The sequence below is a fragment of the Cynocephalus volans genome, chromosome 4, assembly GCF_027409185.1.
Source record: "Cynocephalus volans isolate mCynVol1 chromosome 4, mCynVol1.pri, whole genome shotgun sequence".
NCBI classification, from domain to species: Eukaryota; Metazoa; Chordata; class Mammalia; order Dermoptera; family Cynocephalidae; genus Cynocephalus; species Cynocephalus volans.
In genome coordinates, this window is record NC_084463.1 from 113,417,838 (window position 1) to 113,706,195 (window position 288,358).

Consider the following 288,358-nt stretch of genomic DNA (forward strand, 5'->3'; position numbering starts at 1 on the left):
CTCAAATGCATATAAATTTTCTGCATCTTTAAAATAATATTTATGGCAGAGAGAGAAGCAGCAGGAAGAGAAAACATCAAAACCTTGCACGACAAAGTATGTAAGTTTTATTTCCTGTTTATATCAAATGATGCTTTGAAACCCAGTACGGTAATGATATAGGGTAGGAAAGCTGTGGGCCCAGTGTCATAAGACTGTACCCTACAGAGGGCCCTGAGGCTTAAAAATTCCAAGAATGTTCTTTTTGAAACTGTTTGTAATAAAGAAAAATTACAAACAATATGAATGTTTTCAACCAGAGGGTTTTGCATATGGTGTATGATTCTTCCATACAATGGAACATACTACAGCTATCAGACATCATATAGAAAGAGACTTAACAGCATGAGAGAATGTTCACCAGAGATTAATTTTTAAAAAGCAGGATGCCAAACAAAATTTCGGTGTTATAAAAATTAGGTCAAAATATAATATAATTCCCAAAAAAACCTCAATAAAGAAAATACATCGATATTTTAACTGGGGTTATATCTGCTTAATAGAATTACAGATTATTTTTATTTTGTTCATGCTTGTGTTTTCCAAATTTTTTATCACAGCTGTGTATTAGTTTTGTAATCTGAAAAAAAAAAAAAAAAAAAACAACCAGTGAATGTTCTTGCTTTGTTTTTTAATTGCAAAGAGAAAGAAGAGATTAGAGTAGCAATTATTCTTACAATGTACACATATCTCTGTGCAAGATGGGAGTTTTCCTTAGATAGTTTTTGAATCAGTAGCTTTTACATGAGTGAAGTAAAGGACCCAGAGTTCACTGCAGAGGATCTGAACAGGCTTTGTTGTTTGGGATAGCACTTGGGGATTACTGACTTTTATTTTTAAAACACCAAAAAGAAAGAAAGGGCAGGTGAAGGAAGACAAGTTTACAAGGAGTAATTCTTCTTACAAGGAGTAATTCTTCTATAAATGACAGATTTAAATAATGCCCTGAGAAGCATCACTTACATCTCACCACCCCAACTGCTGACTTTTAACTGGAATGTGTACGGTACATTCTTAAAAGACAGCGTGGTGTGGGGCCTGTATGCTGGTTGTCTATTCTGTTTATATGAAGTGTGTGTGTGTGTGTGTGTGTGTGTGTGTGTGTGTGTGAGAAATCCATCTTTATTTTTATGGTCTCTGGATTTTGTGTTATTCTTAGAAGGGCCTTTCAAGTTTATAAAATTTTACTCATATTTTCTTCTAGTGTTTTTATAGGTTTTATTCTTTATACTTAAATCTTAAATTTCTGTAGGTTGTATTTTGATATAAGAATAGTGTAAAGGGCAAGTTTTATGTGTTCCCATATCACTAGCTAGTTGTTTCAGTCATATTTGTTGAAAAATCTATCTTTCTTAATAATTTAAAATTCCCTTCACTTCATACTCAATTTTTATATACTTTCGGTCTATGTCCTTTCATTTGTCTATTGGTCTGTTCCTATGCCAATACAAGACTGCTTTACTAATTACAGTTTTATAGTATGCTTTGATAGTGTGTCAGGTGAAATTCCCTCAATTCATCCCCTCTTTTCCTTTTCAAAAGCATATTGTAACTTTTTTTTTTTTTGTAGTTAATACATTTCTTAAATGGCTCAACTTAACACTTCATTTTGCTATATTAAATAGGCTGAATTTTTACTTTCTTTTATATTCTCCAGAAAGTAAATTTTAGTGGCTGCTCATTATACCAAAGCAGGGCAAAAACTGTGCCCAGTTTTTCAAAACAGTCTCTATCTGTTCTCCCAGGCTTCTGTTGAGAAGTGATGTGGCCACTGGTCCTTTGGCTCCCTCTAGCCAAATGGAAAAGCCCCTTTCACATCTGAGCACCAAGATCTCTGGAATCTTGGCCATGTCTGCAGGCAAGATCTGGTCTAAAGCCTAATTACACGGTCTAGGACACATTCCAAATGAGGTATTACTGCTCTCCCATTCTGCCGCTATGGCCATCCCATTCAAAAAAGAGCCAGGGAAGGTCTTTTAAAAAGCAGCTGAAAGAGCTATAAACGCTAATTAACCCACTAATGCCTGATTTTTTAAAAATTCCCATTTTTGTATGCCCAGATGTCAACCTTGGTGAAAAAAACCAAACCATTAATACACATACACACGTAAGCCACTTTCAACTAGGTCAGCTGCTAAGAGATAGCTATGATTCTTTTTCTTATTTCCCCTTGAGTAACAAATGTCTTCCAAACGCGATCTCTCCTCTCTGGCACTATACTATCCTCGCTCATTCTGCCTGTGATTTCCCCAGTCTCATAGGGCAGATATTCTGGCTCCAGAAGTGGTTTCAGTGAAACAGCTAAAACAGCTTTTTCCCAGTCAGATCTCTTTGTTGCTCTAACCAAAACCCTTTTCTCAAGTGTGCGTTTCCCTCATCTTGCTTTAAACCCATCTGTGGAGACTTTCTTCAGGAGCTTTCCAAACCTGGCCTTTCACTCTCTTGCTTCTCCTTCTTTTGCTTGTGTTACTGTGGATTTTCTCCTGTTCTGATTCTTCTTTTGCTTCAATTGGCATCTTGAGAGAGCCTTGCTCAGCCCACGCTCCCCACTTGGAGAATTACCTGACTAAGCCTCTCCTGTTATCTTTCTCACTCCGTGGTCAAGGACATTCAATAAGGACCATGTACAATGGCGTGGAGGGTGTTGAGCTACAGAGAAAGAGAGTCACAAAGCAGGTAGGAAGAGAGAAGCTGAGTCCAGAGGCCACATGACCCCAGAGAGAGGAGGAGATAGGATCTGCCTTCATGCCCAATGGCACCTCAGTTTCAGACCTTCTTGAGGACGTGCTGTGCTTTTTACTGTAATGTTCCATGAGATACTGTCTCCTCCCAATAAATTTTCCCCTTTTGGCTTAAATTGGTTGAAGAGGCTCCTGTTTCTTGCATACCCTAAGTGTGAAATGGCACCCTACCCCTAAGGCATAGTCCTGGGTATTCTCCTTTTCTCTCTATATAACCCTAATCAACTGGAGATTTTATGTTTTAATCATACTTACCACCTTCTTAATCTATATCTTTAAATTATCAAGTTTCTTTGTATTGCCAAAGGAATTGTAATAAAGCCAATTTAGCAAAATAGTTAAGAGTGTGAACTCTGTGGTCAGGCTGCCTAAGTAGCCTGGGATCTCAGGACATCTCCGTGCATCAGTTTCCTTGTCTGTAAAATGGGAATACTAGAAACACCTACTTTGTGGTGTGTGTGTGTGTGTTGCAGGGAGAGGGGGTAGTTTGTAAGAATTGAATGAAGTAATGCAGATAAAGGTCTTAGAACAGTGCTTGACACATTGTAAAACTGCAGTAAATGTTGTTGTTATTATTATAGTTGTTGGTATTTGTCGTAACACATTCCTACTTGGTTTTCTACAAAATCTTTAACATGTCCATCTCAGGACTTCCCAACTTCCATCTAAAGAGAGCACGACTGCCTAACTTCCTGCCTGTCTTTGGCTTCTCCATTCAATCCAACAGACCTAAAATTTGGCACAGTCCAAATTTGACTTGGGCTTCTTTGACTTCAGAACCAGTGCCTATTCCATGAGACCAGCTGTTCCCAAAGTCAACTGCATCTCAGATCTCAGATATTGAATAAGAATCTTTCAGGCTGGGACTCAAAATTCTATGTTTTTAAAAACTCCCCCAGGTAATTCTAATGGACCTGGCCATTGGATCAGAGTTTGGGGAATTACTGCAGGTTATACTACTTTATCCTCAGTAACTTCATCTGTAAAATGGGAGGAATAAATTTTTATTTCAAAGAATTGTTAACAGTGATACCTAATATGTATTGAACGTTTACTGTATGGCAGGCACTGTGCAAAAGGTTTTCCATCTATTATCTCATTTAACTCTCATGACAACCATGTGAAGTAGCTAATAGATTATCCCCATTTTCCAGATGAGGAAACAGGTACAAAGAGGTTAAGCAATCTGATAAAAAAATCATCCAGCTAGCAAGTGTGGAGCGTAAGCATATCAACTGCTGGGGTTAGTGTTAGGATTATAGTAAATAATGTATTTAAAGCATCTGGTACACTGTAGGTGCTCAGTAAATGTTCCCTTTTCCCTTCTTTTGTTTGCATGATTCTATTCATGCCCAGTGAGTTTTAGATTGAGGACAATACTTTGACCTTAGCAGTGCCCAGAAAATCGAAAATTCAGAATTCTGGAAGGTAGAAAATAAAGGGGAAGGAAGGTGCCAGGGGAAGATGGAGGTGCTTGAGATCTCCAATGAGAAACATGAAGGAAAGTACAATTACAGTCAGAAAAATGGACACAAGTGAGGAGAGACAGTTACTTGGGCCACTGAGAGTAGGAAAAAGCAAGATGATAACCATTAAAAGAGGAAAACGAAGGTATGAAAGTAGAAGCACGTCATCTCAGAGGAGCAGAGTCCTAAAAGACACCTATTCCAGACCATCTCCTACCACTTGGTCATCTGACTCTTGCTTAGACACTTTCTGTGACAAGAAACTCAACTTATCAAGGCAGAGGAGGCTCAATTGTTAGAAAATTCTTCATATTGATTCATTCTAAAGCTTCCATCCAAGAGTCCCCCTTCTACCCCTTAAGGCCCAGAAGAATAAGTCTAATTTATCTTCTATTTGACAGCTCTCCACCTACATGAAGACAGTTACCTTGTACCCCCTGAGGCTAAACCTTCTGCTTCCTTTAATCTTTCTTCATACGACATAGTTTTTAGCTTCTCCTTGTACATGTAGATAATTTCCCTTTACCAAGTCTTAATTGCAGACAGTATTTCATATGGGTACTGACCAGCACTGGGCAGCGACACCCATCTTGCTTTACATATCAGACTTCAGTGATGCTGCTTAAGACAACATTCATTTATTTTGGCAGCCACAATTCACTGTGGATTCAAATTGAGTTGTCACCTAAGACTCTTTATCTTGCTCTTACATGCATCTGCTAAGACAGATCTGCCCTCAGCTTGCCTTTGAGAAGTTGGTTTCCCAGGGTGGGACCCCACATTTATCCTTGTTAGAGTCAGCTCATTACTCCAATATGGATTTGACTTATGGAATGGTGTCTCTTCCCCTCCTGGCTTTGTGTCATCTGGAAACGTGATGCAAGTCTTCTGGGTTATCACTCAGCACACTGATAAAAGTCCTGAACTCTAGGCCTACAAGAGAACCTTCTATTATCCTGCTGGTAACTGGTGTGGTATGGAGGATGTGAAATTTTTTTAAAAAATGTAGTTTAAATCATGGCTCTGCCACTTACTGTGTGTGACGTTGGGTTAGCTAGTTAAACTCTGAGTTTCAGTTTCCTCATCTGTAAAATGGGGTCATAACAGCTTCCTCACAGGGTGGTTGTGAGGATTAAGGGAGAAAATGCAGGGAAAGCACTTACCATAGTGCCTGGCACATAGTACACACATCCTGAATGTAGATTCTCTCCACCCTTCTTTTGCGTCAGTGTAGACTGATTAATCAGCTTCTTTAGGTTATGGTTAATTAACCAGTTTTTAGTCTAATTAATTATACTAGCACCCAGCCCATATTTCTTCATCTTGTCCATGATACCTTGTCAAGTACTTCGCTAGTGGTCTCATGAAATGGGGCAGAGACAAAATGCACAGCAGTAAGATTCCATCTGCATGTAAATTTAGGAAAAATAGTAAGCTGTCAATGAAGCTGCTGACCTTGAAACCAGCATTCAGTCCACAAGCACTTGCTGGGCAAGCACCCTGTGCCTGGCAATGAGCTGGGGATGGGCAATGGTTTTACAATGATTAAAACGCAGTGTCTGTGTTCAAGGAACTTAAAAGGCTACAATTCTAGAATCACAGGGGCTAGTCTGGGTCACAGAATTAGGTCAAGTGATTTAATTCCATTTGTTCATGTGTCCAGCCAACAAACGTTCATGGAGCACTCGCAAAGTGCCGGCCCCGCCCCTACCCCTCCGCTCCACCCCTTTATGTGCGAAAGGGGAGCGGGACATGGATAACAAAATAGAAGACGCTGTCCTTGTGTTCAGGGAGTTTAACATTTAGAAGGATTAGGAGTTCTTTGTGCTAAAGGTTCCACGTTAAGTGCTTGAGATGCAAAAATAAGACAGATTCTCTGTCCTCTCAGCACCCAAGTTGCGTGTTACTATGGAATCTTCATTTTCTGTCATTATTTGTTTCTTTCTGTCTCGCTCCCCAGGTTGCTTTTTGCAGTAGAGATCGTGGCCACTTGGATGGTGTCTGCCACACATTAGGCGGTCAAAACCTGGCTATTGGAAGGAAATGCCATGGAACCGCTCTGCGCTTAAGTTTTCTCTTTGGAGAATGACAGCGCCAGTGGGACGCTTGGAGGTCAAGTTCAAGACGAGCGAAGAGAACGGGAGAACACTCCCAGTCCTCGGAGTGGAAAAGCCCGGAAATACTAAGTACTCGTTCTCTCGTTTGGATTTTGCAAAACAGGGGCGGTAGGAAGGGTCTGGCACCCTGTGTTCCCCAGATTGGTTTCCTAGATGGAGTTGGAGGGAGAGGAGTGAAGAAATGCTGCTTTTAGCCAGGCTACCCAGAGTGATGAAGGGGAAGGAGGCTGGGTGACGGCGAGGAGCCAGCCGCCAACCGGGGCCCTGGAGAAGAGGGACGGCCCGGACGACTGCGAGGAGCGCGGCGACTGCACCCGCAGCGGCCACGGCGAGCGGGAGACCTGCGAGGAGAGGAGAGGGCCGGGGCGAGGAACTCCAGGGAGAACGCGCGGATTGGTGTTCTCCTCGGGGCGTGCGCTCTTGTGCGCCAAATGATTGGTGGCGGGAAAGTAGCAGGTAAACCGGCCCCCGCCGCCTCGCCATTGGTCAGCGACCTCTCCAGCTGACACACAACTGGCCAGCGGGCCTCCGAGCCGTGCGCGGATTGGCCGGCGGCGGCGGCCGAGACCGGCTGTCTTCGGGCGCTCGGATTGGCTGGCGGGAAGAGGCAGGTATCCGGGCTCCGCGGCTCCTCCATTGGTGGGCGGGGAAGGGGGGTTGGGCACAGCGATTGGTGGGCGGGGGGCCGGGCCTGGGCCGGCGGGGAGCGGATTGGTCGGAAAGTAGGTTAGTGGTGCGACATTTAGGGAAGGCAGAAAGTAGGTCAGGGACGGAGGTGCCTGTTTACCCGCGCCGGACTCACCGCCGCCGCCGCCGCGGGATCCGAGTGCGGGCGCGGGCGCGGGCGCTCCCGGCAAGCGACGGTGAGTGTCGGGCCGGTGGCGGCCAGCGGCGCGGCCCCGGGCTCCCCGTCGGGGGCCGTTAACACCTTGGCAGTAGGGGCGACCCCGCCGCTGCCCCGGGCGCAGCCCGGCCGCGGGGGAACCCTGCCCGACGTGCCCGCTGCCGGCCTTAAAGGGCCCGTGCCCGCTCCCCGCCCCCACCCGGGCCGCGGGGAGGCTGCGCCCCTTAAAGGCGCCGCGCCCGTCCGCCCCCATCATCCTCGCGGGGGCTGGCGCTGCGGACGAGGGCGGGCGGAGGTGCTGCTGGCGCCCTTAAAGGGACCGGGAAAGTGTACGCGGGAGTACCCACCTCCCCTCCGCAGGCATCGCTACCTGTCGGGGGGAGGGGGCAGCCAGCTGCCTCTTAAAGGGACAGCTCTGCCCTTAGGGAGCAGTGATCGGGCTGAGGGCGAGTCCTAGGATGTACCCTCGGGAGCCTCAGGGACACCCGGGGACCATCTGTGGCGGCTGTCCTCCCAGGGCGCTGGGCGAACGATGCCGCGTCTGCCCTTCCTCCCATCTCCTCCACTTCCCTTTCGGGAGCCCGCGAGGCTGCATGGGGGCGGGGAGGGCGTCACCGTCGGGCTTGGGGAGTACGAACCCGTCCGCCCCTTCGGTCCTGTCCTTGGGGCTGGCGCTGCACCCGGAATCTCCGGCCCGGCATGGGGCCGACCCCAGCCTGCGATCTGTCGTCGGGCCTGAGCCGTACGAGTCCTGGGGTAGCCCCGAGGGGATCCTCCGAGGGTCTGCAAGCAGGTGTCCGACGGCGTGGGGAGGTCGCCCGGCGCCCAGGTGCGGGTCCTGGAGCCTCGGAGCCCCGCGGAGGGCGCAGCGAGGCCGGCTCAAGCTCCGAGTTTGACAGATGTCAGCAAAGAACCAGGTTCCCGCTCGCGATTGTCGGGCGTTGACAGCTCAGAGAGCTCGCGTTTGCTCGCAGGAAGAGGTGGAAGGTAGAATGAGCGCCGACCTTGGCGGGGCGCGAGGCAGCCACCCCGAGGGGTCGCGACAGCCGGCTGTGGGGCGCGCCGGTGCGACGGCGGGCGCAGGGCGGACAGGGGCGCTGCACTGGACGTTGGCGTCTGTCGCCAAGTTTGTGCTGGCCGGTGGGGGACCGGGTTGACACTCTTCAACCCACACTTCATATCCCCTTTCCCCTCCGCCTCGGCCCCTTCCCGGTCACCTAGCATTGTTTTGGCGCTTTGGGTTTCTTCTCCCTGCCTGTATCGCTATTCCTCAGCAAGGAATTATTAGCCAAGTTTTCTCACCCAGCTTGCAGAAATTAGAGTCGGTATTTATGAAGAAACATTTCTTGACAGTACCCGTATTTCCAGGATCTTCGTTTTAAAATAATCCTTAAAAGCTGCCCATTAGATGCGTCTCATTTCCCACAACGCTTGTTTGTCGTTTGTCCTTGTGACATCTGCTGCTGTTTCCCTCTTTAGTCTATTTTTATATGACAACTATTATTTTAATTCTTCTGGTCCCATTGATATTAGGATCTGTCAGTTGGGGTTGGTGGAGTTTTTAATTAATGTACCCGTTGAATCATGAGCTTAAAATAATCACTGCTGCTCCTGAGCAGTTTTGAATAATGTCTTCCCTCCCTGCTTGCAAGACTTAAGAGAAAAAAAAAATCACTGCTGCTACATTTGATTTCCATATCAATGAAATTCCAAATATTTTTTAAAACTACAAAATTTACTTTAAGTCCGTGCTTGATACTGAGTTCACTTTACTGATAAGTTAAATATGTTCAACGTATTTAAGAAGGCTTGGAAATTTCCTGGACAGGATTCAAAATTGTCTGTATTGTAAAGCTGGATCTGTAGAGGCATTTTGGTTTTGATGTAGCCAGTGAATGATAATAATAAGTTAAAACTTTAGTTAAATTTGTACCTATTCCAACCCTTGAAGTTTTAAAAGGGGGAGAAAGGAGCAGGTCTGGTAGAAGAGCACTCGTTTGGCAGTTAGGAGAGGGACGTCCTGGTTCTAGCCCAGGCTTGGGCTTTCACAGCTGTGCCACTTAGGGCAAGTTGCTGAACCTTTCTGTTTGCCTGACAGTTGAACTAGGTAGTCTCAAAAGTTCCTTCTGCTCTAAAGTTCTATGTAAGTCTCTAAATATTTAATGCATTTGAATTCAGGTCGGTATTTACCTCCTGGAATCTCCAGAACATCTGAGCTGAAGCCCTACATACATGGGAAAGTTAAGCAGATCAACAGATGGTGTTTTAAATGATCCATTTCAAATGATTTATAAAATGATGCCTACTTAATGAATTTGTCTGCTATTTGCAGAAGAGGTTTGCATGCCACAGGGCAGGAAAAGGAAGTGGCCATGTTTTCAGATTTATCCCTTCACACCAACAATCTCTATGGAATTTATATACTAAAAGATGGATAAGCACTGTAGGAAGCCTTGGCTACGTTGACAAAACTGCATGAGAATACGTAAAAACTAAATACTTAGTATCGCTCTTTGGTATAAAGGTTTCCTCGCATGTACAAATTTTCTTTTATTTGTGATTCTATCATCAACTCTCACTGTGGTAGGAGAAAGTCAGTACTAAAGAAACATTTCTGCCCCTTACAGTGTACAATTACAGGCATTCATTTTAGTTAGCACCTGCTAACTAAAGTAGGCACTTGAAGGAAAGTAAAAATCCTTTTTATACCTTGAGGTTTACTTAGGAGCTCAGAGACACAGACATGTCGTCCTTCTCCACAGTCCATTCTCTCCTCGTTGTCACTTTATCACAAGATTTACACTTACCCAAATACCAATCTTGTCTTTTCTCCTCCTACTCACGAAACGACACCTGCTCTGACTTAAGCTCCTTCAGCATCCCTTCTTTCCTGCTCGATTTATCCTCTTTCCTAATTGTCTCCTCCTCTCCTCCCAGTTCAGAGAAAACAAGTAAATCTCTCTTTTATTCCCTGTTCTTGGGCCCTCACTATGGGCAAGAGCCTGGGCTCTGGTGGCAGAAGGACCTGGGATTTGGGTTTGGGCTGTGTGGCTTTGGACAAGTGCTTGACTCTCCTGACCTCAGGCTCCTCCTCTGTGATGTAACGACAGTGCCTGCCTCGTGAAGTCCTTGTGAGGATTAAGGAAGATGATGTGTGTAAAGTGCCTGGAACACCAGAAGCCTTTCTTCAGTGCCAGCTGCCACTCCCTCCAACCTCTGCCAGGGTCATGTCACCAGAATATCCTTTGTGCTATATGTCCTCAGCCCACCCACCAACCTCAGAAAAACCTTTGTCTTGATTTGGGGGAGGAAGGACGGAAGAGGAAGAAACAGCCCTGTTGTGAGCCTGCTGTGTGCTGGGCAGTTTACATCTGTCTACACTTGGTACCCCTGAGTCTCTGTTTTTCTTTCCCAGCCTTCCTGCCAGCCTCTCCCAAAGCTATGAGCATTCACTTTCTCCGCTCTCTTCCCCTGCCCCATCCTGCCCTCTGGCTTCTCTCCCTACCACTCTTCTTCATATTTCTTCTCAAAGTTTTCTCCAAAAACTTTGTCTTGAATTCGCGTGCCCTGGTCTTAGTCCTAAATGGCTGTTCTTGGCCCGTTTGCAGCTTTACCTCACCTGTCTTGTCCCCCTTCTTGAAATCCCCTCCTCCCTCAGCATTTGGGTCATGCTGCACTCTTTGTTCTCTTCCTGCACCCACTGAAGGTAGCTGTCTGACCTAGCCTCCACTCTTCACAATATCCCTCTTGGCCATGGGTCCCATCTCTAGTCCTGACCTCTCCTACTTTAGCCTCTCCTACTTTAGCTGCTCGCAGGTCCATTGTAGACATTAATGTCAGCCTGTAGCTAGCATTTGTGGTCTTAGAGTGACAGATTTGCACACTGCTTACAAGCACTATCCAACTGAATCCTCATGACACCTTGGAGGCTATATCCCTTCATCCCCCCACCTGTCCCAAGAGGCAGTTTGGTTGGGTTGTTCAGAGCACAGGCTCTGGAGGCAGGCTTCACATCCTAAACTGTTCCTCACTTTATGACTTGTGGTCAAGCTGCTTTTGCTCTTTATGCCTTGTTGTACTCATCTGTAAAACTGCAATCACAGTAGTCCCTACCTCAAAGAGTTGTGGTGTGGATTAACTGAGTTAAAATGTTGAGAAAATGTGTCAGGCTGTTCATGGCACATAGAAAACACTCAATGAATGTTGGCTGTCAGTGTTGCTGCCCCTTGTTGCCTTGCCCAGGCTCCTTGGCCTGGTGTGTAGGTTCTCCATATCCAGCCCACCTGTCTGCCAGACCTTGCTGTGTGCCTGGGACTGCCCAGTCAAGCTGAAGGGCTGTCCACTCCCTGGACCAGCCCTGTCCCAGCCTCCCCACCCTCCTCCCCCTCCCGTCCCCTCCCTCCCCCTCCCCCATCTATCGATTTTTACACATCCAAGTCCTCCTCTGCTTTTAAGATCCAGCTTGGGTGCTTGATCCTTCAAGAACTATTTCATCATTTTGTTTTACTTTCTCCCTACAACTGGCAGCGGTGTTTCCCAGCCTTAGATCTAGCTCTAATTCTCTTAGGTTCTGCTGCATTCTAGGTTGTATTAGGCTGTCTCTGAGAATATCTCACTTGCTCACTCAGGCTGAGGGCTTTGGGAGGAGTTCATTTTGTTTTTCCGAAAATGACAGGCACAGGGAGCCTTCAAGACATGCTGCCCAATGCACATCCCAGTTAAAGAGCTTGAGGAGGAGGAGGAGATGGGATAGGATGGGCACCCAGAGACTGAGCAGGTGGAGGGAAGAGGGATGCACACTGTAGGGAGGTGGGGGCGTGAGAAGAGGGATGCACCAGGGGCATGAGTGGATGTGGCCATGAGTAATTAGGTCTGCATGGAAGGAGGGTTTGTGTTGGGGACTTTACTTCTGGGGGAGATAACATTGGATAAGCTTTAGTCATCTTTGCTTCAGGGGAACGTTGAGTGCTGGCATATAATGGAAAATGATTTTTACTTTAGAACATGCTGTCCTTTAGAGTCGTATAAACTCATGTTTATCCAGCCTGATTGAAGAAGGGGATGGATGGTCCGCCTAATTTAATATTCTGGTTAGTACTCTACCCACTGGGTTTTGTACATATACCGAGTAAAACATTTACATGTGTTTATTCCTTCAACTACTGTTTGAAATGCATGACCTGGGCAAATTAGTTCACTTCTTTGAGTCTGATTTACCTCATCTGCAAAATAGGAATAGTAACAATTATGATAATAGCAGCTAACATTTATCGAATACTTTCCAAGTGCCAGCAAATATGTTAGTCACCTTATGCTTATTAACTTTTTTAAGTCCTCATAATAACTCTATGAAGTAGGTGCTATTATTGTCCTTAGTTTACAAATGAGGTGGTTTTGTAAACCATACCAGGTTACTCAGCTGGTGTGGGGTGGAGTGGGACTGTGCCTGGTGGACTCCAGAGTCTGCTCTGTAACCACTGCAGTAGATGCCTCTTGGGATCCTGTATGTCCTGTATGTGTTAGATCCTATAGGTCCTGTGCCCAGCTCTATGCCACGAGCCTAGTAGGTCCATAGTGATTGGGAACCAGTCCTATTGTTGACAAACGTGGTGTGCGCCTCCTTTATAGCACGGCTGAAGCACTCTGCAGTGAGACATTATCCTAGTAGCATCAGCAAGGGCTTGTGAGCATTCTTCCCCCAGCCTGTTGTGCATGTCTGCCTCTCTTGCTTCCGCCTGCCTTCCTGTGGCATTGCTCTGACACGGGCCCCGCGTGGCTCACCCAGCTCTTCTCCAGGCAGCTCCTTGTGTGAGATGAACCTCCGAACATACCTCACTACCCACTGCTCCCCATCGGAGCCATTTGCAGAGCTCCTTGCTGGGGAGACCTTTTCAGAAGTCTCTCACCTTCATCCTCTTCTCCCCAATTCCTTATCCTAACGAACGATATCCACAGCCTTGGTGTATCCGCAGCCTCAGTGTGTGTGTGTGTGTATATATATATATATATATATATTTTTTTTAATGTCAGTTGTTCCTTGAATACATTTAGATAGTAAGGGAAACATTGTTTTATGTCAAGAACCTGTTACATAAAAATGTGTTATGTAATGTTCAAATATATACTGCACAGTGAAATTAGATACCATTTTTTTCCCCACAAAGACTAAAAAGATAATAAACACAGGCTATGTGGAATATAATTAATGTCACATTTGGGAGGCACAGAAGGACGTGCCCTGCCCTCAGAGCTATTGGCTTGAACTCTGCTCTCCTCCTCGAGTGCTCCACGAGTGCTCCACGAGTGCTCCACGAGCAGGATGTATGGAAAGTTGACCTGAATCTGCCATGGAATGCTCCTGTGAAATGATCTAGAAATTGTCTTTTTGGGGAGGAAAATGCCTTGACATCTTGCTCACTTCTCTCTCCCATGTCTAAGCAGATGCAAGAAGCTCTTTTTGCCCCTCATACTTAGACCACCAAGGTCATCTTCTGATGCGTTATCTGCTCTGCTCTCTACTGTCAATTCTTTCCACACAATGTGGCCAGCTTTGCCTTCTAGGAACAGCCCTGTTGTCAGTGGCATGTGGTTGACACCCCTGTGGTGAGTGTTCCAGGCTCTCCAGAGTCTGCCTTGCTCCCCTTTGCCAGCCCTGCTCCCCTCCCCTCCCCCCCAGTCTCCATTCCCAGACCCAGCCCCTTGCTGAGGTTTAGTCTGCTCCCCTCTCTCCTACCCTCCCTAGGCCACCCCGTGTCATACTCTCTCCTGGTGGAGGTCTCTGCTCAGGTTTTTCCCTTGACCTGAAAGGGCTGTCTTCCTTGCCTCTGCTGCCTTGATTCTCAGATCTTTGTGAAGCCTCCCCCAATGACATTTGCCACCTTTACCCACTTGCTCACTTTCTCTTTCACTTTTTTTTTTTTTTTTTTTTTGCGCCTGGCCTGTACAGAATGCAAATCCTTTCTTTTACTTTTGATTTCCAGCCATTCATTCAGAAGCAATGATATTTCATAATTAGAAAATTACCATATCATACTTAATCAGAATGTCCAATTCTCTCATTTTTTGTTTCATGATGAATTATCTTGTCCTCACTTTCCACTCTCTAATGCTACTCATTTATTCATTCAGTAAAATTTATTGCATGCCCACCATGAGGATACAGTGTGAGGAAAACAGAGATCCATTAGGAGGAAATAGATAAACAAACATGTTAATTCCTGGTAGTGACAGGAAAGAAATCACATAAAGTAAAGCAATAGTGATGATGAGTGGTGCTTTAGCTGAGTCATCAGGGGAGACCTCTCAGGAGGTAACATTTGGGCTCAGATTCAGGAAGATCTGGGGGAAAGTATCCCAGCAAGAGGGAGCAGCAAGTGCAAAGGCCCTGAGGTTGGAAATAGCTTGATGATTTTAAGGAAAGTAAAGGGCCGTGTAACTGGATTATGAGTTCTTCATGCACAGATGTTTTCTCCTTTTTTTATCCTCCCCATAACCCTTAGAAAAGCCCTGTAAATACTTGCATACAGAATTAGAGCATTTGCTCTTGGTTATGTATTGTATAAATAGCAGTTTACTATGCCCTGCTCAGAAAGCTTTCAATGAAACATTGTGTTGCATATAAACAAATTAAGGGTTTGAAAAGTTTTTGCATAAATGCATTCCTAGCGTGTGTCACCAACTATTACTGTTTTGATTATGTTTAGTGCAGAGCTTTAGACCTTAGAATTCTGTTTTACATATACAGCCATCTTAAAAACAGGTTTTGTTCCGAAAGTTTATTTGTAAGGCAGTTAATGGAAATTTGGGATAAATTTTTCTATAGGGGGAAAAAAAAAAAAGAAGAGCTAAATAGTGGTTTAGTTCCCAGGTGAGCCCACAAAAGCCATTTAATGATGACTGTAGCTGAAACCATACTGTTTAGTGCTGAAGCATTAAGAGCATTTATTAAGCTATCTGCTGCTAGAAGTATATAGAATTATAGGTCATTTACTGTTAACATTAATGGGACCCATTGACCTTAGTCACTTCTACTATTTTTCCAGTCCGTCAAAAAGTTTTATAAAAAGAATTTTTACCTTTGTGCCTTAAGATTTGGTTTCATGTGTTATAAATGAGGCAGTAGTGCAGAGAGTTGGGAAAACCCTGGACTGGGAGCTGGGAGAGGCCTGGGCTCTGGTTTTGGCCCAGCCACTCACCTGCTGAGTAACTTTGAGTAAGAAGCCTTTATTGTATTTTGATTTCTCAGGTCCTTCTTGGCTATAAAATACTATGTTTTCTCACCATAACAGAAAAACATACATATATTTCATTGTTCAAACCTGCCCTCAAATGGCTACCTCCAATTTCTTCTTGAAGAAGTATATGGCACGCAAATAATGATGAACTCAAGAAGTTCCCAAGTACGTGCTCAACAGTTATGCTTTCAGAATTAACCTTGATTTTGATCTGCTGTCTTTCTTGATGAGCTGAAAGAAATTTTGTCCTAGAACTTTTGGTCTAGATAAGAGTCCTGTGTTCTTGGCCAACTTATCTCCCTTATAATTATGTAAATCATTTTTGCTTGTTAACTCTTAAAGATGAAAATGGTGACTACGGTTTTTTTGCTTATGAAATATACGTATAAGTGCCCTCAGGGAATGGAATGAGTTTGCAGGAGAGAGCAGAGCTGAAAGAGTGTGGATCAAAAACAACTTTAAATGTTAAACGCAAAGCTATTTTCAGTATCCTGCTGGAAGAAAAAAATTTTTTTTTCAAGGTTTTAGACGATAGAGAAGACATTTCTGCTCCAAAGAAGAAAGGAGTCTAAGGTTTTGTGGTGATGAAAACTACCTGATCCTTTAACCAACTACCTCCCCTCCTTTCCCACCTCTGAGTGTTGTTTTGACATTATGAACCACATTTGCCATTTGAGAGATTTGATATTTAAATGATGCTAATGGCAGAGCTCAACTGTCAGCGTTTAGATGACTTGGGTGCAGTGCGCTGTGCCGTGAACTGCCCCGGTGGGTTCTAGAGGGAGGCATCCCTCCCTGGCAGTGACAGAGCACTTTTAGCACTGCTGCTGTTCAGTCAGTTGTGAACGGTATGTTCCATTTTTTTTTTTTCTTCTTACTTGAAGCCAAAGCAAGGAGTTGGTGCAAGAAGTTGCTGCTTTGTGGACTTCACTTTGGAGCTAGGGGGTGGCATTTTATCTAGCCTTCCTCCTTAGATGCTGGAATATGAGCAGGAATGTTGTCTACTTTGTTCTCTAATGTATCCCCAGCAATTAAGACAGTGTCTGTACAGAATAGTCACTCAATAAATACTTGTTTATTCATTCAGTGAATAAATTCAGCTTTGAGAAAACCTCAAGTTTCTTTCACTCTCTAACAGTATAGGCTTATGAGCTTGGTCTTGCAATGTACTTTGGAGTTAAGGTTACCATTTCCTTTTGACATCTGTGTTTTTCTTATTCTTCAGATTGGCCAGATATCAGTATCTTTTACTAATGAGGAGGAATTAACTGGCCATGGTTGTTCCTGCCTTGCTGGTGTTCATCTTTATGTTATCTTTAATTGGCTTCAAAGTACAGCAAATCAATAGCTGAGCTACATAAACTAAAAGGAAGCTTATTGCGTATTTGTTTGGACATAATACTATACATTTATCTGTTCAGTTAATGAATATCTGAGGGGCAGTATGCCAGGCACCATGCTAGACCAAGAGGAAGAGCTGAAATTGTTGTTGTGAGTAAGGAGCCTGCAGTTTCATCTACTCGTAGAAGACAATCCAAGGCCACATTTAATGCCAGTGAAGTGGTCTAGACTATAAGTGGTACAGGAATTCAGAGACTAGAGAAATCTTTGTGAGTGTCATAGAAGGGAGAAATGGTAAAGTCTAACCTAGACCTTTCAGGATGGGTAGGATTTATATTCACAGACAGGGGTAGGACAGGTACTTCTAGGGGGTGGCTGGGTGGGAACATAGCACAGTTAAAAGCATAGAGGTAGGAATGACCATTTTGCATTCAGGGACGCGGACTTGTCTGGAATGGAATGTTCTCAAATAATGGTGGGAATTTAAGTTTAGAAGGTCATTTAAGGCCCAAACCTGAAGCTGTTTTAGAGATCGAATAACCTGCCTCAGGTCACCTATCTAGTAAGTGGTAGATCCAGGCTTAAAAACACGGGCATGGAGGCTCTTGACTACTGAACTCTGCTATCTCCCAGCAGCCTCCAGATGCAGGATTTGGGCTTGATTGGGGGTGTTAGAGTCATGAGCCAGAAGTGGGCAGGGCTCTATTTAGCCCACTCCTTCATTTTCTAGATGAGGAAACTCAGCAAGGTTAGTGGCAAGTCAAAGATTAACTAGTGAGGTAGAGACTGGCAGGCAGTAGAGAACCACTGGAGTTATTTTATGATGGTTATTATTATTATTTTAGAGACATGAAATAATTCTCCCTAATGCATTGATCCAGTGTTAATGTTCTAGCTGGATTGAAGCAAAGAGGGACTAAATGCAGCAGAGACCTGATAGGAGGCCACTAGATGAATCCAGGCCCAGGAGGAGAGAAAGCCAGAACTGGCAATTAATTGTCAGTTATGTTAATCATCATGGCTGTTATCAATCACCCTTTAGACTTCTGGAGTGTGGTGAACATCTGCCTGTGTGAGTGGCTTTTAAGTGTGTGAATCTGCAGTGTACTATGACCGAGATACCTTAGTTAATGAATTCTTCAGAAGCAAAGTACCACTATGAAAGTCTGATGTATGAAAACAAATACATTTTCCAGAAAGACCACCAGATTAGAAGTCAGATAACCTGCATTCTAGGATGCTTCTGCTACTTAGACCATATAGCTTAAGCCAAATCACTGAATGTCTCAAACTGAGCCTGATTCCTTATCTGTGGAACAGGTATAACAATTCTTTTACAGTCTCTTACCGTGTGGGTCTGATACTTGAGTGAGAAAGAATAAGGGTTTTGGAGCTGCAAAGTTGCTCCCTGGCTGCAGGTAGAAGCTGTGCAGTTTTAATAGTGAAGGTGTACTAGTCTTTACAGGGATAGGCGGGGAAGGCCAAAAGGAAGTTCCCCTACCTCCAGGGCATTTTTAGGGATGTGGCGCTGTCCACCAGATGAGTGCTGATGAGCACCACTTTGCTGGGTAGGGCCATGGTTTAAAGATGGTTATGCATTTCACCTCCAGAGACGGGGAGCTGCAAGCCTGGGCATGGATAGAAACATTCGGCACAGACATCCATGTAAATCTGTTCTTCTCTGTGGATACCTCTCAGGATAGTGATGGACAGCTGTGAACCAGAAAAACAAGTGTCAGAATCTAGCCAGCTGGCCAGTCGAACATTCTTGGATGCTTCCCTTATCCTGGGGCATTAGGCAGAATTCCAGAAGAATCTTGATTAGCCTGGGGTATTAATGGGTGAGCCAGCATGCTGTCCAGGTAATACCTGGTTACAAAACCTGTAGCAAAGCTTGACTGGAGCTCTGCCAAATTTTAACTTTTTGTCAGCATTGCATGTATATTTATCATCATCATCATCATCATTATTATTGATAGTGGTGCCTGACCTTTGACTGTTTACCATATGCCAAGAACTGTGTGAGTGCTTACCTGCCTTTTCCCATTTACTCTTCACAGTATCTCTATGAGGTGGGTGGTCCCACTTTCTAGTGAGGGAGACTGAGACTCAGAGGTGCCTCACATGATGCACTCTGAGTGTAAAAGCTGAGATCCAAACCCAAGACAATCTCACTCCAGAGGCTACACTCTTAACTGCTTCCTTCTTCCTCCCTTTTTCTGGCACCCCAAAACGCTTCCTGTTTCTGGTTTTAGGTTTCTGACAGCACAGTGGTCTTTGGAGCACATTTTTAGTTGATAGACGTGTTTCCACATGGTGACCTCAGCTCACTGCAGCTCTCTTTTCTTCACAGCCCATGACTGACTTCGTGCCGGCTACTCTGTAGCTGATGAGCAAATGGATGCCAGTGATGAATGCAGCAGAAAGACTAACTCTTGCCAGCTGGTGCATGTGGGGGAATTTTAAAGACAGCCAAAGAGATTGCTCTAGGTCAGTTTTTCAGGGAGTTGCTTGGTAGCTTGTAGTCTGCCCAAAGTTTTCATGATGATGCTTGTCAAAATCTCCCCACAAAAGCTTTTCCAAATACCATGATCCTGATAACAATACCATTTAACATTCCTATGCTATTTACAAGGTAGTTTTTATGTACAATGTCTTGTTTAGTCTGGACCACAACCCTATGAGACATGTGTTATGAAATCTCCTTTTGTGGACTGGGAAATAGCCTAGAGATTTTAAGCCACTGTCCAGGGTTCTACAGCTGGTCAGAGGCAGATCCAAGACTTAAATATTACTTTTATGACTTTGACTTCCACTCTCTACTCAACTTTCCTCTCTGCTTACTCTATTGAAGATGTTATTAAATGTTCTGATTTACTGTATTTAGAAGTCAGGAGGAATTATTAAATTAACTACTTTATGCTATACACTGTCACTGAATCAGAGTAAATAAAAGATCACATGATTGGTTGCTGTGTTGAGTTTAATTGATTTACATGTACCTTGTATGGTACAGAATACACAGGTATCTTTTGTGGTATATTATTGGACCACCAGCCCTTCTAGCTTTAAAAGCCCCAAGGCTTTAATAGATAATAAAACATGAAGTTTATATAATTTCGTTAAAAAGTTGACCATTGAGTTCTTGGTCAGGAACACAAGCTCCTATTATAACACTGTTTCCATGGAGACATTAGCTTTGGCTTACACCATTTCAGCTTTAGGTGCCTTTTCTAGGAATGGAGTAAACTGCTGAGAGAGAGAGAACTGTTCATGGTTGTCACTTAGAGCTCTCTCCCTACTGTTTCTGTAGGAAGCTGATTTGCTTTTCTGGGTCCTCTTAGTTTTTCCTGTGACCTGAACATAAATCATCTTTGAGATCCTGGTGACTTCATTTTTTAAGTTTTCCATGAAATAAAACTGAATGGAACACTTTCTTACATAGTTTTGAATATCCCCTTTAAGTTTTTTAGTTGATGGCAAGGGACTTTGCTAGAAGAATGTAGAACTGCTCATTTAAGCTTCTTGTATTAGATGGGGTACAGAACAAGTTCCTCTATTAAAGAAATCTGGAGACACCAAGGCTGAAATCAGGCAGAAGCTGGTTTCTCTCTCATGTACCAGTCCAGAGTAGATAGAGGTCCAGGCGTGGTATCTTCAACATGTATCTTCCACTTGGTGGTGGCAGGTAAAAAACTTCAGTTTACCATCTCCCAGGAGGAAGTATCACAGGGGCACACATCCAGTCATTTTAAGGGGAAGATCTGGAAGCGGCATAATCTTTTTACCAGTGGCCACAACTAAGTTCTTTGGCAATCTGTAGCTGCAAAGGAGGCTGGGGAGCATCTTTAGTTGGGAGGCCATGAATCCAGGAAAATCTCTGTTTAAAGATGGAGAAGAGAATGAACATTGGGAGAAGCTAGCAGTTTGCTACATGGTGGTGGAATGGGATGGAGTAAGTAGAGTTTGAAGCTGGTGCTAGTGGAGCTGGGAAGATGCCTGAGCCTAGGGTCAGAATCCAGAGGTCAGGGCAACTCACTGCTCAGAAGCTAAGCAGCCCGGTGTGCACTCAGGTTGTTAGTAAGAGGAAATTCACCAGTGTGAGTGGTACATTAGAAAGAGCACTGGACGAGGAGTTAGAAGACCTAGGTCTGAGTCCAGCCCTGTTACTTCACAACCTCGGGCAAAGTACTACAATGAATGTTTGCTTTATTGTCTAGAAAATGGGAATAATAGTGATGGCCTTTCCTGTCTCCCAGGCTTAGTGTGAGGCTAATGGGTAGGGAGGCACTCTGCAAACTGCAGCTCCATGGAAATGGATACAGTGTCCATCTGTATTGTCACCTTTGTATTCCTAGCACCCAGCCCAGTGCCTGGCATGGATGTATTTATTGAATGAAGTGTGAAATACTGCAAGAGGTGGAAAAAAATGCATTGTACTAAGGAAATCTTGATTTTGGACTGTCTTCTCTACCAGGCAGAAAGGATCTGTTCTCTGCTGACTGAAGCCTTGGACATGCATGTCAAACCAGGTACCCAGAGAGGACATGGACAGACCTCAGAGCATCTCCTGCCTGGGGGCACATGACACACACAACATCCTTAGCAAGGCCATTTTCTTAGTCCTCTGAGTACATAACAGAATACAACAAAACTGAGGATACAGTCCGTGAATGTGAACAAATCATCTGTAAATGATTTGTTCCACCTGCAGAGGGGAAGATGAAACCTTCCTAAGGCCACCAAAACTTGATTTCTTGCTTCAAAATAGTACGATGAAGTTACAAAATTTGCTGTTAATTTGAAAAAAATGTGTGGCTTGTTAAAAACAATACATACGTACTGACAGTGTGATATAGATAGGAGGATACAAAAATGAGCTTCATGCTTCTAACTCATGGGCCATTTCTATCCTAACAGTAGTGATTTTTTTTTTCTTTTGGTGGAGAAATGGGGACACAGTGGAGTAATCAGTTTTGTTGTGTGTTTTTTTTAACTTCATGAAGGGTTCCTATTACTCATTCTGTTATTTAATTTGATTATTCACAAAAGGTGAACTTCTTTCTTGGGACTCTATGAAGTATTTTGAGATAGGCTTTACTAGAAAAAAGCAGGATTTGAAATTATATTCACAGTGTGCTCTCAACTCTTTTAAACTCTCATGCACAGAAGGAGGGAAATACACCAAAATATTAACAGTGGTTCTCACCTCATGAAATTAGAGGTGATTTTTATTTTCATCTCCTTCTCTGTGGTTTCCTATTTTTCAACAATGAGTATGTATTACTTTTCTAATCATAAAAAGCCAGTTAGAAATTAGTCCCATAAATTAATACTCTCAAGCCAAATCAACAATTTTTATTTTTGGTAACCTGGTCTGAGCTATAAACTCTCATGTCATCTTAGAATTATCCAGATTTTTTCTGACAAGGCATTAAGGAACTTGTTATAGGATGCTTTCCTTCTGGAAATCATCTACAAAGCTAAGGGCTTGTAGTGTGTTAGGAGAGATGTCCTGAGTAACTCTCCTCCTGGAATTTGACCTGCATTTACTACAGTTACTTAAGGAAATGAATTTTGCAGGCTCCATATTCACTGTATGTCTGTTTGTTCCTTTATCCTGTACTCATATGTAGCTCGGGTGCCCTTGCCTCTGTTACCCTGAGGATTGGGTGACCCAGTCCTTGATTCTCCCCGGCCCCTTCCATTTCTAGTGTTCTCTGTTCACATTCGTGACTTTGAGGATTTGGCCATAGCTCCTTCCCACCCACATTGTTATAGAACAAAGAGAGTGCATTGCTGTCCTTTTCCCTGTGTAGCTAGCCCTTCTTTGTCATTGCTTAGCTGAGCAGTGCTCCTGGGACAGGGTGAAGAGGAGGTGTTGAGACTGAAGGGAAGGGGTGGGCACTGAGCTGGCTGCAGACCCACAGGGAAGACTCTGGGCCCCCACCTGGCAGGGCAGGCTCTGGTGTGGCTCTCGAAGATGACAGTTTGGTGTTTGAAGCCACGTGTTCAGCTGTTGGGATCCTGCCGTGTGGCAGCCACTGTTCTAGATGCTGGCTGGGGGTACAATGATGAGCAAGGCATGGTGGCCTTGGCTGTCATGGACCTTTCATTCTAGTAGGAGAGAGAGGCAGTTCACAGGGAAACCAAAGAAGAAGACAATTGCAGGTTGTGATAACGGCCCCAGAGGAAGTTGCAAGTACCCATTTGTAGTGGAGTGGGAGGGCCAGGGTAGGGCTGGGAACCCAGGTCTCTGATACCAGGGCCTGGCTTCTTCTGTGTCCCCCAGGCATTCTGGTGGAGAGGGCTGAACTACTTCTCCCATTCAATCAGCCTGGGTCGGCTGGGCCTTCAAGGGGAAAGCGAAAGCTGAGGACATGAGCTGGGGTGGGCTGTCTTGCACACTCCAGTTGCCCACCTTTGGACTGCCCCAGGGGAATAGCCATCTTTTCTGATGAGTGATGAGCCAATTTGCACATAGGAGTTTAGATTTGTGCATGCTGTGGCTTTGTCTGAGGATGAGATTGTATTTTCTGTTGTATTATTTTCAACTTTTAATGAGGCCCAGCATCTCAGTGTCACTCCAGCTAGGATATTGGGCTAGTACCTGCAGGAAACTGTTTTTAATTAGCTTCTCCTTGCCTCTCTCACCCAGCCACTCCCAGTCCCTTTCCTGGGGGCTCAGAGTCTGGCCTTTGCATGGATTGAGAATATTTTGCCTTGCTGTTGCCCTTTTTGAAAATCTCCATCACCAACACTCACAGGGCCTTTCTGCATCACTGCCTGTGTGGCTTTGGACTACCTCGAAAAGCTTGGTGTCAGGTAGATGTGATTTCCCTGAGCAATCCTGTTGAGTCTTCTGTACTTCCCCATGAGATCTGTAGGCTTGGCCATTTGTCCTGCTCTGTGTCCCCTCTTTCTAGAAGCCCTCAGGACCCTTAACTCCATGGAGACCCAGCACCCTTCCTCCTGCAAACATCAGTGATGGTGCTTTTTAAACTCTTTTCCTCCCACTTCCTTGTCAAGGAACAAAGCCCTTGAAGCTGTCTCATGCAGTATGGAAAAGTCTCAAGTTATCTGCCTCCTTAAGGGTCTGGGGAATCACTTGGCTTTCAGAGCTTCCCTTTGTCCTCTCCCACCCACGGACTGTGACTTTTAACCAGAAGATAAGTCATTCACACAGTGATTGTTTAGTACTCTTACCAGGGCCCACTAGGAAGATTCTTTGTTACTAAATTCAGTTTTCTTGGGAGGAGGGAGCGTGTTAATATTCTCACTCCTTTGCTTGTTGTTACCTTCCTTTGAGAATGTTATCTACATATATTTCCCCTAACCTATAACCAAGGGCTTTGAAATGAGCATGGCCCTCAGAGGGCCTGAATTTAAACTCTAGGGGTGGTAGTAGTCCTTTGGGAAATGTATACTTTTTGTTCCAAATATTCACTGGCTCAAATTTGTAGAGTTTTGTTTCTGTCTTAGTTTCATAGTTTTCCCGTTTCCAAGATAACTTTAGCGGTTATTGTATTCAGTGTGCAGAGAAGAATATGGTCACTGGATCTGCCCCTTAGATTCACACTGAGACTCGGTGAGGAGGCCTTTCATTTCCTGCCTTGTGCTGTGGCTCTGTCAGCCTTCAGCAGCTCTTACAGCACCCTCTGCACTGTGAGCATGTCGTCAGGGGCTCTCGGCCTCAGGGTGTCAAGGCTCCCATTTGGAGTGTGTCTGTTAGCTTGTTACAGACTTGAAAGCCGGTCATATCTGCAGACCTCCTTTTACTTGGCCACAATACAGCGAAGTATGTCCAGTTTGCCCTGGAGTAAGCAATTTTATTTTTTTTAAAGTTTAATCCACAGTGGCCCCATAGTTCGTTTGGCTCCTCCCTCTGCTTGTGCATTTTGACTGGTTAACATGGTGGCCTGGCCTTGGTCTGACTGAGCCACACCTGGCTGGCAGGCCCCTGCCCCTCGGCATGGAGTCACCTCCTCGTGCTAAGGAGGAAAGGATGAAGCAGTACCTGCCCCTGTTTTGGATGAGGCTGAGGGATGAGGGAGTCATCCGTTCACTCATCATCAGCTGAGGATCTGCTGTGGACCTGGCATGAGGGCAAGCCACTGGAGTGTTGAGAGCATGAAAATAATTCTGATTTATGTTTTTTAAGGGTTCTTCTGGCTGCCTGTGCATTGAAGGGGGAAGGACAAGCTTGGTGCAGGAAGATGGGTTAGAAGGCATTTGTTCTGGTCCAGGGAAAAGGCCGGCTTGGTTGCTACTGGTGAGTGTTGGTGTGAGAGTGGGCAGGGCACTGAGGGGACTTCAACAGCTGCCCTTGCCATTTGTCCCCAGGCCGTAGCCTCCCTGAACCATGAACTCACCCTTCCCCTATTGTGCCAGGCCCTGCCAAGCTCCTGCTCTGTGGCTGATGCTGTTCATTCTACCTGGAATGCTCTCTTCCCCCAGCTTCTCAATCCTGGCAACTCTGCCACTGTCTAGTCAAGTGACCTTGGGCATGTTACCAGCTGTCTGTTGAGCCTCAATGAAAGAATGGTCATTGAACCTACCTCATGGGACTTTGAAGATAATATGATAGATATATAGTTGAGCGTGATCATTGCAGTTGTCTCCAAAGCAGTCTCCTGCTTCCAACCTTGTCCTGCTTCTGTGTACTCTCCTCACAGTGATCCTGTGATGAGGGGGTCAGATCAAGTCAAGCCTCTGCTCAGAAACCTCTCGGCAGTAGATTCCTTCTCACTCAGAGGAAAAACTAAATCTTAGCATGGCTTGTAAAGCTTCCAGTTACTTATCTGACCTCATCTCCCACCCCAGGGCTACTGTGCATGGTTGATCAGGCTGGGTTCTGTGCAGCTCATTGTGGTGCTTGTGAGTGATTCTCTCCTGACTTATGCAGTGCACAACTTGTGCGTCTGCACATGCTGGTCTTGCCTGCCCCTCGCTCACTCCTTTCCAGCTGCACCAGAATTCTTGCTGTGGTTCAAACCTGCCAGATATGCTTCCTGTTCTAGCTCTTCCCATTGGCTGCCCTCTGCCTGGAACATTCTTCCTCCAGATGTCTCTATGGCTTATTCACTTACCTTCTTCATGTCTTTTCTCAAATGGCACCCTATTTAAAATTGTGCCACCTAGTCAGATACTCACTTTGTCCCTTTTCTGCTTTATTTACCCTCTTATCACTTATCACCATATAACATATTATACATTTTACTCATTTACTTGGTTTATTGTCTGTCTTTTCTCAGTAGAACATTAGTTCTATGAGGGTGGGCACTAGTGTTTCTTTTGTTCACGGCTTACAGTAGTGCTTACAGCAGTGCCTGGCAGTAGGGGCTCAGTAATGAGTGAGTGAATGAGTTTGTATTAATGCAGGTGGAGTGTTGGGTACAGTGCTTGGCACACAGTAAGCACCCAATAAAAGTTGGCTGCCATTATTTTTATTGTTGTTGTTATTTATCCTTCAGGGACCAGATCAAATGTGACTTTTCTGATCCCTTCCCCAACCCCTTCTCAGGCTGAGTTAAATCCCCACCACCTCTGCTCTTTTTGCCTCTTATCTGTGTGCCTTCTCTCTCTGCTTGGCATTTGTCATGCTGCATTAGAAGGACTTATCTTACACTGAAATCCTGTGAAGCAGACTGGCCTGTTCAGATTTGTGTCTTAAGTGCCCTGTACCCACCAGCTGGCACATAGTAGGAGCTTAGGAAGTGCTTGACTGCTGGCCGCTGTGGCAGGTGAAAAGAGCTTCCTGATTCATCAGGATCCTTACCAGGGGTCCTGACTCCAGCATCACCACCTAATGTTTGTACCTTCCTCCCAAGGAGTGTCAAGGGAGAGTTTGACAACCACTTAATTTGGTCTTTTTAGAGCAAATTTTGGGGACAGGAGTCCCCTGGATGACAGCATCTGGGTCACCTGATTGTTCCACATTTAAGAGTCTGGCCCTTTGGTTACTCAGGCTCTGAGGGTTTGGGTCATTCAGGGGAGACATGGGTCATTCATGTGAGGAAGACCAATGTGTTTGGAGGGGCCGGGGAGAAAAGGCTTGAGGTGCTCCTGTTAAGGGATTTGGGGGGGGAGGTGGAGAAGAGCATGGCTTCTCGGGGTGGCATAAGTAAATAAGGGACAGGAGAGCAGCCCCCTGCTCAATCTTGGGGGGCAGTGAGTGCCTTGGGAGACATGGTTAGGTAGGAGGTTTGGGCCATGTGAGGGAGCACCTTAAATGCCAGGGCAATGACTTTGGCCTCTTGCATTTGGCAGGAGGGGTCCACATTGGGGATTTTGATGGCTGGGGGTAGGAATCAAAGGGGACAGCGGATGTCCAGAGGTGCTCTGGAGTCATTTTCTTTTCCAGAAGTGGAGTTGTCTTGTGAGACCTGCATGTAGCATGCAGGGGCCATGCTTTCGGAGACCAGAATTGGCACCCTCAGGGCAACAGAGTTTCATCTGAACCAACAAAGTTCAGGGACCGAGGAGTTAGAGTCCTTGGCTAAGATGCTCAGTGTCTTGGGGTCACTTTCTTTATCTGTGAAATTAGCAGCGAGCAAGGTAAATCCCTCTTGCCTTGGGTCAGGATTAGCCTCAGAGACTTGGGAAGGGCTGAGCCTTCTGGCCACTCTGTGGAGAGGACAAGGCTTGCTATTGAGCATCTGAGGGACTTGAAAGTTATTCACTCGTCCGAGGATTGATTCTTTATGCAAACCTTGGGAGGGTCCTCTTCTCATTCCCCTTGTCTGCTTTGGGATGGAATTCCTGAAATGATCTTGGTTCTGTGGACCCTTCCCATCTCTCATTCTATGCTCCTAAGCAGGGCCCCTGCTCTGTGCCCAAGGCTCTCATTGAGTATGGCTACCACCATGCTCTCTGGCCCTGTTCACTGAGATTTCTTCATAGCTTTCCCTTAACTCTCCTTGCATCTGATCTCAAACCCTGGGCCTAACCTGCCCCAGCTGGGGCAGCCAGGATGGCATGAACACGTGTATCCCTACAGTTGCCATCTTCTTTACTCCTAACATTATATCGTCAGCCTTTTTTCATGTGGGCCCTAGCTTTTTCCATGCTCATTTAAGATGGCTGCATAATATTCTCTCAAGGGAATGTCTTCAATAAGCATGAGCTTGTTACAGAGCATTTAGATTGCTTCTAATTTTTGCTCTTTCAGCTAATGCTACATTAAGCCATCTTTGTGTATTACAGAATCATTTCATTAAGTTGGCATTTATCTAGCTAATGGCAATGGCCCAAGATTTGATAGAGAATCAGAATTTATTTTTTCAAGAAGAGTGTCATGAGGATATATTAAAAATTTATTCAAATGCTAGGAACCACCTCTGTTGTGTTTTTCATGAATGAAGAAGCAAGGTAACAGTCATGTGAAATTAGATTTAAGTGAAAGGCTGCATATATTCAAGTAATTCATGACTTGTTTGTTCCTAAGTGTGGGTGAGCCAAGAAATCCTCTTAAGGAACAATCTACCTGTGCAAATTGTTGAATTCTGTATCCCTACATCCAGTGCTTTGATTAAAACAATAACAAAATAAAATACACAGTGATCCCTTCTGAAGGATGTTTTTAGAAATGTCCTAAAACAAGGAAAAGTAAATAGGATTTCTGAAAATAAGCATGCCTTCTTAAGTGTGAGTGAGCCTGTTGGAAAGCGCTGTTAACAGTGGAAGGAGGTTGCAAACTTGTTGAAAGGATTTGGCTTTTGGTTGGCCATTAGGAAATGACAGAACAAAACTGACAAACAAACATCATTGACTTGGTCCCCAGTACTGTTTTGAGCCCAGGATCACTGTGTTGTCTTTGGGGTGACAGAGAAGGCTTCTTCTGACCTGTCGATTTGTGGTGTTCTTATTGTTTAAGTCTGTGGTTGTTTATTATATAGACCTGGGCTCTAGGCTTTGCAATTTAGTTTAATCTGGCAAATGTTTACTGAGTCTTTACACTGTATTAGGTTTCAGGGAATAAAAATTTGGGGAGAAAGAACCCAATGCACCCCTGTTTCTGAGGAGCTCATGACCTGGGAGTGGGAAGGATGAAACAAGTTTAAAACCAATGATTGTTCAAGGGAGATTAGGAAGAGAGAGGGCCTGGGAAAAGTCAGCTGCACCCTATTAGAGAAGGGAGAAATTCCATCTCTCTGCAGGGAAGGGGCAGGGAAAGAGATAGGGGAATAAAGACTGGTTTTATGGAGGTGTTTGCTTTTGTTAATACCTTGAAGGAAAGACTGAAACAGAGGCTGAACATTTCCAGCAAAGGTAAAAGGTCTGAGTAGAGGAGATGGAGGAGATGGAGGAGGAAGGACATGGGGCTATGTTTGGCCAAAGCAATGGGTGCATGTAGTAATGGTCATAGCCAATATGTTATGGGGTGGATCAGGTACCAGGTGTGGTTCTGAGAGTTTTGTAGGTATTAACTCACTCACTCCACACAGTGGCCCAAATGAGCTACTGTCATTATCTCCATTTTACAGATGAGGAAGGGATCACTGTCCAAGATCATACTGCTGTAGGGCCTAGTTCATCTGGCTCCAAAATCTGTGCTTCTAACCATGGAGCTGTGCTGACTTTCATGTAGGGGAAGGACAGGCACTAGAACCAGGAAGGAGCATCAATGTTTGGGGGTACAGAAGGGAAGAGGGTCCAGAGATGGAGATGAGAAGGATTGGAGAGGGGAGCATGGGGGAGTTTGGCAAAGCCATGAGGGGCCACAGGAATAGAGTTTCAAGGAGGGCTTATCAGCAAGGCCCAGGGCTGCAAAGAGTTCCAGGAGGGGAGACCCGAGGGTAGGTCTAGGCCAAGGAGAAGGCTGAGAGAGCCTCTGAGAGGGGCAACAGGGGGACAAACACAAGAAGCCACTGCCTGCGCCTCTCCTGACTGCGTGCTGCTGTCTGCTCTGGCAGGAGCACGGTCGTTGCCCGTCATTGTCCGTGTCCTCTTAATCTGTAGAAAGAGGCAAGCATGACAGAGGGGGCAGGTGAGAGCAGGCACTGCTAATTTGGCAGACCCGGTGGCTTTTCCACAGCAGGCTTTTGAAAGCTGTTTGCTGTGCTGAGGCAGAAGTGTGCCTCTCCCTATCTGAATACTGTGGTAATCGCTCTTTTTCCTAGAAAATTGGGCCCATGTGGGCTCTGTGTGTGGTTTATTTGAATTCCGTTTTTATAGCCTTATTACCTTGTCCTCATGATACAAGAGCCTCTCTCTTTCCCAAGCTTTGCTGTGAAAATTGTTTCTTAAAAGGCACCAAGTTGTCTCATCGTTCGGGAGGTGCTCGCTCCACAGCAGCACTTTTCTGCAGACTCGGCACACACTTTTCATCGCCTCTGCCACCACTTGTCATGTTTGTCTGATCACTGGCAATTTACCGAGCTGCTTTAGGCAGCTCTCGAGTCCCACTACCTAGGTGTTTGCCATGATTTCTTCCGGAGTAGTCTGTGCATGTAAATATCCATTCAGCTCTCTCCTCCCTGAAATGTCTACCAATGACTGTGAGGGCCTGGAACCCAGTCTTGTCCTCTGGCTTTGAGTTGGTAACAGTAAAAATTGGTATTTATGGAGCCTGAGCTGTTACCGGGCAATGTGCCAAGGGATTTTATGTTCATGATCTTAAATATTCCCAATCTTTATGAAGTAGGCACTATTATTTTCCCCATTTTACAGATTAAAAAAGTGACTTTTAAAGGGGTAGAGTAACTCGCCCCAGGTCACGCAGCTAATAAATGGCAGAGCTGGACCTCAACCAGTCTTTCTGACCTTGGAGCCCGTGTTCTCCATTCATCTGTTCATTCATTCATTCATTCGTTCATTCATTCATTCATTCATTATTCATTCAACAACAAATGATTGTCTACAACTTGCTGGGAGCTGTTCTTGACCTAGGGTATACAGCAAAGGGGAATTAAAGGCAAAAATTCCTGCCTTCAGCTTACATTCTAATTTGGGGAGAGAAAAATAGTAATAAATGAAATATACATTATGCTCTGTGGTAATGAGGACTGTGGAGAAAAATAAAGCAAGGAAGCCAGCTAAGAAGTATTGGGAGGATTTTAAATAGAGTGGTCAAAGAAGGCTTCATTGAGAAAGAGCCCAGATTGTTAGGTTAAATAACAACCCCCCAAATTTCAGAGTATCAACACAATAAAACTTTATTTCTAGTACAAAAAAATTCCAGTGTGGCTGCCCAGGTTAGCAGGCATCCTTCCTTGTGATCACTGAGGGATCCAGACTCCTTCTGTCCTGTGTCTCTGCCCTCTTCAAGGCCCTCAGATTCCTTTCCAGTCAGCTGGAGCATGAAGAAAGAGGGGGGGATCAGTCTGGAGGAAGCATACATCCCCCCAACATTGGTCAGAACTCAGTCACACGTTTACTCCTAACTTCAGGGGGTGGGGTGGGGAAGTGAAGTCTAGCCATGTCCATGTGCCCACAAGGAAAAGGACATGGGTTCTTATGAACTCATAGCATAATGTGTGCCACAGTGAGTGAGGTGAAGTGAGCTGTGTGTTTAGCTGGGGGAAGAGCATTGTACGCAAAGAGAACAGCAAGGCAGAGGCTGTCAGTGTGGCTGGAGTGAACTGAGGAGGGGAGGAGAGGTGGAGGTGAGTGCAGAGACGTAATGGAGGCCAGGCCATTGGGTCATTGTCAGGGCGTGGTTGCATTGTGAATGACAGTGAGTTTGGGGAGGAATGACAGGATCTTAGTTATGTCTTGAAAGGATCACTGTGGCTGCTGTATTGAGAATGGACGGAGGCAGCAGGGAGGACTTGGGGAGAGAGTGGGTGTCTGCTGTCATTTTCTGAGTGAGAGGTGAGGGGGATAGTCCCAAGCAGTGATGGTAGAGGGGTAAAAAGCAGTCAGATTTGAGATCTGTTCTGAAGGTGGAACAGCAGGTTTTGCTGTGGGATTGGTAGTGGGGTGTGAGAGAAAGAGAGGAGTCAGCATTATAGTGGGGCTGGCTGGTTAGCTCAGCTGGCTAGAGTGCAGCCTTGTAACACCAAGCCCCTAAGTTTGGATCACCATACCGGTCAACTGCCCCCCCCGCAAAAAGAGATTATTTTTGAGGCTTTGGCTTTTACCTAATGAATAGGTCTCACTTCCTAGAGGTAAGAAGAGGGGACATTTTTTGGAAAAGATATCTGAACGTCCTCTGGGGCCTGACCTATCCCCATAGGCTCTTCTACTCCGCAGTACTTTCTTGGGCACAGATAGGCAATTCTCACTTGTAACTAAGCTTTCAGACATAAGGAAGGCATGCACAACTCCTCCTAGCACTAGCATGGATGAGACAACACTGGCAATGGTTTCACATCATCATCTGGGGTCTTTGGGACAAACTTTGTGTCCCCCTTGGGGTGATATGGGAGGGACCCAGTGTACCCCTCTGGGTGGCTGAGACATGCCCAAAGGGGTAACTTCCAATCCCTGCTGTCTGCAGCCACTGGCAAGGCCCTGCTATAGTGTGACACCATAAGCATGTTGGGGAGTGGGAGCAGAAAGCACTTTTCTGGTGCTTCCTGACACTCATGACCTGCCAAGGCAAAAACTTGAGATGGGACTTTTTAATAAACCATGATCTCACTTGGAGCATCAAAAGGAAGAAAGTCCATCTCAAACAGGATAGGGCATGGGCTGTGGTAAAAAATATTGCATGCCTACTAGGTGCTGGGCAGTGGCTAGGTATTTTGATTTCATTGGAAAGCAAAACAAATACGCTGTCTCTGCCCTCCTGGCAAAGATGGACCCATGTGGCTATACCACAGAACGATTAATTGGGAGAAATTGTAGTTATGCCTATTTTCTTTTCTTTTCTTTTTCTTTCTTTTTTTTTTTTTTTTTAACTATTGTGAATGGTATTACATTTTTAATTTTGGTGTCTACATGTTCATTGATAGTATCTAGAAATACAATTGATTTTTGTATTTTTATCTTGTATCCTGCATGTTTGTTAAACTCACTAAGACTTTTTTTGTTTCTTCCTCAGGATTTTCTACTTAGACAATCATATCGTCTGCATATAGGGCTTTTTTTTTTTTTTATTTCTTCCTTTCCAATCTGTACGTTTTTTATTTCCTTTTGTTGCCTCGCTGTGCTGCCTAGGACTTCCAGTGCTATGCTGAGCGGGAGCAGTGAGAGTGGACAGCATCACTTTGCTCCTAATCTTGGGAGAAGCATTCAGTCTTTCATCATTAAGTATAATGTCAGTTGTAGGTTTGTTGAGATGCCACTTGCACTTTGCTGGTATGAGTGTGGGTGGAACCATGGGTTTTTTTGTGGTATTTGGCTGAAATAGAATGGTTTTTATCTGCAAGTTTTCTGTCTTGGTTGGGGAATTTTCCGTTTATGCCTATTGGCATTTCTGGGTTGCTGGTTTCTTCAGTTCCAAGCCTGGGACACATAAGGCAAAAAGAAAATGCAGGAGGCTCACCACTGTGTCGTTCCTTGGGTCCTGAGGTCCCTAACTGGTCTGCTTTCTTTAATCTACTTTTCAGAGTCTTCTCATGTTTGTTTTGCATTTACTGTCCAGGGATTAGTTGTACTTAGCAGGTGGAATAGAAAAAAGTACATCTACTACACCTTCCTGGAGGTGGAAGTGGCTGAGAGAAATTAGAGCATATAGGTTGGGGCCAGTTTGTGAAGGGCCTTAGGTACCAGGGGTGTAATTCTGTAGGTGGTAGGAGGCTTTCGGAGGCTCAACTGTGACAGCAGCATGGGGGACTGGCTGTGGGTATCCAGGTAGGAGATGATGGGGTCCTGGGCTGTGGCAGTAGACCTGGGGCAGAAAGAAGGAAGAGGAAAGTCCACCTTGGCAACGAGGAAGTGCACAGAGACTAGGCTGAGTCTGTGATTTCTAGCTTGGGATTAGGAAGGCAGATGGAGGAGTCTAGGTGCAACAGAGGGGTATATTCTAGGCATTTTGGAACACATCTGGAAGACTGGACTCAAGTGCTTCCCTTCAGGGAAGGCTGCACAGAGGAAGACTGGCTGCTGTGTAACAGTCCAGGGAGTATGCATTGGGAGCAGAGGGACGATGTGGGGAAAGGCACAGATACAGGAAACAATGTAATGGTCCTGTTGGGACTCCAGCTAGCTGAGGCATAAGTTACTGGTTCCATAACTGGGAAGGATGCTGGAGGAGTTCACTGAAGGAAGAGTTCCGGAATGGGAGCTGATACTGCCAGTGGTCTGTCAGGTGTTTGCCTTCTGTTCTTTGTGTTTTGGTATCAGTCTTCCCTTTGGCAGACAGGCTGCCCTCCCCATGGGGACACAGCTGTGACAGCCTCAGTTTACGGTCGCAGTGAAGGGGGAGCTCCTTTCTCTGTATCTATATATAAGTTCTAGAGAAAGGCTCTGATCAGCCTGGCTTGGGTGATGTGCACATCCTTTGGCCTGGTCACTGCTACCAGGGCTGCACTGTGCACCCAACCCTGTTGGGGGCAAGCAGAGTCTTTTTAAGAAAAAGGCAGAAAAAATGCATCTGGGGAAAGTAAGAAAGACTGTTTGGTGGGGCTTACTGTAATAGACTTTGAGGAATTTATGGTATGGTAGTGCAGGAAGTCTTTGTACAGTTTTAAGCAGGGGACTTGATCAAAATCGGGTTTTATTAAAATCATTCCAGACTCTGTATGGGGTTGTGGCTGGATATAAGTGACTAGAGGTGATGAGACTGGTTAGGAGGCTGCTGCTTGCAGCTCCAGGGAGGGTTGATGAGACCTGAGCTAATCAAGGTCCTGAGTTATTTGATCTGTACTTCACCTCCAGCCACAGCATCGGTGAAGTGGAGGGATAACCTAGAGACAAGTAGGGAACAAGACTTTGTGACCAGCTGGAGGCAGGGAGAAGAAGGGCTTATGGAGAATCCCCCATTACCATGAAAGGGGCAAATAACTGTTCTCTGGAAGGCTAGCCTTATCTTTGCAAGCTAGTTATTAAGTGGCAGCAGACTCAACATACCCTACTGCTTCTTGAGAAATGTCTCTTGTTGGCTTCTTGTGGTACCCTAGCTAGAGAAGGAAGCTGATTGACTGCGTTTCCCTTTCTGTAAAAAGTTCCTTTTTTTGAGGATACAGGTAATAGGAAACACAGTCAGGACTGCCAGTGGAGAAACAGATGGGTGAGAGGACACTGATCTGGAGGCCCTCCTTCCCCGCCAGCCTGCCCCATAGCCTGCAGCTCTATTTAGAAACATTCATCCCTTTGGCATCATCCTTGCTGGGAAGTCTTTTAAGGGATTTAAGCAAAAAAATGACATGATCTAATTCATGTTGTAACAGATTTCCTCCTCTACTGAGAATAGACTATGGGTGGAGGTAGGAGAGACACCAAGAGTAGAAACGGGGAAGCAGGGACTCCAATTAGGAGGCTGTTGCAACAATCTAGGATGGTAATGGCGGAGGTGGTGAGAAATGGTCATATTCTGAATGTATTTTGAAAATAAAAACCAGTTTTGATGAGGATTGGATACAGAGTCAGAGAGAAAGAGCAGAGATGAAAATGACTCCAAGTCTTTTGTCCTGGGCAGCTGGAAGAACGTGGTCTTAAATAGAGGTGGGTAAGACTCTAGGAGCAACAGGTCTGGGGGGAAGGCCAGGGTCTGTTTTGGACATGTTAAGGACTGATACACCCAACATGTCTTACACAGAGCTCCCGTCTACTTGACTTCTTTCCTGACAGAAGCAGTTGGATTTACTAGTCTGGAGTTCAGAGAAGAGGTTCAGGATTGGATAGAAATCTGTGCCTCACCAGTGTAGAGGTCTTATTTGAGTCCATGAGACTAGGTGAGATCACTTAGGAAATGACAAAGAAGAGATGAGAATAAGGACTGAGCCCCAGGGCACTCTGACATAAGAGGCAGGAAGATAAGGAAGAATAAGTAAAGAGAGCAGCCAGTGAGGTGGGTGGAAAACGAGGGAGAGAGCGCTATTCTGGAAGCCCTATGAAGAGAGTAGTCAAGCTTGATGCAATGATTAGCTAGTGTCAAAAGCTGTAAGATGAGTTCGAAGACTTGACCAATGGACTTAGCAACATGAAGGATAAGCCAAAGGCATGCTTTTGGGCCTAAATTTAACCTTGCAAATAAGCTGTAGTTCCTGCAGCTTATAACTATGTATAAAAGGATCAGTTAAGATGGACTGAAATAAATCTGAGAAAGATGTGAAAATAGTACCATGGGGCCCAGAAGAGGGAGATAGTACTTCTGGCTTTTGTGGGGAGGATTGAGTCAGATTTATTTGTGTCTTCATTCATTCATTCATTCATTCCACAAAAATTTACTGGGTGCTAGAAGCTAAAGGGAAGGGGAAGGGGGAGTTATTGCTTAAAGGGTACAGAGATTCAGTTTTGCAGGTAAAAATAATTCTAGAGATTGATGGTGGTGACAGTTGCACTACAGTGTAAATATATTTAATACCACTGAACTGTACACTTAAAAATGGTTAAGAGTGTCAATTTTGTTATATATATTTTAGCACAATTAAAAAAAGAAAAGTAAAATACTTTGGGGGGCTCCATCATGAACTTGGTTGGGGAATATGATGTTTAAAATGGACAGTATTTTAACAGATGGAGATATGTAGAGAAAAACAGAGGAAGATGTCCAGCTGAGAGGGGAGTGTGTGTTTGGGAACTGGCTATCAGTCCTGTCTGTATGCGTGTAGGCTACACTGGGGGAAACTATACAAGCCAAGGCTGTAGAGTCAAGCCGGGCCAGTTGTTGCAGGCCTGGCATGCTGGCTGTGGAGTTGGGCTTGCCTTCATACATTCTGGGAGCCTCTGAAGGTTTCTGCCCAGGGGAATGTCATTCCAATGGGTGTGCATTTAGATTAATCTTGTTAATCCTTCCTGTTAAACCATTGTCTGTTATAACCAATGGGATCGAGGTGTGCATTTCTATGGTGAAAATTGTGGCCTAGCAGGATTTTAGAAACCCAGGCATGTGTTAATGAATTGAATAGGTTGTTTTTCCATCCATTTTACAAATATTTACTGAGGGCCATCTAAATGCCAGTAGTGTTCTAGGCAGTGGGGGAAAGGGATGGGGTGAATTTAGGGGGTTTCTTCTCTTGAAAAGCCTATTGTCTTGAGACCCCATTCATAAACAAGAAATTATGCCACGGTGTGCCATGTGTTATCATAAACAAGTCACCAGTGTTCCATGGGAGCAGAGAGAAGGAGGTACCTGGACTGCTTGGAACACTAGGGAGGCTCCAGGGAAAGACTATCCAATGGTTTTTAAGAGTAAGCAGGGATTTTCTAGGCAAAGAAGCAGAGATGGGCATCCCAGGAGGATGGTAAATCAAAACTTATTGGGTGTTATGAATTTAAAGATGATGTATAAATATTCTCTTTTAAAGCTAAACTCTTATTTCCTTGGCTTTTAGGTGGTGCTGCCTAGAGTACATGCTTTTGGATCCAAGCTTAACTTTTCAAATGTGGAATCCTAGGCCTTTGTTGGTAAGTTTGATACCTTCTGACCAAATTTTGCTATCGAGGATTCGTGTTTGGAATGACGGGCAAGGCCTGTATCAGTGACTGGTGCTCTGTACAGGTTACCACACCTGGACCCTTGAGAAGCCTATAGTATGGACTGAAAAGATACACAGGAGAAGTGAAACCTCACTGTAGGTTTCTATGGAGATGCAGAGAGGAAGGCTGGAGCAAGAAAATCCAGGGGTGCAGGGGATGGGTATGGCGGGCCTCGTGAAGAGGTGCAGCCTTGGCCGTGTTTTGAAGGAAAAAGTAGATTGGGAAAAGTTCAGGGAACAGTGAAATAAGATTTTCAAGGTTCGAGAACATGGATGTAAGGTGTAAAGAAAGGGGGCAACAGACCCACAGGAGCATAAGCCCCCTCCAAGGGAGTTATGAGCAAGAACTTTGGCAGGATCTGCTGGTGTCTGATTATTCTAGCCCAGGGTCAGCAAACTTCTGTAAAGGACCAGATACTAAATAGTTTTGGCTTCATAAGCCATGTGGTGGCTGTCACAGCTGCTCAACTCTGCTGTGGTAGCGTGAGAGCGGCCATAGATAACATGTAAATGATTGGGTATGGCTGTGTCCCACTAAACCTTTATTTACAGAAACAGGTGGTAGGCTGCATTTGGCCTGTGGGCTATGGATTGACAACTCCTTTTCTAGACCCCTAGTGCCTGACTGAGGCACTTAGACTTTATCCTGAAGGCAGTGGGAAGCCATTGAACTTATTTTGGGCAAAGATGTGAGATGACAGAAGTGATGTTTACATTTTCAGAACACTCATCAATGGCTAGACAAGAGGCTTAGCAGGCAGCGGCAGCAGCAATCAATGCATGGGTCATGTGGCTAATAGTGGTTAAAATGGAAGTAGAGGACCGATAGAAGAGATATGCAAATAGAGAACCAATAGGATTTTCAGTCTTCTTAGGCTTCAAAGACAGGAGTCAAAGAAGATGAAAGTTTGAACTTGGTGGTTCACAACAGTACCACTGACAGAAATATGGATAGGGGGTGTAGAAAGGGGTAAAGTTGATGCATCTGTTTTAGTTACGTTGAATTCGAGGTGACAGTGGTTCGTCCACAGGAAATGTCTAGTAGATAATGGGAAATTCAGGGCTAAGCCTGGACTGAGAAGGTTAAGTCTGGAGATGTAAAATGGAAGACATAGGATTAAATAAGTTTTCCTTATTAATATGAGTAGAGGGCTGAGCCTTGGGGAATGTGCATGACTTTTGGATGAGAGGAAGAAGGTGGAAGAGACCCAGAGGCCATGGAGGAGAGAGTCCCAGGAGAGAGAAGAGGGCGGAGCAGCAGAGACCAGGTAGAAGGGACCTGAAGGAAGGCTGCTGAATTTGTGACAAGGTCTTTACAGATGGCAATGTCTTTGAGGAGTGCAACGTCACAAGAGCGGAAAAGGGGAGGAAGCCAGGTTGCATGGGGTTAGACATACATGAGGGGTAGAGCATCAAGATGTTACTAAAATAAACCACTCAGAGTTTGGGTAGTAAAAGAAGGAAAACACGTAAGATTTAGTTATTTGCATGTCAGAATAACCTTTTCTTTAGCTTTGAGGCAGGCAAAGCATGCTGTGACCAGTTCTCATTTTCTTCTTTGGAGCCAAAGTGTGTTTGGGAGTTTGTGTGTACGCTGGGCTTGTGATTGTGTTCTTATGCTCCCTGTGAGGTGCGGTATTCATAACTGCTGCAACTTGCGCCATGGAATTCAGCCCATGTTTGGACTCTTGCCATAAGACAAGATGTGATATGTTAGGGAAATAGTTGCATTTGTATACATTGGAGGAGAAAATGGAGTGGACCAAAAATTGAAATAAAACCTCTTACTGCAGAGCCCACACATTTGGGGAATTTGAGACAATTCCTCATGTCATTCAACTATATATCAATTTGTGCTCTGGGTGTTTCAAGTGTACATCCTTCAGTTTGAATTCTAAATAGTTTTTGACTTGGTTTGTGTGAATATAGCAGTTACAGATCTATTAATAAAAGCAGCAGGTGTAACTGGTTTAGAGCCATCACTTACTGAACACTCATTATGTTCCCAGTACAGAGCTGAGTACTCTGTATGTGTCATTTCATTTTTGTCTTTGCAGCCATTTATGACCAGGGAATTAGAGGTTGAGTAACCTGCCCAAGGTTACTCACCTAAGTCTAGAATTTTTCCTTTCTACTGATGTAGGAGAACTAGAAATAGACTGAGAACTTCAAGTTAAATATTCAGAGCCTATAGTGGTGTTTCTGCTTTAGGAGCATATTAGGGTGGAAGAAATGCAGGAGGTCTGGAAGAGACAAAGAGGAAATCTCAAACGTTTACTTTGTTTCCCTAGGTAAAATTTTCCTAGTTGGAGAAGACTACAGCTTTGGGCTTGGAAAGGAAGTAATCACTAGAAGGCATGAGCGTCAGATTCCAATTCTAGCTCTATGGCAATTGTAATTTTTGTTTAAATACTTGGCATTTTTCACTGCTCACCTCCAACTTTGGGTTCAAAAGGCAGTCTATCTTGTCTTGATTATCACTGTACCCCCAGCATCTAGCACAGAATGGGACATGTAGCATGTTCTGTGCTCACTAATTATTTGTTTCTTCTGATGAACAAGATGACTTGGGACAAGGTACTTAACCTGTGTGCCAGTCACCACGGTTACAGAGGTGACACAGGGCAAGGTCTCTGTCATGAGGCAGACATTCTAGATATATGAGATGTGTAGTGGACGTCAGGCATGGTCATGCTCTGAAGTAGAAGAAAGTGAGATTGGGGTGGAGAAGGGTAAGGCTGATAGATTAACTAGGATGGTCAGGAAAGGCCTCTGCAGGAAATGAAGTGAGACGTGAGCCTGTTGGGGGAAATCCATAATAAAGTTCTTTGAGGTGAGTCCAGGTTTGTCAGCTGAGCTATCAACACTCGTTTTAGTTCCTTTGCTTAGCTGCCATTGCCGGCACCCAGCTGACTGCCCCTCCAGCGAGGGCTCCCTCTTCAGGCCGTCCTGAGCCTTCCCTTCCTGGGATGGTGCTCACACGCCCGGCCTGGCCTGCAGTCTCCTGGTTCTCTTCCTATCTCTCAGAATCTGGCCTCTGCCACAGCCTGCCTTTCTTTGTCCTTAGCTTCGGGTTTGGCTTGGTCCCTTTTGCGTCATTCCTAGTATTCTCCCTGGGTGAGCTCATCCATGGCTCACCTCTCCCCTGGAGACACCCATGTCTCTGCACCCAGCAGGCACCTCCTCCCAGCCCACACTCCCAGCCGTCTGCCCTGAGGCTGCTCGCTCCCCGTGCTGCTTGCCTTGGCCTATGCCCCCTCAGTTGTCTCTACTTTAGGAGTCATCCTGGGCCTGTCCTTTCCTTCAGCTGTCATACTCCATTGGTTACCACATCCCGAAGAGCCTGTCTTCCAGTCTGTCAATTCAGTCCTTTCTTCTCTCGCTCCACTTCTCATTTGGATTTTCTTTTTACAGTAGCCTCTTTTGTTTTTTTTTTGGTGTGTGTGTGTGTGTGTGTACAGTAGCCTCTTAATTGGCCGTCCTGTGTCCATCTTTTTCCTCCCTCATTCCACCCCCCACACTCCTGTCAACGTGATGTTTCTAACTCTTACATCTGATTGGGACTTCTGCTGATTAAAGCTCTTGAAGAGCTCCCCACTGCTTACGGAGTAAAAGCTAAGCCCTTCCAGAGAGCCTACAGGCTTCTCATAATCTGGCCTTTGGCCACCTTCTTTATTTCTCCATTTTCCTGACCCACATTTCTAACCTCATCACAGCCATCAACAACTATCAACTCTTGGTGCCCACGGCCAGTGCTGGACCCTCTCCTGGGATTGGAAATCTAGGTAACTCAGCTCCAGTTTCCCCTTGCTCTTCTGGACACCTTCCTTCCTTACCCCGCACCCCTCCATAACCTGGAGGTGACCTTCCTCCTGGCTTCCAGAACACCCTGCATGTCTCTCTCATGCAAAGCACTTATCAGGGTAACTGTTGATTTATTTATCTGTTACGCTCAGTAAACTGAGCTCCTTAAGGGTGGAGACCACATACACACATACACACACACACACACACATATGTACACACACAATCTCTTTGTTCCTGGTGCCAGCACGGTGCACCTGGCTCAGGAAGTGTTTGTTGAAACAGTGGGGATAGCAAAGTCTGTTTGTGCAGCCAAACAACAGATTTATAACATGATCAAATGGACTTGAAATTGGAGGTTCATTGGCTGTTGAGTTTGGTGGGGCCACCCCTCTCCTCAGCTCTGAGTGCAGGACAGAGTGTGCTGGGCTTGGGTCTGTGCCTGCTTGCTGTTTCTCCCAGCCTACTGAGACCTCAGGAATGTCACTTCACTGCACTCTTTGCCCCTGACTTTTAATTTTTTTTTTTTTTTTTAGCTCCTGTTGATGGAATAATAATAGCAATTCAAAACAAAAAATAATCCATCAAGGAATTCCCAGAATGAGGTCCACCCAGCTTGGTCCTGGAAGAATCCCAGATTTCCTAAATTAGCCAAAATATTCTCACCAACCACTATCTAACAGCCTTTTCCCTCATAGTTCAGCTGAGAATGCTTTTCTGGCTGGAGGGTAAGATACCTAGTGGTCCTTGGTGGAGGTTCCCAAGGGCATCGTTAGCTTCATTTGGAAGCTTGTCAAGTCCTCAGTGAATGCTGACGAGTGACACGAATGGGAAGAGGCCCTGGCTGCGTGGATCCTGTGGCCAGTGTCTTCATGCCCTGTGGGAGCTAGCACAGTGCACCTGGTTTACAGCAAATACATTCTCTGTTCTCATTTGGGGCCTTCAGCTTGATGCTTGTTGTGTCATCTTCACTTCCTAGTTCTGCTGCAGAACTGAGAAGTTGTGCCAAGAATGAAGCTTTTATGTGGGGGCTACCAGTAATCTGGGAGGGCTGCCCAGAAAAGAGCCGTTCTCAGCACAGATGCGTCCTGCTGGGCAGCTCCTGTTGGCCCCTGGATGGCAGGAATACCTGGGACTCTAGGTAGGGGTTCAACTTGGAGTTGACAGAGAACCTGCCGGACTGGCTACTCATGCACAGCTTCATCACAGGGGTCTGGGCTGTGGACACAGAAGAGCTACTCTAGGCCCCCACCTTTTGGAGCCTCCTGGCTATGTGCATGGGGTTTAACCCTCATCCTCACCTCCCTGTTTTCACATCAGAGCCAGCTGTGCCTTGGCCAGCTGCCAGCCCCTTCACCCCTTTCTCTACCTTGCAATACGCTTGTTGTGCTTCTGTGAAGAAAGGGACCCCTTTTGCCTCCCAGGACAGAATCAGCTGCCCTTCCTCTGGTCCCCGGGATCTGCACACACTCTGAGGATGACAGACCACAGCGGGTCATAATGATCTGTGTGCCTGCTGTCCTCGTCCTTCTGGAGCCCGTCTGGACCAGCCCTGGCCTGTGGTCTCTGTGGCAGGGCAGTACTTTGCACAGTCAGAGCTCAGGGCCCTATAGGAGGGGCAAGGGAGAACCAGAAGGAATTCCCTTAAGAGCAGCTGCTCCATCATGTAGTGTGTGTGTGTGTGTGCACTCATGTGTGTGCACACCCATGTCTGTGTGTGTGTGTGTTTTTCTCTCATGGTGTATTTACTTGCATAATTTATCCCCCTGCTGTCTCTACCTCTCTCAGGTTCTACTGTGGGGCTTTGAATAATAGATATATCATAGCTCTTAGCTAAATAAATATCTCCTCCTCTCCCAATCTGAAGGCACCTCTCCTTCCCCTGTCCTCCACTTTGGTACCTCAGTGACCACTTCACAGGTTCATCGTGACCACTAGGACCCTCTTCTCAGACCTCATTCAAATGTCAGTGATGTGGAACCCTGTCTAGACTCCAGCCAGCTGGGCAGGGGCTGGGCAGCAGGGGCCCACTCCCAGGGCACCTCCCAGGCCTCCAAGGCCCTCTAAGGCCATGCTGGCTGAGTTCCAAGTGACTCACACTGTTTTTGAGTGGGAAAAATAAAAATTTAAAAATGCCTTCTGACCAAGTGGGGAAAGTGGACGTGGAGGGAGGAGAAGGGGAATGTTAGCCACGCCTTAGATACATTTGCCAGCAGCAAATGGAGATGGGCTTACAGCATAGATGGTCTCCCAGATGCCTCCTTGAAAGGGCGCAGTGGGTACTCTGGCCTCCCGCTCTGGGGCAGACCTGTGCTGGAATGTCAGCTTTATGTCTGTCTGGCGGTGTGACTTGAACCAACCACCCAAGCTCTCCAAGTCTCTGCTTCCTCACCCATAAAATGTGATGGTGATAATAGGAATAACCTTTATTAGGTTCTTATGAGGGTGAAATGAGAACATGCTTAGCACTGTGCCTGGCATGTAGAAAACATTGAATCTCTATTACCTGCTATCATTATTGTTGTTTTTAAGAGTTATTGTTAATAATTTTAAGAAGACTTTGGACAAGATATAAAGTCTAAAATGCACAGTTAAAGGCTGTGATGAGTAAGTGAGATGTTGTACAAGATAAGTACTTTGTGAATTGCAAATTATGTGCAGACATTATTATTAGCACAAATATATCTTTCATTGTTTGGCTTTGGGAAAAAATGACAGCACAATTTTATGATGTTGAGTCTAAGTTCTTTGTTGTTTTTGTTTTTTGTTGGAGGAAGGCTTGTCAGGCCTTTATTGGACTCTCGCCCACTGGCTATGTGACCCACATTGGCAATCCTGGGTGCCAGATGCCTGGACAGTCCCTGTCATAGAGGAGCATTTCAGTGGTCACTGCTATTATTTTAAAATTTTATGATAAACATATAATACATAGTAGTAAGTTCTTTTAGGTTCATTGACAGTAAAGCATGGGTAATGCTCTGAGTTATTCTACTCTGGACATGAGAAATTCTCAAACTTTTCTGCCCAGTATAGCTAAATAGATACAAATAATTTCTTCAGGATTTGATATAGACACCGTCTTTACAAGTATGTTAGAAATATTTTCTTAATAGCAACTGCTTTACTCTCTTGTTTTTTATCTCTTTTCCATACTATTTTCCTGCCTCCCTGCATCTTTCTGAAAATAAAATTTCACAAAATTAGCCATTATAAAATGTAGATGAGTGAGAGCTCAACCATGGGATAAAAAATAAAATAAAAAAATATACTTTCAGGCAGAGGTTGAAAACACTCTACTCATTGGCTGCATCTGGCCCGCAGATGTATTTTATTCAGTGTTCACAATGTTTTAAAACATTTTAATTAGTGGTGAACATTTAAAAACTGGTAGATCTTGTGTCAAAATCCAGATTTCCAGATCCTCATGAACAATGGAAGGTCTGGCAGCACTGGGCCCATCTACCTCTTGGCAAGGAGCTGGTTTCTCTGGTCTGCCCCTACCCTGCCCAAATTCTTTACACCTTTCCCTGGCCTGCTCAGCCCCTGTAGGTAAATGAGTTTGTAGTCCCTATTAAACATAACTAACATATACTAAGGGGCATTAATTTAGAATTATCTTCATTAGCAAGTTTGACCCTTGTAGGTAGGAAGGTTATTTCACTTGCCAAGTTGTCATTCTTATGATAACTCAACTGGCTTATGATTTTAGGCAATTTTAGATTTAGTAGGGTTAACTTCTGTACTCCCTGTGGGATTTCCTCATTAAAAATGTTTGAAAGTCTTCAGCAAGGCTTATAAGTCAACATAAAATGTTGGATAATTCAGGATATGTTTTGATAGTCATTGTTTAAGGGAGGTTGCAAACAAGTAAACTGCTTTAATCCGATCATTTATGATGTTATAAATTTGAAAAATTAAAGGCACTCAGTCCTTTTTAGTAGCTCTCTCATTAAAATGGTGGTAATTTGGCAGAATCTTTATTGAAATAGGCGAAAGGTTTGAGACTCCACTTGAGTGCTTGGTGACCGTTCCCTTCTGCAGTCTCTCCTTAGATGAGCCCATGCCCTTTCCAACCGGTGTGCGTGCCCAGCACTGCCAGCCACACGTGGAGGGTGGAGAGGAGGTTCAGCTTTCAATGGTGGTCACTTTCGGGGACTCCTTGCATACACTAAAGTTAAAAAAAAAAAATTATTATTCTATGAGCTTTTAAAAACCATTTTTCATTTGTCATCATGAAAGTAGTATACTCCTGTAACAAATTCAGACAACACTGAAGTGCATTAACCTAGCAGGAAGGCCTTCTGTGACTCACACCCCCACTCCCAACCACTCCTCAAAAGTAACTGCTTTTGAGAGTTTGTTGGGTGTACTCCCGGACTTTTTAATTTGCTTTTGTTTCCCTGACCCTTACCTTTTGCCCTCAACTCCAACATACGTTTTTATTTTTGTTTTATAAAAATGGAATCTCTGCATGCACACTGTTCTGCAACTTTAACAGCTAACTATCAGTTAGTATGGTTATCTTTCCAAGTCAGTACGTATAGATAAATGTACCTTATTATTTTCCATAGTTGCACACCATTTTATGGAGGTATTTTAAGTTTATTTAATCATTTCTATATTGGTAGATGCTTAGATTATTTCTGATCTTTTGTCATTGTGGCTATTGCTGCTGTGGAAATTTTTGTCCACACCTGTGAGCTTGTGTGTGAGATTTTCTACCATACGGATACCTAAGGTGGAACTTGTGGCTTAAATGGTTTCCTGTTTAAAATCTGGGTGAATATTGCCAAATTACCCTCCCCAAAGCCTGTACCAATTCATGCTCTTCCCAGGGACATCCTGTTATGGCTCCAATAATCTAGTTTTTGCTTCAACATATATACAAAAAGTAAATTATAAAAGTTCACAAATATGCCATCAAAATGACGTTTGCCTTAGAAAAGCATTCAAAATACTTAAGTCTGTAGATTTAATTAAATGATTATCATGTCAATTTTGGTGATGGTTATCATCCTGCAAGGTGACAAAAATGTTGCCTGAATAGTGTAAGCAATTATTAAGTAGTTATCTAAGGATGTCAGCTGTGCCGGGTAGCCTTTGGAAGAATCATAGCCAAATCATGGCTGCGTTTTCCACAGCTACATCAGGGCTGGCTTGCCTTTCCCACCGAGGACAGAGCTGTCAGCACTGAGGCTGGGTCAGCATTTGAAGGGGCTGGGCCAGGGAGTGCTAGGCCTTAGGCCCCAGAGATTGGGAAGGGAGAGATGCAGGCAACCACTGTGCAGCTGAGACAAAGTTTTTGCCTTCTGCACACCATGGAAGTTTCCATTACTGAGTTGGGGGTGGCGAAAGGAAAGGGAAGTGACATTCCAAGACTTCCTCTGGTCCCTTTTGTTCACATCTTTTTCCTAGGAGTGCTGACATTTAGGTTCATGGTCTCGATTGTTTCCTTAGCATTTGGGAGGGATCTGCAAACTCCTGACCAGGTGCCCTAACTGATCACACGTGGTCGAGACCTCCCGGTCCAGGTTAAATCTCCTTTTCCTTAGAAAGAGCAGGTGGGGGAGATGGTCAGCTTACCACCTGCTACTGCATGTCAAAGTTTGAATTCCATCTTCTCCAGAGGCCTCCTCTGCGGCTGTCTGAGTTGGTGTCTGGCTTTGCTAACGATTTACCCTTTATTGGTCGCAGTTCCTTGGCATTAACCTCGTTTATGAGGCTGCAGTAGATTTGATGTCCAGACCATTTATCCTTCCAGGATGCCCTCAGCTTCATTAGATCCATGCTGGGCAGTCTGGTGTAGTGGAAAGAGGGATTTGGCGTGAGATAGACCTGAGTTCAAATCTTGGTCTCATCACTTTTTACTAGCCATGTGACCCTTTGGCTGATGACCTTGCCTCTCTGAGCCTCAGTGTTCCTTTCTGCAAAATAGGGATGGCCATTCTCTCACAGGGACATTTTGAGGAATACTTGAATTACTGTTTGAAAGGTGCCCCTCAGGTGTTTAGCATAGAATAGACTCTCTATAAATGTGAGTCCTCTCTCATCCTCCTGCTGTAGAGAGAATGTTCTCCTCTGGGGATGCTTGTAGCAGCTGGCTGGGGTTCCTGGGGCAAGAGGAAGGCTATCACATGAGCCCAGAGATGAATCATATACAGTGTGTATTCTCAGGAGCTCACTATTTGGTAGGGGAGCTTACCAAACAGAGACAATGTAATGTGTGCAATAATAGCAATTGATTAACAGAGGAAAGATTAATTAACCCTTCAGGTGGGGTGGGGGCAGAAAAGGTCCTCAAGCAAGTGAGATACTGAAGGTTGAGCAGGAGTTTGACAGAGATGGTAAGGCCATAAATAGTTAATAGACAGCTCTATCCATTAGAGATAAAGTTACATTGTTTTCTATGTACACATATTAACTTCTTTGAATATATCAGTTTATTTACCCCGACAATAAATTGATGCATCAAATTCAGTTCCTCTCTTTCCCATTTCCTTTTACTCTGCCTATCCCTTCCTCCATCCTCCCTTAAAATATTCAGCCACTAAAAATTTCTTAAAGAATTTTTTTTTTTTTTTGCTTTAGTAAGTCCTCAGAGGATTCTATTTCACTCTACTGAGATTTTACAAGAGCTTTGGTGTAGCTATTTTCTTTTTCCATTTCTTTTTCTGCAGTATGCATAAGTTCTTTCGCTTGCTCAGCAATGAACAAACTGCTAACCATTTGATGTTTACTGTGTGACTGCTGTATACCAGGCCCATGCGCCGTCCCAGTTAGTCCTCAGAACATCAGAACAGCTTTGTGAAGTGGGCTGTTCATTCTTTTTTATGGAAGAGGAAACTGAGTCTTCGAGAGGTTAACATATTGAATATTACACAAACAGCAGTGGGCGGGGAGCCAGTTTTCAGCCCCGGGGTTCTTTTCTCTGTCCTTTGCTGCCTTGCTCAGGGTCCTGCACACAGTTGGTGGGGAGCAAATGTTTGTCTGAACACATGAGATCCACCACAGTCAGTGTGATCTGTGCTGCTGGTTTTATATTGCACTCAGTGCAGTGAGGGCCGCTCAGTTATCTTCCTACATATTAATGGAGCCCCAGAGTCACGCAGCAGTGATAATTGACGAAAAACACAATTTCCCTTTCCTCTCACTTTTATTTCTATGGTACTTGTAAGACTGTTACAGTTTTATTTTTTGCTTTGTCTTTGCCTGTTAAGGAATATGTGGGAGGGTGCAGACCCAGTGCTCCAGGAGCAGGGCCTGGGAGTTGGAAACGTTCTGGCTTCAGTTCTGCCAGTAATTCTTCTGTAATTACAGGTAAATGATATCCCCTCTTCAGAACTACATTTCTTTGGGGCACTCTGAAGCTCGGATGGTCCCAGGATCCTGCCTGCTGTATGAACCTGTATCCTAGAGGGAGGCTCTGGAATGTGCTGGAAGGAACACAAGCACTGGTGTCAGGAGGACCCGAGTATGAACTCTGGCCCCTGTACTTCCCAGCTCTGTGACCGTGGGCAATCACCTGCCCTCTCTGATACTCACTGTCCTCCTGTGAAGGAGGGCTCATAGGACCTGTTCCCTAGGATCACTCTCAGGATTTCTTGGGAAGGAAAGTCAGCTTCCTTCCCTCTGTCCCCAATTCCTGGGTGCATTGGTTTTGGACTCACTGGGAAACCCAAAACACCTGCATCAGGTGCAGCGTTCATTACACTCACAACACCCTGAGATACTCAGCATTTCTTGAAGCTCTTTGTTGTTGTTAAGAAACTCCTCAAGGGAAGATACCATCCTACCCCACTGAGCTTTATTAGTGCTTCAGTGACAGAGCCTCTTTTCACCTTTTTTTTTCCTTGCAGACAGCAGCTGCAGGGTGAGTCAGTTTGCGTGTATGTAATTTCTTTTGCGCCTCTTTGCAGGGAAAAGAGCTCCATTCATTTAGCAAATGTTCGCCATGCCCAGGCCTCCCGTTTGGTGACAGGGATACAGAGAGGAACAGACTCATGGTCACTGCCCTCGAGGGGTTCACAGGGAGGAGAGGTGTAAATAAATAAGGTGACACCTGGGTTTGTGCCATCATCAAGGTACAGGGGCTGTGGAGAAGAGAGGACAGCAGTGGCTTTCTCTTGGGGAGTCAGGAAGGGTCTCATAGAGAAGAGGTGACTTTTGAGCAAGTCTTAAAAGATGAGTAGGAGTTTGTCAGCTGTAGAAGTCCAGGGAGGGCGTCCCAAAAAGAAGGAGCCCCACGGCAGAGGCCAGAGCCCTGGTAGGTGACACATTGGGTGTGTATCTGGAGCTGGGGCCAAGAGGTGGAGGACCTGAGTTCTACGTCTTGGTAGTCATGCATACACTGACTACCCCAAAATCTTCATTAGCAGCCCACACCTTTCTCCCGAATCCCCAACTCACATGCCACTGCCCACTCAACAGCTGTGCTTTGAAGTGTAATGGGCATCCCAGGCCCAACATGACTAAACAAGTTTCTCTCTCTCTCTCTCTTTTTTTTTTTTTGGTGGCTGGTGGGTGTGGGGATCTGAACCCTTGATTTTGGTGTTATTGGCATCATGCTATAACCGAGTGGGCTAACTGTCCAGCCCCTGAAATTTGTTTGTTTGTTTATTTATTTATTTGGCGGCTGGCCAGTATGGGGATCTGAACCATTGACCTTTGTGTTTATAAAGCTGCACTCTACCAAAATTTATACTAGATTTAAAAACTTTTTTTGGTGGCTAGCTGGTACAGGTATCCAAACCCTTGACCTTGGTGTTATCAGCACCCACGCTCCCAAATGAGCTAATCGGCCAGCCCATTAAACAAGTCTTGATTTATTTTTAAAAAGAAACAAACAAAATTAAAAACAACTTTGCTTCTTCCCAGTCTTCCCCATTTGTGGCCTCATCCCCATTTACCTGGTTACCCAGGCCCAAAATGTAGGCACCGTCCTTGATTTCGCTCTTTCCCTCATTCCTCACAGCAGCTGTTTGCAAGTCTTGACAGCTCTTTCTTCAAAGTGTGCCTGAAAGCCACCACTCCTCTCTGCCCTCGTCTAAACCTCCCATCTCTCAACAGGCCTCCCTTCTTCCACTCTGACCTTGCTGCTACCAGCTTTCCACATAGGCAGGCAAAGCGACCTTTCAAAAAGTAAAGTTCATGTCACTTCCCTGCTCAAAATTCTCCAATGGCTTTCTGGCATCCTTGGAATAGAATCTAAACTTCTTGCCATGCCTGCCAGCGCCTCCCTGCTTCTCTGATCTCATGTTTTGGCACTCTCTGCTTTGCTTCCTCCATTTCAGCCACTGTGTCTTTCTTGCTGTTCCTCTTTCTTGCATCAGGCCCTTTGCACTTGCTGTCCTGAGCCTGGATTGCTCTTCTCCCACATCTTCTTCTGGCTGACCTTCACTTCATTCTGGTCTCTGTTCAGGTGTTCTCTCTCATCTGTCTAAAAAAAAGCACTGTTCTGTCCCCACCATCCTGCAATCACTCTGTCCTTTTACCTTGCTTTGTTTTTCTTCATTAACACTCATCATTGCTTAACTTTAGATTATATATATATTTTTTTGTTTTCTTATTTACTCTTTGTCTTGCCTCACCAGAATGTAGATCTATGAGGAGGGGCCTTGTCTGTCACATTTTTGACTCCAGGGCCTAAAACAGAGCCTAGCACACAGTAGGTGATCAAGAAACAGTAGGTGGGTGAATGAATGAATGAATGAGTTAATGCATGCCTGCATGCAAGCTAAGACTTTGGAGTTTATTCCACAGGCAGTGCAAATCTAGTAGACATCTTTCAGGAGGTGAGTGACGTGGTCAGCACTTTTATTTTAGAAAGCCAGCTGGTGGCAGTGTGGGGGCTGGACTGTAGGAGGGAGGCAGCAGAACTACTTTAGAGGCTGTTAAAATGGTCCAGGAAATTGACGCTGAGCCAGTGCTAGAGCTGTGGGGATGGAGAAGAGGGGACAGATGACAGGACCTGAAGACCTTTGAATATCATTGATTTTCATTGGGATGACATGGTATACTGATTCCTTTATAAGAAAAGCAGGAGGGGACGAGTTGATCTGGGGAGAGGGCGGTAACACCCCATAATGATTTTCTCACCGAGAAAACACACGCCCTGGGATGCATATTCTCTGCAGGGATGTTTGCTCTCTGAGGAGTGGCTCTGCTGCTTGACAGCCTCCCCCGTGCAGTCTTTCAATAGGGTACAGTCAAGATGGTGGCATCAGTGAGCAGATGGGTCCATTGATCTTTACACACTACAAGCCATACCAAGTCATTGTTCTTTCTTGCAATGGGTGCATTTCTCTACAGTTGACTCCAGAGCAGACTTGCTCCTACAAATTCTTTTTTTTTTTTTAGAGTGCCTAGACTCTGTCCAGGTTTCCGGTGGGGGTTTACTGATAACTGGTGTTTCAGCATCTCCCTCACTACAAACAGGTACAGGAGGCCTTTCCCCTCCCTGGGGTTTCAGGGAGTTAGACACATAATGGGCACACATTCCTGGACCAGGCATAGATGTGCTGTCTGGTACTGCCTTTTGAAAACTTTCTTTTTGTACTTGAATTATTTCTTCTTCCAAAAGTTTGACCCTCTCCAAGTTTTGATGAAAAGCCTTTTATCTCTGAGTAAACACATTATTACCCATCTTGCTGAAGTGTCCCTCTGTGTCCGTAACTGAGAACACATCATTACCAGTCTTTTAAGCCTCAGTCCAGAGTCCCTGTCCTGCTTGTTGAGGCCTGTGAAGTGAAACGTGTACCCTCTGTGTAGCTCTAAGCTCACCTCCCACCTCTCCTCTCTCTTCCAAAGGTCCAGAATTGTAAGAATCTACAGTAGAGAGCTTCCTGGGTGCCGGGCACTGTGTTAAGCACTTCTCATGCATCCTGTCTAATCATTACCACCCTGTGGGGGTAAGGATTGTTATCCTTTTTTACAGATGAGGAAGCTGGGGCTTGAAATGCAGTGGAGCTCAGTAGTTAAGAGTGTGGACTTAGAGCCAAACAGACTCAGGATTGAATCCCAACTAGCTGTGGACCTTGGACATGCTACTTAATCTCTTTAACCTTTTTTTTCCCAGATCTAGAATATCAAGATAATATAGAGGGTTCCTAGAGTTGCTGTAAAAATTAAATAACATGTCATTTCTTCAGTACATAAGTACTTGCTTACTATGTGCTAGACATTGTGCTGTTAGTAAACAGTACTCATTGTAGATACTGTTGTCATCATCGTCACCACAAGGCCACAGCTGGCATGTAGGTGGATCCCTGCCCAGCTCCAAAACTTGTGTGCTTGTGTTCTCTCTTTGTCTCATACCCTTGCTTCCAAGTTCATCTCACCTAAGACTTTCTGGTTCCTAACTTTGCTCTCCTGGTCTTTTCTGATTGTGCCATTTGTCACTATCTGGGCAGTGGGCTCAAGGTAAGGCTCAGCAATTTCTCTGTCCCTTTTAGCCAACGACCTCTTCTCAGTCATTGACTGAGCAGTCCTCAGTGACTGGATTGTTTGGGCAAGAGGTCAGACAATTTTTCCTGATCCTCAACATCACCTTATTTACTGTGAAAGTTCTTTCCATGTAGTTGTTTGAGTCAGCAGGAATGTATAAATCAAACAGGCGTGGCAGCAGAATGGATTGGTGGGTATTCCTAGTATTTTGGGGTCATAGATCACTTTGTAAATCTGGTAAAATTTATAGACTCTCTCTCCAAAAAAATGCACATGACAGATAACTGATAAGCCTAACATTTTTCATGAGACATTTTCCCCGAAGCCCATGCAGGGATCCCAGTTAAAAACTTCTGATCTGGAATGTTAGGTTATGTGCTTTTTTGTCATTCTCCTGCTTCTCATCCATAATCATGGCAGGTTTAATGTTTTTGCAGGATGTCTGTATTTGATTGTTAAGCATTCTGGTAATATTTGGAAATACATGTTTCATTGATACTATTTGCTGTTTGCATTTATTTCCCATATTTGAGGAATGTATTCACACAGTACAACTGGCCTGGCCATTTTGATGAGATGCACCTGCTGATTTGCACATAAATTCTAGACACAGCCTGCATCTAGCAGACAGACTAGAGAGATTTGTTGATCCAAAACATCAGAACAATAGGAATTTTATTGCAACATATACATGATAAAGGCAGATAAACTTAGCTTCGTCAGAATTTAATGTTTTCAATTCAGGTATATATAAATCTCTACTTTTCAATTTAAAATTTTTTGAAATTTCAACCTGAAAAAGTATGCTTTTCTTTCTTTCGTTTTCTGTTCCTTCCAGTGTTCAAGGTGTGGGTTTGAGAGAGGCAATTCCAAGCACCTTAATTTCCCAACCTCAAGCAAGGTTCCTCTCCTTGAACTTTTCCAGGGAACCATGGAATAAGCCTGCTGTTTCTCACAGCAACCTGAATAGTGAAATGTTATTGCTGATGGCTGCTCCCCTCCCTGCCTGGCTTTTGAGGCCCCTCAGAAAGACAGGAACAGACCTCTATGAAGAAGGCCCCAGAATCCTGACTGCTGCTCTGGCTGCAGTGTCACTGCCCTCTGAAGATCGAAATGGGACTTGGACTTTGGGTTCAGGAACTGAATCCATCATCTGTTAGATCATTTGATATATAGCATTTGATGAGTAGTTTTTCCTCCAAATTTTTTCTTCTTTGTTTTTGCTGAATCACCAAAACAATAGATGCTCATTACAAAGCTAGGATTAGGATTCTCATGCCTGGCTTCAAATTCCAGTTCCCTCACTTATTAGATATGAAGCCCTAGGCAAAACGTGCCTCTGAGCCTTGATCTTCTCATTGTGCAAGAGATCTAATAGTTTTGCCTCATAACGTTGCTGTGAGGATTGAGGGAGATTGGTACATAGAACCTGTTCCAGAGGTCTGGCGTGTATTCATTTCTCCTGTGATTGTTTACTGAGCATCTTCTAGGAGCCAGTCAGTGTTCTAGTAGCTCTAGAAAGAGTCAAGAACAAGACAGAGAGGGTCTCTGCTCTCCTGATGCTCACATTCCAATCAGAAGAGACACAAATACACAGATCATTTCAGTAATTAAGAAATTGGAACCTGAGGGTAGCATGAAAGTCATAGGAAGGGCCACTTTAGATTGGGCGGCCAGGAGAGACCCCTCTAAGTAGAAGTCTCAATGCTTTATGATCTCCAGGTCCCAAGTTTTCCAGGACTCCTTCTTTAAAAATTCTACACCTCTAAGTATATGAGGGTACTTCTAAAAGGTCATGGAAAAATAGAATTAAAAGATAATATGAATCTTTCCATGAACTTTTTGAAGTACCCTTGTATAGGTCCCAATTTTTTGAGTTTGGAAAATCTGACCACATAGTACCTTTCAGCTCTCTTTTGGGTGGTACTTGTTCACTAATGGGCTCCCCACCAGACTTTAAGCCCCTGGGCCTGCAACCTTGTCACAGGCCTTTTGAAGGCCTTGAAGGCAAGTGTGGAGGACTCACCCAGTTGAGCCCACACTGAATGAAGAGCCTTGCACTAGGAGGGAGGGCTATGAGTTTCCAACCAAAGTCCATTTTGCTTCAATGCTACTTTGAGCATTTCGGTTTCTAAGGAGCTGGAAGTAATTTCTCTGTCAGTGAGAGTGGGCATGCTGCAGTCTTCTGACTCTGTGTGTGCATTTGTTAAGGGCTTGTTGAGGCCACCCAGAAGCCGGGTGGCCCGGCCAGTCCCAGCCCATGCACTGACATTTGAACTGCAGAGCAGTAAGCCCACCATCCCATGCCAACCACATGGCCCCTCTTGGGGTAGGGCACGGATTTTTAAATGACCATTTCAGCTGCTGCACTGGGCAGCGGTAACCCCAACTGAAGGGCAGGCTAGGTCTGACTCACCTGTCATATCAACAGTTGACCTACTTTTGTTTGACCTTGATTTGCTCGGCACAATTAAAGATGCTGTTGTGAATGCACTTCTACTACCTGATTTAAGTTCAACATGTGACAGCCAGGATCTGAAACACACACATGACCCAGGCAGATGGACAGATGGGCGGGTGGTTAGCTTTTCACTTACCTCTGAATTGTAATTCTATCACAAGGAAAAGGCTTAATTTCAAGAACACGGAGCAATTATTTGAGACTAGATACGATGCCAAAGCAGCAGGCCTTGATTCCTTGCTATAGGGCAGCTTAATCAGGAAATGGCCTAGATGGCCGCCTTTCAAGTAGGTCCTTGCAGTAGCTTGGCAACAGGCACAGGGTCATAATTGGAAGAATTTGGCTCTGAGTGTCTGTGGGTGTTTACAGAGCACTATAGGGCAGGGCTTCTCTTATTTATGGAATATTTTGAGCAACAAGCAGCAGAAGGCTGAAAAGCCACTAAATCTTGATTTATTTTTAACAAATTCCATTTTTCCCCTCATCCCAGAAGGAGAACTGAGTTATTAAAAAACAGTAAAAAAATACATCATTGCAGAGCATGCCATATCTAATTATGGGGTTGCCAGCACTGGCCTGCAGCCACATTTTAAGGGCTTTGTAAATCAACCACCCATTCAATCTGTGAACTTATATGACTCCTATTCTTCATTTAGATGTAGAGCAAAATTATTGGCAAGTGAACGCTGATCAGAAAAAGTTTTTCCCTGTCTAAATTAGGAGATAGAGTATAAATATAGAATAGTGTACTTATGTTCTCAAAGGGAGATAAAATATTCTTCATTGTCCATTATACTTAGCTGCACAAACATACATCCCATAGCACTAAATATCCACTTTAGGGTTTTCACTCATTGCAGTGGCAGATCTGTGCCTCTCAAAGGAGCAGTACTGCGATATCTCTCTGAGCCCAACTCTGAGTGATTATTACGCACATAGTCACGAAAAGACATGGAACCAGCACTTTTTTGCCTGCATTCTCACAGTGTGTTAGAACTGGATGAGACTTCAGAGACACTAGTTCAACTGTATCTTGTTATAGGTGGGGAAGCTGAGGCACAGAGAGGGGAGTGACTTGCTCAGGGTCCCATAGCAAGTCATGGCAGAGGTGGGCAGGGGCAGTGGTCTCTGTGCCTTTCCCCAACAGTGCCCAGTTGTGCTAAGTTTGGGAGCTGGTGTATTAAAGAGATCTGATTTCTACCCTTCAAGGGTTCACAGTCTCAGAAGACACCGACACCAAAACAGTTGAATAATCACAATATGCATAAGTAGACCAAGCTATATGGGTACAACAAACAGATTAGTTGAGTGGTGGAGATAGTGAGAGTAGAAAATTTTGGAATCTGTGTATTTGGATACCAAAGCAAAGGTGAAATCAGTTGCTCTCTGACCCACGTGGGAGAGGCTTTATAGATGCTGTAAAGTTTTCTAATGGAGAAAGGTGCACATTTGCCAAGTGTTGCGGGGAGCGAGAGTATGGTGTAACGTGGGTGGTGGGTGGCAGTGAAGATAAATGTTGCAATTTTGGAGGAGCCCCGGGAATGGATCGTTGAGGAGATTTCATAGGAATACCAAAGGGAGTGAAGGACTGGGGCACAGCTGGAGGACAGGTGATCCCGATTTCCATGGAATGCTCTGCCTCTCCTGGGAAAGCATGCGGGTGGCATAAGCACTGAATACCCAACCGTCTGACCTTGCCCCTGGTAGAAGAATGACTGATCATGGCGGTATTTTATCTGACCCTCCGAATCTTTCTTTGCACAGAATTCTGGCAATCAATATCAATGGACTAGAGCTGCCATGTGCAGTAGAACCTGTATCTCTTTCTCGTCCTGGGCTACATGCTGGGTACAGGGTCTGGGTCAGAATGGGCTCCGGGTGTTAGTTCTCTATCTGAGGCTGGGAGGGGCAGGGAGGTCTAGGGAAGCCTTTACTAGGGAGCATGGACTATGAAAGCACCTCGGGACATTATCTCTTGGCAACATTGGAGGCTAGTGGTTTTAGAGGATGTGAGTAGGCAGGAGGGGGTGTCTGGGCCTAAACTAAGGTTGTAGCAGTCAGCATGGGCAGGAATAAGTGGGACAGGAATGGTTATGGGGGAGGAAGCAGCAGTGGGATTTGGGTACAGACAGACAACCAACCAGAGAGTAAAGGACAGTGACATGCTGGGACAGGAACTGCCTGCTCAGAGGAGGTTGGAGGGAGGGGAGGGAGAAATCAGGCTGTAGGCAGATGCAGCAGCTTGGATCTGAAGCTGGAGCCTCTGCATTGTTGAGTACATTCTCTCAAGAAGAGATCGTCTGTCTTCCTGCCCAGTAAGTTCCTAGCCAGCCTGGATAGTGGTTCTTAAACATGTTGCCAGGCGTTGCCAGATGGCAAACAATTAAATGAGTACACAGAATGTTGCCAAGGTCACCTCCATACTTTTTTTTTTCCCTTAATGTTTTGATACCTACAGCCACTTAGGTGAAAGTCCTGAAGATTGTGTCTGTTAAGACTGGTCCAAAGTCCGTCCTCCTTCCTTTAGGCTGATCAGCCACACTCTGGCTATGAGCTCTTATTTGCTCGTTATCAAAGTGATAAAATGGTCCAGTGGGAAGGGGCATCTGGGGTCACTTCCTCTGGCCCTCATCCAGTGCAGGAAAATCCCATCTGCATGGTTCATGACAGGCAGTCTTCTAGCCCCACCAGGGCACCTGTGCACCAGGCATCCTGCTCCCCCTTATGGACATCTCCGGCTCTTAGAAAACCCCTCCTTAGGCTGACCTCAAATCTGCTCCTTGGCAGTGTTTCATCATTGACCTAGTTTTGCCCCTTGTAGCAACACAGAACAGGGGTCTGTCTATAGGCAGGGCACGATCCCACTTTAGTGCTCACAGGCCCCTGTCCTCTTTCCTTCTGCACCTCCTTTCCCTCACTCCCCAGGGTTTCTGTTCTCCAGTGCCTTTATCCACCCTTCATTAGCATGGCAGTCAGCATTAATATGGAAAACAGGCAACAACATTGATGGAGCGACTGCTCTCCAAGAGCCAGGCACTGTTCTACGTTTCTTACAGGAATTGTCTGATTTACTACTCACAGCCACCCAGGAGGTGGGTACTGTCATGATCCTCATTTTACCAGTGAGGAAACTAAGGAATGGGGGTCCAATGCTGTCCAGAGCCACACAAGTGAGCAGCAGAGGGGAGATTTGGGCCCAGGCAGTGTGACTCCAGAGCCCATGCTCTTAGTGCTCATGCTATATAATATCTCAACCTTTTCTGCACAGTGCTGGAAATAAGCCCTGGTGCACTAGATTTGGGCTGGCCCAACTTATTTTGCAAGAAGTCATTTGACAGGAGCCTGAGTTGAACCATTTTCTGTGAAATCTCTTCAGAGTTTGTTTTGACAAAACACTGCAGGGCAGAGGCCTCTGCACCATCACCAGCAAATGGGCTCATCCTGGCTCATGCCCCACAGGCTTCATGAAGTGGTGTGTTTAGATCAAGGTGACACATATGGGCTATGTTTTATTTTCCTGAACATGATGTCTGATGCAGTAGGTGGTTGTTTAAAGTGCTTAGTAATGGTTCTATGGCTAGAAAGCAGAGGGAGAGAGGTGCCTGAGAACTGTAAAACCGGGTCACCTCTTCAAGTGCCCAATCCAGTATTCAGTCTCACAGAACAACCACAGCAGTTATGGGGTGGAAGATGTGATGACCACCTACTCTCCAAAGCTGGGATATAGGTGCCAAACACACATTCTTCTGAAACGACCCTTGCTGGCTCCAGCCAGGCTCCTCCAGATGTGTGGGGAAAGATGACCCCTGACTTCATGCAAAATCTTTTCTTCCTGTGCTCAGTGATATCTGGGCTTTTCTGGCCACAGCCTCAGGCTGACTAGGCCAAGAAGTTGGGATTGAAGCATCTTTCTCTTTCAAGTTGCTTTTTGATAGCATGCATCCTGGTCACTATTTTCTAGAGACCTGAGCAGCAAAGTGAGATGGTTCCTGAGGTGTGGGCCCAGAGACCTGGAGGGGAAACAGCTCGAAGTAATAGAAGAAGCACTGGATAAAATCCGGTTCTATCATTGCCAAAAATGGGGCCATAAGCAGTGACCTCCCTGAAATGTAGTTTCTTTATCTGAAAAGTGGGGATGATGATAGTACCAACCTGTAAGGTTGATAGGAGGATCAGATGAGATCCAGCACAGGCATAATGGAAAGCACCTGGCACAGTGTCTAGCAAAGAATAAATGTAAACATTAGAATAATAATTTCTTCTTCCTTCCTAATTCTGCCTGCCATTGATTTTCTGTATGGCTTTGGGTAAACATCTTAACCTCTCTGCCTTTTTTTCTGTAGAAAAGAGAGGGTTGAATCATGCTACTGGTTCTGAGTGGGTACATACCCCTATAGGATGTCCTGGGAATGCACATGGGTGATTTGGCTTTCACAGCAGCCCAGACAGGGCTTTTGTGGGGGCGAGGGGGAAGGCAGGGATGCTAGATGGAATGCTTGGGGGACAAAGGATTGTCCAACACCTGCACATGTTCAGTGCATTCATGTTCAGTTCAGAGCCTCATATTCAGTAGGCATTCATGTAGGCAAAACCCTGCTTACGATTGTCTAAGCCTGGAATGTGACTTTAAACATAAACACAAATAATTTTTCTGTTTTTAATATACACTGAATTTTCCAGGAATGCAACTACCAAGTGTATGAAATTTGCCTATTTATTATGCATTTATGCCTATATATTTGCATCTTGTTATGGCTTTCCTGATGGCTTCTGGAGTGGCTGTGCCCCAGTATTTGCATATTGATTTACATATTATCTTATTTTGACTAACTTTATCTCCTTTCTACTTTGTATTACAGTTAGGGCTGATTGTTTTTGAAATAATTGAAATGTTATTTTTGAAATTGTAAGTTTTGGCAAGGTTATATTATTTACAAATTTCAAGAGAGTGGGGACTGGCAGTTAGCTCAGTTGGTTAGAGCATGATGTTACAACACCAAGGTCAAGTGTGTGGACCCCCTTACCAGCCAGCTGCCAAAAAAAGAAAAACCTACAAATTTCAAGAGAGTGAAAAGCATGCTAATAATATTTGTATTGCACTTTTGAAAATATGATAGCGGGAATGTGTCGTGTGCATGTGTGTGTTAGCTCATAAATTAGATTGGAGAAGCCTTCGGATGGACTTGAAATAAAAAGAAATAGTTTTATTTCTCTTAGAAATGTCCTTTTACATGAGGATAAGTAGTAGAAGCCCGAATTTTTAACTGTTATCTATTGTCAGAGAAACAAAGTGTTTTGCTGTCTCCCCTATTCCTTTTAGAAAATACATAATCTTAAAAGAGTCTGAAACATAGTTTCCATCATCATCTTTCATCTTTGCTCTCTCTGTTTTTCACCTATCCCACCTGTACATATATATTTTTTCAAATGTCCCTGTATAGATTTTTACAGAAAGGACGACTATCTGGGTTCCCTCTTTTTTACCAAGTTCATTTTGGTTGCTTGGTGGCCTCTGCCTGCACCTTGGCCTGAGGCAGACTGGCTCTGGGAGCTATGGGCAGACCCAAGGCAAAGGCAGGAAAGAAATGGGGCTCCTGAGGGGGACACCCCAAGCTCCGACATTGGAAGATGCAGTTGGTCTCCCATAGGCTTCCTGCTCTGAGACTGGGCCTCCACCTGTTCATGAAACCCCAAGTGCTGTCCAGGGGGACCACAGGGGTTTGATATCCAGGAGGGTCCCTGGGAGAAGCAACTGCAGCTGTGGCTGCACCTTGCAGCAATATTGCATACCCCCTGGGTTGGCGCCTTGTATAGCCAGGAGTTCAGAACTCACCACAGCACCTAAAGACAAACACCAGGGCGGGCTGGTTAGCTCAGAGTGTTAGGGTTAGAGCACAGCCTTACAACACTAAGGTCACAGTTCAGATCCCCATTCTAGCCAGCCACAAAAAAGAAAAAAGACAGACACCTACTGCGCCAGTTGTTAAATGCAGCTTGACACTAATATTGAAAATTTCAAAGCTTTCAGCTAGGACAGCTGGTGTTTGAAAATTTCCCTGTCTTGTATTATTCCTATCCTGAAACTTGTTGAAGTCTTTTATATGATATTGATATAGTTACAACAAATTTGAATACTTAATAGTAAGGTTTATAGTTCTGCTTAGTCCAAAAGTAATATATCCTCATTAGAGAAAGTTTGAAACGGATTGGAAAACCAAAAGATGAAAATTATTACCCGTTGTCTCAGCCCCCAAAGACAACTACTGTTAACATTTTGGTTTATTTCCTTTCAGTCCTTTCTGTGTTTATTAAATTCTATTATATAAATAATTCATTTTCAATTTAGAAAAAGATGGAAATTTTAGAAATAGTAATGACTGGTGACCCATCTCACCAGTTGGAGACAGTAGTCTTAATATTCTGCTGAATTTTCTCTTGTCTTTTTTCTGTAGATATATGATGAAATTGGGAAATATTGTAGATATAATTTTGTATCCTTTTTCGCTTAGCATTTTTTGCAAGAGTATTTCCCATGTTGGTATATATTCTTAAGTACAGTTTGAGTGGTCATATAAAGTTTTATCTTCAATATACCCATAATTTAATCAATCTTCTCTGGTGAAACATTACATATTTTTTATTGTTTAGCCCTTATTATAACACTGTAAGAAAATCCCTTTATATTCATGGATATACATATATTATACCTATATATGTAGATATAGATGTATATCAAATGAATAGACGTATATCTATTAATGTAATACTATTAAAGGAATGATGTCTTTAGATATAAAGTTTAACTCAATTAGACACAAAGACTGTCAAAACATATGAACATTTAAAGCCTTTGATACATAATGCCAAATCTCCTTCAAAAATTTGTATCAGTCTATATTCTGATTTACAGTGTATTCAGTGCCCATTTATCACACCTTCACTAATATTGGTATTATCAAATATAAAATATATTTAAAATATAATTTTTAAAATGTCTTTGCTAATATGAGCACGGAAAGTGGCATCTCAATATTTAGCCTATTTTAATCATTATGAGATTGAACATGTTTTCATGTATTTATTGGTATTTGCATTTCATGTTTTGTAATTTCCTATTAAATTTTTTGCTTATTTTTCCACTAAGCTATTTACCTTTTTATTGATTTACAGGAGGTTTTGTTTTGTTCTGTTTTAACTCATAACCTGTCCCAGAGCTTTGGAGTCAGACAGACCTGAGTTTGAATCCTGGTCTTCCCACTTGGGAGCTGAGGGGTTACAGGCAGTTCACCTGACCCCTCTCAGAATTAGCTAGTTCTTCTTTGAAAACTAAACAAAACAACACTGACTAGCACAAAATAAAAGCTCAGGGTATGGTTTCTGTCACTACAGTTTTCGTGTTGTTATTTTTGTTGTGATTCCTGCACAGAATATTGTCTCAGAAGAATTATCTGGAGCTGTATGACTCGTGCTTGCTCAGATCCTTAGACAAGTAATACGCAGTTACTGTAACCAATGCTCCGAAAAATGAAACTGAAATCACTGACTTTCTTTTTTTCCTCATTTAGAAAGAGACGAATGAAAGAAAACAAGCTGATTGCATTTTGGTTAAGAGGAACTTGTAAGGTTCTTCCGGGGGTCAGGCATACATTCAGACTGGACATTTTAGATCTAGGGCAGGGAAGACCCTGAGACTCATTACAAGATTAAATTACCTTCTTCAAATTGTGCTTGCCAGACAAGTGGACAAATACATTTTACAAAGGTTTTCAGTTGTTCAGGTTGAAACAGAAAGGATCATCTGGTTAACCTTTAGTTAACCTGTTAAACAGATCTGTCATTCCCCCAGCGCTGAGATTTGTTACAGGGTTTGGCATTCTGGCACTGCAGGTGGGAGGAGGGGTGGGTATGAGCCTGCCCTTCCCTCTTTCTCCTACTTGGGACAGGCTTTTATTTTTATTTGCTGAGTCACTGAAGCAGAAAAGCATGTGCAACGTCCTGGCTCTGCAGTTGGGCATATCTGGGGTCCAGTCCCTGTTCTACCCCTTCTCTGCCCTGTGACCTTGGACAAGGTGCTTTACCTGTTTAAATTAAGCCTGTATCATCTTCTACATGATGTTGATGACAGTGCCTCCCCCAAAAGATAATTTCAAGGACTGGATGAGACGTGAGAGCTAGCACTGTCCTGGGTACGTGTCTGATGCTCAGTAATTGGGAGGTGGTCACAGATCCAGAAAGGTGGGGGGCAGGTTATCTGCTCTGCTGCAGCTCCACTCAGCAGTAATGTCGTCCGTGATGTAGCTTAGATGTCTCATAGTCACCCCACTTAGCATGTCTGTATCCAATGGCTCCTGCCCTGGATGGGTGGATGCCAAAAAGGCACCTCTTCCTCCAGCTGTCACACAGGGCACAGCCTTGCAAGTGGAACATGGGGTGGGTTTTCATCCCTTGTTGTGCAGTTCAGAGACTGGGTGTCACCCCCATATCTATGCAGTCAGGAAATCATGTTGGCTGTTCCTTCAGAGTATGCTGAGAATCAGCTTTTCAGCACCCCACTGTGGCCACTCAGCCCCGACATTCATCCCTCTGATCAGCACAGTCCCTGGAAATATCCCTAGAATTCAGCCACCATGCACCACCTTTGTTCCTGATAGCCCGGCTCAGCTGTGTCACCTCTCCTCTGGACTACTGTGGTTGTCTCCTGACTTGTCTCCCTGCATCTTCCCACCTACCTGCCCCCACACACATGGGGGCTTCTAACCATTGCAGCCAGACTTAAAACCTAAATGGGGTCAAGTCACTCCCACACTCCCCATTTCACTCGGAGTCAAAGCCACGCTGCCGGCCTCTGCAAACTCTTCTCTGCCTGGGACACCTTTGTCGCCCTCTCCCCTCCTCACCTCTCCTCCCCTCCAAGGAGCCATCCTCACCACCTGCATCCCCCAGCACTCCTCCTCCCCACCTCTGATTTGTCCCCAAGCACTTGCCAGCACCCCGCATCCGACAGAACGCACCTATCTCCTTTGCTTGCCTTCCTCCTCAGCGTGTATTCCAGATGTGACAGGGATTTTGGTCTCCCCGCCCCATTCCCAGCACTGCGTGAGGAACAGTGCCGGGCACTTGGATCCCCCAGTAAATATTTGTTGAGCAATTAATGACTGATCATGGGCCAGCACACGAACAGTGTCTTACTTATTACAAAATTATCCCAAATTGAAATTTGCCTGCCACATGCAGTGTGTGGTGGAAATTTACTTAAATTACCAATTCTTTCACTGCAGAAATGACCTGGCACATATAGGTACTCAATACATCATGCTGGATGGATTGCTTTAAGGTTTAGGAGCAGTGGTAGCCATCTTACCAGTCAGCCGAAATCTGTGTTGGGTGGGACATAAGTGGTGCCTTGTGCCCTCAGCTGGGTGCCCGCTGTCACGCAGAGCCCCTGCAGTCCAGCCCTGGCAGCAGCTGTCAGCCTGCTGGCTCTATCCCATCGGAAATGGGAAATCCCGCCTTTGCTTTTTCTATCTCATCTCCCTGAGCAACTCCACAGTTCTGTTATTCATCACCCACTGACTTAACTTTCTCATGCTTTCCACAAGAGGAGTTCCCTCTCCATATTTCACTAAAACAAAGGGATTGGACATTCCGTTCACACTTCCAACTCTGAGTCCTCAGTGCTCCCTGCTGCAAAATGCTGACCTCTGGGATGTCTGCCAGCCCCCTCCAGGGTCCTCTCTCCAGCCTTTCCCCACAGTCGCCCTCCTTGACTACCTCTGGCTCCCAGAGGTCACTGTTCTGGATCTCTTTAAGTTCCTTCATGTCCCCTTGCTACCCCCCACCTCCACCCCTCGGGTTCCTGAGCTCCTCAGTCCTAAGATTTCAAATCTGAGTTTGCTTCTTTTGACATCAGCTTTCCCACAGCGTTTGACCCCTCCTTTTCAACCAGCACAAAGTCATCTGGTGCAGCGACCACAACTGACACTGCCAAGCATCCTGAGTGCTCTTCTCACATGAAGCTCATTCAGTCTGCACAGCAATCCAGGGATCAGGAATCCTCCCTCTTTCACAGGTGAGGAGACTGCAGCTCCTAGAGGCCTCCTACCTTGCCCAGGATACACTGCTGTTAAGTGGCAGAGCTGGGATTTTAACCCAAGAGGCCCTGCACTGACCACCACCCGGCCCTGCCTCTCCTCATGCACCAGAATCCTCTCACTCTCTTGTGCACCCCGGTCCGCTTGCTGGTCCAGTACCTGGCAGAGAATCCTCAGCCTCCTCCCCTGCTCCTGCTTGCTGAGATGTCAGGAAAGCCTCATGCCTGGTTGGCCAGCTCTGGATAAATGCCTGCTGCCCAGCTTGGCCTGGGATGCTCTGCTGCTCTGCAGCTCCACACCACCCTTCCCCATGTAGCCTGCCCGGGCTATCCTCAGGTCCCACCCCCTCTGTGTAGTTGGCCTTGCTCTTTACTATGGCAAAAAGGTGAAGGCCATCCCATACAAAATCCCTCAATATCCCTTTTCTCTGCTGCTGAATATTCTTCCTGCTTCCCTCACATTCTCAAAGAAGGTATATGCCTTCTCTTCTCTACATCTCAGTCACCCTGGGTCCACCCCTGCTGCCTGTCCCAGCCTGTCTCGTCGGCAGCCCCTAACCAGAAACCTAAAGCACCACAGGTACTTTATCCTGATGCTGCTCTCCCTCACACCAAATAACAGCAGTGCATTCTTTTGTTTCCTTTAGAACAAGATGCAGATGTTTTCCAGAATTTTCTTCAACTTCAGGCAGTAAGTTTTTTGGTGAAAAGAGTGTTCTTTCCCCTGAGACTTTAGGACCAGGCTCTTTTCTCTTACTCTATAGCATTTAGGAACAAAAACGAACAAACAAAAACCAATAAGAAGAAAGCAGGAGTCAGGCTGATGTGTTTTCATTGAGCTGGTCCTTGAGCATGCCTCCCTGATCCTTCTTGGTACAGTCAGGGGTTGTCCTCTGTGCCCTTTCTAAATGCAGGGGCATGTCGAGGCCAAGGGTCAGGAAGGAGCTTTGCTCCCGCGAGGCTACTTCCCAGAGCTGAGGCGGCAGGGCGGAAGGGATGGGGTGGGTACATGGCACACCCTACCCCTACCCAGATGTTGACTGTCTCCTCCATGCCGGGCCCTGCACTGGGAGCTGGGGTGCAGAGGAGAAAAGGCCTGGCCTCTGCCTAGGGAGAGGCAGCACCCGGGAGCTCTCTGAGTAGCTTCAGATCCTACTGTTGTCCTGCAGGTAATGCAGAGAAACCTCTGGGCTGGAGGGAGAACCCTAGCAGAAGAGCCCTGGTCCACATGGCCAGGGAGTGGGCTGAATGTGTGCAGTGCTGAGAGGCAGGGACAGCACCAGGCCAGAGAGCATGCACTGGGCAGAGGACATGACCAGAGACCATTTCTGGGAAGAAGTGGGGCAGGAACCTCAGAGCTTGGGCTGCTTTCAGAGGAGCCAAGAGGCTGGCAGACAAATACCTTCATGTAAGGAAATCAGCAGTGGCGAGGGGAGGCAGGACAACAGGGGAGGGGGATTCTTAATCCTGAGTAGTTTGCAGAACAGGGGTCCCCTTAGTGCGCCCCGTTGAACCCTTGGCTGTTACACGTTAGATGAAAACTGGTGTGTAGATGGACACACTTGGGAAATCGGAGACACCACTGCCCCAGGACCCTCACACTCCGCAGGGGCGTGTTTAAAGGCCCAGGAAGCCCTGCAGAAGAGAAACCTGTCTATGTAACCCAGCATTTACTGTGCCTTTTCCCACATGTAAGTAACATCATTAAAATCCCATGGAATTAGTGTTCCATGGCAGACCTTTGAGAAATGCTGGTTTAAAGAATTTTTAAATCTCTGTGTACTATGGAATGTGCTAACTTCTTATTTTGCATGGAGGCTACGGCTATTAGATAGGACTGACCTGGGTTTAAATCTACCTTCCTATAAAATCACCACCCTTGGCCAAGTTACTTATCCTCTCACACTTAGTTTCCTCATCCGTAAAAGGGGAGTGATAACCATCACAGCAGCCTTCCAAGACAGGTAATGTTAATGAGAATACAGTAATAGTTGACACTTGTTGAGTGTTTATTATGTGCCAGCCACCATTCTGAGCACGTTATATATCTCATTTAATCTCCACCACAGCTCTGAGGCAGGCAATGTTATCATACTTCCCTTACAGGTCAAGAAACCATGACACACAGAGGCTAAGTGCTGTGTGCACAGTCACACAGCTCGTATACGTGGACCTAAGATTTGAACCCCCAGTACCGACCCATGGCCGAGTCAGAAAACTCACTATGATGTCTTCTCAGAGAGCATGCACTTAAGCACCATGTCTAGAACAGTAAAAGCACTAAGTAATATCAGTTCTCTTTTCAGATGGCTCATGGATATTTTTAGGAGGATTGGTGGTGCCTGAGATTCCAAGTCATTCTGCAGTCTTTTTAATCAAACCTATTACAAGAGTGATCTCCTTCATCTGCTTACCCACTCAGTTGCTTCAGTTATGATGATGCTGTTTGCTCTGCCACTTCCTGCACCTGTCCCATCGGTGGTCTGTATGTCCACATCCAGGACCGAGAGTCCTCCCAAAGTGCCACTGAGCCAGTAGCTTGTTCTCATTCCTATACCTCAGTGACAGATGAGGCAAGGTTTGAGAAGACATCCTTTTTATCAGTCAGCAAACATTTACTAAGTGCCTTTGCTGTGCTGGGTGCATGCCCTTGCAGAATTGACAGGCTGGCCCTATTTGTGACTCTTAGTTAGAACTCTGAATCCCTCTACCAACCCTCAGTAGCTGTCTGAGACGGGAATTCTGTGGACTCTCCGTCAGTGGTACTGGGTGTCTTTTTCTACAAAGTCTAGCCTTGTTTTGATTCATAAAGTGCCCCAGATTCACAGATTCTGTCCCTTGTGAGATCCTCTCAACTGACGGACCAAGCCCTCCAAATGCAATCTTCTTGATTTATGTTTGATTTGGGGGTAAAGCTCCTGGAGCTACCAGAAGGACTGGGCACACAAGTGCCACAAATGGGGCTCTCTCCCAGGTGCCTGACGACCAGTGCCTTTCCGGATGGAAGTACCACTGCAAATACTGCCCTCCTCTGCTCAGAATGTACTCCCTCCCAACCAGACAAACACCTGCAACACCTAATTCAAGTCTCACCTCCTCCTGGTCACTCTCCTTTCAATACCCGCCTCTCCCCCCAGTCAATAAGCTCATGTTTTTCTCCTCTGTTCTGCTCATGCACCTTGTATACTATGCCCCACAGCTAGAAAAAAAAAGCACTCCTTCCTCAAGACACTTGACTGCCACCTGCTGGAAATTTGTCATAATGGCTCAACAAATCTCTGCCACTTAGGAATGCACAGGTACCTCACAATTGTGAGCATGGCCCTGCCTGCTGCATTGGTCGTGCTGTCATGTGTTTATTTAAACACTTTCCAACTAGACTGAGGGCATTTTGAACATAAGGACTGCTGATTTCTCCCTATGTCCCCATTGTCCTGGCTTCTGCTAGGGGCTAGAGAAATGCTTGTTGAATGATCCTGGTGCAAACACCTGTTACCTTAGGTTCAAGGCATCTGGTCTCACTCGGTGAAGTTTCTTTAAATCCATCTGTTGCAAAGCAAGGCAACTATACTCCGCACAAGCTGTCAGAGTAGAGTAACCATGGAGGGTCAAGGAGGACTTGCAGAACAGACAGGGCCCCATCAGCCCCTCACCTCTGCTCAAAGGCCACCGCCATCTGTACAGACCGAGCAACTACTTAACGTTCATTCCCTCACGCAGTGGAGAATGGGGTCAAGGGCCATCTGCTGTGGCTGTTTGGGCCCAGGAAGGAAAGCAGTACTTCCGGAGCATGTACTGTGCTCAGGGCAGCTCCTTGTAGGTTGTGAGGATACAGAGATGGCAACCCAGGGACCCCTCCTGGGGAGTTGGGGGTTTTGTGGAGAAGTACATCAGTAAGCATACAGCTACGGAATAGGGTAGTCAAGGATACTAATTGACTGTGGTCCACATTTTCCTAAGCCGTACCTGTTATTAAGCCATAGCATCAAAAGCTGCTACCTGAGGGACATCCCAGAGTTTCATAAAGTGTCTTAACAGAACTCCATCCAGCTGTCACACTGGGGGTGACACTGGGAGAAAAGAGAGGAGGCAGCCTTTCACTGGGCTTACATTTTTAAAAGGAGGAAGCCCTCTGTTCTTTTACATAACTGGTTTCCCCAGAACCGTTCAGCACAGCATTCCTTGTGTCCCATAGAGAGGCCCTCCCGACAGATACCTCTCCTTGCCCAGGTCTGTCTTTGATGAACTAACTGATATACTGCCCAGTCTTACACAGTGAGAGCTGAACATCTCCCTCTCTGCCTTAGCCGCCAGGAAGCTCAGAGGGAACTCGTTTACTTAGTTCCTGTATCTTTCCTGAACCAGGATTTCTTCTTATAATTTCCCCTCACTTCTTCCCCAGAAATGCTTGTTTCTCTTGGGGCCTGCCCGGGGACCCAGGGTGTGGAGCTGGGGACTGGAACCCCCCTCCCACACACAACCAGGCACACTGCACCAGCACCTTGGGGCCCACACTGGAACCTGGGGTATGGAGAAGGGGACCGGATCCCCCTCCTACCACCAGGCACACTGCACCAGTGCCTCAGGGCATGCCTAGGGACCCAGGGTAAAGAGCTGGGGACTGGCACACCATTCCAGAACCTCGGGACCCACTGGGGACCCAGGGCATAGAACCGGGGATCGACACTCCACAACCAGGCACACTGCCAGCACCCCAGAGCAGGCCAAAAACATCTCCTCCGTGTGGGTGGCCTACCACAGCCACCACGATAACCATGGCTTCCGTGAAGGTGGCTAGACACCACAACCACCACGCAGATGGTCCACCAGCCACTGGAGTGAGCTGACACAAGGAGAGTCACCAGCAGAGATAAAGACAGGAGGAGGATGTCTGTCTCCACAGAGCCCATTTCATAGTGACGGAAGAGACATCTGCTCTATGATAGTATTGGGGGACCTGATCATGCCTCTCAGCAGTGGACAGATCATTTGGGCAGCAAATCAACAGAGTAACCATTATTCTTTCAGAGGGAGAGAAGAAATCTAGGGTGATTAGAGGGGGGAGGGGGAGAGGAAAAGGGATGGGGTGGGATTGGACAAGGGGCATAAAGAATAATTATAATTTGTAACAATATATATGCTACTAATATTGATTGGATCAACATATCTCGATGTTGAACCCCCAAAATATGTATAATCAATTTTGATTCAATAAAAATTTTTAAAAAACAACAAAAAAACAGAGAAAATCAGCAAAACCAAAGTTGATTCTTTAAAAAGATCAACAGAATTTGCATACCTTTATCTAGACTGACCAGGGAAAAAAAGAGAGAGACCAAAATTACTAAAATCAGAAATAAAGCAGGGGCATTATTACATCATCAAAAAATAATGCTTGTTTCTTTTGTGTTTTGTTTAGCTTTTGTCTCTGTAGTTTACTTTCAGGGGTTGTATTTGTAGGCAGGATCAGCAGTGTGGTGGTTAGAAGCACCAGCAGTAAAGCCAGGCACACCTGGGTTTCAGTCCCCACTTGCTAGCTGTGCCATTTTAAGGGAGGTAACTTGCCTCTTCAATCCTCAGTCCCTTACCTTAAAAATTGGGATAATGATCACAGTGAATGGATAAGTTATTGTGAAAATTAAATTCATCCTGTATAAATGCCATTGTTCTCTTTTACCCCTCCTGGATCAGGTTCGATCTGTGGCTCTAGGATCCTAGTCCTTATTTCCTCCTCCTCACCTGTGTCAATCAGCTCAGGATGAGTCGTGCAGCGGTAGTACTAGGTGACCAACCATCCCGGTGTCTGGGACAGAGGGGTTTCCTGGGACGCAGGACTTTTCAGCACTAAAATGGGAAGGTCCTGGGCAAGTAGACGTGTTGGTCACCCTGGGAACAACCTCAACATCGCAGTGGTTTGCAGTCGCGAAGGCTTATTTCTTTCTGTGCTACTGTCCATCTGGGGCCTTGGCTGAAGGAGGAGCCTCTGTCCAGAAAATTGCTGGTCTTGGGCACAGACAGAGGAAGGCATGTTGAAGGTTCTGTTTGAAAGTTGTGGCTGTCACTTTTGTGCACACATTCACAGGTCAGGCCAGTCTCGGAGCCCTGCCTGACACCAGGGCACAGTGCAGACCCTTCCCACAGGGAGGGGCAGCTCACAATGGGAACATTAACACCACCTGCTACTCCCGTCTCTTCTTATAGCCAGCTAGGTGCTGAAGCAGGGACCAGGGGAAGAAGAGAAGCTGGTCTGGATTGGGGGTCTTCGACTAGGTGGTAGGTGTGGGCTTCTTAAGGGGCCGAGTTCAGCCTTACCCTGTTCTGCTCAGAAGAGCAGCTGTGTCTCCTTTCGGCACCTACTTAGTGGTTGGCACCTCGCCTTGCTCTTCCCAGCTTTAGGCATCTCTTTGCAGGGCAGCCTTGGCTGTGATCCTCCTGCATCCTCCTTGTCCTTTGTGCAGAGCTCCCAAGATCCTTCTCCCTGTGCTCCTAGGAGGGATAGAGGACGCGTCCCAGGCATGCTTCGCAAGTCTCTTTGTGCTCTGCTTTCTTTGGCTGGCCAGCAAGCCTCTGTCCCACCTGTAGAATCTCCAGCTCAGAATTGGGCACATATGGGGCCCCAACTCCAGGACACAGGCCAGGCTCTCCCGAGAGCGTCCTCACATGTGCCACTTTGATAACTGTGCCAGGCGGGCCCTCTGAGCTCACCCTCAGCTAGAGTCCCTCTCGCAGTACCTGTGGTCTCCCTTGGCTCAAATGCCATTTGGAAGTAGTTAACACAGAAAGATGGGGGGGGGGTTTCTTTTATTTTGTTGTTTTACTTATCGCTCTTACATCTAAGAACACCTTCTTGAAGAGAAAACAGTTTTCCAAAAATAATGTTAAGTGTCACAGCTAGTTCAGTTTCCTTACCTTGTCTAAGCATAAGAAAGGCCTTGTGGTTTTTGTTATGTAAAAGATAGTGTCAAGATCTATATTAGAATTATAATGTTGTTATTATTTTCATAAAGTAAGTTTGAGTATTGGAAAAATTGATCAAAGTAAGACATTTCATATGAAGTTAAGTACTTAATTTAGAACATTCATCTAAATTTCAGGGAAGTCTGGGAATGGGAAAGGACATGAATGTGTTCATTGACTTAACATGTGGTGAGTGCCGCCTGGGGTGAGGCGTGAGACTGGGGACTGGGAGGCACCTGTAGGTAAGCCCCTGGCTGCTCAGGGTCATCAGTGGATTGACTAGCAGGATGGCAGAGAATGATCACAGGGTGTGAAGGAGCTGGGGCCAAGTGGCTGCACCAGAGAAAGCCAGGGAGAGAGCGTGCATCTCAGAAGGCTGCTCCAGGAGGTGACGCCTGAAGGCATGTGAAAGAAAAGCAGTTCGACAGGTGACAGGGTGTATAAAGGGAGCCACACTTGCAAAAAAAATGTGGACCCAGCAGAGGTGGTGCTCCTGGGAACTTCAGTATTCCAGTCTGGCCAGAGCTTTAGGCAGCAGATGGGAAGGGTTGGGCTGGAGACTAAGCAAGGCTGGATGTTTCCTGCTAAGGAGTTTTGGATTTTGTCTGAAGGCCGGGGGGGGGGGGGGGTGGGGGGCAAGCAGGGGAGCAGTGAAGTCACTGAAGTGTTCTAAGCAGGGGGTGTCCTGTCTCTGACCCTAATGGGGAGGGGGTGGGGCTGGAGAGGACAGCAGCCTGACAGAAGCAATGGCAGGGAGACTGAGGGGTGTGGCTGGACCCCTAAGAGGTCTGTGTGGGGCTTTGGGTGTGAGGGGAGAGGGAGGAAGCCCAAGGTGGATCCTGGGTCACTAACTTGGGACTGGGAGGATAGCCCAGTGACCTGGACAGAGTCAGATTCAGATGGAATTCAGTGTACTGGAAGCCTGGGAATTTTGCATCCTTTTGCTGCTGCTTGACCAACTGAGGCTCAGTGACTGGAAGTCCAAAATTCCTTGTCATGTTATTTGCACATGCCCAGACTGGGCTTAGCAGAGTCTGACCATGAAGGTGTCTGCATTAGACTGTAAAGAGGAATCCATGGAGGACAAAGGAGTGCCATTCCTGGATGTCCACTGGAAGACCATCGTGAAGATCACGGCAGAGATGTGTACTCCAAAGACCGTGTGAATTAGCCAGTGCAGTGTGCAATGCCAGAAAGGTCAGGAAAGCCCCATTTAAAATTGAAATCTTGCCATGTCAAGGCAGAGCAGGGATGGATTAGAAGGATGTGGGAGGCCCTTTTCTTCCTTTCAAATCAGTCCCTCCCAGACGCAGGAATCCTCCACTGAATCAGAGGGTGGCGAGGAGACCTCTCGGCCCTGTCAGTAAGAGATGGGGGCAGCGCCGCCACTTGGCTGACATGAGCCTCTTTCCGGGATTTATTTCTCTCTCAGCTTCATGTGTGCCCAGATGGACGTGAGGCTCATGGACGTTTTGTTTAAGCATGTTAGCTCAGGCTCAGCAATTGGTTTAGGTACTGGCCTGCCAGCAGCTTGTTTTGGCTTATTGTTTTTGGAAGACTTGTTTCCACCATTCCTGATTGTTTGGGTTCAGGTAACTAGTTGCACTTGAGAAAGCAGAATGGTGTCATTAGCAGTGATTGTAGCTTCCGGAGGCCTGCCACTCTCTGGCTGTGTGACTGGCTAGTGAAGAGGAGAAAACAATAGTATCTACCTCATAATTTTCAGGTTCAAATGAGATAATCCACATAAAACAATAAAGAAGTGCCTGATGCAAAATAACACTCATGTGTTTACTATTTTTATGACTTGACTCAGTAAGGGAAATAAAAAAACACAATTACCTTCCTTCTCGAGGACATGCCCAAGAATCCATTTTTAGTAACATAGAGGGCATTGTTTTTCACAGAACAGTTCTTCTGCCAGATTCCTTTGTGCGTGCGCAGCTAGGTTTTGCAGGGAGGTAAAGGATGGTCACACAGCTGGGTGGCCAGTGCGGGTAGAACACGGTGGCGGATGGCACTGAGAGCTCGCCGGGTTACTCCCCACCATCAGGGGTCATAGCTAGCTTTGCCATCTCCCTTAGCAACCAAGAGATTTTCTCATTTATTTACCCCAAAGTGACCTGTCTGGGTTTTTTTTTTCCATTGTCCCCACTTGTAGGTTTTTGGAAGAAGTTGACTGCCTGAAAGGACATTATAAAACATGAAAATCACTTTGAGGTGACCCACAAGTCCAGCGACCCCTTACTCCTCCCAAGCTGGATCGGAGGATTAAGAACAATAATTTCAGGTAATAAATAAATCCTTCCACCTCACCCCCTGGCACCTGATGATTGTTGGTAGCTTGTGTGGTAGTTCTTCCTTCAGGAAGTGTAGCTTCTTCCAGGAATGCTGAAACTTGCAATTTTTCACCTCATTTAGTTGCTTGGCTGATAGACAGAGAAGAGGTCCCAGGACATCTGTGGGACCCTCATTTAGAGGTGAGGGTGATGAGAAGGCACCAACTAGAGACAGCAAAAAGGAGCGGCCACTGAAGTAGGAGAGCCATGAGCAGGTGGCGCCTCCGAAGCCGAGACCGGTAGGAGGAAAGGCAGCTCTAGCAGATGCTGCCATAGGCCAGGGGGAACCGGCCATTGGGTCCGGCACTGGGAGGTCACTGGTGAATCCAACACAGGCTGTTATATGGGAATGATGGGGACAAGCCCCTGATTTGAGCTGGGTGATAGTGAATAAGAGGAAAAGAAGTGGAGGCAGAGAAATGGCACAGTAGCTGGAGGATGGTGTTCAAAAAGTTTGTTTTCCCCAAGACGGGTGTTATGTAACTGATGTTTTTAACCAAAGGGAATGACCCAGTAGCGTGGTAAAGTGAGTGAGGCAGGATCGGGTTGGGGTGGGGGTGGGGGGCTCTGGAATGATGGTCTTGGGTAGGTGAGAGAGGTGAAACCCACCCGTGAGTTGGGGGTTGGGGACCCTAAATAGGAGCATCTGGGTAGGCTGGTGGATGTGCTTGGTGGCCTCTTTTCTCAGTTTAATAAGAAGAAAAGTTACTAGCTGAGAGTGAGGACTGGGGAGATGTTGAGGAAAGGGGAGAAAGTGTGGAGTCCTTGACAGCAGAGTGGGAGGATAACTGGCCAGCAAGTGCAGCACTGCTGGGCAGCACTGGAGGCCACTGGGCTGTCTTCTCCAGCCATGTCCTGGTGTGCAGGTGAGCACGGGCTGGAAGGCCGTCATGGTAGAAAAACAGGACATGAGCAGATACAAGGAAGACAGGGAAGAGCCTATGAACATAGGAGCAGCATCAGTAATAATTTTAAAGTGCAGGTAAAAACAATGAGGTTTTTTTTCTCACCCCTTCAGATTGGCAATGCCTCTTGTTGGAGATAGAAATTGTTGGAGCTTTTCTGTAGCACAATGTTTCAATATGTTCCCAAACATACAATTCGTGTCCCCTTATGACCTGTCAGTCCCACTTTAAAAAAATTGTTCTAAGAGATTATAGCTCAAACGTGAGGAGATATATGCACAAGGATATCCATTCCAGCAGTGCTCATAGAAGAGAAAAACTGGCACATACCTAACCCGGAAGGGACTGGTCCACTGATCTGTGGGTGTAATAGTGATAGTGGAAAACCATAGCTCACACTCACCCTTCTGTTTTGCAGATGAGGGAACTTGGGCCCAGAGGGAGGGAGTGACAGCTCCAGTCACATTGCGTGAAGTGGAGACCCCTGACTACAGGCAGGACACGACCTCTTCACCCTGGTTTGAAGTTGGAGCACCTTGCAAGGTACTTACTGGCCTCTTTTTTGGGGGCCACCTTACTTCAAGCTTTTAAAATACACACTTTCAAAATGTTTTGCAAGTTTGTTTACAATGTCTTCATTTCATTATGCAGAGTTTTCCTTGTGGGGATCGCTGGGTACAAAAGGACAGTGGGGGAAGACAGGACAGACTCTGCCTGGGTGGGTGATAGGGAGGGACCATCTATTCCTGACTCCCAAGTAGTGCTTGTACTCTGAGAAAGGATATTTTCTGCTTTCTTACAACTTTTACAAAAGTCATAAAAGTACGAAGATAACACCAAGTAAATCACCTTTATTTATTTCATTGATCATATATTTATCGACTATCAGAAAATAAAATTAGGACTGTCGGAGAACATCTGGGACACATGGTCCCCTCAGTGGGAGCAGCACTGGGTTGTGGCTGCTAGAGAGTTGGATTCTGGTTTAGTTCTTCCATGCCCCGACGCGGGGACCTAGGAGAAGCCACTCACTTTCTCTGGGCTTTTGTGTCCTCACCAGAAAAATGAGTGGGTAGGGCTAAGTTACCCACAAAAACTCCTAAAATAAATGCAATGCTCTTTTCATTCTGCCACGTGCCAGTTCCGGGTTGGCGGGGGGAGAGATATGTGGGTGCTGTAAACTAGCCCGAGTCCCTCCACAGTGCCACCAAGCCCTCCACTGCTTTAGAAGAGCACATTGAAATAAACGTGCCTCTATGCCCCCTTGTAACCATTCCAGAGCATCCAATGGCAGACCAGAGAATGGACATTTCCTCAACAATCAGTGACTTCATGTCCCCGGGCCCCACCGACCTGCTCTCCAGCTCCCTTGGCAGCAGCGGCGTGGATTGCAACCGCAAACGGAAGGGCAGCTCCGCCGACTACCAGTAAGGCCTTTGGGGCTCGCCTTCCACTCGTTAAGTTTGGTGTCAGTTCACGGGCATGGAACATCTAGGGACCAGCTACTGTTTCTACTGGAAGAAGGGATGGGGATAAAAGATCTGGCTCTAGGTGGCTGTACAGTTGGCTTTTGGCTTTATTTTCCCGTGATTGCGCAAGAAGAGAGCCTCCAGCGCTGCTGAGGCGTTTTCTTCCCCCTCCCATCCCCAGATTGTTCCACAGCAAGGGAAAAAGAACAGCCTTAAAGCCATGTTCTACCCTTTAGCCCTTTCTTCCTCTTTGTTTGCTCCTCAAGCAAGAGGACTAAATCTATGGATGTAATCTTGGGGGTTTCCAAGAGAGCTTTGCCTGAGGGTCTCTCTGAGGAAGGCAGCAAGTATCAGGTGCTTAATCAGTGTTGGTGGAAGAAATGAGTGGAGATCACCTCTGAAAACAGTATAGGAGTGTTGATAATGTCCTTAGACGTTATTTAAATTAGTATGAACCTGTTGTATTAAATAGTGTGTTTGTTTCTTTTTAGACTTGATGACTTTTCTTTTGAGTAAGTAAATTTTCACACTTACAGTCAACTCTGCCATATCTGCACAAACACCTAGGGAATAAGACAGTATAGAATATTCAAAGGCACGTTTTGTTTTGTTGAGGCAACTGTGTGGTATCTTACCCAAATGTCCATTTAAGAGGTTTTCTTTTGTTTAATGAGGGAAAATCTCCAAGGAGGTATCCCCCCTACAGCAGATGTCCTTTCTGCTGAAGTTCACAGGTCGAATTTGGGGAGCACAATGGCTGGAGGTCAGATGCCCACTAGGAGGTGCTATGATTAATATGTAAGTTATCCCAGATAATGAAGAGAGCCAACACCCAGGGGATGGACAGTGGGTGTGAGGACCGTGAGGGAATCCTTCCTAACAGTAACTCCCCAGCAGAGACCAGGAGATGTTTTCCATGAACCTTTGTCTCGCGCAAATGCTGATGGAGTCACTGATGTGTTCTGAGACCTCTGTTATCTAGATCTGTCACTACCCAAGACCATTCAGGTTTCCCTTGTGGACCCCAGTTTGCAAATCTTCTGCAATTTGTGGAGACTCAATTAGTTAAGCAACCATAATCCCCTTCCCTATAACTTTAATGTACTAAAGTCATCCATAACTGCCAGGCAGAGCTTCTCTTCACCTGAAATGATCAACCTGGTCTCAATGAGCAGATACAATTCTAGACAAAAGAGGAGAGAGAGTTTTTGTTTTCTCACATGACTATATGATATCCTTTGAACTTTAGCATTAGCTAGAGAAACTCTCTTACTATGAAGAAACCAAGGGCACCTCGTTGGGAACCACTGTTCTGGAACGCATGTGACATGATTCAGTGCTCCTAGAAACAGTTGTTTTGGCCCTTGAGATTATATTGTTTGAAGGGCCATAATCCCTCCTTTCTTATGGGATAAAGGAGATAGGAGAGAGGCCCAGGTTGCAGTCAGTTTCCTCCTGAAAAATTTATGGGCTGGAGAAGGGTGTGAGCTGACCCCAAGGGGGATTTTTTAACTTCTCCCTCTGGGGATTTCAGTCTTTTTTTCTACTGAACACCAAGATGCCATGAAATTTGATTTCTGGGGTCTGTAAAAGGGAAGCAGATCCCTGCTATGACCCCAGGACCCTCTGGAGCCCTCAGTCCCACTACACTCCACCATCCCAATCCCTTGAGCCTAAGAGTTCCCACCAAGCTGAAAAGCAGAACATTTAGTAGCAGTGCCTTTGAATAGCTGCCTGGGTTTCTGCTCAGTACGTCGTTAGTACTTTAGTTCCCCCGCCTCACTCCACCCCCTCCTCCAAATATATATATATGCACACGTATCATCTATGCTTGATATGTTTTGCAGATGGAATAAGCTTCATTTATCCAGAATCATGGGGAATGAGGTGTCACAGGTATTTGGATGCTGTAGTTCACTAAGAGTATCCATAAATGCTATGTATTCTCAATTTTCAAACAATCAAGAGATGGCAAAATGTATGTTAACATTCAAACTCTATTGAGACTATGTAAACCTTTTTTTAAAAAATTTGATAGCCAGTTCAAGATCTACAGTAGGTTCAAATTAATCGTTTTTATTTGTTTTATTATTAATACATCATTAATCAATACTATAGCTATTTGAGCTTTCCAATTGTTTGGTTTCTGGATAAATGAGAGCCTTCTGTATTACAATTAGAAGGTATTCTATATCTCTTTATTAACACACAGTCCCTCTCTTGTTTTTTCAGAGAAAGCATGGACACAGACAAAGAAGACCCTCATGGAAGGTACCATGAACCTCGTAATTTGAACTTCAGCATCCTTATGGCCACTTTCTTTGCACGATTACACATTCTATTACTTGGGGCAGGTTCCACCCATGTCCTCTATTTGAGATAAACAAGGAGGAGTGAGCCTGTGGGCTCCATCCAGACTCTCCTTCCAACCCCTAGTCCTCAGTGTGGTTAACGACCGAGAGCCCTTGCGTGTCTGTAGAGATGACAGCAATCAGGCAGGAAGAAAACAGAAATGTATCACTTTGCCTTTCTTCTCCAGGGTATTATGTTTTTATCTTTTGCTTTTTTTCCCCCAGGTTAGAATACACAGAGCACCAAGGAAGGATCAAAAATGCCAGGTAAGTTTGGACCCTCGTTTGGTCTACAGACTGTCCTGATTCCGGGTGCATCGAGGGTAGCTGAGGGCTCTGTGTGTTTGGTTGCTGTCTGTCTAATTATCTTCCTGGGCACTGTCACATCCTTAGGGAACAGGGGAAGGGGTAGTGGGCCTTGGCTTGATGTGGCCTTCTGACCTCCCCTCTGTCCAGGCTGAGCTGGCCTTTCCTCTTTGCTGTTCAAGCATGTTCAACCTGAAGGGGACTTTGGACGTAATAGAAAATCAATCGGTGCTAAAGTTTTTCCCCAGTCTTCAGCAGATTACTCCTTCCTGACTCAGGGGCCCTCCAGAGGAGACATGGCTCAGCGATTCAATTCCTGGGCTGAGTCTAACCTCTGAAAGAGGCCTGGATTGCACTACAAGTTGCAACTGAAGGCAGACGTGGGGCATGCCCGGCTCCCTTGAGTAGATTCTTTAACTTGGTCCTTCCTGCCTCCAACCACACATGCTGACCCCTCCCTTTTGGGTCCTCAGGTTTTCCTGCCATCAGTACCAGGACCTTCTGAGGCTATCATGACTCACAGCACTAGGGGGCAGCAGCAATTGGCTGACCTAAGACTTCTAGCTTTTGCAGGAGGTCCCATGGCTCTGTAGCTACAGCAACTGCAGCAAATTGTATTTCCACTCCTGATGCACCTCCTTAGGAGGATAGTTGCAAACAGCAGGTGCAGTCAGTCCAGGAAGAGAGTGTGCCAGGGAAGCATCATCCTGTCTTGGCGGGTGGCCACTCTGAGGAGGGAGGAGCATGACATTCCTTGGAGGAAACTCTTGGGGACATATATAGTATATGCTGCATCTAGATGGGTTCCTGGTTCATCTAGGAATGGCAGCATTAGTTACCAGGTGCCTCAGTCAGTGAGTCTCTGACTGGACAGGAGTGAGGCCCTCCCAGACTGCACAGCCAGCTCCTCATGGACCTTGGGCTCTCTCTGTGGCTGTTCTGGAGGCTTTGCTCTGTGAAGACTCCACCTCCCTTCTCTCTCCTCCCACCCCCATCTCAAAATCCAATTTTACAGAGGCTGGAAGGAGAAGAAATGAGGAGAAATTAATAGTTCAGTTTACTCTGAAAAGACAACTTTTATAATTTTTCTCCTTAATTGTAAGGAAGAAGGTAAGTATAGAAAAACTAGTACTGACCTGGCAGTGAGACCATTTTTTGGGGGGTGAATTTAATAGGAAAGTCTAATTCGAATCATTCTGCAAATTCTAAATTTGTCTTGTCAGGTGAATGTTGACAAAACAGTTATAACTCATTTATTTTTGTCATCGTTTCCTTGATGCTTTGTTATATTTTATAAGAAATCATTTTTCATATTGTTGTTCAGGGAAGCCCACAGTCAGATTGAAAAGAGGCGTCGGGATAAAATGAACAGTTTTATTGATGAATTGGCTTCTTTGGTACCAACGTGCAACGCGATGTCCAGGAAATTAGATAAACTTACTGTGCTGAGGATGGCTGTTCAGCACATGAAAACATTAAGAGGTGAGACCTCGGGCTTTATTGTCCTTTATGTCCTTGCCCACAAATGTTACCAACTTTGTCTAGAATGTTCATGAGTCTATAAGGCAAATGTTTATTACTTGCAAATATGTGGCCTGCAGTAATGTGACTGTACTTTTCAACAACAGACATGATGCCAAATGAAGTGATTATTGAGCATATGTGGGTATTGAGATGCAATTTTGCGCTCATACATCCCCAGAGCATATAAGCTCTGTGCTTTGCATGCCTCTGTATGTGCGTGTTACTGGGCTACATGTGTATCAGAGAGGACACTGCTGATGTCCCATCTTGCATATGTGCATGCCTGAATATCACCCTCACGATATAAAAATCAGAAATGTAGGTACACACAGTGACATAGAAAAGTCAGTTTCAGTTTTTGAGAGGAAAATTCATCACGGGCCCTTTGAAGAGTGAGTCACCAGTTGCTGGTTCTTGCTGCATTTTATTGTCAGGAATGAACACTGATGATATTTTCATCTTCCTGGAATTTTCCTGAACCAGATCAACTCTTTGTGAGGGAGGCAATATTTTCCTTCTTTTACCAAGTGTGGGGAGGGTGAAAAAACAGAGGCGGAAAAGTGGAAGTGATTTATCCAAACCGCAGGAGAACTCTGAAATATATCAGGCATTTTAGTGAATGCTGTTGCTGGAATTTTCCATAGCTAGTCTTGAGCTATTGGAGGAAATTGGAAAATGGGATCTCAGTCAGATCTCTGACCTGCATGATAAAAGAATTGCATCTTTATATTTGAACAAAGCCCCCAGAAATAAGAAGTAGCTGGTTTTGTCTGGCTTTTTGATCATTATTCAAAAATATACATGTTGTATACTGTGCTTAGAGAATGGCATTTAAAATTTCATATTAGCAAAGATGATATGGGTTAAATTATTATAAACCAATTTCTATTAAATTGGTAAGAAAAAAGTGGTAAATCTCAAGTTATAATAAAAAGCAGGGTTACGGATCAATAATATGCCTTGTTAGTTGACAGGAAAGTCACAAACACATCCTGTTTACCTCCTTCCCTATGGTACTTTGAATTGTTAAAGATCCGTTTCATTTTATTCTTTCACTATTCTGCTCACTATTGTGCAGATTCCAAGTCATTTACTGCTGGCATTTTTCTCTGTTAAGTTATTATTCTACTGAAAAATGCCAGATTGACAGCCTTTTAAACATAAGTCTTATTCCCCTTTCAGTCCCGGGAGCCACAGCTGCATTTCCTGAAGTAATGCATTTCTTTGGGTTGCCAAACTCATTTAACTCACGCTGATGAAGAGGAGCTCACACTAAGTACCTCTACAATATATTTTATTCAGGGCCTGGCAGACTAGATGATTTCCCAAGAACATGTGGTGGTGATTTGAGGGACTGCTAGACAACCCATTTAGTACAGATCTTGGGAGGAGGGAACCTTCCCAGGAGCTTCTCCCAGTTTACTTTTAGAGCTGCCTACTCTCTTAGAAGCAGATTTTTAATTTCCTTCTATTATTTTTTGGTTTTCCCTATAATGAGAAAAGCAAGCTTGTTATGTCTCCTGTGAGTAACTGTTCTTTTTTCAATGGAATTCTCTTTAGCATTACAGATTCTGTCCAAAGCCAGATCTATCCCTGTCTCAATTAAGGAAAAAGAAGTTAAAATTTAAACTCCAGGTGGTAGGGACTAGGCCACATCCAGAAGGTCTGAGACATTATCTGAATATAAAGTGTACCAACACTTTCTCTTTTTTTCCCCCTAAGGTGCCACCAATCCATATACAGAAGCAAACTACAAACCAACTTTTCTGTCAGATGATGAATTGAAACACCTCATTCTCAGGGTATGTTGCAATTATGGGATTTTCTTTTTTGGGGGGGTGGGGGGAAGCTGGCCAGTCTGGGGATCCGGACCCTTGACCTTGGTGTTATAAGACCAGGCTCTAACCACCTTAGGTAACCAGCCAGCCCCTAATTGTGGGATTGTTTTGCACAACACTTATTTTTATAAATTTCAGAGTAAGTACTAGCATGTGGGAAATTTGATGTCTCAACATTGAACTTTTTTAGGCCCACTTTCTCTCTGGGGTTCCCACCTTTATCTTACTGTTTAGAGAGTCCTCACATTCCTCCCACAAAACCTTTCTCCTCTTCTAGCCTACCTTAGGCAAAAATGGAAGGTCTGTGCTATTGTGATTTCAAATCAGAAGAGGCAGGATTTTGTTTAAAATAGGAGGGAGTTAAGAATCATATTCCTGCGTGCAGATATTAGAAAAGGACTGAAGTTGACAATTGAGACTTTCTCTTCTCCTGACTTAACAACTTGCACAAAAAGGTCCACCTAAATCTTTACACCAAAATCCCATCAAAACAACAAAACTTCTGAAGACTTAGTGGCCCAAAGAGGAAAATGAATGGAAGAGGTGGAGGCTGTAACCTGTTTGACTTTAGCACTGTCTTTGTCTTGCTAAGTCTCTACAGAGAGGTGGTGAGAGGTGGCACCATGGGAACTTGTTGTCGTCAATGCAGAATTAGGTCTGCACAGGGCTCCTGTTCCTACAGGCATGCTACTAGGTAGAGTGAGATTAACTTGGAAATTGAAGAAAAAGAAACTGAATTCGGAAATATGACTATATCCTCTTATAAACTATAAAAAGAAAAATAGAAAAATATTACTAAAAGGAAAGATGCCAACCTCCACTTCCCATGTAGCCAGGGCTGATTTTCCCTGCCAGGTCCCCTGCATGATCTTGGCACCCACCTTTGAGCAGAAGTTCACAAAGCCCCAGGGTAGAGGATAGTCCAGCTGGATTTTTGCATCATCACTACCCATTTTTGGCTCAACCTGGCTTCAGGCTCCTGTAAGCCTGGCCTGTCTGTTCACTCTCGTATTCCCTATCCATTCCCTCGTGATGTGCTGTATCAAATTGGAAAGCTTTCAATGGCAAGGAACCTGATGAATAAACAGGGTTTTGTTTCTCTAGTATAACTGGTCCTAGGTAGGTTGTGTAGGTGGCTGCGGTGGTTCAGTGGGGTCAGCAGGAACCAGGCTCTGTGAGTCTTCTCACATAGCCATGCTAAGCTAGCATTCTAGCTTGTTTCCTTAATGCAGCAGGATGGCTGGGCCGGGTCGGAGTAGCCAGACCAACCAGAAAAAAAGTGGTGGGGGAGACCTACGCTGGCCTCCTTTTTATCAGGAGAGGATACGCCTTCCTGGAAGCCCAATATTAGACTTCATCTTATCCAGAAGTATGTCACTTGGTCACCCCTAACCACAGGTTAGGGTGCAGAAGCAAGTATGTAGATTTCCACCTTCCAAAGGGGAGACAGGCAAGAGAGAAGGGGGTTACAGAGGGGTTGGGAATTGGCCTCCCAATAGTATTTGCCACACACACTTTCCAGAGCCACATCTGTGTGCTAGATTTCCCTCCAGAAGTGGCTCCCACAACCCAGTACAGCACTTCAGGTGTGGTCTGGCCTGAAGTTGAACAGGGTTGGTGCCTCCCTTGCCATAGAAGCCATCTTATTAGGGCCACATTTGGGCAGCTGTAGTACTGCCCCTCTCCAACTCTCTTGTACATGAATTATTGTTAGGTCAGGTTTTTACATCTTATATAGGTACAGTAGGTGCAGTTCGTGTTTCCAAACTTAAATTAAGATAGGACTTCTCTTTTATCTCTGTCTAAATCTATTTATTGGGTGGCACCACGGCCCAGCTTGTCATTAGCAGCCCTTTGGATCTTTGTGTGACTTGTAGATCTCCTAGGCATATCTCTGTGCCTTTCATTCTCGTTTATTCACAAATTGAACAAACATTTTTGTATACTTACTGGAGGCGTGGCACTGTTCAAGAACATCCAAATCAATGATGAGCACTTTAGGGTGGGGCTCAGGCTTCCCAGCAAGTGAGTGATGGTCCTTTGGTTACTACTGTCAGAACACATTTCTTCGTACACCCAACTCTGCTTCTTCATCCTTCTCATGGAGATGTCCACATTCTCAGGGAGGACTCACTGAAGTTAAAATAGAAACTTTGTCTGCAGCATCTCTGGAGCTGCCACCAGGGCCAGCTTCATGGGCATGCAACCTATGGAGTCACACAGGGCCTTCCGCATGGTTTAATGCTCTGCTGTCACCATCTTGAAAGTCTTAATTTATGAACAGTCCCACATTTTAATTTTGTATTTGGCCGTACAAATTATGTAGCTGATCCTGATTATACTGGTAAAATTAGATTATTTCTTAAGGAAAAAAACCAATTTTATTGTGTGTGTGTGTGTGTGTGTGTATGTAAATTATATATAATTTATAATTATATATAATTTACATATTGCAAAAAGCTCCTTTTGCAATGACACATACTTAATAATTTTCTTTTTGCTGCTTTTCTAAATAATTTCCCATCAGATACCCACACTTATTAGGGTTTGGAACAAGGATTGTAATATGTGAGCTAAGAACTGCATCTTGGGCCTGCCTTTTCTGCTGCTCTGTTTTGTGCTGCACTCATGGTGGTCTGTTTTCCCTGAGGAAACTTTTCTCACTCTCTGGCACATGTCAGTGGCTGTGAAATATGGTGCAATCTCTTGCCACTTCCAGGAGCCCAGTTCCTGAGAATCTGCTTCAGCAGAAGGCAGGGTTCACTCAGACGGCATGTGAATGGTTTGGCAGCAGAAACTGGACTTCCACTATTCCTCACCAATGCAGATCTGACTACTACTTTCTTTAGTACATGCTTTCAAAATATCTCTAATAAACTGTGTGTCAGGGATTGGTCAACCTTAATCTATAATGTCTAGACATTCTTCTTCCCTACGTCTTGAAAACTAGGCAGACCATCACAGGACTTCCATGTCACTTCTTAACTAGCACCATCTTCCCAAGAGCGAGCCAGCCGCTGGTTGTCCTGTGTCCCTGTGGCACTCATAGTGTCCCCACAACTTCTGCTCTTCAGCTGTCTCCTTGGGCCCAGCTCCTTCACCTGACAGTTTATTTGCCAGAGAGCAGCAGAGCCAGAATATTTAGAGCCTCCCCTGCAGTGACAGCATTCACTGGCCCTTGGAACCTCCTTGCTTTCCCTGGGATATGTTGAAATCTGCTTTGCTCACGTCCTCGATTCAGGCCTGGCTCTGCTCAGCATTCATTCCCTCCGGAATGTCAGTCACCTTCTTCCCAGGTACCTTTCAAGCCACATCACCACATCAATGAAAGCCTCAAAGCACTTCTCTTGTGAGATATAACACTGTCTGCAAGGCAAATGAGGAAGTTATTAATACCCTATTTTTTGACAGAATGAGGCTTCCAGCAGATGGTGCTTGGAAAGTTACTTCCCCCTCACTGTCATCCCCTGCCCCTGGGCCAGCTTAGGGACGTAACTTAGGAAAGGATCATCCCCGTTTCCTTCTGGTTGGGTGGCCTGCCAGGTTCTCATAGCAATAGTGATTCTTTTCCCCTCTCGCCCACTTCCTCTGGCCCAGCACAAGTGCACACACCATTTTTTCACCTTCTGGCACATGAATTCATTTCTGAGTTTTTTGAATTAAACTATATTCCAAAGGCCCTTTTGAGGAAAAGTGAACAGTTTCTCTAGATTTTTCCAAAGAACAGACTGAGGACTAGTGAATAAAGCAAGATATTGCCGCACTGTGTATTAGAACCAGGGGAGCTGAGTCCGACAGCAAGTGCATGACAGGAGGGAGCGCCCTCCCTGTCCCGCCCTGCAAGACCCCAGCAGGAGCTGAGCAGTCGTCCACTGGAAAGTTGGGGTGCACGTGGGCAGCGCGGCCTAAGCTCTCAGGCACTGTAGCTTTGCTGCTCATCTGCTCCAGTCTCTCTACCAAGTGCTGTCCTGTCTCTGTACCTATCTCTATTGGCACTGGAGCTTTTACCTGTAGTTAAACCGAAGAAGGGGTAAGAATCTAAGGGGAAATTTTTGCTTTGCTCTTCTTGTCTCACTTAGAGTACAAATAGCCCAGCCTGAATCGAAGGATAATATTTTAGAGCAGTAGTTCTCAACCTTTTGTACATTAGAATCTCCTTGGGGTGGGGGTGAAAACAATACAAGTGATCCAGCCCCATGCCAGACCATCAGCATAAAAACAAAAAACACTACTCCAAATGTTGAGAACCAGTGTTCTAGAGAGCTCCCAGTAAATGGAAGTGTTCAAGGTGAAGACACATGGTGGCTGAGATATTGGGGAGGGGATTCTGATCTTACAGTGTTCTTCCAGTCTCAGATTCTGTGATTCTCCATAGAGTTGTTATAATTAGAGCAATGATTTCTCTAGACCATCATACAATCAAAAGGAAATTCTTAAGCTGAATTCTGCTTTGAAAAAGACCTTACTTTAATTGAGCTTTTCCTTATAATCATTAGACGATGTGTGCGTGTGTATATACGAGGAAAAGATTGTAGGAAAATTGAACTAAAAGATAATACAAATCCTTCCATGAGTTTTTTGAAGACCCTTTGTGTGTGTTTATGTGTGTATCTTCCCTGGTGAGAACCTTATTCTTCTCATAAGGAGTTTGTTTTAAGTGTCCTTTTCTCAGGATAGTGAAACTGTCGATGAGTGTTCCTGTGTTTTGGGTACTTAGAAAACAAATCCTTGATTTGCTGTTAGAGTGATTACAAATCATGTTTCCTAAAGTGTGATAAATTGATTATCCATTTCTCCTGATTAGGCAGCAGATGGATTTTTGTTTGTCGTAGGATGTGACCGAGGGAAGATACTCTTTGTCTCAGAATCTGTCTTCAAGATCCTCAACTATAGCCAGGTATTATCATGCTCTTGTTGGTGATGGGCAGCCTCATAAGAGTCAGAAAGTTCACCCTGTTTTTCAGAATAATTATAGTATACAAGTCACATGTGAAATCCTTCCAGAAAATTTTTAACTTCTTAACAGAGAAATGAATTTAAACTTAGAGAAATCTTTTAATATGTCCCATATTTCCCCCATTGGAAGATCTGACTCTGATCTGTTCAACAGCTTTATAGTTTTCTTATTAATGCAAAAGAAATATCCCACAGCTAAGGGTTGGGGGATGGGGGGCAAGAGGCTATCTGACAAGGGAGAAAGGAAGGCAGGTAATACAATACCAAAGAATAAGAAACTTGGGAATCCGCCCCATACTGTGTTTGCAATGATGTGTCACTTATTAGCTCTGTTGAACCTCAGCTTCCCCTAAAAATCGATTATAACAACCCATACCTTTTATGATCGTTTGTGGGATCAAATAAGAGTAACATTTGTGAAAGTTTCTAGAACTGAGCTTTTCACTTATTATGTCTGCAGAGTTTTTATTCATTCATTCATTCACTTATTCACACACTAGTAGTGTTTGCATGGAAGCTTGGTAGGCAGAAGAACTGAAGAATCAAAATGACATTTATATGAATTAGAATTAATATACATTTAATTTCTCTGAAGTTTGTTCTTTTGAGTCTCAGAGTAGTTCTGGAGGAAGTTTTTATTATTTCTGTTAGCAGATAAGGCAACAGAGGACTATGATATGACATGACTTGCTTGACAACAGAGAGGCTTAATGGCAGACCCCACACCCTCATTCCTCCTCCTGAGGCCTTAATTTGTGGGCATCAGAAATAAACAAAAAAGAATACAACCAAAGGATTTTTGCCTTAGAGAAGCATGAACTGCTTATATGCTTAAGCCTTTCTTCCCATCACCTTATCAAAATCAACCTCCTGACACCTCCTCTATTTTGTCTATATCTAGGCAAAGTGGTTGGACACATGTACAGGTTCACAAATGAAATGTGTGAAATTCTCATTCTTAAAAATATAAAATAAAGGCAAAGCATGTACAGATAGTGAGCACTTGTTGCATAGTTTATATTCCACCTGCAGCTCACTTGTTTCTAACATTTCATCCCTGCAGAATGATCTGATTGGTCAGAGTTTGTTTGACTACCTGCATCCTAAAGATATCGCCAAAGTCAAGGAGCAGCTCTCCTCATCCGACACCGCACCCCGGGAGCGGCTCATAGATGCAAAAAGTGAGTACAGGAAAAGGCAGCTGCTCACAGGCAGCCCACTGAGTGCGCAGCCAGTGGTAAGGAGTGCCGAGGGGTGCAGTGGCCTCAGCCTCTCCCTCCCTACCTCTCTGTCCTTTTTCTGGGTCACAGGTGCTGCCTTTGGCTAAATGGAATTATGTATGTTCTTTTGGATTTGTGTTTTGTTTTACCTAAAGAAGAAAAAAACCTCAGTGTACAAATTTATGGGGAGGAAGAAGAGCTACTTTGACTTGATTCTTCCTGATTTTTAGATTTTTTTTTTTTTTTTCAGAATCTAGAAATCCTTAGTTGTATGCTCCTGAGTTTAAAGGGCTGAGTTTGATTTATTCTCTCAGAACAAATTGTCTCTATTTATCTGAGCTGCACATATGCAGCATCATAAGCTAAAAGTAAGAAAACCTCAAATATAAATATGTTTCTTCCAGCAAAGTGGTTCCTCATGAGGTTGGCTCCCCCTCCTTGCTTCCTTCTTGCAGCAGTGGAGCCGCCATTCACATTCTCCCCAGCTTCCTGCTCCTGTGCCCCTTCCTGAGCCTCCTGTGCGAGGCTCCAGCAGCTCTCCTCCATTAGTCCTGTGGGAAGCTGTGCATTCCTGCAGCCAGGTGTGGACTCTGGAGGCAGATTGCTGTGCTTACATCCTGGCTCCAACATTTACTACCTGTGTGACCTTGAGCAAGTTACTTAACATCTGTGTGGTTGTTTCCTCATCTGCAGAGTAGAATCTATTTCATTTGGGTGGTTGTGAGGGTTAAATATGTTACTGTGCATAAAGCACAGTTCCTGGCACATAGTAAGTACAATATCAGTGGTGGATTCACACTGGCCCAGTGCAGTGATGGCCTAGTTAGTTTCCTCCTTCCAGGTTCTCCATGTTAATCCCTAGAGGGAAATAGCAACAAAGGATTCTCCTTTAAAACATCCTTTTTATTAATGCACCCCTCTTCTTCCTAAAAGTAAAATGCAGTCTCTGGTACCTGTTGCCCTTCACATTTTTTCAGTGGCATGAGGAGAAAAAGATGAATGGTGTTTGGTCCTTGCCTTTGAGGCTCTCACCATAGTCAGGGAGACAAGGAGACAGCACCATGCATAATAATAGGTGCAGCCATAGAAACAGCACCAGGCATAAAGAGCGGGATGATTAATTCTCACGTGGGCGCGAGGACAGGCATCACTGAGGAGATGACAACCGAGGTGGGTTTGAAAAGATGAATTAATATTTGCCAGGTGTTGAAGGGAGGAAAAGATTTGTGAACAGGTGCAGAGGTGTGGAGCCGCATGGCCTGTTTGGTGCTATTGGAGCAAAATGTGCAGAGAGGGGGAGGGCTGGGCCACAAAGACCTTTTGGTCTCTGGGATACAGTGGAGGGCTCTGAGCCTGGTGGGACGGGCTCAGATTGGCATTCTGGGGAAGACTACTGAGGTTGCAATGTGGGAGGTAGATTGGTGGGGAGGTGACCCAGGAGAAGCCCTGGGCAGCAGCCACCATTGCTCCCATGATGACTGGGGGGGTTCTTTCCCCTCAAATGTGATTTGTAGCCCCCAGCTTCTGCATTGACAAGCAGCCAGTGTTTCGTCAGGAGGCGTGTACATCAGAGAATTACCTGGGGAGCTGTTCAACATAGTCACACTCCACCTCCAGAGATTCTAATCTGGTTGGTCTAGAACAGCCCGCCCAATAGAAACATAATGCAAACTGCAAAATTGAGCCACATGTGTAATTTTACATGTGTAATTTTCCGGTAGCCCCATTTAAAAAAGTAAAAATAAATGTAAAATTAATTTTATTAATTATTTAACTCAATAAATCCAAAATATTATCGTTTCAACATGTAATAATTATAAAAAGTCAAGTTCTTTTACATTCTTTTTTTATACCAAGTCTTTGAAATTCTGTGTGTATTTCACATGTACAGCACACCTCAGTCTAGAAAAGTCACATTTCAAGTGCTCAGTGGTCACATGCAGCTAGAGGCTATGCTTTGGACAGCAAAGAGCTAGAGTGGGGTCCAAGAATCTGTATGTTGATAGAGTATCCAGGGGATTCTGCCCTACAGCCTGGTTGAGGACTTAAGGCAGTCCTGTTTCTTCCTTTCCATTCCAATACCCAAATCTTTGCCCATCCTTCAAGTGCCAGCCCAAGTTCTTCCTCCTCTGGGAAGCACAGGTTGTCTTTACCATTTATCTGGCACTAATCATGCATCATCCTCTGTTATTATTAATCTTTCCTTAGTGCACTCCTGTTTCCCTTTCTCAGACATGAGTTCCTTTTGGACAGGAACCCCATGCTATTTTTCTTTTTAATCCCCCAGAGCACCTAATCCATTCATCCAGCAGCACATTCTACATGATCTATAAACACTTCCAGATTAACAAAGCACCTGTCCATATTGCATCTGTTAAGGCCTAAACTGGGAAGAAATGTTATTCTTGTGTCATCGTTATAAAACAGTGATGCAGTGAGGAAAGGCTTTGTTCAGGGTCACACTCCCCCTCCTGACAGCCAACACTACTCTCAGTTTATCACATTTTGTGTATTGATTTGCAGCTGGACTTCCAGTTAAAACAGATATAACCCCTGGGCCATCCCGATTATGTTCTGGAGCACGACGTTCTTTCTTCTGTAGGATGAAGTGTAATAGGCCTTCAGTAAAGGTTGAAGACAAGGACTTCCCCTCCACCTGCTCAAAGAAAAAAGGTAATAATTGAGCAGTTCTTTAAAATCTTATGACAAGTGAAGCTTGCTTTCTACAGTGGAGTTCTCAGCAGGGCATGGTTCAGTGGTTCCTAGCTGGTCACAGCGCAGGTCCTGGGACTGTAGCCAGGACCTGCTACCCACCTACATCATAGGGTGGTTGGGGGGCAGGCAAGAGAGCTAGGGAGCCCTGCCATGTTGTCACGATGACGGATTTGTGGAGACACGTCCTCTGTTTAAATTCTGTTTGTTTTAATGTATTTGGGAAAGAATACTCTCAGCCATAATCCTTACTGCTTCCTCAGCACCCACCAGTCCACCAAAATTGCTCTTGTTAAGTTCACCAGTGACCTTCATGTTGTTAAACACAAGGACACTTTTTATTTGTCTTTCTTCTTGAAGTGTTCTTTCCTGTGATTCCAAGAAACCATACTCTTCTCATCTCCCCTGTCCTCTGCCACTCCAGACTCTCTTCCTGGTTCCTCTTGCTGCCTCCGCCTCTCTGTCCTAGAGTTTCTTCTTTCCTCTATCTACACTCAATCCATAGGTAATGTCATCCACTCCTATAGCTTTAAATGCCATTTACCTGCCAGTAACTTCCAAGTTTAGATTTCCAGCATAGACTTCTCTTTTGAACTCCAGATTCATAAATTAATTGCTTATTAAATCTACCTGCTTGCATATCTCAAGGGCATCTCAAACACGATACATGTCAAATTAACCACCTGAGCTTCTCCTTCAGTGTAAGTGGCACCACCGTCCAGCTAGCTGTTCATGCTAGAAACCTGGGAGGCACCCTCACTCCATCTCACCACGCACTCCTCAATCCAGTCAGTTACTAAGTCCGGCCACAACGAGTCCCATCTGCAGAGTTATCCATCTCCAAGCTTCCCACCATCGCTCAGATTCAGGCCATCCTCAGCTCTCTCCCAAGTCTGGTGTAGTAGGCTCCACATGCTTTCCACCCCTCCACATGGCAGCCAGAATGATCTTTTTATAAGCAAATCTGTCAGTCCCCCATTTAAAACCCTTCAGTGTTTCCCATAGATCTTGAAGAAAAGTTCAAAAAACTTAACATGAGCACACCAACCTGGTCCCTGCCACTCCTCCGCTCCTCCGTACGTTTGAGTCATGCTGACTTCCTTTTGATGCCCCAGGCCCCTTTCTAGCCAAGGCCTCTGGACATGCCATTACCTCTGGTTGGAATTTCTTCCCCTTCCCTACCAGCTCTTGTCACCTGGCTAACTCCAACCTTATGTTTTCTTGTAGCACCCTGCAGGTTTTCTTTCTAGTGCTTTCTTCTAGTTGCAGTTATGTAGTTATTTGTGTGATTATTTGTTTCAAGTTTGTCTTCCTCACTAGACTGTGAACTGCATGAGGGCATGTCTGATTTGTTTTTCACCTTATTGCAGTAACCAGCAGAGACTCGATACTTGGTAAACACTCTATAACGGTTTGTTTGTTGTTGAAGCCAACAGATGCTCCACACTTAATATGTCCCAAATTGAAATCTTTTCTCTCCCTTCTGTCTAATCTGTATTCTCTCTTCTCTGAGTCAGTGATGACACCAGCAACCACCCAAAATTGAAAAGTTGAAGTCATCTTCCTTGTCTTTCTTTCCCTTAAGTGTGATATTCATAGCAAATCCCCACAGTTCTATCTCAGCACTTCCTTCTGCTCCCCTCCCCAGCCTCTCCCCATCTTCACTGCGCTGCCACAGCTCGGTCCTCATCGGTTCATGTTGCATTATTGCCACTGGCCTCTAAACCCACCTTCCTGCTTCTGGTTTCTACTCTTCACCCATCACTGCTCTGAGAGCATGCAAACCATGATTTGATTTTACTGTTTCCCCACTTAAATACCACTGAGAGCTCTCCATTTCCTATATGAAAAAAAGACCAACACATTTGTTAGCAAATAACTTCCCTTATATAATCTTATATAATCTTATAATCTGCCCCCAACCTGCCTTTCCAGCTCTGTCCTCCACACTTCCCCTTCACTTCATCCACACAGAGCTCTTTCCAGTTTCCTGTACAGGATATGCCTCAGTGCCTTTATGCATTCTTCACCTTTACACATTCTAGTCCTTTAGCCACTGCTCATCCTTCTCTATCCACCTCCTACATTGCTTTTCCTGGGGAGCCTTCCTCTGATTCTTTCTTTGGTATATGTAATGCCCTTGTTGTAACTGGCTCTACTATGCATATATGATGCTGCATAACAGATGTCTATGTTTCTGTCTGCCCCTTTCACTAGATGCTCACTTCTGGAGAGTGAGGCCTCGTTTTTTATTTTTTGACTCCTTACCTACATCCCAACCCATCATCTGTTGCTTGTGACACCATGACCCAAACCCAGCACTGACTCTAACCACGGACTTTGCTTTCTAGCAGATCGAAAAAGCTTCTGCACAATCCACAGTACAGGCTATTTGAAAAGTTGGCCACCCACAAAGATGGGGCTGGACGAAGACAACGAACCAGACAATGAGGGGTGTAACCTCAGCTGCCTTGTCGCAATCGGACGACTGCATTCTCATGTGGTTCCACAACCGGCGAATGGGGAAATCAGGGTGAAATCAATGGAATATGTTTCTCGGCACGCAATAGATGGGAAGTTTGTTTTTGTAGACCAGAGGTAAGAGTCTACATATTATCCTTGAGCAATGATGGTAGAGGATTTTCAAGCCTGAGCTGAAAAGCAGAGAAGACAGCCATCAGCTGGCTTTTCTAAGAGTAAAAAAAGAGAGAGAAATAATGGGGGTCTCTGATAAAAGATGAGATTCATTAGGATATCATCATAAATACAGAGATTTTTCTCTGGGTCATACTTTGGCATATAAAGACAGTTAAGTGGGGTGGTTTGATGTCCATTACCGAAAGAGAAATAGTAGGTATGGTATGCTGTCTGCATCTATGGAATGTTTCAGGACCATTACTACGATGGGAATTCTGGAAGGTAGGACCTGGAAGCATTTATTCCTGAGCTATCTAATGAAGTAGTCATTGGCCATGGTAGCCTCATATGGCTAGTTAAATTGAAATTTAATCAATTAATATTAAAAATTGAGGTCCTCAGGCTCACTAGCCACATTTTAAGTACTAAATAGCCACATGTGACTAATGGCACAGACACAGAACATTTTCATCATCACAGAAAGTTCTACTGGACAATATTGATCTAGTCAAGCCTCCTCATTTTATACATGAGGACCTGAGGCCCAGCATGGGGACTGTCCTACTGCAGGATTCACAACTAATTGGTAGTAGACCTGGCTAAGAACCCAGATGTCCCAAATTTACTGCTGCCTGCTGCCTCCCTTAAGAATATACACAGGCTAATAATTTTTCTGGCTACCAGAGACAGCCACAAAATGCTAGAAAAGAGATAGCCACTTTTCAAGGTCCTTGTGGCTCCAGCTACTGGAGCTTCTGGTGTTTGGTTATCCTGATAAGTAGGCAGTAAAAAGAAGAAACTTCGCACTGGAGTTTAGTTTTCTACCACATTTTAACCTAATTAATATGGTTACCATTTTAAAGCCTTCTAAAATTTGATTTCTTATAATAGTCCCTTTGAAAGGCTTCTTTTCTTTGTTTTCTCCTGTTTTTATGGACTTGATTAAATTCAGATGCCTGGAAAAAAGAGGAAAAAAGATCCACATAGTAAGCCCTCTGAAATCCACCCAGCTTTTTTGCCTCCAGCTTTGACCTTGTTCTCATAAGCTGTACCAGGGTCCATCCACTGCAAAGTTGCTATTAATCATCTGAATGGCTTTTTCTTCTTTAAAAATTCCCTTATTCCCTTTTAGGGCAACAGCTATTTTGGCATATTTACCACAAGAACTTCTAGGCACATCATGTTATGAGTATTTTCACCAAGATGACATAGGACATCTTGCAGAATGTCATAGGCAAGGTAAGATGGTCTGCATGAAAGTTCTTAAGTTTAAAGTGTCCTCCTGCTTCTAGATTAGTCCACATGACCTTCCAGAGAAATCTGCCCCTGTCCATGTGGGAGTCAGCCAGCCCAGGACTCTTCACACCAAAACATCTGAGGAGGGGAGGCTAATGCTCCCATGCACTGTTTATCCCCTTACAGATGCCCTAACCCTGACTACATAGCAGTTTTCTGTACATAGGTATGGCAGTTTTTGGAAGGCATCTTTTGTTCATAGGGTTTACCGGGAGCCTGTAAAGTTTTAGTATGGCCCACACTGATCTGATTCTCTTTTCCACACAAGTCTGCATTGCCTCTTGTATTTTCCTTCTTTACATAATGGTGTGGCCACATATGCAGCCGCCTGAGAGAGAAACCAACACTGAGCCCTTCCTTCACTGTGTCTCCACCAGATCCTGTTCATTCACCCCAGATATGCATTTCCAGAGTCCTTTTTTACCACCCTCACTGTTGTGACCTGGTTCAGGCCCTTAAGCCCACCTGGAGACCTATGATAGACTTCTAATGGGTGTCCTTGTTCCCTCTCATGCCCAGCCAATCTTCCATAGTTAGCCCATTTCTCCTCGGATAGATGGAGCCTGATAATGTCACATTACTGCTTGAAAACCTCTTGCCTTTAGACTCAAGCCCAATGCCTTTTACAGACATTTGAATTCAAGACTTCCACCTCCTGGCCCCAACCCACCCCCTCAGTTTTACTCCCCATCCATGTGCTCCAGCCACACTGACCATCTCACTGGTCCCTGCCCACCAGACCCCACCACTCCTCAGGCACTGCTGGGTTCTTTTCCCTTCCTCCTCCTCTTGGCAAACTTGCAAGGCTCTGATCTCTTCCTCTGTAGCCTTCACTCACTCCTCTCTTTGAGGGTAGGAGTCATATACCATTTCCTCTTCTATCTCCATTGCCTGGCACGTGAAAGGTGTTCATTACATGTTACAAGAAAAGAGTGGGGTTTAAATAGATGAGTGGCTTTATCAATTCAGATGTCCAAAAACTGAGCTAAGTGCTGTACTGCCTTTGGGCTTTGTGATGGGAAGAGCATAGCCCCTTTGGATAGTGCTTCTCATTTGCTAGTGTTCACATGACAGCTGATTTCAGTTAGATGTGTGGGATGTGATCAGTTATTCCCTGGAGCTTTATCTTCACAGATTCTGGCAAATAGTGACAAATTCACAAGTGAAGTGAAAAATGTGAGTTAGACCCTCAGAAACAACCTGTTCTCCGAAGTGCTAACCACTGCCTCCCTTGATTTATTAGAGTGATGGTGTTGCATTCTGAGTACCTTTATTATTTGGTATTGGGTGTCCTGTTTAATATATTGGTCTGAGGAAACAACAATGTTCATAGTTTCTCTGCATTTTCAGTTTTACAGACAAGAGAAAAGATTACAACTAATTGCTACAAGTTTAAAATCAAAGATGGTTCTTTCATCACACTACGGAGTCGATGGTTCAGTTTCATGAACCCTTGGACCAAGGAAGTAGAATATATTGTTTCAACCAACACTGTTGTTTTGTAAGTGTTTTTCCTATATCAGAAGCTCCCTTGCTTCAAAGAGATGCCTTGGGCTCCTTACCTGGGAAAAGGGGGTACAGGCAACGGCCACTATCACATCTTTTAATGCCACCTTGCTAATATCTTGTGAAGCCTCAGTATTGGCAGAAGCCAGAAATGGTTATTAACAAAGGACAAGCTTCAGTACTCATATCATGCAGGCCCAAGCCTTTGGAATTGCTCCAGGAAACATCAACATTTCCTACCACATAAAACAGTCAACCTTTGAATTCCACAGGCCCTGCATGCTGGGCATCCTCTTGTGCGGCTGTGGAAGAGAGGGGATGAGAATCCATGTAAGGTTCACATAGGTTCATATGGGCCTTGGCAGAGGATGGGGGGGGTCTCCATGCATCCCAGGGTGGTGGCCTGAGCAGTGGCAGCTGGAATGCCATCTCTAAGGCTGCCAACTGCTAGTGAGCAGGGAGAGAGAAAAAGCCTTCTCTTTGGCCAGGCCTGCTCCCCACACTTTCTCCATGGTGTCCAAACCCCACCTGTGGCTAGAGCTGAGTGAGGAGCTGGGGATGGGTGTGCTGCAGGCTGGCAGGAGAGGAGGTACAGGGGCAGCGGGGTGTTGCAGCCACCACCTCTGCTGGACTGTGTCCCACAGGAATTAGGAAAGCCCAGGCAGGCAGTGAGACCAAAGGCCGGGATGCTGTCCATCGTGTTATCAAACAGTGAGGAGACCTGTTCAGCCACTCACACAGACACTTCATTTTCTGGCCTGTCCAGGTCCAGAGTGGACACCGGACACCTTGGCCAAGGTGAAAGGTACATGGTTCTGAGCAGGCCTGACTCACGTTTCCTTATTGCTGGGATCTTCACAGAGCCAATGTCCTGGAAGGCGGAGACCCAAGCTTCCCCCAGCTCACAGCGTCCCCCCACAGCATGGACAGCATGCTGCCCTCTGGAGAAGGTAACTATGTACTGCCGGGGCACTGGGGCTTGCCCATGAGAAGCTCTTCTGGCCAAATACCCTTCCCCCAAATATTTGGGGTCCCCTGCCATCATATTCTGTGGAATGAGGGAGGCCTCAAGGAGATGATGTGCTGATTTCCCCATGAGTACCAAGGACACTGTCATCTCACTTTCTCTGTTGAGCATGTAATTCTGGGAAGTCATTGTTGCCCTTCCTGAGGCTGCCTGCACCCTGGAAGCTGTTGAAATAGCCAACTCCTTGCTCCTCTTGTGCTTTACTCCTTCTATATTGCCCAGTGGCTGTGATGTGAAATGTTCTCTGTGACTGTCACTGGCTCCTGTGGTTGGGAGGAAGGTGTCTGTCGGTGCTGTGGTGTGTGTCCCAGCCAGTGGGCACCTTCCCCAGGGCTCGTCCTTCCTGGGACCACCTCTGCTTGCATTGCTTCAGTCCCCACCACTCCACCAGTGACTCCTACATCCATGCCACCAGCTCTGCCCTCTCTCCTGAGCTCAAGCTCTGTCTCTCCAACTGCCTCCTAGACAGACCACCTGGAGTCCCAGAGTCACCTGAAATTCAGAATATCCCAAAGTGACTCGCGGCACTCCCCATTCTAGTTGGTCGTGTGAGCCAGAAACCTTGACTCCTGACTCTCTCCATTATATCTAAACACAAAGTCCTGTCCCTTCTCTCTCTCAAACTTCCCCATCACCACTGTTGCTACTTACTTCACTCTCCTCATCTGCTGCCTGGATTATTGCAGGTAACCTCCTAATTCTAGTCTCTTTCTCTCCACCCCATCCTCCACTATAGTTTGTTCTCCATGCAGTAGACTTTTTAATAACCCAAACGTCATTCAGTGCCTTTTCAGTGTAAAGTGCTTTGGTATACCTTCTCCCCTTCTGGAGACTGTCCATATTCATTTTTATAGCTTCCAAGGCCCCTCAGGATCCTGTTGGTACCTGTGCTTCAATTTCATCTATCACGCCCTCGTCATTCAGCATGAATTCCTCAGAGGAGTCTCCCAAGTTCTGTCTTGCCTCAGTGCTCTTGCACATGTTGGCTGCTGTGCCTGGAATGCTTTTCCCTCCTTACCTCTCTACCAAACTAATTTATACTAATTTCTCAAGATTCAGCTCAGTTAACCTCTTCCAGAAAGCTGCACTTGGCCTGGATGAGTTGGGTGCCTTGTGCCTGTCACACTTACCACACTTTGCTATAGCCATTGTTCATCTTGTTAGACTGCCATTGAGGGCAGTGGCGCATAGCACAGTGGTATTTGGTAAATGTTTTTTTGAGTGCATGAAAGGAATTAGATGCTCATGTCAGCACTTTGGCCTCTGATCCTGAATTTAAGCTTGAGCCTTTCCCTGCTGGAATGCCTTTTCCTGACAAGCTGTGGCATTAATGGCCCTCAGGGCACAACCTGTTGTCGAACTTCAAGTGGATCATGGGACGAACTGATTTTAACACATAATAGCATTTCTTCCTCAGTTTTCCCCCTTCCCACTCTCAGATTCCTTTGTTGTAGGTGGCCCAAAGAGGACCCACCCCACTGTTCCAGGGATTCCAGGGGGAACCAGGGCTGGAGCAGGAAAAATAGGTCGAATGATTGCTGAGGAAATCATGGAAATCCACAGGCAAGTAACACCTTCTAGTTGCTCTGTTAAACCAATGACTCTCAACGTGGGACAATTTTGCCCCCCAGGGGATGTTTTGCAATATCTGGAGACATTTTGGGCCATCATAACAGGATGGAAGGTTGCTATTAAACATGTAGTGGATAGAGACCAGGGATTCTGCCTCCTAAACATCCTACAGTACACATGACAGTCTTCCTACTCCCCACCCTCAACAAAGAATTATCCAGTCCAAAATGTCAATAGCACTAAGATTGAGAAATTCTGCCTTAAATAAAGAAGCAAAATCAAAATAGGCCAGAACCCTTGAGGCAGCTCAACTTTCTTAATACTTTGTTTATGGCTCAAGGAGCTTCCGAGTGAGGATGGACATACATTAACATTATAGGACTGCAGGAGTAGAGCTGCCAACTGCTAGAGAGTGATCTGGGCCTTAGCAAAACATTCACTTCTTCCAATCAAAAAGCTTTCTATGCTTAGTAATAGAGACCAACCAGATCAGCTAGTAATAGAGGTGGCTCTCTTGGGGGAAACTTTCTTTCTATATAAAGGAGCTTGCAAGTAGTCCACCTGGGTTTGAGTCCTGGGCCTGCTCTTTCCCTGTCTGTGCTCAGGAGATTCACTTAAACCTCTTGGTTTCTGTTAACTTAAACCATAAAAGGGAGGCACTATTTGTCTCTCAAGGATTGTAGTAAGATTGTGAGGGAACTCAGGAAATTTCCTGGAACATAGCCTGACATATAGTGAGTGCACAAAAATTGTTCACTAAATCTAAGTCTTTTAAGAGAATCACTGAAAGGAAAGCAGTTATTATAAGCCCATCTAAATCTGGGGGATGGAGAGCATGGTAACCCAATTCTTAGGAATGCAAACTTAATGAAACAATCACTGGATCAATTCTTCCAGAACTGGAGGCTGTCCTGTTTCCCATTTGGCCACAGAGGGGCTCTTACCCCTTGGGTAGTACAGTTATGTTCTAACCCCACAGAATTGGCGGGTATGCCTCACACATGCTTGCCTCTGCCTCAGGAAGGATATGTGGGGATGTGTGCAGTATAATCAACTTCTGACCAGCCACTGCATACCCTGTGCTATGCTTGACACCATACAGGACAGTATCAAACAGAGTCCTTGACCTCAAGGATCTTAAAATCTCTTAAGTCTACTTTTATAATATGAAAAGGGGAGAGTGTATAGGCTGAAGCAAGCAAGGGAGGAAGGGTTTGAACTTGGTCTTAGCCAGGGTTCGCGATGAGGCCAGGAATTCCCTCTAGAAAAGCCAGGCACACTCTAGTGGGCATGCGAGTGGCATGTTCAGGGTCAAGAAACAGGCCACCTAATTGGGCAACCTTTGTGTAGGAAGGAGCCACAGAGCTATTATGGGAGATTGTTAAGAATCCCAAGAAATGATGCTGAGTAGTTTGGATTGGAAGAATATCAAAACACTCCGTTTATGGTAGGATGCTGAGCAGGCATCCAAAGTGTTGTGCTAAGGTTTGTGGAAGTTGGATTGGAATAGGGAGAGATGAAAGTGGGCATGTTTGACAACCCAGGAATGAGGCCTTATCCTATAGTCATGACACTGTCCGAAAAAAAAAAAAAAAATCAATAGTCTAAGAAATAGATGTTGAGAGATGAAATAAGGAATGATGAAAAGGCAATTCCAAAATGGGGAACCTGGAAAAATAGTGGTTTCACAGAGTTAAGTAGGGAAAGGTGGGAGATACTCAGCAATTTTTCAGTAAGCAATTAGTAGCCATCTATGTGTGCTGAAAGTACGTGATATATATAGTTGTCTCCTGCCTTTGAGAAGTTTATAATCCAGGAGACAAAACTTGTTCACTCACAAACAAGAGAACTAGGCAGTACAGGTCAAGAGCCAGAAGAATTCTGGGCATTGGAAGAGTGGTCCCTGGGTGACCCAAAAGCTGCATTCATCCATGTAGGAGCTGAGAGACTGGTGGTCACACAGCTATCACCACTCTCTCTCTAAACTCTAGCTCCAGTGCTAAGCTATGACTTCCTTTCCTGAGGTCCTTCAGCCTGACAAGAGTTGATATGGATTCACAGTTCTCAGTCTTTCCTTCTATGAAATGTACTATGCTGAGAGATGATAGTTGAGAAAGGCCTGGGCCCTTTTTTCATCACCTGCTGCCTTAGAAGGCTGATGTTGCTGCTGCTGCTACTACTATTACTAGGCTACGTTTTAGACCCTGCATCCTCCATTTCCTAAGAAATTCACTAGCTAAACACTGTTTACAGGGAATAGGATAAATCATTTGCTGTGGATTCCACTTCATGGTATCAGAGATGGAGGGTGAACTTCTAAGGTCTCTTCCAACTCATCTGGATTCTGTGAGGAAATAAAACTGGCCACTTACTTGAAATATGCCAACCTGAATCCAAATCCTAATCCAAGCAAGGCCTTTGTCAGTGAGATGCTTGACTCCAGGATCTATATTCTAGATCAGGTTCCTGCAGAACAAATCCAGCTTGTCACCTGTTTTTGTAGGTAAAGTTTTATTGGAACACAGCTTTACCTGTTCATTTACATATTGTCTAGGGCTGCTTTCAAGCTACAATAGCAGAGTGGAGTAGTTGTGATACAGACCATATGGCCTACAGAGCCTAAAACAGTTACTATCTGGCCCTTATAGAAAAAAGTTTGCCAATCCCTAGTCTAGATCTTTATCCTCCTCCTCCTCACCACTACCCCTTAATAAAACACATACACTCCACTGAAAAAAAGAAAAGACAGTGTAACTAACTCTTCCCTTCTCTGACAGGATAAGAGGATCATCGCCTTCCAGCTGTGGCTCTAGCCCATTGAATATCACAAGTACACCTCCCCCTGATACCTCCTCTCCAGGAGGCAAGAAGGTAAGGCTGATGACTCTGGCTAGAGAGCTTCTCGTCCAAGTTCTGAAATGTTGGGTGTAGGAGTGCAGCATTACAGTTGTGGTTGCTGTTGGATTCTTTATCCTCCTTGAAGTAAATGCATCTGTGTGAGGCTGGGTACAGTGCATACTAGTGGAAATATGGAGGCTTGCTGACATCCCCAGAGGATTTATTCCATGTGAGTGGAGGAAGGCAGAAAGAACATTCTAAGGACTGGGGACCTGTCAGTCCAATTCAGTGAGGGAACAATTCAGGAGTTCCCATGAGGGATGGATTAGTGGGTACCTCACATAAAAAAGCATCTCATTCTCTGACATTCTCTGATTAGTAGTGTCTAGGGCAGGCACTGGAAGCAGCAATATCACCAGCAGTGCTTTGGAAGTCAAGCCATGCTTTATGGCTTCAGAATACTTGGGGATCTGCTGCCTGGATATCCTGTGTGTGACAGCATTGGGCACAAGTAATGTATCAGTCATTAGCCCTCATGAAGAGAAGGCTAGAAGACTACACTATAAACAGGTTTAGAAGTCACTCATTGGTTTTCATCTTTACCAGAGAATTTACCAGCCTAGGCCCGTGTTAATCATAAATCATAAATCTATTTATAGTGCTGATGTCAATATAGGTTAGGACAGCCCAAGGGCCAGCATTTTGGAAATTAAGTCTTCTTACCCCTATCTCCCAAAACATATACATACAGAGAGAGTATTAGGAATGTACTCCCACAGCACAAACTATATCAAAAGCAAGGCAGAGATTTTCAAACTGGGCTCCTTGGAGGCTCAGGTTACCAAGAGCTGTGGTGCTACTAGGTGGGATAGGTGCAGCGGTAGTTGGTAATGAGAGAGGGTAAGGGCAGACTCTTGCTTCTACCAGGGCAGCTTTACTTCTGTTTTATATATGAATCTTCTGCAAAAATTTCTATTTGAAAAAGGGTTTTGCTCCCTTCCATCCCCCCAAAATAAGGTTGAAAATCAACAAATTAATGAGTAAGAGCATGGTCAAAGCAAAATAGTCCTGAGATTGAAGCCTGGCTTTGCCATGTGCTAGTAATGTGACCTTGTACAATTTTCAAGTCCTAGTTTTATGATGAGGTTAATATTGGTTAGGACAGCCAGCATCTTTGCACATGAAATCCTATTATGAGATAATATGAGGGCTCTTCAAAAAGTTTGTGGAAAAATGTAATTAAAAGATAATATGAATCCTCCCATGAACTTTTTGTGAAGACTTCTCATATATGTGAAAGTGCTTGGTCCTTGGTAATGACTCAGAAAATTATCACTGATAGATGAAATCTGGGCTTCGTATCCCCATCCATTGCTTGCTGGCTACGCTCTAAGCTCTGTTGTTATACCCCTATATCCTTCCACCATACTCAATCCACCATCTCCTTAGGGTGGTCTTCCCATCTCAGCTTCTCAATTCAACTTTTAGGTACTTGACTTCCTGGTAATGACATGGATTCTACTACTCGGTTTTGAAAGGTTATCACTTCAGTATATGCTTAAATATTACTCAGAGAACTTCCATATACATTCTCTCATCTTATCCTCACAACTTTATAGATGATAAAATCCAGGCTCCCCAGCGTTTGTTAATAAGCATGGCCCAAACTACAATCCAGGTCTCATGACATTCCGATTCTGTTCACATCAACAAATGCAAAAAATCTAAAGCTATGCTCTACATCATAAAGCCTCAAGTATTTTGAGGCATTTATGAAAATTTTTTCCTTTTCTTTGGGCTTATAAAAATGGTTCTGGGTAATGACTTTAAATAAAAAGAAATGGAATGAAGAAAAAGTGGGTCTGGGAGGAGAAATTTTGAATGTATTCTCTCATGAGATGAGTCCTCAGCAGCAGGAAATGGTGTACCAGACTGACAAGAGTAAAGGTGGCCCCATGCTCCCAACCCTTCCCAATCACTTTCAAATGTGGCAGGTCCAAAAATGAACCACTTAGCCTGTAGTTGTTTCAGTCAGGATCAAGTTGAAAAGGGAGGTAGTGAGCCTCCATAGGTTCTAGGATAATATGGACATCCAGAGGCACTAAGGCAAGTTCAAATAAAGCAGCTGTTGTACAAATGTCATCTGTGATCTTCGGGGGCCCAAGACCCTTTCAAGAGTCTGCAAGGTCAACGCTATTTTCATAATAATGCTAAAACATTTTATTTTTCCTACTGCATTAATATGTGCGCTGGTAGTGCAAAAGCAATGCTGGGTGATAGTGCTGGTGCTTTTGCAAAATCAGAGCTGTGGCACCAAACTGTACTAGTAGTCATTGCTTTTGTCACCACCACACATTCGTAATTTTAAAAATAAATAAATAACTTAAAAGCCAGTTTCATTTAAGAATATCCTTACTGAAGCAATAAAAATTATTACTTTTGTAAAATCCGTGGGTACACATCTTTTTAATACTCTGTGTAACAAAATGAGAAGTATACATAAAGTGCTTGTGCTGCAAACCGATGGTTGTCTCAAGAACAAGCGCTTGTGCAGTTGTTTATGTTGTGAGCTGAACTAGCTGCTTTTTCCATAGGACACCATTTCTACTATAGCAAACTATGGTTATTAACACTTGGATATTCGGTATACATTTTCTTGAAAATGAATGAAATAAGCCTGTCTCTTCAGGGAAAACAACTGACAGTTATTTGTTGTCATTGACAAAATTTGAGCTTTCATGCAAAAATTGGAATTTTTAGAAAACTTGTATCTGTTACATTGAGCTTGACAGCTTCCCAAAACTTAAAAGATATTTCTGATGAAATAGGTGGTATTAACAATGATGATGTTTTGATGATGCATAATGAAGTATATCAATGTTTGGAAGATCTGCCTTACTCAGTATACCAATTTTCTAAATGACCAATGCAAGATATTTCAAAATCACTCAAGGGTAAAAGATCCATCGTAAGTGCCAATGGATTTTAATTCATTAATATGGTTTCAGATTCCACTTTGCAACTAACCTTTAAGAAACTTCCACTTGTCAAGTTTTGATGTAATATCAAAGAAAAATACTACAATTATTTGAAAAGGCTACTAAAATATGCCTCCCTTTTCCGACTACATATCTGTGGGAGGTTGGACTTCCTTCATATACTCAATCAAACAACATATCTAAACAGGCTGAATGGAGAAGCAGATATGAGAATCCTGTTGAAATCTATTCAGCCAGCTATTAGATTTGCAAAAATGTAAAAGGATGACACTCTTTTCACTTTTTCACTGACTTTTTGTTGTTGCTGTTTTGGAAAATAGTTATTTTTCATTAAATGTTTATAGTAAATATAGCCTACATAAAAAAAAGTTCTCTGGAGTCCTCAATAACTTTTTAAGAGTGTAAAGGGGTCCCTAGACCAAAAAGTTGAACTGTGGAGATAAAGTTATAATGCTACCTATGGTAAGCCTGAAATCCCTGGTTCTCCTGAAATCCAGCAGCTCCCAAACTGCTTCCTTACCTACATATCAAAATACTTCTCAAAGGATGCTCCTCTGTGAGACTCAGCCAGGGGAAGGAAGCTTGAGGTCAGGGGAAGGTGGAGAGGCACAGATTTTGAGACAAATTTAGAATACTGCTATTGAGGAGTAGTAATCATGCTCCTCAGCAGCCTATTTTCAAGAACTTAAGCCACAGGTTACTGAAGCTGGCACCTGTAGTATACCTAGTGATGACAGATTTACTTCTAGTGTTTTTTGTTCATTTGTGACTTCTTAGAGTTGTCTCTTCACAGCTTATTAACAACCCAATTTATTTCTTCTTCAGCACCATCTGTTGCTATAAGATATTTTACTCCCTTATAGGGGAAATGCTCAGCTAGGCTCATTGAAGTTTAGGCCTTGGCCTTAAAGAAATATGTGAGCAGCATGATCCCAGGGAGTTGAATGTTCTAGGGATTTTATTCAACCTTTAAGTTGACTGTATGGACTGAATCAAATGAGAAAAGAATAGTTTGGGGGAGAGGTTTTTTCTTGCTATGACCACTCCTAATAGTTCCTTGTATGAAATCATCCAATAGGAAACTGAAGCCATTTGAAGTGCCCCACCTCTTTCTTTTTCCAACATGCTTCATTTTCTTGGTGACACTGCACATAACTAATTGAAAATTCCATTTAAGAGTGGAAATTTTCACACTTTTCTCCTTTTGTTTATAGATTTTAAATGGAGGGACTCCAGACATTCCTTCCAGTGGCCTACTACCAGGGCAGGCTCAGGAGAACCCAGGTTATCCATATTCTGACAGTTCTTCTATTCTTGGTAAGTGGCATTATTATTCATTCCCCCTGCAGCGAGCTTGCAAAACATCTGGCATAAAATTGGTTTTAAGAACTGAATTGTATAAAACAATTTGACAAGAACAAAGTAAAAGTTAAAAACTTGTCTTTGCTTCAAAGATGACTTCAATGTTTGGGTTTTGGTGATGAGAGATTTACTTCTAGTATTTTATTTATTTACTTACTTACTTACTTATAAGTTTGTCCCTGGAACTCAAGAGGAGGCTAGAGCAGCCTAGACATAGGCAGTCTTTTCAGAGGGAGAGCCAGTGAAGGTTCACAGATAAAGCCTAGAAGGGTGATCAGTAAGCATTCAGAGAGCACCAAATGTCATTAAATGATGAGCGTTTGCTTCTCCCATCCCATCTATCTTTTTTTTACTCGTCTTTCTAGATCTTTCTTTCCTAACTTCTCCCTTCCTATTTTCCTTTCTTTCTATAACTTCTTCCTCTTAACTGGTTATATCGGATTAGGATGAGGTCAACTCAAATACTTTTATCATTTATTGAATTTTATTGCACTTTGTTCTTATTTCTAAAAAGTTGGTTCTTTCCTCTGAAAAACAGCAACATAAAAAAAAATTAATTATGGCAGTGCAGCTCAAAAAGCAGTCTTTGTCAGCCTGCTATTAAATATCACTTTATTAAAAGTGTGCTTAGGAACTGCTTACTAAATCTAAATAAGCTTTTGTATTTTTTATCAGTGATCAATCTTTATCTCCTTCCACAGGTGAGAATCCCCACATAGGCATAGACATGATAGACAACGACCAAGGATCAAGTAGTCCCAGTAATGATGAAGCAGCAATGGCTGTCATCATGAGCCTCCTGGAAGCAGATGCTGGGCTAGGTGGTCCTGTTGACTTTAGCGACTTGCCATGGCCGCTGTAAACACTAAATGTTGCTTTGGCAACAGCTACAGAATCAAAGTGCATTACTGGTGGAGTTTTACAGTCTGTGAAGCTTACTGGATAAGGAGAGAATAGCTTTTATGTATGGACTTCATAAAAGCCATCTCAGAGCCATTGATACAAGTCAATCTTACTATGTGTAACTTCAGACAAAGTGGAACTAAGCCTGCTCCAGTGTTTCCTCATCATTGATTATTGGGCTAGCTGTGAATAGCTTGCATTAACTGTATATTTTGGATTCTGTTTGTGTTGAATTTTTTAATCATTGTGCACAGAAGCATCATTGGTAGCTTTTATATGCAAATGGTCATTTCAGATGTATGGTGTTTTTACACTACAAAGAAGTCCCCCATGTGGATATTTCTTATATTAATTGTATCATAAAGCCGTTTATTCTTCCTTGTAAGAATCCTTTACTATAAATATGGGTTAAAGTATAATGTATTAGACAGTTAAATATTTTTAATAAATGTTTCCCTTGTTCTATAAATAGTGTTCCCATTTCATCTAATTAGGGGAAAAAAAAAATCCTACATTCTGTTATAGGTCTGGTATTGCCGGTTTCTACAGTGGGTATGTTAGGATGATCCATGCCAAAAACATTTGCAGTGCCTTTCTGGCCTTCACAACAATTCTGGGACTTGCATAATTTCCCCAGGCAGTTAGCTTAGCTGTATTATTAAAACAGTTTCCAAATTGTTGCAATTTTAATTTGTGACAACAAAGATGTTATTGCTTACACACAAATTTCAAATCCTCTGAAATGATAAATTCAAGAGTAGATGTAACAAACTGGCTTCTCTACCGCCCCCTATCTACTACTTCTTGCAGTTGTCTGGCTTCAAACATGAAGTGACTCCAGACCCAAACCACCTAAATATTTCTCATTCCTTTTTGAATTGGGCCACAGAATATTTAAAATAGCATTTGCATGAATAATTTGCTAAGCATAGCAGCACAGTATAATGGAAAAAGCACTGAACGAGTGTCAGAAACTGTTTCTGAAACTTAGGGTTACTATGTGACTTAGGAAAGTTATTTCACCCTTCACATCAGGTTGAACTAGAAAATAATACCCTCTTTTCAGCTCTAATATTGTTTTGAATTTATAGTATATGGGGGGGGGTCTTCAAAAAGTTCATGGAAACATATTATCTTTTAATTCCATTTTTCCATGAACTTTTTGAAGTACCCTTGTATTTTATAATTAGTAGGGAATTTAAGTGCCACATCACACATATACCAAATTAGACTTCCTTAAGCTATCTGATTTCTAGTTAGTTCAACAAGACAGGAAATCTGCTATTATGTCTGGGACTAAAAATCTGGTCAAGGTGGTTATAAAGTTGGTCAGAAACATTAAAACAATGGAATTTTATTTTGATGAAAAACTCGAGTTTACAATCATTTAGTAAATGAAGAGCAAACACTTCATTTTCCTATCTCATAACTCTTAAGAAAAAAAGCATTAGTAAATAAATATCTGTGAACAGATTAAGGGTAAGGCAGACTGGATAATAAACCACCTCTGATGTTCACACTCCCTGCATATGACTCACTCTAAAAGGGTGAAAACGGCACTGGAGATAACTGAACTGGTAAAATATGGGCACTGAATTTCATCCTAATCATTCAAATAAGCCCCAAAAGATAAATACTCATTTTTTGCTCATTATGGGTGGCAAACTATACACATTTTACTGAAGGAATACTGTGATAGAAGCACTTATTTAAGTGCATCACAACCATAAAATGGCTTGAACAATTCCATTTAACCACCATTTATAAAGTGCAACTATATAACATTCTGCATTTTATCTGGGGTGTGAAAAATATCAATGTAGACTGAAAAGTACCCCAGCTGCCAATTTCCACCTCTTCTGAAAAGACCTAGATGTATGAAAAAGAACTGTCCCCCATACAAAGAACCAATTTCACAAACCTAACAGTAAACAAATACATTTATATAACTGGAACCTCAGGATGCTAGAGTTGTACTCATTTAAAAAACCATTCAGCTACCTTTGGTCTTTAAAAAAGCCTACACTGCAATATCCTAAACATTGTTATGTGCATCTCACAATGAAGAAGAGTGGCCTTGCAGTGCAGAATGAGGAAAGTACAACATCACTGTGAGGAGTAGCATGCTATGGTTTCAAGGAACATTAGCATCACAGCATTGGATTCTGTGCATCAGGATCGAGGTCATTGTTGCCAGAAGGGGGATGGATAGGGAGAATATCCAACTCATCCACTTGTGGAGTTGGGTGCATAACTACCAGCTGATCCTGGGGAATGTCTGCGGCAGCTGCAGCAAGGTTGGTGATAGATTTACTCTTTACGCACTGGAAGTCCACATGCCGACTCTTTCCTTCTTCCTTCTCCCAGGACATTCGAATAAAGGGTCTTTGGACATAGTTGTAAATCACTTCTGGGCGGCCCCCAGGCCTTTTCTTTACTTTTTCTTTGTAGGTAGGATAACCTGGAGGAAAGAAAGATTTTTTAAAACTAAGGATACACACATACACAATATTTCTTGCCCAATTTTGCCTTAGAGGGCTTTTCTACTACAGATCCTGAACAAATGGAAACTGAAACAAAGAAGGGAAACCAATATTCCATCTACCTAATCATCAGCCCAACAGACAGAATCTAAAGTCCTACTGATTTAATTCACAAAACCTTCCATCATCCTTTCAGCTCCTCAATACACCAACCACCAGAAAAACAGTCTTAAAGTGGCTGTATGGAGGGGATGGGTCCCCAATACAATGGTATATAATCTGGAGCAGATATTGGGCTCTAGGTGTGTATCCTCAATATTACTTAACTGTTCTCTTTAGAGGATTATCTGGCGTAAAGTCCTGCAATTTACTGCCACATTAGCCTTCTAGTTTCTTATATTGCTCCGGGTTTTTTCCTTCCATTTTATGAAATGACAAAGCTGTACAGCCGGTTCTAGATACCTCTGCACTTAGATCAGCAAGGCCAACATTTTAGCCTCCTATATCATTTTAACATTACTAGTCCCAACAAGCAAGGAGTTAATTTCGATTCACATTTCCAAAGCAGCTTTCCCTGATTAATTATACCTTCTTCCTTTGGATTACAGCCACTGAAGAGTAACAACTACTAAGGGTAACTCTAGATTTTCAATTATCAGTAAGGCACTTTCTGCAAAGATATACTGTCCTTAGAAACTATTGTAAGTCCCTTCCCTACTTTCTACTAGCAAGAATTACTAGTTTGGACCATGTGCCAGGCAGTACTGTAAATATTTCAGGCCTGTGGGTTACAGTTTCTATTGAAAGTACTCAACTCTGCCACTATAAAGTGAAATCAGCCACAGAGAATATGTAAATGAATGTGCAGGTTTATGTTCCAATAAAACTTTAAAAAAATAAATAAAACATGAAATGGGCTGGATTTGGCCCATGGGTCAAAGTTAAATCATAGTTAGAATCAGAAGAAAAATAGAAAGGCTTCACGTAGTAGGGGTTCCATTAATAATTACTGCATAAGAGAATGTATGTAGATATAACTTGGCAGCTAATATGTTTAACTGTGTGTGGAGTGTGTATGTGGTGGGCATGAGGGAGGCGCGGCAGGTGAGCAAGGCTAAAAACCTTCTGAAGACCTTCTGTAGAATGTCTTCTTCATTTTACACTTCCAGTCAGTTATCATTTGAAGGGTAGCACCAGAGGTCAGAAAGTTCACCATCTCTATTTCCTTGTCCTTGATCCCTCATGGACTATTAGAAAGTCTTTAAAATTCCCATCTCATCATATTTCATTTGTCCTCCATACAGAATTACCAGTCTAGTCAAATGTAATTACATTATATCCTTGCTCAAAAACTATCAATGGTTACCTCATGCTTAAAGAGGAAGGTCTGTACTCAGCATAATATGCAAGGCTTTTTTACAGCTTGGTTCCAACCTACTTAATCTCATCTACTATCATGCTATATTCCCTCTAAACCTAGAGCTCTCAAATATGCTGGCCACATTAAGCTTTTCACTTTTCCCTAAATATGCTTTGGTGCTTTTACACATATTGTTCTGCTCCCTGTTCCCTCTCCGCTCACTCATCCCTACAGCTCCAACCTCTTTTCTCCCTGACAAAAACATTAAGACTCCCCACAATTTCAGTCATTCACTTCTTATGCTACATAGCACTCCCAGTATAACAACACTTACAGCACTAAATTGTACTTACCTTTTTGCATGTCTGACTCACTTAAATAGTGAGTTTCTATACGGCAAATCCAGCATCTTTATCTAGTATCCCTGGTGCCTAGCACAGTGCCTGATAAGTTGCAGATACCAACCAAATATTTGACAAAGAACGAATAAACTACCAGGTATACCAGTTACAAGTGATAAACTCTTCCTGGATATCCACCTTACTGAGGAGAACACTTTTTCCTTTAAAAATAAAGTCTGTCCCTGGTTTCCAGATTTACCAGCCTATTCATTCAACAAGTAATTGTTTAGCAGCTACTGCATCAAAGAACTGTAATATCAGGTGCTGCCTAGGTGTTTGTGGTTTATTGGGGATAATGAAATTGTTCATAAAGTCCAAGAACATTTCAAACAGCAAATGTATGCACATAAGGAAAAGTGTTAAGGATATGGTGGAGATATAAAGAATTTAGAAGAGGGATGAGATCCAATGGGCTAAAACAGAAAATGCTTCTTGAAGGCCTTCCTTGTGCTGGATCTTAATGGATGAGTAAGACTGGGATAGGCAGAAACAAGTGGAGAGCAATACAGGCAAAGAGAATATCATTTTAAGGAGAGAATGGCATAAGGTAAGCTACAGAGGCAAGAACATACAAGATGTGTTTAGGAGATCCTGAGACATGTGTGGTTGGAACAGAGGGTCTGTATTGGGAAACAGTGGAAGGTAACGTTAGAAGATAGATTTGGGTCATCTGGGGGAGAACTTGGAACAAATTATATTCTTCATTAAACAAAGAAAATCTCAGGTTTTTTTCAAGCTCAGTTTGTTAAAATCTTGCAGAGAACAAAATTTTGCACACAGGTCCAAAATGACAGAATTGGGAAATCAGGGATTTTGTACAAAGCTGAGCCTTCAGTGACAAGAGCCAGTCCTTCCATTGTCTTGCCATTCATGCTCAAGATGCAGAGGGTAGAATAATTCATAATCACATCGAATTAAAGACTTCATTATTCAGTCATGAATTTCCTGTATTCTATGGTAACCATAATTCAACAATATTATTTCAGGGTTTTTTTTCTTTAAACTTCAGACTCTGTTCTAAGTCTCAGTCAAGTACTCTTGACAGAAGAGAGCTTTCCACTGACTTCAGGACAAGGTTCCTAATGATGGGAGTAAAACCATATCTAATATGGTCTGCTAGATGGAACAGAAAACCCCTGCAGTCCTAAACTGCCTTTAAAACCCAACCCTATGAGGCTGACAGATGTTGCTCCACTAAGGGATAGGTGAAACCAACAAAACCCAAAACCCCAAAGAAGTGCCTTTCAGTGGAATTGTAGTAGGGAGAGTGATTTAGGCAGGAGGTATTTGTGCTTTCCCACCCTACTCCCACCCTGGACACTTTTTTGTTTAACACCACCCATCAAACCAAAAATCCTGCTTGTAATTAAGTAGAATAGGCTTTACACAGACCTGACTATAGCAATATCTGAATATGAATATGGTACCACAGAACTAAGAGTATTTTTTTTTAATCCAGCCTTATATTCCTTCTCACACATCCAAGTTCTATCCTGTCCTCCCTATGTTCCTTATACACCAACCCAATCTAGCTCCCATGAAAGTCAGTACTCTAATAATAAGAATTCTTTTGAGGGAGTTGGGATTGGGAGGGCAGGGGCAAAGAAATCGGTAGGTGGACAGATTGAGATGGGGGGAATAACAAAATGGCTAACTTGGAAATCTGAATATTTTTTTGTCCCCCCAAAATCTCAACCCTACTCCTGGGATTGAGGCTATTCTACTTACTTTTTCAAGAGGAAAAAAGTATAGACTTGGGAAAATATGTCTGTTGGTCTACACATTAGTTGGGAAAAGAAAAGAATGCTTCAGCATTTAGAAGCAGTTATTGAAAGAAGGAAAAGTAGAAGAGTTTGGTTAGTTACTACTGTCCTATCAAAGTCAAGCCCAATTTATACAAGCTTGTAGTACACAGGCAAATAATGTTGCATATTGCCTCTTTTAAAAAGTTTCCACTTAATACAGTATTTCAAGCCACTCACAAAATCTGAAATCACAGTGACCTGGATTCAAATCCTGGCTCGGCTATTTACTCCAATGAAACTTTAATAAGTTATTTAACCTCTTGAGCTTCAGTTTCTCTTAAAAATAGAGATAATGTTGGGTAACCAAAAAGCCTCATTTAATAGATGAAAGCTATACTTTGCAAAAAAAATACCAGCTAATAAATGTAAAAGGAATGACAGAATTAGGAAACAGTCATTTTGTAATCCTAATGAAAGTACTGATTCAGGCAAGAATTATCAACTAGTATTTAAAACCTTAAGGTAAGGGTTAATGGAGAGCTGAACATTCTTATGGTACCAAAATAATATCATACAAAGGAACAGCTAATCTTCTAAAGGAGGGGCCAGGCTGTCACCCACTTAATCAATACAGAGGATTTAAATTAAGCCTTTAAATCTAACTTACAGTTTATAGGAATATAGAAGAGAGAGAAATTAACTGAAGGACACCACAAGGAAGTAATAAGGCAAATCCAGACCCTTCATAAGGCAGTATCATAAATAAGGAACTATGCTAGATTGAGAGATTTGACATAACAAGCAGTCAGTTATAAGGTGTAGTCCTGAACTGAATCCTGGTTTAGAGAGACCAGCTATAAAGGACATTTTTGGGGACCACTGGGAAATTTTAATGTGGATTGATACTAAGGAATTATTCTTTTTTTTTTTTCTTTTCAGTGAAATACTTCTTGTCAGTACAAAATTATTCTTCGTTTTGTTAGGTGTAATAAAATATTTTTAGAGAAGAATATTAAAATATTCAGAAATGGAACATCATGATACATAGATTATAATATTTTAAATGGGGTTAAGAGCAATTAGTACTTATTACTAGATCCTTATGATTCTATGAAAATTCATTTAAGAGTTTAGCTCAATTTAGTTCAGCTCAACTGCTATTATTCCCTTGTGTTAGAGAAAGACATCCTCATTTTCAGTAACTAAATTACATGTAGCTTTTCTATAATTTATTCACTATTTGAGAACCCCCTATACACTATGTAGCAGGCCACATGTTAGGTTTGCAGTATGCAACTTGACTTCTCTCAAGGAGCTCATAGTCCATGACTGGACAGAGTATTATATAATTAATTGTTCTAAGGAGCAATTTTATAGAGGTTCCAAGAAAATTTCAGAAAATTTGAGGGATGAATGGTAGTAGCCATGTGGACAGAGAGAAAGTAGAGTGGGGAGGAGGTAATTTCTAGTAAATTTCATTTGATCATCACAACCATCCTCTAAGATATACAGAGTATTATATTCATTATACCGATAAAGAAACTGGTCCTCAGAAAGGCTCAGAGGCCCTCCCTGTCCCCTCAATCTAAAGTAGCTCCCAGCTGCATTCTCTCCAGCTCTGAGACCAAGCAGCCAAATTCCACTGTTTGCAAAGTGACAGATGAGGGCAAGCATTTGTAAAGCTAATTTGTCAGCAATTCCACTGCTTTTTAAGCCCAAAGTCTCCTCCTCCTCCCGTAAAATCCTGTTTCTGGTCATTCTTCCACAGGTCTTGGCAGCCTATTACAGTGATCTCCAGTACCTTAACCAGGTCATTGATCAACAATATTATCTTCATGATCACCATCACAAACATATGAAGTACTATGTACCAGAAACTGTTTTAAGTATTTTTCATGTATTAACTCATGAAATTCTATCCTCACAATAACCTTATAAAGTACTTATTAAAGCTCCCATTTTAGACAAAGAAACTGAGGCACAGAATGGCCAACATCACAGAGCTATGATTTGAACATATGCAATCTGGCTCCAGAGCCTTTACTCTTTACACAATGCCATGTTATGCCAAGAAAGATATTTTGTTCTTAATATGGGTATTTTAAAAGAAGCATTAGACAAGGCATGGAAAAATTTATTTAAATTATAAAGTAAAAAGCTATCTAAAAATGTATGCATTTAAATAAGATGAAAGAACTTTTGTAATTTGTATTTAACTTGAAAATAAGCTAACTGTTATCATAACTTAAGACATTAGTATGCACTAGTACTACTTTGACATGAATTTTCAGAAAGTAGTTTTTCATTCTATTGGGCTTCAATGATCACTGCTAGGCAAAGAGCCTTGACAATCCTATGGGAATAAACACACATACATGACCACACACACCACATTGGTTTTGCCAAAAATCAATTAGGGTGAGCTATAGCAGAAAAGACATTCATGTCTCTATATCACTAGGGGATCTTATGAAATAAATAATAATTCCTAATGACCCTCTGTCTGTCTATCTCAGATAAAGGAAACTGATTTTTGTTATTTATAGGTTTATAGCATAAGCATTCAGTAATCATTTGTCAGTTTATCTCGAAGTATTCAAACCATATTCTAAATAGGATCCATTTTCTTAAAACTTGTTTTTCAAAAGAAAATAGAAAATAATAAAAATGTCTTACCTTCTATTCCCAATCTAATTTTCTTAAGACCCCTCTCCTTCAAAACTGATTTGGCCACATCTCGGTTTTCAATGTACTTGAAAAATCTATATAATTTTGTGCTATAAATAACTGGAAACAAAAAGACAAAAAATATTTTCATATTAAAATCAAAGCACCTAGAGATGAACTTAAATTTATCTTGATCATTATAGGGTCCTGACATCCCTAAAAGCCCAAATAATGGATGCAGTAATGCCAAAGGGTGACTAGCCAACATGACAGGACAATATTCAGTACAGTTAATGAAGAAGCAAAGGTCTACTTAAGTGGAAACAAGGAAAGCTTTGATAACCAATCAGGTAACCCAATCCATAGGAAGACTCTCCTTCTGAAAGATACATCATATACACACTTATTGGAATGGGATCTGCCCCAAGTTTCAAATAAGAAAACCAAAAGAATATATCAATATCACATCATTATGAAGCAGGCAAAGTAAAGGACTTTGATAAAATGCCTACAAGGCCTAGACTAGAGAGGGGAAAAGTGCCTTGTCAAATAGTACAAAAAATACATTTTACATTTCATGGATTGAGCAACTATTAATAATTTCCCAAAATGCAAATACCCTCCCCACAAATTGTTTTCCATTCAGGCGAACAGTCCCATTTAATACTGATGTTAAAAATGGCAGATTCGAGCAAGTTCTGCCTAGGTTAGTCTGTTTAGAGCAAACTGGCTTTGCAAAGGACAGACATTCCACTGACAACATGTTGAGTCTTCCAAATGTGCTGGGAACTTCAGGGAGTTAGACTGATGGACTTTCCTCGCCTTCTCTTTTTCAGGTGGAGTTATCTCCCTTAAAAGGTGAACTGCAAAGGTTTTTTCAAAAAAAGAAAAAATACACTCACAAACCAAACGTGCTGGTTTAAGAGCCAATTTAAAAGGAAATACATTAGCACCCTTCTGATTTTTGGTAACCTTTCATTTTTTCTGTGTTCTGTTCAACTTTTTATTCCACATATTATTACAGGAAATCATTGTCAGCAAAGAGCCTGGACTGAGGAAATATCAACAGAAATGCCTCTTACTACAACTACCTACAAAAGAATCACAATACTCATTTAAGTACATCATGCAACAGAAATATCTCAATGTAAACCTGAAAAGTGCTATCATAACTGTGTTAAAATAATCTTTTGAAAATCTTCTTTAGGAGTCAAAAAGAATACAATTTGAAATCTGCTTTATTTCATTTTTAGAAAAGGGTATGTTAGAACTGGCCTGTTAGCTCACTTGGTAGAACATGGTGCTGGTGACACCAAGGTCAAGGGTTTGGATCCCCTTACTGGGCAGTGGACAAAAAGAAGAAGAAGAAGAAAAGAAAAGAAAAAAAAAAGGTACATAAAATGGAAAAATTAGAGATTAAAAGGTTTGGGTACTTTCTATAATTCCTCTTCTTTTTACTTAAACCCTAATCCTTACCGAGTCAACAGACTGGAGTACAGAACAAGACGCTGGACTATTTTTTTCAGTTCCTAGAGTCATTCTTTCAACTCTTCTTCTCAATCTATGAAATTAGCCCAAAATACTAATATTGGGTTCACCAAGAAAAATAATAGATTTTCAATGAAAAAAATCAAAAGACTGTAATCAAAAGTTTGGAGTGAAATAAAACAAGTTAGTCACTACTGCTCAAGATACGCTATTTTGGTCAGAATTACCTAACTATAGTTCCACAAAGTTTTCTGAAGGGTCATTGTCTTCTCCAAGAACACATATGATATTTTAAAAACATGTTAAAACTTAAAGTTATCCTTGAAATCAATGAGTTAAAGCTTCTAAATTTATATAAAAACAAAAAAGCTCTGGGCCAAGCCCGTGGCACACTCGGGTGAGTGCGGTGCTGGGAGCGAGGCGATGCTCCCAACTCCGGTTCGGATCCTATATAGGAATGGCCGGTGCACTCACTGGCTGAGTGCCGGTCATGAAAAAGACCCCCCCCCCCCCCCAAAAAAAAGCTCTTTTAAAAAAAATTTTTATTCATTCATTCATTGTCTTTTTCGTGACCCGCACTCAGCCAGTGAGTGCACCGACCATTCCTATATAGGATCCGAACCCGCCGGGGGAGCATCGCCACGCTCCCACCGCCGCACTCTCCCAAGTGCGCCACGGGATCGGCCCAAAAGCTCATTTTTTAAAAAAGCTATCCTTATATTCTACTACTCCAGGAACTACTTCTCCAGTGTGCTTCTAAATACAAAGAAAAAAATCTATCAAGATCCAGATAGTTAACAAAGGGCAAACAACTTCTGTGTATGACAGGGGTGGGCATAGTTTTTCTATCCAGGGCCAGATAGTAAATATATGGGGCTTTGCGAGCCATGCATTCTGTTGCAACTACTCAACTCTGCCACTGTAGCATGAAAGCAGCCATAGGCAATACATAAAACTTCATTTTATTTATAAAAACAGGCGGCAGGCTGGATTTGACTCACAAGCTATACCTGGTGTATGGTAAAAATTCAATGCACTTTCTTTACAAAAACTGTCCTTCAATTAATATTATAGAAAATACAGAGATAATCCGTGATAATTCAGGAGAGAAAAAACATGCCACAACACTTACTTTGTGAATATTCTTCTCCCATCTGTGGTGGATATTCTTCATCCCAATCAACCACATCATCATCTGTAAGCACCACTATATGGCATTCTCTTTCCCCACTCTGGGCACTAGCTACCATGAGGGGAAGGATCATTTCTTCTAGATAAAATTCAAATTGCCTACGAGCACCATCATTTGATAACTCATGCATTAGGGCACCTGAAATGAAACCCACAAAAATATTTGATTTTTTGGATAGCTGACTCGTAAAAGAAAATCAGAAGCAAAGCACAAACAAAACACCAGATTAGTTCGGCATCTACTTTGGGACCCTACAAATAATATACTTTACTGGTTATATTTTAGTAACCAAAACTTTTCCTGAAAAGGAAGAGCTCTTATAGATTTGTAGAATCTTACAGCAAGAAAAGCCAATTAAAGGCATCTAACACAAGGCTCCTCCACTGGACACATCATGAAGTGATTTGCCTAAGGTTATAAAGCTAATTTGCAAAATCATAATTAAAACCCCATCCCTAGCTTAGGGTACTTTTCACTATATCATATTATCTTCTGTCAATATATGCAATTATGTCTTAAAGTATATCCTAAAGATACTTTTCAGATCCATATGAACTAAAATAGTTCCCATATCCAATCTCCCACATCTTCTCTTTCTCAGAAAGTTATCCACAAGCAGCACTGATATTTCAGTGTAGAAAGAGAAGTGAGATGAGAAGGTCAAGAGAGTTTGGAGTAAGGCAGGCAAAAGACCAAGCAAAATACAACATGGTGCAGGAATTCCAAAGCAGACTTGACCCTGAACACAAAAGGGGTGAAAGACAGATTTCACCCTCCTTAAGTACAGACATAATGAACAACTGCAACTTCCTAAATGCACAGCAACTAATTCAACTGCTATGACCTAATCTTTTCTCTTTTATTCTTATTTCAACGGCAATGTCCTATCTCCTATAAGGCTCCACCATCTCAAAAACTACTGTTATTGCATCAGCCTGGAGGGAGAAGTTGAAGAAGCAACCTTGTGTGAGTGTGTGAAAGTGTGTGAGAGTGTGTTTGAGGGTATGTATAGGAATTGGGGGAGAGTTAGAGAAGGACACTGGAACTCAACTCCACAGTCTCCCAAGAAAGCTTTTTCCCCCTACAACATGTTTTCTCTATAACTATCTGATAATTAATAATACTATATAATTAATAATACAATAAATGATTGATTAAATAATAATCTATATTACTGTTACTTAGCCATATCTCTCTTTAAGCTGGCTATTTCCCATTATCATTTTTTAAAAATTCCCTTTATAGCTAAATTTCTGTGTCTCAACACATTCTCTTTCCCCTAACTTCTGAGTCAATTCCAATCTGGCTTCGACTCTCACTGCTCTATAAAAACTGCTCTTGCTATGGTCCCCAAATGGCCTTTATATTGTTAAAGACAACAAACATATTTGGTCCTAATCCTATTTGAACTTTCAGTTGGTTGTTGAATCTCTTACACTGGACAGACCCCTCCCTCTTTCTCGAAACACCCTCATCCCTAGGAATCTCTGATACCATTATCCATGGTTTTTCTTTCCTCAACAGGCACCTCTAACTCAATATATCTAAAATTGAACTTATCATCTTTCAGAGTTTTCCAAATCAGTAAATGGCATCACCATCCACTAAGGTTCTCAGAATCATCTCAGAACAGTACTAGGTATATAATAGGCATTTAAACATTTGTAGAATATCCTTGATTCCTCTTTCACCTCCTAATTCAAATTATTCCCCACATCCTCTTAAACATATCTTAATTGTGTCACTTCCTTCCTCTGGGAGATGATATTTTTCAAAGATGGGTGCAAAATCTCTTATGCCACATGTTTTTCTTCCGGGTGACCCTGATATCTCCTTACCAAAAGGTGGAGTCTCAGCCAGGTCATAACAGATTTGCTTGTAACCAGGGGAGCATGGTAGAGGTGATAGTACATAACTTCTCCTAAGCCTGACTTAAGCCTCTGAATTTTTTGCCTTGGTGTCGTCTCTGAACCCAGCCTCCAGGCTTTGAGCAGTTCAAGTTGTGTAGAGAGGCCATATGTAGGCACTCGATTTGACATTCCTAGCTGAGTCCAGTCTTTGAGACATCCTAGTCTGGACACCAGACATGTGAATGAAGCCTCTAGCCTTCTGAATCACCCCAGCCCTTCAATTCTTCACAGATGAGGGCCCCAGGCATCGTGAAGCAGCCATAAGCCACCTGTGCTATGCCTTGTCTGAATTTTGACCCACAGAATCAATGATCATTGAGTGTAATAAAATGGTCGTAGTTTATGTTACTAAGTTTGGGATGGTTTCATAGTAATAGTTAGCCATATTCCATCTTCCTGCCCCCATCATGGTCCAAGTCATCATTAACTCTCACCCAAACTATTGCAAAAGCTTTCTAATTACATTCCCTCAACATTTGCTTTTGCCTCTCTGTAATTCATTTTCCACACAGCAACCACATCTAATTAAGTGTCTCTGTTATTTTAAAACTCTTATGAATGACTTGTACTACCTTTAGAATAAAATTCCCTAATCTTCAACTTGGTCCATGTCTGTTTTGTGTTGCTGTAACAGAAATACCTGAGACTGGGTAATTTAAGAACAGAGGTTTATTTGGCTTACGATTCTAGGACAGTTGCAACTAGCATGGGCCTCAAGCTGCTTCTACTCATGGTGGAAAGCAGCAGGCAGCCGGCAGGTACAAGCAGATCACATGGCGAGAAGAAGAAAGAGAGAGAGACAGAGAAGGTGCCAGGATCTTTTTAAACAACCAGCTCTCACAGGAACTAATAAAGCAAGAACTCACTCAGAACCCCCACCCTCCAGGGAGAGCATTAATCCATTCATGAGGGATCCACCCCCATTACTCAAACAGCTTCCAACACTGTCACACTGGGGATCAGATTTCCAGATGAGTTTTGAGGGGACAACACATCCAAACTCTCAGTCCATAAAGGTCTGTTATATGAAAAAGGGTGTATAATCAGTTCTTTAAAAAAATATATTTTCTTTAAATACTATCAATATATTGCTGTAGTGGATTGAGTGTCCTGCCCCCCAAACTCACTGAAGCTTGAACTCTGTCCTCCAAGTTTTATGTATTAGAAACTTTACCCCCAGTGACTGCTGGGAGGTGGGAAGTCCTACTATGGTAATTGAAAGGTGGGGCCTTGAAGAGGTGATTAGATGCCATAATGAATGGATTACTAAGGACGGCGAGGGGTGTGGATCTGAAGGCTTTAAAAGGAGAGTCCAGGAGGAGCTCTCTTTCTCTCTGCTCTGAATTTTCACAATGTGATACCCTGCTGTCACTAAGGTAACCACCAAAGAAAGCCTTCACCAGATGTGTTCCCTGGACTTTGCACTTCCAGCACCCAAAACCGTAAGAAATAAATTTCCTTTTCTTATAAATTGCCCAGTTCCAGATATTTTGTTATAAGCAACAGAAACAAGCTAATATAATTGCTGACTCCCATTTATATCTAGCCCACATTTTTCTCCCGAATTTTATACATGTATATGTACCAATTCCCCACTCAACATTTCCACATCAATATCTAATAGGTATATCAAACTTAACATGTCCAAAATCAAGCTACTAAATTTGTGCTCCCCACGAAGTCTCCCTGTACTGGAATGAATTATGTCCCCCCAAAACTCATGGAAGCTTGAATTGTATCTCCCAAGTTTTATGTATTAGAAACTTAGCCCCCCCATGACTGTTAAGAGGGTGGGAAATCCTATTACGGTAATTGAAAGGTGGGGCCTTGAAAATGTGATTGAATTGCAGGACCATGCAGTAGTGAATGGATTAAAAATGGTGGTCAGGGTGTGGTTCTGAGGGCTTTAAAAAAAGAATCTGTCTCTTTCTCTTTCTGATCTCTCTGCTTTCACCATCTTGCAATGTGAGACCCCTGAGTCACTGCTGCCAACACCAGACAGACTTTGGACTTCTCAGACTCAGAAACTGTAAGCAATAAATTTCATTTTCTTTATAAACCACCCAGTTTCAAGTACTCTGTTATAAGCAAAAAGAAACAGACCATTACATTCCTCCATCTCAATGGTGTATTAGTCCATTTTGTGTTGCTATAACAGAATACCTGAGACTGGGAATTTAACAGAGGTTTATTTCGCTTACAATTCTGGGACAGCTGTGTCTGACACGGGCCTCAGGCTGCTTCTACTTGTCATGGAAAAGCAGAACAGCGGCAGGCAGCTGGCAGGTACAACCAGATCACATGGCAAGAGGAAGCAAGAGAGAGAGAGAGGGGAGGTTCCAAGGTCTTTTATACAACCTGCTCTCACGGGAACTAATAGAGCAAGAACTCATGCCCTATCCCCAAGGGAGAGCATTAATCCATTCATGAGGGATCCACCCCCATGACTCAATCAGTTTCCAACACTGCCACATTGGGGATCAAATCTCCACCTGAGTTTTGGAGGGGACAACACATCCAAACTCCATCAAATGGAAACCCTACACTTCCAGTTAAAGCCCTCTTCTCTCTTTCCTACCCACATTCAATCAGCCAGCAAATCCTGACAACTAGAGCATCCAATATATCAGAATCTGATTACATCTCAGTGTTTCCACTCTGATCCAAGCCACTAACATCTCTTTCATGGATTTTGGCAATAGCTTCCTAATTCATCTCTTTGCTTCTACCTAAATTCCCATTTTGGTCCATTTCTAACACAACAGTCAAGAGTCAGATCAGTTTAAACCCTACGTCAGATCAGGACTACAGCACTGAACATTGAATTCTGCATGAACAGTTCCCCCATTAAATAATGCAACCAGCAGCCTCACAGATCATATCACTCATTTGTTCAAAACCCTCCAGTGGCTTCCTATCTCAGAGTAAAAGCCAAAAGATAAAGGCCCTAGGTCCCTTGTTACCTCTCAGACATATCTCCTACTAGTACCCTCACTCCACCTCAACTATAACAGTCTCTCCGCTGCTCTCAAACATGCCAGGCAAGTTCCCTGTGCACAAGTTAACATGTGCACTCACTGTTAACCTCTGCTTGGAATTTACTTCTTTTCTCCAACGAAGGCTTCCCTGGCTACCCTGTGTCCCTGCTTTACTTTCCACCCCCCTCAGCACTTACCACTATCTAAAATACTATATGTTATTTGTTTACTTTTTTTATTGTCTGTTTTCCTGAACAGAGTGTAAGTTTCACTAGAATAGGAAGTTTTGCCTGGTTTATTCATACTGAATCACCAGAACTTTGAGCAGTGCTTAGTGGACACACAGTGGACAATCATTAAATATTTATTTGATAAATAAGTGTTGTTTTCTCCTTACCTCTCTGGCTTTATTCCTCACTACTCATACTCCATCCCTCTGCTCTAGCCACACTTGCCTTTTTTCAGTTCCCTAAACATGTCACGTTCCTTGAGAGCCTCAGCAAATAACATTTCTGCTGCCTCTACAGTCAGATTTTCCACCTCTGCCATCCTTTCAGGTCACCTCTTTAATGTCACTTAGATAATGATTCTCCACAGCCCCATTGTCACAGACTTATCATAGTATCTCATTTCTTCACCATATTTTTAATAGCTTTTATTACTTGTTGAATGTCTATCTACCCTGCTAGACTGTAAACTCCATGAAGGCAGGGACAATGTCTGTCTTGTTCATTACTATATGTACTACATGCATGGAACACATACAAAAGCTTGATTAATGAAGGGGGAAAAAAGAAATGACAAGTTAAATGGTAAACTAGAAATGAATGGCTGGTACTTAGTAGCTAAAGATAAAAATCCCAAGTGTAGAGGTAATATTTGAAGCCACAGTAATGGATGGCATCACTTAGGTATAAGTGCACAGATTCTGTGAGAGAGAAGGTAGCTAACAGTAGAGAACAACTAAGTTCAAGGGATGAAGGATAAGAAAGCAAGTGAGAGAATGACAAGCAGAAGACAGAAAAGAAGAATGCCAAAGAGCCAAAGGAAGAGAGAGTCAAGAAGTAATGGTTGACAAAAGCTCATTAGGCAGCACACCACCCCTTGGGAGAGAGAACCTCAGGGCTGTGTGCCCACACCTAGCCTGATAGCTGGCCAAGCAACAGCTCTGAGCTTCAGACGTCTGCCTAGCAGATGGCTGGATGCCCACACATGCCTGGCTGAACAACCAGTCCAAAGTCTCCAACCAAGGAAACCAGTGCCAGTATTGGCACAAACTCCTGCACACATCACTGAAGAGAATTATAACCAAAGAAACTGTATAAAGAGCATGCTACTGAGTCCACCCAGAACCAAAGCAAACACAACATGTTCAACAGACACACTAGGATCCACCTACAGAAAAAAGTCATTTCTACAAAATCCACTCCATAAAACTGGGAAAAGCAGCTAAGCAATTAGATGTGCAGATATCAGTGTAGGGACAAAAGAAACATAAAAAAGGAAAAGTGATGCCCCCAAAGGAATGTAATAAGTCTCCACCAACAGATGCCAAAAGGACAGTTATGAAATGTAAAGAAATTTCAAATAATAATCTTAAGGAAACTCAAGGAGACACAACAGAATACAAAGAAGCAGTTCAATGAAATCAGGAAAACAATCCACGATCTGAATGACAAATTTAACAAAGAGATAGATATCACAAAAAAGAACCAAGCAGAAATCGTGAAGCAGAATTCAGTAATGCAATAAAAAATACAATTGAGAGCCTCAACAACAGACTAGATGAAGCAGAAGGGAGGACTTCTGAACTTGAAGACAGATCTTTTGAAACAGCCCAGTCAGAGGGCGGGGGGGCGGGGGGGGGAATCAAAAAGAATGAAGAAAGTCTATGAGACTTATGGGATACCATAAAGCAAACAAAAATTTGAATAATAGGTGTTCCAGAGGGAGAAGAGATGGAGAAAGGCATAAAAACCCTATTTAATAAAGTAATTGCTAAAAAATTCCCAAGTATTAGGAGAGATATGAACACTCAGATTCAGGAGGCTCTAAGGTCCACAATTAGACTCAACCTACAGAGATCCTCTCTGAGGCACTTTGTAATAAAACTGACAAAAGTCAAAGACAAAGAGAGAATTCTAAAAGATGCAAGAGAAAAGTATAGAACTCATATATAATGGAATACCCATTAGACTGTCCACAGATTTCTAAACAGTGACTCTGCTGGCCAGGAAAGCATGGCATGATATATTGAAAGTGCTGAAAGAAAGAAAAAGAGAAAAGAAAGAAAAGAAAAAAAAAATCCTGTCAGCCAAGAATACTTTATCCACCAAAGTTGTCCTTCAGAAATGAGAGAGAAATAAACAACTTCCCAGACAAGCAAAAGCAGAGGGAATTCATTACTACTAGACCAGACTTATAAGATATGCTTAAGGGAGTACTACAACTAGAAATAAAAAGACAATAATTGCTATCATGAAAACATTAAAAAGTACAAAACTAACAGATATGGTAAATTCATACTTCAAACTTAGTGGTAAACTCATAATTCAAACACAGAATATTCCAGTGAAGTAAATCTTTCAATCCTCTAGTATAAAGCTTTAAAGTAAAAATGGTCAAAAAACAACAACAGCTACAACTAATGGATAAGGAATATACATTAGATATAAATGTACATTAAGGCAAAAAATATATAAATTGTGTGGAGGGAGGAAAGCCTCCAGTATTTTCATGTGGCCAAAATTAAGTTGCTATCAGTTTATGATAGTTTATTATAACTACAAGACTCTTTATGTTAGCGCCAAAGTAACCACAAGTAAGAAACTACAGCAGATACACAAGTGAGAAAGAGAAAGAAAATAAAGCTTAGTACCACAGAAAACCACCAATCCACAGAGGTAAATGACAAGAAAAAAAGAAGAAAAAAAAAAAAGTTCTAGAAAACAACCAGAAAATAATTAATAGCAGAAATAAGTTCTCACATATTACTAGTAACCTTGAACGTAAATGGATTACATTCTCCAGTTAAAAGACATAAAGTGGATGAATGGATAAAAATAAAAAAATAGACTCAATGATATGCTGCCTTCAAGAGTCCCACCTAACTGTTAAAGATAAACACAGACTAAAATGAAGGGCTGGAAAAAGATAATCCATGCATTGAAAACCAATGGAGAGGAGGAGCAGCCAGACTTATATCAGATAAAATAAATTTTAAATCAACAACTATAAAAAGAGACAAATAAGGTCATTACATAATGATAAAGGGATAAATTCAACAAGAGGTTATAACAATTGTTAATATATATACACCCAACATTGGAGCACCCACAAATATAAAGCAAACATTATTTAACCTATGGAGAGAGAGACTGCAATTCAATAACAGACTTCATTACCCCGCTTTCAACATTGGACAGATAATCTACACAGAAAATAAACATTTGTCTTAAACTGAACTGTAGACCAAATGGACCTTACACACATTTACTGAACATTCCATCCAGAATACACAATTGTCTCATCTGCATATGGAACATTCTCTACGACAGATCGTATATTAGGGCACTAATCAATTATACATGAATTTTAAAAGAGATCATATCAAGTATCTTTTCTGCCCACCATGGTATAAAAACTAGAAATCAACAAGAAGTAAAATTTTGGAAAATATAAATACATGGAAATTAAACAACATACTCCTAAACAACCAATGGATTAATGAAGAAATTAAAAGGGAAAATAAAAAATTCCTTGAGACAAATGAGAATGGAGATATATCATACCAAAACCAATTGGACATGGCAAAAGGAGTTCGAAGAGGAAAGTTTATAGCAATATTAAAAAAAAGAAAGATTTCTAATAAACAACCTAACACTGTTCCGAAAGAAACTAGAAAAACAACAACAAACTAAATCCACAATTGGCTGAAGGGAAGAAATAGTTAAGCTCAGGCAGAAATAAATGAAACAGAAACTAAAGAAACGATTGAAAAGACAGACAAAACGAAGTTTATTTTTTGAAAAGATAAACAAAATTGGCAAACGTTCACCAGACTAACCAAGAAAAAAAGAAAAGATTCAGATAAATAAAATAAGAAAAGAAAAAGGAGACATTACAACTGATGCCATAGAAATACAAAGGATCATAAGCGTTATTATGAACTAGATGCCAATAAATTTGCTAACATAGAAGAAATGGATAAATTCCTGGACAAATACAATCTACCAAGATTATATTATGAACAGAAAAATCTGAACAGAGCAATAGCAAGTGAGAAAATTGAATTAGTAAAAAAAGTCTTCCATTAAAGAAAAGTCCAGGACATGATAGAATCACTACTGAATTCTACCAAACATTTAAAGAACCAATCCTCTTCAGATTATTCCAAACAATTGAGAAGGGAAAACTTTCCAACTCACTTTACGAGGCCTGCATTACTCTGATTCAAAAACCAAACAAGAACATGACAAAAAAAGAAAATTATAAGCCAATATCCCCGATGAACATATATGCAAAAATCCTCAACAACATACAAGCAAACTGAATCCAACAGCACTTTCATAAGACCAGTCACTAAGATCAAGTGGGATTTATCTGAGGGATACAAGGACGGTTTAACATATACAAATCAAGAAATGTGATACACCACATTAACAAATAAAGACAAAAGCTATATGATCATTTCAATAGATGCAGAAAAATCATGTGACAAAATCAAACCTTCCTTCATGATAAAAACTTTAAACAAACAAAATAGAAGGTTTGCACCTCAACACAATAAAGGTCATAAATAAGAAACCCACAGCTAACATCATACTAAACAGGGGAAGACTTTCAGAAACAAGACAAGAATGACCACTTTCACCAATTCTATTCAACATAGTACTGGAGGTCCTAGGGTAGAGCAATTAAACAAGAGAGAGAAATAAAAGGAACCCAAGTTGAAATTCATGAACTCAAACTGTCCCTGTTTGCAGATTACATGATCTTATACACAGAAAACCTTAAAGATGCCACCAAAAAACTGTTAGAATAAATAAATTCAGTTGAATTACAGAATACAAAACAAACATACAAAAGTCGGTAGCATTTCTGTATACTAATAGCAAAATATCTGAAAAAGAAATGAAGAAAACAATTCCTTTTATGATAACTACAAAAAAACTTAAATACCTAGGAATAAACTTAACCAAGGAGGTGAAAAATCTCTACAATGAAAACTACAAAACTTAGAAGAAAAAAAATTGAAGAGTATACAAATGAATGGAAAGATATTCCATGTTCATGGATTAGAAGAACTACTGTAGTTAAAATGGCTATTCTAACCAAAATGACCTAACCAAAGCTTTAATGTAGTCCCTATCAAAATACCGATGACATTCTGCACTGAAATAGAAAAAAACAAACCTAAAATTCATATGGAGCCAAAAAAGACCCAGAATATCCAAAGAAATCTTGAGAACAAACAAACAAACAAAATCCCAAAAAAACCCAACAAAGGTCGAGGCATCAAACTCCCTGACACCAAATTATGGTACAAAGCTATAGTAACCAAAACTGCATGGTACTGTTATGAAAACAAACACATAAACCAATGTAACAGAATAGAAAGCCCAGAAATAAATTCATGTGCCTACAACATACAGGGAAGAGACAATCTCTTCACTAAATGGTACTAGTAAAACTGGATGTCCACATGCAAAAGAATAAAACTAGATCCCTATCTCTCATCATATACAAAAATCAACTGAAAATGGATTACAGATTTAAATGTAAGACCTGAAACCATGAAACTACTAGAAGAAAACATAGGGGAAATGATCCACAACATGGGGCTGGGCAAGGATTTTTTAAATAAGACTTCAAAAGCACAAGCAATTAAAGCAAAAATAAATGAGTGAGATAACATCAAACTAAAAAGCTTTTGCCCACCAAAGAAAACTTATCACAGTGAAGAGACAACCTACAGAATGGGAGAAAATATTTGCAAACTATACATCTGAAAAGGGATTAATATCAAGAATATATAAGGAATGTAAAGAACTCAACAGCAAAAAACCAAATAATCCAATTGAGAAATGGGCCAAACAGCTTAACAGACACCTCTCAAAAGAAGACATATAAATGGCTAACAGGCATATAAAAATGCTCAACATCACTAATCATCAGGGAAATGAAAATCAAAACAGCAATGAGATACCACCTCACTCCAGTTAGAATGGCTATTGTCAAAAAGACAAAAGAAATAAAGTGTTGGCAAGGATGTGGAGAAAAGGTAACACTTGCACACTATTGATCAGAATGTAAACGAGTACAGCCATAATGGAAAACAGTATGGAGATTCCTCAGAAAATTAAAAATAAAAAACTACCATTGCAGCCAGCACTCCCATTGCTGTGTATACACCCAAAGAAAATGAAATCAGAATGTATAAGAGATATCTGCACTCCCTTGTTTATTGCAGCACAATTTACCATAGCCAAGATATGGAACAAACCTAAAAGTCCAACAATGCTGAATGGATTTTTAAAAAAAAGGTATATGTAAACACAATGGAATACTATTCAGCCATTAAAAAAAATAAAATCCTGTAACTTTTGGCAAAACGGATGGACTTGGAATACATTATGTTAAATGAAGTAAACTAGGCACAGAAAGACAAATACAACATGACCTCACCTATATGTGGAATCTAAGAAAAAAAAAAGTCAATATTATAGAGGCAGAAAATAGAACAGTGGTTACCAGAGACTGGGGAGGGAAGGGGTTAGGGGGAGAAGAAGAGGATGGCCAAAAGATACAAAATTACAATTAGATAGCAGGAATAAATTCTGATGTTCTGTTGTACAATAGGGTGACCAAGTTAACAGTTAAGTTGTGTATTACATAATAGCTAGAGGAGAGGCCTTTGAATGTTTTCACCACAAAGAAAAGATAAATGCATGAGGTGATTGATACATTAACTATCCTGACCCAATTATTATACAACATATATGTGCATCAAAATATTAGATTGTATCCCATAATGATGTACAATTACAATGTGTAAGTCAAAGAACACCTATGCAACACCAGTTGCCCCAGTCGCCTGAGTGGCACCAGACATCCAGTTGCCTGGGCAGTCCCAGGAGCCACAGCTACATGTGTGTGGCTCCACTCACACACAAGCCCAGCCAGCCAACCAGCTGTGTGGCCCCAGCTTCCCAGACGGCCTTCACACCCAACTGCGTGAGCCCAGCCACACACACAGTGCAAGCCACAGATGTAGCGGCCAGCATCCCCTAGAAATACTAAGTCTACCTGGAATTACAAAAACTACTGAATCTACCAAGAACCAAAACTAAAACACCCCATCCAACTGGCAACATATAACAAATCTACAGGAGGAAGTCTTTATCCTCAAAAACCACCCCAGAATAATAGAAGAAGCAACCACAAGATGACTAGCCATCAACATAGGGATACTAGAAAAATGAAAAAACAAGAAAATATGACACCACCAAAGGAACAATATAATTCTCAAATACCAGACCCCTTACAACAGGAAACCCTTGATGGGTCTGAAAGAGAATTCAGAGTAACAATCTGAAAGAAACTCAGTGAAATACAAGACAAATCAGAAAACACAATTGATAAAGTTTGGATTTGTTGTCCCTGCCAAAACTCATGTGGAAATCTGATCCTCAATGTGGCAGTTCTGGAAGCTGTTTGAGTCATGGGGGCAGATCCCTCATGAATAGATGAATGCTCTCCCTGAGGGAAAAGAGGTAGTGAGTGAGTTTTCGGTCAATCAGTTCCCATAAAAGCATGTTGTTTAAAAGACCCTGGCACCTCCTCTCACTCTCTTGCTTCCTCTCACCATGTGATCTGCTCGTACCCACCAGCTGCCTGCTGCTTTCTGCCATGAGTAGAAGCAGCCTGAGGCCCATGCCAGATGGGAGTTCTCACAGAATCATAAGCCAAATAAACCTCTGTTCTTTATAAATTACCCAGTCTCAGGTATTTCTGTTATAGCAACACAAACAGACTAATACAACAATGAAATGAGAAAATCATTCTAGGACATTAAGAAGGAAATTTACAAAGAGATAAATACCATAAAAAGAATGTAACAGAAATCCTGGAACTGAAAGACTCAGTCAATGAAATAAAAACTACAATTAAGAGCATAAGCAGCTGGCTAGAGCAAGTAGAAAAGAGGATTTCTGATCTTGTATAAACTTTTTTCAAAATAACCCAACCCAAGCAGAGAGAAAGAAGACAGAAAAAAATATTCAAACAAATGACGAACATCTAAGAGAAGAAGCAGACCACCTTAAATACACAAATATCTGAATCATGGGAATTCTGGAGGGGAGGGAGAAAGGTAAAGGCACTGAAAACATATTTAATGAAACCGTAGTGGAAAACTTCCCAGGTATTGGTAGAGATATAGATGTCCAGTTTCAAGATGCTCAAAGATCCCCAAACAGATTCAGTCCAAAAAGATCCTCTCCAAGACACACTGTAGTCAAACTGTCAAAAGTCAAATACAAAGAGAGAATCCTAAAAACAGCAACAGAAAAGCATCAAGTCACCTATAAGGGAGTCCCCATCAGACTAAGAGCAGACTTCTCAGCAGAAACCCTACAGGCCTGAAGAGAATCAAGTGATGCATTCAAAATACTAAAAGAAAAAGATACTTCCAGCCAAGAATCCTATACCCAGCAAGGCCATTCTTCAGAAATGAAGTGGAAATAGTGTATTTCTCAGACAAACAAAAGCGGTGGGAGTTCACCACTGCATGACCAGCTCTACAAGAAATTCCTAAGGAAGTCCTCCAACTGGAACCCCCAAAATGATAATCACCACCAAGAATACACAAGAAAGAACACCACTGGTAGAGCAGATGTGCAAATGACAAAGAGAAAGAAACTACACCATACCACCTCAAAAAACCAACAAACTCAAAAGACAAACAATAAAAGGGAAAGAAAGGGACAAAACATATTTAAACCAACCATAAGAAAAGCAATTAAATGTCAGAAATGAGACAATATCCTTCAATAACAACCCTAAATGTAAATGGCTTAAATTCCTCACTCAAAAGACACAGACTAGCCGACTGGATTAAAAAACTAGACCCAACTACATGCTGTCTATAAGAGACTCACCTCACCTGAAAAGACACACACAGACTAATAGCAAAGGGATGGAAATTGATATACCACACAAATGGAAATAAAAAATGAGCAGGAGTAGCTATTCTCCTATCAGATAAAATAGACTTTAAACCAAAACCAATAGAAGGGACAAAGAAGGCCATTATATAATGATAAAGGGATCTATCCAGTTAGAAGACATAAAAATAATAAATATATACACACCCAATACTGGAGCACCCAGAGATATAAAGCAAAAACTATTACACCTACAGAAAGAGATACACCAAAATGCAATAATAGTTGGGGACTTCAACACCCTACTCTCAACACTGGACAGATCGTGTAGGCAACAAATCAACAGAGAAACACAGAATTTAAACCACACTGTAGACCAACTGGACCTGGCAGATATCTACAGAACATTTGACTCAACAATCACAGAATATACATTTTTCTCATTAGCACATAGAACATTCTCAAGGGTGGACCACATGTTAGGTCACAAATCAAGTATCAACAACTTTTTAAAAACTGAAATCATTTCAAGTATCTTTTCAGACCACAATGAATTAAAACTAGAAATCAATAACAAGTGAAATTTTAGAAACTATACAAACACGTGTAAATTAAACAACAGGATCCTGAATGACCCATGGGTCCAAGAACAAATTAAACAGGAAATCAAAAAAATTTATTGAAACTAATGAAAATAAAGACACATCATACCAAAACCTGTGGGATAACTGCAAAAGGAGTAATAAGAGGAAAGTTTATAGCAATAAACACTTACATCAAAAGAATGGAAAGATTTCAAGTAAACAACCTAATGCTACACCTCAAAGAATTAGAAAAACAGGAACAAACCAATCCAAAAATTAGTAGATAGAAATAATTAAGATCTGAAGAGAAATAATTAAGATCTGAAGAGAACTAAATAAAAGAGACCCAAAAAAATGATACAAAAAATCAATCACACAAAAAGTTGGTTTTTTGAGAAGATAAACAAAATAGGCAAACCATTAGCTAGGCTAAGTAAAAAAATTAAGAGAGAAGACCCAAATAACAAAAATCAGAAATGAAAAGGAGAAACTACAATCAGTAAATACTACAGGAATACAAAGTATCATTTGAGACTATTATAAACAACTATATGCCAACATACATGAAAACCTTGAAGAAATGGATAAATTTCTGGACACATACAAACTACCAAGACGAACCAAAAAGACACAGAAAACCTGAACAACAAATAACAAGCACTGAGACTGAAACAGTAATCAGCAGCCTCCTAACAAAGAAAACCCTAGGACCAGATGGCTTTACTGCTGAATTCTATCAAACCTTTAAAGAGAAATTAATACCAATTCTCTTCAAACTATTTAGAAAAACTGAAACAGAGGCCACTCTCCCAAACAAATATTATGAGGCCAGCATCACCCTGATACCAAATCCAGACAAAGACACAACAAAAAAAGAAAACAACAGGCCAATGTCTTTGAAGAACACAGATGCAAAAATCCTCAACAAAATATTAGCACTCAGAATAAGCAACACATTGAAAAAATTACACAACATGATCAAGTGGGATTTATCCCAGGGATGCGAGGATGGTTCAACATACAAAAGTCAATAAATGTGATATACCATATCAACAAAATCAAGGACAAAAACCATATGACTATCTCAACTGATGCAAAAAAAAAGCATTTGATGAAATTCAACATCCCTCCATGATAAAGACTCAGCAAATTAGCTATAGAAGGAAAGTATCTCAATACAATAGAAGCCATATACAACAAACCCACCACTAATATCATCCTGAATGGTGAAAAGTTGAAAGCTTTCTCCTTAAGAATGGGAACAAGACAAGGATTCCCACTTGAACCAATCATATTTAACATAGTATTGGAAGTACTAGCCATAGCAATCAAACAAGGAAAGGAAATTTAGGGCATCCAGATGGGAAAAGACAAAGTCAAACTGTCCCTGTTTACATATGACATGATCTTATATAGAGAGAAACAGGCAGCAAAAAGAAAAATAAGCAAATGGGATTATATCAAACTACAAAGCTTCTGCACAGCAAAGAAACAATTAACAGAGCAAAAAGACAACCTACAGAGTGGTAGAAAACATCAAAAATATGCATCTGACAAGGGATTAATATCCAGAATGTACAGGGAACTCAAACAACCTAGCAATAAGGATAGGGATAACCTGATTAAAGAGTGGGTGAATGAACAGAACGGACATTTCCTAGGGAGGATATACAGGTGGCCAACAGACACATGAGAGAATGCTCAACATCACTCAGCATCAGGAAGATGCAAATTAGAACCACACTGAAATATCATCTCAGCCCAGTTACCCTGGCTATTATCAAAAAGACAGACAATAGCAAATACTGGTGAGCATGTGAAGAAAGGGGAGGAGCCTTCCTGCACTAGTGGTGGGACTGTGAGTTACTGCAGCCATTACAGAAAATGGTATGGAAATTCCTTAAACAAGTACAGATAGAAGTGCCATACTATCCAACAGTTCCACTGCTGGGTATATAACCAAAGGAACAGAAATCATCAGGTCAAAGGGATACCCGCACTCCCATGTTTATTGCAGCTCTATTTACAAGAGCCAAGAGTTGGGACCAGCCTAGGTATCCATTGTCTGATGAATGGATGAGGAAACTGTGGCACACTTAAAGCAATGCAATGCTGCTCTTCCATAAAGGAGAATGAGATCCTGCTATTTGTAGCAAAATGGATGAACTTAGAGAAAATTATGTTAAGTGAAATAAGCCAGGCACAGAAAGAGAAATACTCAATTTCCTCACTCATAAGTGGGAACTAAAAACATAAACATAAATTTTTTAAAAAAGACAACAATCATAACAATACATTAATCTTTCCAAAGGAGAAAACAAAACTGAGGTTACCAGAGGTGGGAAACGGGAAGAGGGGGGCAGGTGTAAAGGGAGGAATTGATAAAGGGCCCCCCCCCCAAAAAAAAAAAAAAAAGGGAAAAGAAAAAGAAAAAAAAGAAAGAAGATTAACATTGTGTAATACTGAATACACTAATTATCCTGACTTGAGGATCACATATTTCACATAAGTGTTGATGTGCAACTCTGTACCCCACAGACATGTACAATCAATTATGTTTAAATAAGTAAGTAAGTAAATAAATAAATAAAATGTATTCCCATTTTTTTAAAAAAGAAGAGAATTATACAATATGTGAACTTTTGTGTCTGGCTACTTTTAGCATAGTGTTTTCAAGGTTCCTCTAAGTTGTAGCATGTTAGTACTTCATTCCCTTTTATGGCTGAGTGGTATTTCATTGTGTGTATATTATAACAGTTTTCCATTCATCTGTTGAAAGAAATTTGGGTGTTTATACATTCTGGATGTCTTAAATAGTGCTGCTATATATATTTGTGAAAAGTGTTTGAATACCTGCTTTAAAAATTTTGGGGTGTATATCTAGGAGTGGAATTGCTGGGTCCTATGTTAAGTCTGTTTTTACTTTTTGAGGAAGTATAAAACTGTTTTCCTTGAAAGATGCACCATTTAACATTTCTACCAGCTATGTATGAGGGCTCCAATTTCTTTATATCCTTGTCAGCAATTGTTATTTTCAAATTTTTGAATACTTCCATCCTAGTTGGTGTAAAATAGTATCTCATTTTGGTTTTGATTTGCATTTCCTTGGTGATCAGTGATGCTGAGAATCTTTTCATATGCATTTTGCCATTTGTGTGTCTTCTCTGGGGAGGTATCTGCTCAGGTCCTTTGCTCATATTTTGATTGGGTTCTTTGTCCTTTTGTCATTGAATTTTAAGAGTTCTTTTTATATTCTGGATATAAAATCCTTGTCAGATATATGATTTGCATTCTGTGTGTTGTTTTATCACATTATTAATAATGAATTTGACATTCAAAAGTTTTACATTTTTATGAAGTTCACATTTATCTATTTTTTCTTTTACTGCTTGTGATTCTGTATCAAATTTGGGAATTCCTTGCCAAATCTGAAGTCATGAAGATTTACTTTGATATTTTCTTCTAATAGTTTTATTGTTTAAGCCCTTATATTTAGGTTGTTGATCCATTTTGAATGAGTGTGTAAATACTGAGTAAAATAAGGATCCAACTTCACTTTTTTGCACATGGAAATCAGTTGTCCTGCAACATTTGTTGAAGACACTATTCTTGTTCTACTGAATGGTCCTGGAACCACTGTCAAAAACCAATTAGCCATAAATACATAGTTTATTTCTAGATTTTCAATTCTATTTCATTAGTCTATATGCCTACTCTTATGGCTTTTCCACATTGTTTTGACTACTGTAGCTTTGTTGTAAGGTTTAAAATTGGTAAATGTTAGTCCTCCAACTTTTTCTTTTTAAAGATTGTTTTGGCTATGCATGGCCCATTGTAATTCCACATGAATTTGAGCATCAGCTTTTCTATTTCTGCAAAAAGTCTGTTGGTATTTTGATAGGGATTGAATTAAATCTGTAGATTATTTTTGGGTAATATTGACATCTTAACAATATTAAGTCTTTCAACCCACGAACATGGAATGTTTTCCATTTATTTAGACCTCCTATAATTACTTTCAAAAATGATTTGTAGTTTCACTGTACTAGTCTTTAACCTCTTTGATTAAATTTACTCTTACATAGAAGTATTTTATTCTTTTAGATACTATTGAAAATAGATTGCTTTCTTAAATTACAGTATTGTTAAAATTTTAAGGTGCTAGTCTTTCACCAGATACATGGTTTGCAAATATATAATCCCAGAAAGCATTGGGGGAAATTTTTATGACCTTGAATTGGATTACCGTAATGATCTCTTATCTTAGAATACCAAACAAACAAAAACTACAGAAAATAAAAATAAAATGGATAAGTTGGACTTCTTCAAAATTAAGAACTTGTATGTTTTATAGGATGCTATTAAGAATAAGAAAAAGCAGCCCAAAGGGTGGGAGAGAATTTTGCAAATCATATATCTGATAAGTCTTGTGCCTAGAGTGTATAGAGAACTTTAAAAAATCAATAATAAAAATATTTAACCAATTTAAAGGTGGGCAACAGATTTGAGTGAAGGTTGCTGATTCAGGGAGGATGTAAAGGTGGTGAATGGGTACATGAAAGGGTGCTCAGCATCATTGGTCACTGGAGAAATACAAATTAGACCATAACCTACTAGGATGGCTATAATCAAAAAGACAAACAATAACAAGTGTTAGTGAGCTTTTGGAGAAACTGAAACCCACATACATTGCCAGTGAGAATGTAAAATAGTGCAAGTGGAATTTTTATAGACATTTCATTGAATAAGTATATCAACTTGGGAGCATTTCCATCTTAATAATATTAGTTTTCCAATCCACAATCATGTAAAATCTTTCCATTTAATTTCTATGAACACAGTTTTATAGTTTTCAGAGTATAAACTTTGCATTTCTTTTGTTAAATTTATTCCTAAGCATTTTATTACTTTGACAACTACTGTAAAAGAAATTTTTTTTCTCAATTTCACTTTTGGATTGTTCATTTCTAGTGTGTAGAAATACAATTCATTTGTTAATTTTTTTAAAATGTGTAAGTTAAAATAAATACATAAAAATTGAAAAAAAAAAAAAAAAGTAATGGGTGACTTAGCAGTGAAACCTAAAGGAAATGCCTTTAAAGACAGGGATGCCAAAGTTACCGCTAACTTCAACATTTTCAAAATCTTGTAGCCAATTTAAGAAGACAAAAATGATATAAAAAGTGTTTCACAAGAGGGTCACTTACCTAGCCAGAACATATGAGAATCAGCTAAAAAACTATTAGAAACAAGAAGGGTTCTATGAGGTGGCTAAATATAAATGTATAAAATTCAGTAACTTTCTCATATATACATGTTAGCAATTAAAATTTTAAACATATTCTACACTTAACAATAATAAAAACACAAAATATCAATATTAACTTGACCAGAGCAGAAATTATTCTTTTAAAAATAACAAAACTCTACCTAAAGACATAAAAGTGTGAATGAATGGAAAAACACAGCATTTGGAGCAAGAGTCAATATTGTAAATATGTTAATTCTAAAAACTCAACTTGAAAGAATTCCAATAAAACCTCAATTTATTTTAAATGAGTATTTTTTTGGTTTCCTTTTTGGGTTTTGGTGGGGTTTTTTTGTCAGGTGGCTAGTATGGGGATTCAAATCCATGACTTTGGCATTACCAGGAGAATATTTTGAATGTCTGGAATAGATATAGGTCAGATCTGAGCATGTTTGAGCCTGACGAGTACTATAGATAGACAGGGAAAGACTAATGATACCAGAGGGTACAAGTGGAATAGAGTCCTAAAAATGAATGAGGGGATAAAATTATTTATTAATTCAATAAATATTGAGTACTTACTATGTACCAGGCACTATAGACACAAAGTCAAAAAGGTACAGTCCCTGTCCTCAAGTCCAAACTGGTTTAATGCCACAAACTGGAAAACAGAGCAAGAACTAGACAGAGAGGTGTGTGTGTGCTGAGGGAGAGCACATAAGCAAATTCTGTCTCTACGTTTTGACTTGAGGCAGGCTGTTCCTGTGATTTCCTTTCTCACTAGGCTTGAATGTAACTTCAGTTTTTTGGTCTTTGGTTGAAGTCCCTACCATTGTCTCCTACATGGATAATGCCCTTCTTCCTGGGCTCACTGAACTGGTGTTTTATCCAGACTTTAAATTTCATTTTTCATTCCACTTTCACCCAAGGACACTGTATTTTTCATTTCTCTTAGCATGAGTTCAGCCCTGGCTCTCAAAACGTCTACTGGATTACAATGCTGGCCTACGAAGAGAATGTGGACACTGATGCCTAGTTGGGAGCTACTAATTACCATATTTCCTTCACTGTATGTAAGTTCTATGATAGGAGATTGAGAAGACAGTTTGTCCCTATACTAACCTTCCTTCCTCTGAACATGCCATTCATTCTATGTAGAACACACTTCCTCCTTCCTTTCCTCCAAAAAGCTTTCCCAAACCCCACAACTGAGTTAAGTACAGTCCTTATGCTCATTTAGCACTCTATTCTTCCTCTAACACCATAATACAATTTAATTGTCTGACTTCCCTACTATATTGCAAGCAGGACCTTGCCTTTTTTTCGTTGCCTTTTATACACCTAATACCTACTATAAAGTGAGTGCTCAGTAAAAAAGGAGAATAAATGACTGATCACTATGCAATCATTAAACAAGTTATTAAAGGATATTTACTAATATGAACTTATTCACAATATATTTCCATGCGGAAATATTATAAAACAGAATATACAATATGATCCTTTAATATTTTTTTTCTTTTCCTTCATCCTTATTTCCTAATTTTGCTATTTTTTTAAAAAGCAAACTCTTATTTAACAGTGTTAGGCACTATTCACATAGTCTTCACAGCAACTCTGTGAGGTAATATTATTATCTCCATTTTAAAGAAACAGGGTTTTAGGTAACTTGCCCAAGAAACTCAGGTTTCTCTTATTCAACAAACATTTAGTACTCGTACAATTTCTTCTTAAGTTAAGAGACAAGCCAAGACATTTTAGTGCAAAGTGTCATTCCGAATATTAAGTAAATGTACAGATTTGCAGGGAAAAAAAATTATTTTTGGACTGAAGTCTACACCTAAAGTGTTCTTTTTTTTATATTTTTACAAAACCATCTCTATCTCTTCAAATTTTAGATAGCTCTTTGGGAATATCTAAATTTTTAGTAACACATATTATGAGTAATCTAGAAACAATTATAAATATTATTGAAAAGGCAAAAGTCTAGGAAAATCATATGTTATATATTTTACATAAAAATTCTTACCTTTAATTCCATAATAAATAAAAGATACTTAATAGTGATGATAAAATAGACTATTTCCAAAGGATTGCAAAACTAAAATTCACATCACCTATAAGAAATTCTAGTGTTTTAAAAAATCTGACAGTCACCAAAATTCAGTATCTGAATATATGATGTTTAATTAAAATGTTCCCATGAATAAAAAGACACAAAACTTGAAATCAAGGATCCATAATGCTCATGGTATCAACTAAACCCATTTTTTGAGATATGGAAAAAAAACAGTAACTTTGTTCACATTTACAGTTGTATGTTCCAGCTGTCTAACAATTTGACTTTAAACTCTTAAATATCATTTATAGAGGGCTGGCTAGTTAGCTATGTTGGTTAGAGTGCAGAGTAGCAACACCAAGGTCAAAGGTTCATATCCCTGTACTGGCCAACCACCAAAAAAGAAGTTTAAATAAGTAAGTAAGTAAATAAATAAATATCATTTATAGAGAAAAAGACTCAGAGATGGACCATCCATTTCCTTTTCCCACCTTATCAATATTTTTATGGAGACTTTAAAGAATGTTTGGAAAAAAACATGGTACTTAGGGACAGACTGAATAATGCCACTGATTTTCTAGGAGTTATATCATAACTGAGCATGGTTGTATTTAGGTCTATAGTAGGTGCCTTAAGAATGTCCCATTCACAGAGTTTCTAACACACCTATCTTTGAGAAAGTATGACACCACTCTGCCAAAGTAGGGTTGAGCTGAGATAATGAAGTAAAAATAACCAAATGCACAGAGCTAGCATAAGGCTATAAACCACACGTATATAACTTTTAAATGGCTTACCACTGTATACAGGATAAAATGTAAGAACATTAGTTTGGTATTAAAGACCTTCCATAATCTAGCTTATCTATTTATTCCCCATCTCCTTCTGGTTGTGATATAAAGCCTCTGCTTCAACTAGGTTATTTCCAAAGTATACCTGTTGCATCTTTACTCTAAACATCTCAGCTCTTAGAATACTTCCCTAGTCTACTCTTTCTAAATCATTCCTATTCATTTCTTACTACCTGTCTCCTCCTCTTCTGAATTCTTTCCCAATCCCTCTAGCCCACAATAATTTCCCCTTCCTCTGAACTTCAACCATTAAATAGTCAACATTTGATACTTCTCATATACTATTTTGACTTTTTTGTGTATAATCATCTTTTCTCAGGCATGTAATAAGGGGGTGAGGTGCTGGGGAAGTGGTAAGAGAAGAATACCCATCAAAGAGCTGAGATTCCAAAGTTCTAGACCCTGCTCTGAGACTATGTTAGAAGTTCTTGGATGAAGTCACTTTACCCTATATATAAATGAGGGCAAGGGATTCAATCTAGGATCTTTGATGACAAGCATTGTTTTTGAGAATTATTTGTATCTTCCATAGTGCCCCAGATATTATTTTACATGGTAATACAAAAAATTTATAAATTTTTGGATAATGTGGTCTGAGGAATGAGGCCAAATTATCACACTTGACCAAAGCAAGGACTTTCAAGCTAGGAGATAAAGACTGATAACAAATGAAATACGAAAGTCAAGGAAGAAATCTGGGAGAGTCCATAAAAAAAATAAATTATTGAAGTTGAAAAATATTTGGAAAATTACACAAGGAGATTATTAAGAACTCTGCAGGTTTACATAAATAATCTTCATGATACTGGGATGCTTTAGAATTCAATTAAACAAATATTTGAAGTCTAACTAGGTAAACAGTGTTATTTCTGGCTTTTCACTCCAATATACTGTGATTCTACAAACCACTCATGCAGAAAACATCATACTTACTGAGATCTCTACATTTAATAGTACTATATTCAAAAGAAATACAAAGATAGTCGCATGCTTCTCTCAGTTCAGGAATAGATATGCCATCAGGACAACGAATTATTCCTGTCTTATAATAATCCTGAAAAAAAAAATAAAAAATGCATAAAACATCTGTAGCACAAAGTAGCCAAAACTTATAATTCAGGTTAGGCCAGCAGTATTTTCAAAAACTGTGGAGCTCTTACATTTCTGAATTGTGAAGTTTTAAAGGTAGACAGACCTCAGTTAACCTAACATTCTCATTTTATGTACAAAGAAAATTCAGGCCCAAATGGATTCACTGACTTATCCAGTCATATAATTATGTTTTTTAATAGAAGACTTTAATTTGGGATCTTAGCCAAATCACAGCAGAAATAGTAAAGTGATTAAAAATAGTTAACACTTGAAATCTCAAAATTCTTTACTTAATGCTGAGAAATATTTACAATAAGATCAGCTTGTTTTTATCTAATAATTAACTCTATTTGATGAATTCCGTCAAATACAAACTCAGCTAGGACTCATGACATAAAAGCTATAATATAGAGCTCCCAACAGCAAAGGAGTGAGAACATAAAAATTCTTTGTTTTTGTTTGTTTAATGCTCAAATCAGAATAATTATTATATTCAATAATATACACTGTCATTGCTATTCGTGGCCCTTTACTAATTCCTCCCTCCCCCTCTTCCTACTTCTAAACCTCAGTTCTCCTTTTGAAAGTTCAATGTATTATTGTGAATGTTGTATCTTTCTTTCTTTTATTTATATGTTTATTATTTTAGCTCCCACTAAAGAACATATGGTATTTCTTTCTGTGTTTGGCTTATTTCACCTAATATGATTTTCCCTAAGTTCATCCATGTTGCTGTGAATGGCAATATTTCATTCTTTTTAATGGCAAAGTAATATTCTATTGTGCATATATACCACATTTTCCTTATTGAACTGTCTGATGATGGACATTTAGGTTGGTTCCAACTCTAGGCTATTATAAATAGAGCTACGATAAACATGGAGGTGCAGGTATCTCTTCAACATAACGCTTTCCATTCCTTTGGGTATATACCCAGCAGTGGAATTGCTGGATCACATGGCATTTCTATCTGAAGTTGTTTAAAGAATCTCCATACTGTTTTCCATAATGGCTGCACCAACTTACAGTCCCACCAACAGTATAGGACGGCTCCCCTTTCACCACATCCTCACCAGCATTTGTTGTTCTGTCTTTTTGATAATAGCCAGCCTAACTGGGGTGAGATGGTATCTTAATGTGATTTTGATTTGCATTTCCCTGATGCAGATTAATGTTGAACATTTTCTCATGTGTCTGTTGGTCTTTGTATATCTTCCTTTGAGAAATGCCTATTCAGTTCCTTTGCCCATCTTTTTTAATCAGGTTATTTTTGGTCTTTTACTGTTAAAGTTGTTTGAGTTCCTTGTACATTCTGGATATTAATCCTTTGTCAGTTGCATAGTTTGCAAATATTTCCTCCCACTCTACAGGTTGCCTTTTTGCTGTTGTTTCTTTTGCTGTGCAGAAGCTTTATAGTTTGACATAATCCAATTCATTTATTTTTCTTTTTGTTGCCTGTGCTTTAGGTCATGTTCATAAAGTCTTTGCCCAGTCCACTTTCCTGAAGTGTTTCCCCTGTGTTTTCTTTTAAGAGTTTTATGGTTTCAGGTCTTATATTTAAGTCTTTAGTCCATTTTGAGTTGATTTTGATATATGGTGAGAGGTACAGTTCTAGTTTCATTCTTCTACATACGGATGTCCACATTTCCCAGCACCATTTATTGAAGAGGCAGTCTTTTTCCCAATGTATGTTCTTGTTGCCTCTGTCGAACATCAGTTGGCTGGATGTGAGTTGATTTCTGAGTTCTCTATTGTGTTCCATTTGTCAGAGTGTCTGTTTTTATGCCAATACCATGCTGTTTTGGTTACTACAGTTTTGTAGTATAGTTTGAAGTCAGATAGTGTTATGCTTCCAGCTCTTTTTTTTTTTTTGCTAAAGATTGCTTTGGCTATTCAGGGTCTTTTGTTGTTCCATGTGAACATTAGGATTGTTTTTTCTATTTCTGTGAAGAATGTCATTGGGATTTTGATGGGAATTGCACTGAATCTGTAGATCGCTTTGGGTAGTATGGACATTTTCACAATGTTAATTCTTCCAATCCAAAAGCAAGGAACGTCTTTCCACCTTTTTGTGTCCTCTTTAATTTCTTTCAGCACTGACTTGTAGTTCTTGTTGTAGAGATCTTTCACTTCCTTGGTTAACTTGATTCCTAGGTAACTTATTTTGTGTGTGTGATTACTGTAAATGGGTTTGCTTTCTTGATTTCTTCTGCTAGTTTGTTGTTGGAGTTTAAAAGCACTACAGATTTCTGTGGCTGATTTTGTATTCTGCAACTTTACTAAAATTGTTTATCAATTCTAAGAGTTTTTTTGTAGAGATTTTGAGCTGTTCTATAAATAGGATCATGTCATCTGCAAACAGGGTCAATTTGCCAGCCATATAATTATTTAACAGCAGGGGTAAGATTAGGACCTGGGTCACTCCATTACCTAGTTTATCTCTTCTCTCTACTACACAGTACCAATCCACATGTTTTTTCCTCCTACAAGTTACTTTTCTATACAAGTACTATAAAATTTTAAACTCTTTTAAAAGTAAAATTGTTAAATAATATATTCTAAGTTACTTTAAATATTATATCACCCACAGAATTTAACAAAATTTAAGGTTTTAGTGAATAATTGCAAAATCATACCCAAGTACTAAAATATGTACAACAAAATGCCCAATTTGATATCCTTCTTCTAAATTCTATCCTTTGGTGTTTCCATATTAATACAATCAATATTAATTATTTCCAAAATCTACTCAAAAAGTTTTTAGGAGCTGGCCCTGGAATTATAGATATATTACTCCATAGCTGAGTTATAAAATATCTTCTTGTCAACTCTATAGCAGGTCAATGTATGAACAGCTGAAAAAGCACTTCCCCCAAATTAGGACCTTTCTCAAGCTTCTTGACATTCAGAACCACAGTAACCAATAACACAATTTCTAAGGTTGCTGTACCAATGGAAATAAAATATCTCTGGTACTTTTCCAAGTACTAACAACCTGATCAAGATCAACTACTTTATCTGTCTTCCATTCAGAATTTTCCTTCCCCTCTTCTCCCAAAACGATTAAAGAAAACTATATTTTTGACTATCGCATAAACTGTCACATACTATAAATCAAACCTTTATCACTGAATTGAAATTACAAGTAGGAACTTTGTAAGATAAATTTAAATATTCCTCAAACAAAAGGTTTAAGCCTCAAAAAAAAGTTTAAAACAAAGATGCTGACAAATACATTTTAGGGTGATTTTTTAATGCTCATAAGTTTACATATTGCTGGTTACATGCAATAAAATATTAGAAAGCAAGGAACCACATTCATTCACAGGTAGCAAAAATGATAAACTTACTGTATTCCAGAGAATTTAGGGGGAAGATTAAATATGACTCCAGATATGTTACTAACAAATACTTGAAAGAACTGCCTATTCAGACCTAAGAAATAAATCCTCTATCCTATCTTCCCAAAGTTCATAAAATGTATCTGTTTATATCACGTTATCTTTATCTAGTAAAATAAAGATTAAATGGTATATAAAGAAAAACAATATCTTGCATACCTCCAAAGAGATATCCAAATAGAACTCTGTTTCCAATCCAAGTACCTACCAAGAAGGGCTCATACAGTTAAGTCAATACACATAAGAAACAAACACTCACCAGAATAGCTCGAAACACAGTGGAACCAATTCCTTCTGCCACCTCATATTCTCCCTTCTCATTAGGACGTGTGAAGTTATGTTCTCGGCCAGATCCAAACATCCTATGATAGCAAATAATTGAGAAATATATTGATAGGATACTTCCTTCAAAAGGGAAAATCAATTTCATGTAAAAAAGTAAAAGGGAATTGTAATTTAAGTGTTAAATAACATCATTAAATTAGTTCAAGGATTTTTATCAGAAATTTACTCTGGCAAACATTAAAAATAAACAAATATTAAAAACATTTTCTCTTTTTTTGTTTGGCAGCTGGCCAGTGCTGGGACCCAAACCCTTGACGTTGGTGTTATTAATACTGTGCTCTAACCAACAGAGCTAACTGGCCAACCCTTAAAAATATTTTCTTTTTGATAGAAGGGAACAGTAGTACAGATTCCCTATAAGCAATAATAAAACTACATGACAAAATTCAGAAGCTAAAGAACTTTCCAACCCCTTGAGAAAAACAAACAATAACAATCAATCTAGGGGGAAAGGTAATTTTTATACTAATCTTTCCAGACAGAAAAATAAAGAAAAAAGGGCAACCATGTTATCTGTACCTTTTCCTTAAAACTGCTATTTTCATTTTAAAGTTAATGCTATAATGCAGCATATACAGCAAGCAAAACTGGGATAAAGTAAGATAAGACAAGCAAGTCAGGTTGCTTTATATTTCACTATCTTAACTATAAACATAAGAAATCCTGCTCAAAATTCCTAGACTTGCATATTAGAACAGAAAAACAAGCCATCAAATGCTGAGATAGATGGGAATAAAGAAGTGAAGAGGAGAATAAAATGTTTTTTAAAAAATGAGTAAATATCAATTTATTATATTAGAAAAATACAAATGAATTTATGTTTCTTCAAGTCATGTTGTTGGCTCTGTCATAGTAACGATTTAGAGAAGAGGCAATTTACAAAATATGTTCTTTGCAATAAAAAACTGAATGCAGTACTCTCAAGAAAATTGAAAGCTGAATCTCTGAATTTGAGGGTACCACTATTCCCAAAGTAAATACGGTTGAACAAAGTATTCAATACTCAACAGTTCCCTAATGTAAGTAGTTTCTTCTTTTGTCGTAACACAGAAATCTATGAACAAGGCTTTTTTATTTTGAAGTTTCCAAAGGAATGTCAACTGCTTTTTACAGTTCCCATGAATATTAATTTTCATCCCCAAAGATATGCTTTAGTCCACCAACATGAAAAGAATCCTTCACTGATAGGGAGGAAAAAAAAAAGAAAACAGTCTTTCAGGAATCAAATGTCATGCAATACTTGAACTTCTTACAAAAGGAAAAAGCTATTCTTTTCAGACTGACATGGACACTCAAAAAAAGCCACTTTTTAAAAAAAGAAAATGCAGCCCAACAACTAAAGCAAAATCCCACATATCTAATTTTTTACTGTTCCTATAAATCTTACATAAAAATACAAAGTATTAACAGTGTCAAGTCATTCTCCTACTGGATTCAATAATCTTCCCGTATGATACTAAAAATACATAAAAGCTTAGTGTGTTTTTTTTCTCACGGATAAAAAGTCTAGTGTCAATGTCAAAAGAAAATATTTGGCTATTCAGAATGTATACAGTATCACAGTTCCAGAACTTATTCTGACACACTGACAAATGACACACACACACACACACACACACACACACACACACACACACACACACACACGCCATATGCAATCTAGAAAAATACCACAAGTTTTTACCTCAGGTAAATTTCTACTTCATATGTATGCCCCTTCATTTTATATCAGCATGAACATATATATGATACTGACTTTACAATTAAAAGGATTTGATCCTATTTTTGGACATATTAAAAATTCAAGTCTATATTGTCTATGTCTTTTTTAGATTGTGATTCCTATAACTGCAAACTTTAAATTGATTTATAACTCTGGACCAGCACAAATCAGAAGATGTTGACTCTTATTATCTCCTTCATTCTACTAACTACCTGTTAATGTCATTCCTTTTTTTAAAAAAAAAAACCTACATCAAACTGACAAGTCTTGTTGACTTTACAGATAAGCAAACTGGGTTTTTTTTCTTTAAACAATGCTGATACCTTCTATATTTTGTGACTGAATTTGAGGACCCAAGTGCAGGAAACATTATCACTGCTAAATTCACTTGATTAGATTCAATCCAAGGTTTCAATCTGTATAAATCTTTTAGTATCCTGATTTCAATCACTAATATATTTGATGTTTCCAGTGATACTGCAAAGAATATTAGAAATAAAACCAAGTTCAAGCTCTCACTCTACCACTTTCTAACTGGTATTAACTTGGACAAATAATTTAACCACCAAAGCTCAGTTTTTTCATCTACAAAACAGAATTGCTACATTCCAACAGAGAATTACTGTAAAATTTAAATAAAAAAATAATGGCTGTGAAAGTGCTTTATAATCAGTAATACAAAGAATTGCAATAATACAAACCTGCCCAACATGGTATTTGGCTGTGCAGTAAAAATGGATGGGTCTACAACAAATCTAGTGTTATCCACTATTAGTGTCACTCGTTCTGATGTTCTTAGATTCCGAGCTCCTTCTTTTGCGTTTTCATATACAAACACCATCTCCCCAGATGTCTTACAGCTACCATCTGAACTTGACTGACTACTGTTTCTGCTGCCGTTCCCAGTGCTGCTAATGGAACCATTTGGGGATGCCTTTTGAGGACGAGGACTGCTTGGACGAGAAGAACTGTGATCTTTTTCTCGTTCTGAAATAGAGATGTTAAACAAAGTTATGAAAATTTTCTTTAAAACATTCAAGATCCATATATATCTTTTTAAATGTTTAACTTAGAACAGTTGTTTTAAACCACACCGTTTCTGCTTTTTTATTAAACATTAATTTTGAAATAAACATTAATTTATTTCCATAAACATTAATTTATTTCCCAGAAATAAAACCCAAAACATCAAAATGCTTCCTTTTAAAATCTTTGTAGAATACTAAAAAGATGTATAGCTGACTAATGTTGACCCAAACTTAAGATCAAAATTAAAGTAAATTTTACATTATTACTCCACTTAAAAATATATAGAAACCCAAGAAACCAAATATTCTCACAAGTCAAATAAATAAGCATTGAACGTTTAGTAAAACATTAATAAGAATACCAATTTAAGCCATCCTTATTACTAAAATGGAAAACAGTATTCTGAGGACACAAAGTAAAAACTGTGGAATCTTCCTGTGTTAATAAGGGCATTCTGAAACCAGCAATTTATCTCACAAAAGAAAAGTCTAAAAGAAAGAAAAGAAAATTCACCAAAGACAGCAAAAAATATTTATTTTTTCAAATGACTTTTAATTTCTACCAAAGAAAGTGGCTTTAGTAACTGATGATATACTGCTTCTCTCATGTCTACTGAATAAAAGCACTGCTATAAATCTTATAGGATCCAAAATTATTGTCTACAATTTTCATAGGTAGAAAATATTGTTAAAATTCAGAAAATATTCTTTAGATGTTCCAATATTCTACAAAGGGGAGAGATACATTAAGATTTTGCAATAAGTTTCATTTAGAGGCTAGATTACTAAAGTTTAAAGGTGACCTAAAAATGTACCTCCATCTCATCAGTTTCATCAGGTTTGCCAAATTTCTCCATGACTCAAGCTACTTAGAACACTCTGTGCAGCATTCCTGATTATATAATAAGGCTTGCTGTACCTTCAGAGATACTGACACCTCCCTTTTACAGCCTGTTTCTACAATGCTGGTAGCATCCCAAAAGCAAAATTTGCTAAAGTAATAAAATAATTTATTATATCCTGCTATTCTACTTTCAGACACTGAACTTTGCATGTAACAACTCTTATTTTCACATTTGTGATTTCTGGCTTCTGGACCTACTTAGATATTGACAACTCTGCATAATTAGACCCTAATATAAATGATTTAGATTTACAACAGACCATCAGAAACTAGCTCACATAGTAAGTCAAAGAATTTAATTTGTCCCTTTCACAGTGGAAAATGAAAATCAGCAAGCTCACATTGCTCACACCTCTGCTTCAGACTGATGCTTTTAGTCATACAATATGTTCCCCTGGGACATGTTCATTTATAGTGAGTAGGAAGGAGTGAAAAGACCTGAGCTAGTAGCTAAGAAAGTAAAACACTTCATGGACCTTTCCTTCTTCCATTTTTATTATTGAATTTGAAATATTGTCAAAAATCAGAATAAATAACTGCATGATGGTTATTCTAGCTTTCACTTTTTCTTTGTTGGCAAGATTAGCCAAAGATTTCTATCAATAATTCACTACAAACTAAAAATAAACCACTGCTATATATTTCATAAAATAAAAATTAACTTGAAAAATTTGAAAAATGTCAGTTTCAAAAGCTTTTCAAGTTACTTCTTTTATAAGATTGTTCTAGACTCTTTAAAAAATTCACCTTTAAGTTGCATGTAATAAACTGTTTTTTCACAGCAAGAACCAAGCTCAACTAAAATAGAAACAAGTAAATGGACTTAAGAAGCTGATTTTACTCTGTGAAGTATTAGGTACAATTGAATGTCACTCCTACTTAAAAAGGTAAATGCACACTTTTAAAAACTACTGAAAAGGTTAGTTGATTTTACATACCAACATGGTGCTGTCGTGTTGGAGAAGTAACATTTCTAATACAAGGAGTGAGTTGAGACTCTGTTCTTTCATGAGATGAATCTCGTGATCTGTCACTTGACCTTCGTCTATCTCTAGATCTCTCATGTCCCCCACTAGCACCATGCAGACTCATTCTGGTGTGGTCGACTCCTCCTTTAGCAACACGTGAGGGAGTACTGGTAAGTTAGAAAAGAAAATTAACAATAAAAGTAGAACATAAGATCACAAAACACTTTTTAAAGAAAAACCTGATTAACATAAAACTAATTTTTTTTTTTTTAAAAGATGACCGGTAAGGGGATCTTAACCCTTGACTTGGTGTTGTCAGCACCACGCTCTCCCAAGTGAGCGAACCGGCCATCCCTATATATGGGATCCGAACCCGTGGCCTTGGTGTTATCAGCACCACACTCTCCCGAGTGAGCCACGGGCCGGCCCATAAAACTAATATTTTGAAGTGCAAAAATCATATGCTACTTTCCAATTCTGAAATCTAATTTACCTCAAAACTTGTAGGTTTTATAAACTGTGGAACAATGTGTCTTTAAAGATCACATAAAAAACTCAGTTTTCTCATGGATGAGTGTAGAGTATGCATAAAGCAAATGGACTTCACAGGACCCGGTTTTCCAAAGCCTTGCAGTTTCAAATATTGACCTTGCAAAGGGAAGGAAATTTTCCCCAGGCTATATAGTCTCTGTTGTAAGATAAAGAATTGTAACACAGCAAGGTTGCTGGCTCAAAGACAGACAGGTTACTGATTGATATGTAAAGATACTAGGAAATTGCTGTAAGAAGAGAAAGCTTGCTAAAATTGAGCTTTTGTTAGTGGATCAACTTAATTGCATTATAGAATGTCACCTTGCTTGTCTTACTGAATGTTACCAGCTTCTATTGTTAAATGTGTTAAACTGTACTTTAAAAAAAAAACCCCACCTATATTCTCTTCCTGTAACTTCCTGGTCTGGAGAATAAATGTGGGAAGAGAACCCTAATTCGTGGTTAATTTCCTAAATGGAAGGAATGCCTCTCTCTTGAGGGTTCCGGGACATTAACCCCTTTTCAGGGCTTCTCATTGCTCAGAAGAGATGGGCTTTGAGTAATCTTTGGTGGCTCCATCACCCAGAGGAAAAGGGGTGACAAATCCATGGGAGGCAAAGCAACAGATGAGAAAACTAAAGCCCAGAAATGTTAACTGACTTTTGAGTTTGTAGTAAAAGTAGTAGTAGTAGTAGTAGTAGTAGTAGTAGTAGTAGTAGTAGTAGTAGTAGTAGTAGTAGTAGTAATGATAGCAGATCACCCAGATAGCCTAAATATTACTCAAATGTTCTCTTGATTTCTTTCATTGTGGGGAAAAACAAAAAGAAAGAACTTTAAGAATTCTTAAAAAACTGAGGTATGAGGCAAAGTAACTGGTATCCCTGCCAAATAAAACAAGCAAACATGCTAACTTCAATCAACTTGCTTTGAGAACTGTTCTCAAAACACTATGATTAAAAATATTATTTTAAAAAGCATTTCTCTGAAAAACTTAACTACACTATGTAAAGTCAAAGAGTTTAAAAAATGTTTAAAACATCTTATGCAGAATAAATTTGTTCACAAGAAGTAAATAACTGAAAATGCTGATTAACTAACATAGTCTAGTTCAGAACAGAATTCAGAATGAATTCTAGGACCAAATTCATTCACATAATTATTTACTAAATTATTTTACTACGTGCACAGTTCTGTGCTAAATGCCAATAGAAAGAGATGATCCCTCAGGAGCTTACAATTGAGGAGGAGCAGTGATATATGAACATGGAGAAATTTAAACAATTCAAGAGTTATCCCAAGAGTTAACTTTCAAATATAAACCTACTGAACTAACTAGACTAAGAACTACTAAAGAGTCTTTCATTATGAAAATCATTTATCATCAGACTATAACATAGACTACAAGGACAGAAGATAGAGTTGATTTGTATTACTCTTAAAGTTACTTCTAGGGAAATAAAGGTAACCTATCAGCCTTTATCAGTCATTTATCTCTCATAAGCCTACAAAGAAAAAAAAATTCTACTCCCACCTTCTTTCTAGTGAAAAAAAATCAAAGGATGATTACATCCTTGGAACATAATCTTTTTTTTCAAATACAGCTAATTAAAAGATCCTACTGCATATTTAAAAAAAAAAAAAAACTTAGAGTAGGAACACTGAAATTTCTGGCTTGTTTTCTAAAGTGGGAAAATGAAAGAAATTCATACTAAATAGAACAAAGATCATATTTTTTTTTTAAAAAAAAAAACTCTTCAAATTGAAATTATTTTGGCTGCTAAATTTTAGTCATTTTCACCTGTAAGAAACTACACTGTCTATATGTGAGTCTGATAATATAATGGATCAGGCAAATGTAGGCTAAATGTTCAGTTTGAATAAGGGCCAAGCAGACTGACTAATTGAAAAAGCATTTCCTTCAGACATTTCAGTAGCTGAAAAATTAGACACAGCTGAAATATTGGCTTCATTTGTAAACTACTTAGATTTTAAATGAATACAGAAGTGTCATAATACGATTCTATCTTTTCTTTTCATAACCAAATAGAATGTACCCTGAATGAGACCTTCGAAATCAAATGTCATGGAAGACTAATTATGTCCTACTCTATTTAATTCAATAATTTTAGATCAGGAAAGCACTCCAAAGCAAAAACAGTATGTACAAAAGAAAATGAGGGCAAGTTCAGAGGCGACAGCTCTGAACCTCAGGTTACATTTAAAAGAGTCTGAAATACATGAATTGAGGACAGGTAAGAAGATGAAGAGTAAATCAGCCCCAACACCTACTTCCAGCCAAGATAGAATAGCATGGACTGAGTTTAGTCTACTGTCTGAAACAACCAAAAAAACAGAGAGAATATATAAAACAATGGTTTGCAAAACACAATACATCAGACAATCAAGGAGTAAAACCTGAAAGATGGAAAGCAAATGAGATAAGCCCAACAACCGGCCAATTACTATCTTGAGACCCAGGCAGAACCCAGTAGACTCTGAGTGAAAGATACTGAGCTGAGACATTAGAATAGGTGGCTAGCGTTCTCAGGAAAAAGTACCAGAACGGGGAGAGCAGCACAAAGAGAAAACTTCAACGTGCAGAGCCTTCCTTGAGTACTGAGTTGAGTACCAGTCAGTACACACATGTCAGGAAATAACCAACTCAAAGGATTAGAGAAAATGAGGCCAGGGATAAGGTCTGTTCCCACCAGTCAGAATGACAAACCTCATAACGTACAGGGCATTGGGGAGAGGATCAGAAAGGACTTGACTCTCAAATGGGAAATAATTAGACCTAGACTGAGCACTGCTTGTCTCACCTAACAAATTTTAAGTGAGACCTAAAAGCATCAAACTGTTTCCAAATAATTGAATTCTAAAACAAAGCTCAAGAATATTTATAAGAAATATCAAACACCCAAACAAGGGAAAATTCACAGTGTATTTTTATGGCAGTACCATGCTGTTTTGGTTACTATAGCTTTGTAATACAGTTTAAAGTCAGGTGCTGTTATGCCCCTGGCTTTTTTTTTTTTTTTTTTGGCCCAGAATTGCTTTGGCTATTCGTAGCCTTTTGTTCTTCCATATGAATGTTAGGATTGTTTTTTCCAATTCTGAGAAAAATGTCATTGGAATTTTGATGGGGATTGTATTGAATCTGTAGATCACTTTGGGTAGTACTGACATTTTCACAGTTAATTCTTCCAATCCAAAAGCATAGGATATCTTTCAATCTTCTTGTGTCCTCTGTAATTCCTCTCAACAGTGGTTTGTAGTTCTCGTTTTAGAGATTTTTCACATCTTTGGTTAAATTTATTCCTAGGTGTTTTTTTTTTCTTTTTTTTTTTTTTTTTGGTGGCTACTGTAAACAAGTTAGCTATCTTGATTTCTTTTCCTGCCAGTTCATTGTTAGAATATAGAAATGCTACTGATTTTTGTGTGTTGATTTTGTATTCTGCAACTTTGCTGAAATCATTTATTAACTCTAAGAGTTTTTTTGTAGAGTCTTTAGGCTGTTCATAATATATAGGATCATACAGGATCATGTCTCTGCAAACAGAGACAGTTTGACCTCAGCTTTTCCAATCTGGATGACCTTTATTTCCTTTTCTTCCCTGATTGCTCTGGCTAGTACCTCCAACACTGTGCTGAATAGGAGTGGCGAGAGTCGGCATCCCTGTCTTGTTCCTGTTCTTAAGTGAAAAAGCTTTCAATTTTTCTCCATTCAGGATGATATTGGCAGTGGGTTTGTCATATATGACTTTAATTGTATTGAGATACTTTCCTTCTAAACCCAACTTATAGAGTCTTTATCATGAATGAATGCTGAATTTTGTTAAATGCTTTTCAGCATCTATAGATGATATGATTTTTGTGTTTATTTTATTGATGCGGTGTATCACATTTATTAATTTGCATATATTGAACCAAACTTGCATCCCTGGAATGAATCCCACTTGATAAGAGTGTATAATTTTATATATGTGTTGCTGTATTCTATTAGCTAGTATTTTATTGAAGATTTTTGCACCTATATTCATCGAAGATATTGGCCTGTAGTTTTCTTTTTTTGTTGTATCTTTGTCTAGTTTTGTATCAGGTTAATCTTTTCCTCATAGAATGAGTTTGGGAGAGTGGACTCTGTTTCAATTTTTTTGGAAGAGAATTGGTATTAATTCTTCTTTAAAGGTTTGATAGAATTCTGGAGTAAAGCCACCTGTTCTTGGGCTTTTCTTTGTTGGGAGACTGCTGATAACAGCTTCAATCTCTTTGATTGTTATTGGTCTGTTCAGATTTTCTATGTCTTCTTGGCACAGTCTTGGTAGTTTGTGTGTCCAATAATTTATCCATTTCCTCCAGATTTTCAAATTTGTTGGCACATAGTCATTTATAGTATTCTCTAATGATTCCTTGCATTTCTTAGGTATCATTTGTAATATCACCATTTTCATTTATAATTTTTGTTATTTGTGTCTTCTCTCTTCTTTTTTTAGTTAGCCTTGCTAATGGTTTGTCAATTTTATTTATCTTTTCAAAAAACCAACTTTTTGTTTCATTAATCTGTTGTATCATTTGTTGGGTTTCTATTTCATTTAGTTCTACTCTGATCTTAATTATTTCTTTCCATCTACTAACTTTGGGTTTGGATTGTTCTTGTTATTGCTCCTGAAACAATTACAATTGTTATTGTTCCTGAAACAATAAAACTCCTTAAAGAAAACATAGGGGAAACACTCCAGGAAGTAGGATTGGATACAGACTTCATGAATATGACCCCAAAAGCACAGGCAACCAAAGGAAAAATAAACAAATGGGATTATATCAAACTAAAAATCTTCCACACAGCAAAAGAAACACTTAACAGAGCAAAAAGACAACCAACAGAGTGGGAGAAAATATTTGCAAAATATACATCTGACAAAGGATTAATATCCAGAATATACAAGGAACTCAAAAAACAGCAAAAAAAAAAAAAAAAAAAAAAAGTACACCAGTTAAAAAATGGGCAGAGGAGCTGAATAAGCATTTCTCAAAGGAAGGTATATGATGGCCAACAGACACATGAAAAAATGCTCAACATCACTCAGCATTCAGGAAATGCAAATCAAAACCACTTTGAGATACCACCTCACTCCAGTTAGGATGGCTAATATCCAAAAGACTGAGAATGACAAATGCTGGAAAGGATGCAGAGAAAAAGGAACTATCCTATACTGTTGGTGGGACTGCAAAATGGTGGATCCTTTATGGAAAATGGTATGAAGGTTCCTCAAACAATTACAGATAGATTTATCATATGACCCAACTATTCCACTGCTGGGTATATAGCCAGAGGAAAGGAAATCATCATGTTGAGGGGATACCTGTACTCTCATGTTTACTGCAGTGCTATTTACAATAGCCAAGAATTGGAACCAGCTTAAATGCCCATCATCAGATGAGTGGATAAGGAAAATGTAGTATTATCTACATAATGGAATACTACTCTTCTATTAAAAAAAAAAAAAAGAAAGAAATACTACCATTCACAGCAACATAGATAGACTTAGAGAAAATTATATTAAGTGAATTAAGCCAAGCACAGAAAGAGAAATACCACATGTTCTCACTTATTTGTGGGACTAATAAAAATAAGTAAATATACAAACAAACAGGGGGAATGAGGGAAGAAGCCAACAATCACAACTGTTCTTTGATCTTGTTAAGACAAGTGAACAGATATGATGTTGATGGGGGGAGGGGGGAGACAGAGAGAGGAAAAGGAGGAATTATTAAAGGGACATGAAATCAACTATATTGTATATTGATAAATTAAAATAATTTTTAAAAGAAATTTTTTTAAAAAGAAAATTTACAGTGTAAGTGTACGGCATCAAATAAAAAATTACTAGGCATGCAAAAGAAGCAGGAATACATAACCCATGAGGGAAAAAAAATAGCCAAAACTTATCAACTGACTTGAACTCATTGACATTTCTATCCAAGGGCAGAAAACTCATTATTTTCATTAGCACACAGAATACCAAGACAGGGCATATTCTGGGCAATAAAACAAGTCACAACAAACTTAAAAGAATTTAATCATAAAAAAAGTCCTCTGATTACAATGGAATTAAATTAAAATTCAATAACTGAGAGATATAAAGAAAATTCCCAAATATTTGGAAATTATATAAAACTTTTATCTAAATAACTCATGGGGCAAAGAAGAAATAAAAAGGGAAATTAGAAAAGTTTAAACAGAAAGAAAGTGGGGGGGAGCAATTTATCAATATTTGCAGCATAACCTGACATTACAGCAGTACTTAAAGAAGCAAATTAAAAAATTAAATTCCTATCTTAGAAAAGAAGAAAGGCAGAGTGGTAATAAACATAATCAGAAAAAAAATAGAGAAAAATTAATGAAAACAAAAGCTGATTCTTTAGAAGATCAATAAAACTGATAAACCTATAGCCAGAATGGTTGGGGGAAAAAATCAAGAACATACAAATTACTGAAATAAGAAATGAAGAGAGTTGGCATCACTACCACGACTACAAATATTAAAAGAATAATAAAAAGGGCCCAGAGCATGAAGCCAGGGACTGGACTCCCCCCCCACACCTACAACCAGGCACACTGCCAGCACCAAAGAGCATGCCAAAAACATCCCCTCCATGTGGGTGGCCCACCACAGCCACCACAATAACCACAGCTGCTGCCAAAGTGGCTAAACAATCACAACCACCACAGAGATGGTCCACCAGCCACTGGAGTGCACTGACACAAGGAGGGTCACCAGCAGAGACCAAAGAAAAGAAGAGAATGTCTCTCTCCACAAAGCCCATTCCAGAGTGACAGACTGCTGCTCTATGATAATCTTGGGGGACATGAACACACCTCTCAGCATTGGACAGATCATCTAGGCAACAAATCAACAGAGTAACCATGACTCTTTCAGAGGGAGAGAAGAAATCTAGGGTTATCAGTGGTGGGAGTGGGGAGGGAGAGATTGGACAAGGGGCATAAGGAATAAGTACAATTTGTAGCAATATAACTATACACTAGTAATATTGATTTGATCAACATATGTCAACACTGAATCCCCAAAATACGTATAATCAACTATGATCCAATAAAAAATAAATAAATAAAACAATAAAAAAATTATAAACAACTTTATGCCAATAAATTCAACAACTTAGAAGAACTGAACAAATTCAAACCTACAAAAGCTCACTCAAGAAATAGATAAACTGAACAGTTCTGTATCTATTAAAGAAATAGAATTTGTAGTTAAAAAACTCCCTCCAAGAAAACTCCAGGCCCAGATGGCTTCACTGATGAATTATACCAAGCCTTTAACATAGAAATAATACCAATCCTACACAATTCTTTCAGAAAATTGAAGAGAAGATAGTATTTCTTAACTCATTCTATGAAGCCAACATTACCCAGACACCAACATCTGACAAAAACATCTTAGAAAAAAAAAAACTACAAACCTTAGAACACAGATGCAAAATTCTAAACAAAATTTTAATAAATCAAACCCAGCAACATATAAAAAGGATAATAACATCATTACCTAAAGGGGTTTATCCTAAAAAGACAAGATTCATTGAATATTCAAAGGCCAATCCATCTAACTACCATATTAACTGGTTAATAAAGAAAAAACATGTATCTCAATAGATACAGGAAATGCATATCTGACAAAATCTAAAACTCATTTCTGAATTTAAAAAAAAAGAAAGAAACCCTCAGCAATGTAGCAATACCATGGAACTTCATCAACCAGATACAGAATATCTATGGAAAATCTACAGCCAACATGATACTTAGTGGGCAAAGACCAAATGCACACTCCTAAGATCAGAAACAAGGATCAGAAACAAGACAAGGATGCCTACTCCCACCACTTTTCTTCAACGACGTACTGAAGATTCTACCCAGTGCAAAATGGCAAGAAAAGACATTCACTTTGGTAAAGGAGTAAAACTGTCCTTCTTTGCAGACAACATGATCATCTATTACAGACTCTAATAAAAAAAGTAATAGAATTAATGAGTTTATTAGCAAGGTTGAAGAATATAAAATCAGTATTTTAAAATCAACTGTATTTCTATATACTAGGTAAAGAACAATCTGAAAATGAAATTTTTAAAAACACGATTTACAATAACATCAAAAAACGGAAATACTTAAGGATAATAAAAAAGAACAAATTATTGATATGTGCAACAATATGAATGGATCTCAAGGGCATTATGCTGAATGAAAAAAACCAAATCTATGTTTATATACTATATGATTCCATTTATATAATGCTCTCAAAATGACAAAATTATAGTGATAAAGGAACAAATCAGGGGTTGCCAGAGGTTAGAGTTGGAGAGATGGTCTAACTGCAAAGGGGTGGCACCATAGAGTTTCTTTGTGCTGATGGACAGTTCTGTATCCTGATTGTGGTGAACGCTACATGAATCTATACACATGATGAAATATTACAGAATTCAGAACTATGTTCCAGAAAAAGGAAACAGTACATGTAAAAACCTAATGAAATAAAAGAAAAAGTAATTAACTTAGTTAATAGTATTGTACCAATGTCAATTTCCTGGTTTTTATAATGTACTACACTTACGAAAGACATCATCAATGGAAACCAGGTAGAGCATCTGGAAACTCACTGTACAATTTTCTTGTAAATCTAAAATTACTTCACAATGAAAAAGTTTAATAGATATAACAAAAAGGCAACAGACAATGTAGAGACAGAAGTAAAAGCAAAACTATAATCAATAAATTTGATTAAAAAATATTGCATCCATAAAACAAGGACAGGGATTCTATTTTTCAAAATTAAAGAATAGGAAATAGTTCCTAGAAATTCAAAACACAATAACAGAAAATTTTAAAAGGTTATTAGAAATTGAAAGAAAATATTGGGAATATCCTCAAAAGAACAAAAAGACAAAGAAATGGTATATGAGAGAAAGGATTAAAAACAATTACAGAACTAATGAAGGAGGTCAACATTCAACTAATATATGTTCCAGAGAGAACAGAAAAACAGAGGGGAGTATATTACCAAAGAAATAATACAAGAAAAATTTCCAGTACTAGCTGATATAAGTAGCACTCATATTAGAAAGATGTTGACAAATACACAAAACTGTATCTATAATGTGAATGGTACTCATACCTGGCACCATTATGCTGTATATACCTGGCACGACCATATGTAATAGCACTAACTCCTGGTTTGAGGAATTATCTTACTTATGTTTAAACACTTCTAACAACTAGCATCAAAACTGATACATCTTATTAATGTTTGTTGAATTCAGCTTAAGTTTCAGAGAACATATAATATCTAAGCATTTCCCTTTGTAAACTGTTTATTCTCTGTCAAACAATAACATATGTGTGTGAATGTGTAGAGATATAGATACGAAGCTTTACAATTTACAAGGTTTCTTAAATATTTAATCAAACTTTTAAGAACATTTTTTCTTAAAGATGATATGTGCATCCTTGTAAATTTCTGATTAGATGTCCCTATCCATTTGAATTAGTCTGTCCTCAATAAAGAAGCAATTCTTTAAATCCTATTTTTATTTGGGGGGGGGGAAATAAACTGCTTTTATTACTCTAACCAATTTCATATCCTATGTTATAGTTTTTTAAACTAAAGCTTTTAAACGATTTTATATTAAATATATTTTTAAGGAACTGATTTGCATATCCTTTTTATAAGTATTTTACCTAAATCAGGAGTTAAATCAGGAGTTGGCCAACTATGTCTCATGGGCCAAATTCAACCCATTACCTGGTTTTGTAAATAGTTTTTTTAGAACACAGCCATATCTATTCTTTATTATTGTTTATGGCTGCTTTCAAACAAAAATATTTACTATCCAGACCTTTACAGAGAAAGTCATTTTCAACAGATTTAATGACAATTTCTCATCGCTTCATTTTTGGGGTAAATTAGACAGCTATAAAGTTTCTGCTTGCTCTTCTGCTTACTATATGGTCTGTTTACCAAGAAACAACAGCTAATTACTGAAAAGGGAAGTTCTCAACTGAAGAATGGGCTAAGCTCTTAAAGGTCATCAATAAGTTTATTGTTTGAGACATTTTTTTGCCACAGAGATATTTTAAATGATACTTAAATCTCAGACTACCCCACAAAAGACAACTTTAGCAGGAAATATGGCCCAACGATAATTTTAATCCTAGTTCTAAATCCTGACATCTTTCTCTTCTTCCTAAAATACTATCGCCAGATATGTCAGCAACTATAGTGAGGCAAAAGCAGTAGCAGCAGCAGAGCATGATAAACTGTTATATGACTGCTCTAAGAGTATCTTTCCAAATTTCAGCTGAAGTCATATGAAGACCTAGATACTAACAATTCTGACAGAAAAGTATCCCTTAATGGTCAAACTTTAACATTGTACTACAGGGTAAGGTTTTCTCAAATGATAAAAATTAATTTTATGTGAAAAGCAAAGGAGCTGGAGGTTTCTTCTGATTTTAAAAAGTTTATTACTTTGTTTCTGGCTTTATGAACTTCTTTAAATAAAGAAAGATGTTGGTAGGCAAGCACCTCTCCAAATTGAGGAGTCTCTAAATAGAAGCTTTTAATATATTCACTGAACACCTATCATCTGCCATGTACTGTTCTAGTCCTGGTGGGTATAACTGAGAAAGTCCCTGCCCTCATAATAAATACATTCTAGTGGAGAGAAACATAGAACATATGCATTAAAAATCATATTATGGTGATAAGTGCTATGAGGAAAAATAAAGCTGGGGTAAATAAAGAGGGCAGAAAATCACCATTTTCAGTGGTCAAGGTAGAACCCTCTGGGGGGGGGGATGTCTGAGCAAAGACCTAAAGAAGTAAGAAATAGAACTATGAAGATATATGAGAGAAGAGTAAGTGCAAAGGCCCCATGGCAAGAGTTGTCCTTGGCTTTCTCAAGACATTCAAGAAGGCCAGGATAGCTGGATCACAGAAAGCAAAGACGGTGTTAAAAAGGTGAGCTTAGACAGACAAAATTAGAATAAGATTATGAAGGGCTTTGAAAGAATGTTTAAAGCGTTTCTGCTTTTGATCTAAGTGGAATGGGTACCACCGAAGTATGAGTCACATGATCTAACTTATGTTTTAACAGGATCACTCTGGCTGCAAAGTGAACAAAAGAATAAAGGAGTCAAAGGTAAAATAAAGATACCATTTCAGAAGCTACTGAAAATTATCCAGATGAGAGCTAAAAGTGACTTGGACCACGGTTATAGTACATGGTAAAGAGTGGACTAGACTCTAAATATATTTTGAAGAAATAAGCCTCTGAAATTTGCTGATTAATTAAATATAGGAGGTGACAGAAAGAGAGGAGTCAAGGATGACTCCATTATTTTTGCCTGAGCAACTGGAAGAACAGAAGTTCCACTTACTGAATGGGAATGAGAGTGGGAGAACTAGGTTTGGAAAGTGTAGGTATATCTTAGACAGGTTAAGAGTGAGATGCTTATTACACATCTGAATGGAGATATCAAATAAGAAGCTGAATATATAGTATGTCCAAAGTTCAGGAGAAGGGTCTAGGATACAGATATAAACTTGGGAGGTGGCAATCACTAGACGCTTAATATTCTCAAGCAATTCCCTACCATGGAAAATTACAATGCATTTCTGAAAAATATAGCTAGCCACTATTAATATTTATTCAGATCTAAATTAATGGTTGGGCAGTACTGTGTACCTATTGAATAGTCATTGATTCAACAAATACTTACTAAACGACTACTTTGTGCCAGTTACTATTCTTGGAACTATTTGTGATTAAGAATAATATGATGCAAACACAACCAAATACTTTTTAAACTATGCTTTTAAAATTTATAATTATTTTAAAAACTATTTTGGAACATCTTTTCTACTTATTTACTAAGGAAAAAGAAAACAAAATCAATAGGGATTAATTTTAGAAATATTTATCAAACGATTGGGAATATTTTAACGAATTATTTTCATGAAACACATTTCTAGAGAGAAATTACAGCTATCTCACAACCACTCCTTCTGAATGGACTTATGAAAACACACACTGACTTTTTCTATTAAATTCCCTCCCCTAGAAACACTACACAAAATGGGAGTGGGTAGCGCTTTTTGGAGCAAGACTACAAAGACACAGGCTTTAAACTAAAGCAAAAATGCATAAACGGGACTATATCAAACTAAAAAGCTTCTGCACAGCAAGGGATACTGTCAACAAAGTGAAGAGACAACCTACAGGATGCGAGAAAGTGTCTGTCAACCATACATCAGACAGGTTAATATCCATAATATATAAGGAACTTAAACAACTCAGCCGTAAAAAAACCAAAGAACACAATTAAAACACGGGCAAAGGACCTGAACAGACATTTCTCAAAAGAATACATACAGATGGCCAACAGACACATGAAAAAATGCTTAACATCACTAATATCAGGGAAATGCAAATTAAAACCACAAAGAGGTATCAACTCACTCCAGTTAGAATTGCCATTATCAACAAAACAAAAAATAACAAATGCTGGTGAGGATGTGGAGAAAAAGGAACTCTCCTACATTGCTAGTGAGTGTAAATTGGTACAGCCACTGTGGAAAACAGTATGGAAGTTGCTCAGAGAACTAAAAATAAATCTACTGTACAACTCACCTATCTCACTACTGGGTATATACCCAAAGGAAATGAAACCAATATATCAAAAAGACACCTGTACTCCCATGTTCATCACAAAACTATTCACAATAGCCAAGAGACAGAACCAACTTAAATGTCCATCAACAGATGAATGGATAAAAAAAACTGTAGTATATATGCACAATGAAGTTAACCTATTTAAAAAAATGATACCATTTTTTTAAGACATAAAATTTTTATTTGATGTCAATATTTTATTTATTTTTACACATATGAAGAGAATTTTTTTACATGCACCTTCAGAGAAAAGAAGTGAAGACCCAAAAAGGAAGTTAGACATAGGAGAATATATACTATTTTAATAAAGGTGATAAGTTTGTGTAGAAGGAACAAGACAAAAGAAAAGGGGTTTGAGCTTCTAAGGGTGGTAAATTGCGGGAAGGTAAATTTGCACCAACATGGATGGAACTGGAAACCATGTTACTTAAGTCAGGCAGAAAAAGGCAAATATTGCATGATATATTCCACACTCAGGTGGAATATAAAAAAAAAAAAAAAAAAAAGAAAAGTGGTTCTCACAGAAGGAGAATAGAATAAATGGTTACAAGATGACAAGATGTGGGGGCGGTGGGTACAGAGGAAAAATGGTGGACCAATGGGTACAAAACTATGCTATTTACCCTAAGTGAATCATTGTGCAGTATACACATGTATTTAAACAACACACACTGTGCCCCACAAATACATACAAATAAATGTTAAAAAATAAAAGTCCCCCCCAAATAAATAAATTCCCTCCCCTATGCCTCACACTAAAATCCCAAACATTAAAAGAATGAAAATTAAAAATCTAAACTACACTGCAATTAGACTGATAAAATTAAAGACTAAGAGAATTTCCATCAGATGCCCTTTGGTGGTGGTAATTCCATTATGTCTAACTATCCTAAGAAATATCCAAAGAAACACAGAATCTAAGTTTAGGAAAAACTTTTTAGAAAATCTAGTCCAAACACCTATCTAATTCCTGAATCTCATCTATAAAGTCCCCATGAATAGGCCGACCTATTGCTGCTACTAACAAGGAAGGGTAACTTGTTTTTTCTTAAACAGTTTTGTAATAGTTTTGGAAAACTCTGACTTTTAAGCAGTTTTTCCTTAACATTAAGGTTCAAACTTTTTTACATGACCCTAGCACAGGGTTTTACACCAAGTAATTCTCTGTTGTAGGGAGGCTGTCCTGTGCACTGTAGGATATTTACATCCCTGGCCTCCAACCACTAAATGCTAGTAGTGCCCTTTACCCCCAGTTATAACAACCAAAGATGTCTCTAGACATTGCCAATGCCCACTACAGGGCATAATCACCCAGGGCTGAGAACAAATGCCCTAGCTCTACCTGCTGGGACCAAACAATAAGAAAAACAACATAATTTTAACATCTGAGCATTTAGTACATACCAGGCACAAATACTAAGCACTCTAATCCTCAAAACTATCCCCATTTTACAATTGAAAAATTGTGAATATTTTAACAAATTATTTTCATGAAACACATTTCTAGAGAGAAATTACAGCTATCCCACAACCACTCCTTCTGAATGGACTTATGAAAACACACACTGACTTTTTTTACAATTGGTGTATAGCAGAGTGGGTCTACTTTTCTTTTCCATTAATTGAGATAGCTTGGGACGGGGCGAGGGGAGGTGAGAAAGAAGTTGGGATGATGACAGCCAAATCGTACTTTTGTTTTATATCAAGATTACTGACAACCACCCCCCTCAGGTGTCTTTCTTTCCTAATGTTGTAAAGCCATGCCACCTTAATGTATGGTGGTGCTTTTCAGGTGATGTAATTCATTTAAATTTAGTCAAACAATCCAGCCTCAGAGAGCATTTTGATCATTTAGTATATTATTTACTATCTTTCTTTCATCACTGTCACCTATAAATTTCATAATTTGCTTCCTCTAAATGAGCAATAAAACAAGCAAAGAATAAAGCCAACTTCCAAGATCAATCGACCTTTGGACAGGGACACTCAAAACCAAAATTGTGTTAATTAGTTAACATAATCAACTAGAGGCTAATTCATTGTTCCCTCATTTTACAGCCAAGGGTACCAAGAAAGACTTTACCAAAAGCTAAGCTTAGTATACTAACTGCATCAGAGAAAAACCAAAGTTGGTCTGACAATCTATTTTTAACACACCCACTCCAGATTATTTTTAATCTGTTTTTCTTCACATTAGTCATAAATTAATCCTTTTCATTTTTTGTTCCAAAATCATCTATCTGTTTGAAAATCAGGCCCAGAATCTCTCATCTTTCAGCAGTTTTCATATTCTCATAAAACTTTCAAAGACCACAAGTAATACCAATAATTTTAAGATACTATATGAAGTTCCTTTTATTACTGTAAGACATTTCAAATGGCTGAGAAGACAACTCATTTAACTAGTTGTTCTTTACCTCTATACCCATATTGGTTTTTATGTCCTTCCTAGCAATGTTGCTTTGTTATTTTTATTGGTAGTAGTGGTGGTGGTGGTAGCGGTGGTGGTTTGTTCTTCCTCTTTAACAAAGAAACTTCAAAATAAGAACTAAAAAATTTTTCCTTCCCTCATTGTCATGTATTATTATTATTACACTTTCCTTGATTACCTTCTTGAATTAAATGTAATAAAAGAAACCCTTTTGGTTGGTTTCAGCATTTTTTTAAAGTCTCCAGTTGGTATGAGCCCTAGTTTTCCTGATTTTTTTAAAGGATATATTTCTTATACTTTATCATGGCAACCTTAGCTACTTTGTTTTAAAAGTAGTGTGCATATCTTTAAAAAGTTAACTGTGTAATCACATTAAGGATCTTTTTCTGTCAGAAAGATATCAAAATTACATTTTTATTTAATTCCCTAATACATTCTTCCTTTTTGGAGAAGTTTATGTTGTGGAATCACACTGATCTTTTCTCTGATCAATTACCAGAAGAAGTCACATTGATAAAATAAATTATAAAATATATATTCACAAAACACTATGTAATCCTTAAAAATTATGCTACAGAAAACCATTTCATGACACAGAAGATGTTCATAATTTTTTCTTTAAAAAAGGATAGGTTATATAACAATACATACAGTAATATCTAAAAAGCATTTTTAAGTGTCTATGTGTGCTTTTATATTTTTGTATATATACAGAAAATTTTTTAAAAAATATTTTGGCATATGAATTTTTTAAGTAATAAAATAACATTTTCATTTTCTTCTATATGCTTTTCTATGCTTACCAAATTTATATAATGAATATGTACCACTTTTACAATAAGATAGGCATTATTACATTAAAAGAATCAGCAGAATCAGAGGAAAGTATTCTATAAAGTATAGTATAGTATATAAAGTATAGTATAAACTATATGAAGTATATTTTATATAGAAATTCTGCTTTTATAACTCTATTACTATAACAAGCTTAGAAAAACATTTCTGGACCCAAAGCCACAAAAAAAGCTAATAAAAGATTCCACAAATCTAACTATACATATAAATAAGTCATAGAAACCATTAAGATGACCATTCAAACTTTTAAAAATTAAATTGGGGATATCACAAGAACTTCCCCACATTTCAAGGAAAGGGTGTTACCAACTATTTAAATATTTTCAAAATAATTTTAAGATGTTGTATATGCCAAATGGCCCTACAGAAGGATCATCTGTAGGGAAAAAACCATCAGTCAAAAATTTCCTAATAAAGTAAGCAATGTCATTTGTTAAGATTTAAAATCTCATAGTAAGGACAATTATCTTTATTTAGAAATTGTCTCACTGAAAATCAATTTGTACTAATCCCCAAATTTGTCTGGCTTACTCTCTGTTTCAGTGACAGTATCTAGATCATCTATTCAAAGGCTAGGTTCTATAAGACTAGAAAGTAAGTCATTTTAACCGTTAGAGCATTATCATACAAATATATTCACTCCTGTGAAATACTAATATAATTAAGTGGTTCAATTAATCCTTAATTCATTCAAAAGTAAAAACATATTCAACTCCTTTAGAAAATTATTTCAATTATTTCATTTCTCTATCTTGAATTTTATTTTCAAATATATCAAAAATATTATTTCAGAATTAGTCTTTCCTTAAATAATTTTTTAAAGATATTTATAAAAAATACCACACATAATGCATTCTCAAGTTACATGAAATAAAAAACAAAGCATCAAACACATGAAAACACATTCTATTTCTTTTAAATAACTTGCCATTAAACTGACAATCAGATATATGATCTTTCGTATCTAGAAATGTAAATGATCATAATGAAACAAAGGCCAAACATATCTCTCTCAATCTTTCTCTCATATTTGCATATGTATATAATTATAACCCAGAGATATCATGAGTAAACAAATACACACCTTCCTTTAGTATATGCCAAGGTAGACACACAAAAACAAGAAAAAAAATTTAAAACCCGAGTATAAAGGGACTCTGCTCTTTCAAACAATGCAGCACTGAAAGCCAGGTCAGCATCCTTGGGCATTACTAGGAAACTTTAGCACATCTGATATTTCCATCATCTTCAAGAATCCTCTGAATAATGAGAAAATTTCCCAGTCTCCCCCTACCTCACCTATCCAAAGACTTCCTTTAGTTTTCCTCCCTCTACTGTGTACTAATGCTGCTGCGGTTATTTAGGCTTTAAATGTTCAGAGATACAACCCCCTTTATATATTAATTCAGTTCATTTTCTCACAGACACTGACTCAGCCGTGGGTTGTGCAGCACTGACGTTTCTAACCAAACAGCATCGTGTGAGCTGCGATCATCCCATTTCTCCATCTCTGAGCAGTGATTGGATATTGTAATTGATAGACAGTTGGAAGAAAACGCAGAAGGGCTTAGAGATATGTAGACATGTTGCCAAATGCCATCTGTAAAGCTAATTCTAGCTCTGCCAGCTTGCCAGGTTTTAGAAAACTAGGATGCAGCTAACTCTTTTTTTTCCTTTCAGCATTTTATTGTGTATCCATTCTGGGCAGTAAAGCTTCTCTTTAAAACCAAAGAGAAAATATTATTTGTACTTTAAGAATCCACTCAAGAACTATTCTTTAAAGCAACCAAACTTTTCCATTTCTGAACTGCTGCTGAGACTAGGGAGTGACTTAAAAAGGAAACTGGAAAGCTCAGACTTCATGCAGTCTCAGAAGAAATAAGCATGCGTATTTCTTTCTTTATTGGAATGAATCCTTGCCGTATAGTCTATATAGAATGTATGATGCATTTATCTTTAGTAACATGAGCAGATTGCAGATTGGATTTTTATATAGTTGTATTTTACCCAATTCAAATATTCAGTAGCTTTTATCATACTGTCTATTTTAACTGTATATAGGAAAAGTGTTCTTTTTTTCTTCTTTAAATAGCAAAAACTCCTCCAATTTAAAGAGGTGTCACAAGTCAGGCCAAATACATTTCAACTGAAATGATCTTTAACATCTTCAGCATAGCTACCAAACCCCTCTACATAGTTATTAACTGTATAACTACTTACACAGAAACAAAGTTCAGTAATTTACACTACCTAATTCATTTGTATCCATCTGCAGAGAGATCATAAACACCCTGAAAGTCCATCCATGTCCAGACTAGCTTCTCTGTTAGGTCTTGTCTTTTATACCACAGAGTGTTACACATACCAAATCTACATTCGAAAGAAAGTTAAGAAAAGTACAGTAAAGTTGTATTAGATAGAACAGAAACCATAAGGCAATGCCCATCAAACACTCAAATGTCAATGGCAAGCAGAAATAAAATAGTAACTATTATTGTTACTTTTATAAGTAAAAAAATTTATTTTTATTCTAACCAGTATGGAAAAGTAGGGGAAAAAATCAAAAGTAAAAGACTAAAAATATCAGTCTATTCCAAAATATAAATAGAACAAAACAAAGCACAAATTTTTAAGTAAGATGACTTTTAGATTACCTACAAAAATTGAACCAATAAAGAAAAAAGTATGCTATTTCTTTACTTCTTATAAATTTAAATCCCCAATTCTGTTTGAGGTGGCAATGTGCCCAGCTCAAAAACTATATTTCTCAGTGTCCCTGATACAGAGATGGCCATATAGCATGGGTCTAGCCAGTGATTTATAAGCAGATATCTGCTGGGAATTTCTGAGAAATTTAATTTCCTGATATAAATGAAGTCCTTTCTCATTGTCCACTTCTCCCTTCCTCCTCCTTCTTGTCTAGAAGGTGGACATGATGGCCAGAGCTACAATATCCACCTTGTGATCATGAGGGGAAAGTTTCTTATTCCAAAAAAATCAGAGATTTTTGACCCTAACATTCTTAAGACATTAAACACACATCGGCCCCTGCCTGAACTTCTATGTACAAGAAAAATAAACCCAACACTTAAGCCAGTGTTTAACCTGTTTGTTTTTTTTTTCACTCAAACATCCTTAAATAAAATACACAAGACTCAAAAAAGAGATGAGAGTAGGCAGAGGCATAGATGAAATATAATTAGCCATGAATTGGTAACTTGAAGCTGGGTGATGGGTAGCAGGGGTTCATTATACCTGCTGTATTTTGCATGTATTTAAAATGTATCAAAGTAAGTTATTTAAAATTTGAAAAGGAATAAGGAACTTGTTTATAAATCCTAGCTCTGCCATTTACAAGTTGGATACCTTGAGCAATTTTACTAATTTCATTTTTTCATCTGCCAAATGGGAACATTAATTAATACTATCTACAGAGCTCTACCTTCAGATCCAGTCAAGGTCAGCTCCTGAAGGTCCCTGCCAGAAATGTCCTCCATCTACTTAATACTCTAATCATCCAAGGATTACCTCAAGTCTCATTCTCACCTACTCAAGCTGATAATGATTCCTTCTCTGAGCTCTTATTTTTCAAATCAGTACCACAGTTTAAATGTCCTGTAGTCCTCTAGTTGTTCCATATGTGGATATTAAAGCATTTCATAACAATATCCTGACACACTTTTGCAAATCTCTCCTGAACTGAGGGTAGGTTCTCAATAATACTTCCTGACTGTTAGATTTCAAAGCCTCTCAGCCAATTAATTTACTATCAATCCAAAAAATAACCATTTGTAAGAAGTCAAGCCATACTTTAAGTGTCCTAAGTTATGCATTCCTAAGCACATAAGAACAAGAAATATCTAAAAGTTCTTCCTTCCACAGGTTTTCTATGAATGAGGCTAAAATAAACTCAAAGGATTTCATGGTCTTTCCACTAAAAAAAAAAAAAACAAAAAGAAAAACCCACTTATTAGTATTTATTTTCTATTTCACTTTAATATTTTTCATTCAAATAACCATAAATACTGCTACAGTCTACCTGAAAACAGCACCAAAAAGTTCCTGATGCTATAGCTATCAAGAAGAGCTATGGCATTCATTACTGAAATGAAACAACAGCAATGAGAAAAGTACTATTAGTTTTTATAAGATTTTCCCCCTGTATGCGTATAGCTTTTATAAAGCAAATGATGACTTATTTTCACCTTTGTCACCTCTTCATTATATAATGCAGTATTATACATCAGCAGAAAAATATCAAGAACTAGGAAGGATAATATATAATTTACCTGAAAAATATATATATACAACATAGTAGATATAATATAGCTCCACACTTAATGTGATAAAACCAATACCTTTTTAATCTCAAAGACGAGATAATTATCCATTAAGTAGAGAAAAAGAACTAGAGCCCCAGTTGAAGGACACTGACATACATAGATACTTACACACATACACACACACGCAAAATGAACAAAACAAAATAAAAAACATTCATACCATTTGGCATGTCCCTAAAAATCAGTAAATCCAACTTAATGTTTAACATTTTAGATCACATCACATTAAAAGTCCACAGTAAAGAACATCTTGTGATGAGACTTAAAAAGTACCAGTTACTCCTATTTTCTGGCTATAGCATATGCACATAGTTTTAAAGTACCTGAATTATTTCTTTAAAATTACAAAAAGAATTTCATATTATGGCACTTAAGGAAGCTGGTATTCATTATCAGTGATCATGAGAATTTTACATTCAAGTAAGTTAAATATTCAATAACATCCCCTAAGTAATATTCATAAAGCAAAATCCTCTATGAAAACATGCTTTACATACCTGTAATATGTGAAGTTTATGAGCTGTCAATGAATACCTTAAAATATCAGACCACAAAGTATTCCAAGTGAGGTATTCCTCATTAAGTCTCACAGCACAAAATGAAAATTTTAAAAACAATATATAGATGAGCTGAAACTTATTAAATGAATTTCATTTCATGCATTAAACTTTAAATGAAACAGTAGAGTCATTTCAGAAAGATTAATTTTCTATTAGCATCAAGACGACAACACAATATAAATTCACATAGTTAAAAATGTATGAAGGTATACATTGACATAAACCTATAAATTATCCTGTGTAATCTAAACACACATGTATTTAGAGCACGAAATAAATTCCTATTAGAGAGTTTTAAATACAAAGAGCTATACTATCTTGCCAGAGTTCCCAAATAAGTCAATTATAGCATGTACTCATGGAGTCAACTAAGGAGATTTTAACATTATTTAGAGACAGCAATAAATATCCAAATACACACCAATATAAAAAAATTAAAAGGGAAGAAATGTTTCTCTTAAAGTTACTTAAGGAGAAATACAAACATTCATAATATTTTGTAAACCAGCCCCCATCCTCTGTTAGGACTCGCCATAATCAAATGCAGTAGCAGTCTTTATAATTAGTTTTAGCAGAGCTTTGATATGTGAAATACATATTTTCTACCTACCTTGAATGTTTATAAAGTTTACGAGGTCTACTATGCAATTTCCGATCCCAGTTCTCTGGATCACTGGAGTTACTGTCATAGGGATGAGGCCGTCCTGCCATCCCACTTCAAGCTTCCTCACACTACTGCTCTGAAAGCACACATGTAGAACCCATAACCTACATAAAAGAGTAGTGTTGACCTTTAAATCTATTCCATGTAGAATAAAATAGTCATAAAATTTTATTTACTTGACATTTATTGTGACTTTTTTAAAGTGATAATAGATTATAAAATATTAAACACACAAAATGCCACAAATCAGATTAAAATAAACACCAGAAGTCTTTTTAGGTACTTTTCACTTGATTTGTCTATTAAATTTGCTACTCCTATGAAACAGATAATATACTATTTATATTTAATAAATATACTTCAACAACTGCCATCTAGGTAACTCATGTTTCCAAACATCAATATAGTACCAAAAAAGCAGAAACCACAGAATGATTCTTTTAGACAAAACTTCACTTAGAACACATTTCTTAATTAGTAAAAAAATTTTAAGATGTTTAACAAAGCATCTAGTAAGAACAAATAATGTTATTTCTTTAACCAAGTTAAAAATCCTCAACAGAAATTAATTTTTGCTCAAAAATAAATTATGTCAACATCCTGATGTTTCCTTACAGAGCAATTACCACAAAAATGTTTTATCAGTACTATTCATATACTTTGTAAGCCTTTGACTGTTACTTCTACTATAGTCATAAGGAATGATAAGAAAACTCACTTAACAACAGCTTTACAGAATATCTGAACTAAACACTTTTATTAAAGTACATTCACCATCCAATTTAATCTTCACAATCACCTTTTAAGGTAAGCATACAGAATAGAAAACAGCGTCACAATTTTAGTAACTTTCCCAAAGGTCACAATGCTAATACATGGCAGGATTATAAAGAGCAATGAGAATTTACTATCTATGAATAAAGTCTTGATCTTGAAAAATGCTCAGACTGGAGGATTTGTTTGGAAATAAATCAGATTTGACTTTTAGAGATTGCAAACGCCAAAGAGAACCCAAATGAGGTTAACAATTTGAACAAAGTTATAAAAACTGAACTAGAACCCAGGTTTCCTGACACTCGCTCTGTATACTTTCTATATACTTTTCCACACTGGATGATGGAAGAGAGTGAGGCGGAGGTGTACATAAAAGTCAAAGGGAAATCCCAGAATTGGGAAAATACTATATATTTCTGAGATTTATATGGTACTCCAGTACAATCTGACGAAGAATGCCAAAGATAAACATTAAAATTGTGAGTCTATATCAAAATCAGTGGAAGTACTTTCATTTTAGAGAAACTATTTTGCTATTTCATAATTTTTTCCTAATAGCTACTTAGTACCTTCTTTTTGAAAATTTTATAATAAATGAACACTATAATTAATAAATATATAAATAAGTAGGTAGTTTCATGAGTAAAATAAAAATAATAGAAAAGGGGAAAAGGAGTTCTTCATTGACTGATTCAAATACCTAAGCAAATGCCACACAGTTTATTTGCTAAATGCTCCTGAAAAAGGAAACCTATTTCCTTAAGAATCACTGAATTACTGAAAATCAATCAGCTACTAGATGAACATAAAAACCATGTAATTATTTTGAATAATATCTCAATCTCATCTGAGTGTTTAATTATAAAAATAAAAATGTATTCACTATAAAGCAAGCTTTAAAAACTTCAATTTTATATTATGGCTAGTTATCTGTACTGAAGAGATGAGGCAGAAGAAAGAAAAAACAAATCAGAGAGACAAAAAAGAAAGTCAGAAAAAAGTGATCACCAAGAGAGACACAAAAGGTATAAAAAGTAATAGGGAAAAATCAATAAAAAGGGAAAAGAAAGATGTAACAATTTATCAGGTTCTATAGAATGAGACTAAGAACAATTTCTCCTTATTCTTCAGGTCCTCCAGTAATCTATTTCAGGGATTAACAATTCTTTACAAGAGCGTTTTAATCTCTTCCTTATCCTTAACTATCAGACACTCCTCTGACTAGGATAGTCACAGACATCCACTGAGGAAAGAATGATCCTAAACCGTGGAAGGCAGTAACCAAAAAAATAAAACCACAAGAATGAGTAAATAAGGCAAATTTAGATTCAGATTTTCCACCACTATTACAGAGGGTGGCACACATCTAGCAGCAGGAAAATACCAGTATGTTTTCCTAATCAATCCTATTTAAATCAATGAACATGTTTTCATATCAAGCCACAAAAAAGTAAAGAATGTTCAAATGAAAGCTATCAAAAAGTCAATTGAGGGCCGGCCCGTGGCTCACTCGGGAGAGTGCAGTGCTGATAACACCAAGGCCCCGGGTTCGGATCCCATATACGGATGGCCGGTTCGCTCATTGGCTGAGCGTGGTGCTGACATCAAGTCAAGGGTTAAGATCCCCTTACCGGTCATCTTTTAAAAAAAAAAAAAAAAAGTCAATTGAAAAATCATATTCACATTTCATTTGTCAATAAAACCCTGTATCACCACATGAAAGATTTCTCCCTACCCCTCACACTCCCAAAAGTCATAGTATACTAAAAACAATTGAAATTCAAGTGGAGATAGTTGGGGAAAATATTCCTCTTAGCCTACACATGCTAGTATATTTTTAAATTTTATCAATAAGCTATGAACATAACTGTAAATGGTTAAAAGGCAACTGACACACATTATTTACTGTTCTGTAATGTCTAATGATCTCTTCAGTTTTAACCATCATTGTGCCATACTCGGTGACATCGCATTTGTCTGACTTCTTTTGTTCATTCATTCATTCAAGCACTTACTGAGCACCTACTACAATATGCCAAGCAATTTACAAGTTGTTAAAGCAAGTCATTGTTCCTGTGCTCAAATACTTCATCCTAGTGAAGGAAAAAAAAAAGACTCCTCTCATGGTTCCATGTCCACTTGCTCCTGCATCTCTCTGCAACCTGTAGCACCCCTACTCAGGTTCTTGCATAATTACCCCACACTTCATCTCCATTAAATCTTGGTGTTCTTTAGGATTCCATCTCCTGGGTCCCGGGGAAACAGCACACAAAAAAGAAATGAGGATCAAATCTTTAAGAACATCAGACTTTATACAGTACATAAAATCTGTTTTCATTATTGTTATCTGAATTCTTCAATAGACACCCCAAATTCAACAAAGCCAGTCTCATCACCTTGGCCTCCCAGATCATCGAGGGTCACCTCTATTCACCACATCAAAATCTTTGAAGTCATCCTTGACTTCTCAATTCCCATATCAAATCTACTTCAAAATTTTCTTGGCTCTTTCTTTCCCTTTTCATTCATAAGGCTGCTGCCTTCATTTAAACCTTTATCATCTATCAATAAGCTTTTGACACCAAGATCCAGGGTTTAATCCCTGTACTGGCCAGCAGGGGGTGGGGGAGGGAAGCCTTTTGGCTGATCTCCTTACCACCATTCAATTCCATACTGGCTCTCCTATAATCAGAACTATCTTCCTAAAAACTTTAAAAATTCCTTACCATAAAAAGTTCCTTCAAAATCTGGTACTCAAATCCCCCAAGTCTATTTCATATTAGGCAACTAAAGTTTATTATTGTTTGGATTTTGTAATCATCAAAAAGTAATTCCTAAAGAAAGGAAAAAAAAAAGAGAAGAAACAATCACATTAATACATTGAACTTTCAGAAGCAGAGAACAGAACTGGTGGTTACCAGAGAAAGGATAGGAGTAGAGGAGTTGAGGAGAAATCGGTTAATGGATACAAGAATGATTACATTTTGTAATGATGATTATGCTAATGATCCTGATTTGATCATCACGAATTGTACACAGATACCAATAGTCAACTCTATACCCCACAAATATGTATAATCAACAATTCTTTCGATTAAAAAAAAATTACTGGACTAGAGGAAACTAAGTTCCTAGAGAATATCTCATTTAATTTTTCATCGCTATTTTTAGGCATGATAGAAATAATTTAAATTCGAGATAATCTAGAAATCGTCTGTACAGAGGCTGGGACCAGTGAGTCTGTTGGTTAGAAACATGTGTTTGGGAGACTGCCAAAGGTCAACTGAGAAAAAGGTGATTCAATTACCTCCCCTCTCTTAGACATTACTATCTAAAAAGCTAGGGGTGGGAGGACATGGTAATGACAGAATCTTTAGGACTACAGTAACATAAGAAATAAGTGCTCCCTGGGACACTATTTTCAGATAGAATTAATTAATGGCAATGACCCATAGAAGGATTAAAAAAAAAGTACTAAGACCACTTATTATATTCTCACTATATATCAATGTTCTAGGAAGTATATACACTTTCTCCTATTTAAGGCTTGAAACAAACCTATATTATTGTCCTGTTTCATATATGAGAAAATCTTAGAGCTAAGATAAAATCCCAGTCTAACAGAAAGCCCATGTTCTTTCCAATGTACCAAGCTAGGTATCTAGAAATTGACACTTTTGCTCATTACCAACAGATGTCTTTTTTAAACCTCAGCCATCTTGTGCCTTTGTCTATCCTATTGAGATCTCACTCTGTTTTCTGTTGCTACCTGAAAATGGGTACAGTCATCCTAGTTATCCGCGAGGGGTTGGTTCCAGCATCCCACATGGATACCAAAATCCATGGATGCTTAAGTCCCTTATATAAAATGATGTAGTATTTGCATATAACATATACACATCCTCCTGTATACTTTAAATCCTCTCCACGCATGTCACCAGCACCAGGCAAAGGCCCTCATACTGAGCCATCCCATAACAGAAGGCAGAAGGGCAAGAGGATGCATGGGAGAGAGGAAGCATAAGAGGCCAGGCTTGCTTTTATAAAAACTCACTCTTGCAATAACTGACTCACTCCCACGAAAACTACATTAATCTGAGCCCTCATAAGCCAATCACCTTTTCTTAGGACCCACCTCCCAATACTATTGCACTGGGGATTAAGTTTCCAACATGTGAATTTCGAGGGACACATTCAAAACATAGGACACTCTAAATAGTGTCATTACAAAAGAGCTTTTTTCTATTAATATGAAATTATTTTTATCTCAAACTTTGCAAAAAAAAGACCTGATAGATAAGACAGGGAGAACAATGACAGCAGAAACACATAGTGATTCCAGGACCAGGAACCAATAGTTGCCTTCAGCTGGACAGAAAGCCAAATATCCAGAAATGTGGGTGTAAATACTAACAAAGAGGTAGCCAAGAAAACACCTGAGCTAGCTAGATGTCCTAAAGTAACCTTCCCTATGTGGAAAGGAACAAAGGAAGGAGTGTCCTAGAGCAAAAGAATCACTTGTAATTGTCAGACAAATGAGCAAAACACCTGAATGTTCACACAGTTAATTCTGTTGTAACTATACAGAAAACTTTCAGAGGGGCCTAGATGGAGGAAGAATTCCGAAGGACTGGAAATATGAAGATCATTTGATAAGCCTTCATCCTCAGGAATAAAAGAGAGATTGTACCACCTGGAAAAGCAGAAAACATGTGATATGGGTATAAACACCATGAAAGCTTTGAAAAATTTCTAGAAAATATTTATAATTTCCTCATGATTGCTAATCCATTCTAAATTTCCCATTGAATGTTAAAAAAAAAACCTCCATAAATTAATTGATAAGGAACTGAGCAGCAATTTACAGGGACATCAAGAACCAGAGGAGCTTGAGGGACTAAATAACTACCACAGACAATCATAAAGGAGAAAGAATAGGCAAAAGCAACTTCCAAAAGAAAAGGAAATCAGAGGGATGAAAAGGAACTTCTTGGAAATGCAGCCAGGTGAAATGATCATGCAAGCCTCCAGCAGCAAACAATTATTTAAATCTGGATAAACTATTAAAAACAACTATTTAAAAGTACTGAAAAGTGTCCAAAAGCAGTAGTGAGAGAAGAGCTTAACTCTTGAAAACCTACAAATGGAAGGGACAGAATTGTGGGTTCATTTCGAAGATTTTTCCTGTGTGCCCTACCCATCCCTTACAAATATGTTGAAGGAAACCAGGCAGCCACACAGGTCAAAGTGACAGAGAAAACTTCAGGGCTGGAAGTGCAGGCGGAAATTTAAGGTGGACTTCCTGGGTATGAAAGAACCACAGAGGTGATACCCAAAATCTAAGCATGAAAACTTCCCAAATTCCTGGCTGACAGCTGAATTACACATGCATGGGGTTTGGGAGTGGGGGGCAGGTAGCCGAGCAAAAATGCAGACAGAGACCATAGAGGAATTGACCCTTGAAAGCCCCATGACATGAGATCTCTGAGTTTGGTGCTTTTTTAATTGAATGTATTCCCCACCCATATACAGCTCAAACAGCAGAAAGCTGACACCCTTACTGATTGGGGTATCAGAGGACAGAGACCACCACCGGCAGATGAGCTGGATATTAAGAGGGAATTCCCAGAAGTAAAGGACCCACACAGAGGGTGAACTCCAAAACCTAAGCATAATCTGTGCCCAAATTCCTGGCTGATACCAAATCACATAGGGGGAGGAGGGCCTTCCCTCTACCCTGCCCCCACAGGAGACCAAGCTAAAAAATAAGTCTCTGGAAAAAGTAAGAACTGAGTACAGATAGCAGTTGCTATACACTGCAGGGAAACAAGTTTGCAGTTTGAGTCCAGGCAAGTTAATAGTCACTAGAACAACTTACATACATACATGAACACATACATTCCTCATAAGAACAGTTCAATGTTTCAACCAAAATTTATGAGACATGAAAAGAAATAAGACAATAAAAGGCAGTCACAACAGAAACCAACTCTAAGTACAAGAAACCTACTCAAAACCTTCAAAGCCCCTGTTAATTCAAACAATTAAAGGAAAGTATAACCAAAGAACTAAAAGAAGAAAACAGTCTTGATGACTGACAGAGCATCTCAGTAGGGAGGTGAAAACTATCAAAAGAAATGGAGGGCCGGCCCGTGGCTCACTCGGTAGAGTGCGGTGCTGATAACACCAAGGCCCCGGGTTCGGTTCCCATATACGGATGGCCGGTTCGCTCACTGGCTGAGCGTGGTGCTGACAACACCAAGTCAAGGGTTAAGATCCCCTTACCGGTCATCTTTAAAAAAAAAAAAAAAAAAAGAAATGGAAATTCAGCTCTAACTGAAAAAAACAATGACTAAATAAAAAATTAGATAGGTGCAACAGCAGATGGAGATGACAAAAAAAAAAAAAAAAAAAAAAAATTCAGGCAACTTGGAAAATAGATCAATAGAAATTACCCAATCCATAGGATAGAGAGCTACAAAAACTGAAGAAAATTAAACAGAGCTGCAGAGACATGTGGGACAGCATCTAATAGTACAACACACAAGTAAACGGAGTTATTACTGATACACACAACAACATGGATGAATCTTAAAAGCATTCTATAAGTGAAAGATACCAGATTCAAAAGTTATATACCACATGATCCCATTTCCATGACAATTCTTGAAAAGACAAAACTATAGGGTCAGAGAAGAGATCAGCCAGGGGTGAGGGCTGGAGTGACTACACAGAGACAGCACAAGGTAATTTTTCCAAGTGATGGAACTATTTCGTATCTTGATTGTGGTGGTGGTGGTGGTTACACAACTGTAGGCTTTTGTCAAAATACATAGAACTGTACATCAAAAAGAAAGAATTTTATTGCATTTAAATTTTAAAAGTAAAAAGAAAAAAATCAGTAGTGATGTTTAATTAACACATAAGCATCAAACGTATTAGCATGGCATAATTAAACCACTTTTTGATCAAAACCTCCAAATCACACTGCCTCATTACCAACCTAAGCATACTTAATCAATAGTCATCCTCCCACTGCCACAAACATAACATAAACTTTTGATAAGGAAAAGAGGTGAGAACTTTTCCACTCCTGTCACAATAGCGAGTGACTAAAAGTTTCCAGAATCAGAAAAAAAAACTTGTTGTATGACTTTGTAAAAGCTTCTTAACCTTCAAGACCCCAAATTCCTTAAATGTGAAAGGAAGAAAATAACACAACTCATTATCATTATTTAATATATTACTACTATAACCACCAATCAAGTAACAATAAAATTGTTAGACAGGACACATTATATAACACAGTGCCAAACACATTGCTGACTTTCTCTAGCAGGTTACCTAATACAAATTTTGTGTAATATTTCACTGGTTCATTCATGATTTTCTATTTGTCTTTTGAGGTCACAGAAGACAATGAAAATCTCTATTTAGCTGCTCAACATTTATTGAGCACCTATAACGTGCTAGATGGTTAGAATTAAAAAAATGAATATAATATCATCCGTGTCCTTGTTTTTTTTATAAAAAAAAAAAGCTAAAATAATAACAACACATGGGACACTTATTAGGAGTAGGGCTCCAATTCATTTTGAGTTTTTCTAATTTCTCCAGAGTACACCTAACCCTCCCCTGTTATACTTAACATCAAAAATGTCCTAAACTTTTACAGGATCATCAAAGAGTCATGCACTTTGGATACAATCACTAGTAACAGCTTTGGGAGCTAAATCAAAATGTTATGTCATTGCTACAATAACTATGATGAAATAAGAATTATTTAATTGTTAGTATTAAAATAAACTATAATCTCTGGAAGAACAGACCAATCATCCTAATTTCTAACCTCTGTGAAAATTCCTTCAGTTATTTTGATAAGAATATAATTGCTGTGTCCCAGGAGCTTAAATGTTTAAAACTTTTCTCTCTTTTGGACATAACAGCCTTCTTGCTGTGTAAAAAATTACCACAAACCCAGTGACTTAAAACAACATACAGATACTATCTCTGTTTCTACGGGTCAGGAATCTGGCCTGGCTTAGCTGGGTCTTCTACAAAGCTACAATCAAGGTGTCAACCAGGATGAGGTCCTCATTTGGAGGCTCCAATGGGGATGTATCCACTTCCAAGGTCATTTACTTTGTAACAATTCATTTCCTTAAAACAGTAGGACCGAAAGCGAACAACAGAGAGATAGCAAGTCTGCTGGCAAAATGGACTCTTACGTAATGTAAAGTAATCACGGAATTAACATCTTATCACCTTTGCAGTATTCTTTGGCTAGCAGAAAGTCAGATTCTGTTCACACACAAGGGGAGGGTATTATTCAAAGGCATAAACATCAGGAAGCAGGGATCATGAGAACCACCTTAGAGTATGTCTGCCATATTGCCCAATACATTGTATGTATGTATTACACTAAAAGTTTAAGATTCTGCCCAACCCTTCTTTTAATTATATATAGCACTATACCAACACACACATACACACAAAATGAATACATCTCTTTTCTCTCCCTGAAATGATACATAATACTATTTGTCACAGTAAAAATCTGGAACCAATCTAAATGTTCATCAAAAGTGAATTGGTTAAATATCTGCAAAATATATCATGCATCCAGTAAAAATGAAATGGACATATAGATAGATATATACTGATAAGGAAAATATTCCAAAATGTATTGCTAACCTAAAAAGCAAGGTAGAGATATGCATTATGAACTCCCACATTTATACACACACACACTCATTGTGCTCGTATATGTTAAGATAATGTCTAGAAATATCACATAATACTATGACAAGCTGCCTCTGAGGAAATGCTGGAATGAGGAGACTTACTTTTCATTGTATCCCCTCTCATATTATTTGAATTTTTCTATATATTGTTTTCATAATGATAATATTGAAGGTCTCTATAATAAAGTATTTGGAGGTGGCATTGTTATAGAAATTTTCTTCCTTGTTTAATTTTATTGCTTAAATGTAGTTTTGTATTTTGGGGGGGAGGGTTGCTTAAATATAGTCAGTACATATGCATTGGTACAATGTTTCTGCCACATGTTGCCCATTAGACTGTAAGATCCTTGAGGACAAGATCAAAGTATGATTCATGTTTGTATCCCCATAGCTTAGCACAACTTGTACATAAGCTTTTACAGAATGTTTTAATTAGCAAAATTAAATGAAAGAAACTGAAGTATATTTAACATAACCCACCAGTGCAGAGGAAATACAAATTACAAAGATTTGTAGGTTGTCTTTAAATTCTGATTATTTTAGGCCGAGCCCGTGGCGCACTCGGTAGATCCTATATAGGAATGACCAGTGCACTCACTGTCTGAGTGCCGGTCACGAAAACGACAAAAAATAAAATAAAATAAAAAATAAGTAAATAAAGTGTCCCATCAAAAAAATAATAATAATAATAATAAAAAATTTAAAAAAAATAAATTCTGATTATTTGTTTTAAAAGAATATTATCATATAACTATACCCACATTTTAGTTATGGCAAAGAGCACCAACCATATGACTCTCACTCTCAAATGAGGAAAAATTATAACAATTCAATTTCAAATGCTCTCAGGAAATACATATCAAGAAAGTGGGGATAAAGGAAAGAAAGTATAACATCCCTGGGAACATTTTTCAAGATATTATCAAACAAGCCCTAAGCTTCCCCAAAATACTCCTCAAAGATACCTGTTTAAAATTCTTTCAATTGTCAAGGTTTGTCCTTTTCTGATTTGTTGCAGTTATAAGGTAACTTAGCTGAGAACTTTATTCAGGATATTTTAATGCCAGATTATATTTTACTGACTTTTATGTAGCTAGTTTTATGATATCAAATTTAATTGATTTATCCTTTCATTTGAAATCTATTTATTGAGTATTTAGTACTTTTTCAGGCATTCTGATAACTGCTAGGGACACTCTAACAAAGAGATTTAATAAAACTGCATGAAATGTCCATTGAAAGTAGGGTCTGTTTTCTATTAAAGGGCCATATCTAATCCACCAAAATATAAGACTTCCAAAGTCAATTCATATTCAGCCCTTGATCTTCCAGAGGTGATTTAGATATATAATCTTTGTGTTAATTGATGGTCACTTTTATAGAATTTCTTTTCAAATTTTGCTGACTTCTTTCTCAATCAAGGCATTAGTACTTCAAGAAATGTTTCATTCGTTTTCTTCCCCATCTCGAACAGCTCAATAAATGTTTGAAAAATCTTTCCATATCTTAAGCATTTACATAGTACCTACATTATATGATGAGCACTGTGAATAACCAGAAACTGTTTATAGTGCTAAGTTCATAAAATTCACTAAAAGGCATATGATTTTTTAAATACTCTAAAGAAATATTTTAATGTTTTGCTTTCTGTGCTTATGACCCTAATTTTTCCTTTTCTACTAGAATGAAATACTACTGCCTTCAAAACAAGAAACATTTCAGTCAATGCAAATCGCCTTGACATAAGATTATTTAATATAGGAAAGCTCTTGTAAGCTGATGAAGTGCCTAAAAAAAGAGAGATTACATCCAACTCCAAAGAAGCAACACTCTTTAAGCAGTTTCTTAAACAATATTTTCTTGTTTTCCCTCCATGATGCTTTTTTATGTTATATTTTTTCATGTAAACTTCTTTATGCTGCTCCATTTTGACATACTCATTATTCCCTTTACCCTCCATTTCTTTTAGATTTTTGCTTGTCTGTTTGTCATCAAGTCAATTGACTAGAAAGGCTCTAAATATGATCCAAGTTCTAGACTGCAATGCTGCCCAATGCTCTGTCCAAAAAGTAGCCCTAGCCACATTTAGCTGTTAAACACTTGAAATGTGGCTACTACAACTGAGGAAATGAATTTTTAATTTCCCATTTTATTTAAGTTTAAGTAGCCACATGTGGCTGGTAGCTATATATTTGCCAGCATAATTAGATGCAGAATATCAGAACCTTCTCCACCACAGAAGTTATTTTTCCTCTAAATGTTTCATTTTAAGGAATCTAAAATCTGCCCTGAGACAAGATACTTGCTCACAAAAAAGCTTTACACATCTTTGTATCTTAGTACTACAGGTAGTGTTCCATTTTAATAAAATAAAAAGTGTTTTCTTATATTCAAAGATCTTTGAATTAAGGCTTACTTCAATAACTAAAAGCCTGTGGTACATGAACAGACAAACCAACCAACAGAACAGAATAAAAGGTCCAGAAATAGACCTCTAAAACATAAAGAAATGTGATATATGATAAAGTGGTATCTCAAATCACTTGAGGAAATGACAGACACGAATAGACAGTGTTGGTACAACTGGATAAACACTTGGGAAAACATGAAATCAAATCCACATCTCACACCACATACCAGGGTATACTCCAAATGAATCAACTATCTAAATGTAAAAATTGAAATCATAAAAATACTAGAAAAAAACTGGGTGATTTCTCTTACAATCTGCAAGGAGGAAAAGCCAGTATTTGACTAAGTATAAACAAACACCTTTGCATTGCAAAAAGCACCAGAAACAACAAACAAAAATTTAAAAACATATATTTTTGCCTCAATTACAAACGGCTAATTCCATAGTATATAAAGAGCTTTTTAAAAAGAAAAAGACAACTCACTGTCCCACCCCCCAAATAGAGAAGGCACAAAAGAAACGGGAAATTCTCAGAAAAATAAGGGCAAATGGCCTTAAATATATAAAAATATATTCAACCTCACTCATAAGAGAAATGCAATTTAACACTTCCAATTTTGACCATACATTCTGTTGGTAAAGCTGTGGAGAAAAATTCTCTGTACTCTCATACACTGCTAATAAAAAGTACAAATGATATAACCCCTGTGGAGAGGAATTTTATAATATCCAGCAATATTATACATACATTTACCAGTCTCACCTCCAAAAATCTACCCTGAAGACACAACTCCACAAATACTCAACAAAATACTCAAAAATATATTCACTGTGGCATTTTCGTAATGGCAAAAGACTGAAAACAATCTGAATATGCATCAAAAGGGGCTAACTAAATAAACTAAATACATCCACACAACAGAATACTATGCATGCATCAAAAAGAATAAGAAAAATCTCTATGTAACTCATTTGGATTAATGTTCAAGATACATCGTCAGGTGGAACAAAAAAATAGGTGCAGAACAAGTAGTATACAGCTTGCTAGCTTTTATGACATAAACGGAAAATAAAATAAATACATATATACATAAACACAAATATACATTGATTTGTTTATTTTTGCAAAAAGAACACTAGAAGAATAAATAAGATGCTAATAAAAATTGTTAGCTGTAGTAGCAGGGTGGGGCTGGGGTGAAGGCAACAGAGATGTAAGCAAAAATTCTGAGTACTCTTTTTATATAATTTTGATATTTGAACCACATAATGATTTACATATTCTAAATAAATAAATAAAACTAAAAGGCCTACTACTACCATATTCTAAATAGCGCCATTTTATGGTTCTTTGATTTGCTTTAAAGGAAACAGTAGATGTATACTACATACACAACTGGAGATTTAATAGCAATGAAAAGGGTTTGCCACGTCACTCAAATTCACCATTCACCACCTATACTTCATTTGGAATAGGAAGCAATGACCAATAGGTATCAGCAGGGATTTCTTAAGAATAAGGTTAAGGCATACCACAAGATTTAGAGATGTGCTTCAGTACTAAGTGAACTACAGCAAAATATTTGATAAGATTTTTCAGGCAGATGAAAGCACATGGGCAAGATGCTATCAAGTACTTCAGGAGACCTTTAATAATAAATTGGATTTTCACATATATTATCTATGCTAATCTGCATAGCCATCCTACAAGACACAAAGTATGATCCCTTTTTAAAAACTGAGAAACTGGCTTAAAGGGATTATGTTACACTTGCCTTATCATCACATAACCAATAAATAAACAAAGACACATCTCTACAGTCAAACTGTTTTTTCCACCGTATTATATTAATTCTCAAATTTAATACACAGCCCATCAAAATGCTATACCCAGAAAATGCAAAGTGCGAGTGGTAACATTTCAAACTACTGAGAGAAAGATAGATGATAGGTAAGATTCTAAAACATTAATTGGTTAACTGTTTGAGGAGAAGATACTTTTATTCCTAACATCTTATTGCCCCCAAATTCCAGATTGCTAAAAAGTTCAAAGTAGAGCATAAAACCATAAAAAGTCAAGAAGAAAATATATAGGTGAATATTTATCTGATTCTCAGAAGAGAAGGAACTGCTAAGCTTCAAGTTAAAGAAAAACACCCTCAAGCCAGACTGCTAGTATAAGAAACAGGAATGTGCAGCCAGCCACCTTATACTAACATTTTCAATAAAGATTACTGAAAACTTCATTAAGGATTAGAATTAGGACTGCAGATCAGCTTTCAAGAAGCACTAGATTAGATCACATAAAAATTTAAATGGCAAACTATAAAAATATTACAATTCAAAATGTAAATCCTCATATTTACAAATCCATATTTAAAACTCTGAACACTATAACGAAAAAATGGGCAAAGTTCATAAACTAGCAATTTATAAAAGGAGTACTAATGGCCAAATGAGGGGAAAAAAAGAAACATTCCACCTCATTAGTAATACAAAAACCCAAGTTAAATCTGAGATATTTAACCTATCAGAGGGTTGTTTTACTGATAACCAGTGATGGCTGAAGTACTGGGAAAATGGGTACTCAAGCTTGTGAGAATATAAATTGTTAAACTGAGAGGATATCATATACTTTCACACAAGAACTCTTTCAAAAAATTATCCTAAGAAATACGTTTATCAATTACTTATAGTTCAAAAGAGAGAGAAATAAAGAAACTGAATATCAAACAGTAGAGAACTGATTAAATATATTCTTGCAGTGTTGAGGAATATAATGACATGGAAAACAGTTCTCAACAAATTCTTAAGTGAAAACAGTAGATTGTGAGATAAATAACAAACTCATATAACAAAATGTTGATTTTTAAATCTAGGTTTAAGTGTCTTATTTGAATTCTCTTTTTATTTCTCAAAATAAAAATTTTAAGTTATTACTTACAGAATGATCCCAATTTTGAGTGTGTGTAATACGTATGTATGTACATATATATACAAGGGCACTTCAAAAAGTTTGTGGAAAAATAGAATTAAGAGATAATAAGATTCTTTCCATGAATTTTCTGAAGTACCCTTGTATTTGTGACTGGAAGCAACTATCATTGGGTCATGGGACTATGGTGCCATTTTCTTCTTTGCCCTTTTGCTAAATGTCCCAAATTGCACACAATGTACATTACCCTTATAGTCAGAAAGAAATTACTCCAAAGAAATCTATTTTTTGAGAAATTTTTCAAAGTACTAATTGTAAAACAATTTCAAAATTAACACCCATTTGGGCCGACCCCGTGGGCGCACTCGGGAGAGTGCGGCGCTGGGAGCGCAGCCCGCCGCGGGTTCGGATCCTATATAGGGATGGCCAGTGCACTCACTGGGCGGCCGGTCACAAAAACGACAAAAAAAAAGAAAAAGAAAAATTAACAACCATTCAAGGCTACTGTCAAATAACATCATTCACTAGGGAAGCAAAGATGATCAAAGATGTCATACCACTTTTCTTTTAAAATATAGCAGTTTTTCCCTTTCTTAACATGTTTTGAGTTCAAATAACATGCAGCCGTATATAAGTACATTTATAAATAATGCACAAATACTATTACAACAGTATTATGTATATAGTACATACATACAAAAAGTGAAAGGAGGTTACAGTAAAAATAAATATAAGTAGAAGTTCTATTGTTTACCTCATAGGGCACAATGAACAAATTTTTCATACACCCCCAGAAGTACATGCAATCCACTAGGGGGGTTACTGGAATAAACCACTCAGAATCAGGAGACTTGGGGATCTGTATTTTAGTCTCAGCCTTACTACTAGCAGTCATCACCTTTTATGAAAATCAGTTAAGAGGTTTGATCTGTGCTTCAGTTTCCTCTTCCAAAGCTTAAAGTCTTAATGATTTTAAAGTAGTTTCCGGGGCTGGCCAGTTAGCTCACTTGGAAGAGCGTGGTGCTGGTAACACCACCAAGGTCATGGGTTTGGATCCCTGTACAGGCCTGCCACAAAGTAAATAAATAAATAAAGTACTTTCAGTATTAGGGTTTTCTAATCCCACTAGTCTCTAAGAACTAAATATTCTCTTTTAAAATAGAAACTCAGGCACTTTGGAAAATTCAACAGGAAAGAAACAAGAATGTGCCACAGTTAACATTTTAGAGGAAGTTACAGTCTTCTTTAGGAAAATTCTAAATGAACAAATGAAGAGCTGAAAGGAGCGCAGATTGTACTGTTTGCTTTTCTAGACATGAGAAAAATCAAAGTCAAGCTTGCACTGCATAAAACAAGCTGCCCTGAATGGAATAATTACCTCTAAAATAATTCAGCATTATTTGTATGCCCATCCGAAAATGAGAAAATCATAAAAAACATTTGTTGCATAATTTTGCACCTGAGAGTATTTCTCAGGTATCTTGAGCTTTAAACTGTATTTTAAAGCGGACATTTAATGTAGTCTACAATTAGAAAATTCAGAATAATTTTCTACTCATCTGCTAGAAGCTATAATAGTCAAAGATCTTAAAGGGAAATAATCCACATTAATAAAAATTAAAAAAAATTTTTTTAGAAGTAGATAACAGTATCCCAACAGACGATCTTTAAAAAGCCATACCATCTCTCTCTTCAATCTACTCTTTCTTCCCTTTTGTCGACTTTTCTACCTGGCATTCAAATTACATAGAATACTAGGTATCGGTCAATAGATGCCAACATGAAAAACAAGAAAGGGAGCTTCCTATTGTTCAATGCTTACTGTAATAAATAAATTTTAAAAAGAGCAAAAAAAATCTTTGTAATTTTCAGTGGAAGAGTCATATTTACAAGGCTGTAAATAGTTATTTGAATTTGATCCCTCCAAATGTGAACATAAATTTAACTGATGGATGTCAAGACCACTGGTAGAGGGGAGAAGAGGAAATAATGCCAAGATGATATTTTCTGAGCATATACACAAAACAAAGTACTAACAACTCATATTCATACAACATTTTACTACTTACATGGCACTTTTAATAGTATTTTATTTCCTTTCATCCTTAAATCCCTGACAATTGTGTTCTATATACATTTTTCACGTGAGGAAACAAAGGCTCAGAGAGTTTAAGTAACTTTAATGTCACAGAGCTAACAGGGGGCTTTAAACTCAAATTTAAATGATTTCAAATAAGGCATTCTAAGCAGAAAAGTATGATTACAACTTACAATGACCTTTGGGGCTGGCCAGTTAGTTCACCTGGTTAGAGCATCACTTTGTAACACTGAAGTCAATCAAGGGTTTGGATCCCTGTACCAGCCAGCCGCCAAAGAGAAAAAAAAGCGAACTTAAAATATCCTTACAAAAGTATTATTCATAGTTTCTAATCAAATACTTCAGTGATTCACTATGACAGACTCTCAATTCCAGCTAAATGCTAAATGTCAATTTCAGTTTGTGACCAAATACCAATAGATCATTCATTTCAACTACGAAGATAAAAATAAGTACCATGTAATCAGATACCTTACATTCATTTTTTAACAGAATAATATAATTAAACTATTTTAACAGGGTGAAGAAAGTTACTTTTATTGGCAAAGATATCTTACAATCTTCAGAATTCTACTGTGACATAAGGTCACATATTTGACATAAAATCTCTCCTCTTTATGTTCAACTTTCTACTATTTCAAATACTCAGCTCACTGTATCATCATTGCCTACAACTAACAGTTACCAACCTCTTAATCCTCTCCTAGAGAGCATTTCCTTGAACTCTTGCTTGCTCACCTTTCATCTCTGAGTTTTAGATTGCTACCTTCTTAGTTAGGTAGATGTCAGTTTCAAGGATCCCAAAATAAACCAGAGCAACCCATATTGGGGAAACACAACATTAGCATGAATCCTAATAAAGATTCTATTAAAGAGTGCGGGAAATTTTAATATTCTTCCTCTATTAATGAAAATCTGTACCTCTTTCCCCTTTTCAGTTCAGAACCAACAAGAACAAAATAAAGGAGTCACATGGATGAGGATAAAAATATAACTTAAACTAATGGCTAAAAAAGCTTATTACATTGATTGTAAATTAAGCGTACCCAGTTAGAACTGGAAATGTTCATTTCCTTCTCCCTCATAGGAGTCCAATCTAGTCAGATAAGCTACCATACAGATGAATCTCTATTCCTAAGAATTGGTAATTCTAAAGAGAGAACCAGAAGACACTGAGCAAAAGTATACTCCATACCTTCTCCCAGTCTCACCTAATCCTTCTTTGGGAAGGTATCACAGGGGATTGAAAAAAGGGGGAAAGTTACTTCCAAGAGAGAACATCCTACTTTATGAGTCACAGTAGAAACATGAGGAGAGGAAACTGACGGTTCCCCTTTCAACAAGCACAATCTCTACAAATACAAAACAAATCCCTCAGAAATGTTTTTAAAACTCTCAAAGAGCAACACCTCATAAACGGAATACATATCTCCTCCTCTTTCATCTCCTATTCCACAGAGAAGCAGGATTTGATGAAGAAGATATTCGCTAGCTTAACCTGAGAAGACAAGACTAAAATGAAGAAAATCAAGTCTACAAACTCCCAAAGCAGTCCTGATTAAAAAATACTATTCTATGTAGTCTTTGAATGAGTTATGATAAATTTAGTTATAAAAGGCAGACCTCTTTTTAAAACTGCACAATAAACAAAAGGGTACTTACTATTTCCTCTTACTTTTCAAAACTCTCTCCCTCACCTAACCTCCTCTCTCACCCTTACCTCCAGTGAGGACCCTTACTTTGCCTTCCATATGCCTAAGAACCACTTCTTACTTAGTTCTGACATCTAAAACTCCCATTCCCCACAGCCCAACTAGGGATGAATCAGATTATGTGATTAAAGTACTTCACATTAATGGGAAAATGAGGTTTAATTCACAAGGTGCGATTCTACAAATGTCATTATGCTCTACCATGTATAGAGCACTAAGTTTAAAAATACTGAAGAAATAAAATCAAAGTACTTATCCCTTTTGCAAGAAAAACTAATTAACCCAAACCAACCTTTTAATAGACAATGTAGGGAAGAGGTACAATATTACCTGCTTCACATCACATTTTCTCCATCCCATTGCCAAACCCCTCCAACCCTCCATCTGCCAGGAAATAAAATCCAAGAGATCTATTTCTTCCAGTAAAAGTCAATACCTGGGAAGACGATGTGGGATGGCATAGCAAACAATAAACATTCAAATCCTTAGATGGACTGTACAGTGTCTCCTGGATTAAATTTTATATATTAGCTACAAGTGAAAGAGAGTTTCTAAATAAATCGATTTCCCTATAAAAATACCTATAAATCAGCTTTGCTCGGAATTCTTGAGTTATTAAACCATAAATACGAAGAGGTTTTTTCTTCAGTCATTTCCACAGTTAAAATATTAATAGTAAGTACTAGTTCAGTTTGTCCCACTGTATTTAAAAGCTATTGAACTTAACCACTGGTTTCAATTAGACTTGATATTTTTCCCAAGTACTCCTAAAGTTTGAAATTCCAAACTAATTAGCACACTTGCTTTAAACCTTTTTTTTTTTCCAGTTGTAAAATTTATTAATTCTGACGTATAACAGAGCTCCTGAACTGGAGAGCAGAACAAGTTCATCTGAAAGCACTTTTAGGAGTGAGAAAAAAGTAAAAGAACTCAAATCATTGTTGAGATACTAAAAGCTCTCCTTGATTGAACACTGTTTACTCTGTGGTTTCTCACAACACTCCATGCTTCAGAACCTCCCTTCCTGCTCTCTCTGTATGTATAAGAACAGCAATTAGGTCTTAAACTCTGAGAAATGTTAGGGAAATTTATGAAACTCATTCACACCATCAAAAATAATTCTCCTCATACATTATTTTTATCAGTCTTAATCCACTATCAAGTTCTTTCCCACGAATTATCTCCTGCTTTCTGCTTTATATTCAAATGACAACTAGAGCCTTCAGTTTCAAGGCCTGGACTTTAGTCCTGGATGGGCTCTCCAGTACAGAAACTCTTTTGGCCCTTATGGTTGCATTCTTTATTATATCGTTTACTCCGATTTCTACAGTCTCCTTCAAAATTTATCCCTAACCCCCTCTCTAAAAAACTTTGTTCACATCTGGGGGGGGGGGGGGGGAAACAAAGGGTAAAGAAACCCAATTGTCCAAAGAAAATCAATATACTGCGCTGCTTCATTCGGATTAATAATTTAAGTAAAAATCACGAAGACTTAAAGATAAAAACATCTGTAAAATAATTTTATTTGCTAAGTGCAGAAAGTGACAAGAAAGTGAAGCTGTATCTTCAGCATGTGTGGACTAGTGACTTTTCATCACGGACTCAAAATAGTGAGGAGAAAAGAGAAGTAGGAAATCTGTGAGGCCCACGGACGGTCACAATGGCCCACACTAACAAATGACTAAACGAGGTCTCACCTCTCCCCTCCCCGTCCCCAAAGATCGGGAGAGTTAGGGGACCTGCATCTGAAGAAAGAAATCAGAACCTTTTCTGTAAAAGTTTTGGGAAAACAAAGCTTTACCATAGATGATACTGTTAGAGCATAAAACCACGCAGCACATTGTTGGGGTCTTTCGCCTCTTCACCCAAAGAGAGACTACCTACTATTTTATCCCCTATTGTGATGCGCCCTCCTCAGGATGTCGCTGCGTTAGCCAAAGATGACAAGAAAGGGGTGAGGCATAGAGATACTCAGCCCTGGAAAGGAGGGATGAGGGTATCGCCTGGGGAAAGGCCTCCGGACACCCAACCCAAAAGCAGCACCCTCGAAACCCAAGTCCCATCCCTGCCTGTCCAAACTGGGTGCCCGTGGCTGCAGTCCAAAACGCCACCCACGCTCCTCTGGGAGGGTCCAGCCGCCCAGACCACCGCCACAGCTGCCCGGCTCTCAGGTCCAGATTCGCCCATCTCCCCCTTCCTCCTCAGCCCCCGCCAAGCCCAGCCTCCTGCGCCGCCCCCACAGACTTCCCCAAGCTGAGTCCAGTCACCCTCGAACCTGTAGTCCCCCTTGAATGTCCAGCGAGGATCAAGGCAAAGGCCGAGGCCAGCGACACCTCCGCTTCCTCCTCAGCCGGATCCCTGCGGGGGTGGCCGGGAAGGAGGCCACTCAGGCGGTTACGGTTACCAGAGCCGCCGGAGCAGGTTTCAGGCCGGCTCCTCAGACTCTTCTCGCGAGAGCTCGCAATCCAAAGAGGCAAGGCTAGCTGCGTTCTCGCGATAACGGCGGCTCTCCGCCCGGGGTGGGCGGGGCACCGAGTGCAAGAGCAGCTGAGGGAGCGGCGGTCGGGAGTGTGAGCTCAGCCTGGGGGCTGGCGGAGCTGAGTCGGGGTGCCACGCCACCCCTCTTCCCGGACATCAGCGCGCCGCATCGACAGTGAGCCTCGAGGTTGAGTGGCTGCGAGCATCTACCCCCAAACCTTAGGACCCCACGTTTTCCCCTTGACTTCCTATCCCCCTTAGAAACGAGCTGAGAGCGTCTGTGGCCCAGAGGTGGGGAAATACCTTCGGAAATCAAGTTTGCTTGGGGAAAGCGTTTCCCTCAACAGAGCAGACTCCAAAGTCGTCTCTGCCGGCGACAAGCCGGCATGGACTGACTGGGATGAGAGGCGGTAGTCGTGAGGGACACTCCCTATTCCTCAGCTTCCACCGCTGCTTATTTTTAAACTCTCGCTTGGCGGGAACAGGTGTGCCAGCTGAAACTCCTGCACGTTGGCCGCCTACGGAACATCGAGAATAACCTGGATAGGATATGATCTTGTGGACAGAAAGCCAAGTGATAGAGTTTCAGGCATTCAGCATCACTGATCCCTACCATGTGCCAAATGCTGGATTATAAAAACGGATGAAATTTAAAAGACATGGTCTCCGCCCTCAAACTCACACCCTGGGGGCAAGATCCTCATGAAAATAGATAATCCCATTATTCTGTGATAAAAGCCGAGCTGCTGGCAGTGAGCTGTGGGAACAGAGAGGGAGGAACCGGCTGGCTCTACCTGCTGTCAAAGAATAAAATTACAACAAATTTAGTTAAAGATCTCGATTTGCGTTATTGTGATTCTAGAATCTGGCAACATGTTATTCCAGATAATAGAATAAGTGTTCCAAAGAGCCTAGCAGAGGAGGTTAATTATATTTATAGACATAAAAAGGCTGATGAAAGCAGAAACAAAAAGTGGGTTGGTCGTTTCAAAGTTACCTTCCTTGTAAGGTGGGAGCAGGAAGACAGAACAATAGAAAAATGGCTGACTAGTTAACATCAGATTGCTTCCTGCTATCTCTTTTGTGTAAGAATTAGAGCAGAGGGAACTTCATTATCATACCTATAGAAGACGAATACTGGCCTGCTTGAGAAATTGGCTGCTATCTCTTTCTCCTGACTTCTCCGAAAGTCAGACCACAACCTAAGTGACATGGAACTTAGCGGGGGTGACTCCATTTTAATTTTTAGTCTGGTCTGTTGGGGCCCAGCACAGGAAGTTAGTGCAAAGCAATGACCGCCGATAATTTTTATCTAACACTGCGATGTTGTGGAAGTCTCCACCAAGGAGTGACTTTTCAGCTGAAATTTAAGAGTTCTCCGGTTTTGAAGAGTGGGAGGGGCGTTGCAAGGGGAGGAAGCAAAGAGGAAGAGGACCTGGTTTGAGTAATTTGGTATGAAAACAGATCTGGCAGAAAGAACTCCCTTGAAAAACCTTTAATCTCTGTTTAGTTCGGAAGAGAAAATTCCTTGGCTCCCATGTGTGATACTCAAAGTGTTTTCCTAACGAATATTTATGCTAAGGAGATGAGCAAGTTGAGCTAGACAATTAAAAGACAGTGAGCATGCTCTTCCTCCTCTAAGAAAACTTAGGTGTCAGAGATCTAAGGGAAACAAAGGTTATTGTCTTAGTATACCAAGTTATTAGTATAGCCAAAATTCTGCTAAATTGGAAATTGCCAATAACTGTCCCGACCCGCGGGATATTCAATGCAGACCCTGGAGGGGGGAGTGGGAATTGGATGGGACAAGAGACGTGAGAAATGGAGACAAGACAGTATTCTGATCAAGTCTCGTTTATTAGCCAGAAGGTCACAGCTTATGTAGACAGCAGGAGGGAATCAGCAGATAAGGAAGTATGCAGATGTTTTCTGGGAGAAATCACAGGGCAAGTCTTTCCAGGAAATGGAACATTTCTCAGCTATCTAAAGCAAAGCAGCGGTGATCTACGCCTAGGGCTGTGCAAGCAGTAAGAAGGAGAAAAAGGAGGAAAGGTCACAGCATTTATATCTTTAGTGTCAGAGGGCTATTGGCAGGGCTTCATGACCCTGGGCAGGCTATGACCGGGCTCTTTGGCTCCGGACAAATAACCTTTGAAGATGTTTAAAAAGAGCAATCTAATAGGGATTTTGTGATACTGACAGGTAATCTCATGGAGAGACTTCAAGAAAATCCTCAGGCCGAAAAACAAAACAACAACAAAAGCCTCACCAATCTTGATTTATTATCAAAGTTTTGTCCCATAAGCTATGCTCAAAGGAGGTAATTCTATTGGCCAAGTTATGGTTAATGAGGTCTGTCAAACAAATAATTTTCTTATATCAAAATAGAAGCTGTCATTTTCAAAGGAAAGACTCTGGTATTTCACTATAGAGTTTCCATGATCTCCCTTTAGATACATATTACTTATATATTATTCCATATATTTGTGCATTCTATAGTTTCATTAGGCTTGCCCTACTCTCCCTACAAATAAACCCAACACAATAAAAAACAACAAAAAAGTGGTTCTAATCCTTCTGTAGGCCAATCAGATGTTCTGTTTAGCCTGATTTACAAGTTCAAGTCCAAGTTCTAGGAGTTTTACAAGAAACAATAGAAGAATCATATTAGTGAATGATTTCAGACAAAATATGAAAACTGTTGCGTGCCTGAATCTGTTCAAACCATCAAACCCTACTTTGACAAGGCCTGGAGCTCATTTCATTGTTATTCTTCAAGAAAGAAAGAAAAAGAGAAAGAAACCCAATAAAAGTTCCCACTAAACTTTGCTTAAATAAGATTAACCTTTCAAATATTAATGTGGTAGCATTGGTAACAGCTATATTGTGTAATAGGTAATGGCATTGATTGAGACCATAATACTGCTCTGCACAATAATTTGTAAATGCCAGCTGACTAACTGCATGGGTTAAGTTTCAAACCTTTAATGAAAGTCTTTCCTCCACAATATCAATCCACACACCAAAGAGGCCATTACAGAAATAGAGGTTTCATATAGAAGCAATGAGCAAATAAGTTCCTTTGGTTGTCTACATTATAGCGTGCTAAGGCAAGATTGTTTCAAGCAGAGGATAAGATAGGCTTCTGTCTGAATACTTGCTTGAAAAATTGATGATAAGCCACAGACCCAGAATCCTATGTAATTTTTAAAGCCTGGAATTTCTTTGTACTATAAAGTTTGAGCACTGCCACCTATTGGCAGGAACAGGAAAATCACATACACAAAAAGAACTCAAAGCCCTGTTCATCAAACATATTTATTGACCATGACCCTGTGAAGAATACTAAGAGAGATACATTATTAAAATAGATATCCTACTGAAAAAAAATGAGATGTATAATTAAATAACGGAAGGAAAACAAGTTGGGTCATAAGGAGATAGAAGTAATGTGCTATGGGAGGTGAGAGATAAAGATTACTTCTAACTGAAGAGATGACGATGATGCAGGAAAGGGGGAAGAAAAGGAGGATGTTTGATCTGGGCCATAAGGTATAGGATTCATGTATAAGATAATAGGGCTCCACTGACAAAAAGAACATTTGTAATTTTTTGCTCCACCTGGATGTGCACATAAAGGCTGATCCTCTGGCACCTGTGAGCACCCAAGTGAGCCGACCAGCCAGACCTGGATCCCATTTCTGATAATCATTCTGTTCTAGTTTTCTTTAAAAAATAATTCTGGAAATTGAAAATGTACAAGTGAAATTTCCCAATTCTAAATTTGGTATGCCTTTATGAATAAGACCTCAAAAGCACAGAAAGCAAAAGGAAAAAGAAACAAAATGGATTATATCAAGCTAAAAAGCTTCTTCACAGTAAAGGAAACAACAGAGTGAAAAAACAGCATACAGAATGGGAGGAAATATTTGCAAACTATACATTCAACAAGGGATTAATATCCAGAATATACAAGGAACTCAAACAACTTAGAAACAAACAAACAAACAAAAAACAAATAATCCAATTAAAATATGAGCAAAAGAGCTGAATAGACATTTCTCAAATGAATACATACAAATGGCCAACAGGTATTTAAAAAGTGTTCAATATCACTAATCTTTAGGGAAATGCAAATCAAAACCACATTGAGTTACCTCACAAAAGATAAAGAACAACAAATTCTAGTGATGACGTGAAGAAAGAGGAACACTTGTATACTTTTGGTGGGACTGTAAGTATAGCCATTATGGAAAACAGTACGGAGGTTCTTCAAACAACTGCAGATAGAACTACCATACAATCCATCAATCCCACTGTGACTGTTAAGAGGGTTGGAAATCCTATTATGGTAACTGCAAGGTGGGGCCTTGAAGAGGTGATTAGATTCTGAGGACCGTGCCTAGTGAATGGTTTAAAAATGGTGGTCATGGGCATGGTTTGGAAGGCTTTAAAAGGAGAGTGAATGAGGAGATCAGGCTCTCTGCTCCACCAGTTTCTACAGTGTGATACCCTGCTGTCACTGTTTCCACCACCAAGGCCTTCACCAGCTGTGTCCCCTGGACTTTGGACTTCTCAGCCTCAGAAACTATAAACAATAAATTTCATTTTCTTCACAAATTACCCAGTTCCAGGTACTTTCTTACAAGCAGCACAAATGGACTAATATAGGGGTTTAGCAAGAAATTGTTTAATGGTAACAAAGAATGATTATGTTTTATAATGATGAATGTCCTAATTAACTTGATTTGATCATCACATATTGTACTCAAGTATTGATAGTCAACTCTGTACCCCACAAATATGTAATATCAGTTATGTTTCAATAAAAATAAATAAATTTGGTATGCAACATAAAAATTTCAAAAGTACATATGAAAAACATTATTGAGAGAAATTAAAGAGACCCTAATAACTATAATTATAAAGATATCAGTTTTTTGAAAATTGATCTATAGGATTCATCAAAAACAATAAGTCTTTTTGCGCACGTGTGGAGTAGGACACAAATTTAGCAAACTGAATCTTATATGGATACATAAAAATGGAAAGGGTAAAGAATAATCTAAACATTCATTAAGAGGAAGAACAATGTATGATTAAGTGCCCCACCAAATACCAAAACCTTATGTAAAACTATAGATTTAAGACAGTCTGGTATCAGCATAAGGAAAGACAAAAAGACTAATGTAGTAGCATAGAAAGCTCAAAAATACTTTCAAGCATATGTAGATTCATGATTTACAACACAGGTGGCATTGCAGAGAAGTGCAGAAAAGCACATCTTTTCAATAAATAATGTAACTAAATAAACTGAAAAAAAAATTAAAGAACTTCTACCTCACACCTACACAAAAACCAGTTCCAGATGGGTTATTTACCTAAATGTAAGAGGCAAAATAAAAAAGCTCCTAGAATATAATATAGGAAAATTACCTTTATTACCTCAAGGTAACGAATGAGTTCTTAAAGTAGACAATGCACTAACTATAAAAGATAAAGAATTTTGACTACATTAAAATTAACAATTTCCATTAATCAAAAGATACTATTAAAAAAGAGATAAAGACACAAAGTGGAAAAATATATTTGCAATACAGATAACTGACAAAAGATTAGTTTTCAGAATATATAAAGAATGCTTATAGATCAATATCAAAGACAAACAGCCTGGAAAAGGAAAAGGAAAAAGGCATCGAACAGACACTTCACAGAAGAAGAAAGCTGAAGGGTTAATAAATATATGAAAAGATGATAAACCACACAAGTAACCTGGAAAATAAAATTAAAACAACAATGATATGCCTAGCAGGTTGACAAATATCTTCTAAGTCTCCCAATATGTGGTATTGGCAAGAATGTGGAGCAAGTAGAACTTTTATACACTGCTGGGGACAGGAGATATAAACCGCTTCAACCACGTTGCAAAATAAGTTGGTACCTGCTAGCAAAATTAAACATGCTCATACTCTAAGAATCAGCAATCTCATTCCTAGGTACATATCCTAAAAATTCCTTACAGGTGTAAGAGATATGTAAAAGAATGTTCACTGTTAGTAATATCCAAAAACTGAAAACAACCCAAATATTCATAAGAGGAAATGCATAAATAAACTGAAATATACTTGTTGATGAAATGCAACAATTGAAATAACCAAAGCTACATACATCAATAGAGATAAATCTCACAATATTAAGTAAAAAGAGCAAAGTGAAAAACAATAAATACGGTATAATTACATTTTGTTCAAAACCAGACAATTTTTGTTTTTTTGTTTTTGGCAGCTGGCTGGTATGGGGATCCAAATCCTTGACCTCGGTGTTGTCAACACTGTGCTCTAACCAACTGAGATAACCAGCAGCCCATCAAACAAAATTTTTAAGAACACATACATATGAGAATACTTCAAAAAGTTCATGAAAAGATTTTAATTCTATTTTTATCTTTTAATTCTATCTTTCAATGAACTTTTTGAAGTACCATTGTATGTCTATATCTATGTATCTAACTGTGTATCTCTCTCTCTCTCTCTAAAGTTAAGAGAAAAACTTTAGATAAGCTAAACTTAACAGAGTTTAATTGAGCAAAGAACGATTTGTGAATTGGGCATCCCCCAGAACGAGTAGGTTTGGAGTGACTCCAGGGATGCCACATAGTTGGTTAACATTTATGGATAGAAAGAGAAAAGTAAAGTACAGAAAATAGAAGTGAGGTACAGAAACAGGTGGATTGGTTACAGCTAGGTGTTTGCCTTATTTGAACCTGGTTTTAACAGTTGGCTGCTCATGGTTGACTAAAGTTTGGCTGCTGTGATTAGCTGAGACTCAGCTACTCATTAGAAGAGTAGGTTACAGTCTGTTTATATATCAAGTAGATTACAATTCACTATGTCCAGAGAAAACTTTAAGTCAAACTTAAATTTAATATATATATGTATATATATGTTAAGAATTGTGGCTAAGATGTCTAGCTTGCTAACCTTTGCTTTCCTAGTGTAGAATTGTCACCGAGAAGTATCCTTTTTTCTTTTCCTTTGGCAGCTAGCCAGTGTCACTGACAAGTATCTACCCAGCCAGAGACTACATTTCCCAGCTTCTTCTCCCCCATTTTACAATATTAGGTGTAGTTACATGACTATATTACAGTCAACAGAATGTGAAGAGATGATGTCACCTTTTTCAGGCCTGGTTCATAAAAACTTCCCATATAATATTCCTACATTTTCCACTTCCAGCTAACTAGAATGAAAACAACCCTAGGTTTACATGGTAGAAGTAGAGTTCCCAGCCACCCTGTTCACCTATTCACCTGCCCAGTAATATAACATTCAAGTATGTCATGTGACTAAGAAATAAACTTCTATTTAATTTAGGTGGATATATACTTGGGATCATTTGTTACAGCAATTTGTTTACCCTAACCATTTCGGAGATTAGTACCTTTAAATGGCATGCTGACTGGTAAAAATCTAGAAATATGAAGCCATGGTGAACAGTAAGAAAATGGATATCACAGGCTGAAAAGACAGAGCCCATGTTTTGCAAATGCAAACATTTGAAAAAATAATATTAGACTATTCAGTCTATTCAAGGGATACATACTTGTATGTGTGGTTAAACTATAAAGTAAAGCAAGGGAATAGTGATAAACATAAAAATAAGAATGTGGGAATGAAGGAGGGAGTATGATCAAGGAAGGGATTACAAGGAATTTCTAAAGTTCTGGCAATATTTTATTTCATAATCTGAGTAGTGAGTAATAAATTTTCTTTTTTTTCTTAAAAATCTACTTGAATGTTTGATACATGCTTTTGCATGTACAATAAACTTTACTACTTTAAAAAGTAAAAATATATCAATATTAAGCAGATTTTATCTCGTGCTATAGTTTGGATATGTATGCCCTTCCAAAATTCATGTTGAAATTAAATTCCCAACATGGCAGTGTTGGGAGGTGGGGGCTAGTGGGAGGTGTTTGGGTCATGGTTATCCCTCACAAATAGATTAATGTCCTCCCTCGGGGGTGAGTGAGGTCCTGCTCTATCAGTTCCTGTGAGAGCTGGTTGTTAAAAGAGCCTGGCACCCTTCTCCTTCTCTCTTGCTTCCTTTCTTGCCGTGTGATCTCTTGCACACACCCGCTCCCCTTCAGCTTTCCACCATGAGTGGAAGCAGCGTGAGGCCCTCACCAGATGCAGTTGCCCAGTTGTGGACTTTCCAGCCTACAAAATTGTGAGCCAAATAAATATCTTTTCTTTATAAATTACCCAGTCACAGATATTCTGTTATAGCGACATAATAATGGACTAACAAGCCCAGGCATAACAAATATTTAATTTATCACATTAATGGATTAAAAATAAAATTACATATGTTTAGAGAAAAAGTATTTTATAAAGTTCAATATCCTTTTCTAATTTCAAAAGGTTTCTTTGAAAACATCAATGTGTTATGGGCCATTCTCTTTTTAAGAAATTATAGACACTTTCCCATTAAGGTCAAGAATATGATAAGGAAACCCAATATCATCACTCATTAACAAAGTATTAGAGGTACTGGATAATACTCTAAGAAAAATGAATAATGTTCTTCTCTACCAAAAATAACCCACTAGAAAATATAATAAAAATGTAGATACCTTTCACAATAGCCACATAACTATATACTATTTAGCAATTAACAAAGGATACACAAGATGTTTCCAAAGAAAATTTGAACTATTTAAAAGGCATAAAAGGAAATAAGAATAAATGAAGACTCTCACTATGCTGATGAATAGGATGATATAGTAAAGATGATAATTCTTCCTAAAACTAATATGTAATTTATTACCATCCCAATCAAAATTGCAGCTGGATTTTTTTACAAGAGAGCTCAACAAATTCATTGTAAAACAGATATGGTAGAATAAAGGTCTATAAAGAAGAATGTGTTTGTGTATATACTTTATTTCTATTTCAGGAACAGACACATACGTCAGTAGAATACAATAAACAAATAGAGCTCAAAAATAGACATGCTAGTGACAAAAGCAAGATGACGGAATAGGAAGTCCCAGCCCTCGTACTCCCACAAACATCAATTTAACATTAATATAGAGAGCAAAATACCTTTGTGAGAAGTCCAGAATCCAATTAAGAAGTTTCAGTACCCAAGAGGAGCACAAAATCTAGAATAGCTACATTGAAATGGTGGCCATGGCAGAAAAACTTAGAAAAGAATTGACATGTCCCATCTGCCTGAATTATTTCAAAGATCCTTGTTTGACATTCTGCGACCCAACTGCTGCTTTATCTGTCTAAGGCATTTGGAGAGGGAGAAAAAGGATAGCTTTCTCACTTGTTCCCATTATCGTGACATTTCTTGGATCCAGAAGATTCAGACCAACATGGCCCTGGGGAAGCTAGTGGGTGAGATCAAAGTAATTTGCCTGTGCTGAATATATGTTGTTGGATGCTGATGTTCTATGTGAGTATGACTTTGGATCCAGCCACAGACAATGACTTCCTCATATTTTCTAATGAGCTGTGCAGCATCAGATGTGGTGGTCCATATGAGACTATTAGAGAATGATAGGACATTCATCTCTGCTGCTTGTATCCTGGGGTCCTCTTGCTTTATCTCTGGCTGACACTATTGGGAGGTGAAAGTGAAAGGAACAGTGGAATGGGCTATGGGTGTTTGCAGGCAATTTGCATGTCATGAAGGACCTTTCCTGGTTTTTTCATATCCAAGGTTCTGGTTGTGAGCCTCAAGGGAGTATGTGAAGTCATTGCCAGCATAGAAACTGGGATTTTCCATGTTGACCCAAACTTGTAGAAGGTGGAGATTTTCCTGAACCGTGACCTAAAAGCCATTTCATTTTTCAATACCTGTGATGGTTTCAATATACGCACCTTCAGAGTGTGTCTATTTTGGAGCCTCTATGCCCACTCTTCTAACCTGGGCTTCTAAGAAAGGGCGAGAACATGCAACTCATGAAGATCTGTGCCAAGGAAGCTACAGATCTGTGCTGAAGATGTTACAATTAGTCCACAGTCCTCTCAGTGAGACATGTGATCTCTGTCCAAACAGAAGAGTATATGGGATCAAAATGCTGGATCATCCACTCCCAAGTTCCACATTACCAGGAGTTTATAAGGTTGAGAAAACTATCCAATTTGTTTCACTAAAAAACAAGCCTTAGGATTAGAACTGCAAAAATAAATAATTGATTTTAAAACCTGACTTAATTCTAAATACTGGTCTTTACTCAGGATGAGATTGAACTAGACCCAAGAGGCCCACAGTTTAAGGGTGAGTTTTGTTTCTTCCTCTTGCGTGTTTTCCAGGGGCTACTTCCATGAATTGTTGCTTCAGGATATAACCAAGAACTGGTTTCTGAAGAGTGTCTGGGTTGGATATTCATAGGCTCAAACCCTGAGGACTTGGGAAGGAAGGTTTTCTGTGCATGGGCCACATGGGGAGGAGAATCATAGGGCTGGAGACATTCAGAAGGACACAGTGTCCAAGGATTAAGTCAACAGATGGAGGGAAAATCAGGGAGAAGGGACTTGTGGGCCTCCATTTGGGACTGACATTGCATGGACCAAAAGTTGATTCAAGGGGCACAACTGAGCAATTTTCAGGCTGCACCCACAGCCTCCCCACCCCCAAATTAAAGAAAAAAATAAACCTATATTTACCTGGGAACCTAAGATGTGATTTTCTTAAATGTTTCTAAGAAGCAATGAAGAAATAATGAATTGCTTGATATATGGTGTTATATATGGTGTTTGGAACACTGGCCATCCATATGAAAAATAAATAAATAAAATCTAAGCATAACTTTTTGTTACAAAATTAGACTCCAAACAAATAAATACAAGTGAAAGGTAAAACTCTAAAGCAGATATGAGAGAACTTTGTGACCTACAGTTGGGGAAAGACTTCTTCAACAAGATACCCCCCTCAAATACAAACAATAGGAAAAGAAAAATTAAGTATTTGAGTCCATTAAAATTAAGCATATGTTATAAAAACAAAGAAATGATAAATGTTCAGGTGACAGATATGCTAACTATTCTGACTGGGTCATTATACGATATATGCATGAACTGAAACAAACTGTACCCCACAAACATATACAATGAAAAAATAAATTAAAAAATAAAATAAATAAAACATTGTAAAAAAAAGAAAGAAAATTAAGCAAAGTGTTAGCGAATACATGACACACTGAGAGAAAATATTTGTGACATTTAAAACCAATAAGAAATTTGTATTAGAATGGACAAAATCTTCAAAATCAACAGGGCCAGAAACCAACAGAAAAATTGGCAAAGGATATAAATAAGCAGTTCACAGACAGAGAAGCCCAAATGGCCAATATTTGTAGAGAGAATTTCAATCTCACTAGTAATCAGAGACATGCAAATTAAAACAACGACCTGCCACTTGGCATCAATATGGCAAAACTTTTTATAAAGGCATATAATTCCAAACTATAGGTGGAAATAGGCAACTGGAATGCTTAGCTCTGCTGGAAGGAGTATAAACTGTATCTATGTTTCACAAGCAATCTTGTGAAACTTGTTTATATATCTATGATTCCACTTCTGGGTAAACATCCCAAAGAAATTCTTACACAGTTCCATAAGGGGACATATTCAAGAATACTCACCGTGACAGGGGGTGCTACCACGGAGTTGGAGGTACTGTCCACATCACCCTCTAGTGTGCATTCTTGTATTACCTAGGCTGGAAAGCTAAAAACTACATTTCCCAGACATCTCTGCAGCGAACGTTCTGGAAGAGATTTAGGTTCAGCCAATCATATGCACTCCTGTGAGACTGAACAGGCAGAAATCAGGTGATTCTGCCACTACTCCCTTCCTGCTGGCAAGCATTGTTGGGCGGGGTCTCATTTTGCCATGTAAATAGCAAAGTTTCCAGTGATAAGGCCCTGACTAAATGTCAAGAGGCAGAGTACTGGACATCAGTTTTTGTTGGAGTGGATCGAGCAGATACAATGTGTTTCTGGAACAGCAGCAGTAAGCAGCTGCCTCCTGATCAGGACAGTCTCAAGATAATATCCAGGCAGTTACTGATAGAAGAGAGAACAGCTCCCTTGGTGGCTTTCAGTCTTTCCTCAAAATTAGACCTCGAGTGTTTTCTTTATCATTCTCAATTATCTTGTGATGCATCCCTTTCTGTTAAAAGTAGATTCTGTTCTATGCACTTAAACCAAAGCCTGACTGATTCCACCAGGATGCCAGAAATTTGTTAATATCTTCTATTTGCGAAGTTCAATTACCAGTGAAGTCCCATCTCAACTGTTCCTTCCACCAGGTGATCCACTCCCACCTCTGTGTATCTCATAGTATTTTGCATTTGTGTTGTATTTACTTGCTTACATGAACTCTTTGAGGCCAGGGATGGGATATTATTCATCTTTGTAATCCCAGTTTCTAGCATTACAGCATGCTCCCTCCCACTCAGGGCCTTTGCACATGTTATACCACCTATCTGGAAGACTCTTCGACTCCTGTTCACTTAATTACCTCTTATTCATCTTTCTGATTCAGTTGGATCATCTTGAGATTGATCTATACTGTTTAATATAGTGGTCACTAGCCATATGTGGCTATTTACATTTAAACTAAAGTTAATTTAAAAATTGGTCATTAATAACACTCACCACATTTTAAATAAATGTACATGTGATTTCTATACTGGACAGCACAGAATATAAAACTTTTCCATCATCACAGAAAGTTCTGCTGGAGAGCACTGATCTAAATAGATTGGGACTCTGTATTTTACACTCCTGCAGTATCTTGTACTTTTCTTACACAGCACTTATCAAAGTTAATAATGAATTAATGTCGGACTTCCTCACTAAATTGTAGGGTACATGAAGACAAGAGCCATGTTTGTTTTGTTTACCATTGTATGTCCAGTGCCTAATATAGTACATGACAAATAATGACCACTAAATAGATGTTTGTCAAATGACAAAAGAATGAATAAAGTTATCTTCTAATAAATACAAAAATCCTATTCCTTGAAATCTGGGGTCCAGACTAGAAATATTATCAGTGGGCTTATGTAGGGACAAATGCTTTTTTGTTCTAGTTTCAGACCACTTTCTGCCCTTTTTTTTTTTTTTTTTTTTTTTTTTTTTTTTTTTTTGTCTTTTTCGTGACCAGCACTCAGCCAGTGAGCACACTGGCCATTCCTATATGGGATCCGAACCCGCGGCGGGAGCATCACCGCGCTCCCAGCGCAGCACTCTACCAAGTGCGCCACAGGCTCGGCCCCACTTTCTGCCCTTTTTTGCTGAGCATTTCATTTTCTTTCCTGAAGTGAAGAGGACAGCAGTATCTAGCTAGTGAGAATTTGGGGACTGTACCTTGCTTGTTTAATATATGGTGGATGATGAATGAAAAGGATGATGTTCAAAATATCGAAATGTGAAATGCAATTTAAAAAAACATTTTGCATTGTTTTATCTAGTATGATCAATTTAAACATATAGATGTCAGTCATAACCAAAAAGATATACTTGTAACAAGTGAGAAATATGAGTACTTTATTTATTTAAAATCATAACCATTAAATTTTTATTTTGCATTATAAGGTGAGGGAGAGATTAAAAAGTTAGATTTTAGTCTTTTATGAGTTATGCAATAACATACTTTAAAAAGAATAAACAATAGAAATAGAATAACTAAAAGAGATCTTCAATGAATGAAAGTGGAATCAAAATAATCAGTTAAAATTGCAGCTATCATTGCAACATGTATAGTCTGGTAATATTAGAACTATTGGCACTTGGTAATCTTAATAGAGCTTAGAAAAATTAGCAGCATGTAATATCATTGCCCTATGCTGTCTAGAGCAGTACTCCGACCATATCTGTCTTCATTGGGATTTAGCTTTAATTAATACATTCACATCAGCTTTGTCTGCCTCTCCAAGACTTTTTTGATGGCTGTCAACCAAGATATTGTCCTCCTTTTTTCGGGGCCTCTGGGAACCACCTTCTCTGGCAGGTAGAAGAGCTCCAATGGGAATAAAATTGTGCACATCCTGCAGCTTCTTACGCAACCATTCCAACCTCTCCATTGAGTTCAGATGTTTGCGCAGGTTGTGCATAAGCTCTATTTCACTCACAGATCTCTTCCTGGGAAGAACAGAAACAGAGAGGGCCATTCTATTAGCTCCTAACTTCCAAATCACAAAGCCAACCTTAAAAATCCAATTCCCATGCCCTCCCCGTGCAGAATAGGCTACGGTACTTACTTAATAGGTTTTCCATCCGATTTAGTAAGAAAAGATATTGCAAACATGACAATCATTACTTTAGTCATATCTTTTGCAGACATCATCTTCACTAAAAGGATAAGCAAAATGGAGATATTTAAAAATATTTTTAATATTCCAAACTATATAATAAACTTATAATAGTTTACATTTATAAGCATACAACTACTCAGAGATTATGACAGTAAAAAATTGGTTTTCATGAGTAGCTTTTGGGATCAGCCTCTTTACAAATACATTAGTCTACATTACATATACACATTATATATAATTTAACTTAGGAATTAAATAAATTAGTTTTACTCTTAGGTATCTTTTGAGATTTCTTGTGCAAGTTTTGATACATGAATTTTAGACTACAAGAATAATGAAAGAGCTTATTTTTGATAATTTCCTTCCATATTTTATGTTGGTCATGCCTAAATGCTTACAATCTGCTTGAAAATGGCTAATTCTCTTAATTAGGTAAATTAACACTTTATTTAAGGAAACTTCGTCTCAGGCCCTGCAATAATAACCATAAATGCCCAATTGATAGGATCTGATTTAGAGATTTTTACTGAATTAATGCACATTTCTCATAGCATTAAAAAAAATGTGTCAAAGTATTTAAAAATCATCTAATTAATTACTTGTTATATGGATTCTGAGCTTCTGCTTAAATAAAATGCATGTCTGTGTCTTATTTCTTCAACTTATTTTATTAACAATTATGTTTTAGTATAATTTTTAACTCTTTCCTCTTTTGCTCATAAAGTCTTCATATCAGTATAGAATATTCTTGCCTTAATCTGTACTTCAATAATTGCAAAGGCTGTTATTAATTATAGAAGTGCTTTTCCTTAAATCCTCAGTGTTCTACCTTTTAACATCCACAAAGTGGCTATATGCTCCTATTTTAAGAGGAAACTGCATCATTTAGAAGCAGCATAAAAAACACTGTAATCTGCTTCATTTCTCTTTACTAGGCAATATAAAGCTAATGATTAAGCAACAAATGAACATTTTAATTTTTGGTTTATGTTAGAAGCAACCACTGTAGGTACAGGAGAGGAAGAAGGTTGGTGTCTAATCCTAGATTTGTCACATTCACCTAGTGACCTCAGATTCCTCTTCTTTGCTTCCTCGTTCTTAATAGAGAGATAGGCTTCTTATAAGAATGACATTTTAAAAAACTAAAAAATGATTGTAAAACACCCTTAAAATTTATGTGCAATTCTCAGTATAGAAAATTAGAAAAGACTGTTATTTTTGTAAAGGGAATAAATATTCAGTGATTGAACTTTTTTTAAAAAGCTGTTTGAAGGTTTATTCGAATTTGAATATACATTGAGCTCTCTATGAGAGCTCATAAAATAGACAACATAGGTAAGGATACTCTGCAGGAAAAATGAAATTTTAACTCTATATACTGATTATTTAAATCAGAATATTCATTCACCATCTATTTTATTTCAAAATTTCAGTGGAGATACTAACAAAGCTATTATGCCAAATTTTAATGATTTTTCTGGTAGTTTTAGATAAGTTTTAAAAAAACAATGTATCACGAAAGTCTTCAACTAAAAAAATAAACAATTTAAGAGTATTTTAGTAGCATAAATTTATTTTGTATTATGGCATTTTAGATTAAACATAACTGAACATAATTCAACACCCCTGAACATCTGACCTTGTACAAACTGCATGATATTTGTAGAAAATTGTACACATAAAATAATTACTCAATTATCAAAAATCTCATGGAACTTAAAAGAGAATATTTAAAGGTTACTTACCATGCAATGACTTAGGACAAGTTCTTCTTTCTGGTGTATTAGCAGCTGATGCTTTATTAATGTTAAAAAAAAAACCCTGAGAAACCCAAAGGATGGGACTGCAGACCCTTAAATGTGACTTGTGTATATATAGTCTTCTGCTCACCAAGAGAAGCTTTTTTATTGTTAGAGATAATATCACTCCCAATAATCTGTCTCTTATCTATAGGATCAAAGCAGTACATACACACCCCCATTGGGTCAGGCCTCTTAAGTTTTAGATAATTGGGTACTGAAAGAAAAGGAGCATGGGCCTGGAAAAAGGGCTTATGCAAAGACTTTTAACAAATATTGAACTGTAACACCTAGAAAAATTCTGCCTGAATTAATGAATCTGAGTTTATATTATAAAAAAGACTGATTTCAAAGATTTATGGTAAAGTCATCATTTTACTTGAAAGTAAAATCTGAAAATAAATAATATTTGTTTTAACCATGCTATTGGTAAAATTATTATGAGGATTATAATGAATCATATATGTTATGTTTTTTATAAGACATTTACAACCAATCCGTATCACTTTGGTCATTTTTCGAAAAAATAGACAGGGTGTGTTTCTTAAAGAAAGTGTTAAAAATAATTTGAGAAAAATGCTCTTAGTTCATAATTAATTTTAAAGTCTTCAAAAGTGAAATTATTTTAAAATTTATTTAACTTGCATTTTATTTATACATTTAATCTGTAATAATGTTTGATAAGCACTAACTATATGCCAGACTTTACATACATTATCCCACTAAGTCTTCACAGCAATCTTTTAAAATAGGTACTACTATTATCCCCATTTTCACATGAGAAAACTGAGGCTTGGAAAGTGGAAATGGAGTTCAACAAAGATGTTTATGACTCCAGAACCATGTTAATTCTTACTATCTCATTTTCCCCCTAGAAACATAGTTCTTTTTTGAACACCAGTCTTCTCCAACTTGCCAAGTCCTTTGCAATCTCTTTGCCCAAGGGCTGGGTCTTAAGTCTCATATTCCCTAGCTGTCTATTGAAGGTCTGCTCCAAAACTTAACAGAAGCATGATGCTGCACCTATGTGATTTCAAATGTTGCTACAGCCTGGTTCCCACCTATTAAAACCCCTTGATTACCCTTGATATATCTAGAGCTCATTTAGGCAGCTTGCCTCCCAACTAAAGAGCAAATTCCAGAGTTGGATTAGTTCTCTTAGCTCTGGCCACATCCAGGCTTCATGTCATCCCCCTTTCCTACTAATCATTGCTGAGGTTTGACTCCACATCAAGTAAGAGCAAGCACAAGTTCGGATAGTAACTATATGGAGTCTAGAACAAGAAATACATGTGAGTCCTGCTCTGGGAAGTTCTCTACATTGGACAAACCTCACTCGGAGTGTTGCTCCACGTTCCATTTTAGAAATGTTAAGAGACACTGGAACATATCCTGAGGATATGAATCAGTTTGGCAAAAATGTTGAAAAACATGACATATGAGAAGCAGTTGAATAAAACTGGAATAGAAAATCTGGAAAAGAAAAACTTGGAATGACTGTAAAGCTATGTTTAATTATTTACGGGGCTACCATAAGGAGTAAGAAGCATTCTCTGTGGTTTAAGAAGGAAGGACTGGGTTCAATTGCTAAAGATTACAAGGAGGCAGATTTGGGCTCAACTTGGACATTACAATTATCAAAATAAAGAATCAAGTACCTTCTTTTTTTGTGGGGGAAGCACTGGGCCAGTTATCAAACCCTGGACCTTCATGCTATCAGCACCATGCTCTAGTCAACTGAGCTAACTGGCCAGCCTCAAGTATCTTCTTAGGTAGTGAGTTGCTCTTTACTGGAAGTGTTCAAGTAGAAGCTACATGAGCATTTAGCAGGAATACTATAGAGATTTATACATAGTAGGGAGTTGAACTAGATGACCAAGAGGTCCCTTTCAACTGTAAAAATCTGCTGCTTTGATCTTTTTAAAGACCTTGTGATGCAACATCTACACATGATGTTTGTATATCATTTTTCTGTTATACTCTGTTGAGAGAAAGAAGAATTGGAAATGCAAATGGTTTTATAAACACATTTTTTATTGTTATTGTAAAGCCATAATTAACATTCTGATTTTGAGATTTTTTCCACTTCTTTGGATAAGTTTGATGTAATTGACAGCCTTCCAGGAGTGTTGCAATTAGCACTTCCACTGTCTTCCTCCTATTACCCTTATTTATAGAATAAATTGTCACACTGAAAGCAAGTATATTATTAAAATAGTTTTATAGAAAAATAAGATAACCGATTCAGACAATGATCTTTCATTTAAAAAATGCATTGAATATCTATTATCTGCCTGATATTGTATTAATCACTAGACAATTAAGACATGAATGCTGCCCTCAAATTTAACACATATTGTAATATAATGTGGTAGGTGTTATCATCGAGATATGAACAAAGGCTTAAAAAAGCACAGAAGAGGGAATGAGTAAACTTCGCTGGAGTTGATGGAAGCTGTTTTACTGAGAAGCTGCAGCGTCCTCAAGGGTGAATATGAGTTTTCCATCAGAGAAGGTGAGAAAGGAGAGAAGGATCAGCATGTGCAAAGGCGTGGAGGCAATGAAGCCTGCGTATTGAGTATATGCTGGTGGAAGGAGAGGGCACACAGGTGATGACTCTGAAGAAGTAAGTTGGGAACAACAGTGGAAGGCTATTGTGTGTATGCCAACAAGGAGTTTTTGTCTTGTCCTCTCTAAACTCTAAACAGGTGTGCGCTAGGACTATTTTTGTGTCCTTCAGGTTTTCCAAAGGACTACTTGACCTTCCCATGAAAAAGAGATACCTGCCAAGATCTGACACATAGTTTATCTGAGTCATCAGGCTCTGGGACAGCAGGCATTAGATACAGGGAGATCACTTAGGAGTGAGAAGGCTAGGGGCTATGAGGGTTGATGACACAGTGACAGAGAAGAGCTGAGCACAGCTTGTTTCTTTGAAAAGCTCAGCCTTTCTTAGCGTTCTAATGTTTTCTGATGCTAAGATCAGACAACCTACTGGACTCCTCACATTTGGGAAGGATAAAGGGCCACGAGTTGTGCCCTGTTGCCTCATGACAGGTTTAACTTCAGGTTGATACTTTTCCTTCTATTTGTTCAGTAGGAATTAGTATGCTGTTGAGGACTTAGCATCAAGAAGCAACTTTCAGAGCAGGAAAATCCAGCTACAGCTCTCCTAATTCCATGTTTTGGGTACAGATTGGATGGTGCCTATCTTTTTTTAAAACAGATATAATTGGTATACAAAAAATTGAGTATATTTTATGAGTACAATTTGATGAGTTTGGACATATGCCAACACCTGTGATACTAATACCACAATCAAGGTAACAGGTAAATCCAACAACTCTCAAAGTTTCCTTGCGGTTTTTTTTTTTTTTTTTTTTTTTTCTGGAAGAACACTTGATGGAAGATCTGCCCTCTTAAAGTTTGGAGTGCACAATATAGTACGATAAGGATTGGATTGAATTGTGTCTCCCAAGTTTTATGTATTAGAAGCTTGATCCCCACTGTGACTGTTAGGAGGGTGAGAAACCCTATTATGGTAATTGAAAGGTGGGGTCTTAAAGAGATTATTGGATTCTGAAGACCATGCCCTAATGAATGGATTAATAATGGTGGCCATGGGCATGGTTCTGAAGGCTTTAAAAAGAGAGCATGTGGGAATCTTCTCTCTCTGCTCTGCCATTCTCACCATGTGACACTCTGCATTAATGTAGAGTCACTTTTCCAGATGTGTTCCCTGGAACTTGGACTTCCCAGCCTCCAAACTATAAGCAATAAATATTATTTCTATATAAATTACCCAGTTCCAGATATTTTGATATAAGCAACAGAAATGTACTAATACAGAAAACTGGTACCAGAGAAGTGGGGTGTTTCTTGTAACAAATACTTGAAAATGTGGAAGTGGCTTTAGAACTGGGTTGAGGAGAAGCTGGAAGAATTTGAAAGAGCAGGATAGAACAAGCCTAGCTGCTGGTAGGAGTTTAGAAGACAAAATCCAGGGAAGGTTTGGAATATTTTAGACACTGGTTAAATAGTGGTGACCAGAATATGGAAATATGGACTATAAAGACCATTCTAAGGAGGTCTCAGATAGAAATAAGAAGGGACATATTATGACCTGGGGAGAAGATCGCCCTTGCTATAACTGGAAAGGAACTTGGCTACATTCTATTTATGTCCCCAAATTTTATGGAATGTGAAACTTCAAGGTGCTGACCCAGGGTATTTGAGAGAAGAATTTCTAGGCACCAAAGCATTAAGGAAGCTGCATGGCTACTTGCAACAGCCTAAGCTGAGTTATGACAGAAAAAGCATGATGTAAAGCCAGAATGTATAATTAAAAGGGATGCAGAAGATAAAGATTTTGAAAATTTGCAGCCTGGTAATGTGGTAGAGAAGCAGAAGCATTTTCAGGAGAAAAATGCAATGATGCAGCCCAGTGACCACTTGCTAAGGAGATTAGAAAAGAAAGGGATTATCAAGAGAAGGGAAACAAAGGCCCTGAAGACATTGCAGATGCTTCCATCACCGGCCCAGAAGCCTAGGGAGACATAGTAGTCTTGGGAAACAGGCCCACAGTGCCCTACCCGTGCTAGCTGCCCAGGGCCACCTCAGGAAACTGCTCCCCACACTAGCACCCCAGATGCTTTGGCTATTCCAGCTGTGGCTAAATTCGCCCCAGATGTGGCAGGACCCCCAGCTTTGGAAAATACAAGCTGGAAGCCTTGGCTGCATCCACATGATGTTAGGTCTACAGATTCACAGAATGCTAGGTTGTGGAGGCTTGGGAGCCTCCACCCTGATTTCAAAGGGTATATGGAAAAGCCTGGGGGACCAGGAAGAGATCCTTAGCAGGGACAGAGACACTGCTTAGACTCTTCACTAGAGCAATGCCACGAGGAAATGTGGGGTCAGAGTTCGAGCAGAGAAACCACATCAAGGCCATGCCGAGTGGAACCATGATAGCAAGACCTCCATGGAGACACCAGAATTTTAGGGCTACCATCATGCAATACCAGCCTGTGAGAGCTGAAGCATGGACTCAGACCAGGAAAGCCATAGGAGTGGAGATGCTTGAGTACGTGGGGACCCAATCCCCACACCAGCATGCAGAGGACACCAAACATGGAGTCAAGGTACCTGATTTGCCAGCTTTGAGATTTCATGCCTGCCCTGCTGGGTTTCTGACTTGTTTAGGACTTCTTACCCCTTTCTTTCAGCCTATTTCTCCCTATTTGAACAGGAATACGTACCCTATGTTTATCCCACCATTGTATTTTGGAAGTAGATAACTTGTTTTGATTTTGCAGATAGGACCTTGAGACTTTGGGGACGGAAGCAAGTTAAGACTTTGGGGAACGGAATGAATGTATTTACCTGTGAAAAGAACATAAACTTTTGGGGCCAGGGGCGGGATGATAAGGATTGAATTCTGTCTCCCAAGTTTTATGTATTAGAAGCTTGATCCCCACTGTGACTATTAGGAGGGTGGGAAATCCTATTATGGTAATTGAAAGGTTGGGCCTTAAAGAGATTATTGGATTCCGAGGACCATTCCCTGATGAATGGATTAATAATTGTGATCATGAGCATGGTTCTGAGGGTTTTAAAAGGAGAAGACGTGAGAGTCTTTCTCTCTGAGAGATATGATGATTTTCATTTTTTTTTTTTTTTTTTTTTTTTTAAAAGATGACCGGTAAGGGGATCTTAACCCTTGACTTGGTGTTGTGAGCACCACGCTCAGCCAGTGAGCGAACCGGCCATCCGTATATGGGATCCAAACCCGAGGCCTTGGTGTTATCAGCACCGCACTCTCCCGAGTGAGCCACGGGCCGGCCCAAGAGAGATGATGATTTTCAATTGAACCTACTTCTTTCCCTGCACTTCTTTAAAAGAGAATGAAAGTAGATTAAATCTCAGGGAACTTTCGAATGAGAAAGACTCAAAGACATTTTCCATTCTTTATCTGGGTCACAGAAAATTTTGCAGAGACATCTGCACTACTAGAAATCTTTTCAATCAAATAAAGATCTAAAGACTTCCCCAAGTGACACCCTACGTTTACACAGTGACAAGACAGAGACATTCTTTGCTGTATTTAGAAAGATGATCTCATCCCAGGCATACAGTAACTCACCGTTTTATACAGATACCTTTCTGCTCTACTCTCCCTTTACCTTTAGTAGAATGTTATTATGTAACTTATGATACTACAAAAAAAAAAACCAAAAAAAAAAACGTTTTTCACATTCCTTTCCAATGTTCAACTGGAGCCAGTAGGCTGTGTACCCTGATTCCTTTATGTTTTGAAATACTTTCAGTGAGGAAAAATAGTAGGGCAAGTGGTATTGGTTTCCCATTAGTGAAGCTCTAAATCAGATGATATGGGTTCCCATACTTCTAGTTTAGGAATGCCAACACTGCAATTTAAATTATGGTTTCAACCTAATATGGCAAAGATTTGTTGAACATCTGTAGTCAGCCAGGCAAGAAACAGTAGCAATTTCCCTGCTCATAATCTTCATCCTGAATTTTGTTTCCCCATGATTTAAAACAAAACAGAATAAAACACTTATGGTATATTAACTTTTCAGAGTTTTAAATTCCACATATCAAAGTAAAATACTATCCTCTTTCTGCTTTGAGTTGTGAGCTTTCAGATGTAAAATATCATGTGTGAAAGTGCTTTGCATATAATTGGTATTTGAAAAATGCATGTTAAATCTAAATCTGAAAGGAAAGTATCCCCTGTCCATCCCCTCAGATGGGTCCCTCTCTCCAGGAGTCCCCTATAATAAACATGGCTGTATTGAGCATCTCAGCCCAATCTGCTCTTTGCTTCCCAGATTTGTCAGCCCAGCTCCCTGGAATGCAAAGAATTCTGAAGCAGTAGGCACTTATAATGCTCGTAAAAAACCATCCTGAATTTGCTAAGTGCACAAGGAATTGTAAGACAAACAAAACTGAGCATTTCTTTGTATTGTTGGTAACAAGGTGTGCTAAGTGTGATTGGAGAGTGAACTCCTACTCAAGTTAAACCAACAGTCAGCCCTAGAAGTTGTGTTCTTACATCCACCTAGGAGCACTTTGTAGCGGAAATGCTCAGAACCCAGGTGCAGAAGATATGGGTAAAGCTCATAGCTTTGGCAATTATTAGCTGCACAACCCAAGATAAGTCATTTTACATCACAGAACCTTAACTTCTACAGAAAAATAGATATAAACTACTCTTTAGACTTATTGTGAGAATCATATAGAATAATGCATATGAAAGCACTTTGTTAATTGCATAAATGGTATTGATTAGAATCACAATAATAACAACATTCTTTTCCTGAATCCTGTTAAGGTGATGTATTTCCAGTTTGTAGCTTTCTGTGTCCCCCTTGCTGATTGCATGGCATTTCAAACAATGTTACAGAGCTGTTCTAAGGGCTAATTCTAGAATGCTATTGACTTCATCTGTTAACAATGAACAGAATCTTCACCATGGCCTAACACAACAAAACTATCCAGAAGAATGCGCTAATGGGTACAAAGAGAGGCATAGAGATGAGAGTCTGTATTTCCCCTCCAGAAACATTCTCTGAATGTATAGGGCACCCATAAAGTATGTAAAAATACTGTGAAACTTAATTCCAAACATACTCTCCAAGCTGGTTATCTTATGAAATCGACCAAAGAGAAAGTCATAGCAGAAAGTACTAGATTTGGAATCAGAAAACCTGAGTTGAGATCCTGGCATTACTAGGGTTGCCAAATTTAGCAAAGAAAAACACGGGGCACCCAGTTAGATATGAATTATTTCTAAATACCTATGCATATGTACACTGAGATAACAGAAAAATATTGCATAGGACATACTTGTACTAAAAATATTTGTTGTTTATCTGAAATAAATTACAAGTATCTAAATTATATGCTTTTTCTTTGAGTATATTTTCCTGATGATATGGCTCTTCTTAACAGTTCTTATTTTGCAGAATTTGCTCTCAAGATTTCTTGCAGTTACAGTTTATATTCCAATTACATTGTGACATACCTTCTGCATACCTTCATATCCAACTTAATTTCACCTTTTTTGGCATTGAGAAACCATGCTCAACATTATCATGAGCTGAGTTCCTGAACAGGTACTGCTATAAAATGAACACCTCTGGGGCTGAGCCCATGGCGCGCTCGGGAGAGTGCGGCGCTGGGAGCACAGCGACGCTCCCGCCGCGGGTTCGGATCCTATATAGGAATGGCCGGTGCACTCACTGGCTGAGTACCGGTAACAAAAAAAAAAAGACAAAAAAAAAAAAAGTGAACACCTCTGAGAACTACTCTTTGAAATTTATTTGTTGAAGCACATAATACCATCTTTCACGGCATGAACTGCTTTCCCATTCTTCAGGATTACATTTCATCTCTTGATCAATGACCTTTTAAATTGTTACTCACTGACAAAGAACATTGTCATCAATTTTGATTCTCCTCTCTTTCAACACTGTACATGATGATTTCACTTGTTCCCATGCTCGATGAGTATTTAGGAATATTCATATAAAACAATCAAATTCTTCCGAAACGAGGGGCAAATAGTATATTTCTCAGACAAACAAAAACTGCGGGAGTTCACTACCACAAGACCACCCTTACAAGAAATCCTCAAGGGAGTACTGGGTTTGGTTCCTGAAAAATAACTACCACTGCCATAAAAACCTAAGAAAAATCTAAACCTGCTAGTACAATAAAAATGGCATTCATGAAGAGAAAACAAGCTAACAAAAACACTATCTACAACCTAAGGAACCAACAAACAAAGAAACCAAACAGTAAATCAGAAAGCAAGGAACAAAAGACACCTAAGACAACCAAACAACCAATAAAATGCTAGGAATAAATCAACACCTTTCAATAACAACTCTTAATGTTAAAGGCTTAAATTCCCCAATTAAAAGACACAGACTGGCTGACTGGATCAAAAAGCAGGACCCAACTATATGCTGCCTACAAGAGACCCACCTCACCCATAAAGATTCACACAGACTAAGAGTGAAAGGATGGAAAAAGATTTACCATGCAAACAGAAAAGAAAAACGAGCTGGAGTGGCTATTCTTATATCTGACAAAATAGACTTTAAACCAAAAACCATAAAAAGAGACAATGAGGGACACTACTTAATGATAAAAGGACTGATCCATCAAGAAGACATAACAATCATAAATATGTACGCACCCAATGTTGGAGCAGCCAGATTTATAAAACAAACTCTATTTGACCTAAAGAAGGAAATAGACACTAATACCATAATAGCAGGGGACCTGAACACCCCACTGTCAATATTAGACAGATCATCTAGGCAAAGAATCAGTAGAGAAACACAAGATCTAAACAAGACTCTAGACCAATTGGAATTGGCAGATATCTACAGAACATTCCACCCAACAACCTCAGAATATTCATTCTTCTCATCAGCACATGGATCATTCTCCAGGATAGATCACATATTAGGTCACAAATCAAGTCTCAATAAATTCAAAAAAATTGGAATTATCCCATGTATCTTCTCAGACCACAATGGATTAAAACTAGAAATTAATAACAAACAAAACTCTGGAAACTATACAAACACATGGAAATTAAACAGCATTCTACTTAATGACATATGGGTCCAAGAAGAAATCAAGCAGGAAATCAAAAAGTTTATTGAAACTAATGAAAACAATGATACATCATACCAAAACCTGTGGGATACTGCAAAAGCAGTATTGAGGGGAAAATTTATTGCATTAAATGCTCACTTCAGAAGAATGGAAAGATGGCAAGTGAACAACCTAACACTTCACCTTAAAGAACTAGAAAAACAAGAACAATCCAATCCTAAAGTTAGCAGACGGAAAGAAATCATTAAGATCAGAGCAGAACTGAATGAAATTGAAAACCAAAAAACAATTCAAAAGATCAACGAATCAAAAAGTTGGTTTTTTGAAAAGATAAATAAAATTGACAGACCATTAGCATGGCTAACAAAAAAGAGAAGAGAGAAGACTCAAATAACAAAAATTAGAAATGAAAAAGGCGATATTACAACTGATTCATCTGAAATACAAGGAATCATTCGAGACTACTATAAACAACTATACGCCAACAAATTTGAAAATCTGGAGGAAATGGATAAATTTCTGGACACACACAAGCTCCCAAAACTGAACCGTGAAGACGTAGAAAATTTGAACAGACCAATAACAATAAAGGAGATTGAAGCTGTTATCAGAAGGCTCCCAACAAAGAAAAGCCCAGGACCAGATGGATTCACAGCAGAATTTTACCAAACATTCAAAGAGGAATTGACACCGATTCTTTACAAACTATTCCAAAAGATTGAAACGGACGCAAATCTCCCAAACTCATTCTATGAAGCAAACATCATCCTGATACCAAAACCAGGTAAAGATATAACCAAAAAAGAAAACTACAGGCCGATATCCTTGATGAATATAGATGCAAAAATCCTCACTAAATTACTAGCAAACAGAATACAGCAACACATACGTAAAATTATTCATCACGATCAAGTGGGATTCATCCCAGGGATGCAAGGTTGGTTCAACATACGCAAATCAATAAATGTGATACACCATATTAATAAACTCAAACACAAGGACCATATGATCATCTGTATAGATGCTGAAAAAGCATTTGATAAAGTTCAGCACTCATTCATGACAAAGACCCTCTATAAGTTAGGTATAGAGGGAAAGTAGGTATAGAGGGAAAGTATCTCAACATAATTAAAGCCATATATGACAAACCCACTGCCAATATCATCCTGAATGGGGAAAAGCTGAAAGCTTTTCCTTTAAGAACAGGCACTAGACAAGGATGCCCACTCTCACCACTCCTATTCAACATAGTGTTGGAAGTACTAGCCAGAGCAATCAGAGAAGAGAAGGAAATAAAGGGCATCCAGATTGGAAAAGATGAAGTCAAACTGTCCCTGTTTGCAGATGACATGATCCTATATATCGAACAGCCTAAAACCTCTACAAAAAAAGTGTTGGAATTGATAAATGATTTCAGCACAGTAGCAGGATACAAAATCAACACACAAAAATCAGTAGCATTTCTTTTCTCCAATAGTGAACATGCAGAAGGAGAAATCAAGAAAGCCTGCCCATTTACAATAGCCACCAAAAAAATAAAATACTTAGGAATTGAGTTAACCAAGGAGGTGAAAAATCTCTATAATGAGAACTACAAACCACTGCTGAGAGAAATTAGAGAGGATACAAGAAGATGGAAAGATATTCCATGCTCTTGGGTTGGAAGAATCAACATAGTGAAAATGTCCATATTACCCAAAGTGATATACAAATTCAATGCAATCCCCATCAAAATTCCAAAGACATTTTTCTCAGAAATGGAAAAAACTATTCAGACATTTATATGGAACAATAAAAGACCACGCATAGCCAAAGCAATGCTCAGCAAAAAAAATAAAGCTGGAGGCATAACACTACCTGACTTTAAGCTATACTAGAAAACTATAAGAACCAAAACAGTATGGTACTGGCATAAAAACAGACACACTGACCAATGGAATAGAATAGAGAATCCAGAAATCAACCCACACACTTACTGCCATCTGATCTTTGACAAAGGCACCAAGCCTATTCACTGGGGAAGGGACTGCCTCTTCAGCAAGTGGTGCTGGGATAACTGGATATCGATATGCAGGAGAATGAAACTAGATCCATACCTCTCACCGTATACTAAAATCAACTCAAAATGGATTAAGGATTTAAATATACACCCTGAGACAATAAAACTTCTTAAAGAAAACATAGGAGAAACACTTCAGGAAATAGGACTGGGCACAGACTTCATGAATACGACCCCCAAAGCACGGGCAACCAAAGGAAAAATAAACAAATGGGATTATATCAAACTAAAAAGCTTCTGCACAGCAAAAGAAACAATTAAAAGAGTTAAAAGACAACCAACAGAGTGGGAGAAAATATTTGCAAAATATATATCTGACAAAGGATTAATATCCAGAATATATAAGGGACTCAAACAACTGTACAAGAAGAAAACAAGCAACCCGATTAAAAAATGGGCAAAAGAGCTAAGTAGGCATTTCTCTAAGGAAGATATACAAATGGCCAACAGACATATGAAAAAATGCTCAACATCACTCAGCATCCAGGAAATGCAAATCAAAACCACATTGAGATACCATCTAACCCCAGTTAGGATGGCTAAAATCCAAAAGACTATGAACGATAAATGCTGGCGAGGTTGCGGAGAAAAAGGAACTCTCATACATTGTTGGTGGGACTGCAAAATGGTGCAGCCTCTATGGAAAATGGTATGGAGGTTCCTCAAACAATTGCAGATAGATCTACCATACGACCCAGCTATCCCACTGTTGGGAATATACCCAGAGGAATGGAAATCATCAAGTCAAAGGTATACCTGTTTCCCAATGTTTATCGCAGCACTCTTTACAATAGCCAAGAGTTGGAACCAGCCCAAATGCCCAACATCAGATGAGTGGATACGGAAAATGTGGTACATCTACACAATGGAATACTACTCAGCTATAAAAACGAATGAAATACTGCCATTTGCAACAACATGGATGGACCTTGAGAGAATTATATTAAGTGAAACAAGTCAGGCACAGAAAGAGAAATACCACATGTTCTCACTTATTGGAGGGAGCTAAAAATTAATATATAAATTCACACACACACATACACACACACACACACAAACCGGGGGGGGGGGGGGGAGAAGATATAACAACCACAATTATTTGAAGTTGATACAACAAGCAAACAGAAAGGACATTGTTGGGGGGGAGGGGGGGAGGGAGCAGGGAGGGAGGTTTTGGTGATGGGGAGCAATAATCAGCTACAATGTATATCGACAAAATAAAATTAAAAAAAAAATAAAATAAAATAAAACAATCAAATTCTTAAAGGGATGAAATCCATTTGAAAAGATAATTGTGGCAAGTGCCATAATAATTGTCCACGTCAAGTTGGAATTCCTTTTCCTGTTCATAAGCAATGCTGTCCCTTTTAAGAACAGCCTTGACACTTAAAAGGATACATTTTTCATTAATTCTTTCTGCATCTTAACAACTGTTCTTCTTTCAACTTGCATTATCTTACTGCTAAAGAGATATTGAAAACCATGATAAAGAATTAAACAGGCTTCATTCAGTGGAGTATTTAAAACATCAGCAAGAATTTTGAGGACCTTTTCTTCAGAAAATGTGGTTTCAATGCCTCAGATAAACTGAGGATTCTCTAACTGCATTTGGTAAAGAGAGTCAGCCAGTTTTTGAAAGTAAGAAAACTGAATAATACAGAATGCCAAGAAATCACAAAAATAATTTAATTGCTCAGTTCGAATAGTCTAGATACTGAAGGTTAGGTAGCCATCTTTCTCCCAATCGGGGTCCTGTGGCCTGCTGTCCATTTAGCAGGGGCTGTGGGTGGAAGCGACTTTACGTGAAAGGAGCTTTGAGCAAGGCAAGCAATGTCTTGTATCTTTACCTTATAGAATCTAACATGGAGTCATGCATCAACTATTCCCTTTAAAAAAAATATCTAGGGGCCAGCCCGTGGCTCACTCGGGAGAGTGTGGTGCTGATAACACCAAGGCCACGGGTTCGGATACTATATAGGGATAGCCGGTTAGCTCACTGGCTGAGCGTGGTGCTGACAACACCAAGTCAAGGGTTAAGATCCCCTTACCGGTCATCTTTATAAAAAAAAAAAATAATAAATAAATAAATAAAAACAAAATAAAATAAATATCTAGGATGGGGATCATAACTCCCCATGCCTTAGGTGTGTGTTGTGCACAGTGACTTCTTCCAAGGAGTACAGCATGAAAAAGGGGGAAAAGAGTAACTTTACAGTGGAGAAAACTGACAAATGTGACTTCAGCCAGGTGATCCAGGCCAACATCAACAGTGATTAAGCAGTGTTGATAGAATGTATCCTTGATATTATGTGATGAAAACAGCGCTTCACTTTTGTGATTTTCCTCTCCAAAACTTATATCCCTGGTTTAATTATGAGAAAAACATGAAGCAAATTCCAATTGAGGAATTGGAGTATACCTTACCAGTACCAGTACTCCACAAAACTGTCAAGCCATCAAAAACAAGGAAAGTCTGAGAAACTGTCACAGCCAAGAGCAGCCTAAGGAGACATGACAACTAAGCGTAACATGGCACTTTGGATGAGATCCTGGAACATAAAAAGGACATTAAATAAAAAGTGAGGAAATTTTAACAAACTATGGTCTTTAATTAATGAAAATATATCAATTTTGGTGCATTGTAACAAATGCACCATACTAATGTAAGATGTTAATAATAGGAGAAACTATGTGTTAGGAGCGAGATGGGGTGGATATATGAAAACTGTACTACCTGATCAAATATTCTGTAACTCTAAAACTCTCCTAAAATGAAGTCTATTAATTTTTTAAAAAATCATGTATATACGGTAGGCAAGCAGAAATAAAATCCCCACAAAACAAACAAACAAACAAAAAAAGTTTAAATTGAGAATTGAAGAGGTAACTTGATACAACAAAATTCAGAATCAAATAAGACTTTTTTGATCATCATTCACACTTTCCACAGCACCTTATATTACATATTGTCTTACTTAGTCCTCACAATATCTTTGAGGTAAATATTATTCCTATATTATAAGTGAGAAGCTTAAACTTGGACTTATGAAGTTACTGGCTCAAGTTTACTTGACTAGTAGGGGGCAAGGTAGATTTAAATCTATGACTGGACTTAAATCCATGCTTTTTCCTTAATATCATACTGCAGAGAATAAAAATCAATAGAATGGAAGCAGAGAATTTAATCCAGGACATATTTGCTGAGGTTAAGGTCCTGTGTTGGGAGGTATGAGATTGTAGAGAAGGTCAGGCAAGAACCCTGACCTTGAGGAATGTATGCTATAGTGGGGAGACAGACAAGTGTGATTTATGATAATACCGGGTTCACTGGAGTGGGGCAGAGAGGCACATATGGCAGTTTAATGCTCACACAACTTTATTACTGTGGGTAGTAAGTTTCAAGGTCAGATACCTACACTTATGTGCAGTCTCTGCAGATTGGAAGATTACTTCTTTTTACATGAGGGAGTATTGAAAGATAAGCATCTTGGTTTCTTTTCAGGTGTAAATAAGATGACACACACAGATGGCAAAGCTGACAATCTTTCATCTAGTATAAAGGTCTCTGTCTATAGTTTTTCAACTGTAAATTCTTTTCTCACCATTAAAAAGTTTAGTTGATAATTTGATTATATCTTCTATGGATCAAAGCTCAATTATACAATAATAGTTATATTCACAGAGCACTTATTATATGCCAGGCACTATTCTCAGTGCTTTACAAATATTATCTCTTTAATCTTTACAACAACCCTGAGGTAAGCCTATTTTAACCCTTATTTTACAATTGAGGAAACTGAAACACGAATAAGTTTAAAAACTTGTCCAGGCTTACTCAACTGGTAAGTAGCAGAGATTTGAACAGGGGCAGTGTGACTCCAGAACCCATGCTTATAATAATTGTGTGGTATACTGTCTACCTTTCCCCCACTCTCGACACACACACACACACAAACACTCTGAAACGGTATATCAAAGTGTTTACTTATACCATCATTTATATTTGAGGAAATATAGTTTCTCTAATCTATAAAATTATTTTCATCTTCTAAAGCTCCTCAAGTGATAGATAGCAGAGGCATGAGAAATTCTCTATTTGATTTTACTTAAAAATTAATTCAGTTATACACCATTACCAAATAGGGGTTATTTCTGGAACGCAAGGATGGTTCACCATACAAAAATAAATTAATGTAATACTTAGTGTTAACAGAATGAGGGAGAAAATCACACAATTATCTCAACTGGTACAGAAAAAGCATTTGACAAAATTCAACACTGTTTCATGATAAAAACACTCAGCAAACTAGGATTAGGAGAAAAACTGCCGCAACATAAGAAAGGCCATAATGAAAAAAGCACAGTTAACTTTATACTGAATGGTGAAAGACTGAAAGTGTCTCCTCTAATATCAGGAACAAAACAAGTGGCCCACTTTTGCCACTTCTGTTCAATAATGTGCTCAAAATCCTAGCTAGAGCAATCAGTCAAGGAAAATAAATAAATAAATAAATTGGCATCCAAATTGAAAAACAGGAAGTGAAATTATCTCTGTTCTCAGATGACATGATTTTATATTTAAAACTCCCTAAAAATCCCTAAAGATTCCACACACACAAAAACTATGAGGACTAATAAACACATTCAGCAAAGTTTCATCATACAAAATCAACACACAAAAAACAGTTGCATTTCTTTACACTAATAATGAAGAATCTGAAAAGGAAATTATGAAAATAATTCCATCTGCAATAGCATTGAGAATAATAAAATACTTAGGATAAACTTAATCAAGGAGATGAAAGACTTATACAGTGACAACTACAAAACATGGGTGAAAGAAATTAAAGACACCAATATATAGAAAGACATTCTGTGTTCACGGATTCAAAGACTGAATATTTTTATTTATTTATTTATCTAGGTGGCTGGCTACAGGGATCAAACCCCAGACCTTGGTATTATCAGCACCATGCTTTAACCAACTGAGCTAACCAGCCAACCCCAAAGACTTAATATTAGATGTCAATACAGTCATGCATCACTTAACAAAAGGGATACATTCTGAGAAATGCATCCTTGGATGATTTTGTTGTTTTGCAAACATCATACAGTACTTACATCACTAGGCAATAGACATATTTTAGCTTCATTTTAACTTTATAGGGCCACTGTTTTATATGCAATCCATAGTTGACTGATACGTTGTTATGTGGCACATGACCATGCTGCCCAAAGCAATCTGCACATTCAATAAAATCCCTATCAGAATCCCAATAATTTTTTTGCAAAAATATAAAAATCTATCCTAAAATTTATATGAAATCTCTAGGGACCCTGAATAACCAAACCAGTCTTGTAAAAGAAGAGCAAATTTGGAAAACAAAAGATACTTCCTGATTTAAAAACTTACTATAGAGTTTGGTAATCAACACAGAATGGTACTGGTATAAAGACAGACACACAGATCAATGGAATAGAATAGAAAACCCAGAAATAAACCCCACATATATGGTCAAATGTTTTTTGAAAAGGGTGCCAAGACCATTCAATGGAGAAAAGACAGTCTTTTCAACAATGTTGGGAAAACTGGATATCCACATGCAAAAAATAAAATGAAAAAAAATCTTTTGGACCCTTATCTTACACCATATACACAAAGTAACTCAAAATGGATCAAACACCTAAACATAAAAGCTGAAAGTATAAAACTCAGAAAAAAACAGGGGGAAGTCTTCATGACATTGGATTTGGCAATGATTTATTGGATATAACACTACAAGCACAGGAAACAAAAGGAAAAAGTAGGTAAGTTAGACTTCATCAAAATTAAAAACTTTTGTATATCAAAGGACACTATCAATAAAGTGAAAAAGCAATCCACAGAAGGGGAGAAAAAATTGCAATTCATATATCTGATGCCTTAGTCAGTTCAGGCTGCTATAACAAATTATCATAGACTTCATGGCTTAAACAGTAAACAACTATTTCTCTTGGTTCTGGGGGCTAGGAGTCCTAGATCAAGATGCCAGTATGGTCCAGTTCTTGATGAGGGCCCTCTTCCTGGTTATGTCCTCACATGGTATTTCCTTGGTACATGCAGAGAGAGGGAGAGATATCTTCTGTCTCTTCCACTTTTTATAAGTGTATTTATCTCATTATAGGGGCTCCATACTCATGATCTAATCTAACCCTAATTATCTCTCAAAGGCCCCACCTCCAAATATCCTAGCTTTACGAGTTAGGGTTTCAATACATGAATTTTAGGGGAAACACTCAGTCCATAGCATCTGAGAAGAGATTGATATCCGGAATATATAAAGAACTCCTTCTACTCAACAACAAAAACAAGCAACCTGATTTTAAAAATGTGCTAAAGGGTTGGCCATTTAGCTTACTTGGTTAGAGCATGGTGCTGATAACACCAAGGTACCACAAATTTGGTAGCTTAAAACAACAGAAGTTTATTCTTTCACAGTTCTGGAGTCTGGATGTCCCAAACCAAGGTGTCTACAGGACTGTACTCCTTTTAAAGATCCTAGGAGTGGATATTTTCTTGCCTCTTCCTAGATTCTGGTGGTTATAGGTGATCCTTAGTGTTCGTCGGCTTTTAGACAAATCACACCAATTTCTGCCATCACATGGCATTCTTCCCTGTGTGTGTATGTCTGTGTTTCGGTGTCTTCTCCTCTTTTTGTAAAGACACCGGTCATGTTGGATTTGGGGATCACCTTACTCCAGTATGACCTCATCTTAACTTGATTACGTCTTCATAGACCCTATTTCCAGTCAGGTCACATTCATAGGTCCCTGGAGCTAGGACTGCAACATATTCTTTTGGGGGACAGAGTTCAACCCACAACATCACCTAATAGGGATTTCATACCTCCTACCTTCTCAGCCTCACCTCTTTGAATCTGTTTCCTCAACTATTTTAGTCTTTTGCTGAATCTGAATCTTAACTTCCCCCTTTAAAAATTTCTCTCTTACCTGTCTTATATCAACACCACCAAAGTCCCAAGCCTGAAATTCTATGGCTTTCTTTCCCCCCTCCTCAATCATCATTTTTTAAAGCACACATTTTACATCCATATTATGGGCCAGCCACTTTCAAATCCTTATTTCTTTTATTGCTCACAATAATCTAGGTACTTAGAAACTTGCCTGATAGCACAGAGAGGTGGGATTCCAGGCCAAATCTTCTAGATCTAAATTTAGGGTCATTTCTGTTCATCACAGCTATCTCTCCTGACCATTGTAATACAGACAGCATCATTGACACAGCATCAGTTCAGATCTAACACACATTCATTGAATGCCTAACATGTCTTTATCACTACCCTTGGGTCCACAGGAAATAAAGTGCTGATTAACCAAGGCTAAGTCTCTCCAAGAGCTCAGAGGCATTCGGAGATTTCTCTGTTGGCTTCTCTAAAATCTTTTTTTTAAAAAATTTTTACTGAATCATAATTGATTATACATATTTTGGGGGTTCAATGTTGAAATATGTTGGTGAAATCAATATTACTAGCACATATATTGTTACAAATCATACTTATTCTTTATGCCCCTGGTCCAATCTCTCCTTATCCTCCTCCCCCCCCACCTCTGATAACCCTAGATTTCTCCTATCATTCTGAAAGAGTAAGGGTTACTCTGTTGATTTGTTGCCTAGATGATATGTCCAATGCTGAGAGGTGTATTCAGGTCACCCAATATTATCATACAGCAGATGCTTCTCCTGTTACTCTGGAATGGGCTTTGTGGAGAGAGACATCCTCTGCTTTTCTTTGGTCTCTGCTGGTGACTCTCCATGTGCCAATGCACTCCCGTGGCTGGCGGACCATCTGCATGGTGGTAGTGGCATCTAGCTGCTTTCATGGCACCAAGGTTATTGTGGTGGCTGTGGTGGCCCACCCACATGGAGGTGATGCCTTTGGCAAGCTCCTTGGTACTGGCAGTGTGCCTGGTTGTAGGGGGGGATCTGGTCCCTAGCTCCCTGCCTCAGGTCCCTGGGTAGGTCCTGAGGCACCGGCAGTGTGCCTGGTTGTGTGTGTGTGTGTGTGGGGGGTCCGGTCCCTGGCTCCATGCCTCAGGTCCTCTAAAATCTGAATTCTATTATTCAGTTCTCTTGGTGATGGCTTGCTACTGGGGGTGCTATTATTTTCTAAACTCCTATACTATATTAGGCACTGTGCTAAATGTACTTCACAAAATTCTCAAAATCTCTGTATTGTTCCTATTTTAAAATAGATGAAACAACTGGGGTTTGGGAAAGTTAAGCAATGCTCTTAGGGTCACACACCTAGGAAATAGTAGAGCCATGATTTTTAAACCTAGGTTTTTCTAATGACAAAGTCTATATTTTATTTACACTACTCTGCCTGTCCAGTAATGTGAGTATTTCATGGTATTTTTTGTCTTCTCTCTAAAATTGAAATATTGAATTTTTTTTTGTTTAAATTCTAATTTAAAAAAATTTACATATTAGTCCTGAGCTTTTGCCCAAGTTCTGGTTGTACATCTCTACTTGTTCACTGGATCCTACAACTTACACTAAACTCCAACTCCATGTGTTCCGAATTTAAAATAGAAATGTCATTCCATAACAGCTTCTTGAATAAGCCATCACAAATATTTATTGGAGGCCGACTATATTTCTGACTTGGATTAAGGTGCTGGCATTAAAAACAAAAAATGTATCTGACCTTGGTGAGCTCACAGTTTAGTGGGGAGCGAATGAATATACAAACAGACAATGGGAGAGACTGAATACACAAACAGACAATGGCCAGAATATGTATAAAAACAGAACTTTTACTACCCAAAGCAATCTACAGATTTAATACAATCCCTATCAAAATACCAATGACATTCATCACAGAAATACAAAAACCAATTCTAAAATTTGTATGGAAGCATGAAAGACCCTGAATAAACAAAGGAATCTTGGGCAAAAAGAACAAAGCCAGAGATATGACACTCCATGACTTCAAAATATACTACAAATCTGTAATAAACAAAACAGCATGACACTTGCATAAAAACTGACACAGAGACCAATGGGCCAACCAATTTTCTACAAAGACACCAAGAACATACATTGAGGAAAGGACAGTCTCTTCAATAAATAATGCTGGGAAAACTGGATATCCCCATATAGAAGAATGAAACTAGATACCTATCTCTGACCATATAAAAAAACCAACTGAAAATGGATTAAGGAATTAAATGTGAGACTTGAAACTATGAAACTACTAGAAGAAAACATAGGGTAAATCCTTCAGGATATTGGTCTGGGCAAATATTTTACGGATAAGACCTCAAAAGCACAGGCAACAAAAGCAAAAATAGATAAATAGGATTATACAAAACTAAAAACCTTCTGCACAGAAAACAATCAACAGAGTGAAGTGACAACTTGTAGAAAGGGAGAAAATATTTGCAAACTATTCATTCAACAAGCAATTAAAATCCAACATATATAAGAAATGCAAACAACTCAACAGCAAACAAACCCCAAGTAATCCAATTTAAAAATGGGCAAATGAGCCAAATAAACATTTCTCAAGAGAAGACATACAAATGGCCAACAAATATATGAAAAAATGCTCAACATTACTAATCATCAGGGAAATGCAAATCAAAACCACAATGAGATATCGTCTCAATCCAGTTAGAATGGATTTCATCAAAAAGACAGAAAATAACAAATGCTAGCAAGGATTTAGAGAAGAGGGAATGTAAATTAGTATAACCATTATGGAAAACAATATGCAGGTTCCTCAAAAAATTACAAATAGAACATATGTGATGCAGCAATCCCACTTGTGGGAATATATCCAAAGGAAAGAAAATCAGTGTATTAAAGAGATATCTGCATTCCCATTGCAGCACTATTCATCCTACTGGTTCTGTTTCTCTGGAGAACCCTGACTAATACAAGGATTATCATCCTCCCTTGAACACATACTGCTACTGCCCCTCTGTCAGGGGTGGTGAGGGAAGGAAATACACCCTTTTTTTAAATCGATGGACAGAAAGAATGGAGAAAATAATTGACACCTGTTGCTGAATGTAGCTACTCAGAGTCACAGAGCCAACCTCAGACCCATATCCTCGGGGTCCTGGAAGGATGTTGTCCTCCTGTCTGCTGGTCTACTACCTTCTGACTGGTGCCACTTTATCTCTCACAAAAGAGAATACTTTGAGCATTTCATCTGTCATAAAGTTGAAATTCCACCTACCATGAAGCAGGTTTCAGGGCCATTGCTCTAATCTTCTAATCGTAAATCTTTCTTCATTTAGGAGAAATTTCTTGTACTATACACAAGGGGGTTATTATGCAGAATGGCCCACAAAAACATAATCTCATTAGATCAATATTTCAGCATCAGCACTGTTTGATTATTTATTCAAATTCCTTGTAGACATCAACAGTTCAGTACAGTCCAGTGTAGTTCTTTTTTTCCTATTCTCTCCTCCAGCTCCAGATAAAGGTTAAGATCTCATATTTTGAAATGTTTTTCAAATTTCCAGGTCTCTTGGAGTGAAGACACACTGTCATATTTCCATGAGAAGAAACAAAAAAGCTGTTTGAATTCAATCAAAGAAAAAAATAATTTTTCCCAAATAAGCACAAATTCTGTACTTCTTTATCTCAAACATCTGTTGTCAGGTTGTTTCCATTTTTCCCAAGAACAACAAATGGGTATTTGAGATACATAAACATATATACTCATATTTGTTTATGTTTATATATAATAAAACCCTTCAAGTGGTTTTCTCAAAATTGAGTAATATCTTCCTCAAAAGCAAAACAAGTCTTCACCTTTTATTAAAAACCAGCTAAAAAAAAAAAAACTGCTTAAATCTTGAAAATTACACATATCTGACTTCTGTTCATCCAAGTTTTTTTAAAAAAAATCTTAGGGCTTAAAAGATTCTTGAGTAAATGAATTAATGGATGGATTGAATTGAACTAACTTGAGTGCTTATTGAGCATCTATTACATGCAAAGCATTGAACCAAGTAGTGAGTACACTACTGGAAAATAATACAGACATGCCCCTTGTCCTCAGAATGGCAGCCTAGTGGAGAAGAGAGGCAATAATAAGAAATGAATACTTAAATCAACTGTGATAAGCAGCATGAATGAACTGGATTTGGTGACATTGCAGAGAATAAAGCTATGTAGGGAGGGGATAGTATCCTCTTTAAATAAGGTGTTAGGGAGGTCCTCTCTAATGCCATGCCATTAAGCCAAGATTGAAAATTGAGATGGAGTCACATGTGTTGCGCAGGGGAGCCACGTGTGTAGAAGCCCTCACCCTCCAATGGGTGCAGAACTGAAGGAGGCCATTGATGGAGTTTAATGATAAGGGAGGAAGAAGGGGAACCTGGGTTAACTCATGCAGGGTCTACTAGGATGCTGTGAAGGGTCTGGATTTTATATTGAATACAGCAGGGAAGCCAGACAGAATTTTAAATAGGGAAGAGGTGGGGATTGGCAGCAGATGTGATTGAATTAACAATTTCAAAAAATTGTTCTGTCTACTATGTGGAGAATAAACAGGAAGGATGCAATGGGTAGAATACAGGAGACCAGTTAGGAGACTCTCCCAGGTGAAATATGAGGGTGACTTGGACTAGGATGATGGCGTGCAGATTTGATCTGTAGGTGCGACTAGATGTGGAGAGTAAGAAAGAGATAAAAGTCAAGGATTGTTTGTTGCTCCTCTCTTCAGGGCACTTATGTAAAAGCTTCTTTCCCTGAGTTTATGTCCTCCTGGCCTTAGATTCAATGACACTTACTGAATATAATCAAGTGCACATTTTAAAACCTGAAATTCCCCTGTAAGCTATCCAGAAAATGTACGAAATGAAAATTTTATTCCTCATCATTACAGGTCACTACATTTATCTCTACTAGGCAACCACCCTAAATTCTTGCTTGCTGGCACTAAGGTTTATTCATCTGTATTTTTTGCAACACTTACCACTCTATGAGCACAAAATTAATGATCAATGAATTACATGTTGAATTAAACTGAGAGAAACTAAATATCCTCAAAGTTGGCAGGTCAGTCCTTTAAAAACAGTTTCAGAATTTGGAAATAGCCAGAAAGTCATTAGGAGCCAAATGTAATAATATTTCTTCTTACAGGTATGATGTAGCCATAAAGTAGTGAGTGATTTTCTTGCATGGCTCATAAACAGACTGAAAAGGCAACTCCCAGAGGGGGTTACTGCCTCCTCAGGTCTCTGAATCCATACAGCAAGCTGCATGTGCTCATTTATTGAGCACTTATAATACTTTTAGTACTGTCTGAGCCCTGGAGGTATAAGCTGGTTAAAATATGGGCCCTTGAGAAGAGTGAAGTGACTCCTCCTATATAATGCATCCACAGCAATTTATACTTCTTCTATTAAAGCATATATCTGACTTTATTGCAGTTTCTTGTTGGTCTGTGTTGCATTAAACAAGGCTGATGTGCTCCATGAAAACAGAGACATTCTTCTTTCTGCTAGATAGAGTGGACATTTGTCTTTGTCTACCCATCTTTCTTCTCTCTTCTTTGCTAAAAGAACCCCCTTTCTAGTAAAGCATCCACTCCATATGGTTTGCTTGGTGCTGACCTCATCTGCCTTGCAAAACAGTTAGACACATTACAGTTCTCCCTGGGACTGTTCAGTCAGAGCTTTAAAGGGAGGACTCTTTTCTCTGGGGTTGCCCAAGATACATATGAATCTTGGGCTACTGGCAACCATCATGCCTGCCACATGGATGCTATTGGTATCCCACCCAAAACTCCATCTCTGGGAAGATTAGTACAACCATTTTCCATCCTACAGTCATCAGCTCTTGGCTGACTGGCAAGGGGGCAAAAGGCAGACAGACTCCTTTGCCTCAGGCGTGATGAACTCTGTGATGCAATTTATTTTATACTCCATATCTCCCCTCAGGAAAAGGCTAAAGCTAATCTCCAGCTGAGACCACATCCTTGCATAGCCTTCTTCCCCTGCCCTGTCCTGTTTTCCTCATGCACATTTTCCTGAAAGCATTCCCTCAATAAATCACTGTCGTAAGAATCCCTGAGCCAGAGTGATGAATACTAATACAATAACATCATTTAAGTGCCTAGATTTCACCATGTTTTTTCCTACACTTCTTAGTGAGGTGAATTTGTTTAAGCTTCTTGGATTTGAGTTTTCGTCATTTGCATCTTAAAGAGTCCTGACATTCAGCAACATTCTATAAATGTTTGTTGAATGAGTATATTGAATTATAAATAGATTGAAATAGAAGTACTGTATAGGTGAAGATGAAAACATTGTGAGCCAGTTGTTTAAGCTACTTGGATTGGATTTCTGTCATTTGCAGCTTAAAGAGCCCTGGCATCAGCAGGAATTCTATAAATGTTTGTTGAATAAGCAGATTGAATTATAAATAGAGTAAAATAAGAATATAGATGAGGATGTAATGAATTCCATCGAGTGTTTTGAGTAGAAATGGTGATTTACATTTATCTGAGCCTGTAGGTATGAATACTAGATCAGCAGGAAGATGAGTAGTAGGGATATTCTAAGCCAATGGAAACTTCGAAGGAACAAAGATTTGGCAATGTGAAAGTACATGGTGTTTGAGAAAAATTGAGTTGTCCTGCACGGATAGAGTGAAGGACTGAAAAAACGCTGATTTTGTTGAAGCAGCAAGTCTACACAATTTTACAGTAGGGAAGGCAAACCATCACTGCCATGCATTACAGAGGTTGTGGGCTAACGCTGACAGGTGGGCTCTTAAAGAAGGTACGAGATGTACAGACAACACTGATGTGCTTGGGATGCAATGGCAAAGAGATTGCAGCCAACGTAATCAAGCTGTGGCTGTTAGTCATGGTTACACGCGATCAGAGTACAGATCTGCTGAGACTCATTCATTCTGAGGGATGTTGCTTCCCCCCCATGGGAGTTCAGTGTACACACATCAGTCTCCTTGGTATCACTTTGTCTTGTTCTGCTTCACCTGGGTGATGTAAGAGCCGGCCTGTGCAGGGCAAACTAAATTTATTCTGATTATGTTAAGTCATCACCAAAGTCACCGGCTATTTTCAGAAAGCAGTATTATCCAGTATTATTCATATTGGTTGCTCATAACAATGCCTACTCCTATGATGTATAGTATAAACCTGTATTTATATAGTTAGATGATTTCACATACATTATTCCATTTAGTCTTTACAACCTTCCAACAAAGATCAAAGAAGTTTAAACTTTGCCAAACTCCCTGGACTTTAAACCATGTCTTCTGTCTTCAAGTTCATGCCGCTTTCAAATATCTGAGAGTATCCTCATGGTAGTCCCTACAGCCATTCAATAAATGTTTGCAAAGATGCAGTGAAATAGCACCTTTAGTTCTTGGTGTTTGTCTCTGTGTGCTCCTCAAGATAATGGCCCCCTTCATCTGACACCTGCCCAAGAACCCACGGTGTCAGATTTTCCTTGTCAGTAAGCCCTCTTCCTTAGGTGCTTCTCTTGCTGGAAGAGCCTGACCTTATTCCTAAATGACTGCTGATATTGTCATTTGGACATCTAATGGGCATTTCAAACTTAGCATGTCTAAGTGGAATTCTTAATGAATTTTATTTTTTACCTGTATAGTCCCCTAGTCCTCTCCCAGTCTTCCTCATTACAGCACATGGTGCCACCACCCAGTGATTTACTAAAGCCAGAAACTTGAGTGTAAAACCTGTTAATTTCACTTCCAAAACATATAGAGAGTCTTTTCATTACTTTCCATTTATCTCCACTAGTGCCATTCTAGTCTAAGACATCATTCTTTGATTTTGACAGCAGCAATAGCCTCCTGATGGACTTCCTGATTCTACTTTTGTTTACCCCATACACCCAATCCATTCTACACATATCAGCCAGAGTGAGGTTTTAAAAATGTAAATCAGATCACAGTGTTTTTTGGTTTAAAATCATTTAATGACTTTCCATTATACTTTGGATAAATCAGCTCTCTTGAGTAATCTACAATGTCCTGCAAGATATTGCCTTCTTACCTGCCCCTTTGTTCACTGCACTCCCTAGTCACTTTGGCTTTCTATCAGTTCTTAGAGTACACTGAAGCTCTTTCCTGCCTCAGGGACTTTGCTGTTGTACTTTCTATGCTTGGAATGTTCTTGATAGGTCTGGTTCTTCCTTATTCTTCATTACTTTACAAGATTTTAACTCTTCAAAAAGGCCTTCATGAAAGCCCTATCAAAAGCAATTATCTCTGATTTTCTCAGTTAGGGTACATTTTCCTTTTCTTTATAGCAATCTGCAATTGTTTTCTGTAATTATTTTATTATTTGTGAAATTCTTATTATATGTCTCTCATGCAAGAAACTGAACTTCATGAAGGCAATGGCATGATCTAGTCTTGGTTATATCATTAATTTTTGGCACATATTAAGCCCTTAATAAATACTCTTTAAATAAATAAATTATTGAGTAATCTACCATCTAGTCAAGAGGGTTGTAAGATCCAATATTTTATTCTTGCCCTCATGCCACTCAGGTGACCACTCACTTAGCCCAAGTCAGACAGAAAATGTAGCAGAGGCTTGAGAACTACACAAAAGAATTCAACCTATCAGTCTTGCTATAGTGGAAACACTGCAGGACTAAGAGTTAAAAGAACTGCATTTTAAACTACCTTTGCTATTTGGGAGAGTTATCTAACATTTCTGAGCCTCAATTCCCCCATGTGTGAGAACAGGGATCATGTTGCCTCTTGTATTCCCAGCATCTGTACATGCAATGCCTGGCACATAAAAGATGCTAAAAAATATAATTATTTAATTAGTAAAACCATAATACTACCTTATAGTGTTTTTGTGATGATTAAATGAGATATATAAGTTTTAGGTGCATCATAAATGCTCCATAAATGCTTACCTCATAGAACTCGGAGCTGACATAAACTTAAAGATTGTTACCCATTTGAAGCAACTCTGAAGAAGAACAAAGTTGGAGGACTCATCCTTCATGAGCCATACTTCAAAACTTACTACAGGGCTATAATAATCAACACAGTGTGGTACTGGCATAAGACTAGACATGTAGATCAATGGAATAGAGTTGAAATCCAGAAATAAACCTTACAATTATGGTAATGCAATGGCAATTCAATGGAGGATAAATGGTATTTTCAACAAATGATTTTGGGACAATTGGATATTCACATACAAAAAAAAAAAAAAGGTTGAATTCCTACCTCACGTTAATGCAAAATTTAACTCAAAATGGATTAAAGATCTAAACGTAACAGCTAAAACACAAAGCTCCCAGAAGAAAATATAGGTGTAAATAAAGACTTACATTGCTTAATACAGGTGAGCATGTTTTAGGCAGTGATTTCTGAAATATAAGACTAAAAACATAAGTAACCAAGGAGTATAGGGATAATTGGATTTCATCAAAATTAAAAATTTTGTGCCAAAGGACACCATCAGGAAAGTAAAAGGACAACCCATATAATGGTAGAATACATTTCCAAATTTTTTATTAGATAAGGGAGTTATATTCATAATATGTAAATGGCTCTGACAATTCAAGAACAAAAAGACAAACAACCCAATTTAAAAGTGGGCAAAGGATTTGATAAATATTTCTCTAAGGAAGATATACAAATGTTCAATAAGCACATGAAAAGATGCTCAGCATCCTCATTAGGGAAATGCAAATCAATCCACAATATACCACTTCATACTCAATAGGATAGCTATGTTAAAAAAAAAAAAAAAAAAAGAACATTCACAAGCATTAGTGAGAATGTGGGGAAATTGGACTATCATACCTAGTTGGTGGAAATGTAAAGTACCACAGCCACTTTGGGAAAAAATTTGATATTTCCTCAAAATGTTAAACATAGAATTATCATGACCCAACAATTCCATTCCTAGGTATGTACCTAAGAGAATTAAAAATATGTCCATGCAAAAACTTGTAAGCAAATGTTCATAGCAGCATTATTTATAATAACCAAAAAGTGGAAATGACCCAAATGTCCATCAACTGATGAATGAACAAACAAAATGTGGTATATCCATACAATGGAATATAATTGCACAATAAAAAGAAAGAAGTACTGATACATGCTGCAACATGGATGAAACTTGAAAACATTATGCTAAGTGAAAGAAGCTAGACACAAATACCAAATATTGTATAATTCCTTTTACATGAAATATTCTGAATAGGTAAATCCATTGAGACAGAAAGTATATTAATGGTTGCCCCATGCTGGGAGAAAGGGGATTGGGGCATGATGGCTAATGGGTACAGGGTTTCTTTTTGGAGTGGTGGAAATATTCTGAAATTACATAGTGGTGATGGCTGCACAAGGCTGTCTGTGAATATACTTAAACTACAGAATTGTGTGTTTGAAAGGGTGAATTTTTAGTATATAAAATATATGAGGGTACTTCGAAGAGTTCATGAAGAGATTCATATTCTTTCATTCTTATTTTTACACAAACTTTTTCAAGTACCCTCATATCTCATCAAGCCATTACTTTAAAAAAAAGAACATTTCCCCATAGACCTCATTTTAAATATGAAGAGATTAAGATCTGAAAAATTTGAGTGTTCACACATTTATTAGTGGTTTTGCTCTTCAAATAACACTATTATGAAACTAAAAAGGCAAGCCACAGTCTGGGAGAAAATATTTGAAAAGACATATCTGATAAAGGATATTTATCCAAAATATACAAAGTACTCAGCACAGTAACAAGAAGACAAACACCTCAATTTTTTTTTTTTAAAAGGATGACTGGTAAGGGCATCTTAACCCTTGACTTGGTGTTGTCAGCACCATGCTCTCCCAAGTGGGCTAACCAGCCATCCCTATATAGGGATCTGAACCCTTGGCCTTGGTATTATCGGCACCACACTCTCCCAAGTGAGCCATGGGCCAGCCCCAAACAACTCAATTTTTTAAATGGGTAAAAGATTTGAAGATATTCTCTTTGACCAAACAAGATATACTTGTACAGAGGTCAAATAAAACAAAGAAAGATGTTCAACATCATTACTGATCAGGTAAATGCAAACTAAAGCAACTATTAGATATCTCTACACATTCACTAGAATGGCTAAAATTGAAAAGACTGACAATACCAAGTGTTGACAAGAATGAGGAATAACTGGAACTCTCATACATTGCCAGAGGGAGTCAAAAATGGTATAGACACTTCAGAAAACAGTTTTCAGTTTCTTATAGAACTAAATATGCCCTCACTATCTAACTAGCAATCCTACTTCTGGGTATTTACCCATGAAAAATGAAAACATATGCTCACTGAAAGAGTTGTATATGAGTCTTCATAGCGAATTTATTAATAACAACCAAAACAAAACAAAACAAAACAAAACAAAACTGGAAACAACCTAAATGTCCATCAACTGGTGTACAGATAAAAAATTACGGTATATATTCACCAATAAAAATAAACAAATCACTGATACACATAACATTGACGAATCTCAAGAATATGATGCTAAATAAAAAGCCAGATATGAAATTTTAAAAAAGGAAAATTGTGGTATAAAAATCAGACCTGTATTTTCCAGGAGCCAGGAATAGAGGAAGAAGATTGTCTGCAAAGGATCTTGAGAAAACTTTTGTGGTAACGGAAATGAAATGCTCTGTATCATGGTGACAGTGGTTACAAGACTACATACACTTTCAGAATTCATCAAATTACACTTTAAAATTCATCACATTAAACTTTAATATCACATTATAGCTGATTCTTAAGCAGAGACTCTTTCAAAGCCTCATTTAAGAGTGAAAAAAATCCCCATACCAGCCAACTACCAAAAATAAAAATAAAAAATAAAAAAATAGTGAGGAAATGGAGATTAGAATGAGTCCTTGACTATTCATCTAAGGCCCTTTGAATTATAACTTATAGCTGATGTGAACCTGGAAGGAAACTGAGGCATGGGTTAAACAACAAAAAAATCTCATTTGAGCCAAATTTTAGTGTCTCCAGCCCAGGAGGCACATTCAAGTTACCTTGAGAAGTGCTCTGAAGAAACAAAGAAAAAATTGGGCTTATAAAGGAAAAAGGACCAATCAGAAGAAGAGGTGGCTATAAAATTGTTTGTTTAAAATTACAGTTGGTGGTAACATCTTTAAGTAGTCTTGGCACTAATGTATTGGTTGTAACAGTCTTTGAGACAATCCTCAACTAGAATTTCCTTATTTTGACAGAAAGTATGTTGAGTCAGAGTTGGTAGATGGATTACAGACAGATGGTCATCAGATGGTCATTATTCTTCAAGGAAGTTATGACCTTTGTGATTGATTAGAAAAGTTTAAAAGTTCAAGATGTCTTTGGATGTGATTTAATGCAAGAGTTCAAGAGTTCCGAAAGTTGGAGAGTGACCTGCAACCGGGGATCCAGTTGGAGGCACCCAGGTTGTCTCCCTCCGTCTGAACAGAAAGCAAGAGCAAGCTGCAGACATTGTTTCTGCTCAGGTGGTCCACCATAGTCACTGCCACAACTACTGCCACAAGGATGGCTCACCACCACAGTAGCAACCAGGACCACTTTGCAGGCAACTCACCACATACTCAACTACATTGACACTAGAAAGGTCACCAGCAGAGCCTGCAAAAAGAGAAGAAAGTCTTTCTCTTGAAAGCCCACTCTGGAGTAATAGAAGAAGCAACTGTTTTGCTGGATGACTAGACATCAATGAAGAGATACTAGAAATATAAATAAACAAGAAAATATGACACCACCAAAGGAATACAGTAATTCCCAAGTACCAGACCCCATAGAGCAGGAAGCCCTTGAAATTACTGAAAAGGAATTCAGAGCAATGATCTTCAGAAAATTCAAAGAGAAAATAGATGACTCAGTTAGAGAACACAAGGAAACAAGAAAAAATATCCAGGATGTGAAGGAGGAAATTTACAAGAAAATTCAAAGAGGTAATAGATGACTCAGTTAGAGAACACAAAGAAACAAGAAAAAATATCCAGGATATGAAGGAGGAAATTTACAAAGAGATTAATACCTTAAAACTAATGTAGCAGAACTGGAATTGAAGGATTCATTAAATGAAATAAAAACACAACCTAGAGATTAAGCAGCAGGCTAGAACAGGTAGAAGAAAGAATTTCTGATCTCAAAGATGGTATTTTTGAAATAATTCAGGTGGACCAAAAAAAAAAGAATTTTACAAAGTGAAGAAAATCTAAGAGAGCTAGCAGACAATCTTAAGCACACGAACATCTGAATCATGGATGTTCCAGAGGGGAGGAGAAAGGAAAAGACATTGAAAACCTACTCAAAAAATGACAATGGAAAACTTCCCAGGTACAGGTAGAGACAAAGACCTTCAGATCTAGGAAGCGCAAAGATCCCAAACAGATTCAACCCAAAAAGATCCTCTATGAGACACATTATAGTTAAACTGGCAAAGCTCAAAGACTAAGAGAGTCTAAAAGCAGCATGAGAAAGTGTCAAATCACCTATAAAGGAATCCCCATCAGACTAACAGCAGACCAGTCAAGTGAAACTCTACAGGCCAGAAGAAAATGGGATGACATATTCAAAATACTAAAAGAAAAAAAATGTTAGCCAAGAATACTAAATCCAGCAAGGCAAGGCTATCCTTCAGAAATGAGGGAGAAATAGTATATTTCCCAAACAAAAACTGCAGAAATTCACCACAATATGAGCAGCCCTGCAAGAAATTCTAAAGGGAGTCTTACATCAGGAATCTGAAAAACAATAATCATGAATACACAAGAAAGAACAAAACCCACTGGTAAACAAAAATGCAAATGAGAAAGAGAAAAAACTAAATCATACCACCTCAAAAAATCAGCCAACATTGAAAATGAATAATGAAAGGGGAAGAAAGGAACAAAAGATTAAACATCCAGACAAAAAACAATAAAATTCCAAGAGTAAGACAATATCTTTCAATAACAACCCTAAATGTAAATGGATTAAACTCCTCACACAAAAGATACAGATTGACCAATTGGATTGAAAAACTAGACCCAACTACATGCTGTCTTCAAGCAACTCACCTTAACTGTAAAGACACACATGGACTAAAAATGAAGGAATGGAAAAAGATATACAATGCAAATGGGAACCTAAAATGAGCAGGAGTAGCTGTTCTTAGATTGGATAAAATAGTTTTTAAACCCCAAACCATAAAAAGATACAAAAAAGACCGTTATATATGATAAAGGGATTTATCAGCAAGATGACATAACAATCATAAATATGTATGCACCCAACACTGAAGTAGTGAGATATATAAAGCAAACACTATTAGACTTAAAGAAGGAGAAAGATCCCAATATGATAGTATTTGAGGATCTGAACACCCCTCTCTCAGAATTGGACAGACCATCTAGGCAACAAATTAGCAGAGAAACACAGTATTTAAACTGTACTTTAGACCGATTGGACCTGGCAGATATCTACAGAACATTTCATCCAACAACTACAGAATATGCATTCTTTTCATCAGCACACGGAACATTCTGCAGGAAAGACCACAGGTTACAAATCAAGTCTCAGCAAATTTTAAAAAATTGAAATCATTTCAAGTATTGTTTCAGACCACAATACTTGAAATCAGTAACATGCAAAACTGGAAATTAAAACTGGAAATCAGTAACATGCAAAACTCTGGAAACTATACAAATACATGGAAATTAAACAACAGGCTCCTGAATGACCTATGGGTCAAGAAAAAATTAAACAGGAAATCAAAAAATTTATTGAAACTAACAAAAATAAAGACACATCATACCAAAACCTATGGGATACTACAAAAACAGTACTAAGAGGGAAGTTTACTGCAATACACATTTACATCAAAAGAATAGAAAAACTTCAAATAAACAACCTAATATTAACTTCAAAGAATCAGAAAAACAAGAACAATCCAATTCCAAAAGTAGTACAAGGAAAGAAAGAAGATCAGAGCAGAACTGAATGAAATGGAGGCCCCCAAAATGATACAAAAGATCAATAAAACAAAAAATTGGTTTTCTGAGAAGATAAACAAAATAGACAAACCGTTAGCTAGGTTAACAAGAGAAGAAGAAGAAGAAGAAAGAAGAAAGAAGGAAGGAGGAGGAGGAGTAGGAGAAGAAGAAGGAGGAGGAGGAGGAGGAGAAGAGAAAGGAGGTGGAGGAGGTGGAGGAGGAGGAGGAGGGGCAGGAGGAGGAAGAGGAGGAGGGGAAGGAGGAGGAAGAGGAGGGGGAGGAGGAGGAGGAGGAGGAGAAGAAGAAGAAGGAGGAGGAGGAGGAGAAGGGGGAGGAGGATTAGGAGGAGAAGAAGAAGAAGAAGGAGGAGGGGGAGGAGGAGGAGGAGGAGGAGAAGAAGAAGGAGGAAGAGGAGGGGGAAGAGGAGGAGAAGAAGAAGGAGGAGGAGGAGGAGGGGCAGGAGGAGCAGGAGGAGGAAAAGGAGTTCCAGTCAAGATGGTGGAATAGATGGTTCCCAGCATCACTCTCTCCCAGAAATCAACCAATTTACAACTATAAAAATGTAACCTCAGCCAAGCTGGGGCAACTGGAGCTCAGGGGAAGAGGAGGAGAGACCTATGGAGTTCATGAAGGCAGGCGAAACTACAATGAGAGAAAGAAAAAGCTGCTCTGAGCATTTCGGGCCGCGGCTGCTTTACTGCTGGAGCTGCTGAGCGCATGGAGCAGGAGCCAGCAGGAGCCACAGCTGTGCCCTTCAGATGGAGTTACTTGGAGACAACAGGAGAGAAGAGGGCCTTGGTGGCCCCCAGGACAGCAAGACCATTAATAGGGTTCCCTTTACAGTGAGGATAGCTGTAAAAGGGAAGCCATTCAGAGGCCGCTGAGTCATCGCAAGCGACCAGAGCATGGCCCATCCCATGGAAAGTGTTTGGCGGTGGGGGAGATGGGCCCACCTGGAGAACACTGGGACACAGCAAGGACAGCCGACCTGCCCCCCAATCAGCACAGGACCATTGAGAGGAGACTGGTCAGAAATGCAGAATTGCATGGGGTGCAGTTTGATGAAAAGACTCAGGCCAAGATCAGAGTTTCTACACAACCCAGGTGCACCGGGTCTGTGGGGAGCTGAAAATACCTATAAGGTCAACCATTAAACCCTGAGCTATGCAAAAAGCCTTCCCTAGGGAAACAGCAGCAAAGCAGCAATTTAGCTCAACAACACAGCTCAAGTACTGGTTCCCACAGGAAGTTCTCACATTTTAGAAGTAAGCAAAGGACAAAAAATTAGTTCTGGGCCAGGCACACAACCAGAGCCTTGGGGCCTGCCCAGGGAACCAAGGCAAGGAGAAGGGGACTGGACTCCCCTCCCACAGCCAGGCAAACTGTGCCAGTGCCTTGGGGCCCACCCAGGGACCTGTGGAATGGAGAATGGGACCGGACTCCTCCTCCCACTACCAGGCATACCATGCCAGTGCTTCGGGGTCTGCCCAGGGACCCAAGGAATGGAGAAGGGGACCAGACCCCTCACCCACAACCAGGCACACTGTGCCAGCACCTCAGGGCATGCCTGGGGACCTGAGGCATGAAGAAGTGTATTGGACACCCCTCCCACAACCAGGCACACCACACCAGTTCCTTGTGGCCCACCCAGGGACCTGAAGCAAGAAGAAGGGGACTGGTTGCCCCTCCCATATCCAGACACACTGCGCCAGCACCTTGGGGCCTGCTTAGGGATCTGAGGCATGGATCCAGGGACCAGACCTCCCTTCCACAACCAAGCACACTATGCTGGTGACTTGGAGCCTTCCTGGGGACCCAAGGCATGGATCAGGGGAACAGACACTCCCCACAAACAGGCACACTGCCAGCACCAAGGAGAAAGCCAGAAACATCACCTTCATGTGGGTGGCCCATCACAGCCACCACAATAACCATGGCCACTGTGAAAGAAGCTAGATGCCACAACCACCACGCAGATGGTCCGCCAGCCACTGGAGTGCATTGACACAAGGAGAGTCACCAGCAGAGATAAAGAAGAGGATGTCTCTCTCCACAAAGCCCATTTCAGAGTGACAGAAGAAGCATCTGCTCTATGATAATATTGGGGGACCCGAACACACCTCTAAGCATTGGACAGATCATCTAGGCAACAGATCAACAGAGTAAACATTATTCTTTCAGAGGGAGAGAAGAAATCTATGGTAATTAGAGGTGGGAGGGGGAGAGAGAGAAAGATGGGGAGAGATTGGAGCAGGGGCATAAAGAATAATTACGATTTGTAACAGTATATATGCTGGTAATATTGATTTGATCAACATATCTCAATGTTGAACCCCAAAAATATGTATAATCAATTTTGATTCAATACAAATTTTTTAAAAAAGAAGAAGAAGGGATAAGGAAGAAGGAAGGAGAAGAGGAAGAGGAGGGAGAGGAAGAGGAAAAGGAAGAAGAAGAAAAGACCCAAATAACAAAAATCAGAAATGAAAAAGGAGACATATTACAACCAACACCAAGTCATTAGAGATTACTATAAACAACTATATGCCAACAAACATGAAAACCTTCAAGAGATGGATAAATTTCTGGACACATACAAACCACCAAGACTGAACAAAGCAGAAATAAAATACATGAACAGACCAATAACAAGCAATAAGATTGAAGCAGTAATCAGCAGTCTCCCAGGAAAGAAAAGCCTAGGACTAGAGAGCTTTACTGCTGAATTCTATCAAACCTTTAAAGAGGGATTAATACCAGTTCTCTTCAAACTATTCCAAAAAATTGAAATGGTGGCCATTCTTCCAAACTAATTCTATGAGGCCAGCATCACTCTGACACCAAAACCAACAACAATACAACACAAAATGAAAACTACAAGCCATATCTTTGATGAACAAGAACACAAAAATCCTCAACAAAATATTAGCAATCAGAACATAGCAACACATCAAAAAAAATTATACACCATGATCAAGTGGGATTCATCCCAGGGAGGCAAGTAAGTTTCAACATCTATAAGTCAATAAATGTGATACACCACATCAACAAAATCAAGAATAAAAACCATATGATTATCTCAATAGATGTAGAAAAAGCATTTGACAAAATTCAACATCACTTCATGATAAAGGCTCTCAGAAATTAGGTATAGAAGGAAAGTATCTCAACACAATAAAAGCCATATATAACAAACCCACCACCAATATCATCCTGAATGATATTGGAACAATACCAAACAGGAACAAGACAAGGATACCCACTCTCACTACTCTTATTTAACATAGTATTGGAAGTACCAGCCAGAGCAAACAGGCAAGAGAAAGAAATAAAGGGCATCCAGATTGGAAAGGACAAAGTCAAACTGTCCCTGTTTGCAGATAACATGATCCTATATGTAGAGAAACCTAAAGACTACCAAAAAACTCTTAGAGCTGATAAACAATTTCAGTAATGTTGCAGGATACAAAATCAACACACGATACAAATCACTACAGAAAGAAATTAAAGAGGACATAAAAAAGTGGAAAGATATTTCATACTCTTGGATTGGAAGAATTAACATTGTGAAAATGTCCACGTTAGCCACAGTAATCTACATATTCAATGCATTCCCCACTAAAACACCAATGACATTCTTCACAGAAATAGAAAAACAATCCTAACACTCATATGGAACAACAAAAGGCCCTGAGTCGCCAAAGCAATCCCGAGCAAAAATGAATAAAGCTGGAGGCATAACAGCACCTAACTTCAAATTATACTACAAAGCTATAGTAACCAAAACATCATGGTATTGGCATAAAAACAGACACTTGGACCAATGGAACAGAATAGAGAACCCAGAAATCTACCCACATACTTATAGCCAACTGGTCTTTGACAAAGGCAACAAGAACATACATTGGGGAAAAGACTGCCTCTTCAATAAATGGTGCTGGGAAAATTGGACATCATATGCAGAAAAATAAAACTAGACCTGTACCTCTCACCACATACCCAAATCAACTCAAAATGGATTAAAGTCTTAAGTATAAGACCTGAAACCATAAAGCTACTAAAAGAAAACAGGGGAAACACTTCAGGAAGTAGGACTGGACAAAGACTTTATGAATAAGACCTGAAAAGCACAAGCAACAAAAGAAAAACTGAATAAATGGGAGTATATCAAACTATAAGGTTTCCACACAGCAAAAGAAACAACAGAGTGAAAAAACAACCTACAGAATGGGAGAAAATATTTGCAAACTATACATCTGACAAGGGATTAATATCCAGAATATACAAGGAACTCAAACAACTTCACATTAAAAAGCAAAGAATACAATTAAAAATGGGCAAAAAAGCTAAATAGACACTTTTTCAAAGGAAGACATACAAATAGCCTGCAGGTACTTATAAAAATGCTCAACATGACTGATCATAGGGAAATGCAAATCAAAACACTGAGATATTATCTCACCCCAGTTAGACTGGCTATTACCAAAATGACTAACAAAGACTGGCCAGGATATGGAGAAAGGGGAACTCTTCTACACTGTTGGTGGTACTGTAAAATAATGCAGTCATTGTGGAAAATGGTATGGAGGTTTCTCAAACAGCTGCAGGTAGAACTACCATATGATCCAGCAATCCCATTTTGGGGTATGTACCCAAAGGAATGGAAATCATGTCAAAGGGATACCTGCACACCAATGTTCATCACAGTTTTATTTACAATAGCTAAGAGATGGAACCAACCTAAATATCCATCAATGGACAACTGGATAAGGAAAATGTGGTGTGTGTATATATACATACATACATACATACATACATATATATATATATATATATATGTACAATGGCATACTTCTCAGCCATGAAAAAAAAAAATGAAATTCTGCCATTCACAGCAACACGGATAAGCTTGGAGAAAATTATGTTAAGTTAAATAAGTCAAGCACAGAAAGAGAAATACTGCATGTCTTTACTCATAAGGGCGAACTAGAAGGAAGGAAGGAAGGAAAGAGGGAAGGAAAGGGAAGAAAGGGAAGAAAGGGAAGGAAGGGAGGGGAGGAAAGGGAAGGAAAGGGAGTGAAAGAAGGGAAGGGAAGAAAGGAGGAAGGGAAGGAAGGGAAGGAAAGATGACAATAAAACATTGAACTCAGAAGTAGGGAACACACATATGGTTATTAGAGTTGGGAAAAGGGGAGAGGGAGGGGGATGAGGGAGAAGTTGGGTAAGGGACACAAAGAATAATTACAATGTGTAATAATGAACATGCTAATAATATTTATTTGATCATCACATATTGTTCACAAATACTGATAGTCCACACTGTACCCCGAAGATACATGTAATCAATTGTGCTTCAATTAAAAACTAATTAATTAATTAATTAATTAATTAATTTTAGAAAGAGTTCAAGAGTTCAGAGTGCCCTCAAATGAGATGTGTGTGAAGTTCAAGCTAAAATGTCCTCCTGACTCCATTTTAGTAGCCTTGACTAGACTGACACCATTTTCTTCATCATTTCCCCCTTTTCTCACATCTTGTAACCCTTTAGCCTTTTGAGTAATTCTTTCTCAATAAGTTTCTGTTTCTCCTGAAGTGTTATGTATGCACAGCAGGTGGTATGAGCTACAGCACAGACACCACCTCATTTAGCTGACAAATAATCTAATGCAATTCTATTATCTAGCACAACCTGAGTGAGAGAATTAAGAGAGTTTTGTTGAGCAGCAATAATTTGGGCAGTATCTTCAGCTATCTGACCAATGGTGTCAGATAGATTTTGAATCATATTTCTGTTGACTTAACCTCCTGCACTAGATATCAAGGTTCTCAATGTCATCATTAATTCCCACTAATAGTTCTTTTTGTCCTTAATAGATAATGAGAAAAGGGTGGATCTGCAATTGTTTTATGTGAGGACAAGGGGGCTACAAAATGTCCCAACAGGCATAGCCCTGCTATTTGCCAGCTATTAAGACATCGAGGGGCCCATCCTTGAGTTGGGGAATCTGCATCAATACCACATGCAAAAATGTATCCTGCAGGGGCACATGGAATTTCTCTCAGGGAGTTTTCATTAATGGATTTGTTAGTGGGAAGTTTTGAAAATACTGAATCAAACCATAGATCGCATCTTTTAAATATTTTCCAGAATCCATTTACTTGATAACATATTGAACAAAGTCATTGGAAAAATAAGGATTTGGTTTTCTCTTCCTTAATACATTTATCAACTAAGTAAGAATAAGATTGAGGCAGCCCAGGGGTAAGATTTGGTTTAAAAGTCAGCCCTGAAGGAACAAGGTTTATAACTTGAGATAGATTGAGGCATAAAGTAGAAGTATTGGAGTTATGAAAAATTTGAACCTGGAAGGTCAACTCTGAAGGGGATTATTCTGAGTAAGTGGTAACATTAGCAACATCTGTAAAATGAGTTACAGGTGTCACTAGTGGCATATAACATGACAGATCCAGTAATCAGTCAAATTTCCTCCCTTAGCTACACTCTGAGATAGTTTGACCAATGTATTGTCTTGTCATGCCAAAGATTGGAAAAAAAGAGTGACTATACAAAGTAAATGATGGTCATTTTATAGTTTTAGCCAGGTGATGAGTCCTACAGTCTGACAAAGACCTAGGAGTACAAATATTCCCCAAATTAACACCGAAAGTCTAAAAAATACAAGGGCCCACATTCATATGGCATAAAATGCTTAGAATACATAAAATTCCTACAACTACAAGAAAAATAGCAATTTAAAATAAATTTAAAGATTCATTAAGACTGAGTCTTATAATTAAACAGGCCTGTACAAAATCTTGGGATAAAGCAATCTACACGGATTTTGTCTGCTCCTCCTGCTGCTTGAAAGAGAGAGATTGTTCATGAATTAACTTCATCTGAAGATCTTGAATGACATAAGAAGTCCATTCAGGTGGATTTGTCTTTTTAAAATGAGAAATATGAGTTCATGAGTCAGTGCCTTTAGGTTTAGCTGCAGGTCCCTCCCAATGTGGCCGAAGGGAATCTTTCAGGTGGTATTGTTTCCAATAAACAAAGTCTCCAGGTTGTAAATCATGTTTTTGATCTTTGTCTCCCAGGAGTGAACTATGAAAGGACTCTCTGACTTAGCATTTTTTTTGAGAAATTTTGTCAGGGTTTGGCAATAATGTACAATACCCCCTTTTCACACAGCAGGGTCCCTTTCTGCTTCTTCTAAATGCATGGATCTTTCAGTGATTATTTCAAAATTAGACAATTGATGTTTCCCAAAGTGGGTGGAATGCAAATTAAGCAATACCAATGTAAGAGCTTTTGGCCAAGGAAGTTAAAGATTTTGGTTAACTTTGCCAATTGAGTTTTTATGTGCCATTAATTCATTCTACCAATCCAGAAGACTGGGGGTGGTATGCAAAATGTAAATGTTGATAGATAGGCCAAATTATACAAGTGGGTTGTATAATTTGTCCAGTGAAGTGAATTCCATGATCACTGTGAGTCTCACATGAAATTCCCCAAGTGGGAATAATTTCCCCCAAAGGCATTTTCCCTACTGTCAAGTCTGTGAAACTTATGCATGGAAAGGCTTTCACCCAATGACAAAACATACAAATTAAAACAAGGACATATTTCTAGTTTTGAGATGGTGGCAGTTGAGTAAAGTTCATTTGCCATACCTCAAAAGGCACTAAGGTAAAGGAAAATGTTCAGGTGGACGTATCAGTTCCCTGGGTTGTGTTTAGCACAGGTGGTGCAATTCAAGAGTAGGTCTTCTAAGCTGCTCTAAGAGAAGGTGTCCAACAATACTGTTTTCCCCAGGCTATCATCTTTTCTGGACCCCAATGTGTTAGCTCATGAACATACTCTAAAAATGAAAACTGAAGTCCTATAGGTAAAATACACTTCTTATTAGGTCTGTACCATAACTGAGTTTAAGGATGATACATTCCCCCTTTTGTTTCCCATAAAGCCTGTCCACTTTGAGGTGCACCCATTTTGACTTATTGTAAGAAGGAAGGAGATAATTTATAAACTTGTAAAGACAATTCTTGTATGTTGGATGTCTTCTTTAGGACGGCCTTCTTGGCCACAGCATCTGCAAAATGATTACCCTTACTTTTCTGGGGTGTGTGATTTAGAGTGTTTGGGAGTTTTTGTAATAGCCACCAATTTAGGCTTTTGAATGGCCTCTTAAAGGTCAGAAACTTGTCCATTTTTGATGGAATGTCCAGAGGAAATTAGAAACCCTCTCTGCTTCCACAGCATGCCAAAATTATGGAATACCCCCAAAGTATTCTGATTTTCAACCAATTGACATTCTCTGTTTGGGGCAATCAATTCTGCTTACTGGGTAGAAGCTATCCCTGGCAAAGGATTCTCTTCAATTATCTCACTTAAAGAAACTGTTGCATAGCTAGCACAATATTTTCCAGATTCATCCCTTAAATGTCAGCCAGCAGTAAACCAAATTAAATCAGCATTACCCACTGGTGTTTCCTGTAGGTCTTGCCTAGGAGAAAGAAGCTGGTCAGTAAGGGTGATGAGATGTTTCATCAGAAGGGAGAGGCAGAAGGGTGAGGGGTTGAGGTTGTTGCATGAGACACAGCAACACTGGGAGAAGATAATAAGAAACTTCATAAGAGGTGAGTCAACTCACAGAATTATGTTGAGTGTGATGCAAATTTAAGGGAGTGTCTATCTAATGTGGCACATAGAAAGTGAGTGGAGGACCCATAACAATTTCTTCAACTGCCTTAAAGAGAGGTGCAGCAGCTGAGATTGCTCTCACGCAAGGGGTGAACCTTTAGCCACTGCATCTAACTGCTGACTGTAATATCTGACAGGTCTATTTTGGTGTCCATATTTGGGGGTGAGGAATCCCAAGGCATTTTTCTTATGTTCATATAAGAAGAGGAAAAAGTACAAATTGTAGTTGAATGTCCTAAGGCCGATGCTGAGATGAGACTTTCCTTTACCCTTTGCAAAGTGGATAATCCTTCTTCAGTCCAAATAAGGGAGTCTTGTTGGTCTATTTTGAGAAGAGCATATAATGGCAAGGCCTTTAATGAAAAATTATGTATACAATTTCAGCAATATCCAGACAGTCTCCAAAATGCTCAAAGCTGTTTTGTAGCAGAGGATCTTAGGGAGGCTTGAATGCCCTTCATCCGATCTGGCTTTATTAATAGTCTCTCCTTAGAAATCAGATGTCCCAGGTATTTTACTTGGTGCTAACAAAATAGAAGCTTCTTCTTGGAAACTGTATGATCTTTTGAAGCTACTTGTCTTAGGAGATAAAGTCTGTCATCCTTAGAGGCCTGAAGGTTTGGGGGAACAAAGGAGGAGATCATCCACATGCTGAATAAGTGTGGATCTTCCTGGGAAATCCAAATCAGTTAAATCAGATTTTAATATCTGAGAAAAATAAGTTGGGTGATCAGTGTAGCTTTGGGGCATGATAATCCAGCTATATTGATGGTTGTTCCAGGTAAAAGCAAGCAAATATTTGCTGTTAGAATATACTAGAATGCTAAAGAATGTACTGTGTATCAAAAACAGTAAAGACTTCATTTTCAGTAAGAATGGCTGATAGCAAATTAGGAGGATTAGGCATTACCGGGTGCATGGTATCACAATATTATTTATACCTCTTAGGTCTTGGACAAATCGCCAACCCTTCCTATCAACCTTTTTTTTAAAAAAATTATTTATTAATTAATATTATTTTTTACATTCTAAGATGTTGTTGTGGAGCAGTTGGGGAGGAGGTGGGGGAAAGGGGAATAGGGCGGAGGGAGAAGAAAGGAGGGGTGACATGGTTGAGGCCTGTGGCACCCCCCTCATTCTGGGAGGGGAGACGGGGGAGTTCCAGCAGCAGCTCGGACATTGCTGGGCTGGATGTAAATGTCAGGGGGTGTGGCTGAAATCCTTGGCCCCCCACAACCCTGGCTCAGGAGCCCAGGGTGTTTCCAGTGGTGGCTCAGTGGTCATCACTGGGCTTGTTGCAGGTGTCGAAGGGACAAGGCTGAGACCTGAGGCCTCCCACCACCCCAGCTTAGGAGCCTGGGGTGCTTCCTGCAGTGGCTTGGTGGTCATCACTGGGCTGTGCAGATGTTGGGGCTGCGTGGCCGAGGCCCTCAGCCCTCTCCCCTCCCTGGTTCAGGAGCTCAAGAGTCTTCTAGTCCTTCTAGGTTTTATAGGTATTCTTTGGTGGTGTTAGACCTTTACTGGTTAATATCAAACTTTGTCTCTGATCTGTGGGTATTTCGTTTTGTTCTTTACATTCTGTGTTGGATTATTCACTGTTCCCACCACTAAAACTCTGCACTGGAACTAATTTGTTGTCCTTTGGTTACTTCTAAAATGGTGGAACTTCCTGTGGGGACCAGCACTTGAGCCCTGTGGTTGACCTAAATTGCTGCTTTGCTGCTGATTCTCTGAGGAAGGCTTTTTGTGCAGATCAGGATTTAATTTTTGACCTTGTAAGCACTTCTGGGTTCTGTGAGGTCTGGTACACCTGGGCTGTGTGGAAACTGGCCTGGGCCTGAGTCTTTTCAGCAAATTGCACCCCCTGCAGTTCTATATTCCTGACCAGTCTCCACTGAGTGATCCTGTGCTGATCGGAGGGCAGATCAGCTGTCCATGCTGTGCCCCAGTGCTCCCCGGTGGGCCTGTCTCCTCCACTGCCTGTACTCAAAACACTTCCCATGGGACAGGCCATGTGCCAGTTCTCTGCAATGACTCACTGGCCTCTGAGTGGCCCCTTTTTTCAGTTGTACGTGTCTCTTCAGTCCTATGTGGGTCCACGGGAAGCCTGTTAGTGGTTTTGCTGGCCTGGGAGCCACCAAGATCCTCTTCTCCCCTGCAGCCTCCGAGCAACTTCATCTGAAGGGCACAGTTGTGGCTTTTGCCAGTTCTTGCACCCTGTACTCACCAGCTCCAACTTGAAACAGCTGGGGTTCAAAATGATGGGAGCAATTCTTTCTTTCTCTCATCGTGGCTTCTCCTTCCTTCATGCACTCCGTAGGTCTCTCCTCCTCTTCTCCTGAGATCTAGTGGCCCCAGCTTGGCTGTCGTTGCTTTTTAATAGTGGTAAATTGGTTGATTTGTGGAAGAGAGTGATGCTGGGGACTGTCTATTCCACCATCTTGACCGGCCCTATTAGGCTTTTTAACTATGAGGATTGGGGTGTTACACAGACTAATTCATAGAAAAATGAGACCTTTCCTTATATAATCCTTTATAATCAGTTTAATGCTCTCAATGGCTTGTCTCAATGGATATTGTTTAAAATTAAGAAGGGGTTTGGATTGATCGACTTTGACCTTATAGGGGTAGTGGAGGCAATTCTCTCTTTATCAGTTTGGGATTAAGTCAGGCAGAGTTGACAATTGGGTAGATTTTTCATAACCTGAAAAACCCGATGAGGTTATTATACGTTGTATTTGTACTCGGATGGTTACATCTTTATTTGCAGTTGCTTGGCCTTTTGGCCCCATTTTCAAACACATTTTCCCCTTTGGAGAGAAGGAGATATGCATACTATGTGGTTCAAAAAAAAAGTCTTCACCAAGTAAAGAAATAGGAACAGAAGGAATAAGCAGAAATATGTGTTGGTCATACAGTGGACCAACCTGAAATTGCAAGGGCAAATATTTACATCCAGTCATGAGCTTATTAGAGACCCCCACCATTTGGATTGTTTCTTTACTCTGAGGAAGGGGGTTATGTAAAGTAATGGGGTTGAGAACAGAGAGACTGGCTCCTGCAATGATTAAAGCCTGGATAAATTCTCCACTGATTGTAACTTGCGTTTCTCCCAGGGCGTGTGTGAGGAAAAATGGACAAACCCCCTGTGGTTCCTCACAGCAGCCCTGTTTGGTCTGAAAGGGCTTGTTTTCTCATTGCCGTTTTACTTTCCTACAATCCTTTGAAAGATCCAGCTTTCTTACAATCGCAACAGGCTTCCTTTTGGTTTGTGTGGGGCATTTGTTTTCTATTGTCATAGGGCTTGACTTGGCCGATGAGCTGTTAAATCTGGAGATGTATTATTTTTGCTGCCTTGGATTTTTCTTTCTTATGGAAAATTTTTGACAATTGATCAGCAAAATTGAAAAGGTTGTACGTTTGGGTGGTCTCCCAATTTACCTGGTATCTTTTGACTAAGGTCATCAGGTCTTTCTCAAGCACATTGGGAAAGGTAGAATTTAAGAGGGAATCATTCTGATGGTCTTGAAGGCTATTGCCAGACATGTTAGAGTACTGTTTAAATGTTTTTTTCAAATCATTAGAAGCCAATTGTGACTGTTTCATCAGGGCCTTGTCTACACTGCTGGACTTTAATCTACGTTTTTTGGAAAACTTTGTGGACTGGCTTCATGAAAGGCTTCTGCCTAGTTGGGGAGCCCTAGTTAAACTTGCTTCCCCTCCCTTGTCAAAATTATGTCAATTATTCCAATTGGCCTTTTTGACCCCACTGAACAGCTTGTCCTTCAGAGACTAACATGCGGACTAGCTGATAAAGATCTGACTATCCAGGCTCATAAGTCCCAATATTTAAATCAAGTTCTCTGGCAAAACTCACAGGGTCCTCGGGTGAGTCTAAAAAGTCTTTAACACCCTTTCAAAGCTCCATTCTAGTCCAGGGAATATAAGTGAAGGCTGGCTCTCCATGCCTGGTTGGTTTACTTTTGAAAGGGACAGCCTGGATAGAGGAAGGGGATTTGTCCTCAAGAGGTTTCAGTTCAGAAGGTTCCTTGAATGAGCGGGGTGGCAGCAGAGGCAAAGAAGGAAGGTCCTGGCAGGGAAGTTCAGAGAGGAGCAGGTATAAGGGCGCTCAAGAGGCAGGAGGACAACAGGCGGAAGGAGAAGAAGAGGAAGACTTGGCGGCCCTTTTTATTGTGAGATAGATTTAGAAAGTTTCTTAATGATCTCTTGTAAAGAAGACGTTTTATTAGTATATCTTTTAGACGCTTTAAAAAAACCATTGGAAGTGAGCTTTCTATTCTATATTTTGGACTTGAAATGCCGCCTTCTCCAATTGTACATGCAAATAAACCGCTTTAGGAATCTCAAAAGAATCCAATTTAGACCACTGTAACTGAGAGTCATCTATAGTCATATGAACCCATTTATCTAAGGATTGGCAGAATGAAACCCCGTGTCACACATGCAGTGTTATACAGTATTATTGACAAAGGGGGATCTCCAGCAGAGGCATCTGTCTTAGATAATATGTTTCCCCTAATTTAGAGCTTTCTTGATTTGGTGACCAAGTCAGGCAGTATTTTGGATTGGTGCACGCTGCTTAGGAGCATCACCTCTCCAAGTGTCACCTGAGAGCCAGTTAGCCCTCTTATTTGTCTTGGTCTCCCTCACTGCTTGTGAAGCAGCAGGGTGCTCACAGGTGCCAGGTGCACCTCCCAGTCAAGCAAAGAAATTACAAATATTCTTTTTTTTTTTTTAATCCCATATAAAGATGACCGGTGAGGGGATCTTAACCCTTGACTTGGTGTTGTCAGCACCACGCTCACCCAGTGAGCTAACCGGCCATCCCTATATGGGATCCGAACCCGTGGCCTTAGTGTTATCAGCACCACACTCTCCCGAGTGAGCCACGGGCCGGCCCACAAATATTCTTTTTGTCAGTGGAGCCCTATGACACTGCTGCACATATTAGATGATTGTCTTGACAACTTTTTGATGTCTATAGCAGCCTAAAGCATCTGTTTGGACCAGAGGGAGCAAGTGCCCCTTTTTTTCAGAAAGTCAGAGTCATTCTCATATACTTAAAAAGAAATCTAAATGAATTGGTCATCCATCAGAAGGAGGAAAGTTTGAAATTGTCTCCTTGCATTGGAGCAAAAAGTAAATTAGCAGAGCTCCCACTGGCCAGTTCAAGATGAAGCTTACATTTTATCTTTCCCTGCCTTTTAAAATTTGTCCTGAAGACAGCAATGCTTATTCTGAGAGAGTCAGAATGAAAAGCTCAAACAATGCTCAGCATCTCAACCAAGACCGGAGGTTCAGATCCAGGAGGACTTATAGCTTTGCACCTGATGGATTCTTCACAATCAAATAAACACAGTGGGTTTTGCTGGTACCAAGCACGGAGTCTCAGAAGAAGGTTCAGTGGTCAAGGAGAGTCACTCTGGATCCTGCCAGCTATACCAAATGTAAACCTGGAAGGAAACTGAGGAACAGCTTAAATGACAAAGACTTCATTTGAGCCAAATTTTAGTGTCTGCAGCCTGAGAGGCACTTCCATGTTGCCTTAAGAAGTGCTTGGAAGAAACAAAGAAGAAGTTGGACTTATAAAGGAAAAAAGACCATTCAAAAGGAGAGGTGATTACAAAATTGTTTGTCTAACATTGAGATTGGTGCTAACATTTTTAAGTAGTCTTGATGGTAAAGGATTGGTTGTTAACAGTCTGTGAGATAAAAATCAACAAGAAATACTTCATTTTGATAGGAAGTATGTGGAATAACAGTCAACAGATGGTTGGCAAACAGATGATCAGCACATGTTGGCCATTTTTCTGCCAAGAGGTTGTGACTCTTGTGATTGATTAGACAAGTTCAGGGTGACTTTGGATGTGATTAATTGTAAGAGTTCAAGAGTTCAGGGTGTGCTCAGATGAGACGTGCCTGAAGTTCCAGTGAAAATGGCCTCCTGACTTCATTTTACATGTCTTGGCCAGACTGATGCTATTTTCTTTCATGACTGGTTATCTTAGAAAAAAAAATCAAATATACTTTGATTATTTAGCTTTCCCCCCTTCTAGTATTTGCTGGTTCTTCTTGAAAACATTGTGATTAAATGTTTGCCAATTCAGGTTTGTGATCTATTTAGCTCAACTTGGGATCAAACCTCTTCATAATGAATAATATATTGGAGTCCTCAGTTGAATGACAAGTTGTCTTTTACTTTCTTAAATCTCTTTAGTAAAAGAGGATTTATAATTTCTCCTGCAAGTTTTTTTAACAGACTAAGGTTTGGTCTCAGACAGTGGTTTGGTAGAAATGAACGATGTTTCCAGGCTTGTGACTTGTTTTGTGTTCTCTCTGTTGCCTTGTTTCAAAAGAAATCAAATACTGTACTTGGGAACTCAAAAGTATTCAGGTTGGCAAAGGACATTTTGCAGACTTCATTTGGAAAATACACGGGAGCCTCCCCTAGCATAGCTTCTTGTAACTGATGAGTAATGCTGCCATCAAGTGGAGAGAAGTGAACTTCCCAGGAAATAAACAAAAAAAAGTATTGTTTTGGTGTCTTACTCATTCCAATGCTCCTGACCCTTGGGGTTCGACACAGTGACCAGCCTGGCTAATGCAGGATATATTCAGATTAGATGTAATTCAACAAGCATTGTTAAAGTCTGTTATTTTCCAGGTGTTAGACTGATGCATAAAGAACAAATAGTTGGAAACCAATCACTTTAGAACCAAAAGTACAATGTTACAGAAACGTATGGATTACAAAGTGCTTTAATGCAAATTATGGGGTTTGATTTACTAATAGCTTTATGAGGTAGATATTATATTCTAATTTACAGACAAGGAAATCGAGGCTCAGAAATGCAGAGATTTTCCAAACATACCTTTTTTAGAAAGCACTTTAAGATTGAATAGCTTATATTATATACCACACCCTTGGGCAGATTCCAGGGATACAAGGGGAAATAAGTTTGAGAACCTCCCTGTTTAGTGAAGATGTATAAGTTGATTATAACACAAAAGGAACACAGGGGAGGAAGCTTCCCAAATGTGATAGGGAGAGTTGGGAAATATTTCCCAAGAGCAATGAGTTGGATCTCAAAGAGTGTAAAAAAATTTGCTATGCAGAGTAATGGAGGAAGAGATTTCAAGGGAGGAAAACATAAGTAAAAATATGGGAATATAGATCAAAGCAATGAAAAAATGGTGAAAATTTCATTGACTAGGCATCAGTACATGACAGGAGGTACGAAGGTTGATCCTGGAAAACAAAGTAGGGACTAGAAGGTAAAGGGCCTTTATGCCATGATAAAGAGTTTAGATTTTAAAAAGCTCTGTGTGTGTTCCCACTGATTACACACAAGCAATATAATGTTTCAAGAAGATAAAAGTTGGCGTAAGCAATCTGAAGATTAAAAAGATAAAAAGTAATGAGAACAATAATAATTTTCTTTGACTCAATCCTATTTTTGAGAATGGTCCAAGGCAATAACTGAAAAGAAAATAGTTCCTCCTCTCACCATCTCTTAAGGGAGGACTGCTGCTGCTGGCCGGTCATGGGGGCTCAACGCCACTTTGTCCCCGGCAGGAGAGGCTGCCTCATTTACAGGCAACAGCTTTGAAGTGTGGAGCAGGAAAAGAACTGATTCTTAGCTGCAAAAGTGAGTCTTGAAACAGGGAACACGGCGCCAGGGCTGCTGTGGATGCAGCCAGGATCCTGGAGGCTGGGGCCGCACTGAAGGCGGCCAGCTGCCCTATTCAGGATTCGAGGTTTCAGGCCGGCATTAAAGAAGACTCCTGGGAGCGCCCGAGCCGCACCGCGACTGAACAGCCCGAGGCGGCAGCGCCGAGAACACGGAAGGCGACAAACCAGAGACAGAGAGCAAACACCCGACCTGGCACAGCACTGTGAGTGATCCCTGGCACAGCTCTGTTCGGGGGGTGGATGCCCACGCGGCTCCCACCTGCACCACCAGGCCACTCACTGCCCCGGTGCTGCCTCCATTTTCCCAGGTGCGGGCAGCTCCGCCCTGCTCGGCCATCACTGAGCCCATTTGCTTGGCCTGGCCCGGGGCTTTCCGGAGCCTGCGGGCCGGCCTCCTCTCCCACTCCCTCCGCGGTTCTCCGGCGGGGCTGGGGGCGTGGGGCGTCCCGACCAGTGTTGGGAGGGCAAGGAAGTACGGGCGGGCCGACTGTCACTCCACCACACCCTGGACTCCGGCCCCGGTAAACTTCCTGTTACTGGGAGGCAGATACCATCTCTGCGACCACCAGTTTGGAAAAAAGCCTAACGAATTTCTGGTTGGGAATAGTGTGGTAGGAGAGTTCCCAGGTCTGCTTGAAACTGCTGGAGAGCAGGCTGCAGGCGGGCACTAGACTTGGTTTATACTGGGGGGATACAAAGGTGAACAAGACCCGAGAAAGATCTACACAGTGTTACAAAGGCACCCAGAGAGACCGGTCGTCTGTGCCTAGCAGAAACCTGGTAGACTTCCTGGGCGAGGAGGTGCTGAGCAGGGTCTTGAAGGCCCAGCTGATAGACGAGGGGTGCAGAAGACACACCCCAGCCCAGCACAGTGTGCACAGAGGGGGGAGACGTGCGGCCAGGGAGGCGGAGACTCGACAGAAACCACACACCCGGTGGGGTCGCCACTGCACGATCTACCAGCCTGGGCCAGAGCACACGGAATGGGGAGAAGTCCTGTACAGGAAGTGAAAGCTCAACAGAGATCACACACCCTGTGGTACGTGATCCACCAGCCCAGCAGAGTCCAAGCTGACCAGAAAGGTGGATCCCCGGAGAAGCCCAAGACCCGAGGCAACCACACACACAAGACACTAGAGGCCAACTGAGCAGTCACGGAGGGAGCCATACCAAATTGGCAACCATAGCAACATCCTAGTTAGTCATTAGTCTCAAACCGGTGGACTGTGAAACCCCCTGCCACAATGAATAAACACCAAAAAAAAGACACCAGAAATACAAAAAATCAAGAAAGTACACCACCAAAAGTTAATAAATCTCATACTCTAGATCCTATAGAACAAGAAGCCCTTGAAATAACTGACAAGGAATTTCGAGTGATAATTCTAAGGAAACTGAATGAGATACAAGAAAACTCAGCTAGACATCATGATGAAATGAGGAAAAGTATATAGGAAATCAATGTCCTGAAAAAAAATGTAGCAGAACTTGCTGAACTGAAGAAGTTATTCAGCGAAATAAAAAACACAACGGAGAGTTTAACCAGCAGGCTTGTCGAAGTTGAAGAGAGAACCTCTGAACTTGAAGATGGGCTGTTTGAAATAACACAAGCAGACAAAAAGAAAGAAAAAAGAATCAAGGACATGGAAGAAAATCTGAGAGAGATATCAGACAACCTCAAGCGCTCAAATATCCGAGTCATGGGTATTCCAGAAGGGGAGGAAAATGGAGATTCCATTGAAAACATATTCAACAAAATAGTGGCAGAAAACTTCCCAGGTATAGGAAAAATCACAGATCTTCAGATCCAGGAAGCTCAACGATCTCCAAACGTATTCAACCCAAAAAGGCCTTCTCCAAGACATGTCATAGTCAAATTGGCAAAACTCAGAGACAAAGAGAGAATCTTAAAAGCTGCAAGAGAGAAGCGTGAAATCACCTATAAGGGAGCCCCAATCAGGTTAACATCAGACTTTTCATCACAAACCCTAAAAGCTAGAAAGGAATGGGATGATATTTTCAAAATACTAAAAGACAAAGATTGCCAGCCAAGAATACTCTACCCTGCAAGGCTATCCTTCCGAAATGAGGGGCAAATAGTATATTTCTCAGACAAACAAAAACTGCGGGAGTTCACTACCACACGACCACCCTTACAAGAAATCCTCAAGGGAGTACTGGATTTGGTTCCTGAAAAATAACTACCACTGCCATAAAAACCTAAGAAAAATCTAAACCCGCTAGTACAATAAAAATGGCATTCATGAAGAGAAAACAAGCTAACGAAAACACTATCTACAACCTAAGGAACCAACAAACAAAGAAACCAAACAGTAAATCAGAAAGCAAGGAACAAAAGACACCTAAGACAACCAAACAACCAATAAAATGCTAGGAATAAATCAACACCTTTCAATAACAACTCTTAATGTTAAAGGCTTAAATTCCCCAATTAAAAGACACAGACTGGCTGACTGGATCAAAAAGCAGGACCCAACTATATGCTGCCTACAAGAGACCCACCTCACCCATAAAGATTCACACAGACTAAGAGTGAAAGGATGGAAAAAGATTTACCATGCAAACAGAAAAGAAAAACGAGCTGGAGTAGCTATTCTTATATCTGACAAAATAGACTTTAAACTAAAAACCATAAAAAGAGACAATGAGGGACACTACTTAATGATAAAAGGACTGATCCATCAAGAAGACATAACAATCATGAATATGTACGCACCCAATGTTGGAGCAGCCAGATTTATAAAACAAACTCTATTAGACCTAAAGAAGGAAATAGACACTAATACCATAATAGCAGGGGACCTGAACACTCCACTGTCAATATTAGACAGATCATCTAGGCAAAGAATCAGTAGAGAAACACAAGATCTAAACAAGACTCTAGACCAATTGGAATTGGCAGATATCTACAGAACATTCCACCCAACAACCTCAGAATATTCATTCTTCTCATCAGCACATGGATCATTCTCCAGGATAGATCACATATTAGGTCACAAATCAAGTCTCAATAAATTCAAAAAAATTGGAATTATCCCATGTATCTTCTCAGACCACAATGGATTAAAACTAGAAATTAATAACAAACAAAACTCTGGAAACTATACAAACACATGGAAATTAAACAGCATTCTACTTAATGACATATGGGTCCAAGAAGAAATCAAGCAGGAAATCAAAAAGTTTATTGAAACTAATGAAAACAATGATACATCATACCAAAACCTGTGGGATACTGCAAAAGCAGTATTGAGGGGAAAATTTATTGCATTAAATGCTCACTTCAGAAGAATAGAAAGATGGCAAGTGAACAACCTAACACTTCACCTTAAAGAACTAGAAAAACAAGAACAATCCAATCCTAAAGTTAGCAGACGGAAAGAAATCATTAAGATCAGAGCAGAACTGAATGAAATTGAAAACCAAAAAACAATTCAAAAGATCAACGAATCAAAATGTTGGTTTTTTGAAAAGATAAATAAAATAGACAAACCATTAGCATGGCTAACAAAAAAAGAAGAGAGAAGACTCAAATAACAAAAATTAGAAATGAAAAAGGCGATATTACAACTGATTCATCTGAAATACAAGGTATCATTCGAGACTACTATAAACAACTATACGCCAACAAATTTGAAAATCTGGAGGAAATGGATAAATTTCTGGACACACACAAGCTCCCAAAACTGAACCGTGAAGACGTAGAAAATTTGAACAGACCAATAACAATAAAGGAGATTGAAGCTGTTATCAGAAGGCTCCCAACAAAGAAAAGCCCAGGACCAGATGGATTCACAGCAGAATTTTACCAAACATTCAAAGAGGAATTGACACCGATTCTTTACAAACTATTCCAAAAGATTGAAACGGACGCAAATCTCCCAAACTCATTCTATGAAGCAAACATCATCCTGATACCAAAACCAAGTAAAGATATAACCAAAAAAGAAAACTACAGGCCAATATCCTTGATGAATATAGATGCAAAAATCCTCACTAAAATACTAGCAAACAGAATACAGCAACACATACGAAAAATTATTCATCACGATCAAGTGGGATTCATCCCAGGGATGCAAGGTTGGTTCAACATACGCAAATCAATAAATGTGATACACCATATTAATAAACTCAAACACAAGGACCATATGATCATCTCTATAGATGCTGAAAAAGCATTTGATAAAGTTCAGCACTCATTCATGACAAAGACCCTCTATAAGTTAGGTATAGAGGGAAAGTATCTCAACATAATTAAAGCCATATATTCCAAACCCACTGCCAATATCATCCTGAATGGGGAAAAGCTGAAAGCTTTTCCTTTAAGAACAGGAACCAGACAAGGATGCCCACTCTCACCACTCCTATTCAACATAGTGTTGGAAGTACTAGCCAGAGCAATCAGAGAAGAGAAGGAAATAAAGGGCATCCAGATTGGAAAAGATGAAGTCAAACTGTCCCTGTTTGCAGATGACATGATCCTATATATCGAACAGCCTAAAACCTCTACAAAAAAAGTGTTGGAATTGATAAATGATTTCAGCACAGTAGCAGGATACAAAATCAACACACAAAAATCAGTAGCATTTCTTTTCTCCAATAGTGAACATGCAGAAGGAGAAATCAAGAAAGCCTGCCCATTTACAATAGCCACCAAAAAAATAAAATACTTAGGAATTGAGTTAACCAAGGAGGTGAAAAATCTCTATAATGAGAACTACAAACCACTGCTGAGAGAAATTAGAGAGGATACAAGAAGATGGAAAGATATTCCATGCTCTTGGATTGGAAGAATCAACATAGTGAAAATGTCCATACTACCCAAAGTGATATACAAATTCAACGCAATCCCCATCAAAATTCCAAAGACATTTTTCTCAGAAATGGAAAAAACTATTCAGACATTTATATGGAACAATAAAAGACCACGAATAGCCAAAGCAATGCTCAGCAAAAAAGATAAAGCTGGAGGCATAACACTACCTGACTTTAAGCTATACTACAAAGCTATAATAACCAAAACAGTATGGTACTGGCATAAAAACAGACACACTGATCAATGGAATAGAATAGAGAATCCAGAAATCAACCCACACACTTACTGCCATCTGATCTTTGACAAAGGCACCAAGCCTATTCACTGGGGAAGGGACTGCCTCTTCAGCAAGTGGTGCTGGGATAACTGGATATCGATATGCAGGAGAATGAAACTAGATCCATACCTCTCACCATATACTAAAATCAACTCAAAATGGATTAAGGATTTAAATATACACCCTGAGACAATAAAACTTCTTAAAGAAAACATAGGAGAAACACTTCAGGAAATAGGACTTGGCACAGACTTCATGAATACGACCCCAAAAGCACGGGCAACCAAGGAAAAATAAACAAATGGGATTATATCAAACTAAAAAGCTTCTGCACAGCAAAAGAAACAATTAAAAGAGTTAAAAGACAACCAACAGAGTGGGAGAAAATATTTGCAAAATATACATCTGACAAAGGATTAATATCCAGAATATATAAGGAACTCAAACAACTTTACAAGAAGAAAACAAGCAACCCAATTAAAAAATGGGCAAAAGAGCTAAGTAGGCATTTCTCTAAGGAAGATATCCAAATGGCCAACAGACATATGAAAAAATGCTCAACATCACTCAGCATCCGGGAAATGCAAATCAAAACCACATTGAGATACCATCTAACCCCAGTTAGGATGGCTAAAATCCAAAAGACTATGAACGATAAATGCTGGCGAGGCTGCGGAGACAAAGGAACTCTCATACATTGTTGGTGGGACTGCAAAATGGTGCAGCCTCTATGGAAAATGGTATGGAGGTTCCTTAAACAATTGCAAATAGATCTACCATACGACCCAGCATCCCACTGTTGGGAATATACCCAGAGGAATGGAAATCATCAAGTCGAAGGTATACCTGTTCCCCAATGTTCATCGCAGCACTCTTTACAATAGCCAAGAGTTGGAACCAGCCCAAATGCCCATCATCAGATGAGTGGATACGGAAAATGTGGTACATCTACACAATGGAATACTACTCAGCTATAAAAACGAATGAAATACTGCCATTTGCAACAACATGGATGGACCTTGAGAGAATTATATTAAGTGAAACAAGTCAGGCACAGAAAGAGAAATACCACATGTTCTCACTTATTGGAGGGAGCTAAAAATTAATATATAAATTCACACACACACACACACACACACACACACACACACAAACCGGGGGGGGGGGGGAAGAAGATATAACAACCACAATTATTTGAAGTTGATACGACAAGCAAACAGAAAGGACATTGTTGGGGGGGAGGGGGGAGGGAGAAGGGAGGGAGGTTTTGGTGATGGGGAGCAATAATCAGCTACAGTGTATATCGACAAAATAAAATTTAAAAAAAAAAAAAAAAGTAAAATTGTGAAAAAAAAAAAAGAAAAGAAAATATTAATGTTTCCTGAATGTTGATTTTAAGTTTTACTAGCGTCATTAACAAATATTTTATTCTACATGTTGCACAATCTAAATGACTGTTTATGTAGTAGCCACTGGGCATTTAGTCAGAGGATCCCATTCCTCACGCATGAGGGAGGGAAGGAAATTGGCTCCCTACCACCTATGTGCTTCTTTGCAAGTAATATGGCCCATCCCTAGCCTGGCTCCTATGGATCTCTCTAGCCTCATCTGGTACTGGCATCATCTTGTACCTTATGCCCTAGAAACGCTGACTGGCTTGCAGTTGGCTATACAAAAGGCACTTGGTTCATTTCTAGAACAGCTCAAAAGTTGAGGCTCTTAAGTGTTCAGTACTGGTGCTACGTTCTTATCAAAAGACAAATCTAAGAGACAAAGAATATGAATTGTCATTGTTGTAGCATCTGAGTTCTGGGCAATTTTCGAGTACATGTTTTTTTTTTTTCTCTACTCGGCCCAACCTAACAGACTGATATCAGAACAGTGATGCTTCTCCAGGCCCCAGTTTATGTCAGTTCTTCATTAAGGAAACTAATTTAAGGCAGATTTTCAAACGAGAAGGGCAACCCTTGCAGGAGTCCTACAGAGGTAAGGAGAATACCCAGGAGTAGCATCTTCAGCACATCATACACCCCAACTTCCTCAAGAGGCAATATAGTGCAGTCGAGAAATCACAGTCTGGCTGACGCCAGGCTGACTGGGTTTGCATCCTAGCTCTGCCACTCACTCCTAGAACATTGAGCAAGTTGCTTCTCCTTTCTGTGCCTCAAAATCCTCCTTGTTAGAATGAGAATAACAATAGTATACACTCACAGAATTTCTATGAAAATTAAATGGGTCTATCTATACAAAGTGTTTAGAATGGTCCCTAGCTTTCTCAATCGTACTTATGAAGTTTTAATTGATGGAAGTGATTGAGGAATGATAAGGAGAGGATAATGCCATTGAAAAAAGATTTAAATTGCTTACATTACCTTGGAGGAGTGGGCATGCCTCACCATGTAGGGCCACGTGGGGAAGCATCGGTGTCAGTCAGCAGGCAGAAAGAAGCGAAGGGAACGCCTGGCCCAGAGCCTCTATTGTGCTTTCCATGGGAAAGACAAGGCAGGGCAGGAACACAGTTTAGGATTAGCTAGATGGATTAATTCTGGTGGGCTCTGGGAGATAGAGGTGATCTCTAGTTGTCTGGAAGCTGGCCATGGGTGACTTAGGTTAGGGAAAATATTAGCTTGGTGTAGGAGTTAGATAAAGGAAGTGGCTGGGGAGTTTGAACTTAGATTGGTTGGTTTGTATATGGAAGGCATGTTTGCAGATAGGTTGTTATTATCTCTAGAAATTAGCAAGCCCTGATAGGGGCATTTCTCTGAGGCTACCTAGGCCCACCAATATATTAAGCATCATAAAATGTAAAAAGCATGATTAATACACTAGCCTATGAAAAATGCTGTCTAAGTGTTAGCTTCACTTCTGGAGGAAATACTTAGAATCATTACAAGTGAAAGACGAGGAGAATTTAGATGGGGCTCAGGGTAAAGGATTGTGCTACTTGCTTTAGAGGTGGCAGAGAACGTCAGGAACATTAGAAAACCTCCTGCCCAGAACTTTTCTGATGGTTTGTGCTCCCCTGGTTCTAGAAAGTTCTACTTCAACTTCAGTTCTGACACTGCCTTGTAAACTTAGTGAACAGTGTCTTGAGTTAAGAATTCTAGGGTCGGCCCCATGGCTCACTTGGGAGAGTGCGGCCCTGGTAGAGCTGAGGCTGCGGGTTCAGATCCTATATAGGGATGGCTGGTGTGCTCACTGGCTGAGTGTGGGGCAGAACGCACCATGCTGGGGGTTGCAATCCCCTTACTGGTCAAAAAAAAAAAAGAATTCTACCTCTTTGTGCCTGCCTACCTTTTGGTTTCCATGAAACCCAGCTAGGGATGTGCTTGACCATATTCTTGCGTTCTGCATGGTAATAAAGCTTTCATGACATAAATTAGCAACTTTTAATTGAGATAATACTATGGCAGTGTCACGAAAAAAGACTAACCAAATTAAAAGCAGAGATGGGTGTAAACAAAACATGATAGTAGTATACAGTATTAGGGAAATGTGTTACAGAGTTCTAGAAATACAATCCCGAGGTAGTGGTTCTTTCTATTATACCTGATACTATCTGAACCAGAACTCAATACTGACCAAAACTCATTTTATCTGGTCCTTCCGGACTAGATCGCTTAGGCAGTTGCCCTTCATCTTATGAACAAGAAGCTTCAAAAACAACTGAACAAGTGAGAGAAATGGACAGGAGATGAATAGGTTGGTTTGAGAATTTTTTCAAAAACAATCTGAGGGACATTAAGGCTCTTAATTGGAGACAGGAAATGAAGTGGGGGCAGATGCTGAAATGTAGTGATCTTGGGATAGTGTGTTACCCCTAACAAGTGAAGTTAAAAGGTAGTTGATCTCGAGGGTAAGGATCCATTCGTAGATTGCCATAATTGAAGTGTTGTGATGTTTAGTGTCCCGCGCTACCGTCTCGCCAGCAAGAACGACGCGGCACACAAAGGATCCTTCTGCAGATCAGCTTTAATGCATCTTGAGAGGGAGAGCATAAGCTTGCCAAAAATGGAGACCCCGAGCGAGGGAACCCGCGCCCTTTATATAGAGACTGCTCCTCGCCTAGGACGTGCTCCTACCTTATTGGTGGCTGCCTAATCGGCCCAGGCGTGTTACCGAGCAGCCCTGCCCTCCACCGGAAATCAGCGCCATCTTGTAATGGCGATTTCGGGCAGCTCCTCACAGTTTAGTTAGATCTGCTCTATAGCAGGGATGGGGCATGAGATTGAGTGAGAGGACAAGATCAGGACAGGGATGGCTTGAGATCTGTGAGCTACCACCACTGCTACGACAACTACAGTAGCATGGGCCATGACCCTGGGGAGTGGTGGAAGGAGAGAAGGGAGTATTGGAGGAAACAGGGCAGAAGGAGGAGATACGGTTGGTACAATGCCAGAGAAGTGGTGGAGGACAAAGTGCACAAGGTAGGGAGCAGGCAAGTGTGTCTAATGACATGGAGAGGTTGCATGGGACAAAGGAGAACTGGTCACTGGGTGTGGTGACACAAATCTTTGGCAAGAACAGTTCGAGCAAGGAGATAAGGAAGCCACCTTTGAACAAATAAAGTCACATGTTAACTGGGTCATATAGAAGTGGCTAGTACAGATCACTTAAGATATTTCTCAATGAGGAGATGGGCTGAACATACCAGAAGCACTTACTATATCCTTTCTACTTTAAAAGTGTTGTATTCACAAGTACTCTCTTTTTTCTTTTGGAAAAAAAATTCTGTACTGATGTGAGAGTTCTTCAACTAAACATTAAAATGAATATTAAAGTAGCTCAGAAAACTCATGAAGTTATCTCAGAGAAAATTTTTATTGAACAATCTTACTATGAAGCATTCTGTTGTCAGGACAAAAAAAAAAAAAAAGAAGAAGAATCTATCTTACATCTGGCTAACATCTATCCTCTTCAACAAAAATATCCCATGTTATGTCTGAAAAGGATAAAGAATTCTTTATTGTGCTGTTTTTCTGGGTATACTGTTATACTTCATGAAGATAATGTAAGAAAATAATGTGGGCTTTCACAAAGTTCAAAATTTTGGTTACGGCTCTCAGCTGCTACCCTCTGAACAACATTTTCATAAATCTTCCTGGTACAAACTAACAATTATAGCAAACATATGTATATTTCACAATATTTATCTTCAAATGTTATGCTGTCACCTTTGTGAAGTAAGATATGTGGAATCTATTATTAGAAAAATGTTAGGTACTGTTTTTAATCTCAGCTTACTTCTTTGCAGAAATCGACAAGCTGATCCTAAAATTTGTCAGAAATTCAAGGGACTCAGAAGAGACAAATAATCATAAACAAACTTTATAAAGAAGGACTCAAACTTCCCAATTTCAAAACTTATTACAAAGCTATCATAATCAAGACAGTGTGGTAACGGCATAGAGACAGACATATGGGGGGTACTTCCAATCAGGATGGCGGAGTGGACAGTACCTAGCATCACTCTCTCCCACAGATCAACCGATTTACAATTATAAAAACGTAACATCAAGAGGATACAGAATGGGGAGACATCCAGCGGGGGAGGCAGAGGCTCTGCAGAAACCACACACCCTGTGGGACTGCCACTGTGTGATCCAGCAGCAGGTAGGCTTCACCGCCACCACCCGGCTCCATTCCAAGCCCGGCCCAGAGCGCACAGAGCAGGGAGATGTCCAGCAGGGGAAGGGGAAGCTCCACAGAGACCACACACTCTGCAGTGCCTCCACACATCCCAGCAGCCCGGCCCAGTGTGTACAGAGCAGAGAGATGTCCAGCAGAGGAGGTGGAAGCAGCGTAGAGACCACACACCATGAGGGGGGGCCACCGCTGTGCGATCCAGCAGCAGGTAGGCTTCTCCGCTGCCACCTGGCTACATCCCAAGCCCGGCCTAGCGCACACGGAGCAGGAAGACATCCAGCAGGGGAAGGGGAAGCTCTGCAGAGACCACACGCTCTGTGGTGCCTCTGCAAATCCCACAGCCTGGCCCAGTGTGCACGGAACAGAGAGATGTCCAGCAGGGGAGGTGGAAGCTCGGCAGAGACCACACACCCTGTGGTACCGCACCATGACCCAGAAGCCCAGCCGAGTCCAAGCTGACCAGAGAGGTGGCTCCCTGGAGAGGCCCAAGACCTGAAGCAACCACAAACACAAGGCACTAGTGGCCAACTGAGCAATCACTGAGGTAGCCATACCAAATTGGCAACCCCAGCAACATCTTAGTCAGACAATAGTGTCAAACCTGTGGACTGTGAAACCCCTTGCCACAATGAATAAACATCAAAGAAAAGATACCAGAAATATGAAAAATCAAGAAAGTACACCACCAAAGGGTAATAACTCTCAAGCTCAAGATCTTATAGAACAAGAAGCCCTTGAAATGTCTGACAGAATTTCGAGTGATAATTCTAAGGAAACAGAATGAGATACAAGAAAACTCAGCTAGACAACATGATGAAACAAAGGAAAGTAAACGGGACCTGAAAGAAGAAATGTACAAGGAAATCAATGCCCTGAAAAAAAATGTGGCAGAGCTTGCCAAATTGAAGAATTTATTCAGCGAAATAAAAAACACAATGGAGAGTTTAACCAGCAGGCTTGTGGAAGTTGAAGAGAGAACCTCTGGACTTGAAGATGGGCTGTTTGAAATAACACAGGCAGACAAAAAAACCAGAAAAAAGAATGAAAGGCATTGAAGAAAATCTGAGAGAGATATCAGACAACCTTAAGCGCTCAAATATCCAAGTCATGGGTATTCCAGAAGGGGAGGAAAAAGGAGATTGCATTGAAAACATATTCAACAAAATAATGGCAGAAAACTTCCCAGGTATAGGAAAAATCACAGATCTTCAGATCCAGGAAGCTCAATGATCTCCAAATGTATTCAACCCAAAAAGGTCTTCTCCAAGATATGTTATAGTCAAATTGGCAAAACTCAAAGACAAAGAGAGAATCTTAAAAGCTGCAAGAGAGAAGCATCAAATCACCTATAAGGGAGCCCCAATCAGACGAACATCAGACTTTTCATCACAAAGCCTAAAAGCCAGAAAGGAATGGGATAATATATTCAAAATACTAAAAGACAGAGATTGCCAGTGAAGAATACTCTACCCGGCAAGGCTATCCTTCCAAAATGAAGGGCAAATAGTATATTTCTCAGACAAACAAAAACTGTGGGAGTTCATCACCATACGACCACCCTTACAAGAAATTTTCAAGGGGGTACTGGGTTTGGTTCCGGAAAAATAACTACCACTGCCGTAAAAACCCAAGAAAAATCAAAACCCACTAGTATAATAAAAATGGCATTTAGGAAGAGAGAAAAAAAAAAGACTATCTACAACCGAAGGAACGAACAAATACAGAAAACAAACAGTAAATTAGAAAGCAAAGAACAAAAGACACCTAAGACAACCAAACAATAATAAATAAAATGCTAGGAATAAATCAACACTTTTCAATAACAACTCCTAATGTAAAAGGCTTAAATTCCCCAATCAAAAGACACAGAATGGCTGACTGGATTAAAAAGGAGGACCCAACTATATGCTGCCTTCAGGAGACCCACCTCACCCATAGAGACTCGCATAGACTAGGAGTAAAAGGATGGAAAAAGATTTACCATGCAAACAGAAAAGAAAAATGAGCTGGAGTAGCTATTCTTATATCTGATAAAATAGACTTTAAAATAAAAACCATAAAAAGAGACAATGAGGGACACTATGTAATTAAAACAAACTCTGTTAGACCTAAAGAAGGAAATAGACACTAATACTGTAATAGTAGGGGACCTGAACACCCCACTGTCAATATTAGACCAATCATCTAGGCAAAGAATCAGCAGAGAAACACAAGAGCTAAACAATACTCTAGACCAATTGGACTTGGCAGATATCTACAGAATATTCCATCCAACAACCTCAGATTACTCATTCTTCTCATCAGCACATGGATCATTCTCCAGGATAGATCATATATTAGGTCACAAATCAAGTCTAAATAAATTCAAAAAAATTGGAATTATCCCATGTATTTTCTCAGACCATAATGGATTAAAATTAGAAATCAATAACAAATGGAATTCTGGAAACTATACAAACACGTGGAAATTAAACAGCATTCTACTTAATGACATATGGGTCCAAGAAGAAATCAAGCAGGAAATCAAAAAATTTATTGAAACTAATGAAAATAATGATACATCATACCAAAACCGGTGGGATACTGCAAAAGCAGTACTAAGGGGGAAATTGATTGCATTAAATGCTTACTTCAGAAGAATGAAAAGATGGCAAGTGAACAACCTAACACTTCACCTTAAAGAACTAGGAAAACAAGAACAATCCGAACCTAAAGTCAGCAGACGGAAAGAAATCATTAAGATCAGAGCAGAACTGAATGAAATTGAAACCCAAAAAACAATACAAAAGATCAATGAATCAAAAAGTTGGTTTTTTGAAAAGATAAATAAAATTGACAAACCATTAGCATGGCTAACAAAAAAAAGAAGAGAGAAGACTCAAATAACAAAAATTAGAAATGAAAAAGGCGATATTACAACTGATTCATCTGAAATACAAGGAATCATTCGAGACTACTATAAACAACTATATGCCAACAAATTTGAAAATCTGGAGGAAATGGATAAATTTCTGGACACACACAAGCTCCCAAAACTGAACCATGAAGATGTAGAAAATCTGAATAGACCAATAACAATAAAGGAGATTGAAGCTGTTATCAGAAGGCTCCCAACAAAGAAAAGCCCAGGACCAGATGGATTCACAGCAGAATTTTACCAAACATTCAAAGAGGAATTGACACTGATTCTTTACAAACTATACCAAAAGATTGAAACAGACGCAAATCTCCCAAACTCATTCTATGAAGCAAACATCATCCTGATACCAAAACCAGGTAAAGATATAACCAAGAAAGAAAACTACAGGCCAATATCCTTGATGAATATAGATGCAAAAATCCTCACTAAAATACTAGCAAACAGAATACAGCAACACATACAAAAAATTATTCACCACGATCAAGTGGGATTCATCCTAGGGATGCAAGGTTGGTTCAACCTATGCAAATCAATAAATGTGATACACCATATTAATAAAATCAAACACAAGGACCATATGATCATCTCTATAGATGCTGAAAAAGCATTTGATAAAATTCAACACTCATTCATTACAAAGACCCTCTATAAGTTAGGTATAGATGGAAAGTATCTCAACATAATTAAAGCCATATATGATAAACCCACTGCGAATATCATCCTGAATGGGGAAAAGCGGAAAGCTTTTCCTTTAAGAACAGGAACTAGACAAGGGTGCCCACTCTCACCACTCCTATACAACATAGTGTTAGAAGTACTAGCCAGAGCAATCAGAGAAGAGAAGGTAATAAAGGGCATCCAGATTGGAAAAGATGAAGTCAAACTGTCCCAGTTTGCAGATGACATGATCCTATATATCAAACAGCCTAAAGCCTCTACAAAAAAGCTCTTGCAGTTGATAAATGATTTCAGCACAGTAGCAGGATACAAAATCAACACACAAAAATCAGTAGCATTTCTATTCTCCAATAGTGAACATGAAGAAAGGGAAATCAAGAAAGCTTGCCCATTTACAATAGCCACCAAAAAAATAAAAATAAAATACTTAGGAATTGAGTTAACCATGGATGTGATAAATCTGTATAAGGAGAACTACAAACCACTGCTGAGAGATATTAGAGAGGATACAAGAAGATGGAAAGATATCCCATGCTCTTGGATTGGAAGAATCGACATAGTAAAAATGTCCATACTACCCAAAGTGATATACAAATTCAGTGCAATCCCCATCAAAATTCCAATGACATTTTTCTCAGAAATGGAAAGAACTATGCAGACATTTATATGGAATAATAAAAGACCACGCATAGCCAAAGCGATGCTGAGCAAAAAAAATAAAGCTGGAGGCATAACACTACCTGACTTTAAACTATACTACAAAGCTATAATAACCAAAACAGTATGGTACTGGCATAAAAACAGACCCGCTGATCAAAGGAATAGAATAGAGAATCCAGAAATCAACCCACACACCTACAGCCATCTGGTCTTTGACAAAGACACCAAGCCTATACACTGGGGAAGGGACTGCCTCTTCAGCAAATGGTGCTGGGAGAACTGGATATCAATATGCAGGAGAATGAAACTAGACCCATACCGTTCACCACACAGTAAAGTCAACTCAAAATGGATTAAAGAATTAAATATGGGCCGGCCCATGGCTCACTCGGGAGAGTGTGGTGCTGATAACACCAAGGCCACGGGTTCGGATCCTATATAGGGATGGCCGGTTGGCTCACTGGCTGAGTGTGGTGCTGACAACACCAAGCCAAGCATTGAGATCCCCTTACTGGTCATCTTTAAAAAATAAAAATAAAAAAAGAATTAAATATACACCCTGAAACAATAAACTTCTTAAAGAATACATAGGAGAAACACTTCAGGAAGTTCAGACAGGACACAGACTTCATGAATATGATGGCAAAAGCACGGGCAACCAAAGGAAAAATAAATGAATGGGATTGTATCAAACCAAAAAGCTTCTGCACAGCAAAAGAAACAATTAACAGAGTTAAAAGACAACCAACAGAGTGGGAGAAAATATTTGCAAAATATACATCTGACAAAGGATTAATATCCAGAATATACAAGGAACTGAAAGAACTTTACAGGAAAAAAACACGCAACCCAATTAAAAAATGGGCAAAAGTGCTAAATAGGCATTTCTCTAAGGAAGATATACAAATGGCCAACAGACATATGAAAAATGCTCAACATCATTCAGCATTCAGGAAATGCAAATCAAAACTACACTGAGATACCATCTAACCCCAGTTAGGATGGCTAAAATCCAAAAGACTCTGAACGATAAATGCTGGCAAGGTTGCGGAGAAAAAGGAACTCTCATACATTGTTGGTGGGACTGCAAAATGGTGCAGCCTCTATGGAAAATGGTATGGAGGTTCCTCAAACAATTGCAGGTAGATCTGCCATATGACCCAGCTATCCCACTGTTGGGAATATACCCAGAGGAATGGAAATCATCAAGTCGAAGGTATACCTGTTCCCCAATGTTCATTGCAACACTCTTTACAATAGCCAAGAGTTGGAACCAGCCCAAATGTCCATCATCAGATGAGTGGATACGGAAAATGTGGTATATCTACACAATGGAATACTACTCGGCTATAAAAAACAATGAAATACTGCCATTAGCAACGACATGGATGGACCTAGAGAGAATTATATTAAGTGAAACAAGTCAGGCACAGAAAGAGAAATATCACATGTTCTCACTTATTGGTGGGAGCTAAAAATAAATAAATAAATTCACACACACACACACACACACACACACACACACACAAAACCGGGGGAGGGGGGAAGAAGACATAACAATTGCAATTCCTTGAAGTTTGTATGACAAGCAAACAGAAAGGACATTGTTGGGAGGGGGAGAGGGAGGAGGGAGGGAGGTTTCGGTAATGGGCCACAATAATCAACCACATTGTATATCGACAAAATAAAATAAAATAAAGGGAAAAAAAAGAATTATTTTGTTGATTGGTATATTGATATCCCAAGAACTGCTCACTTGTGCCAAGTGATTAAGAATAAGTAGACGAGGGGCAAATTAACCTTTGAATCACCTGTTCCTTTGGGCAGAAAAAAAAAAAAAAGAAAAAAGAGAGACAGACATATGGATCTATGGAATAGAGCTGACAGGCCAGAAATAAACCCTCACATTTTATGGTCAGTAGATTTTCACCGAGAGCACCAAGACAATTCAATTGGAGAAGGATAGTTCTGCCTGCAGATGGCGCTGAGACATATCCATATGCAAAAGAATGATTATGGACCCTTACCCCCCACCATATACAAAAATTAATTAAAAATCAACCAAAGACCTAAACCTGCTACCTAGAAGTGGAAAACTCTTAGAAGAAAACATAAGAATAAATCTTCATGACCTTGGATTAGGCAACAGTTTTTCAGATATGAAACTCAAAGCACAAGTAACCAAAGAAAAAATAGATAAATTGACTTCATCAAAATTAAAAAGGTTTGTTCCCCAAAAGGCACCACTGAGAAAGTGAAAAGACAACCCACATAATTAAACAAAACTATTTGGAAATCATATATTGGATAAGTGACTAGAGTCTGGAATATATAAAGGGTATTTTCAACTCAACCATAAAGAGACAAATAACTCAATTAAAATATGGGCAGAATATACAAATATACATTTCTCCTACAGAACATGAAATATCACAATAAAATTCTAGAACATGGAAAGGGAGCAAGAAAGGGTTACTACATGAGAAAACACAGGACTCCACAGCCTAGAATAAGTTCCAAGGGGGCTGCTATTTGGCCAGGAGGGAGAAGATCCTCCTGGCAATCCCCGAAAGGCTTTGGAGTCACAAATGGCAGATATGACTGACAGCAGGAGGGAGAAGGCCCATTTTGCAGCATTCTTTAGAGGGTCCCAAGAAAAATTGACCCTCAATTGCCCATGTAGTGATTAGCGTGATAGGACCCCCTTCATTTGCAGTTTCTTTCTGTTTGTCCTGTTCATTTTATTCCCTCACTCCTGCTTCCTGGGATTACGTCCTGCACCCAAGTCCTTGACTCACACTTTGCTTTGTGGGAAACTTAAACTGAAATACTTCTTTAAAAGCATATTTATGTGATTGTGTGTGTGTATGTGTGTGTGTGTATATATATGCATGTATATACATAGTCGCTCAGATACTCCATTAAGCAAATTGACTTTCACAATGTTACCTGTGATATGATGTGACAGTCTCTGGAGTCCCTGCTGACGGGATGGTGTTAGAAGGTAGATTCTGTTTTGAAGAACTAACATGAGGATTCATCCAGGTGTCTTTAAGGGACTGACCCCTACAGGCCTCCCAATAACTACAACTGATGCCAACAATGTGACATTTCTTTCTTTTCCATGTTAAAATAAACCTTCAACCAAGGTCAGTAATGAGTCTCCTATCAGTCATTCTTCAGGGTTCCCTTCTCTTTCTCTGGATTTAACAGGATTCTGAGCTTATTCAGTTTCTGGGTAAATAGGGGAGAGACTTCCACCCTTCAGTCTGTTGAATCCCAGCTGAAGACAGGCTCAAGGTCCATGCTGAGTTAGTCCATGAGTTCTGCTGCAGGACCATACCTCATTAGGCCTCATTCTGCAGACGGAAGGCTAGGTCATGCCCGCTCAGCCACTGGGACCTTTGCCACAGATCCTCAACAATGTCACGCAGGATTCGGCCCCATCCTGAGGCAGCCACCTTATCATCTCAGTGCACTGCATTCGAGTGGTTCTGATTTCCACCACTGAAACAATCCCACTACTTCCCCACGTCCCCAATGTCCTCCTCCCACTTTTTCCTAATCTAACTTTCTCCAGGGATCTGACTCTTCACTCCTCCAGCACTTGAAAAACGCCCTGGCCTTCATTTCCCACGACTTTCTTTCATAATGAGCTTAACAGCTTATGAAGAAACCCATTAAACAACGAGGACCCAACCTCAACATCATAAAAGAAAATATTCTGAGAATAAGATGCTCTCAGTCTTGGATACAGAAAATGTGGTACATCTACACAATGGAATACTACTTAGCTATAAAAACGAATGAAATACTGCCATTTGCAACAACATGGATGGACCTCGAGAGAATTATATTAATTGAAACAAGTCAGGCTCAGAAAGAGAAATACCATATGTTCTCACTTATTGGTGGGAGCTAAAAATTAATATATAAATTCACACACACACACACACACACACACACACACACACACAAAACCGGCGGGGGGGGGGAGAAGATATAACAACCACAATTACTTGAAGTTGATACGACAAGCAAACAGAAAGGACATTGTTGGGGGGGAGGGGGGGAGGGAGAAGGGAGGGAGGTTCTGGTGATGGGGAGCAATAATCAGCCACAAGGTATATCGACAAAATAAAATTTAAAAAATAAATAAATAAATAAATAAATAAAGAGGCTCTCAGTCTGTAGAAAATTAATAGCCAGTCTCTGGGGGATAAGAAACATGCTGCTGCTAAGTGACAGAAAATAAATAATACTGTTGAGTATTGACTTCCGCACGTTGTTTCATTTAATTTTCAATAATTCACCCTGTTGCACATGTCTAGATTTAAGTGGCTTGTTAGTATTTCCTGGTTAAGCCGGAGGCTAATTAGTTCTTTGCCAGAGAAAAATGGCACAAAGAGGTAATGACCAAATGATCACAGCATATTTGCAAATGGTGGCCCCAGGAGCCTGGGAATTGGGGGAATGCTTATGAAACAGTCTAGAGTAGACTGTCACACACGTGAAGTGTTTTGGCAGGGTAAAATGGCTCCTGTTTAGTAGAACGCCTAAGGAAAGACATCATGAGGCTGGCCCATGCCCTCTGCTCATACAGTAAGTGGAGGACAAGGCACAACATGCCCTATGGTTAGTGCTGGGACGGCTACTCCTGTCAAGCCTCAGCAGAGAAGGTGAGGGTAAAACTACAGTTTTACCACAGAAGCATACCTCACCAGGCAGTCTCTTCACAGAGAGAACTGGGATGTTGCTGAACCATTTCAGCAGTGTCATCTGTTGAGATGTGATACTGTCTTCCTTCTTTGCTGTCCTCTGCTCCTAAGGGGCAGAAGGAGAGAGAGAATGAAACATGTCCATGGGATTTATCAACTCACTGGAGCCGAAGCAGCAGGGATGATCAGGACAGGATGAGGAGAAATGAGAGAACTGCAGTATCAGGGATGGCAACGTTGGTGCTAGCGGCTGCAGGTGTGACTGTCTCTGGGAGTGTGCACACCTGCATGGGCTGTGCGTCTCAGCACCGATGGCCTGGGCAGCATGCTCCAGGGCTCGGTCGCTGGTGATGGTGGTAGGCACGGGAACTAAGCTCGGGCCTCGCCAACAGCGCAGATGTGGAGCTTCCAAGATGGGAATGAGTAAGAGAAAATGAAGAGGAGTCAAAGGGAGGGTACTGAGGCTTTGATGTGGCCCTGCCGTGATTGGTCATTAAGGGGAAAGTAGACACACAGCAGGGGGTAGCAAGGACATTCTTCCAACTTTGTCCTCTAGGACACACTCCTGAGAGAGACTTGATGACAGAAGATGTTCTCGAAGGCAGAGCCTTCCGGAAGACCCCTTTGACTTTCTTGACCTCATTCTGCTGAATGGTTTCATTGCTTCCCATTAATGTTGTTAAAGTTAGCTATTTTATTTTTTCATTTCATAAGCCTCATGTTCATCGTTAAAAATGAAGAAAATTACAGGTGAGGAAATGTGACTATGGATACACCTATACTGGGTCCTTGGAGTTAACCACTGTTGGTTCCACATGCCATGTAGGGTCTTTTGTATATAGATACAGATGTGTTTTCATTGGAGAAAAAACCAGAGATGGGCTCAAAGAGCACGTAGCATTTTGTGACTTGCTGTTCTGAACAACTGGTTTTAAAAGAAAGGTTTATGGTGATTACAGCAAAGACTCTGCAGTTGTTGGAGATATCTCGGTGACCCCTCTGACCTGTATTTCTCAAAAGACCCCAAAGAATTGAGTGGGTCTGGAGGTCTGTAAGGTCAATTCTGAGACCGATATAGGAGGAGGAGAGGCAACTCCTCTCTCTTCCTCACAGCCCTCCCAGCCCGCTAGACTCAAGACCTGAATCATGAAGCTCAGCTCCCAGCAGTACTCCAGAGTGACTTGCCTCCTTCAACATCTCAGATCAGGAGGTCAAGAGGGTGATGGAGAACACAGGAGCCATCAGAAAGGTCAATTCCACTCCTTGGTTTTACCTAGAGAACTCTTCCCACCTTGTTGAACGTTGCTGCCTTTTAGCCAATTTTGCTTTTTGTGATGTAAATAGTCTGATTCTGTTCACCCCCCTCCCCATCCACGTTAATTCTTTGCCCAGTCCACAACTAATCTCTTTGAGATTCCCTTTGAGGGATGGATAAAAAGAAGACTCCAGGACAGCAGCCCAGGAAAACCTCTATCCTGCTTGAGGATTCCCGGGGCTGGCCGTGGATGTGGTTTGGTAGGAAGCAGCATGGGAGGTGGTTAAGAGCAAGGCCTCTGGGGCCCAGACCGCCCCAGCCTCCATCCTGGCTCTGCTGTTGACTAGGTAAGTGACTCAACTAGGGTGAGTTACTTCACCTCTCTGTACCTCAATTTCCTCACTTGCAAAATAGGAGGGATTATGTTAGGACTCACCTCATTAAGTAATTTGTGAGATTTAAATGAGTTTTACACATAACGTTCTTAGAACAGGGCCTGAAGCATGGTGAACGCACAAGGGTAAGTGTTAGCTATCAATACTATTTTAAGTGCCCTCAGCCTCAGTTAGTGAGGGCCGCTCTCTCAAACACCCAAAGTCCTGCTCCTCTCTTCCTCCGTCTCATTCAAACTACTCCTCGGAAAGTGGTCATGCATATCAGTGTCCAGTGTAAAAGCTGAAAGGCATATGAGATCTCACAGGCCTTAACCTGAAATGATGAGACTGGAGTTGAAGGTGATGCTGACATTTGGAACATGCCCCCTACAAGATCGTTCTCAAAGATTATTCTAATCTCCAGTTATCTATACACATATATATATTTCAATATATTTATATATATATGTATGTTCATATGAAGGTACTTCAAAAAGGTGATGGAAAATAAAGAGAATTCAAATCCTCTCATAAACTTTTTGAAGACCCCTCATATAATACATCTATGTTCCAAGTCTCCCTCTCTGCACATCTCTTGGCTTTCTCCTCCTTGGTGGATTGGCTTTAACCTCACGAAGAAGCTGAAGTGGTTCCATGTATCCCATTTAAACATGACAATGTCCAAAGGAAGAGGGGACCATCTCTCTCTGTCGCTATTTTAAGATATTTTGTTTTACATTTATTTTATTATGAGAGAGACTGAATATGTTTTCATATGCTTAAAGTCAATCTGTATTTCTTTTGCAGTGTACCATTTATCAGAGAGCTTTACTGTTCATGTCTTTGTTCCTTTTCCCTTGGGTTGTTGGCATTTTTCTTCTTAATTTCTAGGAGCCTTTTCTACATTAGAAATATTATCTCTCTACTTGTGGTGGAAATTGCAAAGTTGTTTGTTTGTTTGTTTTTTCCTAGTCTTTTTGTCTCTTTACTTTGCTTGTGATGTTTTCCTGGTTTAATGTTGTTTTGTTACTATCATGCAGAAGTTATTTGTATTTTATTTTGGTTGAATGTATCAGGCTTACCTCATATGATTTCTGTATGTTGAATTATGTTGGAAAGAGTTTTTATACTACAAAGTTATAAATAAATTTTCCATATTTACTTTCTAGCCCTTTTTCATTTTCTTTTTTTAAATTTAAATCTTTAATCTACCTGTAGTATTTCCAGGTGTTCACTGTGTCAAGTGTGGATACAGCTTCATTACTTTCTAGGTAGCTACCAGATGTCTCAATTCCATTTACTAAAAGTTATGCTTTTACCACACTGATCTGACACAAAAGAAGAAGGGATCTTTTAAATGTGAGGGACTTGAGAATATTTAAAGGTCAATGGGAATGCCCTAGAGGAGAGGGAGCTGTCTATCATATATGTAAAAGAGGGACAATAGAGCAGGCTTACTAAGAAGAGTTGGGGAATGAGATTAAAAGAAAAATGCAGGCATTGGCCTTAAGTAAAAGGAAAGATACGTGCTACATGATAACAAAGGAATAGAGGGAATGATTTGGTTCACATGAGGGTCGGTATGAAGATTTTGTGGTAGAGTGTTGCAGGAAGACCAGTTTATTATCTTTACTTTCACAATGAATTAAGAGTCATTGTGATTCAGTCTTCATCTGCTGAGATATGATGAGGGGAAAAGGGTGGGAAGAGAGGAAGTTGGAGGTGAAGAGGAAAGTTTGATATAGTCACTATAACGAGTACAAGAGCAACAAGACTCGAGAGACCCAGTAAGAATCCTAGGAACTGGTAATAGATTGGCCGAGTTTGGTGATCATGCATTTATAATGATAGCTATAGGCCTGGTTATGTGATTTTTACCCAGCTATCCTCAGAAGTACTTGGGCAGGCATGGAAAAGGCAGATAGCACTCAAGTTTTCATTCAAGAACTCATTTATCTGCTACTCAAGGATTTCTAACTGAATGAATCAAAAACAAACACAGGGGCAAAGGCATAGAAATAACTCCCAAGAGAATGACAGAAATAAATGGTTCGAAGGTGAAAAGGGTGGAGAAGTCCACTGAAAACAAAAAGATCAAGAAAGTAAAAATCAGCGTGTATGATATTTTATCCTGTCAAGATACTAAAAACTCACACACATTGATGGCCGGAGTAATGACGGAAAGTAGGTTTATGAGCTGAGTGCCTGAGTCTTCAACGAACAAAGGCTAGGGTCCAGGATGTCAACAGATGACAGGCACAAGGCAAAAAAAAAGGTGATATAGCCAAAGAGCATGAACCGTGAAAAGGCAGAGATTTTTACAAGCACTGGAAGAGGAATGGTGAGAAAAGCAGCATTAAGGAACAGAAAGAAAAGAGGTTTCTGACCCCACCTTTGGTACTTATTATACAGAACTACACAGGGTTGTGAGAGAAAGAGCTGTCATCACTACAGTGGCCTGCACTGGAATCTGATCATCAGGGAGTATTGTCTATGGATATTAATATGTTAGAAATGTAGAGCGTTCACATTTGCATCAACATTTATAAACAAGAGGCCCTTGTGTACAGAGGCCCAGGACAGCCAGCTTTGAGAACAATCTTGTAGGGGGCATGTTCCAAATGTCAGCACCACCTTCAACTCCAGTCTCATCATTTCAGGTTAAGGCCTGTGAGATCTCATATGCCTTTCAGCTTTTACACTGGACACTGATATGCATGACCACTTTCCGAGGAGTAGTTTGAATGAGACGGAGGAAGAGAGGAGCAGGACTTTGGGTGTTTGAGAGAGCGGCCCTCACTAACTGAGGCTGAGGGCACTTAAAATAGTATTAATAGCTAACACTTACCCTTGTGCGTTCACCATGCTTCAGGCCCTGTTCTAAGAACGTTATGTGTAAAACTCATTTAAATCTCACAAATTACTTAATGAGGTGAGTCCTAACATAATCCCTCCTATTTTGCAAGTGAGGAAATTGAGGTACAGAGAGGTGAAGTAACTCACCCTAGTTGAGTCACTGACCTAGTCAACAGCAGAGCCAGGATGGAGGCTGGGGCGGTCTGGGCCCCAGAGGCCTTGCTCTTAACCACCTCCCATGCTGCTTCCTACCAAACCACATCCACGACCAGCCCCGGGAATCCTCAAGCAGGATAGAGGTTTTCCTGGGCTGCTGTCCTGGAGTCTTCTTTTTATCCATCCCTCAAAGGGAATCTCAAAGAGATTAGTTGTGGACTGGGCAAAGAATTAACGTGGATGGGGAGGGGGGTGAACAGAATCAGACTATTTACATCACAAAAAGCAAAACTGGCTAAAAGGCAGCAACGTTCAACAAGGTGGGAAGAGTTCTCTAGGTAAAACCAAGGAGTGGAATTGACCTTTCTGATGGCTCCTGTGTTCTCCATCACCCTCTTGACCTCCTGATCTGAGATGTTGAAGGAGGCAAGTCACTCTGGAGTACTGCTGGGAGCTGAGCTTCATGATTCAGGTCTTGAGTCTAGCGGGCTGGGAGGGCTGTGAGGAAGAGAGAGGAGTTGCCTCTCCTCCTCCTACATCGGTCTCAGAATTGACCTTACAGACCTCCAGACCCACTCAATTCTTTGGGGTCTTTTGAGAAATACAGGTCAGAGGGGTCACCGAGATATCTCCAACAACTGCAGAGTCTTTGCTGTAATCACCATAAACCTTTCTTTTAAAACCAGTTGTTCAGAACAGCAAGTCACAAAATGCTACGTGCTCTTTGAGCCCATCTCTGGTTTTTTCTCCAATGAAAACACATCTGTATCTATATACAAAAGACCCTACATGGCATGTGGAACCAACAGTGGTTAACTCCAAGGACCCAGTATAGGTGTATCCATAGTCACATTTCCTCACCTGTAATTTTCTTCATTTTTAACGATGAACATGAGGCTTATGAAATGAAAAAATAAAATAGCTAACTTTAACAACATTAATGGGAAGCAATGAAACCGTTCAGCAGAATGAGGTCAAGAAAGTCAAAGGGGTCTTCCGGAAGGCTCTGCCTTCGAGAACATCTTCTGTCATCAAGTCTCTCTCAGGAGTGTGTCCTAGAGGACAAAGTTGGAAGAATGTCCTTGCTACCCCCTGCTGTGTGTCTACTTTCCCCTTAATGACCAATCATGGCAGGGCCACATCAAAGCCTCAGTACCCTCCCTTTGACTCCTCTTCATTTTCTCTTACTCATTCCCATCTTGGAAGCGCCACATCTGCGCTGTTGGCGAGGCCCGAGCTTAGTTCCCGTGCCTACCACCATCACCAGCGACCGAGCCCTGGAGCATGCTGCCCAGGCCATCGGTGCTGAGACGCACAGCCCATGCAGGTGTGCACACTCCCAGAGACAGTCACACCTGCAGCCGCTAGCACCAACGTTGCCATCCCTGATACTGCAGTTCTCTCATTTCTCCTCATCCTGTCCTGATCATCCCTGCTGCTTCGGCTCCAGTGAGTTGATAAATCCCATGGACGTGTTTCATTCTCTCTCTCCTTCTGCCCCTTAGGAGCAGAGGACAGCAAAGAAGGAAGACAGTATCACATCTCAACAGATGACGCTGCTGAAATGGTTCAGCAACATCCCAGTTCTCTCTGTGAAGAGACTGCCTGGTGAGGTGTGCTTCTGTGGTAAAACTGTAGTTTTACCCTCACCTTCTCTGCTGAGGCTTGACAGGAGTAGCCGTCCCAGCACTAACCATAGGGCATGTTGTGCCTTGTCCTCCACTTACTGTATGAGCAGAGGGCATGGGCCAGCCTCATGATGTCTTTCCTTAGGCGTTCTACTAAACAGGAGCCATTTTACCCTGCCAAAACACTTCACATGTGTGACAGTCTACTCTAGACTGTTTCATAAGCATTCCCCCAATTCCCAGGCTCCTGGGGCCACCATTTGCAAATATGCTGTGATCATTTGGTCATTACCTCTTTGTGCCATTTTTCTCTGGCAAAGAACTAATTAGCCTCCGGCTTAACCAGGAAATACTAACAAGCCACTTAAATCTAGACATGTGCAACAGGGTGAATTATTGAAAATTAAATGAAACAACGTGCGGAAGTCAATACTCAACAGTATTATTTATTTTCTGTCACTTAGCAGCAGCATGTTTCTTATCCCCCAGAGACTGGCTATTAATTTTCTACAGACTGAGAGCATCTTATTCTCAGAATATTTTCTTTTATGATGTTGAGGTTGGGTCCTCATTGTTTAATGGGTTTCTTCATAAGCTGTTAAGCTCATTATGAAAGAAAGTCGTGGGAAATGAAGGCCAGGGTGTTTTTCAAGTGCTGGAGGAGTGAAGAGTCAGATCCCTGGAGAAAGTTAGATTAGGAAAAAGTGGGAGGAGGACATTGGGGACGTGGGGAAGTAGTGGGATTGTTTCAGTGGTGGAAATCAGAACCACTCGAATGCAGTGCACTGAGATGATAAGGTGGCTGCCTCAGGACGGGGCAGAATCCTGCGTGACATTGTTGAGGATCTGTGGCAAAGGTCCCGATGGCTGAGCGGGCATGACCTAGCCTTCCGTCTGCAGAATGAGGCCTAATGAGGTATGGTCCTGCAGCAGAACTCATGGACTAACTCAGCATGGACCTTGAGCCTGTCTTCAGCTGTGATTCAACAGACTGAAGGGTGGAAGTCTCTCCCCTATTTACCCAGAAACTGAATAAGCTCAGAATCCTGTTAAATCCAGAGAAAGAGAAGGGAACCCTGAAGAATGACTGATAGGAGACTCATTACTGACCTTGGTTGAAGGTTTATTTTAACATGGAAAAGAAAGAAATGTCACATTGTTGGCATCTGTCGTAGTTATTGGGAGGCCTGTAGGGGTCAGTCCCTTAAAGACACCTGGATGAATCCTCATGTTAGTTCTTCAAAACAGAATCTACCTTCTAACACCATCCCGTCAGCAGGGACTCCAAAGACTGTCACAGTCTCCAAAGACTGTTCAGTGTTTCTAGGGCATAAGGTGCAAGATGATGCCAGTACCCGA

The 288,358-nt window shown here is 40.0% G+C and overlaps 3 protein-coding genes across 17 annotated transcripts; 1 reads left to right on the forward strand and 2 right to left on the reverse strand.

Moving 5' to 3' along the window:
- The first annotated feature begins 7,122 nt into the window (after positions 1-7,122).
- BMAL1 (basic helix-loop-helix ARNT like 1) lies at positions 7,123-108,246 on the forward strand. 8 transcript variants are annotated; one of them, XM_063095567.1, is made up of 21 exons: positions 7,123-7,226; positions 19,136-19,272; positions 37,167-37,239; positions 74,226-74,354; positions 75,727-75,851; positions 76,588-76,735; positions 79,010-79,048; positions 79,354-79,395; positions 80,759-80,916; positions 82,681-82,760; positions 87,601-87,693; positions 88,816-88,933; positions 91,496-91,645; positions 94,036-94,282; positions 95,454-95,560; positions 96,968-97,118; positions 97,985-98,073; positions 99,605-99,713; positions 102,500-102,593; positions 106,774-106,876; positions 107,623-108,246. In XM_063095567.1, the coding sequence occupies exons 6-21, from the start codon at positions 76,596-76,598 to the stop codon at positions 107,781-107,783; spliced, it is 1,881 nt and encodes a 626-aa protein (XP_062951637.1). In that variant the 5' UTR covers positions 7,123-7,226; positions 19,136-19,272; positions 37,167-37,239; positions 74,226-74,354; positions 75,727-75,851; positions 76,588-76,595; the 3' UTR covers positions 107,784-108,246. The 8 variants fall into 8 exon arrangements, with proteins under 8 accessions (XP_062951637.1, XP_062951638.1, XP_062951636.1 ...); XM_063095568.1 differs by lacking the exon at positions 19,136-19,272 and adding an exon at positions 24,944-25,054; XM_063095566.1 differs by lacking the exon at positions 19,136-19,272.
- Positions 108,247-109,246: 1,000 nt separating this feature from the next.
- BTBD10 (BTB domain containing 10) lies at positions 109,247-194,659 on the reverse strand. Of its 8 annotated transcripts, XM_063093748.1 has the most exons (11): positions 194,501-194,659; positions 177,050-177,157; positions 173,496-173,653; positions 151,389-151,585; positions 149,220-149,505; positions 146,710-146,812; positions 142,891-143,011; positions 119,101-119,298; positions 117,239-117,343; positions 116,490-116,600; positions 109,247-110,285 (listed from the first exon to the last, which is right to left on the reverse strand). In XM_063093748.1, exons 3-11 carry the CDS (start codon positions 173,594-173,596, stop codon positions 109,975-109,977), a joined length of 1,533 nt encoding a protein of 510 aa, XP_062949818.1. In that variant the 5' UTR covers positions 173,597-173,653; positions 177,050-177,157; positions 194,501-194,659; the 3' UTR covers positions 109,247-109,974. The 8 variants fall into 8 exon arrangements, with proteins under 8 accessions (XP_062949818.1, XP_062949820.1, XP_062949819.1 ...); XM_063093750.1 differs by lacking the exon at positions 177,050-177,157 and having other exon boundaries at positions 173,496-173,620; XM_063093749.1 differs by lacking the exon at positions 177,050-177,157 and having other exon boundaries at positions 173,496-173,625.
- Positions 194,660-208,605: 13,946 nt separating this feature from the next.
- On the reverse strand, positions 208,606-211,021 carry PTH (parathyroid hormone). Its single transcript, XM_063095997.1, has 3 exons — positions 210,931-211,021; positions 208,987-209,077; positions 208,606-208,867 (listed from the first exon to the last, which is right to left on the reverse strand). Exons 1-3 carry the CDS (start codon positions 211,019-211,021, stop codon positions 208,606-208,608), a joined length of 444 nt encoding a protein of 147 aa, XP_062952067.1.
- Between the last annotated feature and the right edge of the window lie 77,337 nt (positions 211,022-288,358).

What these genes read in the sequence shown, in the direction of transcription:
- BMAL1 (XM_063095567.1), top strand. Translation starts at nt 76,596, where the DNA reads ATGGCAGACCAGAGAATGGACATTTCCTCAACAATCAGTGACTTCATG. An exon ending in GCACATGAAAACATTAAGAG is followed by an intron (nt 80,917 to 82,680) that starts GTGAGACCTCGG and finishes TTTCCCCCTAAG; the next exon opens with GTGCCACCAATCCATATACA. An exon ending in GCGGCTCATAGATGCAAAAA is followed by an intron (nt 88,934 to 91,495) that starts GTGAGTACAGGA and finishes ATTGATTTGCAG; the next exon opens with CTGGACTTCCAGTTAAAACA.
- BTBD10 (XM_063093750.1), bottom strand. Translation starts at nt 173,596, where the DNA reads ATGGCAGGACGGCCTCATCCCTATGACAGTAACTCCAGTGATCCAGAG. An exon ending in AAACTTTATAAACATTCAAG is followed by an intron (nt 151,586 to 173,495) that starts GTAGGTAGAAAA and finishes CTAACTTACCAG; the next exon opens with TACTCCCTCACGTGTTGCTA. An exon ending in CCAAATACCATGTTGGGCAG is followed by an intron (nt 146,813 to 149,219) that starts GTTTGTATTATT and finishes TTGCTATCATAG; the next exon opens with GATGTTTGGATCTGGCCGAG.
- PTH (XM_063095997.1), bottom strand. Translation starts at nt 211,021, where the DNA reads ATGGGGGTGTGTATGTACTGCTTTGATCCTATAGATAAGAGACAGATT. An exon ending in CAATAAAAAAGCTTCTCTTG is followed by an intron (nt 209,078 to 210,930) that starts GTGAGCAGAAGA and finishes TTATCCTTTTAG; the next exon opens with TGAAGATGATGTCTGCAAAA. An exon ending in TCGGATGGAAAACCTATTAA is followed by an intron (nt 208,868 to 208,986) that starts GTAAGTACCGTA and finishes TGTTCTTCCCAG; the next exon opens with GAAGAGATCTGTGAGTGAAA.